The sequence below is a fragment of the Sarcophilus harrisii genome, chromosome 1 (genome assembly GCF_902635505.1).
Source record: "Sarcophilus harrisii chromosome 1, mSarHar1.11, whole genome shotgun sequence".
Classification (NCBI taxonomy): domain Eukaryota; kingdom Metazoa; phylum Chordata; class Mammalia; order Dasyuromorphia; family Dasyuridae; genus Sarcophilus; species Sarcophilus harrisii.
This window is the reverse complement of record NC_045426.1, coordinates 565,490,085-565,778,442: the sequence shown is the minus strand read 5'-3', so window position 1 is coordinate 565,778,442 and position 288,358 is coordinate 565,490,085. Positions and strand designations below refer to the sequence as shown.

The window sequence follows — 288,358 nt, the reverse complement described above, 5'->3', positions numbered from 1 at the left end:
TCTTCACCTCCACTGCCTAGAATTCCTAGCTGCCTTCAAGATTCAGCTCAAGTTCAGTCTTGTTCAGGAAGCCTCCCCAGTTACTAGAGCTTTCCCCTGGGAAATGAACATCCACATACTTTGTATGAATCTTGTGTGTACCTAATTATTTAAAAATTGTGTCCTTCTTAAACAAATATGCTCTTTTAGGTTAAAAAGTGATTTGCCTTTTTTCTATCCTTAACAGCACAAAACTGACAAATAAATACTTATAAATTCTTGTTGAATAACTCAAGGGACTCCCTAGTACTTATCTATTAAATTTACTGACACTGACAAAAACCATAGCTCCTTTTCCTATTCAGTATACTATTATGTGAAGTAGGTACAGAACATACCCAGTCTAGGAGTCATTGATAGCTCTAATTGTTAAGAAGTGCTTCCATATGTTGAGTTTAATTTGCCCTGTAACTTCCATCAATTAGTCTCAAATCTATTCTCTGAGGTCAAGCAGAATAAGTGTAATATTTTTAAACAGGCACATATTTTAAAGGAAGTATCATGTCCCTTCCTGAGTCTTCTCTTGTCTAGGTTAAAAGATAACCAGTTCCACCAAGTGATTATTACACTTGTTGGCTGGTTTTCTTTCATTTTCAAGTCTCCTCACCAGTCTTAATATTTTCAACTTTAAACACCAATTTGATACTTAAAAGACACCATAGGCTAAAGAGACATAGAGTCATTGAGGCCTTTGCTTGAGACTTGCATGTCATATATATTGGCTTTGTAACCATGGGCAATCTCCCAATTCACTAGACAACTCTCTAAAACTTTGAATTTAAAAGTAGTTGATTCTTGCATTGATAGGGGAAGTTTCCTCACTGGGAGTTCCCTACTGCAATGCAATCATGGGTCTAGTCTGAATCAATAACCTTGTGGCCTAAATTTAAATTCAAGAACCCTAAACCTCCAAGCAAACATTTCAAAATTCTCTTTTACCTTTATTAATTGCAAAATAATGAATGTACTATAAGTAAATGTATTTTGTGAAGAGTCAACGGAATTGTTCTGAGAGTACTTTAGTAATTAGTATCAAATCCCATGCCATTTCCCTCCAATAACCAAAATATTCTTTACAAGTAGCTGTATTTGCTGTGTAGCTGAACATCAGTTATTCAGCATACTGGATATATAGGAAAATAATTGTAAGAGAGAGGGGTCTGCCCTCACCAGCTGCCTTCTTTTCCTCTAGAACACTGCATGGCACATTTTAAGCAATTAATAATTTTCCCATTTGTTTCATTGACTCTGTAAGTGGAAAAAAATGCAGCACAATGAAAAGAAAAAGCTAAATTCTATAAATTGGACAAGTTGGATAAACTGATGTAATGGTAACTAAGTGGGTAATAAATGAATGGACTGGATTTGAAGTCAGAAAAATCTACATTCAAATTGTGCCTCAGTAATTTATTAGTTGTGGTGCTCCCAGGCAAGCCTTTTAATCTTACTTAACTTCAGATTCCTCATTTATAAAATAGGGATAATAATAGCACTCACCTCAAAAGATTATTGTGAAGACCAAATGAGATAGCATTTGCCAAACTTGAAAGTACTACACAAATTGTTACCTAGTTATTGTGATATTTAAAGTTCCTTCCAGGTCTCACTGTCTAGACTCTGAGTCTATAACAAAATGATGAAATCCAGTACTTTGCTTTGTATAATTTGGCTCCAATCAATCAGCTCAATTCAATTATCTCCTGAGCATGTTTCAGTTTGAGATAGGGGCAAACTAAAACCTTTTTGGCTAAAGGCATGCACATGCAAAGTTAAAGGAACTGCATAGTCCCCTAATAAGAGAGATAGAGTAATTTCTGGTTTAAGAATTCCAAATCTACCTTCAGAAAGGAAAAATGTGTTGGAAGAAGGTGATCCTCTCTAGAAAACCCCTTAAGAGCCAGTCAAGCTCACCATTTCTAGAGAAAGAGTACATCAGGAAGGCTTCTTTAAGACACAAAGCAGAGATAGCTGGGATATGAGACGAACAACAGGCTTTATTAATCAAATCCTATATTATTTGCAGGAATTCCATTACTCAAGTCTGAATAACAGACCAGCTACTTGCCACTTCTCAAGTCCTTTATAAACTCTAAATCTAAAGTAGAATCAGATTAATGAAAAATAAAGGCTGGAAATTAGGTGGTAAAGTAAGTAGAACTTAGAAATCAGGAAGCAAGTTTGATTCCTGCTTCAGACATTAGTCACATAACCTCTCAGTTTCATTTTCCTCATCTGAGAACCAAATGATATATGTTAAATATATCACAAACTGTAAACTGCTACTTTTTTTGGAAATTGCTATATTTTATGATTCTCTATTTATTACCTATTTGTTCTGAATGTTGAATGATAAGCCCAGGAAACTGGCTCTAGAATCTCAAGTCTTGGGTCCAAATCATACCTGTGCTATAACCTGTTCAAACTTGGGCAAATTATTTGATCTCCCTCGTACCGCAAAATTGGACTAGATGATCTCCGAGATGACTTCTAGCTCCAAGGCTATGATCCCATGACCCCTCCTTAAGCCCCAATATTAAGTGTATAATGCTAAAAAATAATAAAAAAAACAAAATCCAGTTACCTCAAAGTTCCAGATATGTTCTCATATAATGCCTTCAATTTTGATATAACATTGTGATATGTTTAAGCCTTGAGCAGTAGGACATAAGTTACTTACAATAGTGAAAAATCTCATTGTCTATGTGTCTGTCTTAACAAATGGAGTCGATTGAATGTACAGGGCATCATTTATTAATAACTCCACACTGAGTTCATGGATTTTTAGTAGAAGATAACAGAAATCAACCTTGGGGTGAGAATTTATAGCCCAATTTTCTCTACTCTTTCTAAGGGGGAAGATAGAGGAGATTACTGCTCTTTTCATCTTAGATTTTCCAATAAAATTCAGTCAAAAAGAGAATATTGGGTGTGCAATTAAATATGAAGATCATGTTTGGCAACTGAAAATCTCTAGTATATACTAATATACAACTTTTAATTCTTAACAGGCTTTAAGGAGTCAGCTGAAAATCAGAAAGGAAGGGAAAATTTGGAAGTCTATAGTCAAAAACCAGAAGAGGAGTAAAAAAACAAGAGTGTCTGCTTGGAACATTTCTTCTAAATGGAGATTCTAGAAGGAATTCACCAATAAAAGGAGGGAGCCCCATGAATCTTAAGGGTGAGAAAATTAGGAAGATCCAATACTCACCCCATTATCCCACACTGTGATTATAACTTATTGAAATTATGATCTGCTACCTCTGAAGCCCTGGGTAAGGTAAATGAAGAGGGAATTCAAGATAACCCTTATTGTGACTGGAAGTATCTCATATTACCAGAAATGATCAATTCAGCACTGGGTCAGGGGCTCTAGAGGCAAAGTGGAAGGCTTCAGAGCATCTCTGGGCTAGGGATGGTGAACTGAAAATGAACGGGAAAGAAATAACAATTTCTAGCCATTGTTTTCTGTTATCAGATCCTCAGTCATCATCTTTTCCATCATGGATGTATAAGCAGCAAAAGAATATATATTATATGCATAAATAAATAGTTTTTATCTTGTTCATTGCATTAACTTGTATATGTTCAGTGCTCTCATCTGTCTTAGTATCCCCATTGCCAAAATCCTGCTTGGTTCTTCCTAAGTACTTAATAATTTGTTTATTGATGATCACTTGCACTTACATAGAATCACTAGCATTTTTTAAAAAGAGAATCACAAAATGTAGCAATTTTCAAATTTAAAAAAAAAATTTGATAATGAGCAACTCAGAATCACATGTTGCATAACTTTCCAAATTCCGGTGTTCTTATTCTCCTATATCAGATTATCTTATTGTCTCTCTGTATTATCTGTCCAAGATATAGATCCCAATGAATTAACTAAAAGGGCTGCATATCCAACAATTTATCATAATCTGGTGGGGCAGCTAGGTGGTACAATGAATAGAGTGCTGGGCTACAGTCAGGAAGACCTGAATTGTTGCTAGCTAGGAGAACCTGGGCAAGTTATTTAACCCTGTTTGCCTCCATTCCTCATCTGTCAAATAAGCAGAATAAGGAAATGGCAAACCATGGCAGTATTTTAGCCCAGAAAATACCCAATAGGGTCATGAAAAGTTGGACATGACTGAAACAACTGAACAAGATCATAATCTTTACACACGTTTTACACCCATGCAAATTACTGGGCTAAAACCTCACAAGGAGGAAAGATACAAGGGAAAGGAAAAAGAAGCCCTCCTAAGCATTCTCAGTCACAAGGTCACAACGAAAAGGGGACACAAATTCATCATCCTCTGGCTTTAATAAAATTAATAGTGAATATCTTTATAGGACTTTATGGCTTACAAAGTGCTTTACATATCTTAGCTTATTTTATCCTGATGACAAACCTACAAGCCCAAATTTATAGATAAGGACACTAAGACTAAAGTTCATATAACTAACACCTGAGATAGGATTGTGAACACAAGTCTTCTGGACCACAAGTCCAATGCTCTATCCATTATATTACCAGGCTCAGTTTCTTGAGAGATTAGTAACAATGATCAATTTCTTTTAGACAATATTCATTTATAACCTGCAGCATAATTTAGACAGCTAGATCCCTTCTTCCCATTTCCTATCATTGTCAATTTGTCATAGATGCAGCCAAAAAACTTACAACAAGGCAGTCACTGGGTTTTTCCACAGGCACACCCTGGGAAATTACGTCCCTATTTCCACTACTAGTGTTTAGCTACAAGGGTCCCTGAGGCCAAGAAAGCCAGCAAGAGTAAAATCTTCACTTTTAAAAATTATATCAACAAGCTCAACCTTTTGCAAATGCCCTTTACCCTCATGTTCTGGAGGTTCCATATTTCCATTTCTCTGACATCCTATCAGTAGTCCTCAAACTACTGCCCGAGGACTAGATGCGGCAGCTGAGGACGTTTATTCCCCTCACCCAGGGCTATGAAGTTTCTTTATTCAAAGGCCCACAAAACAAAGTTTTTATTTTTACTATAGTCCAGCCCTCCAACAATCTGAGGGACAGTGACTGGCCTCCTATTTAAAAAGTTTGAGGACCTAGATAGAGAAAAAGATGGGGGAAATGTACCCATTCACTGCACAGCAAAGACTATATTCCTTTTAGGACATTTGTAGGTCATTCTATGGGAGGAGAGAAGACAGATAGTAAGGCTTGAATTTTTACATGGATTTTAAAATAAAGTTGGTATATTCTATTTCTCTGTCATAAAAGACATTTTAAATAATAAATGAATGAATATTCCATGAGTGCATATCTTGAGAGAAAGTGAGTTAGAAGAAATTCAAGCTTCACAGCTGAAAGACCTCAGCTTATCTAATTCTATACTCCAATGAAGTTGATTTAAGTGAAGAGCTGTCTCTGAAGTTCATGGGAACTCTTCAGGGCAGCATAGAAAGTAAGGAATCAGGTCTGAAGTGGGCTCTCCAGATGACCCAAGCTAAAAAAATGTTTTCAACTAATTACTTATTTATATAGTATTTTTAGAGATGTATATATTTATATACATGTTTATGATGTTAAACTCAATTTTCCAATCTATCAGTAGAAACTTAGCTTGCTTTTATGGCTGTATGGGATTGGAAAATATGAATATTGTCTCTCCTTACTGCAATTATTCTTAATGCTTCTGCACAAAAGAGAAACAAAAATCCTATTTGGGTACGTGGCTGGAATTGCTAACATACAAATGTCCAGATGTTGTGTCCTTGTCACACAGATGTGGCCTCTGATCACCCACTTCAATAACATAATAAATAGCTTTGAAAATTCATTAGACTATTGCTTTAGCCCATGGTTGCTGAGGCCACCCACTGTAAAAAAATGATTTTTTATTCAAACCAGAGACATTCAGGAGGTTGAGTAATTTTGTACCATGAGGCCAATAGGATAAATATCATTCTTTCATATAATACTTTTCATCTACAAAATCAGAATTATTTTAGTTTAGTAAGCTAAACATTATCAATATCCTTATGCATGAGGGAACATAGGCTAGAGGCCATTGAGTTGAAGTTATCTGTTCCTGCCAGCAAGAGTTGAAGTCATATGCTCCTATGTCACCAAGAGAACATGCAGACTTATATTAATTGGGGCCTATTCTCTCTATCATAGGATGTCAAAGGAGAATAGCTGCAGAAAATTTCTCAGTGACTCTGCAGGAGTTAAACTTAGTCTTCAGTCAAGAAGTAAAAAGTGAAATCAGTAGATTTAGAGCTGGAAGAGACCTCAGAAGTCAATTTAATTGACCCCCCCTTCTCCTATAGATTAGGAAATTGAGGCCCAGGTAGATTAAGGGAGTTGGCCAAAGTAACCCAGACAATAACAATCAGAGATGAAATCTGAATCTAAGTCTTCAGATTCCAAATGCAGAGCATTTTTATACATCATTTGCTCCCACAGAGGTCTGTGGGCCAAGGAATGCGGAGTTATCCTGGTAACTACAAAGACAATGTCTTGGATCCAGAATAATTATATTCTAATGCTGGTTTAATATCTCTGAGTCTTAAGTTTCATCCTCTGTAGAATGGAGAAAATCATATTTATATTATATAATTGCCTCACTGAGTTACTTTGAATAAAGTTCTTTGCAAACTTTAAAGTGCCATGTAATTGTAATTTATTAATATTGTCTTCATGAATGTAATGCAATTTTACATATTATTCTATGGTCATCTCACCACTTTATTTCAGGACTTTTGCAATGAGTTTTAGAAAAATTCAAGAGAACATTGTATATAGTAACAGCAATATTGTTTAAAGAGTAATTATGAGCAACCAAGTCATTTTGACTTTATACTAACTACAAAGGACCTTTTCAAAATTTTTATTTTCCCCAGTTATACAGAAGAACATTTGTTTTGGTTTTACATATGTACATTCATTTTTTACATATTTCTTTGTGAATAATTTTATTTTTGATGATCTTTTTTTCTCCTTTTTCCAAAGACATCTATTTTATTGATTTTTCATAAACCCAACTCTTACTTTTATTTATTAATTCTATGGTTTTCTTAGTTTCAACTTTATTAATCTCTCCTTTGATTTTCAGAATTTCTAATTTGGTATTTAATTGGGGAATTTTAAATTTGTAGCTTTCTTAGCTTTTTTATTTGTACACCCAATTCATTGATCTCCTCTTTCTCTATTTTATTTATATAATTATTTTGAGATATAAAATTTCCCCATAGAACTGTGGTTAGCTACATCCCATAGGTTTTGCTGTGTTGTCTCATTATTGCCATTCTCTTGAATGAAATTAGTGTTTCTATGATATGGTGTTTGACCCTCTCATTCTTTAGAATTAGATTATTTAATTTCCAATTAGTTTTTAGTCTATCTTTCTTTGTTCCTTTATTGAATTAATTTTTTTTTTTGCTTTTTGATCTGAGAAGGAAGCATTTACTATTTTTGCCTTTCTGCATTTGATTGTGAAGATTTTAATGCCCTAATACAGGGTAAGTTTTTGTCTAAGTGTCTTTACTTCTAAGAAAAAGGTATGTTCCTTCTTATCCCTATCCTATCTGGGTTTTCTTCAGAGGTCTTTCATATCTAAATTTTCTAAGAATCTATTAACCTCCCTGGTTTATTTCTTGTTTATTTTGTTGTTAGATTTATCTAATTCTGAGAGGGGCAGATTGAAGTCCCCCACTAATACAGTTTTGCTGTCTATTTCTTCCTGTAACTAGCTTAACTTGAATAGATCGAAAGTCCTTTTCTTTGTTGAAGTTCCATCTCCTCCCCTGAAAGATGCTGCTCAGATTTACTGAGTAGTTGATTCTTGGTTCTAATTCCAGGTTCTTTGCCTTTCAGAATATGATATTCCAGATCTTCTGACCTTTCTTGAAGTCCTTTTAATCTATCTTGAGCTGAAGAGTGGTCTCATTCTATTAGACTGTTTAGAGGTTTGGTTTCGTGTGGTTTTCCAGGGAAACTAGAAAATCTCAAGCAGCTTTCTGGCTTCACTCTGCTTTATTTATTTTGCCCCCAGAACTCCTCTTTGTTCTACCCCTGGGACTCCTGTTGGTTTCATCCCCTGAACTCTGCAAAGAACCTCTAAAGGAAGACAGCTGCATCCAGAAGAAGAATCAATAAATAGAAGAATATATAAAATGATTTTGCACATGTACATATATAGATGCATATTTCTACTTAATAATACCCATCTCTAAGGTGGGAGTGTGGGGAAGAAAAGAAAAAAAGGGAAAAAATAAATTTATATGATAACTTTATTATATATTGAAAAAGAATCACAAGTTGTACATAATGGATTTGCAATTTCATGTGCAATCATCTTTTTTAATTCCACAGAAAAATGCTTGTTTTAGTTCATGTATAAAATAAAATAAATATTTTTTAACTTAATTGTTTTTTGCCTCACTTCAGGACAAAAAGATGAATTTAGGATAGAGACATAGGAAAAAAAAGATTTTTCCCTTACATGTCTAAGAGAGGAAATAGAATTATAAAATATTAGAACCAAAAGGGATTTTAGAGCTCTTCCTACCTCATTTCTTCCTTTTTCATTTCAGGAAACTGAGTCCCAAAGAAAGCAAATTGTGTTGTTCAAGGTCACCCAGTGATTCAGTAGCAGAACTAGGAATTCGTATGTAAATGCCCTGCTCAGAAATGTAACTAGGAATTTTTGTGCCCAGGACAAGTACCAAAAATTCTGCTTGGGGCAAGAAAAATAAAGCTCAATTTAAATTGGAAAAGAGAAAGAATGGGGAAAATGGGAGATGAGTTCATGCCAGCCCATCATCTCCTAGTTTTTTTTTTTTTTTATTTTAACTATTCTTGATAACCAGGAACTGAACTCTGCTTTTCCTGATCTAAGAACCTTTAAATTTGCCAGTTTAGGGCAAAACTTAGTTATTGTTCTGTCACTTTTCTCCTCCAAAAAACAAAGGAAAAAGAAGTCTGATCTGTCATGGAGCTACATTACATTTTCCTATAAATAGTATTTTCTGCATATATGGTATATAATTCTTTCCATAGGTCCCTTCCCAAATACATTAAGAAAATAATATTTCTCCACTAAAAATCTATTTAACATTAGATTTTGTTTCCATGGAAGTTATTACATAATTGTAAAAGAGGATAATGACTTCAGGCAAGAAAAAAGAGCATTATTTCTACAATAAGATGCATTTTTTCAATTTTTCATTAAATGTCAGCAGGATTTTACTCATTACTACAAAGAGTTTTGAACCATGTATTGTATTAAAATAACTGTCATTGGTACAAGCAAAGAAAAATCATATACCTGTAAGTGACCAAAAAAGTTATTTCAAACCTGTGATTTTAGAGAGTTATAGCTTCTCCTAGAGGCAAATGGGTTTGAAAGAATGATTTGCATTCCTCCTTCTTCCCTTTCAAAAATAAAATCTCTGAAGTCCAAATACCTCCCCAAGGTAAGTTTCTATCATACAATGAACTCAAACCATTTTCATACTTGAAAAATTTTACTGAGGGTCCAAACAATGGAAAATTAAAAAGTAGTTAGATCCTACTAGGCTATATTAATGCCTATACTGCATTCTGGAGAAAATTTATTTCACAAACTATTCATAGACTTTTAAATCTGGAAAAGACCTTTGAGAACATCTATCCAGAGAGATTAGGTGACTAGCCAGCACTCAAACTGACTTCCTCACACTCCAAGTCTACCATACCAATTATTCTTCTCAGCCATTCACAAATCCCAATTTTGAGAGGATAATGAAAGAATTTCCAAAAGGAGCTAAACAAAATTAATAGAAGCTCCCAAAGAGGGTGGGAGAAACAGTACAAATAGCATCCTGATACTGATCAAATGACCAAGCTTATCAATTGATTAAAATTTTCTAGCAGGGGCATTTAGCTTCTTGACAGATTTCCGGAGCAAGAGGGTGAGAGAGTGTAAGGTATTTTGTAGCTTTGTGACAAGGACAGTAAGTAAATTACGAGTTAAAGCTGCCTATGATGGTTTTGCCTTGGGCTCGATACAATGATTGATCAAGCAAACCAAAGGCATTTTGAATGAGTGCATTCTTTAATGTACTCTAATCCAAGTACTGTCTCAACTACAGTGAAGGATACAGGAAAAGGAAAAGACATGGCTCCTGCCCTCAAAATGCTTATAGTTTATCTTATTAAGGCCATAATACTTACATGCCAAATGAATGTGGTGAAGGAGAGCTCATAGGATCATAGATTTCTAGCTGGAGGGGACCTTAGAGTTTATTAAATTAACACCCACAACCTAGCTTTTATAGATGAGGAAACTGAGGGTAAATGATTTATTCAAGCTTATCTGGGAAGTAAACAACAAAGCTGAGATCTGAATCCAAGTTCCCTAGTTCCAAATCCAACATAAGCAATTACACCCAGCAATTATGAATAAAACTCAGCAATTGCAAATTCAGCAATTTCACAAATAAGGCTCAGAATACACAAAACTCCAGAAGAAGTAACATACATAGTGACTTAAATTTATATTAAAGTGCAAAAGATTGATATCAAAGCTTGTCCTGAAACAGATTTTGAAGGCTAATGGAAGTGGGATGGGATTTTGAAAAATTAGCATAACACAGAATAGACTTGAGTGAGTAATGATGGGGATATTTAAACAAGAAGAAAAAAAGATCTTGAGGGCAACCTGTTGACTTCACAAGCTTGCCATAGAAGGCATAACAGCCTCTTAACCCTTTGTCATAGCTGTAGCAATATAGGAGCTGTGCATAGGGAGCTATGACAAACTCAGGGTAGAAACATTCTGTTTTGTGGGACAAATAAAAGAAGAGCTAAACTCCCAACTAATCAAGAATCTCACAGTAAAGTGAAATTTTGATTACATATTTTATGAAATATATATTTCTTAAAACTAATATTTTCTTGTTTTCCATGTACACATATTTTATTTCAGAGATATTTTTCCTTATGAATATTTCAGCAATCCGTAAACAGCAGTAATCACTCCTATTTTATATTGGAGGAGATATTTTTTTAACTTCAGTTTTTTTTTCCTTCCCTATAAAATCACAGCAATTCTTCTGAAAAAAGTATGTTGTGTTTTTTTTAACTAAGCAAGAGACTTCAAAGGAGGAAAGAAAATATCATTCTCCTCCTGAAAAAAGCTAGCTAGTGGAATAAAACAAGCTATTTCTTTGTGTGATAAAATTAAAAGGATGCCTAATTCTTGCAATTTCCTCACTATATCAGGCTACATATATGCATATATGTATATATTAAACACACACCTGCTAGAATTTTAGTCATATTGCAGTCTAAATATAAAAAATGCACCACAGGTGTGAAGGGAACTTTCAAAATCAAGTCTTCAGTTCCTACTATATTTATTGCTCTTTCATTAGATCTCTGAAACTATATAGAATTTAAAGGTTACTTACAATTAACAAAAATATTACATAATTGAACCTATTAGCTTATGGGTATATCCTACATTCAACCATAGTTTAAAAATACCAAGACTCTAAAATATCTGAACTATCTCAATACCAAAATGTAGAACAATGGCAACCTGAAAAGAACTAAGAAGTAATCCTCCAATTTTGTAACATTTCATTTTCAAAGCATCTGATAATTTAGATATGGTTGTTAGCCATGTGCACAACAGTGACTAAAATAACCATACTTGGAATTTCTTTCTTTTTTAGAAGAATAACTGCACTGTTCCCAGAATAAAGAGGGTAAACTTCATGTTAGTATTTGGAAAGTGAACGGTCAGTTGAGAAAATAATGTCTAGGACTTGGATTATCTAAATGTGACTTAAAATGTAGGAATTTATGGCTCTTTGCCTTAAATGGAATGTGGTCATCAAGCTTCCCAGACTTATCATCCTGCAAAATTATATCAACCCTGAAACTCACACTTCATCAAGTACTCTCTGCCTTCCTTCAGATTGAAGAGAGTGATATAATGGGAGGTTTGCCCAAATACCCTTTTTAAAGACTTCAGGAAAGTCATTTCTTCATTTCCTACCAGACTGCACTGCTCCAGAGATCATCCTGCCCCCGCCATGGACAACCACCCTCCAAACCTCTTTCTCTTAAGTTTCTTTTGATGAATGTTGTCAGTTTTTATTCACTTGTCAATTCCTTGGGAGCAGAGCCTGTCTTTTGTCATTTTTTTCAGTTCTCAATACTTAATGCCTGAAATAGTTACTTCATGTGTATTTATTGATTAACTTTTCCTTTATTTTCTTAAGTTTAGAAATCAACAGAACAATAAATAAGACCTGATTTGTAGATTTTGCCTATTTTTGAAATGTTAATGCTCACATTAAACACAATCATCAGTTTACATGTGTGAACTATATGAACTGGTAGCAGAACAACTGTGGCTAGAATACACCCTATAGTAACTGGTTAGAGAGAGGATACAAGAGTATGCTGGAGTTTGCTCACACTGACTCAGGAGATCCAATCATTAAATTTTCAGTGTAAGCATTTACATGTCAGAACTTAGTAAATGTTACAAATTAGGGCTTCATTTTCACTGTCTAGATGTAGGAATAGAACAACCGTTAATAATGCAGATTAAATTTAAAAGTGTGCAAAGGACACTTTTTTATGGAAAGCCAGAGGTTAAACATTTATCCACGCACCCCTAGATATAGGTAACATGTTCTACAAATCAATCCTAATACATAAAGATATAGTTTATGGTACAGAGAAAGCATTAGATAATGAATAGAGCTAGACTTAGATTCAGGAGAACCTAGTTCAAAAGCCCACCTTTGACAATGTTAGCTGTGTGATTACAGGCAAACCACTCAACATCTCTGAACTTTCCTTTTCTCAACAGTATCAATCTGACAGGATGTTTTAGGCTCAAATGAATTACTGTTTGTGAAGTGCTTTGCCAACAGTGTTTTATAAATGTCATTTATTAGTATCACTCATTATGATTGACTTCAGACATCTGCTAGAGGTCTCTTTCTCTGCCAAAAGCAAAGCAACTAATTAGTATATTTTCCTACTAGTGATTTCATCCTTTCAAAATGAGTATTAAGTAGACCTGTTATTCTGGATCTGATTTTCACAGGAAGGAATTGTTTTTAATAAGAAATTATGGCAATATTGAAAAAAGTAACCACTCTACATTGGCATTTATGATTCAGAAAGAGATAAAAGTTGGATATAATCTAAAATGGAACCCTAGATTTTTGGCAAAAACAAATTTTAAAGAGTTTGGAGAAACAATAGAGAAGATTTCATAGCCAGATATTCTACAAAAGATACCAACAACAGAAGAATATTAAGTTCAAGAATAAAGTTCTGAAAGCACAAAAAAAAAATTCTAAAGAAGAAGAAAAGTCTAGCAAGATCAATGTAAATGTATGTGGAACAGAACAACCAATGTGGCTTTTTAAAAGATCCTGGAAATGAAAAATTAATACAAATCATAGAATGATCCTTAGGGAATACTGTCAAGAGAGCTAAAGAACAAGCTGAGTTCAAACTAGGAAGGAAGATTACAAACAACAAAAAAAAATGTTATTATTGTTTGCTTTTTGTTATTTGTTGGGGTTTTGTCTGTTTGTTTGCCTAGATAGACATGGTATAGAAAATAGAAGTTTTAAGGAGAGGAGAGGATCCCTACTTGTGGAAGTGAGAAAAATTATAACAGATGATAGAGAGAAAGAACTATGTATCTTGTAGGATTATAGAATGATATATTGAGAGTTGGAAGTAACTTCAGTCATCATTTAAGGCAAATCTTTAATTTTATAATAGTAAACTGAGTCCAAGGGAGGTTAATTGACTATAACATGTTCACACAAGAAATAGCAAAGCTCAGATTTGAATCCAGTCCTCCAATACCAAATTTATTATCCTTTCCATTGTACTGTGTTGTGCAATACAAAAACCAAAATACATATTTCAAAGCTTTCCCAAGAATACCCTAAAGTGTATTATCTCTTCTTTATTCTAGCTTGCTCCTTTTATTTATCTCAGGGACAAATGCTTAATACTTCATTTTTCACTTCTTTTTTTCCTAAAACAAAATCATTTCCAAACCAACCAGTTCTTATTGAATTACCTGAATGTATGCTAAATTCCTGAAGTCTTATTTCTTCCACTTATTCATGTTCTCATTTTTCTACCAAGTAGAATGATCTCTGGCCTTGAAATAACAGAAAGGAGAAAAAAGTACCCAAGATGATTTTGAAACTCAAGATAAGTAGAGGAGATTGGCAAAACAGTATTTACTTGCCATCACCCTATAACACTAACAAACACTTTTCTAACAAGCATCCTCCTCAATTTATGTTTCACTTGATATTAATATATATTGGTTTCTAGGTCATTGACAAAATTATTTAATGTGTTTATCTAAGAATTCTATATGATCTTAGTATGTGCAAAAGAAATTCCTTGTTGTAAGAATACTTTCAAGGCTGGCATTGTTCTAACTGAATCAAATGCTTTTTTGCAATCAAGAAAACAATAAACAGTGGAATCTAATATACTTTGCCCCTTTCAGTTTAATGGGTGACTATAAAGCTGTAGCGTGTTGTGGAAAATGATTTGTGAAACCCTGCCTCCCTTTTTCATATTTTCATGAAAGATGCTCTTGCTGCATAAATAAATCATTCTATTAAAGACTGTATAAAGATGAAAAGGTAAGTATATGGGTCACTACAGGGCTATCATAAGTAATTCTTGCCCCAAGAACAAATTCATTTGGAAGGAGATGGGGAGGGATAGAAATGAGTTGCACAGAGGACCAATTTACCCCAAAATAGAGATGTCAGAAAGGGAGATAGTCCCCAGAGGGTCTATCCCACAAACCTATAACTTAACAAGTGGTCCCCAAAATCCAACAAGAAGTAGAAGCACTCTAAAATAAATGAAGATGGATCCGAGGAAAGAAGCAATAAAACCCCAAAGACAGAAGATAAGGCTAGATAAAGGAGCAAGGACAGTCAAGTCACATATGGAGTGCAGGTCACTGGACAACCAAAGATAGAAAATAAATCACTTTGTCCCTACAGATGTCAGTTCCCCAATTCAAAGCCATGATTACCATGCCTTGTTATGACACTAGGTTACTAGTTACTGATATTTACTCAATTGCTTTCTCAGAGGAATAATGTCCTGTCATTTTTGTTTGTTTGTTTGAAATTTTCCATTCCCCGATGTAGCTTGTAAAATGATGATTCATTACTTTTGAGATTTCATTATATATATTTGGTCTGTTCCTGCCACTTTTCCTGACTTTATCTTCTTAAGTGTCATTTCAAATTCTCCATATTCTGCCAAGGTAACTGAAGTGTTTGGATCCAATTATGGTATTTCTATTGTCACTGATCACAAAACTAAATCATTGTAGAGATATAAGCTGTCCTTTCAGTTTCATCCATAATGTTCTCACAGTAAAGGGATTTAATTGAGTCTCATGCCAAGCTTTCTGTAGACATTCATCTTCACTGCAATATTATTTATAATCCTTAATCATTCTTCTCTATAATGTCTTACAATTACATTTTTGTTGGTGCTGTTTTCCAATCATACTTGACTCTTAATGAAACCATTTGGAGTTTTCTTATCAAAGATACTGGAGTTGTTCCCCATTTTCTTCTCCAGCTTATTCTATAATATAGAATAATATAATTATTCTATAATAGATGAGATAAATGGGTTGAGTCTCTTGTCCAGAGCCACAGCTAGTAAGTGCCAGAGGGCAGATTTGAACTCAGGGAGATGTCCTCCTTCTTCAGGCTCAGCACTCCATCCATTCTGCCACCTAGTTTAAACTGGCATTGTCTTTCATTGTTTTCTCTTATTTTTTTTTGCAAGGAGATCAATTGTTTGCTAGCTATGACAATTTCTAAGTTTTTTGTTCTTCATATTATGGCAACTGCTTTATAGGAAATAATGATCAAATTCAATATATTGCTTTTCCTTTTATTTTCCATTTTTCAACGCTGATGACTCATGCTAATGACAGTTTGAAAGTTACAATTATAGCAGGTGTCTTATTCTCATCTTTAGAGTTTTTTCTAATTTTCTGTAAATGTTGATCCTTCCTCTGACCAATAAATGGTATGACTAATATGTAAAGAGTTCATTCTAATATAACTTCCATATTAATAACCAATGCTTTACTATATGCTAAGAATCAAATTTATTATGTAATATTCACCATATCTGGCACTATTCAACTGTTTTGTGGGAGCAAATATCCATAATGCATAGGTATGAAGTTTCTGAGTAATTTATCACTCTTTTTTACTCCTTTCATCTCTCAGAATTGTCATATTTTTCAACATTTTTCTGACATTTCTCCCAGTACCTTTGCATTAAATCCACTGAGAAATAAATATATATGTTGGCTTATTTTGAAAATTTTTGTCAAGTTCATACATGAAGATCTCATTAAAATTTCTTTATCCTTTTATTCACTACAACATATGCTGGTGCATAATATACAATTATCTTCATGGAGGTCTCATTGCAAATATCCCAAGATATTCATGAAAGCTGCAAGTAGTATCAGAAATTATAATTTGACTTGCCTTTGTTGCCCAGTAAGATCAGTTCCACCAAATCCTTTATTTGTCTACTCAAGAAAAATGATATGACATCCTTTAATTTAACTATATTCTTCTTTTGTCTGCTGGTTCCAATTGTTCTTAAGAATATTCATATTAATGTGGCACAGCTCTTTCAACATTATGTCACTGAACAAAGATCTCACATTCAGAATACGTATAGTAAAGTTGATGCTTATAAATTATCAACAACACACTCAGGTAGGTTTAAAATTTAATTTATATAATAGTGGGGAAAGGCATAAGAGGAAAAGGTGGATAATTAAAGAGATTAAAAAAGGTAGTGGTCAAAAGCAAAAGATACTTTTTAAAGAAGGACAGGGTATTAGAGACTTATCATCTTTTAAGGATTCTCTCTAAGGTGTGAACCAATAAGCATTGTATCAATTCCAATGAGTTAATACTAGGATTCTAACATCTCCCTTGAGTTATCACCTTATTTCAAGTTGAGTTAACACTAGGATTCCAACAACAGAACAAAAAAGACAGGGAATGATAAGCAAAAAAGAGGATTTTTATTTATCATGACTGAGAATATGACTGGGATGAACATATCCATATAGCAGAAAGTATTAAGAACCAGAATCTAACAATATATTGCTTACAAGAGACACACTTCAAGTTTAAAAATGAAGAAAAGACATGAGTTATACAAGAGAAAGTCAACAGTTTAGAAAATAAGAAAACAAAAACTGACTGGAGAAAATAGTTCCTTAAAAAGTAGAATTGGTCTGAGGTAACACCACACACTTCTCAGATTGGCTAAGATGACAAGAAAAGACAGCGATGAAGTTGGAGGGAATGTGGGAAAACTGAGACACTAATATATTGTTGGTGGAGTTGTGAACTGATTCAACCATTTTAGAGAGCAATTTGGAACTATGCTCAAAAAGTTATCAAACTGTGCATACCCTTTGATCCAGCAGTGTTTCTACTGGACTTATATCCCAAAAAGATACTAAAGAAGGGAAAGGGTCCTGTATGTGCAAGAATGTTTGTGGCAGCCCTCTTTGTAGTGGCCAGAAACTGGAAACTGAGTGGATGCCCATCAGTTGGAGAATGGCTGAATAAGTTATGGTATATGAATATTATGGAATATTATTGTTCTGTAAGAAATGATGAGCAGCATAATTCCACAGAAACCTGGAGAGACTTACATGAACTGATGCTAAGTGAAATGAGCAGAACCAGATTATTATACATGGCAACAGCAAGATTATACAATGATTTCTGATGGATGAGGCTCTTCTCAACAGTGAGACAATTCAGACCAGTTCCAATGATCTTGTGATGAAGAGAGCCATTTACACTCAGAGAGAGGACTATGGGAACTGAGTGTGGATCACAGCATAGCATTTTCACTCTTTATGGGGTTTTTTGCTTGTATTTTTTTTTCCTTTCTCATTTTTTCTTTTTGATTTGATTCTTCTAGTACAGCAAGATAATTGTATAAATATGTTGGACTTAACATATATTTTACCACGTTTAACATATTTTGGATTACTTGTTATCTGAGGGGAGGTAGGGAGAAGAGGGGGAATTGGAATACAAGGTTTTGCAAGAGTTAATGTTGAAAAACTATTCATGCATATCTTTTGAAAAATAAAAAGCTTTAATTTTAAAACAATTAAGTTGGACAAATGGAAAAGTTACAAAAATTAACTGAAGAAAATAATTCCTTAAAAATAGATTTGGGAAAGTGGAAGTTGACTCTAGGAGACATCAAGAATCAGTCAATGAAAATCAAAAGAATGAAATAAATAGGAGAAAATATAAAATACCTCACTGAAAAATCATTGAAAGAACCTACTAATCACTTTCTGAGACTCCTAAAATGAAAACTACAAGGAATATTGCAATCAAATCCAGAACTATCAGGTCAAGGAGAAAATACTGCAAACAGCCAAAAGGGAAAAAATTCAAATATCAAGGAGCCATAACCAGGATTACACAGAATTTAGTAGTTTCTACATTGATAGAAGAGGGCTTTTGACATGATATTCCAGAAGGCAAAGGAACTTGAATTATGACCAAGAACCAACTACCTATTATGACTTAATATCAATAAATATTTATCTACCTATTTTATATACTCATATACCTGAGTCATATAAAATTTTCTCAGGTGAAAATGGGTAGTGAGTGAGTTAGATGAAGCCCTATCATAGACAATAAAGTGATAGAAATACTAAACTAGTTGCACCAAGTGCGTTAGCATCCAAATTCTTAAATAAATGAAATGAGTCACAGGAAAAAATGGTAAAACAATACTAATTGAGGATCTTCCCTAAGAGGAGAGCCCCCTCTCAGAGCTAGAGAAGTCTAATCACAAAATAAACAAGAAAATGTTGGAATACATGGGAGCTACCTGACTGTGGCTGCTGGAGATCCAACCCAGAATGGACCTCCTCTTGTGAGAGGATGATACAAGGAGACTGAAAGGCAGTTGCATTGTCTGAACTCTCTCCTCTTCCCTCTGCCTCCATTTTATCTCATTCCCAGACCTCAACACCTGGGTCAGCAAAGGGTGCCCTGAAACTCCTTCAGATGTTATGATTCACAGTTGTGGAGCCTCTTGGAGAATTTACCTATCCCTTAACAAGAAAGAAGTAAGGGTGGGGAATAGAATTTCAGGGGAAAAAATAGATATAAAAGACCTCTGGAGAAAACTGAATAGGGGTAGAAAGAGATACATTTTTTTTCAGTGTTATATAGCACCTACACAAAAATTGACCTTGTATTAGAGCATAAAAAGTTCACAATCAAATGCAGAAAAGCAAAAATGCTAAATTCATCCCTTTCACATCATGATGCAATAAAAATTAAATGCAATAAAGGGCCATGTTTTTCTAGACAAAAAACTAATTAGAAACTAAATCTAATCTTAAATTTAGACAAAAAACAAATTATAAAAAACAATCAAAATTTCATCAAAAAGAATAACAATAATGAGACAATATACCAAAAATTATGTGATATAGCCAAAAAAATTTTGGGAGTAATTTTCATAACTCTAAATGCTTATATGGATAAAATAGAGAAAGAGATCACTGAATTAGACATGTAACTAAAAAACTAGGAAAACTACAAATTCAAAATCGTTAATTAAATACCAAATTAGAAATTCTGAAAAACAAAGGAGAGATTAAAAGTGAAAGTAAGAAAACTATTGAACTAATTAATAAAACTAAGATTTGATTTTGTTAAAAAAAAATAGACAAACCTTTGGTTAATTTGATTAGAAAAAAGAGATACCAAATTACCAGAATCAAAAATGAAAAGGATGATGAATTCAACACCAATGAAAAGGAAATTAAAGCAATGGTTAGGATCTATTTTGCCCAACTGTATGTCAATAAATCTGGTAATTTAAGGGAAATGGATATATATTTATGAAAACATAAATTGCCCAGATTAACAGAAGAGAAAAAACAACTAAATAACTGCATTTTAGGAAAAGAAATTGACTTAGCCATGAGAGAACTGCAATAAAAAGCAAACTCTAAGTCCAGATAGATTTATAAGCAGATTCTACAAATCCTTAAAAAACAATTCCTTATTGTTCTGTAAGAAATGACCAGCAGGATGAATACAGAGAGGCTTGGAGAGACTTACATGAACTGATGCTGAGTGAAATGAACAGAACTAAGAGATCATTATATACTTCAACAACGACACTGTATAAGGATGTATTCTGACAGAAGTGGATTTCTTCAACAAAGAGATCTAACTCCATTTCAATTGATCAATGATGGACAGAAGCAGCTACACCGAAAGAAAGAACACTGGGAAATGAATGTAAACTGTTTGCATTTTTGTTTTTCTTCCCAGGTTATTTTTACCTTCTGAATCCAATTCTTCCTATGCAACAAGAGAACTGTTCGATTCTGCACACATATATTGTATTTAGGATATACTGTGACATATTTAACATGTATAGGACTGCTTGCCATCTGGGGGAGGGGGTGGCGGGAGGAAGAGAAAAAGTTGGAACAGAAATGAGTGCAAGGGATAATGTTGTAAAGAAATGTTTTTCAAAATAAAAAAAATGCAAAAAAAATAATTAATTCCAATACCATATAAACTACTTGGAAAAAATAGACAAAGAAGTTCTATCAAATTCATTTTAGAACACAAACATGGTTCTGATTCCTAAAATAGGAAGAGCCAAAACAGAGAAAAGAAAATTATAGAGCAATTTCCCAAATGAATATTAATTTTATATAAATATCAGCAAAGAGATTGCAGCAGTTTATCATGAGGATAATACACTATGACCAACTGTGATTTATATGAGGAATTCAGGACTGGTTCAATATTAGGGAAACCATCAACGTAATTGACCATACAACAAAAATCATATGATTATCTCAATAGATTCAGAAAAAGCTAATGACAAAATACAGCACCTTTTCCTATTAAAAAAAAAAAAAACACTAAAAGCAAAGGAACAAATGGATCTTTCCTTAAAATGAGAAGTAGCTTCTATCTAAAACCATCAGCAAATATCATATGGAATGGGGAAAAGCTAGAAGCTTTCACAACAGGATCAGAGGTCAAACAAGGATGCCCATTAGCACCACTATTATTCAATATTGTATTAGAATGCTAGCTTTAGTAAAAAAAAAAAAAACAAAAAAAAAGGAAGAACAAGACCAAGAAAGAAGAGAAAATGAAAGGAATTAATGAGGAAACAAAACTATTACTTTTTATAGCTTTTTATTTATAAGATATATGCATGGGTAATTTTTCAGTATTGACAATTGCAAAACCTTTTGTTCCAATTTTTCCCTTTCTTCCCCTAACCTCCTCCCCCAGATGGCAGGTAGACCAATGCATGTTAAATATTTTAAAGTATATGTTAAATACAATATATGTATACATGTCCATACAGTTATTTTGCGGCACAAGAAGAATCAGACTTTGAAATAGTATAAAATTAACCTGTGAAGGAAATCAAAAATGCAGGCAGACAAAAATAGAGGGACTGGGAATGCTATGTAGTGGTTCACACTCATTTCCCAGACTTCTTTCACTGGGTGTAGCTGGTTCTATTCATTACTGAACAATTGGAACTAATTTGGTTCATCTCATTGTTGAAGAGAGCCACGTCCATCAGAATTGATCAGAAACTATTACTTTTTTTCACATAATAAGATGGTATACTTAGAGAATTCACACCAACTAAAAACTACTAAAAATAATCAACAACTTTAACAAAGTCACAGGATACAAAATAAACCCATCATCAACATTTCTATATATTAGCAACAAAGCTCAGCAGCAAGAGATAGAAAGAGAAATTCCACTTAAAGCAACTGTAGATAATATAAAATATATGGGAGATTATATGAACACAATTACAAAACACTTTTCACATGAATAAAGTCAGATCTAAATAACTGAAAAATGGGTATTGCTCATGTGTAGGCCAAGAACATGTAATAAAAATAACAATTTTACCTAAATTAGCTTGCTTATTCAGTGTCATCACAGTTAAACTAACAAAAAATACATTATAGACTCAGAAAAAAATAACAAAAAAATTTATTTGGAAAAACATAAGATCAAGAATATTAAGGGAATTAATGAAAAAATGCAAAGGAAAATGGTCTAGCTATACCAGATCTAAAACTGTATTATAAAGTGGCAATCATCAAAACTCCTTTGGTATTGGTTAAGAAATAGAGTGGTAGCCCAGTGGAATATGATAGATACAGAAGACACAGCAGGAAACTACCATAGAATCTACTATTTAATAAACCAAAGGACTTCAGTTCTTGGGATAAGAAAAAACTTCTGGGAAAACCAGAAAATAGCATAACAGAAACTAGGTATAGAAAGACATCTCAAACCATACACCAAAAAAAAGATCAAAATAGGTACATGATTTAGACATAAAAAGTGATATCATAAATAAGTTAGGAGAGCAAGGAATAGTGTACCTACAAGATCTATGGAGATATAAAGAATTGTTGACCAAACAAGAGATAGAGAACATTATGAAATACAAAATGGCTAATTTTTATTACATTAAATTTAAAAAGGTTTTGCACAAACAAAATCAAGGCAACTAATATTAGGACAGCAGAAAGTCAGAAAACAATTTTTGAATCCAGTATTTCTGATAAAGGCTTCATTTATAAAATGTATAGAGAACTGAGTCAAATGTCTAAGAATACAGATCATTCTCCAAATGATAAATGGTCAAATGAATAGGCAGATTTCAGATAACAAAATTAAAGTTCTTTATAATCATATGAAAAAATGCTCTAATTCACTATTGATTCAAGAAATGCAAATTAAAACAATTCTGAGGTACACCTCACATATATGAGATTGACTAATATGACAGAAAGGGGAAATGATACACGTTGGAGAAAGTGCAAGAACATTAGGATACTAGTGCATTGTTAGTGGAGTTGTGAATTGATCCAACTATTCTGAAGAACTATTCTGAAGATCCAGTATACAACTATTGTTAAGTAACATTCCTAAAGTTCATATTTATAGTTTTTGCATAATGAGCTTTGGGTCTATTTCTCACTTTGTATCATTTTGCAATGTTCATTTAAACAATATGATTTCTTTTACTTCTTCCTTTTCAGTTTCACTATAAAGAAAAAAATTATAATAGATTGAGATATAACAATTAAGATTTGCAAAGCATTTTATGTATAGTCCCTCATCTGAATAGATTAGGTATCAATATATTTTCCATCATTGCCTCAGAATAAAAACCATTTATAACCTACTTTGATAACCTAGCCCTAGAGGAAAATCAAACATTATGCAAATCTTTCTTGCATAATCAGGCCCATAAACTCCCCTAATCAGGCATTTAGTAATATTTAGCCTTATTATAAAAAAACACTCATAATTCTGTCATTAATAACAAAAGTGAGTATTTATTACTTAGAGTTATGGTTAACACTGAGAGGCTCCCAGACTAAGAGAATAAGGAAGCATTAAGGATGATAATAATAGCTAACACACACACACACACATATACATATGTATATATCCATATGTATATAGTTTTAAAGTTTGAAAAGCATACTGACTGCATTATATCATTTGATTTTTTACGATAACTATGAAGAAGGTGCTGTTATTGCTCCCCTTGTACAGATGGGAAACCTGTAACCTAGAGATGTTAAGTAACTTTCCCAGCCTCTAATAGTTTATGTGTATCTAAAGTAAGATTCACTGCCTGACTCCAAACCCAGTGGACTGAGAGTCTTTATTACTTCTTCATAGCAATACATAATGTAGAAAAGTTGAAAATCAAGAGCTAAAACCATAGAAATCAGGAAAGTTACAGGATAATGGGATTCCAGAGTTTTAAAATTGTAAGGACTTTGAAGGTCATCTAGCCTAATCCCTTCACATTTTGTCTAGTCAAACTGAGGCTGAATAATGAAACAATTGGAATGGATTTACTTTAAAAAAAAAAAAAGGAAAATTTATTGAATCATGGCAAAAGAATTTGTCTCTAAACCACATGAAGGAACAAGATATATAGTATATTAAGCCCTTCTCCTGTTTCACTAGGCAATGCAAAAGTAGGAATTTCCAGTGGAAATAAATGTGGAGTTCCTAGTGGAAAGTCAGGTTACAGTCAAGATAAAGAGGTGAAGAGTGTGTTGCAGCAGAAAAAAATTCAAGAAATTTAAGAATAAAACAGGCATTTCAAAGTACACAGTGGATAGACCAGGAATAGTTTTGAAGCAGGCTTGGGAAGAGTGGTAGTAATCTCAATAAGGATGAAGTTTCAGGAGCAGTTAGTAGGGACACAAGCTTGCAACTAATATTCATTTTATATATCCAGGAAGAAAAAAGAAGAAAAAAATACAGAGTTTAAACCACAAAGCAGTTGCTGATCAAAGCCAAGTCCTGAATTTAATGCTTTTATTTATGAATCTAGCCCTCTTTATTTGTTTCTTATCATTCATCACTCTCTGTATTTCTCTCTGTGTGTCTTTCTCTATCTCTGTCTCTCTGTCATATTTGTATTTTGCACATATGCACATATATATGTATGTATTACATATATATAAATATATAATAAATGCATATATGCCACATTTTCTATATATATTGCTCACATTCATTCTTCTGTCCCATAGTTTCTATCAGTTTTCTAGCACCTTCATCAGCTTATATACATCTCTTGATCCCCTCATTTATTATATGAAATATAGGTGATAACAAGAATCAGAGTAAAAAAATGATCAATGCTCCATTTAACTGAGGTCCCATTTAAAACTATATTGTAAAGCCAGGAGCCATTATTTCTTAAATAGTTCTTAACTTTGGAAAAAAATTAATTTCAATGCATGAAAGTGAAAATAAAAACATTTTCCCATACCTGTAATTTCATGACCTAAGGAAATTAAAGTTGCTCCATCAATGAAGAGTAGCAGCTATTTTTACAATCTTTGAGATTTGAATGGGGTACTAAAAAGTTGAGCAACTTGCCCAGCCAAGGTATACATGTTCATACATGTCAGAGAGAGAACTTAAGAAAAAGTCAATTTCATGCAGGATGACCATCAGAGATTTGGAGGAAGGGGTGTATTGGAAGGGAACACTTCCCCATTGCTAATTACTCTCAGAAATCAAGATTTTTAGGTTATGCTGTGAACTCAATAAGTTGGTTTCTACAGTAACATGCTTTAAATATTCATGATAACGGAACATAAAGTCTCTGTGTCAGTGCAGCATGAAGTTACTCTCATGATGATGGATCAGGAAAGTGCAGACAGCACAAGATAAGGGCTAGAAGAAGTGCATTGCCTTTTTTAGTCTTTTTCTTTGATATCATAACACATTTCAGTTTCCTGAAGAGTTTTAAGTTACTAAAAATAGCCACAAGCGACTGATTTTCTTTCTTCCCCTGTCTTCTGAAAGCAAAACACCTTCCTTCTCGTTCTTTGATGTGTGAAGAAAGTCCTGAGAATTACAAAAATGTAATTGTCTACAAAATTAATGGAATTTTCTCCCCTGGAATTACCTACTCACAAAAAAACCCAAATATTCAAAGAAATAAATAACTAAGGATTATTATTTTTTTAGTTTCTGTCCTCATGAATTAATCTGGAAGAATTTACATAGACTGCCACTTAGAGTAAAGGTGAGATTGTAGCTTCTAAAAGAGGCACTTAAATTTAAGTGGACATATTCCTAATTAGTTTGTGACCCGAAAGTTGGATTTATACCGAAATGTAGCAGATAGTGAAGTAGATCATCAATTAACTTAAGGTGAAATAGAAAAATAAAATCATTCTTTGAAGATCAAATTTAGAAGCAATAACAATTTAGAAGCTTTCACTTGGATCCCCTAGGATCTCCCTGTGGCCATTGTCTGACCCCTCTGAGGCTGTCTGTATAAAAATCCCCAAACACTTTGAAAATTAAAGAGGGCAGTCAGTGGTTCAATAATTCCTGACTTAAATGAATCTCTTCTAACTACATTGTACTTCAGTAAAACAAATTTTATTCCTTGCTTCTCTTCTTGTTTCCTACATTAACTGTCACTCCCCCACCGCCTTGTCAAAAACTAAAACTATTTCCCTCAGTGATGATGCCTATGTAAAATTACCTTGGGCATTTCATTGTAAATAGAATTGATAATTACATAACATATAACCAACAAGGAACTCCAAGGAAAAGCATAAATAAAAGCTGTTATCAATGAAATCATAGATCCATTTGAATATTTGCGTTGTGCTGCATAAATCCAGTCTGCAGGTTTCAGTATATAATCCCAAGAGAATATTCTGAGTTTGGAGAACTAGGGCCAGTTTGACAATACCTTTACTACTAGCATAACTTCTCTCCTTCTTTTCCCCTCTCTACATCTCAGAACTCCTTTATATACATCCTTCATTCTTACCTTTAGTCTGAAAATGTGTTTCCTCCTCACTGAGGCAAATCACTTTATAAATATCCTTGATATCAACCACACATCCCCTTTTCAACAAATTGTGCACAGAATCATTCTATATGTAATCTTCAATCTCTCCTTATCTACTGGTTTTTCCCTTTAAGATAAAAACATATCCAGATCTTCCCTCTCCTCAAAAAACTCACTTGACCATATAAGCTATTACCCTATATATCTCCACTCATTCATAGTCAACTCCTAGAAAAAGCTTTCTAAATATTTTTACTTTTCTTTTCACTCACATTTCAACCCCTTTCATCCTGGTTTGTAAATTCATGATTCAAATGAACTTTCTCCAAAATTACCTCTTAGTTGTGAAAGACAATGGGCTTTCCTCAGAATTCAACTTTATTGATGTGTCTGCAACATTAACCTTATTTAGTGCTCTTAACTCTTAAATACTCTCTCTGCTGGGTTTTTTTTTTTGACACTGAACTCTCTCCTAATTCTCCTGTCCTATGTCTTTATCCATGTCCACTAATCTACCTATGGCTGTACCTCAAGGCTCTATTATAGGTTTTCTTCTCTTCTTTATCCATTTGTCTCAGTGTTTTGATCAATTCCTTTGGGTTTAATCATCATTCCTATACAGATGATTCTCAGAATTATATCACCTGGCCCAGGTTTTTTTTTCCTGAGGTCAAATCATACACTACCAACTGTCTTTTGGACAATTTTGGACCAAATGTCCCAAAAGCATCTCATATTCAACATCTCCAAAATAAAATTTAATACCTTTCCTTCTCCCTTTGCCTCTGTCTCTCTCTATTTTTCTGTCCCTCTGTCTTTCTACATATTTGTATGTGTTATGAATATATATATATATATCATAAGAAATGTCCAATAAATACTTGTTGAATAAATGAGTATTTCCCAAAAAAAAAGAATATATATGTATATATATATATATAATACACACATATATATAAACATATATCTTTTATTTTCAATTATAAACTCTCTTTCTTCTCCCACCTCTTCCTCACCCATTGAGAAGGCAAAAAATCTCTACATATATCCTTGTTCCTGCCTGACATATCTTCTCTAGAACAGTGGTTCTCTAACTTTTTTTCTCAGTATCTTTATACTATTATAAATAATATAGAAAGAGAAAAGATCCCACAAAAGAGCTTGGATTCCCATGTTTGATAAGCTTGACCTGGATGCAAAAATAGCACACAAAAAAATTGAGGGGCAGAGCCAAGATGGTGGAGAGGACACACATTTCTTTCTGATCTACTCCCATGACCCTCACACTGATTATCAAATCCAGCCTCTGAATTAGTTCTGCACAAGAAGAACCCACAATATTGGGAGTGTGACAAATTACCAGCAGAATCTAACTTCAAAGATTTCTAGAAAAGATCTGTTTCAATTGGGCACAGAGGGAGGTGGGCCAAGTGTAAGCAGGATGAGCATAAACACCAGGGAGTTCAGGCAGCACAGACCCAGGGCATTGAGAGCTCTATATGCCAGAAAATCTATGGAAAGGAATATACAGCAGTATTGGTTACTCTACCCTGGTTGCAAACCAATAGATCAGCAGAGAAGTTATTAAACATTCAACACAAACACAAAAGGTAGATAGTGAATCCCAAAACACCAGAATTTCACTGGAATTGGCCACGCCCACTCAACCCCAAGAGTCAGTCAGCAGGAACTCAGGATAGCTGCTGCTGCTTGTAAAGGAAGTTTGGGAAATCCCCCTTGCCCTAAAAGCAGATCTCAACTTTTAAAAAAAAGAGTAAAAAAGCCAAAAGAACTCTGACCATAGATAGTTTTTATGGTTAAAGAGAAGAACCACCCTGAGTTGACTAAAAGCAGATCAACTCCAGATGAAGTCCCAAAGAGTGATATAAATTGTTCCCTATCACACAAAGCTCTCCTAGAAGGAATTATAAAAGATCTTAAAAGAGAGCTTGAAGAAAAATGGGGAAAGGAAATGAGAACTTTACAAGAAGGTTTGTAAAAGGAAACACAGAAATTATCTGGAGAAAATTCACTACAAAATAGACTTAGGGAAATGGAAGCATATAACTCCTTAAAAATAGAGTTGACAAAATGGAAAAGAAAACAACTCCCTAAAAAATAGAATTTGAAATGGAAAAGGAAAATGACTCCTTAAAAAGAGAATTTGTGAAATGGAAAAAACACCTATATAACAAAACAACTCATTTAAAATTTCAATTGGACAAATACAAAAAGAAGTAAAAAAAAGTAAATAAAGAAAATAATTCAGTAAAAATCAGAACTGAACAAATGGAGATGAATGACTCAATGAGACTTCAAGAATCAGTCAAGCAAAACCAAAAAAAAGAAAGAAAGAAAGAAAGAAAAAATAGAAAAAATGTAAAATACCTATCTAGATCTAGGAGAGACACTCTACGTATTATTGGATTTCTTGAAAACCATGATGAATAAAAGAGCTTAGAAGCTATTTTTCAGGAAATCATCAAAGAGAAGTGCTTCATGTCATAGAATCAGAAGGTAAAATAGCCATTGAAAGAATTCACCAAATACCTCCTGAAAGAGACCCCAAAATTAAACTCCAAGGAATACTATGGCTAAATTTCAGAAATATTTAGCCAAGTTAAAAATACTACAAGCAGCCAGAAAAAAAAAAAACAATTCAAATACCAAGGAGTTACAATAAGGATTACCCAGGACCTAGCATCTATCTTAAAGGATCGAAGGGCCTGGAATCTGATATTCCAAAAAGCAAAGGAACTTGGAATGCAGACAAGAATAAACTACCATGCTAAACTGAGCATTTTCTTTCAGAGAAGAAGATGGACATTCAATGAAACAGGTGAATTCCATTTATTTCTGATGAAAAGATCAGAACAAAACAAACAAACAAACAAAAAAAAACAACAGATCTCCAAATATAGAACTCAAGAGAAGCATAAAAAGGTAAAAAGAAAAGAGGTCTTGAGAACTGTATTTCTGTTATGGGTATACATAGAGAGTAAAGATATAATTTGATTTTACTAATTTAATATAAAAAAGAAACTAGAGGTGGAAAGGGGATTATACTGGAAAAGTGGAAAGTGGAGGTAAAATGAGGGAAATTACATCTCATGAAAAGGCAAAGGAAACCTATTATAATTGAAGGAAAGAAAGGAGGAGGATGAACATTGTGTGAATCTTACTCTTATCAGATTTAACTCAAAGAGAAAATATTAGACACATTTGCTTCTGCAGAGAAACTTCTCTCACCTTACAGAAAAGAGGGAGGGGAAAAGGGAAGAGGTGGGCTAAATAGAAGGGAAAACAGAAATAGTAGGGGAAAGACATAAGAATGGGAGAGAGATTCTAAAGGGGAAGGGCTGCTTGAGGCAAGTGGTGCTCATGAGTAAAATATTGGGGAGAAGGAGGAAAAGGGAAAAAGGAAAAAGTACAATTTGGGGTATATAAGATGACAGGAAATACAGAATCAGTAGTTTTAACTATAAATGTGAACGGGGTGAATTCTCCCATTAAGTGGAAGCAGATAACAAACTGGATTAGAAGCCAGAATCCTACAATATGTTGTTTACAAGAAACATATTTAAAACAGAGCAATACATACAGAGTAAAGGTAAAAGGCTGAAGCAGAATCTATTATGTTTCAGGTGAAGTAAAAAAGTCAGGGGTAGCCATCCTGATCTCAGATCAAGCAAAAGCAAAAATTGATCTAATTAAAAGAGGTAAGGAAGAAAACTATATCTTGCTAAAGAGTACTATAGATAATGAAGCAATATCAACACTAAACATAAATGCACCAAGTGGTGTAGCATCTAGATTCATAAAGGACAAGTTAAGAGAGCTTCAAGAAGAAATAGATACCAAAACTATAATAGTGGGAGATCTCAACCTTGCTCTCTCAAAACTAGATAAATCAAAGCACAAAATAAATAACAAAAAAGTTAAAGAGGTAAATAGAATACTAGAAAAGTTAGGCATGGTAGATCTTTGGAGAAAATTGAATGGAGACAGAAATGAGTGTATTTTCTTCCTGGAAGTTCATAGAACCTATACAAAAATTGACCATGAATAAGGATATAAAGACCCCAAAATCAAATGCAGAAAGGCAGAAATAGCAATGCATTTTTTTACTATTACATTCAATAAAATGTAATAAAAATAAAATTCAATAAAAGATCAGGGGAAAACAGACCAAAAAGTAATTGGAAACTACATAATCTGATCCTAAAGAATGAAGGGGTGAAACAGCAAATCAGAGACACAATCAATAATGTCATCCAAAATTATAACAATAATGAGACAAGATACCAAAATTTGTGGGATGCAGCCAAAGTGGTAATAGGTGGAAAATTTATATCTCTAGATGCTTACTTGCAGAAAATAAAAAGAAAATCAATGAATTGAGCTTGCAACTAAAAAATCTAGAAAAAGAACAAATTAAAAATTCCCAATCAAATACCAAACTTGAAATTCTAAAAATTAAAGGAAAGATTAATAAAATTGAAAGTAAAAAAACCCTATTGAATTAATAAATAAAACTAAGAATTGGTTTTATGAAAAAAAACAACAAAATTGATAAACCTTCAGTTAATTTGATTAGAAAAAGGAAAGGGGAAAATCAAATTGTTAGTCTCAAAAAGGAAAAAGGAGAATTTTCTACCAATGAAGAGGAAATTACAACAATAATTAGGAGTTATTTTGCCCAGCTTTAAGCCAATAAATTTGATAACCTGAGTGAAATGGAATACCTACAAAAATATAGATTATCCAAATTAACAGAAGAGGAAATAATTTGCTTAAATAGTTCTATTTTAGAAAAAGAAATAAAACAAGCTATTAATCAACTCCCTAAGAAAAAATCCTCAGGACCAGATGGATTTACATATGAATTCTACCAAAGATTTAAAGAACAATTAACTCCAGTACTATATAAACTATATGAAAAAATAGGAAACGAAGAACTCATACCAAATTCCTTTTATGACACAGACATGGTACTGATACCTGAATCAGGTAGGATGAAAATGGAGAAAGAAAATTATAGACCATTCTCCCTAATGAATATTGATGCAAAAATCCTACATAAAATATTAGCAAAGAGATTACAGAAAATCATCTCCAGGATAATACAACATGACCAAGTATGGTTTATATCAGAAATACAAGGCTAGTTCAATATTAGGAAAACTATTGGCATAATTGACTATATCAATAATCAAACTGACAAAAACCATATGATTATCTCAATAGATGCAGAAAAAGCATAATGCAACATTCATTCCTATTAACAACACTAGAGAATATAGGAATAAATTGACTTTTCCTTAAAATAGTCAGTAGCATATATTTAAAACCATCAGCAAGCATCATATGTAAATATTTAATGTGGATAAACTGGAACCATTCCCAATAACATCAAGGGTGCAACAACGTTGCTCACTCTCACTATTATTATTCAATATTGTATTAGAAATGCTAGCTTTGGCAATAAGAAAATAAAAAGAGATTAAAGGAATTAAAGTAGGTAATGAGAAAATCAAATTATTACTCTTTGCAGATGAAATAATGGTATACTTACAGAACCCCAGAGAATCAACTAAAAAGCTATTAGAACTAATCCACAACTTTAGAAAAAATTCAGGATATAAAATAAATCACATAAATCATAAGCATTTTTATGCATCACTAACAAAATCCAACAGCAAGAAATACAAAGAGAAATTTCATCTAAAATAATTGTCGATAATATAAAATATTTAGCTATCTATCTGCCAAGGGAAAGTCCAGAACTATATGAGCAAAACTACAAAACACTGTTCACACAAATAAAGTCAAATCTAAACAATTGGAAAAATATCAAGTGCTCTTGAATAGGTTGAGCAAATATAATAAAGATGACAATACTACCTAAATTAATCTACTTATTTAGTATCTTATTAATCAAACTCCCAAGAAACTAGTTACTGACCTAAAAAACATAAAACAAAATTCATCTGGAAGAACAAAAGGTCAAGAATTTCAAGGGAATTAATGAAAAAAAGCAAAGAAGGAGGTCTAGCTGTGCCTGATCTGAAACTATATTATAAAGCAATGATTATCAAAACCATTTGGTACTGGCTAAGAAAGAGAGTAGTTGATTAGTGAAATAGGTTAGATTCACAGGACAAAATAGTCAATAACTCTAGTAATCTAGCGTTTGGCAAACCCAAAGACCCCAGATTTTGGGATAAGAATTCACCATCTGAAAAAACTCTTGGGGAAATTGGGGGGGACAGAAACTAGGCATTGACCCACACCTAACACTGTATACCAAGATAAGGTCAAAATGGGTTCATGATCTAGACGTGAAGGAATGATATTATAAACAAATTAAAAGAACATAGGATAATTTACCTCTCAGATATGTAGAGGAGGAAGGAATTTGTGACCAAAGAATAACTAGAGATCATTATTGATTATAAAATATATAATTTTGATTATATTAAGTTTAAAAAAAATTTACAAACAAAACTAATGCAGACAAAATGAGAAGGGAAGCAATAACCTCAAATTTATAAGAATTCAAGCTATTTTTAATTGATAAATGGTAAAAGGATATGAACAGACAATTTTCAGATGAAGAAATTGAAACTATTTCTAGTCATATGAAAAGGTGCTCCAAATCACTATTGATCAAAGAAATACAAATTAAGACAACTCTGAGATACCACTACACACCTGTCAATTGGATAAAATGACAGGAAAAGATAATGACAAATGTTGGAGGGGATGTGGGAAGACTGGGACACTGATACACTGTTGGTGGAACTATGAATGGATCCAACCATTCTGGAGAGCAATTTGGAACTATGCTCAAAAAGCTATCAAACTGTGCATCCTCTTTGATCCAGCAGTGTTTCTACTGGGCTTATATCCCAAAGAGATATTAAAGAAGGGAAAGGGACCCACATGTGCAAAAACATTTGTGGCAGCCCTCTTTGTAGTGGCTAGAAAGTGGAAACTGAGTGGATGCCCATCAATTGGAGAATGGCTGAATAAGTTGTGATGTATGAATGTTATGGAATATTATTGTTCTGTAAGAAATGATCAGCAGGATGATTTCAGAGAGGCCTAAAGAGACTTACATGAACTGATGCTAAGTGAAATGAGCAGAACCAGGAGATCATTATACATGGCAATAAGACTATATGATGATCAATTCTGATAAACATGGCTTTCTTCAACAATGAGATGATTTAAACCAGTTCCAAAACCTGGCAAGATTACACAAAAAAACTATGAAAGAAAGATCTTAACATCACCAATAGCCACTATGGTGTATGGTGTGGTTACTTATCTAAAGTCAGACATCCTGAAGAACAAATTAAAAAGTGGACTAGGAAGTACTACTAACACAAAGAATAAAGAAGGTTATAGAAGTTCACTATCAAATATAAATTCTTATGTTTACCAAGTCACATGATCAGATTTATTGAAATACAGCAAATTTGGAGTAGAAAATGGGATTTTGTCAATTGGCGGGGGCTCAAAGATAAGTTCTAATTTAGGATACATCTATAACTCCATATAACCCTGAATAAGAAGTTATTCTGTCTTCCATAACCCATACAGAAAGCCAAAACTGAGGGACAAAAGGTCACTGACACTCCAAATTCTATAGGAAGCAAAGAACTTCTACTCAGAAAGACAGGAAGAAATTTTCTTTTTTTTTTTTAATAGCCTTTTATTTACAGGATATATGCATGGGTAACTTTACAGCATTAACAATTGCCAAACCTCTTGTTCCAATTTTTCACCTCTTACCCCCCCACCCCCTCCCCCAGATGACAGGATGACCAGTAGATGTTAAATACATTAAAATACAAATTAGATACACAATAAGTATCCATGACCAAAACGTTATTTTGCTGTACAAAAAGAATCAGACTCTGAAATATTGTACAATTAGCTTGTGAAGGAAATCAAAAATGCAGGTGTGCATAAATATAGGGATTGGGAATTCAATGTAATGGTTTTTAGTCATCTCCCAGAGTTCTTTTTCTGGGCATAGCTGGTTCAGTTCATTACTGTTCCACTGGAAATGATTTGGTTGATCTTGTTGCTGAGGATGGCCAGGTCCATCAGAACTGGTCATTATATAGTATTGTTGTTGAAGTATATAATGATCTCCTGGTCCTTCTCATTTCACTCAGCATCAGTTCATGTAAGTCTCTCCAGGCCTTTCTGAAATCATCCTGTTGGTCATTTCTTACAGAACAATAATATTCCATAATATTCATATACCACAATTTATTCAGCCATTCTCCAACTGATGGACATCCATTCAGTTTCCAGTTTCTAGCCACTATAAAAAGGGCTGCCACAAACATTCGTGCACATACAGGTCCCTTTCCCTTCTTTATAATCTCTTTGGGATATAATCCCAGTAGTAACACTGCTGGATCAAAGGGTATGCACAGTTTGATAACTTTTTGAGCATAGTTCCAAACTACTCTCCAAAATGGTTGGATTCGTTCACAACTCCACCAACAATGCATCAATGTCCCAGTTTTCCCGCATCCCCTCCAACAATCATCATTATTTTTTCCTGTCATCTTAGCCAATCTGACAGGTGTGTAGTGGTATCTTAGAGTTGTCTTAATTTGCATTTCTCTGATTAATAATGACTTGGAGCATCTTTTCATATGACTAGAAATAGTTTCAATTTCTTCATCTGAGAATTGTCTGTTCATATCTTTTGACCATTTTTCAATTGGAGAATGGCTTGATTTTTTATAAATTAGAGTTAATTCTCTATATATTTTGGAAATGAGGCCTTTATCAGAACCTTTGACTGTTAAAAATATTTTCCCAGTTTATTGCTTCCCTTCTAATCTTGTCTGCATTAGTTTTGTTTGTACAAAAACTTTTCAGTTTGGTATAATCGAAATTTTCTATTTTGTGATCAGTAATGATCTCTAGTTCTTCTTTGGTCATAAAGACCTTCCCCTTCCACAGGTCTGAGAGGTAAACTATCGACAGGAAGAAATTTTCAAGGAAAATGTGGAAATTCCCAGCAAGTAGCTAGAAACTGGTAGTAATATACAGATGAAGAGACAAGTGGTCACAGACATGATGACACTTGCCTCTAGTCACACAGCTAGTAAGTTTGGAGTTATTATTTGCATTTTAGGTTTCATCTCATTAGTGATTATTCTCTCATATACCACACTGCTCTTATTCTTTCAATGTTTGCCTGTCTCGGTCTCTAACTCTCTCTAGCTCTCTTTAATATGACCGTGAACTCTCTAAAACATCAAGACTTTAACAATCATTACAAGAAACTTTGCACCATTATAAAAAGTTTCCATTATATAAATGTCTATTCTAATTATTTTTCTTTGATCATATTGTGAGCATGATGCAAATGAATTGATTTCATTCAGGGAACACACTGAAAGCATATCATAGGCCTTCATTAAGATATTCTCCCCTTATTCCTGAGTATCTGATAATAATTCTTTCCCTTTTCCAGATTCTTCCATCCATTGGGTTAAAAAGTATTTAAAATAAACACAATAAAGACTCAAACATTTTCTACATTTGAAAAAGTGACAATTCTGTTGATAAAATACCCGAGCTCTATACCTACAAAGAGTTAAGAAAATCTAGCAGCATAAAATAAATCTAGAGCTAGTGAAACTATTCAAGCAGAAAGTTGTAATTTTCAATCTTTATTGTAGAACAGAAAGCTATGGTGAAATGAAGCAGACTAACAATAAAATAAGAGTGTGGGTCGAATTGTGTTGAATCTATTTTTCTAGACTGTTTTTAAAAACTGACTAGGAGCATACTAGTTTAGCCCCTTAGAGCTGATCAAGGTGCATACTTGATGGCCTTTAGATTACGAGTTGTGGTAAAGGGTCAAGGAACTTGGGGAGAAAAATCACATTTATTTCTATATTATTTCATATTTCTCTTAAATAACTGCTCAAAATAAATAGTTTTATCCAACTCAAGAATCCCTTTGAACTTTATGAATATTTTAGCAGCAACATATTTTTGGTGTAATTCGATAAAATGTTGTATAGCATGGGGTAGATGATGATCATGAAATGACCATTCAGTTCATTATTTTACAATGTTTCTATGTTTAAAAAAATAACATATTTTACAACATTTGGTATTTTTTAGACTCAGAAGAAATGGCAACAAGAGCTTTAAAACTGCATTATTTTAAAATAATTTTCACAATTTTCCATCTTAAAAATATAACAATTTAAAAGTTAAATTTATTAACATGAATTGACCATTTTTGTTTGCTACTTGCATAAAAAAGAATGCTAGTGCTATTTTAGCAACATTGTTTTTCCAGAAGTTACAATATGGTACCTTTCTGAGTAATCCTAGTTTTTGTTCTACCAAATTATCCTAATTGTGGTGAAAGGTGTTTCTGAGTCTCTTTCAGTCTCTAAAATTTCTCTTGTTCTCACCTTTGACCTCTGTTCCTAATGTCACTCCAGTTCTAGACGTCATTATTTATTATTGGCTAAAAACTTCCTAATTTGTCTCCCCATAATTTCTTTCACTTCTCCATCTCATCCTTTACAATACTGCCAAATTAATCTTACTGCTGTATATGACTTAGCATTCAACTGCTCAGCATTTCAGTTGCCTATGTTGCCTATGAAATAAAATACATATTCCTAAAGTCCCTCAACAAACTTGACCTTTTTTTAACCAATTTTCATTTTTTAATGGCATTTTCTTCAGCCTACTTTACAGGAGAGATTAATGAAGTATACTTTTCATGATAATAGTGCATTATCATCTCTCTGACAGTTCCAGGTAGTCTATTCTTTTCCCAATGTTGTTTTAAGATTGATACATAAATTTCCTTCAATCAGGTGATCTGAATTTGTATAGTAGCCCTCTGGTTCAGTTCTAGGACTAGATCAATATGTTTTTCCAATCCTAATGCATTCTCATTCTGTTCATTGTGTCCCAGTAAGTCTCCACCTAGAAGTAGGGACCTTGGCTTCAATCAAACTTAGTCAGAAGCTCTGATTCTGCAGTATTCTTAATCCTATGTTCCAGGTGTTGAACAAAAGGGTTGTGTTAATAACATCTGGTGGCTAGGATTACAAAGATATGTGATTTAATTTTCTCAAGAATTAGGGGCATGAATTGTGGAAATCTAAGATTCTAGGGCCTGATCTAAGTACTAATCCAAGTTCAAAGTGCTTTTAGAAATTAATATATGTACACGGATAAGTCATGAACCAACTTAGATTTTTTAAGCATTTTTTTAATGGAAAATGGAAGCAAGGGCAGGTAAGAGAAGATTAATAAAATTCTGTATTGTATGGGGGTATAAAAATAGTTTCAAAAGTATTAAAACTCAAAATGGTTTGAAACTGGCCCAAAAAAGCCCTATAAACAACAAAGTGATCTGCTTTGGGTATATAGGATGAAGGATCAAAAAAAAATAAAAAAGGACTAGATTATTTGCTCCTCCTGGATGGGGTGATACTGATAACAAGGTCAAGAAACTGAATTCTTATTCTCCTTCTGGTTTCTGATTAAGAGAATGACTTTCAAACTTGGAAGAGCAGAACAAAATGGTCAACAGGGATTTGATAAGAAAGAAAATAACAAGAAATACTTTGCCTACCTTGCAGATGCCCTTCAGATCACCTGTCTCATATGAACTTTAGTTCTAAAATAACTGATAGATTTGATTACTAAGTCATTGCTAATAATATCTGAAAGATAATAGAAACTGAGAGATGAACCATGAGATGAAAGAAGGGCAGATGTTGAATGAAATCCCCCACCAAAAAAGGAAAGAAAATTAATCCCACAAACTAGAAAGCAGTGAACCTGATTTCAATGCCAGAAAATTCCAGATTCTAATATTACTAAAGTGAGGGCTAAAGTTTGGCTCCAGGGAAAAAAATGAAAAAAATTGCATTTCCTTTCTTTCTTCTGAGGTAGGAGACCAGGGGTCTGAAACATTGTAGATACTGTCAATCTTTTTTATATGTTTAGTTAGTTTTGCTGACATGCATTTTTTTCCAATTTATTCTTTGTTTCAAGGGATGGTTGCTGGGTAGGATCTGTGGAGAGGTAAAAATGATAATATTATGTTTATTTATTTATTCAATGACATATAAAGCAAATTTTCCTAGAAAAAATAATAAAATTTACATGAAGGAAAAAATCAAGAATGCCAAGTGAAACAATAAAAAGAAATGGGAATGAAGTAGACTAAGATGCCGGGTCTCAAACAATACTATTAAACTGTAATTCTCAAAACAATTTGATATTGGTTGAAAAATAGAGAAATCAGACAATGGAACAGATTGAGTATACAGCATATGGAAGCAAATGTATTTAGTACCCTAATATTTGATAAATACAAAAATCCCCACTATTGGGAGGGAAGCTCATTATTTGATATAAATTACTGGAAAAAAAAATTGAAAATAAGTATGAAAGAAATTATATTTAGATCAACACCTCCTATTTTATTCAAGATAAGCTCTGAGTCCATGACTTAGATAAAAGGTTACATGACAAACAAATTAGGGAAATGAAGGAGAAAATTGTCTATCATATCTATGGAAAAAAACAAAAAAATAACTAAAACAGGTAGAAAAAATCAGAGAAAATAAACTATTTAATTTTGATTATATAAAACAATGTTTTTGCACTAATAAATCCAGTAAAATCAAAATTAAAAGAGCATATTTTCAACAAGTTTCTCTGATAATTTCCAAGATATATACTTTATTCAAATTTATAATAATAAAAATCATTCTCCAATTCATAAATGGCTTAAGAATAGGAAAAGGCAAAATTCTTAAGGAAGAAACCTGTTATCTATAGGCATAAAAATTTTCCAAACAAATTGGAGAAATGAAAATAAAAACATTTCTGAGTTTCTACCTCACACCCATTAGAATGACAAAGATGACCAAAAAAAAAAAAAAAAGTAAAAATAATCAGTGTTGAAGGGAATGTGAAAAAACAGGCTTGTTGATTTTACTGGTGGTGATCCAATCATTTGGGGGAAACAATTTGAAATAATACACAAAAAGTCACTAAACAATGTGTACTCTTTGACTCAGATTTACCACTGCTAAACCTACACACACACACATATACATATATATATGTGTATATATATACATATATATATAAAACAATATTTATAGGAATTCTTTCATGGTGTCAAAAAACTGGAAACTGAGTGAAAACCTGTCAACTGAGGAAATATCTAATATGAATGTGATGGAATAATGTTGTACTGTAAGAAATGAGGAAGTAGATTGTTTTAAAAAGACAAATACTAATACAGAGTGAAAGAAGCAAAACTAAAATATTTTGTATGTTAACAGCAATATTATAAAAATGAACACTTTTAAGACTTTTATAAACTGATTAATAAAATGAATAGAACCAAGAGAACAATTTATATAATACGTTCACACAAGCACAACTTTGAAAGCTGTATAAATATAATCAATACAGTGATTATTGATAAATCCAGAGGACCAATGATAGAACATAACAAGAAAGGTGACAGATTTAATGTACAAATTTAAATTGTGTGTGTAATGTATATGTGTTTACATACACTTACATATACATTGCAGTCATTAAAGAATTTGTTTTCCTTGACAATGCATATCTGTTACAGAGAACTTGTTTTGAAGGAATTTGTTTTGCTTTACTATGCACATTTCTTACAAAAGATTTGTTTTTCTCATCTTCATTTCTCAGTAGGATAGAGGATAAAAGGGAAAAGAAATAGATTTCTGCTGATTTATTTTTTAAAGAAAGGTAAGTAGGATATCACAGATATAGAATGCTGGGCGTGCTCTCAGATGAGACCACTTAATTATTACTTTTACTTTTTTAGAGGAGCCCTCTTACAGAGTGGACATTACAAGTAAATGTATGCTAATGCACATCAATAAAACTTAAGAAAAAAAGAAGGGAAAATTAAGGCAATATAAAAATATCAAATTTAAAATTAGAATTTAAAAGATGTTTATTGTATAGCTAGAAAAGGAACTTGTAATCACAAACATGATTTCCACAAAAATAAGTCAGAATTGCCAAAAACCTTTCTTGGAAAATTTGTAATTTGACAACATATAAGAATTCTAGATTTTAGAAAAGCTTTTGATAAAGTATCTCATGCTATAGCAATATGCAGGTTAGATAATATTTAGATGGATTAAAAACTAATTGAATGATCTAAGTAAAAATGGTTCTATTTTAATTCAGGTTTCTAGTAGAGTATCTGAAGGACCTGAGTCCTATGTTATTTAACTTTTTATAGATTCCTTTTTTAAAAACTTGTCAATTTTTCAAAGGAAACAAACAAAATATTTGGAAGATAAGTTCAAATGAAAAAAATTCATAACAGGGTAGAAGTATGGTCTGAATTGAATAAGACAACATATAAAAGGGATAAATGTAAAATACTAAACTTGGGTTTAAAAAAATCAAATTCCTAGGTACAAGATGCCTTCAATAATTTGAAAAAGACAAAGTTTTTGATAAACTTCAAGGTCAACATGAATCAGCATTCTAATAAAACAGCCAAAAAAATCTTCAGAAGTTTCAAAAATGTGTTGTCGAAGAAGGAGCCAAGATGGTGGAGTAAAGACAGGAAATCATTTGACTTCTCTCCTAAACCACTCCAAATTCCTTTAAATGATGACTCTAAACAAATTTTATTGCATCAGAACACCCATAAAGATGGAGCAGAACATTTTCCAGCCAAACACAACTTAGGAATTCAGCAGGAAAGTTCTGTGGCACAAGGATAAGAGTCCAACAACCAGTTTCAATATAACCTTGGTCCCAGGACCATTCTCAGCCCCAGCCTATAGCCCCAGCCCCAACCCCACACCAGCAAAGCAAGAACTGGCCTAAGGGCCTCTGAGTCAGTATCAGTACTGGTAGCTGGAAGACTTCTGGATTCAGAGATAACTAAGACAACTTAGAAGATCAGTAGGAAAAAGAGGATGAGAGGATGTTTGAGAACCCAGCAAACCAAGAGTACCATGAGCAATGGTGGCTGGAAGCCTCAGCTCACAGGAGGTTTCTTTATTAACTCTGTTGCTTTAGCACAGTAGATCTTACAGCTACAGTGGGCCAAGGACATTCTCAACAATTCTGGGACAAAAAAGAGGGCTTCTGGTCAGGTCATTAGAAGGATCTCTGAAAACAGCTGCACAAAATTCTTGAACCTTGGGATAATGCATCCTTCACTATGAAAATAGAGACCTACTTTAACAAAGAGTTAATAGTGAGTAATAGGCTAGGAAAATGAGCAGACAACAGAAAAAATTTCCGACTATAGAAATTGATAGTGGCAAAGAAGATCAAAATACACACTTGGATGAAGATAATGAAGTCAAACCTCTGTCATCCTAAGCCTACAAGGAAAATAAGAATTAGTCTCAGGCTATAGAAGAGTTCAAAAGGAACTTTGAAAATCAAGTAAGAAAAATGGAGGAAAAATTAAGAAGAGAATTGAGAGTGGTGTAAAAGGAAACAGAAAAAGCTGATGAGGAGAAATATGTCTTAAAAAGCAAAATTGGCTAACTAAGAAAAGAGGTACAAAAGCTCACTGAGGAAAATAATTCCTTAAAAATTGGAGCAAATGAACACTAATGACTATGAGAAATCAACATACAATAAAGCCAAACCAAAAAATGAAAAAGTGGAAAAGATCCAAGAAAGAACATTTTAAAAGTTATTGGCCTACCAGTCATGATCACAAAAAAGAGCCTGGACATTATTTTTTTTTTTATTTAAAAAAAAATTGTCCTGATATTCTAGAACCAGAGGGTAAAATAGAAATGGAAAGAATCCATCAATTACCTCCTGAAAGAGATCCCAAAATGAAACCTCCCAGGAATATTATAGTCAAATTCAGGAGCTCCCAGGTCAAGGAGAAAATATTGCAAGCATTCAGAAAGAAACTATTCTATGTATAACGGAATTTCAGTTAGGATAACACAAGCTTTAGCAACTTCTACATTAAAGGATTGGAGGGATTGGAATATAATATTCTGGAGAGCACTGGAACTGGGATTACAACTAAAAATTATCAACCATGAAAACTGAGTATAGTCCTTCAGGGCAAAAGGTAGAAATTCAATGAAATAGAGGATTTTCAAGGATTTGTGTTGAAAAGAGAGAGCTGAATAGAAAATTTGATTTTTAAATACAGGACTTAGGAGAAGCATAAAGATGTAATCAGGAAAGTGATATCAAAAGGAATTTGATAAGGTTTATCTGTTTACATTCCTACATGAGAGGATGATACCTATAACTCATTAGAACTTTCTCATTATTGCAATTAGAAGGAGTATATATAGACAGAGGAAGCAGATGTGAGTTGAATATAAATGGATAATAACTTTTTAAAATGAAATTAAGGGATCAGAGAGGAATGTGGCAGGTAAAAGTGAAAAGGAGAAGTGGAATGATGTAAATTATCTGACATAAAAAGAGGCAAGAAAAAGGAGAGAGTGAATGAGGGAGCCTTACTCTCTCTCATCAGAACTGGTTCAAAGAAGAAATGAGTACAGAATCTATCTTACCCTGCAAGAAAACATAAGAGGAAAATTAGAAATGAGAAAAGGGAGAATCATGAAAGAGAGGGCATATTGGGGGAAGGAGTGGTCAGAAACAAAAACACTCAAAAGTGTTTTAAAGGGAGATGAGGTGAAAGAAGCGAGGGAATAGAACAAATGGAGGGAAATACACTTAGCAATAGTAATTGTAAAAAAAAAAATGTAAAAAAGGAATTTGAAGCAAGTTTCTCTGAAAAGAATTCATTTCTCAAACATAGAGGGAACTGAGTCAAATTTATAAAAAATAAGAACCATGCCCCAATTGATAAGTGATCAAAAGATATGATCTAAGCTTAAAGGGTTATAAATTAATGCATCTTCTCTGACCTAACAATACCATAACTAGGAATAATTTCCAAAAGAGATTAAAAAAAAGGAAAAGGACTTATTTGTATAAAAATGTTTATAGCAGCTCTCTTTTCAGGGCAAAAAAAATGGAAATTAAGAGGATGCCCATCATTTGGGGAATGGCTGAATAAACTGTGGTATGTCATTATGATAGAATGTTATTGTTCTATGGGAAATGATGAGCAGCATGCTCTCAGCAAAACCTGCAAAACTCCTCCATGAACTCAAACAAAGTGAAGTGAGTTATAGAAATGTTCTGAGATGATCAGCTGTAAATGACTTTGCTCTTCTCAGCAGTGCAATGATTCACTGCTACTCTGAAGGATTTATGATGAAAAATCCTATTCATATCCAGAGAAGGAACTGATTGTATCTGAATCCAGTTTGAAACATATTCTCTCTCTCTCCCTCTCTTTCTCTCTCTCTCTCCTCTCTCTCTCTCTCTCTCTCTCTCTCTCTCTCTCTCTCTCTCTCTCTCTCTCTCTCATTAGGAGATCTTTCATAACATGACTTATGGAAACATTCTGCATAATTTCACATTTGGTTTATTAATAGTGGTTGGGGATGGGGATAAGAGAAAGAATCTGAAACTCAAAAAATTAAAAAAAAACAAATGTGAAAAATGTAACTGAGGAAAAATTAGCAAATTATTTTTAGAGTGATAACAAAAAATAAAATATTGAAAAACTAGACAGTATCAAAAGGAAGGCAAGTGGATGACAAGCAGCCTTAAATGTAGTATATAGAAACATCATTTAAAGAAACTAGAGGTATTTAGCTTGAAGAGGAAAAACTCATAGAGAACATAGTAGCTGTCTTCAAATATTTAAAACAAAGTTTTGTTTATAAGGGATTAAAGATATTCTGTTTAGCCCCAAAGAGTTAGTATGTATTGTAGTATGAATTATTTGGAGGAAAAGGTGGCCATTAAGATCCCTTCCAACTCTAGAATTCTATGATTCTATCTAAAAATAGCCACACTATTTATCTTATTGATCAACTATTGATCACAATGTCCAATTAATGAAATTTCTTTTAGAATGTTTGATGGATCATTTTTTTAAAAGCAAAGAGGAACTGTACATGAAGGAGAATCAAATAAAAAAGAACATTAATTAACTTTGTGGTATAGTGAAGGTCAAAGAATAATTAAAGATCGAAGAGTTATCCCATTCACATTTACATAACAAAATTATCATGACTCCTTTCTAGTCATATGTCATATAATTTTCCTTTATTATGTGCTGCATCTAACAATACTTCCTCCCCATTTCCCTGAAAATTCTTTATGCTTTAGGAACTCCAAGAATCTAAGAGGAATAAACATTGAAAAAAAATCCTTTTGTGAAGGTCAAGAGAGGTCTAAATTAAAAGCAATTTTATACTAAAGACCACCAGGACAGAAGAAGGAATTGGATGAAAATTCAGTTCATAAACTTGTCATGAAAGTGCAATGTTAAGAGAATATGAGCATATCATTATCCAACAGCAGTTGGTATCTTTTCTTTGCCAAAAGCAAAACAAAGTCATAAATTTATGTATTATCTTAATAATAACTTCATCTTTCCAAAAGTAAAGGAAATGAAAATTTGAGATTCTAGTTTTCTAGTTTGGGATTAAGAATTAATGAAAAAAATTGCATCCATATACTCTCATTATAAATGCTACCAGAAAATCATTTTTCTTAAAGTTAATACCTCGTAACTTGTTATACCTAAGAAAAATATGGAATAACTACAAATCACTTATTTGTTTGTTTTTTACTATTGGAAATTTAGCATATAGCTTTATTTTTTAACATACTAATTAAATATACCTTAGCTAAAAAGCTAATTGATTATAGACTATCTTCTTTTCCAACTACACTATTAATCTTCTTACTTAATAGTTGATCATGATGTCCAGATAATGGAACTGCTTTCAAAACATTCAATGAATGATTTTTTAAGACAAAGAAACATTGTACATGAAGGGAATCAAATAAAGAAGCAGGTTGATCAACTTTGTAGAGTGGCAAAGGTAAAAGAATGAGTAAAGGTCAAATAGTTATCCTATTTGAATTCACATAATAAATCCATCATGGCCTGATTGGTGTTTATAAATAATAACATACAAGAGTCTTTTTTTCCAAAACATTTATTCCATTAGTCACAGCCTAAACCAATATAGCATTCATTAGTCACAGTTGCCAATAGTTATTAGCAACTTCCTGAAGGCATTTTCATCCTTAATATCTGTTATATTCTTCATGCATTTTAATTATAAATTAAAAGCAATGCAAATATTATAAACAAAGAAACTAAAATTATTTCTACTTACTGAAATATCATATTAAAAAGTATGTTAGTTATAGAACTTCACATCAGCCGAGTCACCTGAAAAAAAAAAATGCAACATCTCATTATCATTACACCTGCAAGTAACTAAAAAAAAATTTAAATAGGTCTAAATTTGTAATCCACAAAATCATATTGGTAAATATTTCTAAACATAATTTTACATATTCCATGGTGGGGAAAGTAGCAATTTTTATAAATTCATTAAGTATTCAAATTACTGAACTCAAGAAAAATAAATATATTCTGAAGTTTTCTTTAGCTATTCATTTTATGTACCTTATGTTTTTCACATAAACAATATTGAATATTTAAAACTTGAAAGATTTGAAATCAACATTAAAAAATGAAAATGATATAAATGCTGTAGGGCTTAGAGAACACAGTGGATATAGAGACTTGGTAATCAAAAAGACTTTCCCCTGACACCTACTATTTGGGTTACCAGGGAAAAGTTATTTAACTTTTCAATGCCTCCTAACAACTAAAACTATAAATTAGAGAACAACTTCAGATCTGTATAAGTAAAAAGAGATTTCTTCACAGAGAATTCCTCTTAACAAAAAAAAATCACAGGTCCAGACAGTGTTGACAATAATGTAGTTTAAATTGTAATTTAATGTAATATATCTTCTGTGTTTTTTATTTACTTTTACCATTTCCCAAAACTTGATTAACCAGATGCTAAGAAAAAAAAAACAGCTATATATTTTGTTTAATGACTTTTTCTGACTAACTCAGAGGCTTATCAGAAAATTACATGCTATTCCAATCCTTATTGTTGCAAATCTTTGTAAAAAAAAAAAATACTAATATTCATTCCTGCCTTAGTAAGTCCGGAATGAAAGAGAGATAGAAAGTAAAAGTTGCCATTATGTGAGCAATGTGGAGAAAGAATTCTATTTGAAAAGATGGCCAGATGAATGACAAATTCACTATCAAGGAAAGAGATTACTAGAAATCCAGCTGTTAGAATTTACCTCAATATGAACCAGAGTGGGATATACCTCATCGTGGACCAATATATGACCTGCAGGGAGTGAAAATGTAACTTTGGGGAGTCATAAATTCATAGGATTATAGATTAAGAGCTTGAACTGACCCTTGAGGCCATCTGGTCATTGAATAATGGAATCATACATTTCAAGCCAGAAGAGATGATAGAAGCCATTGAAGGAAATTCTGCATTTTACTAATGAGACAACCTGGCACATAAAGTTTAGTTGATTTGCCCAGAGTTCACATAGCTAGTGCAAAAGCATGTGTCATTAAGGTATCATTATGTTATGACAATCAAAACCTGTTATAACTCCTCACTTTATGATTCATGGACCCTTCTTCTCTTCATTCACAACGCAACTAAAGGGTCAACTTTGTATTTAATTGAATTTATTCTTTTCATATTCACTACATGTGTGTGTCTGTATATCTACATGCATCTATAGATATATAAACATATGTGTTTTTTCTCCTCAGTAATATATAAGCTTTTTGAGGACAAGCATTATTCCATTCATTATATTCTCATTCACCCCACATATTCAACTTGTTGCCAAGCTTTGTTTCTACCTTCATAATAGCATAGTATATACACCCCTTTCTCTCCACTTATACAGTCACTATTATGGTACAAGTTCTCATTACCTCACACTTGAACTATTTTAATAACCTTTCTGATCTCTCTTCTTCAACTCCAATCCATTCTTCATTCATTTGCCAAAGTGATCTTTTTAAAGACCAGGTGTGATTACATTACCTCATCATCCCCTACTCAATAAACTCCAATTACTCTCTTTTAAGAACAGTATCAAATATAAAATCTTCTATTTGACTTTTAAAGCTCTTCAAAGCCTGACCCTTCCTAATTTTCCCACATTCTTAAACTTTACTCCATGTATTCCACAATCCAGCAATATTAACCTTCTTGCCATTCCTTGTACTTAACACTCCATCTCTCAAATTTCTGGTTTTTTATTACTTGTCCCCATGCCTGGAATACCCTTTTTCCTCACTTCTACTATTTAGATTCTCTTATTATTTTCAATATTCAGCTCAAATCTCACTTTCCACAAGAAGTCTTTCCCATTTCCTGACCACTTCTAGAGCCTTCCCTTTGAAATTATTTCCCTTTTTATATAATAAAAGGGATTATTATAAAATTTTAAAATTATAAAATTATAAAATAAAAAATATATATGTGTGTGTGTATATCCATAGACATATATGTGTATTTATGTGAAGCCTTTGAGAGCAAAAATTGTTTTGTCTGTTGTTTTTTTGTCCCCAATGCTTAGTACAGTATCTGGTACATAGTGAATGTTTAAAAACAAAAAAATTGTTGACTATTTGTATCCCTGATACTTAGCATGGTGCCTAATTCAATAGACATTTAATAATAATTGCTAATTTATTAATTTGGTCAATCTAAAGAAGTGACCATTGTTAATCATGACTTAACTGAAGAGAGGTTATCCTTTTGTTTATTTTAGGCCTGACCAAAAGAAGGATCAATCTGCAAAGGTGACACCTCCATAATTATTATTATTTAAGTCTTCTTTGGTAAATCAAAAAACCCTACAACTAAAATTTTTACTCTGTTTAATCTTGCTGTGGGATTTTTTTCCTTTGTTTCATTATAACCAAACAATGTAAAAGAACATTACTTCATTTACAGAAAATTTAAATTAACACAGGAAACTTTGTTTATATCTCCTTCCAAGCAGGAATGTTTGTAAATTAATAAATTGTCTCTGAATTGGCTAAAATACACAGTACAGAAGTTTTTCTTTTAAACTAATATGACTCTACATTCAGAATTCTATTTCCTTTGCCAAATTTCCTCTCTAGAAGTTTACACAAAAGGGAATGAGAGAAGTACAATACCTAAAAACAGATAACTTTGGAACTCAGTCAAGAAAGAATATGAAAAGTAATGGCAGTACTGAAAATCCAATATACCAGTATACCAGTGAGCAAGGTCCTTGACTATATGTCTCAAAATACAAACATTATGAGGTTCTTGAAACCAGGTTTTGGTTCCTCACTTCTAAGTTCAAATCTCATATCACCTCAGTGAAGAACAATATTGGATAGAGTTTTACTTTGAATGATTTTTCCATCTTCTCTTGGTATTTTGACTTGAACTTAAATGAATGCTGTATTTGTTGATGTCAAAATGGAAATTAAAATGAAATTTAAATGAACAAAGTTTTAGAGCTCATATGGCATTATGTAACAGAAGTTGTACAAGTGCATTGGAATTAAAAAGATTCCATTTGGGAAAATATACCACCTTAGAAGAAGGCATGTCCAGATTATTATGTGTCAATTATATTCTTCAACTAGTTCCCCATTATATCTTTGTCTTTTTAACAAAAAGATTAAATCTAAAAGCATAATTGTGAATTCATATTCAAAAGCAATATGGAGCAATTAGCTTAGGCAATTTAGTTCCAACTAAATATCTAAGCCTCTCAAACATTTCCTTTACACCCATTTCCAAAAAAAAGAATTTTACTCTTTAAACATAGCTGACTATCAAAGCAGAAATATAAATATCTGCTCTTAAAATCAAGGCCTTTGACAAAGCATGCCTTAGAAAAGCCTGCTTCTCTAGGGAGTTGCTTCTAGGAATTAACCAGAACAAAATCCTGATTAAACACCTAATTGGCTTATCTAGTGGTGGAGAGAAAAACAAAGTTCACAATTCTACAAAGGCAGAACAACAAGGACTTCCTGATCTGAAAGGGAAGATGTTTAAGCCACTGAAAACAAAATCCAACAAGGTAAAGCCTGAAAAAGGAAATAAGAATGAAGAAATTATTAAGCCAGACATTCCAACTCAGCCATCCATAGGCCAGGTAACGTACATACAATGTTGAATTCCCTCATGTGTAACAGCTGTGTGTTTGAAATGGTTAAGGAAATTAGGTCAATAATATGGAAGAATGCTCAAGGCTTTCCTAAGTTAGACTGTCCAGCATCACCTGTTCAAAATATCTCTTATTCTTTTATGGTTTATTTTCTACTTCTGCCCTCTTACCTGTATTTTATTTATGTGGCAGATTAGGAAGCTGTATCCCATGTCAGGAAGAGAAAGTAAAAGTGTTGGGCATAGCTTTTAATATGTAATAACACTTAAAAAGAAAGCTGCTCTAGCTTACAAGTCTGTGTTGTCTTTGTTTTAAAGAGTTTCTGTCAACCTAATCTACCAGCTCATCTGACTGAGGATGCAGGGAAGTAGGACAGGGAATGAAGATATTAGTAAATAACATTGTGTCATAGCATGTTTTTATGCAATGAGGACATGTCTTTTTTACAAATTATGCTTAGATTACTATAACATTCAGCATAGTTGAAATAAAAAAGAAAAATAAAACTTTGAATTAGATGTGGTGGGGGGAGTAGGATGGTTGAAAAGAATTCTTAAGGTATGGCATACACATATATTATACAAATGTTAATTTTCAATGACCATTGGTTTATTAACTGACCACTTACATCAAAAAGACATAAGAAAACCATGTTTCAGACTTTTATTTGTATGTAATCAAATGTGGCAGACTAGGAACTAAAGACAAAGACAAATGAAACTGTAATATTTTTATTACAGAAAACATGTATAGCAAAAAGTAAATACAAAATAAATTGAAAAGTAGCATTGGAAAGAAAACACTAACAATTGAGAAAATCGGGAACTGTCTTTTCCTGGAGGGGGTTCCTGAGCCAATCTTGATGGATTCCAAGCTAGAGACAGGAAGTATTCTAGCCACAGGAGATAACCTATGAGAAGACATAGAGATAGGACATGGAATGTTTTAATGACAAGAAAATCCAATATGGTTGGACCATAAAGTATGAAGGATCCATATGAAATCAGTCTGGAAAGCTAAGAACCCAGATTGCAAAAGGTTTTAAATGCTAAACAGAAAAGTCTATTTTTATTCTCTAGGTATTAGAGGGACACTGATGCTTTGTGAACACCAAAGTAATATGATCAGACCTGTTTTTTAAAGAATGTCAAACATGTACAGGTATAACCTATATCTGATTGCTTATTGTGAGAGGCAGGGGAAAGAGGAATGAAGGGATATAATTTAGAATTCAAAACTAAAAATGGTTTTGAAAATTGTTTTAACATAATATATGTATGTATTGTGTGTGTGCGTGTGTGTATATATATGTATATGTATATATATATATATATATATAAACATATATGTATATGTAAATTCAGCAGTTGAGCAAAAGGATTAGAGAGGAGAGAGCCTGGAGGAAGAGACACCAGTAAAGAGAAACTAAAATCTTGCAGGAAAGATGTAATGAGAGCCTAAACATTAGAGGAATGAAAGAGATAGATGCAAGAGATGTGGTAGAGTTAGATCTGACAAAACTTAGGAAGGAAATGAATATGGTAAATGAGTGATAAAAATTTAAGTTTTTTGAGAGCAGAAACTACTTTATTTTTCTTTTATATCCCAAGAACCTAGCGCAGTATTTGACATATAATAGATCCTAAATAAATGTTTGTTATTGTTTGACTAAGGGAAAGGAAAGCGTCAAGAATGACTACAAAATTTGTAGACTGGATTTTGAAATGGCATGGAGACTCAAAGAAAAGAGAAATTAAAAGAGGAGATGGATTTAGGGCAAAAAAAAATAATTCTACTGTGATTTTGAGGTGCCAATGGAACATTCAAGTAGAGATGTGCAAGATGAAAATAATGCTATGGGAACCTGATTTCAGGAGAGAGATGAAGACTAATTATGTAAGTTTGGGAGTCATCTGTATTAAGAAAGTTAAATATATAGTAACTGATGAGGCCAGAAGCAAAGATAGTGAAGAAAAAATACCCAGAACAGATCCCTGAGGTACATTCACACTTAGGGGATAAAACACGGAAAGTGATTTTATTAGGGGCTAAGAAGTAGTTAAATAGGTAAAGGAGAACAATATTACAAAAACCTAAGAGAGAGTATTAAGATGGAGAGGATAATCAGTGGTCAAAAAAGATGATGAGAAAGTCATTGACATTAGCAAAAAAGATTGCTAATGACTGAAGAAAGCAGTTTTGGTCAGAAGCCAAATTGCAAGATGTTCAGAAAGTGGAGGCAACATGTGCAAACAGGTTTTTTCCCATAGGAATTTGGCTATAAAAAAGAGATATAATAGGAGAAAATAGGATCAAGTGAAGAGTTGGATTTGGTTTTGGTTTTGATTTTTTAAGGATGATCATACCATGTTTCTAGGCAAAGGGATGGAACCAATGGATAGGTAGAAATGGACAATTAGGAAGAAAGAAAGGATGATCAAAGGGGCAAAATCTTTTTATTGTCCCTCACCATCACCCCAACCAATGGGCCAGTGCTAAGAATAGACAATCCCCTCTTATTCTTTTGCTCAAGGGGTAATAAATCAACTATGACTAAAGTCTTAGGCATAGCTACCATTGCAATTGGTAAGACAGTTCACTGTCCTATTTTTAATTATGACCTTCATTCATAGTCCCTGTGATTTGGTTTTAAGCTGCCCAGGGAAAACATGACCTCTGCTACCATTCTATGATTCTCATACTAATCTATATAAGTCCTACACATACATGGATCTTTTCCCTTCTATGCTGGTCTCTCCTTACCTCCCTTAGTCTTTTTACACTTTATATGCCTCCACAAACTCTATGATCCAGAAACTTTAATCTTCTTTCTGTTCCCTACAAAGAACAATATGTTTCCTGACTACATTTTCACCACCATCTCCAAATCCTGAAATGTTCTCCTTCACCTCCTTTTCCTGGCTTCCCTAGCTTTCTTCCAGACTCAACTCAAATTCCAAATTTTATAGAAGGTAGTTCTCAGTTCAGTTAGTGCCTTACCTCTGAGAGTAACACCATTATTATCTTGTATGTCTATAATTTATTTGCAGATTGTCTCTTTCTTTGGAATGTGAACTCCTTGAGGTCAGGGACTTTGTTTTGCCTTTCTTTGCGTCCCCAATGCTTAGTACAGTGCTTGACACAAAGCAAACAGTTAATAAATGCTTGTTGAATAACTGCCTGAGAGGTCAAAGAGGATCAGGATTGAGAAAAACCCATGAGATTTAGCAATTAAAAGATTGCTTTGGATAAGGCAGCATGCAGATAAATGATGAAGTTGGAGCCCAGATTGCAACAGGTTTAGACAAGATTAAATGCACAAGAAGTGAAGGCATCACATTTAACTAGCTTTCTAGAGGAGTTTTACTGAGAAAGGAAAACTGATACCTTTGGGGATGTTCAGATCAAATGAGGATTTTTTTAAGGAAAGAGGGAGACTTAGGTATGCTTGTAGACAGCAATAAGTCATTAGACAGAGAAAAATTAAAAATGAGTGAGTGGGAGAAATGGAACAGGAGAGGATGATTGAATTCAATATACTTTCCTAGAAATATCAAGAAGCAATGCCATCAAGAGTCCATAGAGAGATGCTGGCCTTGAAAAGGAAAGGTGCCAGAATAAAGCATTTGAACATAGGTTAAAGACCAAAAATTTTAAAGTCATTATTGTAAAAGAGGAAGTCAATTTTTCCAGACCCAATTTTTTTAACAGTCTTCTAGGTTTAGGGATTTTGCTCTTGTTTTTTGTTTTACAATGATCTAAGGTCATTCTATCTAAAATCATAAGAGTGCTCTTTCTTTTTTCCTGAAGTACATTTCATGTCCTTCACTTACTTCTTTATCTTTGAAAGTAATTAGATTTACCCATTTCTAAATATGTCAGTGCCTTAAAATTTACTTTGTGAACCAAGATGAGCAAATATAATGAGTAAATAAATATTTAATACACTGATCTATCAGGCAGGAATCTCTTTGGGACCAAACCTAACACCAGATGTGCAAATTAAAGTCATTAAACACTAGAACAACTTTTATATCTGAGTCCTTCATCAATACCCATCTTGTTATATTGCTATAAGAAAGAATAAACAAAAAGAATTCAGAGAAATGTGGGAAGGCTTAAATAAGCTGGTATAGAGTAAAATAAACAAAATTATGAAAATAATATACACAACTTCAATAATGTGTACAGAAAGAATGAAAAAATAAACTGACTCTAAAGAAAAATTAAGAAAATTCATCCTCTCCCTTAATTGCGGAGATGTAAGACTATGGCTATGGAATTTTATATTGTTGCCAATCAAAATACGTATAGATTTCTTTTGCTGCACTGATTCACACCTCCCCTTCTTTAAAAAAAAAAAAAAAAAGATTGCAAAAGATGATTCATTGAACAGAAGAAGGAAAGAAAAACATTCAGAAATAAATTGAATACACAAAAAGTTATCAATAAAATACTATTTTAATTAGAAATATAATAACCATCAACAAACACAAACATTCACATACATAAAAACAAAAAATACATATAGAAAAACATCAGGGATTTATCATTTATGATAAATTTGGTTTTTTAACAAGGTAAGAGCAAAATTATTCTGTTTCTTTCCAGATTCCCTTGTAAAATTGTTTCACTTTCTGTTTATTTTTTCAGGTTTGTTATTATTTTTATTTATATAGTTTTAGTAAATTTTAAAGCTTTTGTTCAAAAGAAAAGGAATGTAACCAAGATTAAAAGAAAAACAAAAAGCTTGGAAACAAATGTTTTATACAAATGTCTCTAATAAAGACATCATTTCTCAAACATACAGAGAACTTAGACAATTTATTAAGAATACAAGTCATTCCCCAACTGATAAATTGTCAAAGAATATGAACAGGAAGTTTTAGATGAAGAAATCAATGCTAACTATAGGTATATGAAGAAGTATTCCAAATCATTTTTTATTAGAAAAATGCGAATTTAAACTCTGAAGTACTACCTTCCATCTATAAGATTGACTAATATGACCGTTCCACAAAGGAAAATAATAAATGTTGGAAAGAATATGGGAAAATTGGTACACAAATAAACAGTTAGTGGAATTGTGAATTGATCCAACCACCTATGGAACATAATTTGGAACTATGCCCAAAGAGCAATCAAACTGTTCATACCTTTTGATTCAGCAATACCACTACTAGATCTATATCCCAAAGAAATTATAAAAAAGAAAAAGCATATACATGTGCAAAAAATATATTTATAGCAGCCCTTTTCATAATGGCAAAATATTAGAAATTGAGAGAATGCCAATCAATTGCAGAATGGCTGAACGATCAGTGAAATATAAATATAATGGAATACTATTGTGCAATAAGAAATGATGAACAGGCAGATTTCAGGGAAAAAAACTAGAAAGCTTGTACAAACTGCAAAATGAAATGAGGAGAACTCAAAAAACATTATCAGCAATGTTGTGTGATGATCAACTATAAATGACTCCGCTCTTTTCAGCAACACAATGATCCATGACAAACACAAATGATTCACAAAGGAAAATGCTATTCAATCCAAGATAAAGAACTGGTGAACTCTGAATCCAGCTTGAAACAGACTTTTTTTTCACTTGATTTATCCTTTTTGTGTTTGTGACTAATATAGAAATATGTTTTACATCATAGTACATGCGTAACCTATATGAAATTGCCTACCATTTTAGAAAGAGGGAAAGTTATGGAGGGAGGAAAAAAAATTAGAACTCAAAACTTTGTAAAAATGAATGCTAAAAAATTATTTTGACATGTAATTTGGAGGGAATACTATTTAAAAAACAAAAATAAACCAAAGAACATATACAATTTTGGTCAGTGTGTATATTTTTATTTTGATTCTTTCTTTAGTCTACATAATTTCCTCTGTCTTTCTATATTTCTTGTTATTCTTTATACTTGTCATTGTGATAATACAATGTTATTTCATTAAATTCACATATAATAATAATTTGTTCAGTAATTATGTTTCATTACATTTATATATCATATTTTAAGACTTTTTTCACACAAATAGGTCTTTTTTCCTTCTGTTAATAACATCCTCATAATAGTAGTGGGGAAAAAACACTAAAATTTAAAAAACAAATAATTAGATTTTTTTAAATGAAATTTTTAAAATAGTAGTAGGTTCTGAGATCAAAGGATATGACCAATTTTGTGTTTCTTATTATGCAATTTCATATTATTTTCAAAAAGATCACACCAATTCACAATTCCACCAACATTATGACAGTATGCCTGTTTCTCCAAGTTCTATCAGTATTGAATTTTATCTCTGTAAACTATTTTTGCCAAATTAATGGGCAAAAGGTAGTATCCCAGAGACATTTTAATTTTCATGTTATCTGATTATTAGACAGTTTGAATACCTGTCACATGGCTATCAATTTTTATGTTTCTCTTACTGAAAATTGCCTGGTCTTATCCTTTAACAATGATCCTTTGGGAAATGGATGTTACTCATAAATATGTTTTCATTCCTTACAAATTTTAGCTGTCAGCCTTTTAGCAGAAATTGAAATGATTTCTCCCTTAATCTGTTTATTTCTTTTATATATGTTGCTTTTTCTTCCTTTTACCTCATTTTTATATAATCAAATTTATCTTTTCTGTTTCCACTAATTCTTCTATTTGTCAGAAGGCTAAGAATTTAATTGTTATGGAAATAACATTCCATTATCTTCTAATTTTAAAGTAGTTTTTGAAAGATCATGGATTCACTGGGAATTTATTGTGATATATATAATATATAAAGTCCTATTTTTCACCTAATTCTATCCAATTTTCCTAACAATTTACATTAAATAATTCCTACCCTTATATTTTGTGATCTTGGATTCATCGAACACTTTTTAAAATCTCTTATGGATTTCTTCTCTTATTTATCAGATCTATTTAATTGATCTATATTTCTATTTTACAACCTAACCAATTTGCTTTGATGATGACTGATTTACAATATATTTCAAGATCTATTTGACAAGGGTCCCCCATTCACCATTCAAAATCCATACTTTGCATCTTCTCTTGCCCCATCTTCTTTTTTTTCTAGACTTTTCTTTTAGAAATTGTTCACAATGGGGGCATTTAGGTGGCACAGTGGATAGAGCACCAGCCCCAAGTCAGGAGGACCTGAGTTCAAATCCGACCTCTTTTAATACTTCCTAGCTGTGTGAGCCTGGGCAAGTCACTTAACCCCAATTCTGAGCAAAAAAAAAAAAAGAAAGAAAGAAAAGAAATTCACAATGTCACTATTAATGCAGGCAGCATCAGAGGGTTATATGTACTTCAGGGTACTGCTAAATCTGCCTGATAGTAGAACTAAGGTATATTGGCTTGACCTAGCCACTAATATTGAGTTAATCTTTATCTCCTGGGGAAAAAAAGGTTGTATTGTCTTTCTATGGAAATATATATGTATGTATAAATTCAATATTTCCAATGAATCTTGCCTTTCAATTTAGGAAGGGCAGAGATGTAAAGAAATGTGGATGTGTCAACGCTAGTAACAAATGACTAAAGCATCACAGAAATTTTATAATCAGTGTTAACTCCAAAAATACCAAAAAGTTTATATAAGTTAAAAGCAAAAAAGATTTCTTTATTTAGTGGGAAAGATAAATTAGACCTATGTGTGAGGGTCTCTTCTAGTGAGAGACCCAAGACAGTGAGACTAAATCTTGATTTATGTATTTGTGGCTAGATGGAATCAAACAGTGTAGTTTAGCAACCCTGGCGAGGCACAACAGCCACAGTGAGGCAAGGTTGTCTAGTGACAAAAAGTCTATTGATAGCATGCCTTCAAGTCTGGGCCTGTTGGTGCTTGCCCAAGCTCAGGAACTGTCAGTTCTGTGATTTAGTTGCAGTAGTGTTCATAGGGACAGCACAAAGGATTGCTGTTATTCCAAGCTCAGGACACAGCTTGCTTGCTAGGCCTTAGCTGATAGTAAAGGAGAGGAGTAAAAAGAGAGGGGTGATCTTTGATCCTGACAGATAATTTGTGGTTTAGCTTGTATTTACCATTTAGCTGAAAATTGTTTTTGTCTTCTTTCTTCATATGTAATCAGTTTATCCCTTTTCTTCCCTGAAATGGAGATTCATAACCTCATAAAGAATCTCCTTTTTGTATTCTGATATATGTATTGAAAGTTGAGACATACAGGAACCTGAGATCCTCATATTTCCCTAACGCCATTCTAGCAAACACAAACAACTTTCCATGTGCTTTGGTAACAACCCAAGATGAACTCTTCCTGGGAGAAGAACTATACATGGGTACAAGCTTAGAGATCCAAATACAGGCCCCCACCGCTGCATCCCCAACGCTCTTCTAGAGAAGGAGAGAGAGAGGGCAGAAAAAATTGGTTAGCTGTTAAGATACAGCTGATTTTCAATTAGCCAATGATTAAGGGATAGCCCAGTCTCCCAAATCCCATCTGTAGAACAAAGTGATGTAATAGATTCGGCCTGATCTAGGTCTGGAGCCTTGTGTTTGAGATAAAATAAGACATTGTTGTTCACTAAACAGTTTAAAAAAGGATATCAATCAAGAAAACAGCTGAATACAGCTTCCCCATGGCAGTATTGAGAATGGATCTGGTCTATCATTCAGAAGGACAGTTATTATTCATAATCTGAATTTTGTACCCAGAGCTCTATGAATGGTCCAGCAATTAATCCCCTAAACCTCCTAATTCCCCAGGATGGTTTCAATACTTTTTAAGGAAAAATAAGGCCATCCTAAACAGGGAATATTTAGAATACTGCTGTAGCCATTAAATGAACATGCTCAAACTCCCTGGGGAGTTATCCCTTAGACATGATAAGGTGCTGAGTAACTAGGTAGTGTTGGCAGAGAAAGCCTGAGGTACTGATAAGATTATAATACTCCCTGAGGCAAAGAGAAAAAGACACTGGTGGGGATCAACTCAGCCTTTCCCTTGTGGATCTTTGGAAACTCCGCCTTGCTTCATCCAATCAAAAAGCCAAGTCACATCCCCAAGGTTAAATTTCCCCCATTAGACTGCCCATAGCCTATGCCATCTTTGCCAGATCCCCTTTGAGATTAGCAGTCCATGGAGTTTCACCTTGTGGTATCTTTCTCCCCCCCACCCCGTGTCTCATGATGTTCTCATTATAATTAACTAACTCTTTTAGGGTGCTAAACTCCTCTATGGATTTAGTCTGCCAGTCAATAGTATACATCCACCTCATGGCGTATTTCCTTTGTCCTGGTTAATTGTGAGTTCCACTGAAGATCTCATGTTCTCCACTGTTAAATGTAAAAATCCCTTTCCTTGCTAACTATATGCTCTCCCAAATCTGTTTCATATTTACTACTCCTGATGTCTATTTTATCTCTTCATTTTGTCCATAACCTCTTCTAGTAATTAAAGGTAGCTTTTTGCAAGGAGAAAGTCATTGTGGATCTTTCATATGTGAACTGCTACCAAACCCCTTTAAACTATCCCTTTTGGATAACACAAGGATTTTATTCCCATACTTGTTAATAGTTTTTTCCAAGTAAATCTGAAACTTCTCTTGAAATTGGACCCTTGGAGATTTTCTCTGTGACTCCAAGACTTCAGACTAATTTCACATAAAAAGTTCTTTTAGTTTCTCACAGAAAATAAAGGAAGGTAACTATTTACACTGGGCATAAGAAGACCCATGACTATTGAATCTTCCTCATTTAGAAAGATAACTATCTCTAATAGAAGGAACTGTCTACCAGACAACTTTTCAGTTGCTTAGACATTCGGTAATCCTTTTTGATCATGGATGAGTTGCTGTGTGCTTTGGAAACTCCAATATAGATTATATCATAGATCTATTTGCATGCTGGAGTATGATAACACCTCTATTCATTATGATAGCTATGGCTCAATCCTTTTAAAGACTGGCTCACTTAAAGTGACTGCATCTCTTTTTTCATAATACGTAATATAACTTTTGAAAATATAATATTTAAAAGGAAAATGGTTTTTAAATTGCTTAGAGAATACTGGATTTAGAATCAGGAAGACCTTAATTCAAATCCTGTCTCTGACACTTTACTAGTTGAGGGACTCTGGACAAGTCATTTGACATATCTGAGTCTCAGTTTCCATATCTGTAAAGTAAATATAATAATAGAAACTTTTTTGAAGATTCATTGTGAGATCAAATGAGATAATGTTGTGTAAAGTGCTTTATAAACCTCAAAGCTCTATATAAAGGCTAAGTAATTAATCATGGTTGATGAAGTGAATCAAAACATTTAAAGTGGTAATTCAATTGCATGTATGCTTTGATGCCTGAAAGACAGGATTTAGTATTATCTTTTTTTTTTTTTCTCAGACCCAAGAAAAACAAAGACACACTTAGCACAGTGCCTAGGACAGAGTATTTAATAAATGCTGGCTCCCTTCCTTTCCCCTTGGTTAGTCTTTGATTTTTTGTTGTTGTAAAGTCATTTTCCAGTTGTGTTCAACTCTTCATGACCTCATTGGGTTTTCCTGACAAAGATATTGGAGTAGTTTACCCTTTCCTACTTCAGCTTACTTTATAGATGAGGAACAAGTGACTTGCCAAGGTCACAAATCTGGGAACTGTCTGAGGCCATATTTGAACACATCAACATGAGTTTTTCTGACTCCAGGCCCAGCACTCTATAAAAGACTAAATTTTAATTTATCAGTAAAAAGTTAAAAAAAAATGTAAACTCTGTCAAAGGAGAGACCATTTCATTTCTGCCTTTGTATCCCTGATGCTGAGTTTCTGCTAAATAACACTCACATAATAACTGCTTACTGATTGGCTTCCTCATCTGGGCAATGCAGATAATAATACTTTACTTGCATACCTTGAAGATTAAACATGGGCAAATTAAATGATATATATAAAAGTACTTCTTATCTATAAAGCTCTAAATAGGTAATCCCACAAATCATTCAATGGAGGACTCTGTAAATAGCCAACTGTTTAGAACTCAGAATGTAATTACATTTTCAGGCCAGTTCACAGAAACCAATTGTATACTGAAGAACTGTACTTTTCAACAGTGATATCAAACAGGGGCCTCTAAACCATACTTGAGATTCCCTAGAGGCTACAAATCAATTTAGAAAACAATAAATTAACATTATCTGTTGGGGTGGGGGGTTGTACTTTTTAATATTTCCAATTATATAATTATATTTGAAATTATTTATTTCATATTATCAATATTATATCAATTTCATATATCAATATTATATAATTTGAATAATTATATTTGAATCTGTTTTAGGCTGTACTTGGTAGTGCTATAGGAGGCAATGGTGCTTACAAGTTGTGTTTTTTATTCTTCTTCTATTCTTCAATACTAACAATATTAGAACATCAGCAATCCTGGGGGACGTTGGAGAGAAAAGTTCCAAGTTAGGCTATCAGAAACATATTATCTTCTAATTTAATCCCAGAATCATGATTAGAGAATCCTCCTCCTTTCCCAAATCCTGTCTACTTGCACTGCCCTAATTTCCAGTAGCTCTAGGAAGCTTACATGGACACAAGCTCCATTCAAGTGAGGGTATAGGAGAAGAGGGTAGGCGACTCCAATGAGTCTCAGACAATGGATATGGTCCAAGCCTTCTTGATGACATAAACTACCCATAAACTTCTCCTGTTTTATTGTTCTAAGGGATCAGCCTGCCAGCTTCCATATCCATATCCAATTCCACCTATTGCTTCTGTCCAGGTTTCTCTCCTCCACTGGCTGGTCTAGAGCAAAAAAATGTAGCCTCATATAATCTTCATATTTTTCTGTCTATAAAATCAAACACTTTTGTCCAAAGTTTTACTACAAGCAACAATAGAAGACTATGATTTTTTTTTAAGTCTGATTCCTAACACCTCTATACAAGTGACTCTCAAATCTTCATCTCTAGCTCAGCACATCTTTTGCATTCTGGCCTGGACAATCTTCTATACCTTTTCCCCTTCAGTTTCTTTTCTCAGACCCCAGAGGAAAGACAATGGTCACTTAACACAGTGCCCAGAACATAGTAGGCCCATAATAAATGTCTATTTCCTTCCCTTTCCCTTGGTCCTTAACATATAAAGGACTAAAGTTAAATTCACCAGTATTTTAGAATCAATGAAATTGAAATTCCTGAATATTTTCTCTCAACTGATGAGTTTAGGGAAGTTACTTACTTCTATTTTTCAGCCCTCAGTATTGCTGCAGACTCCATCTTATCTATACTAACATTGGGAGATATAAGCAAGAACCTATGTTGAAAGATTGAATCTTAAACACCAAACTCTGCAGTAGAATAAGGAGAAGACAGGAAGAGGCAATGGAAAGGGAAAGAAGGAAGTGAAGAAAGAAAGGAATGAAGAGAGACAAGAAAGTAGAAATGGAAAGGAAAGAAAAGAAGGAAAAGGAGAAAGGAGGGAAGGGACAAGGAAAAGAAAAAGAAGAAAAGAAAGGGAAATCTCAAGCCATAAAGACTGGACTCATACAGCTGGGTGACCATAAATTAAGGATCACCAAGTAAATAGAGATTTTTTTTAGTTTAACCCAAGAAAAATGAAAACTAAACACAAGTGCATTACAAGCAGAAAAAAGAACAATGAATGAATGAAAGCATTGTTTTAACATTTACTATATGTCAGGCACTGTACTAAGCAGTGATGTTTGACAAATATCCATTTCCATATTTTAATGTTTCATGTTTTTTTTTTCCTTAAGAGACAATGTCAAGATGAAAAGGAGCTTCCCAAAGACAAGAAGATGTCTTCAGCCTCAGCTGAACCATCACTCCCCAAAAGAAAAGGTCAGTAAGTTATATGAACCAGAAATTTTTGACTGTCATAGAAAGCTATTGAGTCAAAAAAAATTTGGAAATTTTCTTCTCTCTGGAAAAATATCTACATTCACAAAATATATACATATATAATATACATGTATGGATGTATAGCCAAAAAAATCACTATTTTAAGTATAGGGAAGATTAGTATCTCTGGTGTGAAGGCTACCAAACCTTTTTCAAGATTGCTTTCTATCTTTGGAGTCTACCTCCACTCAGCTCTCACCTGGGGCTCCAAGAAGCTGTAGCATGCACAGCAGCCTGTTTTAGTACACAGCCTAAACAAGATTTAGGGTAACTAAGGGGGTTACAAACCCTTCAGTAAATTAGCAAAGTATCTCCCCCAAGTATGCCCTCGTAGAAGGGGCAGATGAAAATAATTTGTTCCAATGTCTATGAAGGCAACTGAAGCAGGCTCTGTGCAGCACTTATAGCTTGATTGACACTGAAGATACTGAGATTCTTCACTGCATCATGAACAAATTGCCCCATTGCAAGATGACTACTGGAACATACTTCTCCATTAGTGATCAGTTTGTTGCTAACTTGGAGAGAAAGCTGAGCCAATACATAGTTGGCAACAATAGAGGGGGAAAAAAAGAAAACGGTTTTCAAAGATTCAGTGTACAATACCAAATTTACTCATCTGGGCCAAAACACTTGTAAACTTCAAAACTGATTTGGCAAAAGTGTTGGAGAAACCCAGAAGCTGCTAAACAAAAAACAAGAACTCCACAGGGTTTACCATCAGGATAATACATCCATCTCTAAGAAGGTAGCATTTAACTCTATCAAATATAAAGTGTAAGTAAAGTATAGAGATGCAGGATTTGGGGCTCAAGAAGACAAAGGAAATTCAGTGGATAATAATAATCCAAAGTACTTTCATGCTGGTCTGAAGGCTATTTATGGGGCAAAGACCTATATTGTGTCTTAAGGACCCCATACTGATGGAGCTGCATTGATTACCAATAAGGACATTATTCTAAGGAAGTGGGCTGAATGCTTAAATAGACCATCATTGATCAAGGCTGAAACTATCAAGTTTTTAGTCAATTTGAAGTCAATCCCTTTCTAACTGAACTTCCAACTGAGGAAGAAAGTTTGAATACATTTGGCTCCTATTGTGTGATAAAGCACCTAGTGCTGATTCAATTCCAACTGAGCAAAGGATTCACTTTTCATGCAAAGGTTGACTGAAATTTCAAGTTCAACGGTGACTCCTTTGTCCATTTCTATAAAACTATATAGGCTGTCTTGTGACAGTCACAGAGGAATCTCTCTCTTACTCATTGCTGGAAAGATTCTTGATGGAGTCCTCCTTGAGAGACTGATCCTTCATATGGAAGATATTCATCTAACCAAGAGACAGTGTGGCTTTAGAAAGAGTGGAGAAAAAGTTTATATGGAGTTTGCCACTTGAGAACTCCAGAAAAAATGCCAGAAACAGAACAGAGGTCTATACATGTTTGTTGATCTGACCAAGGTCTTTGACACTTTCAGTCACGAAGGATTGTGGGAAGTTTGGGGAAAATTTGGGTACCCAGAGAAATTTACCAGTACTGTCTGCTAACTTCCTGATGGCATGCTTGCCTGAGTTCTGATAATGGATAATACTGTTGAGGTTCCCATTTACCAATGGAGTGAGGTAGGACTGTGTTCTTGCTCACCATGCTTTTTATCAGTATGTTTTCAGCAATATTGTCAAATACCTTCAATGATGATGAACACAGAATCAAGGTCAGCTTCTTTAATGGTAAATTATTTAACTTGAAAAGACTACAAGCCAAGATTAAAAAGGAGGAAGAGCTAGTGCATGGTTTGGCTTTTTGTTTCTTTATTTGTATGCAGATAATTAATGCACTCAATACAGCTTCTAAGGCCAAGACAAAATAAAAGCTGGATGGATTATACCCATTTTACCAGTATAGCCCCATTTGAAAGGGACCTTGGAGTTTATATAATCCAATATATTCAAGTTGATGCAGAAAAAATAGCAAAGCAAGTATTTGAGCATGGGTCATCTGATTCCAAATCCAAAGTTCTTTTCATTTCACCACATCCTTTCATCCTCCAAAACGAATTCTGTAGCTTAACTTCTATATTTCCATTAATGGTACCACCATATTTCTAGAATCTCAGAAAACAGTCATTGGTTGGTGTTCCATTTTAAACATATCCCATAGTCATTCAAACACTACCTTCTTTATTATTCCCTGAAAATAATGCTTACATCTGTTTCATTCTTTCTAGCTCTACTTCTGTATCTCAGACCAAAGCCTTATTATTATTCTCTACCTAGTCTATTGCCTTCTACATTCCTAGAATTCCTAGTCTTCTAATTGGCCATCCTAGCCTCCTGGATTTTCTTTCTCTCTCTTATCCTGCAGTCTGCCACTACTTCTGGCCTTAAGGAAAGTGGTTGCAGCCACTGAGAAATTGAAATTTCAGACCTTTTTCTGAGAGCAGCTGAGCTCAGCCACTTGGGAGTTTTAATGTTGTATCTTTTTAATTTCAATTCCATGCAGTAACTACAGTCCTTTTGGGGTCAGGTGAAATTGGAAAGGAGATATGAATCTTAATGAGAATGGAAGCAAACAGACCAAATAAGTTAGGATTTTCATTCCCTAGTCAAAAAGCCTGGGCAAGATACTAGCAGTAAGCCATGGGGGAACCCAAGCAAATCACATTTGAACATATACATAGGAATTGAAAAAGTCTGGGAGCTGGAGCAGCTTTAGCTCAGAAAGCCACCTGGTGGTGAATGATGCAGAGATGACCACATAGCTGGTCATTCTAACCCTGTTATGTAGTTTTATATTTGTAGACATGACCTAACCATCACCTGCCTTTCTTTCTTCTCTAGTGCTCATAGGGAGTAAGTGCTCTTGTGACAAGGAAAAGACCTATCACCAAAACTGAGGGAAAAAAAGAGAGATGAAGGAATGAAGCAGGGAAATCTAAATGACTATAATGATTATTAGCATTTATATGGTTTTTAGAACTTATGAAGATCTTTAGATATAGCATTTTAATTTAATCCTCATAGCAATCTCTCTTCCCTAAATAAATGCTATGAGCTAACAACCTCATTTGTGTTTTACCTCTACTGAAGGTCCCCCAAAAAGGTAAGTTCAGATGACTTCAAAGATTTAAGGAGATAAAAAATAAAATCTCCATTCAAATGAATATTCATTATTAAAGATACTATTTAAAGTGCCCCAATTCCCAGTTCATTTTGACCTCTTCTCTTCTCAAGGTTATCTGACCAAGAGATAATACAGTAGCAGTGGCCAGAAAGATAGAGAAAGTGATTTTCTGTCCATCTTTAATGTTCTCCATTTAAAAAAAAAAAGTTGTGTTTTGAAGACTCACTGATGAATTTTCAGTAGTAGGCTAATAAAAAACAACCTTCCAGGATTGTTGTAAGGATAAAATGAGTATATATATGTGTGTGTGTGTGTGTGTGTGTATGTGTGTGTGTATGCATACATATATATGTGTATATATATTATATATAATATTTAATAGATTTTACTGTGAAAACTTGTCTGCCTCAGTTTTCTGATCTGTAAAATGGGATAATAATAAGATATATCTCCAATAGTTTGGAGGAGAACAAAATAAGATAATATAAATAAATCACTTTACAAACCCTAAAGTAGTATATAAATATTAGATGATATGTTAATATTATTATTACTGAATTATGTAAGCTTTTAACAAAGGCATGTTTCAAAAAAATGTATTTATTTTTAAAATATTACACATCCAAAATAGAGGATGCAAATGGATTTTTGGCATCCTTATAAATGAAGATGCTGTGCAACTACATTGTCTTCCATCCCCCACAATTTTGATCCTTCAGAAGTTGTGCTACTATAAAATTCATAGTCTTATGATGTAGCACCCAAGATTCTCCTCAAGAACTTCAGAAAGCTATCCTGGGTTCTAGGTACTTTGTGATTCAAAATTCCCACCAAACCATAAATGGCACATGAGTCCCTAATACCATGTTCATATTTACTAGTCAGAGAACAAATAGTTTATAGAAAAGTTATTTAACAAAATTGAAAAATAATGAAATTGACATTAGAATGCTCCTCTCAAAAACTCGAAGCTCATTTGTCAACAAACATATACACCTAAATAAAGAAAAAGGACATCAATAGGAATCACATGGCGACATACAAAACTAGACAGGACCCATGCATCAAGGAGCAACTCACATCTCCAAAACTGAAAAATATCCATTTTCTACAAGTGATACTGCTTTCTGTTCACTCTATTTCCTACCAGTTATTACATTTTCATTGAAACTGAATTTCAGTTATGCAACTGCCTTTAGGGTCACCTAATACCCTCTCCAATATCCATTAAGCAATGTTTTAATTAATAAGCTATCTCCTACTAGAAAAGATTACAATTCTGATAGTCAGATTTCTCAGTCACCTCCACTATTACCTTCACAGTGCCATGATTATTAAACCTCTCCCCTGAAAGGGAAAGCTACAGCATTCTTCAGCTAACCAATCTGCAAGCATTTATTTTTTTATTTTATTTTTATTATAGCTTTTTATATGTAAAACATATGCATGGGTAATTTTTCAACATTGACTCTTCTGCAAGCATTTATTAACTGTTTACTGTGTAGCAGGAGTATCCTCCAAGGGATAAATGGTTAAAGGATATGAAAAGGCAATTAATAGGAGAGAGGGGCTGTTGTTTCCCCATTTAACAAAAGACAAAATTGTGACAAAGATTAAATGACTTCACCAGAGTCACAGCTAATATGTAATTGAAACTGGATTTGAACTCAGGTCTTCCTGACTACAGATCCAACACTATTCACTTTATCATTTAACTCTCTTATTACATTTCCTATATCAAATAGCAATCTTCTTTCTATACTATAACCCATAATATTCATATGGAAAATAATAAAATATCACCCTACAATATCGGCCAGATCTTTAAAAACCAATTACAGTAGAAAGAAAAAAACAGAAAATTACCCAGATAATTCAGCCAGATATCCTCTCATGCTGTAATTCTCTGACTCTGGTAATTCCCCTAGTTCTTCCATTCCTTACATATGGAAACAGCCCACATAGAGAAGGCAGATTATGTTCCAATGACATATGTAACCAAAGATCACAGGACTAACTGCACTTTAAATTGTGATGACAGACAACTTCATTCACATGCTTGTATTCCTTCCTTCAAAAAATTTGCCTGTAAGCTTATATTTTTCTTTGCTAGTCTACAGGGAAGGGTGATTTCTTTTGTGGAAGTTTTATTGAAAAGATAAAAACTATTTCAGGCTTATATGAGAGTGGGAGGAAAGATGATTTCATTTAAAATTGCAGACGTGGCATGTACTTACATTCCTTAATAGGAATAAGAGTTCTATAAAAGCTATCTGGACTTGAAAAAACAAAATTATTAGTGTTTAAAGATAGCCTCTTATATGTGCTGGGAATTTTCATTTTCCTCACTTCAAAACATGCAGGTGCAATGTCACAACATCCGCAGATGTTAGTTTCTGATTATAGGACTATGTTATAGAGTTTAGTCTAAATTCGATCTGCTGGGGGTGAGGGGAGAGAAGAAGGAAAAACATAAATTCCAGAATCTCTGAATTGCTGAATTGGAAGAGACCTGAGAGCCAATCTAACCTGACCCAATCATTTATGAACAAGAATCCTTTCTCTACAAGTCTCAATAAGTGAGCATCTAAACATTGCCTGAAAGCTCCGAAGAGAAAAAACCCATTGCCTCGTGAGGTAGGTCATTCTACTTTTGGATAGTTCTGAATGTTAGTAAATTTTTCCCTACAAGTATTCAAAATTAGCCCCTACATACTTTGTATCCACAACTATGTTTTACTCTCTGGGACAAAGCAGGATGAGTGCAATCAGTTTTTATCCCATTTAGAATTCAACTACTTAACTATCAAAATAATAATAATAATAATAGCATTTAAATATACAAAGTAGGACAAAATAAGAAGAATATGTGTGGAAACATGAATTTCCATTACATATAACTTGCATTTTAAAGTCTACAATATATTCAACATGTTACTTTCAAAACCATATTTCTTGTCTGTTTCTTCTTCATCTTCTTAACTTCTTTTCTGTATATTTTTTAAATTTCCCAATTCTCCAATTTTCTTTTCTTTTTTGGCAATTCTAACCCTAGCTCCCTTCTTTGCACTAATTACCTCCCTGACCAAGAAAGAGAAAAGAAAAACACAATCCTTATAATAAATAATCACTTAAAAGCAAAACAAACATACCAATTTGCCATGTCCAAAAAAGGTAAGTCTTTTTCTGAACCCTGAGTGTAATCATGCCTCTGTCAGGAAATGGGTTGCATGTTTCTCTGTCAGTCCTCCAGAGTTCTTAGCTCTTTAAATATTTTTTTACCTTTTTGTTTATTATATAAAGTTTTCCTAGGTCTGCTCACATCACTTCAGTTCATACAAGTCTTCCCAGAGTTCTCCAAAACCATCCCTTTTGTCATTTTTTTGTAGAACAGTAATATCCCATTATGCTGATATAGTGTAATTTGTTCAGTCATTCCCCAATTTAAGCAAAAAAGCTGCTTTTTTTGCATGAATGGATATTTTTTTTCATTCTTTGATCTCTGGGCTATGTGCCTAATTTTAATTACTTTTTTTTGACATGACAGACTTTTAAGTACTTAAAGATAGTCATCATGCTCTCCCATCCATGTCATTTTTGCCTTATATAATGCAATATCCAATACAAAAAAATTTATTTCAGAAGAACTACTTAAAAAGACCTTTTTCTGTAATTTTCTCATTTCACTTCTTATCACTTTTGACATGTATCAGCTTATGATTCTTGGAAAACTATTCAACTTCTCAATTTAATTTAATTCAGTAAACATTTATTAAGCACCAACTATATCCCAAGTGCTATGCTAAATGCCAGGGATACAAGAAGAGGCAAAAAAGTCCCTTCTCAATGGACCTACAATCTATATACAAATATATATAAAGCAAGCTATATACCACATAAATAGGGAATGCAAACAGAGGGAAGGCATTGAAATTAAAAGGGGTTGGAGAAGGTTTCCTGTAAGAGGTGGAATTTCAGTGAGGACTTAAAGAAAGCCAGGGAAGGTGGGAAAACATTCCAGGAATGAGGAATAGCCAGAGGAATGTCTTGTGGCTCAGACTCTATGGGATGCTCTAACACTATAAGGTGAAGGGAAGGCTTTAACCTACATTGGTAAAAAGTTTGCTCTTTAGGAATCCCTTTAGTAATGAAATCTCAGGTGTGATCTCTATTTCTCTCTCCATTTCTCTATCCAGAACATATGGAATGCTTTGTGAAAACAGTTTTAATATAATCAATGCCAGGATTTGAAATTAAGCTAATGTTGTAATCATAGTGAGTCAAATGCCTAGCATAACAATGTTAAAGTTACATTCTATGAGTTACTGCTTCAAGGTAAATGACAGTGTGAACATTATTAATTCAGATCCATCCAAAGGCAGTGAAGGATATAGATGAAGTGTCCTAGGCTGGCCTCCCAAATTTCTCTCTCATCTCTTCTTCTGACTTCCAGGATTCACTACAATCCAACTATCCTCTCACCTTAGAACATCTCTTGGATCCTGTATTCCCCTTTCTCCATTAGTGAGCTCCTCCTAGAACTTATTTTGAGAAAAGATCCAGACCAGACATCATTCATTCTTCTCCTTGTTCTGCTGCTAACTCTCCAGACTTTGCCACCATGTCCCAACATGAATACCTTCTGCCCAGGTGTGTGTTGCTAAATGTCTTATAACTAGCTCTTTGGGAGAAGAAAAATGTACTCACAACACACTATTAAAAGGTGAGGAAAGGAAAAAAATTCATGATAATCTTATTATATATTTAAAAGGAAGAGTAAATTATACATAATAGATTTACAGTTCCATGTACAATCATCTTTTTTTCTATCTGCTATGTTATGAAAATTCTTGCTTTACTTCTTAAGTTCAGAATAAAATAAATAAAATTTTAGAAAGAACAAATTATCAAGTCAAATAACGTATTTGAATTAAAAAATTAACCTGCATAATTAACATTTCCCCATCACTTCGTTAGACAAGACAATAAAAAAAAACAATAAATAAAGCATTGAATTGTAGTGTTTGCAGGTTTCTAAGGTACAAATATTATGGAAGAGGGATTAGACTTTTGCAGATAAACCATCTCAGAAGAGGAGGAAAAGATGAGGAGAAAGAAGAGAAGGAGGAGGAGGAAGAAAATGAAGAGGAACAAAAAAAAGAAAAACAAAAAGAAAGAAAAAGAACAAGAACAAGAAGAACAACAAGAAGAATACAGTATTGTACCAAGTACCTCATAATTATTACGTCACTTGATCCTCACAGCCAGGAGATAAATACTGTTGTTATTCCCATTTTTCACATGAGAAAACCATTTCAAACAGCAGCTAAGTGACTTACTCAAGGCCACACAACTAGGACATATCTAAGGCTGGATTTAAATTTAGATCTTCCTGACACTAAACCCAATACTTTTCCCAACACACCACCCTAACTGCTTCTATGTGATTTGGCAAGCCCCAAGCTTCAGTTTTTCTCATTTGTAACATGATGAGATTTGAACCATATTGACTTCTGATATACCCTTTCAAGCTCTGGCTCTATGATGATCCTTTGAACAAGGATCAAGAGACAGAAGTTGCAAAGAAGTAGATATGGATTTAATGTAAGAAATAGTTATTGATGATTAGAACCATTTGTAATGATATTTAATGTTTTTAAAGAATTAAGTTCCCAGTAACAAGAAGTATTCAAGCAAAGGCTGAATGGTTTTGAAAAGATGCTATAGAGGAAATCCATGCATTCAGTTTGGTTTGGATTAAGTCCCTTTCAGGTCCCTTCCAACTCTAAGACTCCATGATACTCCAATACTCCCCTATAGTCTGAATTTATCCCTTTTCCCTTATGTTAGTCATAGAATTTTAGTGCTGAAAGGTACCTTGAAAATCTTTATTTATCTAATCTAACTCTCATTTCATACATAACAAAATTGAGACTCAGAAAAATTATCATTTTCCATGGTTACCCTGTTTGTAAACAGAAAGCCTGGCACTTGAACCTAGGTCTTCGAACTACCATTCCAGTGTTTTCTCTACTTCTTTACCTATCTTCAGTTCCTTCTTTATTAAATAAATGGCATTTAGAAGGTATGCTGATAAAGTTATTTACAATAAGTGAATTCTGAATTCTCAAATTGTGCATTTGTAACCGAGTACTAGCTTAATCCAAAATGAAATAACCTGAATATTTTTTACTATACCTCTTAATGTTATCCCATCGATTTAGATATTCATTCTCTCACTTCTAGTTATTACCTATCCATGTCTTTTCATATTGGGCAATTTCTTTCCTTACATATTGCATAGATTATATACTTAATATTCTTGAGACTCCCATATTTTTTTAAATATTTCATGGGTGCTATTATCCAAAGTTACCCTATGTGGTTGCCAGCCTCTCTTTCTTTGTCATGATCCTTCTTGATGATGTCATTCACACCACTTTTCCAAAACAGGCATTTATAGTAAAATGCTACAGATTAGTTACACTCACTTTGCATTTTTAAATTATCTTTCAGTTTAACTGAAATTCTGATCTTTTGCTACTATACATTCCATAATTTATAGTCATGTAGCAAACTAGGAGAATTTAGGTTTTAGAAGATACACATTTATGACAGAAGCTGTTTGGGATCCCTGGACATATTCTATGATTTGCCATCTCCATACTCTGATTATTTTGTTTGAGGGTTGGCTCATTATCTTATGATCCTTGGTGTGTAGATCTGGAGCCAAAAAAAAAAAATACTTTAATGGTCACAGAAGCCAACATTTTCACTTTACAGATGATGAAATGAAAGTCCAAGGAATTAAATCCAAGACCAAAGAGTAGGTTATTTGAACAGAGGTCCATTGACTCAAAAGCTAATGCTTCTTCCATCATAATTGATGTCATATAAATAATTTGAGTCTAAGGAGGGGGAGCAAAGCCAAGGTGCAAGTAGAAAAGGTAAATATTCACCTAAGCTCTCCCAAATTCCCTTCCAAACAATTTTAAACAACATTTCAAAATAAATTTGGCATAACAAAACTTACAAAAGGACAAGGTAAAACCATTTTCCAGCCCAAGACAACTTGCAAGGTCAGCAGGAGAAGTCCATCACACAAGGCTGAGAGTGGAGCACAGTCCAGAACAGGCTACATCAGCACAGGCAAGCCCCAGCAAATCAGCAGCAGGCCTGTAGACAACTGAATCAGTAGTAGGAGTGACAACTTCAGAGCAAGCCCACAGATAGTAAGATGGTCAAACTGGTCAGAAGATTACAGGCTTTGCTGGCGCTGAGTACAGGTAAATGTTACCTTGCACATCCGTGGATCCAGATCACAGTCAAGGAGAATCATTAGCACACAAGAGCTTATAGCCAGAGGAGAGGAAGGACTCTCATCATTGTTCCAGGACAAAAAAAAAGAGTGTTTGAGGTCACTCACTGATCAAAGCACAAACCAGGAAAGTGGTAAACATACTACCTTGGAATAATTAAACACTTAAAAACTTCCCAGAACCTAGCTCTGAAAAAAATTTGCACATAAAGACCTGAAGTTTACATAGTGTCTCTTCTATCCTAGGAGCAGAACTCAACTTTAATATGAACTTAAAAGTCAAGAGAAAGAGATTGGAAAATGATCTTTAAAAAAAATTTTTTTAAAGAATCTGATCATAGAAAGTTACTATGGTGATAGGAAATATCAGAATATAAATTCAGGATAAGAACAAAATCCAAACCCTCAAAAAATGTGAATTAGTCTCAGAATCAAAAAGAATTCCTAAAACAACTTCACCACCTCCCCCCAAAAATCAAATTTTAAAAATCAAAAAAAGAAGTAGATGAAAAAAGGGAAAGAAATGAAAGTAATACAAGAAAATTGTGGAAAAAAAGGCAACAATATGGTAAAGAAAGCATGCATGCACATACACAAACCCTAAAGAAAAGAATACTTAATAAATCGAATAGGTCAAATGATAAAAAAAAAAAGCACAAAAATCAACCAAATAGAAGAATGTCTAAAAGTAGAACTGGACTAATGAAAAAGAAGGTATGAAAGCTCACTGAAGAAAATAATTCTGTAAAAATTAAAATTGGAAAAGTGGAAAATAATGATTCCATGAAACATCAAGAAGCAAAAATCAAAATATTTTTTAAAAAGAAAATGTGATGAACTGATGCTGAGCGAAATGAGCAGAACCAGGAAATCATTATATACCTCAACAGTGATACTATATGAGGATTTATTCTGATGGAAGTGTATTTCTTCAACAAAGACAAGATCTAACTTAGTTTCAATTGATCAAGGATGGACAGAAGCAGCTACACCCAAAGAAAGAACACTAGGAAATGAATGTAAACTGCTTGCATTTTTGTTCTTCTTCCCAGGTTATTTTTACCTTCTAAATCCAATTCTCCCTGAGCAACAAGAAAACTGTTCGGTTCTGCACACATATATTGTATCCAAGATCTACCATAATCTATTTAACATGTATAGGACTGCTTGCCATCTTTGGGGAGAGGGCGGAGGGAGGGAGGGGAAAAATTGGAACAGAAGTGAGTGCAAGGGATAATGTTGTAAAAAATTACCCTGGCATGGGTTCTGTCAATAAAAAGTTATTTAATTAAAAAAAAATAAAAGAAAATAAAAAGAAAATGTGAATTATCTCACTGGGAAAAAAAACCCACTAATCTGAAAAATAGTCAAGGAGAAATAATTTAAGAATTACTAGGCCACCTATAAGCTATGATCTCTCTAAAAGAGAGAGGAGAGAGACAGAGATGACAGAGAAAGAGAGACATAGACAAAGAGACAGAAAGAGACAGAGAGAGTCTAGACGTCATCTTTCAAAAAATTATCAAGGAAAATTGCTCTGCTATCCCAGAATCAGTAGGTAAAATAGAAACTGAAAAAATCCATGATTTACCTCCTAAAAAATCCCAGAATGAAAACTCCCAGGAATATTGTAGCCAAATTTCAGAGGTCCCAGGTCATGAAGAAAATATAGCTATTAGCCAGAAAGAAACATGTGAATATCATGAAGCCATGTCAGTATAACACAAGATTTGGCAGCTTCTAATTACAGGATCAGAGGAGTTGGAATATGTCACTCTGAAGGCCAAAGTTTCTAGGCTTACAATCAAGAATCATCTATCCAGCAAAACTAAGTATAATTCTTCCAGGGGAAAAAAATGGATTTTCAGTGAAACAGAGAACTTAATTATTATTATTAATTGGGAAATGGTTCTTATTTTTATAGATTTGAGAAATTTTTGAGAAATTCTTTTTTTGAGAAATGAGACCTTTATCAGATAAAGTTGCTGTAAAAGATTTTTTTCTCACTGTTATGATTACTGTGTATCTTCTTCCATTCTATTTCCCCCTCTGTTTATCTCTCTCCTTCCCTCCCTCCCTCCTTCCCCCCTTCCTTTCCTTCCTCTCTTCCTCCCTCTTCTCACCTTATCCATCTTCAAAGGTGTTTTGTTTCTATTACTGTTGAATCCATGGGAGTTGGGGTGATTACAAGTGAAATAACATAGAGGAGGAAGAGAAGAGAGTCCAGGACAAAGTCATGAGTGACCCCACACACACACTAGCTCAGCTGGTTTGGTGTGGATGAAGATTTAGCTTAGAAAACTAAAAGTTAGAAAGATAAAAGGAAATTAAGAGAATGTAGTACTGTGAAAACCCAGAGAAAAGAGAATATCAAAATAAAAAGGGTGATGAAAAATTAGGAAAGACTTCAGAAAGGTCAAAAAGAAAAAAATTATAAGACTTTTAGCCTGATATTAAGGTCTAAAGGAATAGAATCAGAATGGCATCCCATAAATAAAAAAAACAGTTCAATTTTTACTTTAAATGAATGCTTTTTCTAGGATGGAATTAAAATATGTATAGCAATTTATAGAGAATAGTTTACTGTTTCTAGATACTTCACATGAAAACCCACAGTGTAGTCTGATGTTGTAAAGTTGCATCATCAAAATAAAAAGACATCACTGATGATCAGCTTTAAGAATACTTAAGACGTCTTTAAACTGTCCAGAAATGGACTGAGAATTATTTGTTAATAATCTCTTAACAGACACAGAATTCAACTGGAATATTTTTCATTGTCAGGATAATATATGACAAAAGATAATTGTTCATGATGCCTCTAGTCAGCAGTGTCATTGACAACTGAGACCATTTCTCCACTTAATGAAGACATAATCTTTTGTTTTGCAATATTTTTGCAAAACCCATTTAAATTAATTTGAATCCAATTACCCATATATGAACAACATTTGTCAGGTGCATTCTAATCTCTGAATTCCTTATCAATAAATTCTGGCCTAATACAACCTTTCTTTATTGCATCGCTAGAGAAGAAATATCCATAAAAGCAAAATGCTACATTCTTAATGAATTGCATTCAAATCACCTATATTTTTCATAACATTTATACTGAAAACATTTTTTATTTATTCCCTATTTTACATATAAGAAACATTAAATCTAGGTTAAGAAAGGGTTCTAGATGATAGGTCAGAGCATTCTAATCTTTTGTGGAATATCCTAGATAAAGCAAAAATTAAAATTCACAATATTAATTGAGATACACAAATTATATTATGCATAACAGAACTATAAATAATGAACCAATATCAATATCAAACATGTTCCAAATGGCATACCATCTAAATCTATGAGAAAAAATGATCTAAAATACAATGTCACATTGATATTTGCATTTAATATCAGAAGCCCTCAATATTACTCTCTCAGAGGTGAACAAATTAAAGAGAAAGGTAAATAAATGGGAAGATAGAATCAAATTGTTAATGGATTTAAAATCAAAAGACTGATGATGCCTTATGACTGGTACCACTAAAAAATGTACATTTCCTCAGCACCAAATGAAACTATACAAAAATAGATCATCCATTAGGAATTAGAGAAATCACAAATACATGTAAAGAGGCAGATATTCATCCTTCCTAGACAAAAATGTATTAAACATAATAATCAATTCAGGAAGGACAAATAAAAGATAAGCCATAGCTTTAATGTAGAAATCCTAAATAATGAGTAGGCCAGAAAAGAAATCATAGAAATGATAAATACATTTTAAAAATAGTGATGACTTATATATCAGTATTTCTACAGCCAAAACAGTCTTCAGAGGAAAAATGATGTCCCTAAAAAACATGCATAAAAGGATTATTAGAGATTAATGAATTAATATATCATCACAGATCAGATCATCAGTGTTTGATAACTTTGAATAATAATTACACTGAAACAAACTAAAAGATAGAAGCTGTTTAAATTGATCATTATTTTATTGCACTCATAATGCTGGTAGCAACATTATCTAAATGTAAGGTATAAACTGAGGAAGTTGATGTTTGCACAACCAGCAAATTCATTATACTTTACTTTGTTCTATTTCTTTTCTTAATAAAACAATCCACATTTTAAAATTAAGGAGAGTATAATACAATTAAATTAAAATGTAAAGCTATAGATTTATTTTGCTAGTTCAGTAAAGTACATACAGTAAATATTGTGACCATTATATTCTGCTGGATATGCCTGATGTAGTTGTTTAAAGAGGTCAAAGAATTTTCTGGTTTAGTAGTCAGATAATTCAGTGTAGTTGTAGTACAGATAAATACTTTGAGCAAATGTGAACTTTGTATACATTTCTAAAATGTCTATATTATAAGATTTGCTTCTTATTACATAAAATAATACATACTTTGAAATAGTATAATATTCAATTAAATGGAAAATAAAAGGCATTTGTGTATAGACTTCTCAAAAGATTTTTTTGAGATGAAAATGTAGGCATATGGATCAATAGTTGCTGATATCCTCTGGAATAACTTTTTTTTGTTATAGAACATTCTGAGATCTTCTCCACTCTAATAAATCACTAATTCCAGTGAATCTTTAATGGTGGTATTTCAAACACTATTGAAAAGTTAAGGTACATAGTGAGAGATTTGGAATTAAAGAGATTTTCATTAAGACTTACTCTAATCATTTCACACATACTGTGAAGCTGGTTATGTGAAATTCGCAAACTGAAAAGTGCTAACTATATTCACAATTTATTTATTATCAAAATTAGTACTGGTTCTACTGCTGCCTTTTTTCCATTAAAAAACACCCAGATGTTAGTTAAATGAAAAGAGAATCATTACTAGCTCCTATCCATTCATTATGATTGAATGTGACTATGGCATGAGAGGTGGACATCACCAAAAAGTTCATTGGAATTTCATTTGTGAAAACTAATTCAATGCAGAGAGATATTAGAGTAACAAACTGGACTGATAGTATGACTCTTCAAGGGTTACAGATAGGGGTGACCCTTAGAACAGTTAGTCAATTTAACCTCCTGGGTCAGAAAAAGAAAAGTATAAAAACAAGGGAATGGGAAAATATATGAAGTCAACACATTAATACTTGGTTCATAAATTTAGAACAAGAAGATCTTAGAAATCATCTAGTCTAAGAGCTCATAATGCCATTTATGACTTTGTGAATAGATTTTGAAGAATTTTGAATGGGGAAAAATACATTTTAATTTTGTAACTAATTGTAACTATATTTTTTATTTTATGTATTTAAAAACATTATTCTTGGGAGTTCATAGGCATCATAGATTTCCAAAAGGTTCCATGACACAAGACAAAGGTTAGGTACACCTGTTTTAGTCCACCCCCTTCATTTTTACAAATAAAGAAATTAAAGACAATATATCAAATGAGTTGCTAATCATGATACCTACCTGTCTTAAGTTGAAGAGTTAAAATTTGAATTCTGGCTTTAAGTTTCCACATCTGTCGGTTTGTCTCAGTATTCAACTTCAAAATGATTTTGTTTTACCTTGTCCAAAAATGCCTTGTCTTAGATGGCAATCAGTTTTGTAGTGATTAGAAATGTTTTTTACCATTTTTTTATTTAAACATAAATGAAAATATTATGAATAATCAAAATTAATTAGAAATTGAAGTGATTTGATATATAAAGTGTCATAAAATTTATCTAGGAAAAGCAGCAAATATAAAATATCTTACTACTGTGATAAATGTAGAACCTTCTTGACCACATTCCTCAGTTCTCTTTAACAGTAATCTATTTCTGTGTCTCCTCTTATGAACTGAAAAAAATCTAGTGAAAACTAGATGATAGTTGAGGAAAAGTTAATAATTCTTTTTTCCAAGACAATGCCATAACTTGAATTTATAGTTTACATCTCTGAACAACACTTTGGTAGTTCAATAGAAAAAAAAAAATGCCAAGTCTCTCCCTTGGAGACCTTGAGTCTCTCTCTGCAGTTAAGGAATAACTGCAGTTTCTCATTGGGAAGCTGCTCTATATCTTTCAGACCACTGGGGTTTCCTTTTCATAAATGGCAGCTCCAACACCATCTTACCATGTCATGGTACTTTGAAGAAATTAATGTGTCTCCAAAATAAAATTCATTTTATGTTTTCCCCCCAGTAGAATATATTCTATGTTTTTCTGTAGTGTCTTTCTCCAAATGGAGTTTTTACCTAATTCTTACAGAAATCTCCATGGCATAAGTATTTTTCATTTTCCAAATGAAAAAATTGGTTCAAAAATGACTTTTCCATTGTCATCCAAATAATTAGGATGATGCACTCTAAAAATCTGAAGCTCAGAACCACTATTTCTTAGTAACTATTCTATTTATTAATAATTGTATGCCAAAACTAGGTATACAGAAAGCAATTAGATCACTCAGTGGATAGAACACTGGCTCAGAAGTCAAAAAGTTCAAATCTGGCCTTAGACACTGTGTGACCGGGCAAGTCACTTGACCATTATTTGCTTTAATATATTGGAAAAGGAAATGGCAAACCACATCAGTATCTTTGTCAAGGAAATATCTTGGATAATATTGGTATGTTGTGGTCCCTAGAGTCACAAAGAATCAGCTATAACTGAACAAGTGAACAAAAATGCCAAAAATATGAAAAAGAAATCCTACTATAAAATGCCTAATTTCGTTTAATTCAAGTTACTATAGATGTGACCTTGGCAAGACAATTAGTCTACCTTCTGCCCATGCCAAAATTCAAAATCTCTTCCTTTATATTTACATATTGTTGACACATTCATACCTGTAGATTGTGATGATGCACCCTAATATTTCAATTTATCTCAACAATGTGTGAAATGTGAGTGTGGGAAATCTCTCCTTCAATGGAGTCCATCAGACCACTGCAACCAGCTATAACCTAGATAAATTCTAGGTAGTTGCCAGAAGCACATGAAGGTTAAAAAATTTGCCTAGGATCAGGTAGTAAGTATTAAAAGTACGACTTGATTTTCCTAACTTCAAGCCTGGTACTTTATCCATTATCCCATGTTGCCTCTAAATAATTACTGGAAATAAAAGAAAAAATATTATTTTTACCTGTTGACTTGGCTAGCTACATCTGACTAGCCAAGACCTTCTTTTTGTGACCTTAAAAAAAAGAGGTGTAATCTTACCACTCAAAATTAAGAAGTTATTCAATTTAGATTGTGGGTGTTGTATAAGATTTCATTACTGTGTTAGTCTCTTTCCATGGAGCTCCTTTAAAGCAATGACTAAGAGCCATTGATTAATTGCTAAAGGTTAATGGCTTTCTGCATCATGATTTCATCACTGGAAGAGGGAACAGATGTCTCACACCTGTGAGGGTCTCCAATGCACCCTGCTACACAGCGCAGGACACAGCAGGCTGAAAGTGTATTATAGTTACCCAGAGTGGGGACACAATCAAACAGATCATCCGCATCAGCTGTGTGCAAGGCTAACTGTGCTTTAGTCATCCTTCCTCCTTTGATAAAACCAACCTATCCCTGAGCGTGCTGAGCCTGAATCTCACAGGGAGCTACGTGGGTGCATCCCGGGGCATAATTTAACTACGAGCACTGATGGAAGTTGGCAAATGTGAAGGGCATTGTAAAAAGCACGGTTGGCAGGCAGCAAGATTTACACTCTTCCTCTGCATGGCCACAGAAAGGAATTCTGCTGTCCCTATGTGAAGTCTGGGATGAAATACAATGCATGGCTGGCACAATCTCCCCCAGATGCCAAAACAAAATGTGCCATGTACTTTGGAACCCTATTTCATGTCAGAAATGATGCACTCAATCTGACCATCTGCTGCTCCAAAACAAAACAAAAAAAATCATACTCTGTACTAAGAAAGAAACACCCACCCTACACTATAGTTGCCTGGAGCCCTTTTGTTGAAGTTTTTGTTGAAGTCTGCAAAAAAAAAAAATTTTTTTTTCCTTAGATAGTGGTTTGGCTGTGAGTCCAAGAATGTGCAATAAGTTATCTGGAGGTTCCTTGTTCTTCATCAACATGCCATTCTCCCAGGCTTTACCTGGCAACTCTGTGGTTATTTCCAGAAAGAAAAACATACTGTTGATCAAGTGCTATTTCTACTATTCCTCTTATAACAGAGGCGGTGTCATTTTACAAGGTCTTCATGACTTCTGAGAACAAGAAAAGCCCCGGTGGGGAGCTTGAGATCTGCTTTGGCTTAATTTAAGCCAAATGCTTCAGCCAGGAAATGTGAATGATCATTAATAAAATCATCAGAGTGGGAGAGAACCACAGGACAGTCACGTTGGAATAATAACGGGGTGTGGGAGTGGAATATCACAAATACCATTCCCTTGATAAAAGATCAGATGTGCGGGCTGCTATAGTTGAAATTAGTGAGAATAGTAAGGAATTGGATATTCTACTATAAAATTACCATGGACCTATGATGTCATCCATGTGGATGCTTTCTCCAGTGTTATGAATCATAATTCATCCATACTTTCTCATTTTGTGTGATTCGTGCACATATACTCCCCTAAATACTCCCACAGGGAGTCCTTCCAACACACTAAGTACATATTTCTTGATGTTTTGACATCACATGCTACATGTGGGCTAGCTATTATTTTTCACTCACATTATATGATTCTTCCACTGCCTCTTCTATTAATAACCTTTCTCTTGATTCATTTAGGGTTGCCTACAAAGTGATGAGATTATAGATTATGAAAATCAATGAAACAAAGGAAATAACATAGTTATAACAAAAGCATATATATCTATTGCATAGGAGTAGTGGATAGTGTACTTGATTTGAGTCAGAATAATTGGGTTCAAATCCTGCCTCAACTATTACTGACTATGTGACCCTAGGCAGAAGACAGCTTCTCTCCTTCTCAATTACCCTCTTAGTAAAATTAGAATAATCATTGTACCCACTTCACCAAGTTATCAAAGTTAGGACAGAATACTCTATGAGGTTTTTGAGATTTCATTGTTAGGTTGCTGTGTCATTTATTTGTTTTGCAAATCTTATATAACTATTATATAAATATCTACTTCATAAATATAATATATACATAATTTCATTTGATCTCCATTCTGTATGAGGTTGGTGGTGACAAATCTTAATACTAGGATGTTACTAAGAAATACAACTGAAGCTCCAGGTTAATAAATTAGCCCAAAGTCACACAGGTAGGCACTTGAAGAGCCAAAAGTTAAGCTCAGGTCTCTTTACTTCAATTCCTATGTTCTTTTCACTAGACCAAGTAACCTCCATCTTATAAATAATTGTGTGGATATTCACCAAACTTTTTAAAAAAGAGTCTCATGAAATCCTTCTTTAAAAATAGAAAGATAACCTTTGGACTTGAAATAATCTAAAGACTTAAGTTTGAGACCAATTGGAAGCTAGATGACCGTAGTCTAAGACATTCATTTTCCTGGGTCTGTTTCCTTATCTACTACATGCAGGGGTTGAGCTAAGTGATACCCAAGGTCTGTTCCAGGTTTCATGCTCTGTGTTTTTAAATTCTCAACTGGGACGACATTTCTTGTTAGGCATTCAGATTTTACAGCCAATCGCTAAACTTACCTTTTATACTAGATCGTTCATCTAAGTTTTCCCCAATTCAAGGCAAGGGGGGTTGGGGGAGTAGGGAGAAAGACCTGAATATATATGTAAGTTTATTTTTCTGTAATTGACCCAAAATGATGAAATTTATGAACCTAGACAGATTGGGTCACTTTTAACATGCAATAGTGAGTTCATAAACTTAAGAATGGATCCATTTTTGTTTATATGTGTGAAATATGCTGCCCTGACCCAGCATGTAAAAAGTGAGAGAAACAGTACATCTTGTTTTTCTCAAAGCCTTCATAGTAGAAAGTGATTTATTTTACAAATGATGGATTTTCTCTGTTAAATTCTATATCTTGCTATATCATGACCTTCTAGTGTGGAATTTGGTAAAAAGGGATGGCCCCTTTCCAATGTCTGCTATACATATAATGAGGTCCTGCTGGTAGTTCCCTTGGAATAAACCCTTGGCTTTATTACTGGAATAACAGCAGGACCTCATTATACAGATAGCAGTGTTTTACCTAAAACATGTTCCTGCTGCCTAGACCTACAGGACAGCATTAGAGTGAGGCTTCTGGGTGTTTGAATATTGATAAGCCAGGGGGTCTGCTGCAATTGTGGGAATTGGAGTTTAAAATGAACTGAGAATTTTTTGATTTTTATATTTGTTACCTTCAGGCAAAAGTTACCTTCCTACTCTAAAGTCAATCTAGGTAGAAGAGGTATAATAACCAAAAGCATCTTGGGAAGGTTGTAGTATGAAACTTTCTCTTCATTTAAAAATATGACTAATTATCCAATTTTATGCTGGGTGCAAGTGTCTCACTTCATGCAAATGCTAAAGTTACATGAAAAAAATCAAATTGGATAAGTCAAATTACATTTTAAATGTATATGGAAGTTTGTAGTTTTAAAGACAATTGTAGCCTTAAGTGGATGGTCTCAAATTTCCCAGTTCATAAATCCAGGTTTTCATATATAGTGTTTGTTTAAAGTGTTCAAACTCAAATTCAGAAAACTAAACAAGGAAAGTTTTCCTAGGGCAATTGTAATTTCTTAAGTAGACTGCATCCAATTAAAAACAAATTACTAACTGGAGACCATGAATATACTTTACATGATTCTCATATCATTCCTCTTGCTCCTATTCTATATTTTCTCTCTACATTAAAGTAATTTACTTTCATTGAAACTTTTCAGCAATTTCACTACTTACACATGAATTCTCCAGGGGCAGATCTTAAATTAATTCTTATTAATGGACTGCTCTATATGTACAATTTAAGGAAACAGTTTCATAGACTAAACAAAAAGCAAGATTTTAATGTGCTATTGTGAGGCTAGCACAGCAAAGCATCATATTGTGCTTGTTTCATAGATATTTAAATATAGATGATTATTATTAGGGACAGAGACCAGACTTGTGATTTATTTGGATAGGGAATTGCTGAGTGATGAATGCATCTTGACACCTTCTCTTCAACTTAGGATCTTAGAGAATTGACTAGAAAACTAAAAGCACTTGTGACTCATCCACTACCACACAACCAGTGCTTTATTTAATTTACATCACTTGTTACCTAGTATGTTTATAATCATCACTATCATTATTATCACTGTTATCTCCTTCTTATCTTTTTTGATAGATTTCAGAACAAATAATCTAAGGGAAAGTCACTTTCCTGCTAGTATTCATAAATATTAAATGGTTTGTTGATTATTGCTCAGATGAATAAAATCACTACTTGTGAAATTGGAAAGGAACATTGGAATGTAAATTCATCTTCTCTAGGCTCACTGAAAACAACTTCAGTACAAGTGCAGTAGCAAACAAGATGGAAAAGATGGTATATACTTTTATCTTCTTCCCAAATTGTTTTCAATTCTTTCATAAACTCTTTCTATATGGGAAGCTACATTCTATTTGGTTGGAGATTGTGAGTATTTAGAATGAAAATATTTTTAAATATTGTTCATAAATTTTATAGATCAATGTTATGTCTATACAATTATAGGCAACAGTTTTATCAGTGATTGATGTTCCAGGTCCAATATAATTTATTTGATGAATTCTCAAGGATGTCATTAAGTTTGTATTTGTACTTCAGGGATTTTCCATCTGTTTATAAAAGACAGTGAGCTTCTGATATTTAATTCAAATTATTTGGTCATGTCTTTCTAAGTATCTGGTAGATGCTAGATTTTTGCAACTTGCAATGATATGTCCATTTGAAAGGAGACTGTGACTGATTGAACTCCAGGCCTACCTATTGGACCTTTCAAACTGGTTGTCCCTTAAACATCTCAAACTCAACATGATAAAAACAGAATTCATTATCTTTCCCCCAAAATTTAATTCTTATTTAATCTTTCTTATTGCTGATGAAGATACCCCTATACTTCCAGTCAATCATATTTTCAACCTTGGTATCATTCTTGACTTCTCAATCTTATCCCACATAATCAATTAGTTATCAAACCTTGCTTCTTTCTCCACAATATCTCTCCTATACATTGTTTCTCTATTTACACAGCTACCACCTTATTAGTTTTCACCTAGACTATTACAATAGATACTTATTTAATCAGCCCATCTCAAACTTCTTTCCATTCCTTTTCATCCTCCAGATAATAGTTTGATTTCCCAAAGCAGTAATTGTGTCAGCCCCTTCTCTATTAATTAGCTCTAAAGGTTCTTCATTACTTTTAAGATTAAAAATAAGCTCTTTTAGCATTTAAAGTTCTTTTTCATCTGTTCCTTTCCTAGCTTTCTGGTATCCTTCACCTTTAGTGGTTTTCCTTTACTCCTCTCTACATAATCTATGCTCCCGGCATAGTGATCTTGATCGCCTGACTCCATTGTCAATCCCCCATGCCTGAAATTATTTATCTATCTCTGCCTTTTTAAATTTCTAATGAGTTTTTCCTAATAACCTCAATTACTAGTGCATTCCAACCTAAAGCTACTTTTATTCACTTAGAATATAATTATGTACATTTTTGCTTCCCACATTAGAATGTAAGTTCCTTGAGGGCAGAAATCTTTTTTTTCACTTTTTGTCTTTATATCACGAGGTTACTCCAGCTATTGTTTTTGCTGTTCAGGCATGCCTGATTTATGACTCCATTTGGGATTTTCTTGGCAAAGATATTGGAGTATTTTAATTTTACAGATAAGGAAACTAAGGCACACAGAGTCACACAGATAGTAAATGTTTAAGATCAGATCTAAATTCGTCTAACTGATTTCAAGCCTAGTGTTCTATCCATTGCACCACATACCTTTCTTTACCTGTTTGATTCTTTGTGTTTTTATCCCAGCATCTACTAGACTGCCCTAGTATATAGTAGATACTATATAAATGCTTGTTAGTTGATTGGAAACTGCCACATTTAATATCAAGGATCCTTGAAATTATTTTGTGATAGTGATCTATTTTAAATAGATAATAGTTTTTTCCATATTGATATCAAATACTTTGACATTCTCTGCTTAGGTTAATTTTATTTATATACAATCCATTACTAAGCTGTAAGTCAAGAACTAAGTCAAAAGTTTTTTAATAATCAATAAAAGTGATGTCAATAAATTAGTCTATAAATATTAAATACCATGCCAGACACTGTGCTAAATGCTGGGAATATAAAGAGGCCAAAGACAGTTCCTTCCTCAAGGAGTTCATAATCTAATAGAGGAGACAGCAAGCAAGCAAATATGTCCAAATAAGTTATGTAAAGAAATACATATGCAATAATTAAGAGAAAGAAGGCAATGGAATGAGGAAATTTTATGGAACATTTTGATGACTTATTTGATCATCAGCAAATCAATAACAAGTTGTTCCGTACACAATGGGACTTTGGGGGGAGGGTCTCTTTTTTCTTGTTTTCTTATGATAATAAATTTTATTTATTATTATTATTAATCAGTTTTATTATTGATCCTGGCACTTCCAGTCCTAGGCAGTTGTGGAAACCAACCTACAGCCTTTAAAAGTTTAATTTCATAAAAGACAAGTACTCAGATTTTATGTAAAGTATTAATGATTTCATTTCAAATATTTCTTCTATATTTTCCTTCTTTGTTGTCCTACTCTGCATCTGAGCTGAATGAAACTCCATCTCTTATATTAGAATCTCCTTCTCCAAAATTGCTTCCCAATATCCCTTACACTTCCTTATTAAAATTACTTCATATTTATTTTGCATATCATTTGAAAATACATATATGTGTGTACATATTGTCTACCTTGATGTGACGTAAGTTTCCTGGGGTAGGGATTGTTTCATTTTCATGATTTGTATTTTCACCTCTCATTACCCTGTTTGGAATATAACAGGTACTTAATAAATGCTAATTGCCTGATTCATGTTTCAATTTTTTAAACCATTCTGATTTCATTGACATGTGCCCCTTTCTCCACTGAAGCAAAATAGAACATTTTCACACCTACCAGTTAGTTTCATAAATTGTACTGGCCAAAAATATTATCACTCACTATGAAATGCTACTGATGAGCGTCTCAGACCTTAGTTAAGCTGGTCCCCAGGTGGCAGATAGATGTCCAGTGCCATGTTCATCCATACTGAAAACCTTTTTCACCTAGTAGGACTTGCCAGAATTCAAAATGGAATCAGAAAGTCTTTAAAAAACAATCAATAAACAAAGACTAATTAAGCTCACATATTCACTATGCTCAACACTAGAGCTACAAAGACAAAAATAAACTATCTGTTCATTCCTGAACTATACAATGAGGGGTCACTGGACGGAGAAGGAAGAAGGAAAGGAAGATTAGGGAAGAAGACTTTTATGGAAGCCATAACTCATTTCATGGGTGAAAAATGAATATTTTGCAATTAGGTAGTGCTGGGCTTAAGAGTCAGGAAGACTGCATTCATATGTAGTTTCAGAAACTTCCTACTTGTATGACCCTCAACAAGTTATTTAACTTCTGTCTGCCTCAGTTTCCTTAACTGTAAAATAGAAATGACAAAAGCATCTACTAGCTCAATGATGCAGTGGATGTGCTGGGATTAGAGTCAAAAGGATTCATCTTCCTGAATTCAAATATGGTCTCAAACACTTACTAGCTATGTGACATTGAGCAAGTCCCTTAACTCTATTTACTTGTTTCCTCATAACAAAGACTTGTTCTTCTTTCTCCTTCTTCTTCCCTCTCTTAAATAATGAACAGTTATTATATTAAAATCAAATCGAACTTCGTAAGGCTCTGCAGGAGTCACAAAGAAACAGCCTATGAAACGTGGTTTTATTATATAAGGCATCTACATTGAAATACCATGATCATTGGCATATAAGAGTTCTGCTATATTTCTCTCTTACTTGATTGATTTGAAGGAATCACCAGAGGGAACAATTTTACCTAAAAATTACTACAATTTGTGTCTTAGAAAAAAGCAAGTAAAGTCTGCATAGTTTGAATACAGGTATAATTTTGCCAAGAGCATATTATTATTATATTATTATTATATCTGTATTTTGCCTCCTTCTAGATGAAATTGCAGGGAAGAATTCTCCCACAGGCCAGCACTCAAATTCTGACCCAGCACATCCTCAGAATTCAGAAGAACCAATCAGAATGACATCAATGCAGAAAGAAACAAATAATTGGGGGAACGAAGCAATCAGGTGAGAATAACAATAATAAATGTTATTTTTTAAAAGTTTAGCTTGCACTGAGAAATTCAAACATATGTTCTTCATAGACTTTTTCTATTGTTCTTTACTATAGAGGCTAATAGTACAGCTATCAACATATCTATACTACCACAAGAGAAATACTCCAAGATTGAACCATTGATTCAGTCCCATTAACCATCCTTTGTCCATTTAGTTCAATTCAAAAAGCTTAGTGTGTTAATCCCATACTATATAAAAGGCACTTTGTTAAATACTAACAGCACAAAAACATTAGTGTCAATTTTCAAGGAAATAACCTACTAGGGAATTTCAACATAAATCAAGCAATTAATAATGCATTTATTATATGTTTACCATATATTAGTGCTAAGAAACACCAAAAATACAAAGAAAAAAGTGAAATAATTATTGCCTTCAAAAAGCTTGCATTCTAATGGAGCATGCATATAATAATTATTATGGTGGAGTTTGATTGAGTTGAACAATCACCCCACCCTGCTTAGCCCTGATGCTTTTATTATATGAAAATATACCTCTATACATTTAGACTGAATCAATCAAAGGATAAATTAAGTTCAAATAAGAACCAAGTCTATAAACCTGGAATTATTAAATCAAGCAAACCAAAAGCATTTCAGCTAGATGTGATAAATTATTGGGTTGTTTAAGGGACTTTGTCTCATCCTGGGTCATATAAAATCAGCACCAATTTGGATTTGGAAATTCAAGACTTGGAAAAGAAGCTTTCCAGCCAATTCCCTGAGGGGGACTAGTTTGGGAATGGAGAACAATAGCCTAATTCTTAGCTTTGGCCTTGGTCTCTGCCCCACCTTCTTGGCCAGAGGAGGATCCTGTGAATTTCAGAGAGTCAGAGGTATTAACTTCACTCAAAAAATTAGTCATATCAGGGTCCCCAGAATAGCCAGTTTAGTGTCTATATCAAGAGGCAAAGACAAACTAGATAAGTTGAGGAAAGACAGCTTCAAGATTCTGCAAGGACCCCAACAAAGAAAATATAGTATGCCCAAGGAACTTCATATCCCACAAAGGAGACAGAATGACTTCCAATAACCACAAGTTATGAGTTACTCCTTTACTGAATATTCTAGGTTTGATATGTTTTCCCTTAAGTTTTTAATGGACTTGTGAAAGAGTGAGTCCCAATGTTTATAGGATTAAGGGGAAAAGGAATGTTTTATAGCCATTGTATTTGGAGTTTGTTTTAATATCATTTCAAATACAATACCACTAACTCAAAATCAAATAAATCTTACTTGCTAATTCATATTGACTAATAACCATGAAGGGGCAGGGCTTTCATCTGCTAAATTTCATCTGCTAAAATATTTGAAAGGTAACTCTATATACCTCAGGGATATCCCTGTAGCCCAGAAGAGGAGATTTGGCTAGCCTTGTTCTAGGGATCAAGCCTGTTAGTACAAATGGAGGTCTAAAGAATAACCCTTATGTTATAGTCACAAATAAGAACAATAAAAATAAGCTGAAGAGGGAGAAAACACTAATAATTAAAGGGATTCAGGAAGGCTTCACCGAGGAGGTGTCATCTTAACTAAGTTTTAAGAATTCTGAGGAGCAAATAAGGAAAGTACAAATCTATGGAAATGCATTCTGTGAATGCAGATATTGAAGATAAAACGAGTTCTGAGAAAAGCTAGTTTTCCAGTTTGAGTGGAATGTAGTTTCTACAGAGCAGAGCCAATAGAACTGGGCTGCAGTTTGATCTTCAAAGATTGAGATAGTATCAAACCAAACAAGCTAGACTATTCAGTTTAGATCCAGTTCAATGGGATCATCATATAGACATAAGGATATCTTTATGAGGCATAAATACAAAAAAAAATTGTCAAGAAAAATAGTGCATGACTCTCTTCCAAGAATTCAAAAATGGCTTTTCCAATCCTGTAAATATTTTATTATTAAATAAAATTTAGTATTATTCCCTTTCCTCTTCTAAAGAAGCTATGGCATAATGACCAGGAATAATGAAGGGAACTAGTAATCTTTACACCACCAAAGGAATACAGTTATATAAATACCTCCCACTAGAATTACTGGAAATGTCACAAAAGACTTGGCAATTTAAATGTGAATCAGCAAATCCACAATAAAGCCCAACTAAGAGCTCCTTCATTGTGCCACTTCTTGGCGTGTCATTATGTGCCTGCGATCCAATTTTGAATTGCTTAACCATGGTTAATATAATTGCAATATGCTTATGGGACAATAAAGGCGTACATGTCTCATTCAACAGGCAAGAAAAGTTGTCAGTCTGAAAAGGAGAAGTTAAAAATACCTTCTTTCCTCCTCTCCTCTTCCAGCAGCTGCTCTAATTTGCTATAATGGCTGCTTGTCAATATGTGTGAGACCGAATATCTAGTATCCAGTATATTGCTATGGAACAACAGGCTTCAAAAACAGAGAGTACATTTTGGGATAAACATAAATTTGTGCATGTCCAAAAATAAATACAGGCTTGCAATGAAAAATGCAGTTAGACAAAAGATGTTATGTGATAGTCTTTAAGCAGAGAAATATGGAAGGTGATTAAATTCTTAGGTGAGGTTTGGAGCCTTCCAGTTGAGACCAGGCATTATTAATAATATTTGCAGAAGGTTTTTCTGTCATCGTGTTTGCAGAGTGTGTAGTACAATCAGCAATCCTATTATAACCTTCACTTTGCTGATAAGGAGCTAAGGCACAGAGAGGTTAATTAACTTGCCCATGGTAACCCAGGCAGGATTAGCCTCTGAATTTCTGAACTGACCCTTCTCCTCTCATATAACCCCAAGGAGTTCCTCTTTTGAGCTTATACTCTGAAACACAGTGTTTTATTTATTTATGATATTTGATTCCTTGACTTTATGCAATAAACAAGGTTTGAATGGTAGAACTAGGGATGAATTCAGGAGAAGGATAGTTTTTTCTGGAGGAAGGGCTCCTTTCTAGTGGTATCATCTGGCCCATGATCTTGTGGGTCCCACTTCATCCTGACACTACTTGTGTGACACTACACAAAAATGTAAAAATGGTACTTTTATCTTTCATTTCCAACACTGAAACCAAAGGACTGAAATGATGGTAATCCAGGTCAGCATCTCTAGTTAGACTGGTTATATTAGAGAAAGAAGCAGCTCTCAACCAAACCATTGCAGGTCCTCCTAGAAGCCCTGATCCTACTCCATTTGGTCAAGTACTAAAAGTAAATATTTGAGTACAGACTCAAAAGCATTATAGTCCATAAAAGAAGAATAAGATACAATCCTACCTCTGAATCAAATGAAATAACATGGAAAGTTGCAGATCTTAATACATTATGTAAATCTTCATCATCATCATCATCATTATTGTTAGTGTCCACCACTTAGAGTTCCAACAACTCATCACTGAGGGAAAAGCTTTGGAAGTTATTACAAAATCATTTCAGTTGTGTCCTACTTTCTGTGATCCCATTTGGGATTTTATTGGCAAAGACACGAGAGTGGTTTGCCATTTCCTTCTCCAACTCATTTTACAGATGAGGAATGAGGTGAATAGCGGGAAGAAATTTGCCCAGGATCACATAGCTGGAAAGTGCCTGATGCTAGATTAGAACTCAGATCTTCCCAACTTCAGTGCAAGCAGTATATCCACTGTGTCACCTAGCTGCTTCCAGTTTAGGAAATACCCTTCAGTTAGATGGAATTTCCCAAGATCTGAAGTTGTTTTTACCATTTACTAGTTCAAATCTGGTACCTGTAATCCATGAGCTCTGAAGTAGAAAGATCCAGGACCTAAGATTGATGAAGACACCCATGAAATGCCCAATTTTCACTATCATGACACATAATAGAAAAACTTGGGCACAAATACTGCAGCTACCACTGTTTTTCCAACTTGAGCTAGTTAATTCCATCTGAAATAGTATCACCTACTCTTCACCACAGTTTTATTCACTATTATATTTATGACAGCCTGTCCATTTATACACCAATCCCATTCTTAGGATTTGATTAAGTACTCTAATATACATTAAAGACAATCAACTTCCATTTAGTTCAACTGTTCCTTATAGCCTGAGGACCACTGGAAGAATCCATCTCACAAACTAAGACTTCATAGATCACAGGAGCAGATATTTTTAGAACTAGAAAGAAACATAGGATTCGTATCATTTTATAGATAGGTAAACCTATCATGACTGAAGCCTCTTTCCTTCTCATCCACCCTACTCCACTCCATCCCCTACCCACAGTTCCTCCTCTGAGGTGTACTGAAAAGGCATATTTTCTCCAGCCTCTCAAATAACTCCAGTCTTCTAGCTTCATAATTTATAGACCATTCCTAATATGTAGTCAACTTTCCAAGTCTATCAGAAACATCAGAATTTTCCATTTTTAGTTTAAAACCTATGATAAATTAATTGGACATGTATCACTTACTTTAATGAACAAATGAAGCATTTATTAAGTGCTTTCTATGTCCAAAGCACTATGCTGAACACCAAAGATACAAATAGAAAACTAAGATAGACCCTGCTCTCAAGAAGCTCACATAGTAATGGGAATGCTATTAAGTCATATGGAAAGATCCTATGGGTTTTAGGGTACAACAGCAAAGCAAATGGTTATGTTTCTTCTTTAATGTCATTTCCACTGATACAATTTTATCAATTTTTGATGATGAAACAGTTGCCAATCCCAAAGAATTTAGTAGCAAGAAGTTTCCTTCCAGGGTCTTCAGTAACTGTGACTGCAGCACCTACAGGAGCAGTGGTCAGGCAGCATCTCCACAGAGATTGCTTCCCAGGATGGTGGCTGACAATTAGGATCTGAAGAGTTTCTGTTCCTGGGCTCCTGTGTTGAGCTGTCTTCATCAGGGCTTGAGGAAAGGTGGTAGTCAATGTAGGAGTTGTAATTTGGTTTGCTTGGCGTACAATGCTCTTGTACTTCCCTCAAGGTTCCCATGATGCTTTAGGTAGGCTGGTTTGCTCATTTTATGGGTTGCAGTTAGGTGACAATCAGTGGATATGGCTGCCCCCCTTCCTTTCAGTAATTTTCCCCTAGGCGATTGCTGTAAGGAATAGGCTGGAAATAAAACTAATGGCCTGGGGAGTAGGCCCTTCAGCTCCTTTGCCTCTGCCCATTTGATGACAGATATACAGCAGTTGTTGCTGGTGGTAGTAAGGAATGTGGAATACCTCTCCACAATGATTTCTGCTCTCAGTTTTGGTGATGGGGCTGGTCCAGAAGCATGCTTGGTGGTTTGGGAGGCAATACACTTCCAAGCTTCTCAGGCCAAAGTTTCTGGGCTGCCTTCACCACGAATCTTGGTTAAGGTAATGGTGGCAATTTGACTTACACCAGCACATGCTGCCTCCTGTATGTGATTTAGAGTACCTTGTTGTTTTACCTAAGCTGGCTTGCCTGTCCTGTGTGTCAAGGGATTGGCAGCTGTGGGGAAAGACCCCAGCTTTCCAAGAAATGGATAATGATGGTGGGAGCAATTACATACTGCAAATGGAGTAAATATCAGCAAAGTCCATCCTTAAATAAGCCTAGAAATCTTGACAGATGGCTAGCCTAGACTAAAAAGTCTTAATGCTTCATGAAGGATGTGTATTGGTTCTCTGAGCTTTCAAAGTACTATTCAGGACAAATTTCCCAAATAGGGAATAGGACAAAAGGAACATGATTTTATGGTAAAGATACCTCCTTTAAAAGCAAGATACCTCACCTACCTTCCAAATATTTTGTTTTTATGCCCCTTAAACTATAACTTCCCAGAGACTAGGTCTTTCAGGGTCAGATTTTGGTGGATTCCAAGGTTCTCAGCAAATATAGAGCACACAAAATGACCTAGAAGGAAAAGATATTTCTTGAGCCCTTGAGGGAGTTCAATTCAAGTGACTCCTCTTCGAGAGACCTTTTCCAATTTCCTTAGTTATTAATATTCTAATAACATGTCTAGTAACAGGGTTCCCTTCCAAAAACGATAATAAGTATATGATTTGGATATCAGGTATGAGTCAGCTTTTTATATCCTCATCCACAGAAAGTGGATGTATACAATGTATAAGATGTATACAATGACTAGGAATCCACAAACACTTGCAAAATTATAAAACACTCAAGAATTCCATGGCTTTCGTTATATTAATCCAAAGATAAAAATGTCCCTTGTCTGGACTATTAGATCGTTGCCATTCACCTCACTCCTGTACTATTCAAACAACTCATAGAATTTTCAAGAAGGGTTGACAAAGTTCAGAACTCTTGCCCACCTTGATATTGCTTTAATATTTCAGTTATTGGATGATCTTTCTGTTGGTGGTCTTCTACTTTAAATCACTGCTGAGGATACTATCATCTGTGACATGCTGGAGTGTCAAACTCCAGAACTCTCCAATTCAGAAATTCAGAATTGTCCACAAGGCTAAAACTATCCTTTCTTGGGATCTAGAGTATCTGACTTGTCTCCAAAAATTGAAAGCAGAAAGGAAGAAGATAGCCAGAATTTGAAGTCTTAAGAATTCCAGTCACACAAGCATAATAAATGTTTTTTGGTTGCTTGGTTGGTTGATAGTCAATTAATTAGCTTGAGAAAAGTGACTCAAGAAAATAAAATCATTGTGGGGCATAGAATGGGGGAACATGATAAAACTGACAAATTATAAACGTTTATTAAATCCAATATTCATATTATTACTCAGTTGCTGTGTTCCACGTACTGTGTTAGATGGTAAGAACACAAAAACAAGGCTTTTTTAAAAGCCCCCTACCCTCAAGGACCTATATTATAATAGGGGGAGATAATACATTAAAAAAGAGTTGAAAAATGAAAAAAGGCTTAGGTACCCCTGTGGAGGCTTAGTGACAAATTCCAGAGAATGATGGAGAATTGGTTTAGTCCTTTCTCCAAAATGGTTACTACCTCTACTTACTGTAGCTTGATCTCTGCAACTTATAATCATTCTTTAACCTAGATATTTGGTTTCAAATCACCTAGCTATTGTGTGAACCTCAGGGGAAGTCATTCTCTTCCTGCTCTGAAAGCTACCACCTGAATTTCAGGGAAGGTGAGCATGTGGTCTTCTGAATCAGGAAAAAATACTGCTGTTGCTGCTAACAAGAGCTGCAGGATGAGTTAAGAGCTCTCCAGGTGGAAATGTTGCTCTTGAACAGAACAACAGACTGCATGACTCATTTTATTACTAGTATCTGCATTTCCTGGAGCCATGCTCTTTATTGACCAGAACCAAGAGGAATCATGCCAGGCTTTCTGGAGAAAGAATATGCATAAGAGGTTCATCCATCTTCCCACCTCTCCCCTTAGGGTCCTGGTATTCTTCATAAAGGAAAAGAATGGGGAATAGAAGTTCAGACCTAATTATCAGGCCCTCTGTGTTATCACAGCATGTTTTCTCCACCCCTGATCTCTAACTTATTGAACCAGCTGCATCTTCACCAGACTTAACCTACTGGGGAGCCTATAATTTTATTCAGATCCATGAAAGGGATGAATGGGAAAAAGTGCTTTACAGACAGCACAGATAGCAGAGAATATTTAAGGGCTGAGTAATTTGAGTTGTGAATTAGCCAGGAAGTCTTCCAGTGGTTTATTAATGTTATCTTTTATTACCATCAGAATTTGGTAAGTAGGAGAAACCTCTTTGCCTATTAGAAAGTTCTTTTATAACAATGCAAGTACTCTTCTGCCTGAATATTTACTCCAGTATCTTTGCAAATAGATCTTTTGCCTTTACTTTATCCCATGAATTCATTTTCTACACAGCTACACTACACCATTGGTTATAACTTCCAGAGAAAATTGGAAATAGCCCTTATAGCCCTATAGAAGATGCTGAAAGTGGCCAAAGATGTCTATGAACCTTGAAGAGGAAGGACCCGGTGGTAGCCCAAACTGCACAAAGCATTCAAGTTTTCTAAGAAGTTGATGGATGGAGTCATATGATTTCCCCATTGTTTTACTAATAACTCAAGTGTGCTATCTACTCTTACCTGAGATTTTACCATTTCTTCTCTATACATGTGGATCTAGATTGTAGTAGAATTGCTAAATCTTTGCTGCTCAAGGGAAGGAGAAGTTCTTCATCCAAGAGTTTTGATTGCTAAGATGAAGAACTCAAAGATAGGAGCTTGAGGAAAGAAAGTGAATGCCTGAACACCTCTTTGATGTTCCCAAATTCATGGAGAACTTTCAACAACAACAGTTTCATCAAATCAAGTCAGAATCCTGAGCAGAAGAGTAGGATAGGATAATAAGGTTTTTCCCTAGATGCTAACTTCCTCCATGAAAGGATGTTCAGAATGCTGTTCTTGTGCCTCATGGTACTCAATCCATGCCCTTGCAAGGATTAAAAGAGGAAAGAAGAAGGAGATCCTGGGAGAGAAATAAAAAAGATAGGACAAAGACTAGCAAATAGTCATAGGAGGAAAGGGGGGGGTGAATTGCCCCTGACTCCCTACATGCAGCACCAGCAAGTAGATTGTCCCTCTCAAAACCCACTTGCACTACTACCCCAACTTCCAACTGAAATAGCTGGTCCCAGAATTCCCTACTTGCCACTTAAATATACATTCCCTGACTGAGGATATTCAACCTGCATCTATCACAGAGCAAGCTGGAAGATAATACCATCCTAATGCAGTTAAATATAAAACACTCATGAGCCCTGAATCAGGACCTCTAAATGTATAAACTGAATCTAGAACCCAGATGACAATAACTCAATATCAGTCCTTCAACCTTAACCCCATTCCAACTTCTCTCTGTTCACTCTTAAAACTGACACTACACTTCTGCTTTTCATCCAAGCGTTGCCTCCTCCATTTGGTCCCTCCATTTAACTAGTCATCCCTTGGCAATCAATTCTAGTTCAGCATGATTAAGCTAACTCTTTTGATCTCATTACATGAGGATGGGACAAAATCACAGAGAATTCAGAAGGTGAGAGAGTTACCATTCCCCATCAGCCTCTCTAAATATCCTAAATTTTTCCTCAAGCCCTCAGAATTATTTTTTATTTTGGAAGCTTCTAAAAGAAGATAGAAGCACAAATATCTTCACCCCCTTTTCCCTTTCTAAAACTATAATAATTGTCAATTAGTCAACAAGAATATATTAACTACTTAATTTGTGCCTGATACTCCTAAGGGTAGGAAATATAAAAGAAAATCTGTACCTGTCTTTAAGGAGCTTACATTCTAATGAGGAAGACATGAAAAAGGAAGTTGAAGAAGTTTAGAGAATGGGGTAGGGAGGCAAAAGGGGACACGATGGAGTCTGGAATGCAGCTTGATGAGATGTGATGGCTGGTCTGACTGCTGTTCTTAAAAGGAGGTTCTGGGAGGAGCCAGCTAATCAAAGAGAAGGACCACAGTACTTTCAAAGTGTGAATACTGGGGCTGAAGTGATCTACCAATATGAAGAGATATCTGGGAGGCATGCTGGAGAAGTATAAATTTCAGTATGGTCAGAAGTAAATCAAAGAATAAAAAGCTTGAACTGGAGTCCAGGAGATGCGAGTTCAAATCCAGACTTCATATGTGTGACTCTGGTCAAGTCACTTAATTTCTGCCTACCTCAGTTTCTTCATCTATAAAATGAAGGTAATAATAGTACCTATTGTCTAAAATTATATGATTGAAATGAGATAATTGTAATATACTTTGCAAACCTTAAAATATTATATAACTGTTAGCTATTATTATTATTAATATTAAGAGCAAGCAATGACTTTTCAGCAGTGACTTTTCAGAGGGATAGAAATGTTCAATAAAAACTATTTTGAAGTTTCTTCCTCCTACCAATTTACCATTCTCCTTCTTTCTCTACATCCCTTTCCCAAGTTAGCCAGATTTTGAAGCAAAAATCATTATCCCTTCTATCAGCTGTTTCTCCTCACAGATTCAGCTGTCCCTTTTTATATTGTCTTCATTTTGATCAATGCATTGGTATGCATTTATTAAGTGCCAACTATGAATCAACAAATATTTATTAAGCACCCACTATACATCAGAAATAGTGAGAGATGCTAAAGATACAAAAAACAAATGTGAAAGTCTCTGACCTCAAAAAGTTTGCATTCTATCAGTGGGAACAATGGGGACACATATAAGTATAAAATTCATATAAAGTAAATTTCAAAGAAAGACACTAAAAAAAGAGATCAAGAAAAGCTTGATGTACAAGGTGATATTTGAGCTGAAACTGAAGAAATCCAGGAGTTCTTAAAAGATGGAGGTGAGGAGGAAGTGCTTGTCACATAGGAGGCACAATCAATACCTGAGGCACAGTGATGGTAGAGAAGGGGTCATGTGTTAGGAACTACCAAAGCCAGTCTGTGGACCATAACTGAAGTGCCTAATAACATGGTTCAACGAACCAGGTTATGAAAGTTCTTATTGCTAAATAGATTAGCTTGTATTGGGGTTTAGAAGCAATAGGGAGCCACTGAAGTTTATAAAACCGGAATGTATCAATCAGATGCATGCTTTAGGAATATTTTATTTACTAGCTATTTGTTCTTCTGGACATCACTTAATTCCTCAAGTACTAAGTTTTCTCACTTATTAAATGTGGTAGTTGAATTAGATGCCAGAATTACAGCTCTAAAATTCTGTGATTCTATTACATATAACTAAAGGTGCAGGTTTGTGCATATCTTTGGAAAACCTGCCAAACAAATACTAGATAAATGGGGAAAAAATATTCTTTATCTAAGTATCACATAAGTGCTAATGAGAGCTAGTAAGGCAGCAAAGTAGAAATTCATTATCCAGTATGTAAAATGGGAAAGGCATCACTTTTTCCTGTTAGGATGCAGTCAGTCAGCTAATAAACATTTATTAGTGCCTGCTATATGCCAGGCACTTTGCTATGATCTGGGGATACAAAAAAAGGTAAAAGACAGTTCCTCCTCTAAAGGAGCTCCCAGTCTAATGTGAGAAGACAACATGGGAATATCAATGTATAAACAAGATAGAGGGAGGATAAATTGGAGATGCTCAACAGAGAGAAGGTACTAGAATTACAGAAAATCAGGAAAGGCTTCCTATAAAAGTTAAGATTTTAGCTGATACTTGAAGGAACCCAGGGGAGATAAATAGCACAAATGATGTCCATCAAGAGCTACAAGGGACCTTAGAGATCATCAAGAATTATCTTAGATTCTATCTAGTAAAACTGAGTTCAAATGATACCAAAGAATTTGAACAAAGGTCTTCTGATTTTAGAACCGGTACTATATTATACTGAAACCCAGTGTGATAGACTAAATAGAAAGCTTGCCTCAGAGTCCAGAAGTCCTAGGTTTAAGTCATCTCTTGGATATATGCAGGCAGTGTGACAATTCCTCAGTGAACCCAGGAAACTGATGTTATAGAATGATTATGTCTGCACTAGCAGAATGTCCTTCTTTACCTGGATCTTTCTGTGCCAATGATATCACAGAAGTGAAACTCTACCCTTTCCCCACCACCCACCAAAAAAACTATGTGAAAAATATACATTGGATGCATTTGAACATTTGTTATCCCACCAGCTTCTTGAAAGGTTCTAGGTAAATGCAATGTTTTATTTATATCAAAATTGGGATTTTTTTCAGAAGGCTGGCATATCTTTTCTGTGTTTTACCTCTTCTCTTTGATAAGAATCTAAATAGGATAGATTTTATCCCTAATTTCATTGCCACAGTAATGCAATGTATCTCAAACAGCCACATGTCAACCCAGCAGGGGATTTTTCAAGATATTTCCAGGATACCTGTCTCCATCTTTGATTAGAATCCATCTGCATTAAGGTAGCTTTCTGCTTCTATCACAACATTTCCTAAATTTCCCATCCTAAGGGGGGAAAATATTCTTTGCAAGTCTTCTCTGGGAGAAAAAACCAATTCACTACCTTGTCAGACAAATCACTTAGCTCCTGACAGACACAGAGTTCACCCCCTGAAAAGTCCCACTGATGCTGTTTGCCCATTACTAAGAAAAATGACCTATTTCTGGCATTCCATCTCAGCACATTCTCATTTTTAAATATAAAACATACAATCTGATGGACATTAATGAATAGCCAGCACAAGGAGATGTGTTTTTCCTGGAAACGTCAAAGTGCTCTGTATAAAACATATACCTGAATGGCTGATGGGCCCAGTGGCCAAATGAAGAACAATCAATGAAAGGAAGTATTCAGGGGCTACAACTAGGCAGGAGTAGGGAGTGGGGGCTGGGGCAGGGAAGTAATAAGGTAGCCGACTTTTCCAGTTCAGTGCATATTCATCCCTAACCATAATGTCAGGAAGCAAGGTTATGGCTATGAATAGACTGTTCTGGTATTCTGGGATTTTGTGATTCTGTGATTCTTTCTCCACAATAGCAATCAGTCTCTATTTTGGTGGTTTTAAAATATGCAATCACTTCACAGCAGGAACAATGAGAAGAGAATGGAATTCTGAATCTTATCAGCATTTAGAAGATACTGAAGTTTATATTATGTTATAGCCAAGAAAGCAAAAACCAAAGGAGTAATAATGTTGAAAGATTAGTAAGTGATGTCATAGTTAGGACTAGAAAAGAAATATATTCTATCAAGTTAGTAAAAATAAAATATAGGGATTTTTTGCATCAAACATGTAGAAATATAGAAAATATCAATTATAGCTTTTGGTATCTCTACATTATTGTGCATGTGCTACAAACTAAATTATTTTGAAATTTGAAATTTTCTTAATTGGTAAGATCATATTTCCATAGTTACATTTTTAAATTTTCATTATTATTTTGAACTTACCATCAACAAATACAGACATTTTAATATACAAAGATTTTTTAACCACAATAAAGTAAATGTTATATAATAATGTTTAAATTGAGAATTATGACAATAAAAGTCCTACTATACAGTTTGGTAAGCATTGAATTACTAAAAATAAAATAGGGTGTTGTGATTTAAATTCTGCACCCACTGATTCCTGCTGAATTGAGTTGAGGAAAAGTTAGCTTCACTAGATGGCATAGTGAATAGAGCACTGGATCTAGAGTCAGGAAGATCCTCAGTGGGGTCACAAAGAGTCAGACATGACTGAAAAATGACTAAACTGAACTGCACAGGGTTGTTGTGAGGATCAAATGAGTCAATAATTGTAAAATTCTTAGCACAATGCCTAGTATGTAATAAGTGTTTTATTTGTTATTGTTCAGTCGTGTCCATCTCTTCATGGCCCAACTGTCTTTTTTTTGCAAAGATACTGGAGTGGTTGGCCATTTCTTTCTCCAGCTCCTTTTGCAGATGAGGAAACTGAGGCAAACTGAGTTAAGTGACTTACCCAGGATCACATAGCTAGTAAAAATCAGAGACCAGATTTGAACTCGGGTCTTCTTGACCCAAGCCCCAATATTCTATCCAGTATAGCTACCTAAAGTGCTTTATAAAAATTAGCTATTATTATTATTCATATAGGTATTTGGCAACCTGATGTTCATTTGAAGTGAGTTTGAGGTCTTGTTTTACTGAGTAGCAGATTTGAATCTCTTCCACCCTCAAGCAAAATTAATCAATCCCATCTGTTAACCCTGCAGTTTAATGATGTCAGTCATGTCATCATTGCCAAAAAGCTCAACTGAGCCTTTGTAGGCTCAGACATAACAAAAGGTAAGCTTTTTGAGATCAGGAACTGTTTCATTTTTGTCTTTGTATGTCCAGGACTTAGCACAGTGTCTGACATATAGTAGACGCTTAATAAATACTTGGTAATTGGTCTTTCAGCTTAAGGTACCCAAAATTAAATTGGCAAGGTAAGATATATGCATGTATACATGTGTATGTACATATATATATTAGTGTATATATGTATTTATTTATACCATTCTTTCTGGATCTCACTCTCTCTTTCCTGGAATGCTCCTTTCTTCTGCATCTATCAACTTAACTATAGACAGTTCTGTCCAAGACATTCCTGCTGTAGGTGAACTGTGATCTTCATCCTTTGTATATATATCAGGAAGACTCATGCACGCAAGAAAAAGTTAAATCTTAAAAAAAGTAGTAGCAGAAAAGGCACAAGACATTCAATCTCCCCAGCCTATTTCAGTTACACAGTATGTAAAGAATTTAAATCACAGCCAAACAAAGGACGTGCTACACATGAAGAGTGTCTCCTAGGAGAACATGAAGTCCTCCTTCAGAGTGATCCCATGTTAGTAATCTGACCTTTGTCATGCACATGCACATTCATATTTTCATACAAACATATACATATAAAAATACATAACCTTCTTATTAGAGTACATACAGGGTATAACAGGAGCAAGTAATTTAAGTAAATTAAGGATTTTCTTATAAAGGAACGTCCAAATAGGAATAAGACCATGCCTTTGATTAAATGGAATAATAATTATGGATGATGGAGAGAAGGCAAAACTACTCAACTCTTATTTTGCTTCTGATTTTTGTTTATTTTCTGTCAAGGAGAATGACCTTCAAATCAAAAAGAAAAAAATAGGTTAAAAAGGAGTTGAAATCCAAAATAAGTAAGAATATGTACTTTAATATATTTAACATGTATTGGTCAACCTGCCATCTGGGGGAGGGGGGAAGGGGAAGGAGGAGAAAAATTGGAACAAAAGCTTTTGCATTTATCAATGCTGAAAAATTACCTATGCATATATCTTGTAAATAAAAAGCTATAATAAAAAAAATAAGAAGAGTGCATAAACACACTTTGCTGTCTCAAAAAAATTATCAAGACTCCAGGCTCAGATGAACTACAGCCTAGAATACTTAAAGAACTGATCAGTGGGACTTCTGAGTCTTTTTCTAAGAGTTTTGAAAGATCTTCCAAATGGAAGGTGTATGTATGACTGGAGAAAAGCAAATGTCCTTCCTATTTAAAAAGGGAATAGGCTAATACCTGCAAACTATAGGCTAGAGTACTATTCCGCTTTGATTCTTGGCAAAATTTGAGAAAGTATGATTAAAATTCCCTCATCTGTGAAAGAGATTTCAGTTCCTTGTGTTACCTATTTCATAGGAATATTTTTAAAAAAGTGTTTTATGAACTTAAAACTCACTCTGTACAAATATGAATTATGTATTGTTGGGTAGGAATCAGATTACCAAGACAGCTTGGTTGAGTGAATAAGGGAGTCAGGAAGATGTTAGTTTGAATCCTGCCTTATAACACTTGTTAGCTAGATGACACTGAACAGGTCATTTAATTTTTCTGAGCCTCAGTTTCCTTATTTATAAAATGTAGATAATCCAAAAATAGCATGAGGATGAAATGAGATAATATGTACAAAATAGTTGACAAATTTTCAAGGACTATATAACTATTAGCTATTATGTACAAACTAAGAAGATTAACTTTTATCCCATAATCAGTGGAAAAACTATTAAAAGTTTTAAGTAAGGTTTGACAAATTTTTAAAGATTTTTCATGATTCCAAGCCATTCTGAAAATTTATGAGTAAAAAAAGGTTATGACTAGAGTGAATTTGGCCTCATCTAGCTAATTCCATATTTCTGCATACATGATACTAATATAAACAGAAATAAGTATCTCTGGAATTTATGATGATCACTTCAATGTTATCAGCAAGAAAAATAAAATAAAAATTGAGTATCTGGAAAGACTCCCTCTTTGTGGACCCTGCTTTGGTCATTCTTTACAACAATGGCAAACACTTTTGATTAGTTAATATCTCCCCATTTTATGCTTCATTTGATATTGGATAATAATGCCTATTGCTCTGATTAAGTCAGGCTATTGGATATACAATCCATTGATTTTTTTTTTGTATGAATACATACATCTTGGATAGGTACTGTGGATAGATAATGAATGGGCCTGAATCAGAATACAAAGAAGAAATCAGGCTGACTGCACATTTGGAAAATCACATTGCAATTTTGATGATCTCAGTTTTCTCCCGGAAGTCAAATATCTTTTTCACAACAATGATTTATAAGTCAAGAAAACCTGTAGCCTCTGAAAAACTGACAATGAAAATCCCCCAAAGGGAAATAGAAAGGTACAACAGAAAATATAAGCAACATATTATAAACAAAGGATTTAAAGAAATAGAATAAATGTTATCATAGATGCGCTTATCATGTGGCAATAATGAGAGACAACCATTGATTAGTCCATGTATTCCCCTGGAAAACACATGATATCGAAAAAAATGGGGATTTCCAAGTCTTTCAGTAAATTTTATGTGGTGAATGGAAGTAGCCAATAATTGCAAAAGGATAGCTAGGCATGAATGTTTTGAAATCTTCATCATCAGATCGATGCAGTGGATTTAATAAGCAAAATCAGATCCTTTGGGACATTCTTCCAGTGATACTTTAAAGTCATAATTCCCAAAGAAACAACATTGAAGTCTAAGCAAATGACAACAAAGAGATGTTGCATAAGTAAACTGAGTATAATTAGGCCATAAGTAGATCATGGCATATTACCAATGGTGATTTGCACATAGGAAATAAAAAAGGAATATTCAGAAAATATAGTACGTGATTTAAAAAGATAATGCAATGTAAGCAAGAAATAACAAACATCCATCCATATGTTGTCCTCATACTCACAATGCATTAGAACAACTTGAGGAAGTCTTCTAATACATTGGATAGACCCTCTTTGGAAGATATAAGGGAACAATGAATAAAGCTAATATGAAATGAAGGGATGGCTTGGGATCTACTCTTCATTAGAAGGATCAGCCCATTGAAGTAATAGTACTTACATTCCATTGCAGATGGTAAACACTCAAAAGTCATTAAAGATTTAATCATTTTGACATCTCTGAGCTTGGAAGATGAAATATCTCTGCAACTGAAGAATTAATTACAAATGTTTATTTCACAGAAGGAAAGGGAGAGGAACACTATTAACATAAAACCAATGAAAAACTCTAAAAAGCAACAGAAGCAAAAGATGTCATCAAGAAATTATATGACAAGGAAAGAAGATAGGTTAGTCACATGTTGAGGTCAATGAATAACAGATAGCCAGAATGTCCCATTGCTACTTTTGAGATATCAGAAGAAAACAAAAAAGGCCTTTGAATGCTGAGTGAACAAGAGTTACATGACATGGGCAGAAATGGATGGCTTGCAATCTGCAAAACTGAAGGAAAACTTCAACTCCATGAGTTCAGAGATCCATCTGAGTGATTTAGATTACTACCACTATTCCCATTTGTTCTTTTCCAAAGCTGAGAAGAACACAGCACCTTTTGATCACTGGCCTAAAGGAATTCAGCATGTCATTGGTAATCCTAGAAACATAAATCCTGACTCCAAATGCAGTGTTCAGGCTCTAAGTTCATCCTAATGATAGGAGAGGAGATTTCTCAGTAGAGAATTGCCTGCTAGTGTTTTCAAGTTATCAGAGACACGACATGAATTAAATCCTTATACTAAGGTGACAGGCCTATATCGGAAACAGCAAGAGTGCTAAAGTAGATGACTAAGAAATGAATCTGCAAATACATGCCAAGGGGAAAAAAATTCCCTCAAGATGTGTATTGGCCCCAAGAGAGAAGCCGCCCAGAGGCTCAGTTTGTGGTCCTGTTTTAGCACTGACAATTTATCTGTCATGAAGGAGAGACACATCAGTTGTCCGTATTTCAAACAAATCATCCCAGACACATGAACCTTCCTTCCTTTGCTTCCTTTTTATATAAAAAAAATGGCAAGCAAATAAACAAACTATTTCTCACCAACCTTTTGATGTCATCTAAAAAGATGATTGTCCTACAATCATTATTATCTCATGCCTAAAGGATTCCAGATTAAAACTTATCTCTTGGTTCCTTAATTGCTTTCAAATTATAGGCTACAATAACCAAAAAAAGACAGTGTCATTATTCAACAATTTGACATTTATTAAATGCCTATTATATAAAAATTGGCTACAAGATAATACAGTGCATAGACTGCCAGATCTAGAAACAGAAAGACTCATTTTCCTAAATTCAAATCTGGCTTCAGACATTTATTAATTATGTGATACTGCGCAAGTCACTTAACCCTGTTTGCCTCAGTTTTCTCATATGTAAAATGAGCTGGAAAAAAAATGGCAAACCATTCCAGTATCTTTGCCAAAAAGACCCCAAAGAGGATCACAAAGAAGTTGACATGACTGAAACAACTGAACAGCTTTATGTAAAGTACTGTATTAGAAACCAAGGACAGAAAATATATATAATATTCTGTTCTTGAGAATCTTATAATCTAAAAGGGAAATGATATAAATGTAAAAAGAATTTAAGAACAAGTGAAATTCCAACCAAATTTGCTAAAATTTGGATTTCATTTTTTCATTGTCTTCCAAATCTAGCCTGTAAATGTAATAAAAAAAAAACCCTACCTGTGTGTGCCACAAATATTTTCAAGTCACACAGCTGAAGGAAAGGCATTTTTCTTTATGCTAAGAACATTTATGAAGTACAGCAACCATTAGTATTGAAATAAGCCCATTAATGCCTAAATAATAGGCACACACAGAATTATAACATTTCATAGTTGGATGGCACACTGATAGTCATTTAGTTCTACCAAGTTTGGAAAAAGAAAATCCCTTTTATAACACAGCCAAAAAGAAATAATCTAGATTTCACTTGAAAGAGAGTCCACCATCTCCCAAGGGAATACATCCCACACTAGGATAACTCTCTCATTGTCAAGATTCTTTTCCTTAGGTCAAATCTAAAGTTGTTGCCCTTTCCAAAATATAGTATTCCAAAGTACATTCAGTATTCCAAATGGGATGAATGAATTAATGATAAATCATTAGTTAAGTACTTACTGTGAGCCAGGGATTGTGGTAAATATTGAAGATAAAAACACAAGCAAGACAGGCAGATCCTCTACTCAAGGAGCTTATATTGAAAGATGAGAAGATAAGACATAAAGCGGAACTAGGAAAAGACAGAAAGATAAAATCATGACAGAATAGTTTGGAAATGCATAGGATTTTATGTACAGACCTGATTCCAGATAATATTAGGCAAATCAGGGTCCCAAGAGAGAAATCAAAGTTCTAATAGGTTGGGGATAATGAAGAATATGGCCAAAGTACTGGCAGCATGGTTTGGAAATGATCAGAGAATATTCTGACCATAGCAAAGTACAATTGGACTGTCACTTCCTTATTGCTATAAGTTATTGCCTTTTTTTTGGTCAACATGGTATTCTGTAGAGCTACAGTATGCCCGAAGTCCACCAAAATCCTTTGATTCCCAGTGATAAATTGCTATCCAAACATACCTTTTCTGTCTTACATTTGTAGTATTGGTTTCTTAAAATCAAGTTTAAGGCTTCATTTTTATAATTATTAAATTTCATCTTATTCAATTCAGTCCAAATTTTGAGACTGGTAAACTCATTTTGGATACTAATTTTGGAATCCATTGTGTAAACTATACTTCCAGGTTTGTGCTATTTGAAAATTTTATTAAGATGCTTTCCATACCTTTCTCCTAGTTATTGATAATATAAACAACACAAACTGAAGCACAGAATCTGGGAGCACTTCACTGGAGACGTCCTTCCAAAGTAACATAGAATCATTAATGGTAACAGAGTCATCAGTCAAATAGTTCTGAATCCTTCCAACTGTATTGTTGTCTTGTCTACATCTTTCCATTTCCTTCCACAGAAATAGTATGAGATATATTATCAAATATCTTACCAAAAGCTAGGTAACACACACATGTGTATATACACATATCTATGTGTATATGTATATATGTATGTAAGTATAGTTCACTGATCTATCAGTTTGGTAACTTTTTCCAAAAGAAAGAAAGTAAGTTTAACATAATCTGTTCTTGATGGGAGTTTATTGAGTAGGAGGTTGGCACAGTTAGACCTATACATTAAGGAAAATCACTTTGATGAATGCCTAAAGAATGTACTGAAGTGAGAATAAGCTTAAGGTAGTGGCACTAACTAGAAGGCCATTGATTCTTATAAACAGCTATGTCAAAAGTGGATAGAGTGTTGGACCTGGAGTGAAAAAAAACCTGAATGTAAACTCTGCCTAAGATGTGTAATCCTCAACAAATCTCTTGTACTCTGACTGCAGTTCCCCTGTCTGTAAAAGGTAGATGATAATAATAATAATAATACCTACCTCCTAGAGTTGTGAGAATCAAGTGATTTTATATTTGTGAAGTATTTTCAAACCTAAAGTACTATGTATATGCTATTATGGCTATTGCAATAGTTCAGATAAAAGATGATGAAAGCCTAAACTAGAATTATATATGAGTAAAAAGAATATATACATATATACCATATAGATAGAGAGAGAGAGAGAGAGAGAGAGAGAGAGATAAAATATGTTGTGTGGACAGGAGTAAAAGTGTCATGGGCTAGGTTTAAATTACTCTTCCACAACATCCTTCACATACTTCTCCTCCTTTCCACTCATACAACTCTAGAGAAATTGTACATTCCTTTGACCCCCTTCCAATTCCCAGCCTAATATTTAATTTAAATAATCAGATCTGCAAACCACCACACTGGACTAAACCAAAGAGTAGAACAAGGGACATACTAAAGCTATAAAAGCTATAATAATGGGGAACCCAAGTTCCCACTACAACCCACCCCTTGGTGTCAAGGTCCCAACAAAATTCTCATGGACCTTTAACCATTAAAACAATCTGAAAACAAACTTAAATCAGTAACCTATTATGGAAGTAGCCATGAGGCACATGTAAGAGAAACAAATACAGGGCATATCTAAGCCAAGAAAGCCCCAAGGAATCCCTGGCAAGTCCAACCAAGAACGTGCAGGCCTTATCTAACTAGGGAGGCTCAAAATAACATAAGTTCTAACTAGTAAGAGGGAGAGTACTATGTAGACCTTTTTTTGCTATTTTAATGCGGTAATGCTAAGACGATAAGAGGGTGAGTTCTTATGCTAAAAAGCTGATATTTGTGGCATTAGCCATCCCTATTGTTAGTACAAGGGAAAAATGGTATAGATCAGGACACTGGTAAAAGTAAAGAAGTATAAATCAATCACACACAAACACTCCTACAACAATGGCCTGAATAGTTGTGAACAAAGAAATTGGAACCAGACCTGGGAGAGTTTGGAGAGCCTTGACCAAGGATCCAGCTGTAGGCCCTCTGGGAAAGAACAATATAAAAGACATTATTATTATCATTAATGTTGTTATCATAAGAACTCCTGAAATCCCAGGAAATTATTTTGCTGATTTTTAAAAATCTTCTTACAGGGGACTTTTACCTGTTCTAGCCTTTCTGAACTGCTTCTACCCACCTTGAGAATTACTTTTAGCTGAGAGAACAATGTATTCACTAGAAGGATTGTTTGCTTGAATCTTTAGACTCTCAGTGGTGCATTATATCAATAGTGAAATTAGTACTGGGACAAAAGGCATCTCATTCCATTTTAACTCAGCTTTAATTCATAGGAGGTTCCCTCACCAACCTCCATCCTATATCAAGCCTACTTTCTTCTTTGTCACTTAAGGCTTTTCCCTCTTGTTCCAAGAAAAATAAGCTGATTCTTCTTTGCCATAATTTAACACTTGTTACTTTACAAGCAAAGTAATTAGTTTACTTATTGTTATATTTTTAAAATAATTTTCTATATTCTCTCTGCAAATTTATTCTTAAATGGAAAGAGACAATAGAATCTGAAATATCCAAAATTTGCCTAATGAAGTTTTACCTGATGTCTGTTCAGATTATTTAGCTATTGACTGATTTTATAGATTATACTTATTTTGACTATTACATTTCACAACCAATGGTTTATTTAATTTGTGGCTGATGTTCTTACTGAAGAATTGCTAATATACCTACACAGTGTTTACTAAGTCTGACAAACTGTTGATCACAGTAAGAGATTAGCTAACAAATCTCAGGAATAGTGCACTATAGCTAAGAACAGTAGAAGGGACAACATAATAAGGATTCCAAAAGTCTTAAAGCTTTTTTTTTTTCTTTTAGTGGAGGAAGTGATATGAAGGTACTGTTTTAAAGAGAGAAACTTTTGCTAAAGAAATTCACAATACTATCAACTGAATTTCTAAGTGAGACATGCTTTATCCATTTATCCTTTATCCATTCCTGCTAATCAAAACCCATTCCTAACTGTATAACATACTTTATCATACTTTATACCTCTGAAGCTCCACCAATGTCACTTTCAATGTGCTTCTAACCTAACCAGATTCAGGTGTAAAGTTGAACCCTCGTGATTTATATAAAACAAAAGAGCTTCCAATAAGGCAAGCACATTCCCTTTCTGCAACTATTATTTTCAACTATAATTATCCTAATGATTTATACAATATCCAGGTTCAGAGGGAGCTCTGTAATCAAAAGGTTGGTAGGCTGACTTTTCATCTCAGAAGTCCTGGACGTGATTTAAGATTCAAATGAAAGAAAAATGATGAGTGGGCATTAGTCCACAAGCAAAAGCTCCATGAGACTTGCAACTTTTTCTGGGCCAAGATAATTGTAGTAAGTTAATGCTCCAGGCCAACATCAAGAGGCAAGAAATTGGTCACGTAAAAGCATTCCTGGGGAAGCTATTGCTGCTATACTTTTACCTACATGGATCATGGAACTGCAATTTTCTCAATATAACGAGTAATATATATTTATTTATGTGAGTCTTAAATTAGAAGCAGAAGGTATTTTATAAATCAACAAGTATTCCCCTTCTACTTTAGCAATATGGGTTTTTAAATGGAATTGAGCTATTGGATGGAGCTTAAATGGAATGAGCTTAAATTAAAATTGAGCTAAGTTTGAGTTGCATTGGAGTTAGATCTCATCAGTGATCTTAGTTCTGACTTAATAGAGACCAAATTCCTTTGCCTAGTGAAATTTACTAGGAGTTAATGTCTGCATCCATTGCTTCACAACTAAGTAACAGAGTAACTCCTACACAGAGAACAATGCATGATTCTGTGAAGTACAGAAAGAACAGTAAAATGGTGGTCCCATTCTTAACAAACTTGCAGTCTGTTCAGAGAGGTGGACAATAAATGTGATACAGTGAATTCTAATAAATATGATAACTGACATTTATGTTACACTTCAAAGTTACATAATATCTGGGTAGAAAACCTAGAATCAAGAAGACGGGATGGAATCCTACCCACAGGTACTTTTTAGCTGTGTGATCCTGACAAATCATTAAACCTTTATGACTCTCAACTTCTTCATCTGCAAAATGGGAATAATAACACTATTCATAGGATTGTTGTGAGGATTATATGAAAGAATAGATGTAAAACATTTAAAAGCTCTATACAAATGTGATTTGTTATTGTTATCTCATCATCATTCATTACTAGTTTGATCATTTCTTTGGTGAAAGATATTCTTTCTCACAAGGAAAATAAATAATATACCTGCTTTGTAACACAATCTTAAGAACCTAGAGGTTTAGGCAAGCTAAGTGGAATAAGTAATAGAGCACCCAACCCAGAGTTAGGAAGATCTGAGCTGTTGTAATGATCAGATATTAATTGTAATGAGATGATGATTGTAAAAGTGCTTAGCAAATATCTGACACATAAGTGCTATATAAATTTTAGCAATTATTATGTTAGCTATTAAGTGACTTACACAGGGTCACACAAATAGTATGTGTCAGAAGGAAGGGTGGAAGTGCTGAGCTATGTAGTACAGACTCAAGTATGGTGGAAGTTCAGAGGATAAGGAAAACACTGTGGACTGGGAAGATGGAAGGATTATAAAATTTAGAGCTGGAAGTTTTTAGCAATCATCTAAACCAGCTACTTCATTCTGCAGATGGTAAAACCAAGACAAAGAGAGGTAAAATTATTAGCCATTAAAAATTTGTTAAGAACTGAATAGGAAAAATGAGATAATGAAATTCCATATGGGGGTGTAAGGGAGGGTGACAGCTCAACAAACAGGAGGAAAGAAATGAGACTACATATGCCATATTCATAGAATAGTAGGTCTTTTGTAGTTGTGGGCATTTACAAAGGATTCCTAGACAAGTTCTCTAAAAAGTCTGCTTACCTATATTTAGAGATTACTCTTGCCCTTAGAGAAACCCAATGCAATGCTCTAATTTCCCAATATATTCTGATTGTCCTCTGTGCCACCATTCCCCCTCTGCCTATTCTTTTACTCACCTAGGTCATACCCCCATCATGAGCTCTTACAACTCCTTTAATGCGCAGCCCTGACAACTCACAAGCAGGGTTGTGATATATAATATATATGTATATTATATATGTGTGTGTGATTTATATATATATAAAATATATATGTGATTTATAAATATATTTATATTTATGTTATAGAAGGAATGAATAAAAATGTGCTATATAATAATCTCATAATGCAGAGAACACAGTGCAATGAAAGAGAACTCATAGACCAAAGCCTGTAACTTGGAAATGAAAGATCTCTCCGAATTTTTTTAATAACTAGGCTGGCAAAAAACCTTTACTAAGCAAAGCATGGAAATAGCTTCTATTCCCAAATTGCCAAGAAAATGACTGATGTATTTTTTTTCACTGACTAGGAGTTTCAGCTATTACTCAGAAATGGTGGCTGGACAGTTGGGTGGAGGACCAGTAACCCTAAGTGTTAACTTCACTTTTATTGAAGTCATCTGGTGACCAAACCAGGATGTCTTGCCATTTTCATACTTTCAAATACTTTTCCTTGTGCTCTTTCTACCTCAAATCAAATCAAATCAAAAGTGCTACTATATCTGGATAGGGTATGTTAACTGACCACCTGACATATCAACTCACTATTGTCTGTGACTCCTCAATCACAAGTGACTCACTCCCCTGTACACTTATCCCTTTTATGGGTTACTTTCACCTTTAAGAATGTCAGCTCCTTGAGGGTAGGTACTGTCTCTCTTTTTATGTTTGAATCTGCAATATTTAACACAGTGCCTGACTCACAATAAATGTTCATTCATTCATTCATTTGAGAATTTACCCATCTCAACCCTCTACAACCCCTACAATGCTAAAAACTAGCATTTTTAGATTTACAAATGTCTTTGCATATGTGTATATGTGTGTATGCTTTTTTTATTCCTCCCAAGAACTCTGTGAAGTAGGTGCTAATATTAATCCCATATTACTGATAAGCAAAGTGACTTATCCAGGATCACATGGCTAATCACTTTCAGGAATCCTGATACTGAAAATAGTCCATAACGTTACATGGAGGCAGAAGTAGAAAGTGGTAGGAGAACAAGGCTAATCCCAGGCACTAGAGGGTGTGCAGAACTAAGGAGAATGGCAAGGAGGGAAAGAAAGAAATTCCAAGTGCAAAAAATGGGGGCAGTAGAAGAATTTCTGAGAGGCCATTCCTAAAGCCCATCTTCATATTTATAAAAAATTAAATAAATACTCTTTCTATGATCTCAGTAACCAAAGGAAGGGCACTTTCCAAAATTTAGGCTTGGGGAAATTCAAATTTACTTGTTCTCCAGATTCATATTTTTCCCCATGCTATACTTAAATAAGTAGAAAACATTGACCATCAATGTGTGTAAAATCTATGGTATTAAAATAAGGAGAAATCACTGTCATGGCAATAGAATATAAGCTCCTGCTGAAAGTCAGAGACTTTCAAATTTTTTTAAACTCAAGTGCCTAGCTGGCATGGCACATAGTAGTCACTTAATAAATGCTTGATGATGGATGAATGGATTGTATAAAAGCATAAGAATACATAACAAATCTCATTCAGATGTATACACTGGGAATGTTTTTAAGAACATTTATCAAATACCAATCATAAAGGATGTATTTTTATTTATCAAATAAACTTTTAAAAAACTAAAAATTCATTCAAATTATTTTTTAAAATTAAAAACTAGAGAATGAAGTATGAATTACTAAAAAAAATTTTTGAGATTTTAAAGTATGCTTGTGTATTCCCAATGTCTATGCTTAGGTCTGATATGAGATAGGAAACATTTCATCCCATTCCACACCTCTGCTAAACAAAAATATGAATGGTATTAAGAAAGAAGAGGGTTATTTTGAGGAGCAGTCAGTCTCAACAAAGACATAGCTCTATACAGAGCTACACTTTTGCTCCTTCCCCCAGCTCTGCTTATTTTAAGAACCAGAGAAAATGTACCCACAGTGCCCTCTGCTGCTAAACAGGGCAGTACCACATTAGCATCCTTTTTCTGAATGTTCTTGGAAAACTAATAGACAATATATCAGAAAAGAATCACAACAAAGGGAAAGAAAGGACTGACTAGAGAAGAAATAAGTTGTATGCACCCAATGAATTATCTTCTACAGATAAAAAGTATGAATGCCCTGTTTATATTGCAAATTCTAAGGATTATGTAGCCTTGTGTGAGTCAGGGAAAGGAATGTAATTAGAAGAGGCACTAAAAAAACAAACTTTAAGGGGAAATGTGAGAATGAAAATACCACTTAGAGAAAAATGTATTGCATTAAGAAATAGAGTTCCAGAGAAAATATACTATATAAGAATGCAAGGGCACTGAACATATCTAGGCACTTACTGGAAATGGGAAAGAAATAAAATATATTGAGTATTTCTAAAAGCACCTTATCAGTCAGTCAAGAAGAATTTATTAAATCTTCCAATTCTGGGTACTATGCTAAATTCCAAGGCAAAAACAGTCCCTACCCTCATCTTCTAATGGAATAGCCAACATGTATATGTGCATATGTATATATACATACCATGTATATGTATATATACATATTTGCCAGTATACATACATATATGTACAAATAATATATAATAACAGTTTATAGAAATATAAATTACATTATCTAATGTTTACATGGAATTTATTATATTTCACGCAATGTGTTAAACACTTTATAATTATTATCTTATTTAATCCTTATAAGGTCCCTGGGAGATAGGTGCTGTTATTATACTGATTTTATAGATGAGGAAACTGAGGCATAAAAATGCAAATTATCTTACCCAGGATTACACAGAGTCTATTATACAGCCTGGATTTGAATTCAGGCCTTTCTGACTCCAGACAGGACATTCTATCCACTGAGCCACTTTAATTGTCCCTAGGACATTGTCCTAGGTGACTTCCAAATTTTCATGTGACTCTTAAAACCCCAGAAGATAATTCTGCCTTGCCATAGCAAGCAAGATAATCCTTCCAAAGTAAATGGAAATACATGGAAGTGATGGATTATTACTCTACTGTAAGAAATAATGAATATGAATCATGTAGAAAAGCATGAGAAAGCATAAACTGATGTAAAATCTAGTAAGCAAATCAAAAAACTATATGTACAATATCTATAACAATGTAAATGAAAAATTTAAAACTAGCAAAATAAATGAAATTCAAGAATGTGAAAGTATAAAGTCAGGCTTGATCACAAAGAAGAAATATGAAAAAAAATAACTAGCATTTTTAGATTTACAAATGTCTTTGCATATGTGTATATGTGTGTATGCTTTTTTTATTCCTCCCAAGAACTCTGTGAAGTAGGTGCTAATATTAATCCCATATTACTGATAAGCAAAGTGACTTATCCAGGATCACATGGCTAATCAGTTTCAGGAAGTTTTTGAACACATTTCTTGAGTTCAAGTTCATCACTTTATCTATTTTGTCACCTTGCATCCTTGTCCTTTACAGAAGTGAGGAACAAGGAATGTGTCTGATATTCTTGCTAGTTTGGGTGAGCTATTTTTTTCACTTTTTGATTCTTTGCTATAAGCAGTGGTTTGGGGAGACGTGTATTGAAAAATTAATGTGATATAAAAACAAAATACATCAACAAAATTTTAATTAAAAATAAAACACTAAAAAGATTATAGAAGTAAATCTCAAAAGTGGAAGGGATCTCAGAGGCCATATAGTACAAAAATCCTTATTTTACTAAATAGTAAACTTAGTTCTGAGACAACTGGATGAACAGCATGCCAGGCCTGAAGTGAGGAAGATTCATCTTCCTGAGTACAAATCTGGCCTCAGTAACTTACTAATTGTGTGATCCTGGGCAAGTCACTTAACCCTATTTGCCTCAGTTTCCTTATCTGTAAAATGAGCTGGAATAGGAAATAGCAAACTATGCCAGTATCTTCGTCAAGAAAACCCCAGCTGAGGTCACAAAGAGAAGGACATAAGTAGAATGATTAAACAACAACTAATTTAAATTTAAGGAAGACTATATGATTTCCTCAAGGTCACACTGAAGTGTCACTAATGGGATTTCTACTATACCACAATGGAATGAAATCTGTTGACTTCATAAATCTTTCATATCTCCAGTTTTAAGGAATTTTGTCTTAGAGAAAATAGAAAGTATTAAGTCTATAGCCTCCTCTGCAGTGTTTGTTAAATTGTTAAAGGATAATCTGCTTATTGCAATAAATAGCAAATCATAAAGAAAAAAATGATGAACTGTAATTGTTGTTCCAAAATCGGATCTGGGTTTGGGGAATCTGGAGACCAGAACTATGAGAATAATAAAAATGAAATATAATTTCACTGACCATCCACTAGAAAAATATAAACAAACATAGATTTTCCGATTTTCAAAAGGAAATTGCTGGGAAGCTAAAATTTAACATATGCATATCACGCTTCTTTTAATAGTCTATATTTTCCCATTACACTGAATATAACAGTGATTATCTGGGGGATAATTGTCCAATTTGTACATTATCCAGGCCATAGCTTCCTACTGGGCTAAACTATGGCCATTCTCAGCAGTTTCACCTAAGGATGGTGAGGAAGATCAGGGTTAGAAAAGAAACTTGAAATACAAAAAGAGATTAGAGCATTTAGTCTCATTTATTTTTGACCCCTCTGAGAGAAAGGTTTGGTGGCAAAGAAGATGAAACTACTAATTAGAATAAAGTTTGAGAGTCTATATTTGAAATCTACATATTGAAATCTAGAAGTCATGCTACCTCTAACCCATAACCATAGGACACTGAGTATATAGGTTTGAATTAATGACAGAATTTCTGACAGTAAGTAAATAGATAGATAGACAGACAGATAGACAGAGATAGTCAAACAGGAAAACCTAACTCTTAGAAAAATTTTTATTTCTTCTTACTGAAAACTGCAGCTGTAGGAGGGGAAAAAGTGGTTGAAAATAACATTCAGGAAAATTCCCTAGGTATAAATTACCTAGTGTTTAAGTAAATCATGTTGAGTTTATAAGTACTTGAAAATGGCAAGCAGTGTACTTCAATAATTTCTGAGATAAATTGTAAAGATGCCCGAGATAGAACAGAGTTAATCACTGCCAAGTAGGAAAACCCCATGGCTCCAGGGTTCCAGATGTGTGACTATGTTAAGTGAGATTATACTATAAAATGCTGCATCTCATAGACTATCTTCACTCTGTGGTAATTAGTTTTAGAAAGGTTCAAGCCTCTGCCTTTGGTTTTGATTTTTTAAGCAGCAGCAAAAAAAAATTCAATGCAATCAACTCTCTTTGTATTATTCAACTAAGAAATTAAACAAATTAACTAGCCTTTTGAAGCCCCCCATTCTCCACTACACTTCTCAAATCTGGTTCAGGCAGAAAACAAAATTCAAATTTCAATCTAATATCTCCCTCCATCTGAGAACTCTATCCTTGGCCCTAACTGACAGTCATTTTAGCAAGCCTGGGAAGGAAGATTAGAGGATTCACCACCTGTTGTGATTGGAAGATTAGCAGGATTGTCAAAGCAACAACCATGACAAACCTTTGAACTTAGCAAAGGGGATCTAATACATTCCAGATGATGGGTTTGAAATTGGAACTTCTATAAAAGCTGACTTTAGCTTAGAGACAATGAACGCTTAACTATTATGGCCCAAATCGCTCCCTCTCATTTTCATCTTGCTTCAGTGTCTAACTCCATGAGAGCAAACGATATTATTTGTATTCTGAGCTTTGAGATTACTACCGGTTTCTTGCTAGCACCAGGAGGCTCACCCACTGTGTTCAGCACTTTCTTCAATTGCAGTGAAGGTTTGGCACCTAAGACACAATCAAGAAGCATCTTGTTATACACAGACTCTAATCCTATTGCTTATGTGTTTAATTAGAGCTACTGAACTATTAAAATATTAATAATACCAGTCTTCATTATATTGGTTCCTCGTTCTTCCTGTGCTAATTCTACCCATCCCTCAAAGACCAGATCAAAAAGCAATAGCTAACATTTTATATATACTTATATGTGCCTGGCTGAGTTCTTTATAATCATTATTTCATTTGATCCTCACAACAACTCTAAGAGGCTAGCTGTCTATGTCAAATGTGATCTTTTCCATGAATTCGTTCCTGAACCACCCTGTGCACATAACAGACAAATTCTTCTTCCACTTCTCTGCCCTCATAAGTCTTTTGTGTCAATTACGTCATACCTCCATCGTAATATACATATATATGTATATGTGTATATATGATAGCACATTGTCTTCCCTACTAGATAAAAAGCCATTTGACATAAACCAAGCAGTGATCACAAGGCCAGTAGTTATAGCCAGGAGAAATATCAGCATGATGCCATCACAAGAGGATTTCATTGTCCTCCCAGTGTGAGAAATAAGTTTCTCTGGACACATATGACCTCAACACAGGTTATTGATTTGTGCCTCTCCATATATTTTCTCTGATCATTTGTATTTCATTCATGTGTGCCCTTCACAGATAGTCACATATAATCTTTATTTGTATGTCATTCACACATGTTCATGACGTTCTACATTTTCCCTAGAGATCTCCACTCTTTTCACTAATGATACATGGATTTGTAAAAAATCCCAGGTTTGTGGGCCAAAAAAAAAAAGGTTGCTATTTTTCATACCATCATATTTCATTAAATGTCTTTGCTTCAGATTATGACCTCTGAACTAATTATGTGCTCTGATTAACTATATAAGTAGATTTATTAGTAAGGGTTTAGATGACAAAGACTCAGAAAAGGCACAATGACAAAGACTTACAGAAGACTTATGGTCTTGAGTGCTGGACAACAGTGGATATTATAAAATCACAATGGCAGAGAAGGTAAAAATGAAACCTATTATACAACTATTTCTTCCGACTTCTGGGTGTGGCTGGTGAAAATTTAAATGACTGAGGAAAACAAAGTTTCAATGGTCCAAGTATATCCATTTATTAAGCAATGTATGCCAATTGCCTAACAAAGTCAAACCAGACCTTCTCATCTTAGGCCTGGACCCCAAATACAGAGAGAAGACAGACCTGTATTTATTAAAAACCATTAATCAAATAAAGCCAATTAATTAAAAGAAAACAGTCCAACATTAGGTAATTTAATTTCTAATTGGATGAAACATTAGGGACTTTTGAAATTAGGCAGAAGAAAGTAAATGAAAAGACACAATTCCCTGAATTCAGAAAAAGAAGTGTCCTACTCACTCCCCCAAGTATCTATAAATAATCAAAGTAATATGGAAACAGTAACTGACTGATCTGTACAAGACCACTTTTCAGATAAGACACGGGTTGCTTCCCACAGCACCTGTGAAACCTTGACATCTACCAGCACCACAGAATCTCTTTTATTTAAATTATCTTAGGAAGATTCTGAAGATCATCTGGCAAAATAAATTACTGGACACTTAAGTCCTTTCTGGAATTAAACTGCCAAGCATTCAGATTCTACTGCCAATTAAGTCTTTTCTGGAATTAAACTGCCGAGCATTCAGACTCTACTGCAGAGAATACAACTCCAAAGAACTAGCCACATTGTTCAAATGCCAGTATATACTTGTCTAAAAAACTATTTTGTGCAGAGCTCACACAAGGGAAGCAGTCCCATGGGGATCAGAAGAAACAATACAAGAACATTCTTAAAGTTTCTCTGAAGAATTTTGGAACTGATTGCATGACCTGGGAGATACTTGCATAGGACCTCCCATTATGATGTGCCCTCATCAAAGAAGATTCTGTCCTCTATAAGCAAAGAAGAATTGAAATAGTTTAAAAGAATTGTGAAATGCACAAAGTTAGAGAATCCACCCCAAATGTTCCCATGATCTATTTGTGTCTGGCCTGTTGTAAAGCATGACAAGTTTATGTTGGTATGATCACCCACAGTGGAACACACCATAACTTGACTTTAACATAGTGATGTCCTTTTTGGTTCTCTTCAATAACAAAAGACAAAAAATATCCATGATTTACTTGAAATGTGCAATTGTTACAAAATTCCTTACATCAGTCTTTCTATCTATTTGAGTTTCTAATCAGCATAATCTAGCTCTCTGATTATGGGTCTCCAAGCCACAAGAAAAGATAGTCCATTTTATTAGCCATAGAGTGCTAGGTTCAAATAATGCAATAAGGTTTTCTTTCAATTCCACCAATTGAATAATGTTTTCTTACAAGATAAAAATCAGACTAACTGAACTGAACAGAAACTAAACTAGCTTCAGAATTGAGTCAAAGATGGAGTCAGTGTGATTCTCTCAGTTCCCACAACTGACTACTTGATCTCCTATTACCCTCAGTTCTCTTACAGACATTCTCTGATATGAAGGATAACAGCTCTTTTAGCCCATAGTTATGATTATATAAGCTACCACATCCACCTAATGGGCAAGAATAGAAGGTAGAAAGGACATTTCAGAGCTAAAATCAAGTCTATATTTTGAATTCCCTTTTCCCCCTGCCCCCATTCCAAGCTTCTATGTGACTTTTAATGAGAAAACCTTTGTGATTTATTTAATCAAAAATTTTGCTTTAAAGAATTCTGACAAAGAAAACTCATAAGACTTTTATGAGTCATTATGACTAGTTTTTTTTCCCTCTACTGCGCCCACCATGAAAATGGGTGGATAAAGGAAATCAAGGAAAAGAAAAAGACAGACCAACAGAGGTTATTCCTTGTGCCTCAAACAGTTTTTTCCCTCAGATTCCTGTTTTCACATGCAAGTGTGGCTGGCAAATAGATCCCTCAGGCTTTGAGCCAGCCAATATAATCATCTTTGCATCTATCTCTGCAGCCCACACAATGCCGAATAGCCTCCAAATGATTATTAAATCAAATTGAAAGCAGATGATGGAGGTGATCAAGTCATCAATCCAGACTCAGAGGTCCTCTACAACAATGAACTGTCCTAGATGAGCAGGAAATGAATGTGAAATTGAGTAACTAAATTTTAGAGTTGCTAAAGAAGGATTGTCTTACTTTTGGAGGAAGACAGACAAAAATGGGGAGAGAGAGAGGGGGGGAGAGAGAAATGGGTGAGAGAGAGAGAGAGAGAGAGAATAAGGAGTTCATATCTGAAAATATCCACCCTTATCAATAACATCCAATTCTCAGAAATCAGAGAGTAGATGAAGGAATTATTATCAAACAAAAACAAAAATTTATTCGTCTAAGTCAGTGGCTTATAAAATGCATAGCAGAGTAAAAGTTATCAAAGATATGATATATTTTGGAGCAAAAGTATCTAATACACCCCTGTACAACATTCCCCTAAAAGCCTACAACATTCCCCAGTTTGGCTGGGACTAGATTAACATAAAACTGGAAAATGATTAACATAAACCAAAAAAACGCAATAAAACATAAATAATGTTAAAGTTTTAAATTAAGACGAGATCCTCATCTATAGAATAGTGGCCCCCTTATTTCTATTTAAGTTTGATTCCACTGTATTAAAGAACAGACAGAATCTCTGCTCACAAACAATGTCAGAAATAAAATTGCAAGATAAAATTTCCTGGTATTAAAAACCAATTTATTAATTAGGTCACCAATAATCAATAAATTGATAGTGATTTCTCTTGGTAATCAAAGACTCAAAAGAAGATTCCCACAATAATATAAATTCAGGCCTGTCTTCTTCAGAGCAAATTACTGGGAATACCCCTGACAAGAAAAAAGCAACCCCTCATTGGTGGATATTAAATGAGAAAGTGGACTAAGAGTTCTCGGTTTCTCCTGATTACTTATGGGTTATAGAGGAAATAGAGCTGAAAAATGAGGCTCATGATTTTTCAGGCTCTTCTAGCAATCTGGGCATCCTGATAAGTTTCTCTCTGATTTTATTTTGCCTTCATGAACCAAATTTTAATGAGGTGGACAAGCTCACACAAAGGACTTGGAAAAACTTTGATATGAATTTAGCTTTTTAAAGCAGTTCAGTTTGGCTTTTATTTATGGGATACACAGAAAGTCCCAGACCAAGTCCTGGGAGGGGACTGCTTTGTGACCACATTCCTCAGCCAGATTCTGGAAGCCCTTCTTTTTCTATGTGAGCTAAAACTAAGAAATGGAGATTTGAAACAGATAAAGGTTATTATAAATTAATCTTAATAATCAAGGGTATTGCCTTAAAATTAATTTTCCTCAGTAGTTTATAATCGTTGGACATTACCTAAGAAGGGGAGAGAAGCCGAGGGAAAAAAGAGGTGAAAACAAGTAGAAACTGATTAAAATTTAATTCAATTCAATAATATTCTCTTCTCATTCTAAGCCAGCAATTTTGCTAAGTGTTGAAGATAAAAAAAAGACTTGCAAATCTTCCAGACCAATAACACAGGCCTTCTGTATGCTCCATGAACAAGACATTCCATCTTTTGCATAAGGGCATTTTGTCTGACTGCCCCACATGCCTGGAATTCTCTCCTCCCTCTGTTCCAATGACGGATTTCCCTTGCTTTCTTTATGTCCCAACTAAAATCCCATCTTCTACAAAAAGCCTTCCCCCAGGCCCTCATGCTCCTTTTAATTAATATAGGAAATTTAATTTCCTATATATAACTTGCTTTGTATATACTCATTTGCATGTAATCTCAAATGTTAGACTGTAAGCTCCTTGAGGGCAATAACTTTTACCTCTTTTGTATTCTCAGTGTTTAGTACAGTGCCCAGAATATATTGTGATTTAGTTGTTTTTCAGCTGTCTGACTCTTCACAACCTTATTTGGGGTTTTCTTGGCAAAGATACTTTAGTGATTTGCCATTTCCTTCTCCAACTCATTTTTACATATGAGGAAACTGAGACCAACAGGTTTAAATGACTTGCCCAAGCTCACAAAGCTAATAAGTGTCTGAGGACAGATTTGTACTCAGAAAGATAAGTCATCCTGACTTCAGCCTAGCACTCTATCATCTGAGCTAACTGCTCCATTATTATTTTATATCTACTGTAATTCTATTCCTACAGACTACTACCTCTTCACTGAGAGTCAGGATTGAAAACTCCATTTTATCTGATTTCTGAGTTCTGTTAGCACTATTTTCCTTTACATTATTGTCATTTTATAATTTTTCTCTTGTTCTCTTTACTTCATATTATGTCAGTTCATACAAGTCTTCTAAGAAATTTTTAATTAATCATTTATTGTGATACAATAATATTCCATCATATTCATATACTATACAATATTCAACCAGGACCCAAACTGACACATATTCCATTTACTTGCAGTTTTTGGCTATAAGAAAGTGCTATGGGAAAAACAGACATGGAGCAAGAAGAACTGGGATCAAATTCCAGCTTGACTACTAATAATCTGGGGACTGAACAAAATACCTGATTTCTTTGATCTTTAGTTTTCATACATGTAAAAATTATGGGTTGTATTAATTGACCTCTTAGATTCCTTCCAGCTCTAAACCTATCATCTTATACATGAAACCTCTTTGTTTATCTTTGACCTTTTGAAGGTATATCCCTAACTGTAGTCACTTTTTCTAGAGTGGGTTTCAAATTGTTATGAACCAATTCATCATCATCAACAGTGTAAATTTATGCCTATTTTCATATAGCTTCAACATTTTCTATTTCTAGTTTTTGTCATTTTTGATAATTTCTTGGGTAGAAGGTAAAATCTCACATCTGTTTTCATTTGAATTTGAATTTTAAATTTTAAATACACCACTAGCATATCCTTCAAGAGCACAGAGTCACTTCCATGTGTTGATGAGGCTTCAGAAAAGGATTTTAGGAAACTTGGTGGCACAGTGGATAGCACACTAGTCCTCAAGTCAAGAAGATCTGAGATATTTTAAGTACACTCTCAGATACTTATCAGCCATGTGATTCTGCAAAGGCATTTAGCCTCAATCTTGTTTTAATTTCCTTATCTGTAAAATGGGTATTATAATAGTATTTATTTCCCAAAGTTGTTGAAAGGATAATCAGTCAGTCATATTGAAAAGCAGTTTGAAAACCTAAAAATGCTATATCAATACAAGTTATTATCAATGGAGGATAACCCACAATTTTTTAGACCAGAAATGCAATCTCACTGCATATGGAACTACTCATAAGAAAACTTCTTTTTGCCAACACTGCTTAGCATCTGCTCCACAATTTGTAATCTTGAGAATATGAAAAATCTCAAGATTGTGCATAATCTTAATACTATAAATTGAGAATTATATTGGGCACTATGAGGTTAATTGATTTTTCCAGAGATACCTGGTTAGTCCATCTAAGAAGGACTTGAACCCTGGTCTTCTTGAGTCCAAGACTATGTAGTCAAAAATCAAATAGAAATGGGGTCATAATGGTTCTTGTAGGCCACATATTGACTTAAAAAACCACAAATTACCATAATTTGTTTTCTGTTATATTTTCATTTATTTTGTTATTTTCCAGTTTTGTGTGATCCTGTTGCACTATAGAATATTACCAGGGCGATACATCTTGCAAGTCACCTGGTGTGTTTGATACTTTGCACTAAGTCACTCTGTATATAGTATATACAATTGTATACTATATGGAGATAGCATATTATGTGTGTATATATATATATATATCATTAATTCAGTCAATAAACATTTATTAAGTGGTTACTCTGGGCAGACACAAAGGATAAAGCAGCAGGTCTGGAAACATGAATATCATCCTTCCTAAATTCAAATCTGGCCTCAGACACTTCCTAGATGTATAATCCTGGACAAGTCACTTAACCCTGTTTGCCTCAGTTTCCTCATCTATAAAATGAGCTGGAGAAAAAAGTGATAAATCACGCCAAGATCTTTGCTGAGAATCCAAAATGGGGTCACAAAGAGTCAAACGTGACTAAATAAACAACAAAAATTCTGTCCCAGGAATTGTGTTAATTAATGATAACACAAAGAAAAGCAAAAAATAGTCCCTGCCCTTAGGAACTGACATTCTATAAGTAGAGAGTTTGCACACAATCTATGTCCATCAATTCATCCAGTAAATGTTAGGGTCTCTCCCAAATAATCTATTTCTATCACTGGTGATATCATGATTTTCCAGCCTTGCAGTTCTAATTCTTAAGTCACAAAAACCACCACTGGATTTGTGAGCCACTTGCATCTGATTCACTCACAACAGAAATAAACATTAAGGACACAACTCCCAAGACATATGGAATAGAAGAAGAAAAGATTTGTCAAGTAGGGCTAACACTGGAGTAACAAATCTCTGGAGGCATCATTGTACTGTAACTTATTCTACAAGGATCAGGAATAATTTCATTTAGAAAATTATGCATCTTCTTCCATATGCACATAACCATATGTACAAATGAATGTGTAGAAACATAACCATATGCAAAAAATCAAATGTGATAAACAACTCAAAATGTCTGCAGTTTTAGGAAAGGGATAAGTTGGGTTATGTCTTCACTGTCTAAACTTCTAAGTCTTATACTTATTTACATTGGTTTTCCCAAAAACCATAACTAGGGTAAGTTGACTGGGGCTTTGCTCCAGAGTGTAAATTTACAGGGCTTGAAGAGTCAGTCTTTCAATATTTATAAACAACTTAGCACCTAGGCTCTACTAGTATCAATATGTTGGGTTTTCTCCTCCCTTGCTCTACTTCTTCCTCCCTCTCTTCTCCAGCATGAGAACTTGTTTTTGCTGGGAAGGAAGAGAAGGAGGGAGGGAGGGAGAGAAGGAGGAAGGGGGAGGAAGGGAGGGAAGAAAGGAAGGAAGGAGGGAAAGAAGGGGGGAAGAAAGGAAGGGGGGAAGGAAGGAAGGAAGGAAGGAAGGAAGGAAGGAAGGAAGGAAGGAAGGAAGGAAGGAAGGAAGGAAGGAAGAGGAATGAATGAAGGAAGGAAGGAAGGAAGGAAGGAAGGAAGGAAGGAAGAGAAGAAAGAGAAGGAAGGAGGGGGGAGGGAAAAAGGAAGGGAAAAAGAAAAAATTTACCCAAAAAATGAAGCAAAAGAAATTGGGTACAGAATATTTTCCTACTCTATCTTTGTCTATTATTTTAGGAAACAAACAAAAGAAAGAGGATTTTAGGACAACTTGGATGACTGGAATTGGAGAAGGACAAAGCAAATGAGCATACACAGCAATCATATCCATCAATCAGCAAAGTTTAGATCAATATGATTCCTTTTGTCAGAATCCTGTTCTCCGGCGGAAAAGAATTATTAGGAGGAAATAACTATTTCTGAAAATGGCCTTGAAAAACATATCCAGAAACACATATTTGTCCAAAACACTATTTGAGGAGTATACACACATTCCAAGTCCCTGTCATGGGAACCTGCTGTTAATATCAGTAGAAAAAATAATTATAAATTGGTCAAAATGAATAGCTACTCTCATTTCCTACCTAACTCTTTACCTTTTTTTTTTTAACTTTCATGATCATATTTCATTTAAAGCATGCAGATCCTCTAAGCAAGTTGGGCCAGGTCTGCAGAATACACAAACTAAAGTGGCAGGTTGGCCAATAACCAATAAATTCAGGCTACATGGGCAGCCAATCTAGATAGTCTAAGTGCCAATGTAATTGGCTTTTTTCCCCTGGATTATCTGCTGATCTCTAATTGGCCAGAAACTTGCCAACCCTCTACATCAATTTGCACTGTGCAGACCTACCTGGGTTCAGCTAGAAATCCTGTTAAAAAGCATTCCAACATTCATTTATTTCATTCCAAGAACACAGTGCCTCAATGGCTGCTTCAGTTTTGTCTTCTTTCCCCATTAGCAGCCTGCTAACATGACAATCTTATTTTTCTATATGAGAATTTCAGCTTACATCTTTCCCATCCCTAGCATATGCTTCTACTATTAATCTGCATTTTCTTCCTTCTTTTTTTTTAAAGTAATGTTGTAAAGAGGAAAAGTAAAACTGAGTTGGCTAAATAGATGTTTCTGTTAAAAAATAAATAAATAAAAGACAAACATGGTGGGTGTAGCAGAGGAGACTTGATGAATGTGCCTCGAATTATGATACTTTATTTTGAGAGGGAAGAGAAGATTATATTTCATCTTGGTGGTTGTAGGTTCTTTTTAAAAATGTTCCCAATAATCCCTCGATAATAGATTCAGCACAGATGTTATTGTAGTAAAGAGTTATTTGTTATTCATTTGAAAGGTTGTTCAATTTCAAGTGAATGCTGAACTTTCAAGCATACTAAATAAAAATTTTTAAATGGGATCACCGGCATAATAGATGGAGGAATAGGGATTTCTTTATCAAGTAATTTGTTTCCTTGGATAAGGGTGTAACTGCAGGCATTTCTATGTTGTTTAAGATAGATTGAATGCTGCTAGACTGCTCATGTGAGCCTTCATCATTCCTTGGCAAACTTTAAATTTCTCAACGACACACCTAAGAAGGATCCCATACCCAATGATGAGACTGTGATTGAGTCCAGAAATGATGATAATGAAGAAGGGAGAGGACAGAAAAAGAAAAATGAGTGTATATCCAAGAAATAACGATAGCTCAGCTATTGGCCTCAATCTCATTCCCCTCAGTGACTGCTGAATTTTTTTCCTCCCTCTCAAGTCTCTAACCATACTTTCATCCACCATACTTATGAGATGATGATTAGCCTCCTATCTCATAAAAAAAGACTGAGGCTACTTGGTCATAAATTTTGAGCTTGAAGAGACCTCTGAGACCAGTTAGCCAATTCACTTTTTTTTAAGAGATGAGGAAAAAGATACTCAAAGAGATTGCAATTTGCCCACAGTCACAGAGATTGTAAGGATTAGAAGCAATATTTAAAGTCAGGTTCTTTGACTTCAGATGTAGTGCTTTTTTCACTTTGCCATGTCAAAACTTTTCAGCTTCATTCTCCACTCTTTCCTCTTCCTCTCCTATGTCAGAAAAGGTATTTCCATTTATTACTAAAGTTAATCTTATATCCTTTCTCACATTCTTATTCTCCCCTTAATACACACCACACACACACACACACACACACACACACACACACACACACTTCCTCTAGAGACTTTTTCCTGTTCCTCACTCTGATGTACCTTCAATGTCTCCCTTACAATGGTCTTCTTTCCATTTGTCTCAAAACATGCTCAGATTCCCCTTTACCAAAAAGGATTTTCCTTGTTCCTTCTATACCGTACAATTATTGTCCCTTCTTTCTGTTGCCCTATCTTTAAGCTATGCTCTTCCAAAAAAAAAAGTCTATACTTAATGACCCCAACTACTCCATAGTCTACTCTCTCATTTCCCTTGCCCCTCAGCATCTGAGGCTATTTCTGAAATACTAAGAAAAAATTAGCTTCTCTCTAAGGCAAAAGTATTGACTGATGGGGACTTCAGTGAATTGTTTCTTAGCACCTAATTTATAGTAGACTCTTTCTAGGAATTGAGGGCTTATTGTTAACACAAAATTTAAAAGATATTTTGGAACTCTGGGACCCTATCTGCCTCACATCTATCAAAAACAGGTTTTTCAGTCTAAGAGAGGAGTCACCACACATTTTCAGACCCTTATCTTAGGCATGAGAAGCTAAATCAAATGGTTGAGATATATGGACATTTAGAGTGGAGAAGGGGTTTAAGGAGAAAGATATTGAATTCCATTTTGCATATTAATTAATTAATTGATTTAAAATTTTTTTTTGAAAATTTAAAAGAAAAAGATGTCTCTTGGACATTCCTTATAAAATATTTGAAAGGCAATTGGAGATGCAAAATTGATGTCAGCAGAGAAATTGGGACAGAACAAGTAAAATGAAAAGGTTTGGAAAAGTCTTTGTGGAGAGTAATATAATAAGTTGATAAGGGAGGTATAAGATTGCCTAGCAGAAGTGAAGGCCCAGTTGAAGTTGTATAACTTTAATTTATAGTGGACCCAGTCAAAACAGTTGCATGATTTTCTCCATCTTCATTCAATAGCACATTCATGGGAGCAAAGGTAGTGAATGGTGGAAGTAATAGGATGCTGAGGTTTGACAGGGCACAATCAACTATATAATAAATGGTCGAAGAGAATAGGACAGTGAAGAATTCATCCATTTCACTAAAAGTATGAGATAGAGAAGAGAAAGTGGATAATGCGGGAATAAATGTGTGGGGGATATTGGAGGGTGAAGGAATGGGAATTAAACATATAGGACAACTGAAAACACTCAGAGAAGGCAGTTAAAGAAGCTGCCTGCTGAAGACAAAATACAAAAGCTGACAAATCAAGCAGGGTCTACAACTCATAGGAGAAACTAATCCGAATTCCAGGAGCTAAGAATCATGAGGTTGCTAAATGGTACAGTGGATAGAGAAATGGACATGCAATCAGGAAGACTAAGTTGGAATGTAGACACTATTTAAGGAATTATGGAAAAGTCACTTAAATTCTGCCTCAGTTTCCTCAACTGTAAAAGGGGAACAATAATAGCAGCTACCCTCTAAGGTTATTCTGACAATTAAATGCAATCATTTTTTAAAATTATTTTTATAGTAACTTTTTATTGACAGAATCCATGCCAGGGTAATTTTTTTTTACAACATTATCCCTTGCACTCACTTCTGTTCCGATTTTTCCCTCCCACCCTCCACCCCCTCCCCTAGATGGCAAGCAGTCCTATATATGTTGAATATGTCCTAGTGTATCCTAGATACAATGTATGTGTGCAGATCCAAACAGTTTTCTTGTTGTACAGGAAGAATTGGATTCAGAAGGTAGAAATAACCGGGGAAGAAAAATAAAAATGCAAACAGTTTACATTCATTTCCCAGTGTTTTTTTTTCCTTTGGGTGTAGCTACTTCTGTCCATCATTGATCAACTGAAACTGAATTAGGTCTCTTTGTCAAAGAAATCCACTTCTATCAGATTACATCTTCATACAGTATCGTTGTTGACGTATATAATGATCTCTTGGTTCTGCTCATTTCACTCAGCATCAGTTCATGTAAGTCTTGCCAATCCTCTCTGTATTCATCTTGCTGGTCATTTCTTACAGAACAATAATATTCCATAACATTCATATACCACAATTTACCCAACCATTCTCCAATTGATGGACATCCACTCAGTTTCCAGCTTCTAGCCACTACAAACAGGGCGAATGCAATCATTTTTTGTAAAGAACTTAGAACAGTGCCTATCATATAGTACATGCCATATAAATGTTAGTTATTACGTGACATGTATTTTTCACACAATAATGTTATATGTAGGACTCTGGGGTTGAATTGCAGCAACATACCTATCACCCTCTCTAAGAAACCATCTCAATCTGCAGGAGGGAGGGAGGGAGTTAGGAAGAGAGAGAGATCCTGAAGAGAGTTAGGGCAGGGGTTCCAATTTCCCTTTTTATGTTTCTTTAACTCTATTCTTTCCCTATTTGTCTGACTACTAGAGCAATACCTGACTAGGTATTGCTAGAGCAATACCTGACTAGGTATTGCTCATACCTGAGTATCTTGGTCACCTCTCTTTGAACATACTCCAAATGTCCTTCCTGCATACATTCAAAATTAATCATAATATTCTTTGTGGCCTGACTAGGATAGAAGACAAGATTCAGACTGTCACCTCCTTAATTCTGGATACTGCTTCTCTTAATACAGCTGACAGTTTTATTGGCATTTTGTCTACAACAATACTGATTCATATGAAGTTGTAGAAAGACCTTCAGACTTTTTATTACATGAACTATTGTCTAACCATGTTTCCCTCATTCTGTACTCAAGATTTTGGAATCAAAATGAAAGACTTTGCATTTAACCTTATTGAAGTTCATCTTGTTATATTTGGATTATCATTCTAACTTTTGACAGTCTTTGTATCTTATCATAGTAATGTTATATTTTCCTCCCACTTTTTTTAATCTTCATATTTTTTAAACATTTTAATTTATTTCTTTATTTTAAATATTCTTTTCTTTTTAAATTTTGAGTTCCAAATTTCTCTCTCTCCTTTTCACCCTCTCCCATACCCACCCATAAATAATGTGATATCTATTATAAATCTGAAATCATGCAAAACATATTTCCAGGAGTCAGCTAGTTGGTATAGTGGATAGAGTACCAGCCCTGAAGTCAGGAGGACCTGAGTTCAAATCTGACCTCAGACACTTAACACTTCCTACCTGTGTGACCCTGGGCAAGTCACTTAACCCCAACTGCTTCAGCAAAAAAAACCAAACCTATTTCCATATTAACCATATTTCCAAAAAAAGGCAAGAAAAGTAAAGTGAGAAAATTATACTTCAATTGGCACTCAGAATTCATCAATTCTGTTAAGTGATGTGAGTACAGAAACAGGAGAACATTGTACATAGCAACAGCAAGATTATACAATGATCAATTCTGATGGATGTGGCTCTTTTCAACAGCAAAGTGATTCAGGCTAGTTCCAACGGTCTTGTGATGGAGAGAGTCATCTGCACCCAGAAAGAGGACTGTGTGTGGATCACAATACAATATTTTTATCTTTTAATTGTTGTTTGCTTGTATTTTGTTTTCTTTCTCATCTGATTTTTCTTGTGCATCATGATAATTGTGGAAATATGTATAGAAGAATTGCAGGTGTTTAACATATTGAATTACTTGCCATCTAGGGGAGGGAGTTAGAGAGAAGGAAATGAAAAAAAATTTTGGAACACAAGTTTTGCAAAGGTAAATGTTGAAAATAAACAGCCTTAATCCAAAAAAAAAAAAAAAGTTCATAAGTTCTCTCTCTGAAGAGGAATAGTATTTTTTCCTCATAATTCCTTTGGAATTGTCTAGGATCATTGTACATGTAACTTTGTTACTTTGTTACGATTTCCTGATTTTACTCCCTTCACTTTGCATCAGTTCACATGCTACTTGCTATGTTTTTTTTTAAACAACCCCCATCTCTGTCACTTCTTATAGAACAATAGTATCCCATCACAATCATATGCAACTTGTTCAAGCATTCCCAGACTAATGAACATCTCCTCAATTTCCAATTCTTGGCCACCACAAAAAGAGCTACTATAAATATGTTTACAGTTACAGACATTTTCCTTTTTCTTTGATCTCTTTGGGATATAGACTTATTAGTGGCAGTGCTAGGTCAAAGATAATGTACAATTTTATAGTCCTTTGGGCACAGCTGATTGGACAAACTCACTACTCCATCAGAAGTTTATTAGTGTACCTATTTTACTCTCATCCTCTTCAGCTTTTGTAATATCTGATAGATATGAGATGACAAATCAGAGTTGTTTTAATTTATATTTAGTAATTTAGAGTTTTTTTCAATATGACTATAGATACTATTGATTTTTTCTTCTGAAAACTGTTTATATTCTTTCACCATTTACCAAGTGATGAATGGCTCTTATTTTGTAAATTTGACTCAATTTTATATTCATTAAAATTTAAGAAATAAGATTTTTATTGGAGAAATTTGCTGTAAAAATTATTGATATTATCTCACTGTCTATGGTACTTTTTAGCATAATATAGTTTCCCTGATTATCTCTTTTAATTAGGTTAATTTTTCTTTATCTTGTCTTTTTTTTAACTTTAGCTAAGTATATTAGATTCTACTTCAAATTTTTTATTTTAATTTTTGTGTGTTTATTTCAAGTATGCCTCTTGAACACAACATATTATTAGATTCTGATTTCTAATCCATTGTTCAATCTACTTCTGTTTTACTGGTAAGCTCATTCTATTCACATTCACAATTATGGTCACTATTTATTTCCTTTCATGCAATGTTTTCTCTTTCTTCTTTTCTTTCTTTTTTTTTATCCTGTCCCTCCTCAAAAATCTATTTTATTTCTAACCACTGCATCTCTTAATCTGCTCTCCTTTTTATCATCCCCTCCTTTTTGTTTTTATCCTCTTCTCTTTCCCATTGAGTTTTCTACACACAGCTGGATGTGTTTGTATACTTTTCTTTCTCTGAACCAATTTCAGTAAGAATGAGACTTAAGCATTACTCCTGACATTACCTTCTCCATTGTAATTGTAATTCTCTTCCTTGAGAAAAATTTCCCCATTCTACTTCTTCCTTCCCTCTTCTTGGAGATCATTCCAACATAACCACTAACATCCATGAACTTTGTTTATATTAATTCTTTTTGACTGCCTTAATAATAATAAAGTTCTTAGGAATTACATATATCATATATAGCAACATAAACAGTTTCACTTTATTGAGTCCCTAATGATTGATTATTCTTTCATGCTTACCTTTTTATGCTTCTCTTGAGTCTTATGTTTGAATGTCAAATTTTCTATTCAGTTCTGGTCTTTTCATCAGGAATGCTTGAAAGTCCTCTGTTTCATAAAATACCCACTTTTTTCTCTGCAAGATTATACTCAGTTTTGTTGGGTGAGTTATGCTTGGTTATATTCTTAGCTTCTTTGCCTTCTGGCAATAAGACTTAAATTATCTCTTCCCAATCTAGTTTCAGATCAATTGTGTTTTCAATAAAATATTTCCCATTTTCTTCTATTTTTCATTCTTTTAACTTTGTTTTAATGTGTCTTGCTGTCTTATAAAGTCATTAGCTTTCACTTGCCCAATTCTAACTTTTAAGGAATTGTTTTCTTCATTGAATTTTGTACCTTCTTTTCCATTTTACTCTTTATTGTTTTTTTTAATGGTGCTATTTTCTTCATGATTTTTGGTGACTTTTTTTATCAAGTTGTTAATTTTATTTTTAAAATGTTCTTGCTTCACTCTGATTTTTCCCCCAATTTTTCCTCTACACTCTCTTTCTCTAACTCTCTAGGTCCAATTAGCATTTTTCTTTGAACTTTTGGTTTTTTGGGCAGCTGTTTTCACAGTTTTTTTTTTTTTTTCTGAGTTTATGCCTTGGTCTTTCTTGACACATTAGCAACTTTTATGGCCATTTTAAAACATTGTTTGCTTAATTTCCAGCCTAATCTTTGACTTTGAATTTTATGTCAAAGTTGGACTTTGATCACTTGGGGTTGGGAAAGCACTATCCTAAATTTCAGACTTTTTCATGCTGCTGTTTTCAGAGCTGGTTCTGGAGGTCTGTAAGTTTTGGGTGCTTCCAATGTGATCCTGAGAAAGGCATGATCATTGCTTTCCTGGTGTGCATTATGAATGAACTTTGCCAGGAAAGGCCTTGAACTTTTGGCCCTGCAACAACAAAAACTAGCATTTGGAACTGTGATTCCGTCCGGTCCCTGCTCCCTTGTGACCAACCACCAGCACTCCTCTCCTACCTGTTCCTGTGACACAAAAAACTATTTATGAACAACAGAGTTGCCAATCAGTGCCAGCTGTTTGTAGGAGCAAAAGGGTCCCCTATAATCTCTTTCTAACCAGTTGTCTGATCCTCTTTCTGTCTCTGTGCTGAGAGTCCCTGAGATAGCAGCTGGTAGCTCCAGAGTATAGATTTCTCTTATAAATCTCAAGTTTTCTTGGGCTAGAATATTTGTCTCCCTCCAATTTTAAAGTTGTTTGAAGGGAAATATTGAGAGACTATAGCTGAGTGGAAGACCTTAATCTGCCACTTTAACTCCTGAAGATTTGATAAATATACTATCCTTGACTTTAGCTAAATTACTGATAAAAATGCTATTTTATAGGGACAAACATAAATCCATGGGACACTCCACTGAAGATGTTTTTCATTCCAAAGAATGGTTTTTAAAGCAAAATTTTATTAATAAGATTATGGCTCTTTTGAAATGGTTTCTGTTTTTTGGTCTAGTATATACTGAAAACATAAGAAAATGAAAGACACTCTGCTGGGGCTCACACTCTCTTTCTCTCTCTCTCTCTCTCTCTCTCTCTCTCTCTCTCTCTCTTTCTCTCTCTCTCCCCCTCTCCCTCTCTTTCCCTCTCTTTCCTTCTTTCCCTTCCTCTCTCTCTCCCCCCATCTCTGTCCCCTATCTCTCTCTTTCTCTCTCTCTCTCCCTCCTTCCCTCCCTTTCTTTCCCTCTCTCCCTCCCTCTCTCCTTCTCTCCCCCTCCCCCTCTCCTGTTCTCCCTTCCTTCCTTCTTCCCTCTCTCTCTCCCTTCTTCCCTCCCTCCCTCTCTTCTTGCCTCCTTTCCTCTCTCTCTCTCCTCTCTCTCTCTACTTCTTCTTCCCTCCTCCCTCCTCCCTCTCCCTCCTCTTTCTCTCTTCTACTCATTTGAGTATCCTCTCATAGACAAAATAGTCTAAGGCTGATTGGAATCTTATTTGCAGTCAACCCCTTAAATTAAAACACTTAGAAACAATTTAAATTAACAATGATCCATTTATGACTACTCTTTAATTTTGTTTATTCATTAAATTCCAAATTCATCTAACTGTACTTAACTTACCCACATTTATGCTTTCTATAAGACTATGATAGAAAAAAATTGTCAAACACTTAGCTAATTGAACTATATTTACAACATTCCTCTAATCTACTAGTTTAGTAGTAATGTTGGTCAAAAGAAAACCTTGGTATGACCTGTACTTAATGACAGCCCAGCCTCTTCTAGACTATCACAAAAGCCTCTTATTTTCTACTCTCTTTTTCCTTAATTCATTTTTCACATGGTGCCAGATTTTTCCTTCTTATATATTGATCTGATCAAGTCATCCCTCTGTTCAAAACTTTTCCATAGAAAAGAAATCTTTGCTGACTTTCAAGTCCTTCCATAATCTAGGATCACCTATATTTTTATTTCATTGTTCTTTCCATACACTCTAAGGTCATGACTAACTAGTTACTTGGCATAGACTAAACACATTTATACTTTCTCATTATGGCACATCTACTCATGCTTTTCCCTAGACTTGAAATGTCCTCTTCTTCCTCTCTACCTATTGAGTTCATAACTTATCTTTGAAGCATAAACTCTTCTTTCATCTCCTCCATAATGTCTTCTTTGATTTCCTTAGAAAAAAATCACCATTACCTATTCTGATTTCACACAACAATTTGCTTTAATCTCTGTTTCCTATTTATCACATATTATTTTGTATTATGTCTCTGGCACTCTATTATCTTTAGGTTCAAATATAAAATCTATTTGACTGTCAAAGTTCTTCATAATCTGATTCCCTCTTGCCTCCATTCCTCTAATTCTGGGATACCAATGATGTTAGCCTTATTGTTCCTTGCTCAAGACACTCCATCTCTCTACTCTGAGTGTTTTAGTGGCTCTCCCTAATGCCTAAAAATTTTCTTTTCTTTTTCTCTAACTTCTAGTTTTTCTGACTGTCTTCAGGTCTTAAACAAATTCCCCCTTCTGAAAGAAGTCTTTCCCAGTCCTCCCTAATCATAATGCATTCCCCAAGACAATTCACAATTCATCGCTTTAATCTCATTTTGTACAGTTTTTGCAGGTTGTCTCCCCATAGACTGTAAACTTCTTGACAGCAGGGATTGTCTTTTTGGCTTTTTTGGGGGGGAGGAGTATAGCTAAAGATTATCACAATGCTAGTAATAAATTCTGGTTGACTGACTCGGTGTACAATTCTCCTGTCCCATAGGTAGCAGGGAAATATTCTATTACTAGACTGTAGGTTCTAAGAGGGCAAATAGTAACTCTAGATTTAGATTCTCATCCAATACCTAGCATAGTAACAGGTATGTAATAACTGTTTTGTTGTTATTACTAGTGTTGATGAGTCCTGCCTGGGGAAAGCCCTTAACTGATCTGACCTTTGAGATAGCAAAGGGAAAGTAATGGGTTAATATAGAGAAAATATAAGTGACCATATAAGTTCTTGGGTAACATTAGTTAAAAGTAAAATAATAAAAAGAAAAAGAGAGAGTAAGAAAGAAAGAGACAAAAACAAAGAGAGAGACAGAGAAACAGAGATAAGGGAGGAAGGAAGAGAGAATGGAAGGAGGGTAGAAGAGAAGGAAGGGAAGGAAGGGAAGGAAGGAAGGAAGGAACTGAAAGAAAGGAATGAAGGGAGGGAAGGAAGAAGGGAGGGAGGGAAGAAAGATCTTTCACTCATTCATTAAACCATCTTTTATTAAATGTCTGCTATGTGCAAAGCACTATTCTAAGTACTGAGGGAGACACAAAGATAATAATCATGAAGTCTATCTTTACAAAATTATGCTTTCTGGAGAAACCCTGCACTAATTAGCCCATTGTTGATATATCCCCTTTTTTCAAAGAAAAGTCTAAGATAAAACTAAGGCTATAATTTATAGAATTCATTATTTTCACTTCTACTGTGACACAATTAAATGGCAATTTGCATAAGGGCATTGCTACCCCAGGACCACAAGGGATACAAGGTACTGCACAGAAAAGAACACTGGACTGGCAGTCAGAAGATCCAGGTTCTAGTCCCAGCTGTCACACACCAACTAACTATGTAACCTATACCATGTGAAGCTCTCTAGATTTCAATTTCTTTACCTGTAAAGATCTAAGATTTCTGTTCTAAAATTCTGTAGTCCTAACCTAATTGTTGTTCACTTCAAGATGTCAGTTTCTTAATGGCAGACATGCATTAGTCTACTTACTATTAGAACAAGTCTTTTCAATAACAGTGAGGGTAAATTTAAAAAATTAAAAAGAACCCTCAATATTTAAAGAAGTTATAGCCTATTAGAGATATTATGTGTTTTTCTTTTGGTGTGTACCCCTTCTCTGGACCATCTCTAAATGCCATTTCTCTTTTGCTTAATTAGCCCAGAACAAAAGGTAAATCAGAACCTCATCACAAGTAAGTATGTTGAAATTCAGCTCCAGGACTTTGTTAAGAAAATGCGTGAAAGGACAGCCCGCCAAAAGGAAAAGTTGAAAGAGGATGATTTATCTTCTCCTGAAGCCAGTCCCAAAGTTGGTAAGTATTTTTCATCAAAGTTTCACAAAAGGAAAATTTAGGCCAAAATACTTTAAGAAATGTTTTATAGAGAGGCCATAATTAGAATCCATGATCATTGAGTAGAAATCATTCTCTCTCTACTTTTCACCTACCTCTAGCCTCAATTCTTGGAATAATATTAGATATGTAATATGTCCTCAATAAATATTTGTAAGGTTGTATCATAAATAATACATGCTCAATTTGATTCTATTCAACAAATATTGATTATATAAAAATAAACATTCTTTTCCTCAAGGGATTACATTCTACTGGGAAGGGAAGAAAGAGAACAGGAGTATAAATATATACAAATATATGCAAAGTATTATAAATTAATTCAAAATAGAGATAATATTAATAACTAGGGTATCACGAAATGCCTTGTACAGGAGACAGCTCTTGAGCTATTCTTTGAAAGAAACTTAAGATTCAACACTGTCTCAATGAGGAGAAAACAAATTCCCAAAGAATGGACACTTTATTTCAAAGGTGATGGAAGATGGAATACATATAGGAAACTGTTCATAGAAAAGTGTAAGTTGAATAGGGCATGTGTGAAGAGCAACTAAGTCATTTTAGCTATCATAAATGCCCAAATTGACTACAAAGCACACATGAAAGAATATGCTATTTGCATCTAGAAAAAGAACTAATAAATAGAAGTACGTATTGAATGATTTTATATATAGATACATATTTATGTCTCACAGAAGCCATCTTTGAGGGATGGGGAGTAGGGAAGAAAAAAAAAAGAAAACATACATGACAACTTCATTATATATTTTAAAGGAATAGCATGTTGTACATAAGAGATTTGCACTTTCATATGGAAATCATCTTTTTATAATTATACTGTCATGCAAATGCTTGTTTGATTCCATAAATTTCAAATTAATTAAATAATTAATTGATTTAAAGAAAGAAAGAATGCTAGGAAGGTAAGTGGATGCCAAATAATGAAAGACTTTGAATATCCTACTGAGAAATTTGCATTTCACCCAAGAACCAACAGTGATTGGTGATGGAGTGTAAGGGGTATTAGATCTGTGCTTTAAGAATATTAATTTGCCAACCATAGGAAGGATAGATTGAAGAGAGTAGAGATAGATCATATCTAATCCTTAAGAAAGATTTTTCTTCTTTCATGGTACATTAAGCTGCACCTGCAGCTGTTCCTCCCCAACCAGAAGAAGAGACTAAGAAAGAAGAGGAACACTATTGTAACATGCTGTGTTGCAAATTCAAGAAAGTCCCATTGAAAGAGTTTCTAAAGAAGATGAAATTGCCAAGCCATATAGATTCACACACAGGTAAATAAGTGGCAAGTGCACTGAAGGCTGACTGTCAGTGATTAATCACTTAGCAAGTATTTATTAGGTGCCAAGCACTATATCAGGCATTAGGCTCACTGAGGTCTCAAAGACAAAAATGAAAGTCTTTATCTTTATAGAACTTACATGCTATCATTAGACACTGAGCTCCTCAAGAACAAGGGCTATCTTTTTCTATTCTTTGTACCTCTAGTCTTGTTTGAAGATGATTGCACTCAATGCAGCCTCTTAAATCAAGGTGCAACAAAATATGGATCAATTCTCTGGTGTTTATGCTAATTTTGAACTAACAATTAAGACCAAGAAAACACAGGTACTCCATTAGCCAGCACCAAACTATCCATATGTGGAACTGTCAATTATAGCAAATGGTGAAGTTTTGAATTCTGTGGATAAGTTCACTTGCTTTGACAGTATACTCCTCAAGGATGTCCACATTGATAATGAGACCTGATGTGTTCAGGGTAGCAATTCCTGGCTCCAAATGATGTGTTTGATGCTTAGGGACCAGATAATGAGATTTAAGAGAACAATTGGCACCAAATGTTAGGATTTTCTTTGGCAAAAGAGAGGTTTATTTAGGAGAAGAGTTTACAGACAAAATGAAGAAATACAACAGACGCCAGAAATGGTAAATATGAAATAGAGTTGGGAGAGCATATAGTTAGCAAGAAAGGGAGTTTTAACAATTAATAATGAAATAGATAAATTGCCTAGTGGAATTCATAATTAACCAGGAAAAAGTAAATTCTCCATGAGGTGGGAGTATACGCTTGACTGGTAGACTAAATCCATAAAGGAATTTAGCACTAAAAGAATTAGTTAACTATAAGAAGGAGAAAGACATCATGAGGCATGATGGGGAGATGAAAGGAAAGATACCAGAAAGTATGTGGGGAGGGAAGTAAGGAAGTTTATATGTTGCTTACTAGAGAAATATAAACTCTTAGGTCAGGACAGGTCAAAAAAGTCCTCAGTGGATCATGCAGTGACTTGGCTTTTTAATGAGGTATTTCCTGATTCTTTTCTTTCTCATAGTTGCTATTACCTCCTTACAAAATTACATTGTATATCCTTTGTATAGGTTTCAAATATATTTGTGCACAAATTGTTTTCTTTAATAGTCTACAAGCATTTATTAGGCACCTACTACATGTTGAGAGATTGGACCAATCTCTCTCTCTAAGAGGACCAAAATGACATCTTTATATTAGAGTCATGTTAGAGGGTGTCCAGTTGTAGCTATTCAAGCCAATATGAGCTCAAAATGCTCTGCCACAGATTGGACACAAATAATTCCTGTGAACATTTGGGGTAATCTCTCTAACTTTGCGCATCTTGCATTTCTTCTGAGCGAATTCAATTTTGCTTTGCTCATAGAGCATAGCATCTTCTCTGATGAGAGAACTCATGTTGGGTGATCCTGTACCATGTCATATAGTCAGTTCTAAAGTTCTTAAGAGAGATGTTAAAAGTGTTCTTGTATGGCTTTTTCTGACCACTGCATGAACACTTACCCTGTGTCTTCCCCTTCAAAACAATGATTTTTTTATTTGAATAATAGCCACTAGACCCAGATAGTTCTGGAGGAAAAACTGAGCTAGTGACTGCACAGTCCTGACTCACTTAATTTCAATTCACACAAGTCAAGACAGCACCTACCTGATGTCACTGGTTCTCTTTGAAAACAAAGGACAAACAACATTTAAATTTCATATAAAGTAAAGGATTGTTTATCCTACTCATAGACCCATAAGAGAACATGGCTTGCAAGAGATAATGTAGATTCAGTCACCTTAATTGCTTCAAATACAATATCACCAAGTTTCATTTCTCAATAAAGGGATTAGACTTTTCAGCTTCAAATCTATGATCCTATGATCTTATTATAGGGGCAGTATGGTAAAATAGTTAGAGGTCAGTCTTGTACTCAAAAGGATCTGGATTCACCTCTCTGAAGAATATAGTTAAGGATATAGGGAATTACTATATGGGAATTTCCCCAATGAAATAAATCACTAACTAAGATTTCTCCCTCTGAAAAGAAATTTGGAAAAACTCCCTTAAAGATTATTTAATCTAATCTCCTCGTTGGACACTTAAGAAAATTGAGACACAGAGACAGAAAGTGATTTCTGTGACCAAGATCACACATTCAACTATGAATAGGGAGAGTAATAGTACCAAGTAATATTACTAAGATTTCACCTCAAATCTTCTGGCCACAAATTTAATACTCTTACATCTATATTTTGCTGGTTCATTTAAGAACTCCTTTTTTCTTCTTTAAGCTGATATGGTGAAGTCAATGAGCTCAGGAGATAGAAGAAGAATTAATAAACTGCCTCTTTCTCATTATTGGTCTCCCCTTCAGAAACTCCATACCCTTACCATCTGCTCAGAGCCATCCTGCAGTCTAGTGCCCAAATGAAGAAATGAATGTAGTTTGTCAATTACTGGTTTCTCCATGGAGTACTCTTGGGATTTTCCTTGCCCTTACTGTGGTAAATAGCCACTTCTGATGAGATAGTAGGAAATAGAAAGGATATTCCCCCTTTGAAGGGAAACTAAGCCTATTTTATAGTCTGTTTTTTTTTAAAGCTCTCTATTATATATGCATTACCTTAATAGATTTACATATTACATTATATATGTATATAAAAGATATTCATGAAGAACTGAGCTTAAAAATTAATATATTTATGCAAATTGCAATTGCAAATGCAAATGCAAAATGTAATTAACTTGCATTTTGGGATGGAAATCCAAACAAAAAAAAAATAAACAAAAGATGATTTAAAAGAATGTTTATTTTATGCTTATTGTATTATTTTTGTTTTGTTTCTTCTAGATGATTCCTATGTCTTGTGGCTCTTGTTAGTCACAATTGCTTATAACTGGAACTGCTGGTTAATTCCAATGCGCCTAGCTTTTCCCTATCAAAAACCAAATAATATGAAATACTGGCTTATAATTGACATCATCTGTGATATAATATACCTGAGTGATATGCTGATGATCCAATCCAGAGTGGAATTTTTAAAAGGTGGAGACAAAATAGTAAGTGAAAAATGGTAGGAAATTTTCCACAGATTGGGCTAATATAGTTGACAAACTATAGCCCGAATCCTAATTCTGACCCTGCCTAGTTTTATATGCCTATACAATAAAATTTTATTCAAAATGTAATAGTTACTGTTATCCCTTCCACATCACTACTTTCCCCATCATAGTTTTAATCTATCACAGGTTGGTATAAGAAACTAATAAGAATTTGGGGGGAGTTTTAAGAAAGCCACAGACAACACAGAACCTGTGAGCAATACTTAATCCAAATTTTACAATGTAAAAATATTAAAAATAGGGAAAATTTCTCTGGTTTGAAAGGCTGGCCAAAAAAAATTTATGCAAATTTTTCAAATCAAGAGGACACTGAGTCCCGTTTAACATCCATAATGTAGAAAAAATAACTATATTTTCTTAAGCTCACTATATGCAAGAACAGACTAAAGTCTGAATTTGACCCTTGAGGGACAGAATTTGGCTCCCTAGCTATGGTTTGCACTCCCTAACCTTGGATCAAGGAGGGAATTTATTTTTATTATTATTTTTATTTTATTTTATTATTCAAATAATTTTACTTGGTATGTGAACATTCTATTTGTATGTGAGGCATTTGCCAAAAGGTAAAGAACACCTGTTAATGGCATTCTAGTCTCTCTGAACCCAATACCATGTAAGTGAATTTTTATATGAAGTCAGAAGAGGCAAGGTTTTGAAATCTTATAATTTTAGAACCATATTTACTCAACAATAGCCAGTGTAGCATATCAAGTCAACACTCAGGCAGAATCTATCCAATGTATTCCTTCTGCTGGCTCCAGAGCATTAGTTAACTCGCCAACGATATCCCCAGAGCTCACTGACAGCTTGAGGAATGATGATGAGAGTGTACAAATAAAGAATAAACAAAAACAAACAAAAAAGAATGCTAATTTCAACCTCCATTAGATACACAAGGGGGGGTAATCGATGTTTGACAAATGGAAAATGACAAAATCAGTAAGGAAAGACTTTTATTTTCAATTTTCTAAGAAGCCTTTGCACACAATGGAGAGTTAGAGCTAAGAAAAATAACCCCCAAAAACACTCTCTGCAGGATCTATTTAAAATCCATTATCATGGGTTGCTAATACATGGTAGAAACTACCAAGAGAAATTCAAAGCTTTCTCTCATTTAAAATAGTTCAAAGGTGAATAAGATCATAGGGATTAGAGATGGACTGAATTTAATGTCATATATTTTAATTCACTGTAAGATTTACAGGACAAGAAAGTAAGACCCTAACACAGAGGTCCTTAACCTGAAGTCTAAGAACTTTAAAAAAATCATAATTGTATTTAAAGATCATTGGTTTTCTTTGCAATCCTATATGTTTTATTTTATTTTATGCATTTAAAGACAGCTTCATGAGGCTGTGTTTGGAGTAAAAGGGTGCACAGCACAAAAAGGATTAACAATGCCTGCCCCAAGTGATTAAATAATTTACCCAAGATCACAAAAGCATTAAATGACAAAGCTTAGATTATGTACTTGACTGCTAGGAATTTTGCTAGTATTGTGGTAAGAAAACCATATAGGGCTAGGGTATAATCTGCACCACTATCTACACCTAAAGACCCATGTAATTCTTAGGTTCAGAGTTACATGCCACCAAACTGGTTGGATATATGAGGCAAGATTTTCCATTTAACTGAAGAATTTTTTTTCCTTCTTAAAGTCAGAGAACTTTACTAGCAATAAATTAATAATAGATAACATTCATATAGCGTTTATTATGTACCAGACACTATACCATGCCCTTTACAGCTATCTCATTTAATCCTCACAACAACCCTGGGAAGCAGGTGCTATTTTTCTCCATTTTAGCAGATGGAGAAATTGAGGCAAACTAATTAAAGTGACAGTCCAGGATACTATGAAGTATCTTCGATCTATTGATCTGTTTTCAAGACAACAGAAGCAGTGTTGGAATTAATGTGGATGTAGATATATGAACAAGATTGTTCTTGGGCAAGATAAATGCTTAGTACTAGGCTGTCAAAATGAGTGCTACCAAGGCAACCTCAATTTTCTAACAGTAATTAAGAAGAATGTTCTTTTCATTTCCTTCCACTTTCCTAATGTGGAATATGGAGATGATAATACTTGAGTTACATACTATGGGGTAATATGCAGATTAAATGAGGTGATACAGGTAAAGTGTTTTGAAAATATAAAATACTATACAAATAAGGTTCATCATAAATGTGAATTATTATCATTGGATCAAGGATCCACTTTATGTAGATTGCTACACAAGTACTAAACAATCTATTATTATATTTTCAACTATTAACATATTGTTTATTTATTTGAAGCAAAGGGAGGGAGAATTGGGCAGGATATGTGCTTTCATTGGCCTCCCAGTAAGAAAACACCTTCTGCTAATGCAGACTGACAACTGCTCTACAATTTATAGACTTAGAGAATAGAGAGACCTTGAAAGGTTAAATGAGGGTTGCACAGTCAATAATTACAATTTCTATTGTTCTTAATGACTTAAAAGGGGTTTCCTCACAACCTTTTCTTAAGGTAGACAGTGCCTCCATTTTATAGATTTAAAAAATTCCAGTTCACATGGCATTTACAATGGTGCTGAATTTTGATCTAAAACAGTATAGCATATAATTTCACAAGGGATATTTTCAGCTGAATTTAACCCATATATCTAATCTTATGGCCATAGACAACATTGTGAATCAAAGCCAAGGAAACAATTTGCTGAATATGCTGTTATTGACCCCAGAATGTGAACTCTGTTTTAACTTCTCCACTCAGCACTACCCATGTGTCTGCTCACAATAGCTTTCCTATGGGGATAACTGATTTTGTTCAGATTCGGCACACTACTAAAGGGTATAAAGATACAATTTAAGTTTTATTTATGACAGTCAGAAGTATGACTTTTTGACAAATATCAATGAAATTTCGAGATTGGAAAAAGGTTATGGAGCAAAATGTCTTAAAGGAAAAACTATGGAGTCTGTTATCTTAAAATGGGTGCAATGTAACCGGACATGACTGGGAATACATCTAGATGCAAAAGCCCAGCAAAAAGGAGGGAAGAGCTGAAGAGTATTCTTTGACTTAGCACTTATTGACTTCCCTTCATTATCTAGAAGACAGACTGAAAAAGCAATACATAAAAAACCTGATAATTTTACCATAGCAGAGACACAAGTCTAAGCACCTTAGAGAATCTAAGAAATCATTGGAAGAAGTTACTCTATTCTCTCCTCTTGAATTTGCATTGACTTTCAGTTTACTAGGACAAATGAGAGCTAGGAAATAGCTCCCACCCAGAAAAAGCCAGATGAAGTAAGAAAAGAACTAAATACAGTCCAGTATTAAAATTAATCAGGCTATATAGTTTGAAATGTGAATTCTTATGTTCTTAATATTGCATTTACATGTATATTTTAGATAGACCCAAAGGAGATGAAAGAGCACTACCGGACTTCAATAAAATTTAAGGTTAGTATCCTGTATAGTCTTTAAAAATCCAGGCACAATCCCTTCATGTTAAATTTCTTAAAACAAAAGCCCTTCTCTCCTAGAATTATACCTTTTAAAGAAATGGATCATATAACTGAAAATTAATTGACCACAGGTAGATAGAAAATATTTATTCTTTATCAAATACACTATATTTTATTACATGGTTTAATAGATATTAAGCAAATTTACTTCGTGCCTTTATTTAAACCTAAAATCAAAAGTGAAAGTTTTAAGCATTTATTAAGTGCCTATCATGCAATGTATTTTATCTAATTCATAGCTGTACACATAAATAAAAGTCGGAAAATTTTCATTTCTACTCTTGGCTTCTTGGAATTGTTTACCTAATAGAATGAAAAAGAAGAAACAGAGAACATAGTTCTTCTAAGGGGAAAAAAAAGTTTTTTAATCAAGTGGTTCCATGGAAAGAGTGGTAAATTTGGATCCTCAGGAACTGGGTTCAAATCTCCATTTATTGTTTGTATAACCTTGGGCAAGTAATTTAATTTCTCTATGTGTCAGTTTCCATATCTGTAAAATAATGGAATTGGACTACATGACTTCTATGGTCCTTTCCAGTTCTAAGTCTATGACCCTTTGAAAGCAGAATTAAAGATTCCCACTATCTTTATTGTTAATAAACATCGACTAAAATTCCTTTATAAGTTTTTCAGTTACTATTTCCTAGTAGAAACCTGTCATTATACTCTACCTATACCATAAGATTGTTGTGAGGATCAAATGATATTATTTAGCCTGACACATAAGTAGGCACTTAATAAATGTCTCCTTCTTTCAGAACATCAGATTAATGTCGTCTATGAATATCATAAAATTCATTCCAGAGTCTTTCTCAATTACTTTTTAATCCAAATATGAATAGAAGCATTTAGTTTATTTGTTCTTCTTATTAAAACATGTATATAGTTTGTAGCATGGGACATCAGTTATTTGACAACGAGTAAAAAGTTCAACTCTATCTGTGGCCAACTTACATTTGTGGCAATGTGGAGACACTAATCCTGTTTTATGGTGGAGTCTGCACATGTCAAGTGAAATAAGGAACCAAAGCCTGATGAGGCAATGGAAAGAGCTTTAGGTTCATTCAGGAATTCTGGTTTCTTCCAGTAGGTCTGTGGGGTAACTTCAAATGAGTTAATTCACCATTCCATAGTTTCCTCATTTGCAAAATGCACTTGAGGATGTCCCGTCTCCTTCTCAAAATTACAATGGGAACAGATAACATTTGGGAAATACTATTAAGAGTCAAAATAAGGAGTCTTATTATATTACTTATTTACTATATCAGTAAACATGTTAACAAATAACAAATGGTCTGGTTAATTCAGACTAAAAGTTCCATTTTTATTCCCAAGTTTCACTTTTCCCAGATGATTGTCTTTATCTCCTATTCCATATCTGTGACCTTGAATAAAACCCTTAATTGTTCTATAACTTAATTTTACTATTTTTAAGATGTCTATTAATATATACATATACCTATTACTCAAAGTTATATGGAAATTAGTCCTATTATTCCCAGTCCAAATCATCTTTCCCAGGCTACCATTCCATGTAGGAAAGTAAAACCTAGAGTCCTTAAGGTACAAGAGCTGGGTGGATGGCAAGACCCGAAGGTCCTTTGGATTTATTAGTAATAAGTCAGATGACAGTGCTGGGAGTCTGGAGGATATAGAATCAACCCAGATAGTAAGAAGTAGAGCACCCAAACTTGCAGTGTCAAAGGAAAAAAAATATATATAGTCCTCCCTCTTACTTGGAGGATAAGAGTTGTATTAAATTCATCCAAATCATGTAAATGTTCATACCATTTTCCCACCAGCTGCCTTGATGCAAACTTTATGAGTAAAGGAAAGGAAAGGGGAGAAGGCATCTCTTTGGTAGTCTACCCAGCCATCTCATGGGATGTGGAGTGAAGAAAGCCCTGGGATTAAGGAAGGGAGTAAAGGAAAGAAAATGGAACAGGGTTTGCCCAGTAGCAGATCTTGCTGCCAGGTCACCTCATGGGGTCTGGGCTGCCAAAGGGTCAGAAGAGGGAGAAAAGGGAAGGTAAGAAGCGAGAGTATCTCTGAGAATAGATTTAATGGTAGGTAGAAGGTGTCAGTTAAGGCATTGCCACCAAGATAGAATACAAGTGTTGTATAAGAACCTTACAACTATCCATAGAAGAGGAGGAATAAGTATTGCAGACAGACGTGGAGAGGTATAATGGAAACAACAGTGATTTGGGACCTAGTTTTCACTCCTAGCTCAACTACTTACTTGCCATGGAACTTTGCCCAAGTAATTTAATATCTCTGATTATGTTTCCTCATTTTTAGAATAAGGATAGTCAAAGTTTTATACCTGCCCTGAAGGGCTATTGTTATAAATAAATGATGTAATAATGCATATAACAGGCTTTGAATACAATTGGTGACCAAAATAAAAATGTGAAATGATCCCTTAGCTATTCAACAGCTCCTCCCTTCAGACCGTGTATGAAAACTGCTGAAGACTTGCAAAAGAAAATGACTTGAGTTTCAATCCTTCTTCCTTCCTTTACATGGACTCTGCTAAATGTGCTACCCAAAGCAGTAAATTATCAGTCCAAAGGTAGATAATGGGAAAACAGAACAAAAGGCCCAGATAATCCACAAAATAGATAATGAGCCTCAGAATACTGAAGAATTTGGCTGCAACATAAAAATACATTGGAAGCAATGAATGTTCAGTGGTTTCAAATAAAGCCAAGGAGAGATTTGATTTTTAGGCCAAAAGGCTGCTTCCCAGCAGCATTTTAAAAATACTATTAGAATGTACTTAAGCATCAGCAGCTATGCCATAAATTAAATGTATGTGATAACTCAAGCTGTGCTGGATAAGGGGTAAAAAATCTCCCCTAGGATTCAGTGACTAGAAAAGGATCAAGTTCATGGTTGTTAATCTATAATAAATTTAAAGTGGATAGCATTTATGAAACATAATAGAATTCTTGTTTTGTGATGATAATGTGGTTTTAGAAAGATTCTGAATTTCACTGTGAAAAGCTCCTTCAAATAAAGGCCTACAGACAAATTTTTTCTATACAATGAATGTTGAATCCAGCAATGTTCAGAAAGGGGTGTAAACACATTATAATTGTCAATTGTACTCTTTCAACAGCTGGATCTCATGTCAATAATACCATTTGATGTTCTTTACTTCATTTTTGGGTGTAATCCAGTATTTAGAATAAATAGGACACTAAAGGTGAGTTACCTATAATTCATGCTTCTTTCTGAAACAGTTTAAGTGAAACAGCCACTTAAAGTTAATGAGTTCAACAGATGTTTACTTCTAAATTTAAATTTTTTTTAATTTCCACAGTCTATATGATAGCATCATTATAAGCTAACATTTCCACAATGCTTACTGTGTGTCAGGTACTGTACTAAGTGCTTTACAATTATCATCTCCCTAGATTCTCACAATAACTCTGGGGGTAAGTGCTACAATTATTCTCACTTTACAGATGAAGAAACTAAAGCAAGCAAAGATTAAGTGACTTGTACAGCTAATAGATATCTGAGACTGGATTTAAAATTCTTCCTGACTCCTTGTTCTATCTACCATACAATCCAGATGGAGTGCTATATTTGGATCCAGAAAGACTGCTTCTGACATAGACTAACTGTGACAGTGGGACAGTGGGAAAGGGAAGGAAGAGAGGGAGGGAAAGAAGGAAGAAAGGAAAGGAAGGAAGAAAAGAAGAAAGGAAGGGAAGAAGAAAGGAAGGAAGGAAGGAAGAAAGGAAGGAAGAAAGGAAGGAAGGGAGGGAGGGAGGGAAGGAGGAAGGAAGGAAGGGGAAGGAGGAAGGAAGGAAGGTGAAGGGAAGGGAAGGAAGGTGAAGGGAAGGAACGTGAAGGGAAGGGAAGAGAGAGAGAGAGGGAGGGAGGGAGAGAAGAAAGAAGAGAAAAAGGGAGGGAGGGAAAGAAAGAAGGAGGGAGGGAAGGAGAGAGAACAAAAGGGAATGAGGAAGGGAGGGAATGAGAGAGGGAAAGAGGGAAGGAGAAACAGAAGGAGAGAGGAATGGAGGGAGAGAGGAATGGAGGGACAGAGGAAGGAAGGGAAGGAGAGAGAGGAAGGAGGGGGAAGAAATGGAAGGAGGAAGAAAAGGAAGAAGGGAGAAAAGGAAGAAGGGAGGGAGAGAGGGAGGAATGGAGGGAGAGACAGAAGGAGAGGAGGGGGCAAAGAGAGAGGAAGGGAGGAGAAGGGAAAAGAGGGGAAGGAGGGGATGAGAGATGGAAAGGGAGAAGAGAGGGGGGAGGGAAGGGGAGGAAAGGGGCAGGGAAGAGAAGGAAAGGAAAAAGGAAAAAGAAAAGGAACATTTATTAAGCACCTGCTATGTGTCAGGCACTATGCTAAAAGCTTTAAAAATATTATCTTATTTGATGATCACAACAAGAGGTAGATGCTATTATGATTACCGTTTTACAGTTATGGAAACTGAAGAGAAGCTAAGTAACTAACGAAATTTAACTCACATCTTCCTGACTCCTGACCTATACTATTCTACTTTGCCACCTAATGCTTCATTAAAAAAAAAAATTAGTAATATACCAATGGGTTGATGATCTGCAGGAGTAAAAATAATTTCCATATCCAGAAATTTCCAAATAAATAAAATTATAGGTTCAGCTCCCCCTCCCACAAAAAAACAACACATATTTTCATTTACATATACACATATGAAGAATGTTTAGTAATAGAATAGAGGGCCAAACTCAAAGTCAAGAAGAATCTAAATCCTGTTTATAATCCATACCAATTGAATGACCCTAAACAAATTACTTAATCTCTCAATAACCTAAGCAGTTCTCCAAAACTATATCTTATGGAGTAAGTTCTTACTGCATAAGTAGAAATCCCTTCTTGGGAGCTCTCATTGCTCTAATTTAATCTGTGATCCAATAACACCAGTCTCCTGGCTATTCTTCAAATTAAGCATCCAATTCCTGATTCTAGGCATTTTTCTCTATCTTGTACTACATGCTCAGAATGTTTTCCTTCCTCATCTTTGCTTACCAGCTTCTTTCAAGCCCCTTTCAAGCCCTAAATCCCCATCTTCTACATGAAGCCTTTCCTGTCCTACCCTTCTTAAAGTCTACCTCTAAAATAATTTTCAGTTTTCCCTGACTCTAACTTGCTTATATCTTCTTGTTTTTACTTTGTCTTCCCCCATTAGAGTGAGAGCTCCTTGAGAGCAAGTATTGTCTTTTTATTTGTATTTCCAACATAGCACAGTACGTGGCACATAGTAGGCATTTAATAATTGTTTGTTGACTCTATATAGATAAAATCATGGGTCCAGTGCCCACCCCCCAAAAAAGAATGCAGAGTGTTCTTCAAATGCTCCTCAATTCCATGATGATTTATTCCCTCTAGTCTATCACCCAAATCAACAGCAAAAATCATAACAGAAATTAAAAACAAATAATGTGTTTTTTAATCATTGAAATTGATGTTCGGTTTTTTACATATTGGAATAGCTATTTCTAAGACTTCCAAGTAAGCTCATTTTTAAATAAACCCCTGCAAAGTACAAATGTTTACATTTACATTTCCTTTTAATGGGAAAATCTAGGCATTTCTTTTATGTGGAAAATAAACAACTTTCAAAAGAATCTAGGGAATAAGTGTTTAGTTAACAAATTTCTTTTGTACCTAAAAAAAAAACATTTTTTAAAAAGTCAGAAATGCTACATAATTGTTATTAATAGCAATACATGAAAAACCTATGTGATCATGAATAATTAATTACTGATATGAGAATTCCCTCTATTAAAGGAGTTCTCAGTCACTCCAGACAATTAGACGGAACATCTAGATTAGTGATTTTCCCAAGGTGACAAAAGTAATTGTGTCAGAAGTCTCATCTCAATCTAAGTCTTCCTAACCCCAACATCAATAGTCTACTCATTATGTAAAACTCACCCAAATGATCTACAATTTAAAATGCAATTCTACATCTTCCATTTCCATGCCTCTGTTCTGTCTTCCATTCTAAAAATGGAAGACAATCTTCCTCATCTCCACCCCTTGTTTTCCTTCAAGCCTTAGCTCAAATGTTTCTTGCTGCATGAAGCTTTTCCTGGTCACCCCCACTTGGTAGTGCTTTCCCCTTCAATGTCATGTTGTATCTACTTTTTTCAGGTTTTCTATATAACTACTTATAGGAGATATTTATATAAGTATGCACATGTTGTCTCCCCATTTGTATGTAAGTTCCTTGAACTTAGTAGAAACTATTTCTGTATTTTTAAACCACAAATGGAAGACTTTGTAATTATATTATTTTCTAGAAGATAACAAAAAATGCTAATTAACTGGAAGATTACACGCTGTCTAATCTATACAAGACAGTAACACTAAAAAATCATGAAAGTGCCAAGTCATGAAATATTCTCACCATATGTAATGATCTCTGGAATATTGGTTCAGATTAAGGAACTCTTAGTGGCCACCTCGAGAACCATAATTACCTCAAAGAGTCACAGGATTCCTGGAGTCGATAACCTAGCTCTCATCCTAGCCCTCACCAAATTTCCAGTTCAAGTGGAGATGTGTCAAACCTGACCCATTAAGCTCCTTTGAATTCAATAGATTTGGAATCTTTCTGAGCTTAGATTGGGAGATTCCAGGACCTTAAGTGTGCCATGATCTATAGCTGTACCCACCCTCCTCTTCAAAGAGGAACTAGAGCCCTTGACCTTTTAAATATCTTACAGATATCCTGCAGTCTTTGCTAATAATGCCACTTTGACTTTGACCAAACTATAGGTCATTTCAGTGTCCTAAAAAGGGTATCACTTTGAGACACCAATTCTTAGAGAGGTTTTTTACCAAGTATCTGTCCTTTAATTATAAATCAACAAAGTAATTAAGTATTGGCAACAAATTACTGTAAAAAAAAATGAAAGCAAAAAATTTGGAAATATGCATTTCAATTATGATCTTCTTTAAAGGAAATTAAATTAAAATTCAACAATATTAATTAAGAACCTACTCTGATCAAAGTATTGTGGAAAATTACTGAAGACATAACAGATTTTTTTTAATTTACAGAGGCCTTGTATTCAAAGAGTTTACATTCTACCTTTCAAATTTCATTCTATTATTCCCAAATCACAAATAAATTGAATGTACAAGTTGAGATAAATAACTATACAATTGTAAAACAAGTCATTGTATTAAATGTTCAATGGTTTTTGCTTAAAATGAGTTTCTTATCTTTCTCCCAAAATGTCTAATGCTTTATATGACTGTTTTCACAAATGCCTAACACATTTATAGAAAGATATCATTTCCATGTCAAAATATTTTAAATACTATTTGAGATCTGTCATACTTTTGGTTGGTCTGTTGCGAAGGTTTGGTTTTTTTGGACCATTAAGAAATTTTAAAGCAGAATCAAGTTATTCTTGTAGAACCCCAATCTGCTTAAAAGTGATTATGTTTTTTTCTTTTGATATACATAAAGAGATGTGTGTGTGTGTGTGTGTGTGTGTGTGTGTGTGTATGTGTGTGTGGCAGCTCCTCAAGAACATCCCCCTTCATGTAACTGCTCCCAGGTTTCAGTTGGGTCTTTGAGGGGCCTCAACTACTTTTAATTCATGAGATATTCTGTGATTTTCATGAGGACTTAGGGTGAGAATAAATGACAATTATTTCTGTTTTGGCTAAAAATCCTGAGGGTCTTCCCCTCCCAGGTTGATTTTATTTTTATTTTTATTTGTTGACTATATAAAAGAGGCTATTCTTTGCCTCATTTCCTACTTAGCCTTAATCATTGAATGGGAGTTACCTCAAACAAAGACCTGGGAAAGATTTTAGCTTAAAAAGGCCAAGGTCTCTAACTGCATCAGAAACTCTCACCAATTATGCTGATCTTTATCTTGCCACTGGACCCAGATGGCTCAGGAGTAAAGAGTAAGGCTGATGACTTTGTACAATCTTCCCTCACTTAAATCCAATTGATTTTCAAGTCATGACATCACCTTCCTGATGTCATGGTTCTCTTCAAGAACGCAGGACAAACAATGAATGATCATCCTCAACATAGCTACCAAACTAATGTTACTAAAGTTCAGGTCTAACACACCACTTCCTTCCTGAACAAACTGTCTCATGCCTCTATGATCAAAAATATATATACTTATCATTTAAAAGTTCTTCACAATCTGACTCTATACCATTTTTCCAGGATTTTTATGTATTACTTTCCTCACTTACTCTCCTTTTCAACCATACTGGTTTTCTAGATATTTTTCACACATCACCCATTATTCCATATTCCATCTTCCATTACCATGCTTATATGCAAGCTGTCCATGCCCGGAGCAGACTCTTTCCTTACCTCTGCCTTGTAGAATCCTAATATTCTTCTAAGACTAAGATCAATTTCCCCCTGCCACACAAAGTCTTTCTTTGATCCTCCTTCAGAAAGAGTATTTTGAACTTATTTTATATCATTATGCAAAAGTTGTTTCCCTCAATAAAATATAAGCTCCTTGAGGCCAGGGAATATTTTGTGTTTGACATTACTTCCCCACTATCTAGCATAATATTTTGCACTTAATAAATGCTTGTTGAATAAATAAATACATTTTATTGTTTCTATATAAAAATTAAGGACAGCAAGTTATGATGATTAAAGTGGTAGACATGGAGACTAGAAGTCCTGTATTCAGATCCTAGTCTTAACACTTGACTATGTGACTAAACAAATTTTCTAACCTCTATGAACCTTAAGCAACACTCTAAATTTATGATCTACACTGTGTGATCTACACTGATGTTTCACCAATTAGAACCCTGACTTTACATATGCAAAGTAGAATTTGTGTCAATTTGTTTAAAAAAAAAAAAAAGAAAGAAAGAAAGAAATTCTTTCAAGCTCCAAGGATTTCCTGCTATTCCCAGGACTAAATCCCAGGATTTGGTGATGTCATAGATTACTCTCTTCACTCCCCTCATATTTAATCATTTAGAACCTGCTCTCTTAGTGAACATTATCTGTATTTTTCCCATCTTCTTGAGGTATAAGAACTAAAACTACATGTTCTAAGCATAAACATACATGAATGGATCATATTTTCCATTTGGGATCTCTTGCCCATATCAATGATGTCCAGTTGTTTGTATGACTTTTGACTAAGGTGTTATATTGGATCATTATGCCCAAAAAAATCTGATCAAAAATCATCATCAGAATATATCTCTATCTTTGAGAATAGGGGAACAATTTTTTTTAAATATGAACAACTTTTTCATACTAACTAAATAATTAAAACAATTTTTCTGTTACTGGTAGATTTCTGCAACTTTATCTGTATATGTTGCAGTATTATTTTAGATATTTTAAAGAATATAACACCCTACCTATCCAGGACCATCCTTCTTATCCTATGATAAGACTTTTTAGCAATTTCAACCACTTGGGATGTAGTTATGAACCTGGAAGAGAAATAATGAACTTAAAGGAAAAAGTAGTTGTCGTGTTTAAAAGCATGAAAATTATCAAAGCAAGTCCTAAAGGAGTATATGTATTTTATGCAGATGTATCATGACCAGTTTTAAGATTAGGGACAACTAGGTGACATACTGGCTAGAGATTTGGGCCTGGAGTCAGGAAGACTCAAGTTTAAATCTGGCTTCAGTCCCTTACTAGCAGTGTGACTCTGTGGGCCTCAGTTTCCTCATCTGTAAAATGAATTGGAAAAGGAAATGGCAAACTATTCCTGCAGCTTTGCCAAAAACCCTCAGTGGGATCACAAAAAGTCAGATCGGAATGAAATGACTGAACAACAACAAATTAATGCTGCCATTAGATAGTTGTTGAATTTAATTGAAATAAGAGCTATCAGATAGAGCAGGGGATAGAGAGTTGAGTCTGGAGTCAGAAATCCAGGTTCAAATCTGGCTCAATCATTTACTAGTTATGTGACCAGGCAAGTAATTTAATGACTTAGTTTCCCTAACTGTAAAATGGATATGAAAATAGCATCTATCTCTTAGGGTTGTGAGGATCTCATGAAATAATAATTGTAAAGTCCTTAGCACTATGCCCAGCACATAGTAGATGCTATATAAATATCTTTCCCTTTTTTCCTAAAAATAGATAGCATTTATATATTTTACATATATATATATATATATATATAATAAATTTATACATTTAAATGTATAAAGCACTTCACATATAGTATGTTATTTGATCCTCACAACCACCCTGGGATGCTACTGTTATTTCCATTTTGTAGATGAAGAAAAAGACACAAACGAGTTAAGTGATTTCCCTGGGTTCACACAGATAATAATCATTCAAGGCAGAATTTGCATTCAGATCTTATTGACTGCAAGGGTCAATCAGTCAACTATATGCATATAATTTAGATGCTACACACACACACACACACACACACACACACACACACACCATAAAACCCCTTAATTTTATTGATGTAAGGGACAGGAGTAGCATACATATGAGAACAATATTTATTTGTCATAAATTGTGGCTTTGTTGGTGTAAAAACTCCCAGTCGGGAATCTTCCTCTACCTATACAAGTGAGAAATTATTTTGCAACTTATATTCTTAGAGAGTTACTTACCTAGGGCACTGAAACATTCATTGATTTGTCCAGGATCACACATCTAGTCAGAGGTTGGATTTGAACCGGGACTTCTGATTCCAAAGCAATTTTGTTTTCTTTGTACTCTTTACCTTCCTATGTAATCTTTGTAAAAATTAGTATTATATAGTTGATTTTATTCCAATTTTCATTAATCAAAAAGTCTGTAATTTGATACTGTTACTAAAATAACTAGAAAAGTATTTATTATGTCTAAAATGGTACCTATAAGAAATTCCCGTAGAAAATGAAGCTGATTTTTTTGGGGGGGGAGGGAAGATTTATAAATGAAAATATATCATTATATAAGCACACAGATCATAACGGCTAACTCCATTAGGAGCAGCTACATTTAAAGTAGGTGTCTGTAAAACTAACATATTACTTGATTTATTTCACTTGCCGTGCACAAAGTATACCTCATTCTTTGAGTTTAATGATCGCCTGGAATCAAGATTGAACAAAGCATACATCTACAGGTAGAGTATAATTCAAATTTTTGGAAAAGGGAAGAGATTAATTGGTCCAACCAACCTGTGGGTGGAATTAAGTCATGACCTCCCTCTTCAGCAAAGAGAAGACATTTTCTAGAATGGAAACATAGGGGGTTCATTACAAGGCTGATCTGATGGACACATTTTTAAATGAGATGTAAGTATAAAGATTACTTTATGATCTTAGATGATTTTAGCTCTTGCGGGAGGGCGGGTGGAAGACTATTACCAGTTTCACTTGGGATTACTCTAGATAGACAAGCTCTTTCACAAGTCCCTTGAATGTCTCTGTCACCATACCTCATCCCTAATCTGAAATATATTCTTTTTGTTGTTCTGATCTTCTTGCAAAGTGTCCTTTAGTCATATTGAATTGTGGGATGGAATCCCATGAGCCTTTCTGAGATATCTAGTTAAATTAGTAAGCTATGCTTTATGAAGCTCCAAACACAGAGGTGAGTCTGAAAGCCAAGTCTTTCTTGGAGCTGATTCATACCATGTGTGAATGGAGAAAAAAAAAATCTTTTTTTCCAACTTTGTCAGATCCAGTCAAGATGCTGAAGCCAGAAAACAGGCAAAAGGCACCATCATTTTCAATAGTCCTAATGAGAGTTAACACAACTAAAGGTGAAGGCAAGAGGGCCTAGGAGAACCTTCAAGGGAAAAAATAGGCCATATTTCAATAAAATCATTAATTCTTGCTTGGCATATGTTATTCCTGACAGAGTCATTCGAACTACTGGATATCTGCTATTCGTCTTACATCTTAATGCATGCATTTATTACTGGGCTTCAGACTATGAAGGAATTGGTAGCAGTAAATGGGTATATGATGGCACAGGAAATAGGTAAGTGCTAATTTTGAGAGAAACATTTATTGATTTTTCTCAGCTTCTATTTCAAGGTATGTCTTTAAAAAAAACTGTTTGGATAACAAACTTTTCAACAGCCCTACTGCTGATTGTTAGTAATGAATGATGCTAATTATTTGGTGGGCAGGTGCAGTGAATAATTAGTTTACCACTGAGGGGTTTTATGGGTTTATGAGTCAGCTATAACCACTAACTCAATTAAACATTTAGAAAGTAACAAGGGCTGTAAATTAAACTTGCCGATTAGGCATGCAAGTGTTCAAGGCATAAGAGATCATTTGAAAAGATTAGTGGAGTAGAATCAGAATATGTTATACAGCAAGATGTCACTGGTTTATTTAACAGTGAAGTTTCCTTTCCGAAGGGACAAAGGCTTTGGGCTTAAAAAAGGCCGCACTAGTTTTCTGCACCAATGAAAATCACATATGGTCATATTGTAAAGCAATGTCCTTGCTGGAAAGTAGCAGATATTAGTATGTACTATCAAGGGCAACTCATAGCAGCTGTGGGAAGGATAGCAATTATAGGATAAAGGAAAGAGAGTGGAAACACTAGAAAAATATAGTACCTGGAATGAATAAGGGGTGGTAGAAAAGTATTTGGACTTTTTTTCCATACCTGGTTTTAATGAATTTAAAATCATAGAGGCCCACTGACAGGAATAAAAACCAGATAATGGTTTGTTGGAAAGGCTTGTAACCAATCCTGTAGGTCCCTTCCTTTGGAAAATAAACTAATGTAAATAGAATTGCCCTTTTTCTCCCTCAATCCAAATGACTAATTAGGATAGAAAATTAAGCTGCTTTTAAAATACACTAACAGAAAGCATATGTGAGCATATATTTCAATGTATTCAGGCAATGAGTTCAGTTTATTCAGTCATAACTTTATTCTGAGATGATTCAATTCAACAAATATAATTTAAGCACAATGTAATATTCTATGTCCAGAAATAATACACAGATAGAAAGAACACACACCATACACTCAAGGAGTTTATAGTTAAAATTGGTGAGGAGTAGGGGTAGGTAATGCTCTGCATGATAAAGGGTTGTGTCTAAATGTTGGGAGACTCAGAGTCTATCTTAATTACTTCTTTCACATTGGAGAACAGTTTGCCTGAACATCTGTACAGTGTCCAAAACTAGTCACGGGCATTCTGACATAAGAACCAAAGAATTTTAGAATCATTTCAATAAGAATATAAACTAGACAGTGAGAAAAGCACAAAAGAAGCAATTCTGTTTCTTTTGTACTGAATTTTATAAGAATGGTCTCTTCAGTGGTTTAAGATCATCCATCCTTCATAAAAACACATGATAAAAGATCTCCCCTACAGATTTCCTTTTATAGGCAGGCTGACACAAGTAATTTTCTCCCCCAAGAATGAAGTTTGCTCAGAAATCAGAGCTATCAATGCAGAATTGAGGTAAGTAGTGAAATCAGAATGCAGAAGTTAATATTCCTTCTAAAGTAGCAGAGGTTTTGTAAGCAAAAATGAAAGAGCACAAAAATGCAGAAGTGGAAAAAAATTTGGCAAAAGAGATGCAGAAGATGGTTTTAGAAAATGAATTCTATAAAGTTCAAAGTCATTCTCCTTGTAGACAAGGATATGCAGAGATAATCCATGAATCATAGATCTTCACAAATCAAAAATCTGAATCTTATATTGCAGTAAATGGTGCCATAAAACCATCCATATTTGTCAAATACAAGCAGCAAAGAACTGGTTGATTAAATGCTCCAGATAAGTACCAGAAGGGGAAAGAGGAGAAACCTGACCCTAACCCCTTTAACATTTTATCACTGATTGGACTACTTTCCAGATTTTCAGATGACAAAAGGCTGAGGAAGATAGCTAATACACTACATGGTCAATTCAGGATTCAAAAAGAGTTTGGCAAGCTGGAGTATTGTACTGAATTTGATCTTTCAAAAGTGCAAGTGAAAGAGCATCTAGATACTGGAGTAAATAAGAGTGCCAGGCTGGGAGTTAAGCCAAGTATATCATTGATCCAAAAACATTCAGCCAACTAAGATGATTTTTGGTCCACAGAAGAGAAGGGAAATGTATGTGTGCTTATATTTAATTAAAGTGAATTAATTGCATCTTTAGACTGAGTATGTAAATAAAGAATGGAAATGTAGCAATTCTAAGAGCCTGGCATTCCTTGATGTGATTTAGTGATAAATTTGGATGCAGAATATCAAGTGATCTTGGTCCTGACATTTATGTCAGGTCCCTGTTGATATGTACAATGTGGTAAACTGTTCAGAAGGTTCTTGGTAGTTGATGGGAAAAGGAACCATTAACACCACTTCCAGAGACATTGGAAATAGAGCCTGATAGGACTTAATTTGTATTTTCCAAAAGACAGTAACATCTCATTTTTAAGGACAGAATAGTCCTTATGTGATATTTAGTATATAAACCAGGTTGCTTTGATTTTCCAATATTATTACTATTTTCCCAGAGCACTTGCTTCTTTGTTTCACTAAGATCTTTCTGATCTAAACCGCTCTGGGCATTTCCCTCATCAGATTTCTAAGTTCATCTCTAATGCACAGATTCTAGAAATAAACAGTATAGTCACAAGCAAAGGTGCCACTTGGGGAATAGCTTTAGCAGTAACAAGAAAATAGCAAACTAGGATATCACCCAAGTGTACATACCAATCTAACTACCATCTTGGAACTTTAATCAAATACATTTAGGGCATACAATATCATTCTCACAGTTGAAGTCTAATACAGATAAAAATAAAGTGGAATTTATTCCACTAGTAAGTGTCTGGAGCTAAATACAAACTGAGATCTTCTTAACTCCAATTCAAGTGCTTTATCCACTGTACCACCTAGCAGCTTCAGAAAAGGGAGAGAGGATAGAGACTATAGAATTCCATTTCAAATTAGGTAAAAAGGAAAACAAATGAATCACAATTCTGGTGGTGATCAATTCTTTCACAGTAGCAGAGAAATTGTTTTCCCCATTTTCTTCCTATAACGCCAGGTAACCTTTCACCTAAATAACAAGCTGTCAAATATATATAAAACTACAAGTCCAGAACCAGAAAGCAATTGGACTATGCCATGATGATGATGATGACGATGACGACAACAACAGCAACCTGAATTTATATAACATTTTGTGATTTTAAAAAAGGTTTAAGAAACATTGTTTTAAAAATATAGAAAACTGAGTCTTTGAATTTGAAATAATTTGAAACTTTGCACTCTACTTTTTTCAAGATTCAGATTTTCCTTGATATTTTTACTGTGGTCAAAAAGTTAAATTGCAGTCAGTTTTGGTTGTTGGACAAAATTTGGGAAGATCTGAAGATAGAAAGTAAAAAGCAATGGATAGTATTTGCAGTAAACTTGTTAACTTTGTCTTAAGAATACATTGTTACATTGAATTCAGTAACAGAACATTCAGTTAATCTGAGACCATAAAATATTTGAGGAAGAACTCCCTGTTTGATAAGAACTACAGTGAAAAAAAATGGAAAGCAATTTGGCAGAAGTTAAGTTTGGAACAGTATCTAACAATATCTGATAACATTTTTTCTATATTCTCTATAGATCCTTGTTTTGGGTTCTTTGCTTTGACAATGAATGCAATGATGGCTAATTTGGCATATGTGAAAACTTTCTATCTTTGATTTCTGTGAGGGTACACATCTAGCAAATATTTAGGAACACAAGAAAACCTAAGCAAATTGTGGCATGAAAATGTAATAGAATATTACTATATTATAAGAAACAATAAATATGAAAAGATCAAAAAAGCATAGGAAAATTTAGGTTAAATTAATGCAAAATGGGGTAAGCTAAACCGGGGGAAAAAACCATTCACAATGACTACAACAATGTAAATAGAAAAAAAACAAAACAAAATAAAACTTAATTCTCTGAAGTTAATGAGATTAATAAAATTTTAGAAAAGCTAGGCATAATAGACTTTTGGACAAAACTGAATGGAAATAGAAGGGAGCATATTTTTTTCTAAGTTGTCTAAGTTGTAAGTGGTATCCTCACAAAAATTGTATTAAGGCATAAAAACCTCACAACTAAATTCAAAACAGGAATGTTAAATGCATGGTTTTTAAACCATAATGCACAAAAAATTACATTTTTAAGAGCCATGAAAGCAATGATTAAAAACTAATTGGAAACTAAATGATTTAATCCTAAAGAAGAATGGGTCAATGAAAGAAATCATAGAAACAATTAATAATTTCATTAAAGAGAATGGTAACAGAAACAACATTTGAAAATTTACGAGATGCAATCAAAATAGTATTTAGGGAAAAATGTGTATCTATAAATGTGTACATCAATAAAAGAGAGAAAGATCAATGAATTGGCCATGAAACTTAAAAAAAAAAGCTAGAAAAAGAACAAGTCTTAAATCCACAATTAAACACCAAAATGAAAATCCTGAAAATCAAAGGATAGATAAATAAAATGAAAGTAAAAAAGAACTATGAATTAATGTATAAAACTAGGAGTTGGTTTTTTGGGGAGAAAAGAATTAAATAGACAAATCACTGGTTAATTTTATTTTTAAAAAGAAAAAGAAAAAACCAAAAATGTAAAAAAGGAATGTACCAACAATGAAGACAAAATTAAAACAATTATTTGGTCATTACTTAGTAGTTAGTATAACTAATATACATTAAAACAGACAATCTAAGAAAATGGATGCATCTTTACAAAAATACAAGCTGCCCAGGTTGACAGAACCTAAACAACTCTATCTTAGAAAAACATATTGAATAATCCATCAATGAGCTTCCTAAAACAAAATCCCCATGACCAAATGGATTTAAAGGTAAATTCTATGAAACATTTATGAAACAATTAATCCCTATGCTTTATAAGCTATATGAAAAATTAGGGAAAGAAGGATACTACAAAATTCCTTTTATGGTACAAATATGGTTTTAATTGCTAAACAAGGGAAAGCAAAAACAAAAAGAAAACTATAGAACAATTTCCTTAATAAATGTCAATGCAAAAAATTTACATAAAATACTGGTAAGGAGATTACAGAAATATATCACAAAGATCATACACTATGCCCAGAAGGAATTTGGTGGAAAAATATCAACATTATTGATTATATTAATTTATAGTCATATTATTATATCAATATAATTATTATATCATTATTATATTATTATATCAATAGATGCAAAAATAATATTCATAAATTACAATACCCATTTCTGTATTAAAAACAAAAACATTAGAAAACATAAGAATAAATGGAGCCTTTTTAAAATAAGTAATATCTACAACAAGAGCAAGCTTTTTCTGTTGTTGAGATATAAATCTGAAGCCTTTCCAATCAGATCAAGAGTAAAATAAGGATGTCCCTCATCACCACTATTATTCAATGTTTTACTTGCTATAGCAATAAGAAAAAAAAGAAATTGAAGGAATAAAAATAATGAAGAAATAAAACTATCACTTTTTTAGATGATATGATAGTATGCTTAGATGATCTTAGAGAATCATCTAAAAACTAGTTGAAGCAATTAACAACTTCAACAAAGCTGCAGGACATAAAATAAACCCACATAAATCATCAGCATTTCTTTATACTACCAACAAAACCAAGCAGCAAGATATAAAAGAAAAATTCCCTTAAAAATAACTCCAAATAATATAAAATACATGGAGTATACCAGTCAACACATACCCAGAGACTATATGAACTTTTCACACAAATAAAGAAATAAAAATAACTGGAGAAATATTAATTGCTTACAGAAAAGGCAAGCCAATATAACAAAAATGACAATTCTTTCTAGATTAATTTATGTATTAAGTGCCATACCATTCAAACAAACAAAGAATTATTTTATAGAGTGAAAAAATAACAAAATTCATCTAAAAGAACAAAAGATCAAGAATATCAATAAATCAATAAAAAAATATTAAAGAAGGCAGATTAGCAATTCCAGATTTCAAAAATTACAATGCAAAAATCATCAAAACAATTTGATTTAAAAGTAATGGAACTAAGGAGTGATAGATCATGGAATAAATTAGTCAACCAATACATAAGAGTAAATCACCATAGTATTTTAGTCCAAAAATCCATACTTTGAGAGTAAGAACTCAACATTTGACAAAAATATTACAAAAACTGCAAAGATATACTAAGATAAATGATTTGGAAATAATGGATATCAAAATTACATTAGGGAAGCATGGGGAAATGTACCTGTCAGATAAATGGATTTGATAAAGCATTTTTGATCAAACAAGAGATAGAAAAGATCATGGAAAGTAAAATAGATAATCTTGATTTCATGAAATTAAAATACTTTCACACAAACAAAATTAATATAACCAAAATTGCAAAGGAAAATAGGAAAATGGGGAAACTTTTTTATAATAGATTTCTTCAATAGAGGTCTCATTTCTCAAATATATAGGGGCTGAAATAAATTTATAAAAATAAGTCATTTCTCCAGTTGATAAATGATCAAAAGATATTAACAGGCAATTTTCATTGACTAGGGTATGGTTGAACAAGTTATGGCATATGCTTGTGATAGAATACTGTTGTCCTATAAGAAATGATGAGCGGGATGCTTTGGAAAAACCTGAACAGATTTTTATGAGTTGAAATTATACACACTAATAATAATATTGTAAGAATGATTAACTATGAAAGATGAGCTAGCCTGATCAAAACAATGATCTAAAATATTTCTAAGTACCCATGATGAAAAACTTCTTGAGAGCAGGAACTGTTCTGCTTTTGACTTTACATCTTAGATAACAGTGCTTGGCACTGTGCTTGGCACATAGCCGTCTCTTATTTTGTCCCCCATTTGAACATAAACTCCTAATGATTGTTTCATTCTTCATAGAGTATTCTCAGTTCTTAGCATATAGCCAGAACTTCTTAAATATTTGTTGATTGATTGAAAGATTGACTGAAAGTTTAGTTTCTAATGATCTCCAAATTTTAATCTCCACACAGTTCACTCCCCAGCTATAATAAATAGCTATTTTCATTCAGATTGACACACACTTTCAAAAATTTTTCCATGTGGAGGGGGGAACTGTGTTTTCTTTTACAACATAGCTAATATGAAAATGTATTTTTCATAACTTCACAGTATAATAAATATCAAATTGTTTGCCTTCTTGAGAAGTAGGGAGGTACCAGGAAAAAGACCAGAGAAGGACCAGAATTTGGAACTCAAAAATTTTTTAAATGGTTGTTTGGGATATATTCAATGATAGTTGAGAAATATTTAACAAAATAAGTAAAATTCTATTTTAAAAAGGAATAAAAGTTTGCAGGCAAAGAGATTCTCTGGTCTCTAATATGGAGTATAATCAACAAGAAGCATGTTTGTTATTTTTTAATTGCTTATTTACTGTGTACAAGGCACTGTGGAGTCTTTTTATCCAAACATGAGAATTATATTTTATATAAAGATGAACATTTATTAAAAAGATACAAAAATTGTCTTTCAAAAAAAAATCAGTGATACTCCTTTGCTTGCCAAAAGTTAACCTGCATAGCTACCAAGTGATTTTTCTAATGTCAGATTTGACCATGTAACTCCACCTCAGCAATAAACTCCAGTGGCTTTCCTATTCCCTGTAGGATCAAATGCAAATTCCTTTGCTTAGTATTTAAAGTTTTTCATAACATAGTCTTATCCTACCTTCTCACCTTTTATTTCCCTCCAATACTTAAATCCATCCCTATTAGCACACTGGCTAATTCTCCTCTACCACAGTCTAACTGTAGTTTATAGGCCTTTGCAATAGCTGTCCTACATTTTTTGGAATATTCTCTCTTCATCTTAACTTCTTAGAATTCCTTATTTCCTTTAAGCTTCAGCTTGAGTTGCACCTTCTGTATAAGATCTGTCCTGGTCACCCCTGTGGTTAGTGTCTTCCCTTCTATCTACCTTGTACCTGCTTTCCATGTATTTTCCATATGCTTATATATCTCCTTTTTAAAAAAAAAATAAAAGCTCCTTGAGAACAGGAAATTTTGGTTTTGTCTTTAGATCCTAGGTAACCAACAATTTTGGTACAAAGAAGCCTCTTATTTTTGTCTCCCATTTGAACATAAACTCCTAGTGACTGTTTCATCCTTTATATGATATTCTCAGTTCCCAGAACACAGCTAATACTTCTTAAAAATTTATTGATTGACTGTCCAGTTTCTTAATCCTCTCCAAATTTTATCTCCACACAATCCCAACCTCTGCCAGCAATAGTTGAATAACTGTTTTTCCTGAGGTTCCTCCCAGGTCTCACGGTGTGCCTAGAGTGAGCGTGGCAAAGGCAATAAGTAAGGTATCTTAAGTATTTTGCTGTGGCTCTGTCTAAATGAATTCTTTTTCTCCAATGAAAAGAAAAGGCAAAGCATTATACCAATCTACAATTTGTTAATAAACAGTCTTTTTATTGGAACCAAAAATTTTGACTATCTCAAGGCACTGAAAATCTTACAGTATTTTTTTTTGGACGAGAGGTGAATTTTTGTTATTGGCCAAATTATACTTTTTCTAATAATATTTCCCCTACTTCCATTCATATGATCTAACATATAACATTCCTCTATGTTTTCTATATTAAGATAACACATAGTAACTTTGATATGCATGTGTATAAACCAGTGCCAGGACAAAATTATATTTTTGAAATTTATGTATATATTCTTATATTTAAGTCAATATGTGCTTATAGATAAGTTAGGAAAAGAACTTATAAGTAGTCATCATGGTTCCTCAATATTAGTGACCAAAGTTAGATTAAAAATCTAAATGAAAATTTTTTCTATTCACAGTTATCTGAGATGTTACTACTGGGCAGTACGAACTTTAATTACCATTGGTGGTCTTCCAGAACCACAAAGCACATTTGAGATTATATTCCAACTCTTGAATTTTTTCTCTGGGGTTTTTGTATTCTCCAGCTTAATTGGACAGGTAAAATGGGGAAAAAATGTTGGATATATGTTGAATTCATTTTTAGCATTAATCTATATTCTCATTTATGATTGTTTTAATGCACCTTCATTTCCAAATATACCTCTCTCTCCTATCTAGAAGCATCCCTTATGACAAAAAAAAAAGAGAAAGAAATGAAACTAAAAGAATTCTTCAAAATCAACCAACATATTAATTGAGTCTAACAGAGTATATATAATGTTCCATATCCCATAGTTCTCCACCTTTCTAGTGAAAGGATGATTGTACATTTTCTTATCTCTTCTTCAAGACAAAGTTTGATAATTATAATTAAATAATGCTCAGCTTAATTGTTTTTCCTTTGCACTTACATTGGTTTAATAATTATATATGTTAGCAGGGAAGGATAGTGTTCAAGAATGCTAGATATGGTTAAGTGTCTTGCTTAGGGTCACATGGCTAGTAAATATTTGAGAAGGAATTTGAATTCAAATTTTCTTGCTGCCATAAAGAAGAAGAAATAAGAAAATGTACAATTGTTTTGTTCATATAAAAGCTTTTCAATTTCATATGTATTTTCTTTTGCATTCTTTGCTATTGGTTAAGAATTCTTCTCCTAGCCAAAGCTATGAAGAGTATTTGAGCTCATTTTTTTCAAAATAATATGACATTCAGGTTGTAGTCTATTTTGAGCTTATGGTAGGATATTGGTTAATCCTATTTTAAATAGCATTTATAGACAATATTCTGAGGCTATTGGAAGAATATTAATGTTTTACTAAGTACTTTACATATAGTATCTCATTTAATCCCCACAACAAACCTATGATGTAGGTGCCTTATTATTCCCATTATACTGACAATGAGACAGACCTAAAGAAATTTAGTGACTTGTACATGATTGGTACATAAATGTGAAAGTTGTTATTTGAACTGAAACCACTCCTGACTCTAAGAACAGTATTATTTCTGTACTGTACATCTTGTTCCTGATTAACTCAAATCATGAATCCTGTGAAGTGGTCACATTATTTGCACTGCATATTTCCATTTGACTGGAACTATTATCATATTTTACATAATTATAGCTTTGAATAGTAAAAATTTAAATACATGCGACCACTTCACAGGATTTATGATTCTTACCAACCAGGACCTGGCTTTAACACATTGTATTTTAATAACTAGTAATATATATATTATTTGGCTTTCATCCACTTATGTATTTTTTATAGCACATGTCCTGGGTAGACAGAGGTGGGGAAATGCCATATAGTTTCACCTCTTCTAGATGAAGAGGTCATTAATTACCACCATCCATCCCCATTTTAAATACACAAAGCAAATATCAACCATTTATTTCCTGGTTTAAGAGAGAAGTAGGAGATGAATACAGAAGATGGAATTATACATCTATTTCTAGACTGATCTTAAAGATCAGGCTTAATTTAGAGTGAATTTTTACATCACAGTTATCAGCATCCATAACTTGAAATGCAATCATTCCTTCATTACTACTATAGCTGCTGAGGATAGTTAAATAATTTCAGCATATTTTAAATTTGTATGTATACTATATTCTAAACATAGATTTATCTAACATTATATAAATAGCACCAAATGAAATTGGAAGTTGTCAATTATCCCAATGAATCAGGATTATTTAGACATTCAACCTGCATAATCCATGCACATAATTCCATTTTGACTTCTGACATCTGGATTGCCCAGCTATTCTGCCAAGAAGTTACTGAGCTTCCACTTCATTCTGCTACCAAATGAGATCATGTTTATAAAGCATTTTTCTCAGTACTTAGCACATAATAGATATTTGTGGTTTTCCCCTCTCTCTTGCCCATCACCTGTGTATTCTGTGGGATTTTTCAACATGAATGCCCTATAAATCAGTAAGGAATAAGAATATTATCAAATTAAAAGGCTAATTTCATAAACCTTTCCTTTCTTAATCTATCTTCTGGCACCGTTTGTAAAATCAGATAAAAAAAAATCAGATTTTTTTTTTATTTTTCAGATGAGAGATGTCATTGGAGCAGCTACTGCCCATCAGAACCACTTCCGTTCCTGCATGGATGATTCCGTCTCTTATATGAACACATATTCAATACCCAAATTGGTACAGAACCGTGTTCGAACTTGGTATGAATATACTTGGGCCTCTCAAAAACTATTGGGTAGGTATACCTAACTATTCACTCTACCCCTGAAAGATAGTGATATGAGCATAGACTTGGACTACAAAGACTTGAAGATGAGGTTGAACTCTGTCTCATATCATGTTTGTCTTTGCACAGATCACTTAAAATCCATTTTAACCTGTGTTGCCTCACCTGTAAAATAATGATAATAATAGTTTCACTACATATCTTATAGGGTGAGATGAGTACTCTATATACCATAACATGTTAAGTAAGAGTGAATTTCTACGTTATACATACTATATTATTATATGAGAAAATTACCTAAAAGTATTTTGTCAATGAAATAAGGAATGTTCCTGGAGGTTGGGGGTAATTTTATCTTTATCTTCATATTCCCATTACTTATTTGGGATGTACGGACATTTGGAGAAAACTAGTATCTCTGATAAAAGGGCTGCTGAATCCTTTTCAGGACTGCTCATTCACCATTGATGTACATTTGTCACCTAACTTTCATCTGTGGCTTCAAGAAATTGTAATTAATACACAGTGGCCATACCTTGGTAAAACATCTCATGGGCTAAAGTAGGTTGAGGATAACTGTTGGTGAGTTAGGATTAAAGTCAGAACTGGACATGTGTTTTTCTGGAGTGGGCACAGTAATGGGGAGAAGCATATAAAGCTAGCGTCAATTTAAAATCAAAACAAATTTGGTCAACAAGCCCGTATGACGCCTAAAAGAAGTGAATGACAGACTCATGACAATGCAATTGCCATTTTCAGGAATGCTCCATGTCACCATCATTAGTGATGAAGCCTAATGAGATTCCATATGTGGAACCACTGATACCTGCAAATGGAAAAATTATCAGTCCTGTGGATAAATTCACTTCCCTTGGCAACATAATTTCCAGGGATGTATACATTGATGATGAGATTGATAGATATATTGCCAGTGCTAGTTCAGCTTTGGGGAGGCTCTAAAGGAAAATATGGGAGAAAAAACATATTAGGTTGCCTACCAAACTGAAGGTCTACAGAGCCATTGTGCTGATCTTATTATTCTTGTATGCTTGTGAAATCTGAACAGTGTACCAGTAGCATGTCAGGAAACTAACTCACTTCTATATGAATTGTCTCAGAATGATTCTGAAGATCATCTGATAAAAGAAGGTAACAGATACTTAGGTCCCTTCTTGAGCAAAATTGCCTCGCGTTCAAACTACCGTACAAAAGCACAACCCTAATGGGCTAGTCACATTGTTCAAATGCCAAATGTACATTTTATAATGTACTATTTGATAAAGAGGTCACACAAATATCAAGCACTCAAACGGAGGTCAGAAAAATAGATGCAAGGACACCTCAAGGTCTCTCATAAGAACTTGGGAATCACTTGCATGACATGGGAGATGCTGGCAAAAACTTCCCAGTATAGCATGGGAGAATATTCTGTGCTCTATAAGCAAAGCAGAATTGTGGTAAACAAAAGAAACATGAGAAGTATAAATTTAGAGACATTGCTACTCCAAATATTCACATGAATGAACTATTTTACTTAACCTACGGTGGAGCCTTCAGAATTCATAATGGTCTGATCAGCCATAATCAGAACCCAACACAATGATGTCAGTTTGGTCTTTTTCAAGCACAAAAAACAAGAACAACCTAGCACTAGGCTTTTACATAGTAGGCATTAAATAAATGCTTATTTTATTAAAATGCACTGAATTGAAAGTGATCTATAAAAATGAATTATTATTATTAAAAGCATACCCTCTTTTTTGAGACAGAAACTGGAGCTAGTTGGATTTGATAAAAGGTTGTCTCAAAAGCAAATAATTCCACGATTCGTATGTCTTTAAACAGTCATCGTTTTTGTATAAGGAATTTACTAAATAGAGATTTTTTTTCTTAAAAAGCTGACCAGATTTTCCAAGGCCATGTTATGCCCCCACCCCTAGGGATTTCAATAAGTATGTACAGAGAGATCATAACTCAAGCAACTAAGTGGCTGCTTTAGTATGTTAACTAGTATCTTGGTGACCTTAAAAAATTAATGCCACTGGTGGCCACAAAGTTGTTGTGTCCCCCAGGCCAATTTGCAGTATTTATTGCTGATAAATGGTATCCTTGAAGCCAAACTCTCTGCCCTAAAAAATTCAATGAGAAAAGAGTAAGGCAGTCTCTTAGAGCCTCTGGGAACTATTGGGTTTAAAGACTAAAAACTAACCCCTAGCAATGCTTCTTACTAGTGATGAAACCCTCTGTTTCCCCTCCTGTCCTTTTTGGCTATCCCTCCTCCTCCTATCATCTTCATGGAGAAAAGAGGGGGTGAGGGAAGGAAGAAAAGGGGGTGACAGTACAGAATATATACCTTACAAGAGCTCTTAAAGCCATCTTGAAAGTAGGTGAAGAAGGACAGAATTAAAAGAATCAAGATACTTCCCTCTTTCCTAATAACACTCTCCTAGTACTCCATGATTCTCAGCCCCTGAGGCAAAACATGTGATATTAGCACCTATGAATCAGCTATGTCATTTTATTTGCAAGAATATTTTGTGTCTTGTTTGTAATCCCACGGGGGAAAAAATCTAGAAAAAAATGATCTTATTGAGAAAATAATCATAATTAATAATATTTTGTATTGCATCCTTCATCCTAAAAGTTCAAAAACATTTTCATATTGTAAGCTCTCATTAGACATGTTGCTGATGCAGAAAAAAAAGTTACCATTATCATCATTTTATAGTTAGACTCACCAGCAGAGCTCAATCTGGAATATGGGTCTATTTACTTCCATCCTAGCATTTTCTCTGCTGATACAGAGTAGCTCTTAATAAATATGTGTTGGCTTGACTCTTTTCATTTTTTAATATTGTTTCTATAGATGTGCAAAACGTAGAACATTAATTTTCATTGCTCTATTTCCTTCATGCAATCTATTTTACCTATTCCTAGTTATTATATAATAATCTTCCCATTATTGTGAATATGTTTACATCTTCTCTTTTTTTTGCCTTTTTGAAGATGAATCAGAATTCCTGAAAAACCTGCCTCTCAAGATGCAATTGGCCATTGCCATCGATGTGAATTTCAACATTGTGACTAAGATCGACTTGTTCAAAGCAAGTGCTTATACAATGAGGGATAATACACCATACCTGGGGTCTGTAGAATCTGAATCATGGTCACAGTTAGAGAAATAACTTTTACTCTAAGCTAAAATAAGCTCAAAAATTAAGGATATATGTATATGTATAAGAAAGTCACTTGCCAGGTCTTTTTTCAGCAAAGTTTTCATTTTATCCTCTTTGTCTCTTAGCCTCTATTTCTTGATTAAAACCAAGGAAGAAGTGATTTCTTCAGACTGTTAATTTAATTTGCACTAATTTAAATATAATTCTACTTTATGGTACAGATGGGCAGTCTCCTTTCTGAATGTGCCTTAGCCAAGTCTATTGAGCAAGATCCTGGTTAGGTTCAGATTGGCTCAAAGATTACATCATTAAGCTTCATGATGTCTCCCATACTGAAGGCTTTGGGTTCTAAACCTCTAAATTTTTCAGGGGGTTTTCTCTATAGTTTTTGTAGAAATATCTTTCTTTTTACATATCTGAAAGTAGAGATTTATTTAAAATCTTTAAATTATTATACAATTTACTAAGCAATTTTAAGTGAAGAATAGTCCACAGAGAACTAGCTAGCTAGCCTTGGAGCCTCTGCTTCCTAATTTCTCTGGCTTCCTTCAAGATTTAAACTTTGTATTTGTATTTGAACTAAATACCAATTTCTTCAGGAGGTCTTTTGTGGTCTCCCCAACTACTAGTATCTTTCTCTATGAAATTTTTTCTCATTTTATATATGTTTTATATATGTGTGTGTGTGTTATCTACATATAAAATAAATATATATTTAACTATAACATATAAGCATCTTTATCATCATTGTGACAATATAATAGCTAGTATTTATATGGTACCTTAAGATTTGCAAAGTACTTTATAAAAATTACCTCATTAGATCTTCACAACTCCTTGGGGAAATAAGTGCTATCATGATGTCATTTTACAGATGAGGAAATGGAGATAGACAGTTGTTAAGTGATTACCCAGCATCACAGAGATATTGTTTGAGGCTGAATTTGAACTCTGAACTTCCAGATCCAGTATTCCATCCATTGTGTACTTGTCTGACTCTTTATACCTTTTTTACATATTGTCTCTTCTAATACAGCTTTTTGAGGGCAAGGACTGTTGCTTTCCTTTCTTTGAAACCCCAAAATTTAGCACAGTATTTGGCATATAACAAGCACTAAATGAATGCTTCTTGACTGACTGGCAAAATAAGGAAGAACTTTATAACAACAAAATCCAACTGAAGGGGCTAGTTTAAGAAGGTATAAATCACTGATAATATTCAGGGAGAAAATGAGTGACCATATCACAGAGTTATTTCAATAAGTGGTCTCCAAGACTTCTTTTCACATTCAGAGTCTACAATCCTATGATTAATACAGCCTAGCTGATTAAAAAAAAATGACTAGCTGTCTTAAAGCCAGGAATGTCTGGGCTTAAGTCCCTCCTCTGACACATCCTCATCATCACCACCACCACCACCACTAGTATTTATTACCATTCATGAGCATTTACTATGTGCTAGGCATTGTGAAGTTCTTTACTATTTATCTCACTTATTTCTTATAACATTTCCGGAGATAAGTGCTATTATTGTCACATTTACCAAATGAAAAAGCAGGGACAAACAAAAATTAAGTGATTTGCCCATTTTCTCACAATTAGTATGTATATATCTGAGGCTGGCCAGATTTGAACTCTGGCCTTCATGACTCCAGGTCCAGCATTATTCCTGGCATCATGTAGCTGGATATACTGGATTATGGCTCTGGATAATCATTTAATCAGTGCTTTAGGCACTTCTCGAAGCATTGTGCAAACAATGTCAACCTACATTGGTATAGGGAGTTTCTTCATCTGGGAGTTCCTTATACCAATAAAATCGCAGATCCAATCCTTATCCCTGTAATTAAATATAATTCTTTAGTGTTTAGCTCTTTGAAAATGTCATGCTAACTTAAGGAATAAATATTTATTATTCTGTTAACTTACTTTTATCATATTCATACCAGTTATTAATTCCCTTCTTTGAATGAGAAGTTTTTAAATCAGAGACTAGTAGCTCATATGAGATTATCTCTTATTTTCAAGATGATTGGACCTTGGTAACTCAATTTTTCCATTTTTCTTTTAACATATATTCCTTGAAACCCATAAAGTCTATATTCTAAAGTAGATCTAATTGAAAAAATAAAATATTCATTTGTTAAGATTCTATATAAATTGAGTCATTATTTTCTAAAATTCCCATTAGAGAGCCTATTCCTTCCAGAACAACCCATTTCCATTTATATTTTTGCTAAATGAAAAGCAATTCTATATAATCGTGGAGCATTAGAGTTGGAAAATAGCTCAGAGATTATCTTATTCAAAATCATCCAGATCATAAATCTTAGCCAAAATATCCCTAACAAATAGCCAGCCAGGCTTTCCCTGAGGACTAAAAAATGATGGTTCTCCTCTATCCCTCCCCAATTCATAATTTCCCAAGGCAGCCAATTCCACTTTAGAATAGTTCTGATTGTTAGAAAGTTATTTTTTTCCTTTTGTTTAGTCAAAATCTGTCTCAGTGACTTCCACATATTAGTCCTAGTCTTGCATTTTGGGTCAAGTCAATTAAATTTCAAGATAGCTTGATACCATTAAAAGCCTACTGCACAGAGAGAAGGTGACACAAACTATATATATTCTTATTTACATCTCAGAGCATATTATATATATATATATATATATGCATGTATATATGTATGTATAAATATATAGTATAATTGTACCTGAATAGACATCTTCTATATAACATTTCAAATAAGGGTTCATCCATCTTCTACTTAGAAGACATTCAGTAGCAGTTCATTCTGTGTTTTTACAGCTTTAAATATTGGAATATCTGTTCTTATAGATAGTTAATGTCTTCCTATTGCAAATTCATTTCATTGTTCCTAGTTCTATGATCTGAGGAAAAGCAAAATCTGTCTCCCACATGATAGCATTTAAGATATTAAACAACATTTATAATGTCATCTCTAAATCAATCTTCACTGTAATAAAAATCTCCCATTGCTTTAACTAATGTGTATATAGAATGGTTTCCATCTATCCTAAATTTGGGTTTACCAATGTCCTTCCTAAAATATGATGTCCAGATCTGAACCTATGACTCCACATGTGGCCTAGCTGAAACATATTAAAGAGGGACATAAAAATTATATCCCTCATTTCAAGAATTATGCTTTTATTAATATAGCCTGATCATAGCTTTTTGGCTATTATTGTCACCTTATTGACACATGAAGTTAAAGTGGGTTTTTAACATTAATTTTTGTCTGACTGCCCTCACTCCCAACTAATACCATTGATTTTTTAAACCAACTGTAGGAATTTCCATTTATTCCTATAAAATTTCATTTTATTAGACTTAGATCATCATCCCAGCATAGTAATATCTTTTAGGACTGTATCTCTGACATATGACAAGTTAGTTTTGTTTTATCTCTAAATTTCTGTGTGTCATCTATGTCTTTAAGCAATTTATTAAAATGTTGAATAGCATAGGACTAAGAATAGACACATATCCAGGAGACTATAATAGAAACCTCTCTCAAGGTTCATAAATTAATCATTGTTCTTTGGAGTGAGTTATTCAACTAGTTCTTATTATGCTATTTCATTAAATGTCTTTGCTTTGAACAAACTATCGCACATTTTTCTGACTGATTCATAAAAGTCAATATCAGAGTAGGATTTGTTCACCATAGTTGTAATAGTATGTAGATTTATATAGGGTTGTTTGGGTTGCTTTGACTAAAGAACCCATTCGTCAAGTTAGAAGGGCAGTAAACTCATGCTATTGAATCGGAGCTCATCTGATATATCCATTTTGGACACTGAATATTACAGAGATTCCCATAGAGAAAAAATAATTATTTTTCTTTGCTTTACAAGCTAAAATTAGGATCTGGCTTTTTCTGATGTGTTTCATGTGTGGTTCAAACTAGTTGTTCTAATGACTGCACTGTTGTGTGCTTAAATCCTGATCTAGTTTTATTACTATGTTCATTTTATGTATAGGAACTAACATGTCCTAGATGAACACCACATTCTTGAAATACCAATGTGTAACATTGTACCGGAGCCACACAGAGTGATTTTAGTTAAAGTAGACTTAATAAGAATGTGAAGAGTTTTAGAAAAATGCTCAAAAGATACACTGGAAATAGGAGAAACACTAACAAAAATGAGAAATAGGAGAAACAAAAATGTTTCATGGATCTCTTTAGTGAATAAAGTGATGAAATCTAAGGATCCTTTATCAGAATAATGTTTTTAAATGCATAAAATAAAATACATAGACTACAAAAGAAATCAATTTGAAATAGTTAACAAAATATTTTTAAAGCAAATTCATGCATTAAAAATTAAGAACTACTATGAAAACAATATTATACACATACAAAAAAAAAAAAGTCTTGCCTTCCTTTAGTTATTTACCTCAATGAATAATCTATTCTGAATTTTCTGATAGGAAGGAAGCCCTAAGTAGAATTGGAAGCAGGTCACTGGGCCCATTCCCGATGATAAAACTATCGTTTTTGTCAAAGACAGAATATCAGAAGATAGAATGTTGGAATCCTTACAAAGTGTTAACTCATTAGAGTTGATAGAGACAATAATTATCTAATTTAGCATGGTTCAATATGATTGATCTGATCCTACGAGGATATGTTATGGGTCAGAACTTGAAACAAGGTACTAAGTGGAACTGAGGAGACAATGTTTAAATCTAGTTTAACATTGACTTGATCATACAACAAATAATGGTTTCCCAGTGATATAATGATTGGTATATACTCAGTGAACAGCATAGAAGCAAGAAGCTCTCAGGGCCAAAGAGCACTCTGGGAGATACAGAAGCCCACAAACCCATTCTTGGAGGCAGAGTCAGATTCATTCCATCTTCCACCTTTGTGCTGGCTGGAGGCTGAAGAAAGCAGAGGCAAAGGATAAGCTGCAAGAGCTCTTGGAACCAAGCAGAGAGATAGTGATTATTACTCAGAACCGAAGCTAAGGCTGCCTCCAGAAAACCTCCCCAAGAAACCTCCTCCCAGAGAACCATATATTATAGAAAAAGAAGAACACCACAATAGAGCATCAGAAGTAAAATAGATACAGAGGAAATAACAATACTCTGCATCTCTCAGTGCATAGACTTTATTATCCCAGGTTGCAAATATATTTACATATTTATTATATTATATATGTATATATAATTACAAATTATATATAATGTATTATTAGAAATCATTATTATAAATGCCTATGTAGGGAAGAATTTTTAATTTGGGGTGCTTTTACAACCAAAATCTTGAAGCACTGATAAGAGCAAGTGATATGGGAAGGGAAGTAAATGCCAAACTGACACTGTCAAAGCCCAGTTGTGATCATGTCACTCTGCTGCAGGGTCTCAGTAATTTCCTGTTTTCTCTCCCATAAAATACAAATTTCTCTGTTTGGTCATTAATATCTTTCAAAATCTGCTCTGATCTTTCTTTCCAAAATCATTTCATCTTACTGTCCCTTACATTATATTGCAAACACACCAGCCTATTTTTAAAGTTCATATTCCATAAGCTTTAACATAACTTTGGAAAGTATACGGCTTTGCAGCAGAGAGGTCAGACTAGACTTCAAATCCTGCCTATGGACTCTAAGCACAGCTACTAAGGAGGAGGATTATCTGATAGAAATCTAGGCATTGGCAATACTTGAAGCACAGCTGATTGACGGACAGGAGAGCAGACTGTAGAATTCAAAGAAGTCTTTTCACTGTTTGATTAGAATGGAGATGAAGGAATTAGTGTAATGAGGTCACTTAGGCAGAACCCCCCAGTAGAGGAATTACAGAATATGATTAATGAATTAGATGCTGATAGGAATGGCACAGTTGACTTTGCAGAATTTCTGCTGATGATGACAAGAAAATGAAAGACACAGTATGTGAAATTAGAGAAGCAGTCAGTGTGTTTGTTGAGCATAGCGATGGTTCAATTAGCACAGCAGAACTTGGTCACAGGATGACAGACTTTGGAGAGAAGTTACCAGAGAAAGAGGTTGATGAAATGATTGGAGAAACAGATATTAATAATGATAGTTGTCAACTATGAGGAGTTTATAAAAAAGATGATAGCAAAATGAAGCAGAAGCTAAAACATATTGAATTTCTGATACAGAAAATTTTATTTGCCTTTCCTTTGTTGCTTATCTATAAAAGGCTTTCCCCCTATTACTTCATTCCTCCAAGTCTCTCTTCCCTTTATCTTATGTTTTTGTGCCAAAATTTTATTTTGGTGAAATGATGAGGTAATGTATTACTTGTGGATTTTTCTGGATATATCTAAGTCCTTTTGCACAACTAAATGTAGCTAGAGTTGGTCAAATGAGGGAACATCAGGTTATGCTTTTTTTTTTTTAGTAAAGAAGTATCTTTTTATAGGAAAGGTCAGCATATTGTTGAAATAGGGAGCTATAAAACATTGTGTTGTCTACAATCAACAACATATACTTGGGTGTATTATATCTAACTACTCATATGACAAGTGTTTTTTTGGGGGGGGGTTGTACTGCTGGTCTTGCATCAGATGTTTTTCTACTTTTATTTTATTTTATTTTACTTTTTGCTGAGGCAATTGGGGTTGTGACTTGCCCAGGGTCACACAGCTAGAAAGTATTAAGTGTCTGAGACTAGATTTGAACTCGGGTCCTCCTGACTTCAGGGCTGGTGCTCTATCCATTGCATCACCTAGCTGCCCCTCTATTTTTACTTTTAAAATGTTGTTAGTCACTTAATTTTTAAAATTAAAAATGTCTATTTTCGAAAAAAATTTGCCTCAAATCCATAATTGTATATTTGTTTACCAATTTTAAAATTTACAATTAGAAAAAAATCCTGTCTCATCTATTACCTGTACGATTTGAACAAGTTGATTGTGTTTCCTAGGCCTCAATTTCCTTATCTGTAAAACAAAGAGGTTAGCTTAGATGGTTTCTAAAGCTCATTCCAGTTCTATTATTCCTCATAAAATTAATATTGATCATAAGAGGCAGCTAGATATCACAATGGATAGAGAACTAGGGATGGATCTAAGGGAAAAGATCTAAGTTCAAATCTGGCCATAGATGTACTGGCTGTATGAGCCTGGACAAGTCACCTACCCCTGGTTCTCTCAGTTTCCTCATCTGTAAAATGAACTGGAAAAGGAAATAACAATTCATCCTGATATCTTTGTTACTAAATCCCAAGGAACAAAAGTCCATGTAGTCAACATAAAGTCAAACACAACTACATAACTGAACAGTAAAATTCATATTATATCCCTCATCCCAAAATTAGTTGGCATATACTTTGAATTTATGTCACCGTGGACTTGTCATTTTCTCTTGTAGAATGTAAACTTTATAACAAAGACCATTTTCATTTTCATCTTTGTATCTTCAGGACCAAATATTGTCATATAATAATCACTCAATAAACACTAATTCTATTAAATTGAAAGAAAATAATAATTTTAATAATAACTAGCATTAATAGAATATCTTAAAGTTTATAAAGTATTTTTTAAATCTCATTTTATATTCTCACATGAACACTAAAAGGTAGGCACTATTATTATTCCATTTTACTGATGAAGAAACTGAGGAAGAGTAAGTTGCTTAGTATCACACAGCATAGTAAATTTCTAAGACTAGATTTGAACTCAGATCTTCTTGAGCCAAGATCAAGCACTGGTATACACAGAAGAATATAAAGAATTAAACAGAAACTACATCTCATTAAGACAAATCCAGCTTAGATAAGAGTTAGTATTAACTCTTGTTATCCAAGGTAAATATAATTACATTAACTAATAATTCCTATCAATGCAATTTGGCAATAGTGGTTTTCCTTTCATCAACATCCTCTCAGTTGGTATATGATCAAACAAATTGATTTTGACCTAATCAAAATATAATTATCATTGTGAAACTAAAGCCTAGAAACAATCCCACTATATATTTAAAAGACAACTAAAGATGATTTTATTTTTCATTCTGTCTGCTATTTTTTAACTTATTTTCCCAAGACTTCTGCATTAGTATAGAAATATGAAAGTAAACTCTATCTCAATAAAAAATACTTCATCTGTGTGTACTTAGGCACCACCAAGCACATGTCTAATGCATTTTCTTCAACATCAAAGGCACTACTGGCCTTAAAGGGAGAGAGCTTGTGTCCAATTTGAAGTTGCTTTGAAGGGAAAAAAATCCCCTCTAAGTGATTGGGATGCCTTCCTTCTAAAAAATGCCTTTTCAACTGAGAAACAAATAAGAAGGTTGTGCCCAAAGGATAATTTATTTTGAGAGTCACCACTGAAAACTAAGTCTTAGAAAATGACTCATCAAATGAAATCATAATATTAGCTGCCTAGAATTTGCTTTGGAAAAAAGATTTCTCCGAAGGAAAAGGCATTAAAAAAACAAATATTGAATAAAAAGTAAAACTCCTCTCTAAGGCACTCTACCAAAAAATGGGGAGTCAAAGTTTCTGTGGCTCAGCAAAAGTAAGATCTGTGCTTATATTAATTCAAGGGGAAACCTGGCAATTAATTTAATATTGTCAATTCAATTGAGGTCATCAATGCAGGATAAACTATAATTTCCCCATCTTGGCATGTTAAAGGCATTCATAATCTCACTTGTGTTTACCGTTCTAGGTTTATTTCATATAGTTCTTTATATGTTCTATATACTATTTAATTAATCTACTTCTTGCTTCCTAACTAGGGGATCATCCCCCACTTCCACATCTTTGTATAAGCTTACTCCTGTTAAGAATGCAGGTCCACCTTTTAGAACCCTGTACTTTAATCAATGTACAACTCAGTGACTCCTGCAACAGAAAGCCTTTCCTGATCTCCTGATCTCCTAATTATTAGTGTAATAATTTTTCATCCTCAATTTTTTTCATCCAAACCTATGGTTTTATCAGTGGGGGGAACTCCCTGTGTGAAAATGCCTTCCAGCAACACAAACAAGCAACTTCTCTGTAACTTATTGTCTCAGAGAGATGCTTGGAGCACTGAGAGGTTAATCAATTTTGCCTACAGTTAGGGAGCTAATCTGTGTCAAAGGCAGAATTTGAAATAAGGGAGTAAAGTCTTCCTTCTATCCATTATGTCTTACCACATGCCTTTCCCATAATAATCATATATATATATATATATATATATATATATATATATATACTTATATATTTTCATGTTTTTATCCACCTTCCCCAAATAGAATGCAAATTTCTTTAGAATAAGCACTTTTTCATTTTGTGTGTGGGTATGTGTATTGTATATTAACTTATTAAATTGCTTGTTGCTTAGGATTAGGTGGATGGTTGAAGTCATAAAGTGATATTCCTGTGATTTGGCACAAAGTTGACTTCAACCTACTGGGAACAGAGCTCGCTATGTAAAATGCTTCTCCCTCAGCTGTGATACATTTGCAGGGCTCTGCCTCCCCACACCCTTTGTATAAAGAATAATATGTTTGCAAGGCAATAGGCTAATCCTAAAAGTCATAGCCTATAGCCATAGAGCAGAACAAAAATTCCATAATCTTGGCCCAATTCTTACTTTGACAAATAAAAATGACTGATTACTGTTTGACCCACCAAAATAACTAATCATTAAGCTATAGAGTTATCCATCCATTGTATGTACTTCCTAATTTTCTCCTAGTCAAGATTCTCATGTCTCCATTTACCCCCCAAGTGATCCTATAGTAATGGTAAGATTCCAAAAGGAAAAGAAGGAAAATAGGTAGAATAAGGCAACCATAAAAGCCCAGGAAAATAGCTGACATCCAAAAAACTAACAATACTATGAGTACAGATTAAATTTCTATTCAGAGACACACATATTAAAGTCATGAAGAAGGATTAAAGACCCAGGAGTGAATTTATCATCAAGAAAAAAGATAGATTGGATACCTGCTCAATGCAAAAACACAGATGCAAATCAATATAAAGATAAGTAAACTGAGGCCCAGAAATGATCCTGCCCTCTCAAGAAGATTGTGCATTAATGGGGAACATAAAGCAAATAAATTTAATTCATTTTAGTAAGTATTTATTGAGTGCCTATTATTATATTCCCTCCCTTCCCTAAGACTGACTTCATACTCAAAAATGTAGATAAAAGTATTCTTTTCTAGACACAAGCCTACTACCATCAAAGCATTTCAACTGTGGAATAATAGTGCCTGTTCCCATATGAAAAATAACTTACATTAGGTCATTACCAACATACTTGCTTGCCTTCATGTAGATACAAAGCATTAAAGAGAAACTAAAATTCCTTTTTTAAAAGTTCATCACATTTTTAAAAATTGCAGCAAGTCACTATTTTTCAAAGAAAACTTTTGTATCCTTGATGGAAAATGCTTAATATCTTGAGAAAGGTGACACATTGACAGATTCATGCTCTAGTTATCAGTGATATAACAAAGAATCAACATTCAAGAACTAAAAAAGATCTCAAGACCCTGTTGTCCAATCTTCTTATTTTATAAATGTGGGAAGCGTACTCCATATAGGTACTCACCTGCTTACAGTCAGGTTAAAGTCTGAATCTGAATCCAGGGTTTGAATTCACTATTTGCCAGATGCTTTGCTATCTACTTTACAATATTGATTATTTCCACTCTGCTTAAAAAAATCATTTGGGCTATTTTTTTTAAATATCATAAACAAAATTATATTACTCAAGTCTAGAAAAAATGTGTTTTTTTTTCATTTACAATAGGGGTGTGATACACAGATGCTTTATGACATACTGCTGAAGTTGAAATCCACTGTGTTTTTACCTGGTGACTTTGTCTGCAAAAAGGTGAGTAAACTCTGTTTTTCAAATGCAATAATAATTAGTAGATTCAAAATGGAGTTTGGATATAGGACAAAAATGAAATGATAGAAATGATATTGTCCTAGGTCTCTTCCAGCTCTAAATCTAGAATCCTATGTCAGGGTATTCTTTTAAGACCCCCAAAAAGATGAAATTATTTCTCCAAGCCAAAGCTTTGTCCCAAGAAGTCTAAAAATTTTTTTGATATTGAAAACATCTTCAGCAGAGCAGAAACAAATAAGCTTAGCACCTGTAAATAAGAATAATTAGTAAAATGAAGCGGCTATTAAGGGACTCATTAATCTCCCCCCACTCCCAATAGTTTCATTCCTGGTCAACCCTCTTCTAACTGAACTATTCCACTTTGACCCATTCTCCCCATTGACATCCCAGAATCAGTATCCCCACTCCTTAATGGAATTCAGACACATTTCACAAGTTTCCCCAGGTATATTTTATGTCCCTTGATCCAGGAGCAAAAATCACTAAATTCAGCTCTAGTCCAAGGGTCACTTAGCCATTGAATACATATTAAATCATTTGGCCGGGAATCTTATATTAGCTATAAAGAGTAGTACATAGTCAATTTTCAACCATCAGGTCAATTAAAGAATTCCCATTAATTCGAGTCCTAAAGAAGTCTATACCAATGAAAATAATGGAATATTATTGTTCTATAATGATGAACAAGCTGATTTTAGAAAAGCCTAAAAAGATCTACATGAACTGATGCTGAGGGAAACAAGTAGAACCAGGAATGTGTTGTACACAATAACAGCAAGATTGTGCGATTATCAGTTATGAAAGACTTGGTTCTTAGCAGTTCAATGATCCAAGGCAAAACCAAAAACCTTGAGATAGAAAACGTCAGAGAACTATGGAGAATGAATATAAATCCATACATGTTATGTTCACTTATTTTTTTCCTTTTTCTTTTGTTTTTTTTCCTTTTATGTTTTTTCCCTTTTGTTCTGATTTTTCTCTCCCAACGAGATTCATGAAGAAATGTGTATTTTTAAAATAATGTGCGTATATAACCAGAAAAACAAAGAAAACAAATTTTAAATAGAAATCTAAACCAGTTAAGAATGAGGCTGTTCAAAATAACGGTTTGGTCATGTATACTTATTGTGTATCTAATTTATACTTTAATATATTTAACATCTACTGGTCATCCTGCCATCTTGGGGAGGGGGTGGGGGAAAGGAGGGGAAAAATTGGAACAAAAGGTTTGGCAATTGTCAATGCTGTAAAATTACCCACACATATAACTTGTAAATAAAAGACTATTAAAAATAAATAATTTAATAAATTAATTAAAAAAAAAAAAAAGAATGAGGCTGTTAAGGAATCCTAAAGACAAAAATGCAAAATATAAATTGGAATAACCCTACTTCTTCCACTCTGCCTTCAGGACACTGATGCTACAACCCTATTTTTGGAAGTTCTTATGTTGACATAGCCTTATATCCTCAAAAAAGTATTCCAAATTGTCCAAATGGCATCCGAAAGTACAAGTGAGGATTATTCCTATTTTGAGTTTATAAATAGCCTTATCCTTAAGTAGCTCTAGAGCATTTCAATTTCTTTGTGGAATTCCTACTCTTCCTTTCAAATTCTACTCCAAAGCCAGTGCCACTTTTTCATACTAAAATTATAGATTTGTTTATCTAAATGTGAGTTTGAATTTTTGGTTGTTTTTTCAATTATTTGAACTGTTTATTTGGTTATTTAATATTCAGTTAATATTTCAATTATATTATTTCAGTTATTCAGGTGAGATTTAAAGACTGAATTCCCAAGATTTTAGTCACTTAGGCATAGTTAGGTCCACAAAAAAATTTTAAGGCTTTTATTTATTGTATGTTAACTATTTATATTTTGCATGTTAACTAATTTGCTTACTGATCTATCTGGACTGGTAATCCCCAGTGGACAATTGCCAGCTGGGGAGCTTTACTTAGAACATCACAGATGAGTTCAGGGAATAATTGGAGCTTCCCCTGAGTGCTATGGTGTAGCCTGCATTTGGGGGAATAGGGAGAAGAAAAGAGGTCTATCCTCTCTGGAATTCAGTCTCCACAAAATCATGGTGGAATTTCCTTTTTAGTAGATATTGCTTAAGATTGGGTTTAAATTTTATTTCTTATTTATCAACCCCAAAAGAATCTGATTGATTTGACTTTATCATGTAATTCTTTACTCTAGGGAATGTCTACTTCCTTTGAATACTAAATAAACATCCAAAAAAAATTTTAAATTAGCTTAAAAATATGCATGGAACAGTAAATGCTTAGCTTGTTAATTTTTTGTAATCTCCTTAGAAAATTATGGAAACACCAATAAAAAATTAATTTAAAATGCTGAATTATATTTAAGAGCCCATTATATATTTCCTCCCCTACTCATGTTTTTAAAAAATCATTTCAGGTCCTTTCAAGTTGATTCATGTCAGGGAGAAGAAATGTGATACTCTTCTTTTTTTATTACTTTTTTAAAATTTTATTTATTTAATAATTTTCTCCTATTACATTAAAAATATTTTTTACATTTGTTTTCAAGATTTTTTGAGTTCTAGATTATTTTCCTTATATCCACCCACAATTAAGAAATGACATATGAAGTTAGGCAAAGTATTTCCATAAAAGTCAAGTTGTGGAAGAAAACATGGATCTCCCACCCTAATTAAAATAAAAACCCTCAAGAAAAATGAAGTTAAAAACAGAGATAGAGTAATAGAGAATGCTTCAGTCTATATTCAAACTTGATCAATTCCTTCTCTGAGTATGGATAGGATTTTTCTTCATAAGTCTTTCAGAGTAGGTGTGGATGATTGTACTACTAAGAATAAAAAAGTCATTTACAGCTAGTCATCCCAAAACATTGCTATTTGATGCTCTTCTAATCATGACGTTCTGCAGCGTTTCTTGAACAACTATAGCTTGCGGAATGTTTCCATTATTCCTTATTAAACACACATAATTTTATATTGGGGGGGAAGAGGCAATTTTGCCTACCAATGCACTTAAAATCACTTTTGTCTTATATGTTTAATTTATTATTAGCAATGCTTTTATCATGATGTTAGTAATGCTACAAAATAATCAAATCTCATTCAATGCAAATATATGCTTAAAGATAAATACAAACTTGAAATAAAGTCTCCTATCTGGAGGAGACCTGAGTGCTAGCCCTAGTTTTACTGCTAATTTTGATTTTGAGCTGATCATTTAAATCAGGGCTTCTTAAAGTTTTTCCACTAATGTCCCCTTTTGGCCTGAAAAATTTTTATGTGACACTGGGTATATAAATATATAAAATAGGTATACAAATCAAACATTTATTGATAATAATTCATAATTTTGTAACCCCTACATTAAGTTATACAACACCGAATGGGGTCACAACCCACAGTTTAAGAAACTTTGATTTAAATTACTATGTTCTTCTTTTCCTCTTCTATCAAGTAAAGGTTAAAATAAGTATTATATCAATATAATATGAAATAAATTAGAAAGTCTGTTAGAAATTAAGAGTACTTTGTGAATCATATGTAAAAAAAAAAAAGTGTTTCTTTGGTATTCCTGCAACCAGAAATCCTAATAATCAGCATTTCCCCATGTTTACAATGACAATTTAAATTCATGATGTTGTCCCTGAGGGATGACAAGGTTCTGAAGTACCTTTGCAATTATCAAATAGAAAACCCAGTATTTGGTATTCAATCTTTTCCTTCACATTCTACGCTCCTTCATATCCCCACCTCCAACTTTCTACCAGTGTTCTCATGCCTTATTCCTTGCCCAACTTCTTCATTCCAATGACAATGACCTCTTTACCATCCTATGAACAAAATTCTCCATCTCTCACTTCCCGGCCTTTTCTCTGACTCTCCTTCATTATTGGAAAGCACTCCGTTTTCATTTCTAAATTTAGCTAAGTGGATATGGAATCAAAGAATATTCATGTTGAAAAAATTTCAAAGCTATACTGAAATCTCAGTATAAGACAAAGTGAAATGATGACTACATTGGGAGATATATTCAGGACTAGGAAGGTTTTAAGCCCACACTGTTCAGTCTCCTAGTGAAACCACATCTGAAGTACTATATTCACATTAAGTTAAAGTTAAGTTAAAGACATACAGAAGAGGGCAATTCAAATGATAAGGGACCATATCATCTGATAATTGATTAACTTAAATATTTAATTAACTTATATTTAACTTAAAATATTTAACAAAAAAGAAAAATGGACAGATATAACTATATTTTTATTTAAAGGACTATCTTGAAGATGAGAAACTAGATTTAATCTGATTTGTCCAAGATAGCAAAAGTAAGAGCAATGAGTCAAAAGTTTCCAAGAAAAAACTAGGTTTATCGTCAGAAAAAACTTTTCAATAATGAAAGTTATCAGATATTGTGAAGTGTTATCTCAGTAGGCAGTGGATTCTGACCTTAGAAGATTTTAAGAAAAGGCTAGATAATAACTACATTCATATAGTTCTTTATGATCTTGCAAAACACTTTACAAATACTATCTCATTTGAACCACACAACAATCTTGGGAAGTATTACTGTTATTATTCCCATTTTACAGAAAATGAAATCAAGATCAAGAAAAGTTAAGTGACTTGCCCAGTTAATAAGTATCTAAGACTGAATTTGAACTCAAGTCTTCCTGACTCCAGGTCCATCAGATCCTGATTTAGATCTAAAATTTCAAAGCATACCTAATTAATGTCTAATAAAATTTTACTAGATCCTATGGCAAATATCCTTGATCCACCACACCATCTAGTTGCTTTCTTATATTTGTTATAAAAGGCAGTCTTGTTCAGGGGCACATTTTGTTAACCCTTTTTGCTTCTTCCAACTCTTGATAGTCTGTGACCTGGTTCAACCCAGATTGAACCAAAAATCCCCAATATAAATAACATATCCAACAAGATGGCCAACAAGTAGTCATTTAGCCTTCTCTTAAAGACCATAGATAATCTCAAGTGAGAAGGAACTCACTACAAACTAAGGCAGCCCACTGAACATTAGGATATCTCTAGTTAATAAAATTTATATCTTTTTATCATAGCTATATCTTTCCCCTGTATGTTTATCATCCATCATCCTGAGATGACAAACAATGTATTTCCAGGCCTATATTCAAAGCCTTTGTAGCTTAATGAAAGTGATAACTAAAGCGTTTTGAAGTTTGTAAAATGCTTTCTTCACAACAATCCTGTGAGGCACATAGTACAAAAATTATTATTACTATATATATTTAACAAATGAAATTATTGAGACTAAGAAAAGCTAAGTAACTAATTTGCTGAACATTATCAAACTAAAAAGAATATGTATCAGTCAAGGCCCAAACTTTAGTATTTAAGGGACCAGTGCTCCTTCCACTATGATCTCACAGACCTTACACTCTAGTGATATATCTTTAGGAACCCAAGATCACATCTGCATCATGATGAAGGATCAAAATTTGACTTCAGTGAAAGAATGATAGGCCAGATTATTTGATTAAACTAAACATCCCTTAATTTTATGTAATAATGTGTATTATATTTTTTTAATAATTCAGATTGTTCTTACCTCATCTCATTGTACCAAATTTGATCTATTTTAGGGGTGAAAATCTCCTGGTAATACAGTAGGAAGCTAGAATGGTCCAAGAACCCTTTCTGATATATGTACAACTTAAGTTCAATTTATGAGTCCCTTATTCTTTTATCAAAAAGTAATGAATAGAAATATGCTAAACATAGAAATATATTCTGTAATAGATAGTTTTCCCAATTCTTGGCCCTAGAGTAAAATTCCAAAGGCGCAAGAGCAGTTTTGGAGCTAAGCACTGCTTCTTGCTGTTGGAGAAGTGATGGTACATCCATTTAACTCCTTTAAAACTCAACATTAGTTAATACTAGTTAAACCTTCCCACAAATTGGCAGGACAAGGAAATGAACAGTATGTGAAACCATGATATAAGCTGGTTCTGGGATTAAGAATATTATGATCATAGTTGATCCAGAGTTTCAAAGCATATATAATTAGTATAAATAATAAAACGTAGATTCCATGACAATTAGCTTTTCTTTGATTGTCCTTGTGTCTTGTTTGTTTTTATTCTTTTAGAGATATAAATTTACATATTGCAGGGGTTTTATTATACTTATTTATAATAATGCTATTCTTAGAAAAACATTGAGTAAATAATGGGTTCTCTTTCAGGTTGAAGCTGGACCACCACTTCTCAAAAAGTTATAGTGGGGATTCCTTTAGAGCAGAGGTTCTTAACCTATTGTCCACATACAGGTCCATGGATAGATCTCAATGAGTCTGTGTACTTGGATAGAAAAAAAAATAACATCTTTATTTTTCCTAACTTCTAACTAAAACTTAGAATTTCCTTCCATTACAAATACAGATAACAAATATTTGAACATATTTGCTTCACAAAACTACCAAAAGAATCAATGATGAACAAAAAAGGGCCAAGAAAAAAGATAAGGGGTGGGATTAGATAACTACTCCTTCTAGTGGACAAATTCTTTTCTTCTGTGGATGCACAAAATGATCTTTAAAATGGACTATTATTTCTTCTTTATGCTTTGCTTCCAGGGAGACATTGGTAGAGAGATGTACATCATTAAACAAGGAGAAGTTCAAGTTCTTGGAGGCCCTGATGGCAAACAAGTTCTGGTTACTCTGAAAACTGGAGCTGTCTTTGGAGAAATCAGGTATCTTGAAGACATTGTGTAATTGTTTTAAAAATATCATTCATCCAAGGAAAAAATGTTTATCCTCCTACAAAATTTTCAATGGCATTGCCCATATTTGCCAATATCATGCCTTCAAAGATATTTCTAACTGGTATAATATGATTCGTAAAAGCAAAGACTATCACATTTTTATACTTGTTTTCCTAATACCTATCACTTAAATAATTATTTATTGATATTTTTCTACTGGACCACATAAACTAAATAATTAACAAAATTTTGCCTTTAACAGATATACTCATGATTTTATCCAAAAAAAATTATTAAAAATTAATGAAAAAAGAAATATAGAAAAATCTAGGAAGATTATCTTCATTTACAATACAATAAACATATATTTAGCATCACTATGTACAAGATGACTCGCTAAGCTCTGGGGACACAATAACAAAATAAAAAAGGAACTTACATTCTACTAGAAGAAAATAACACATATACATGAAATTAAATCAAATGCTATACAGGCAGAAACAATATGACTTGTATAGAGAAGTTGGGGGGAAAAAAAGGGAAGAGTTAAGAAAGAAGAGCCAAGGAGGACTCCAAGGTTGTGACCCTGGATGACTAAAAGGATGCATAGAAAAAAAATTGCATCTTTATTTTTCTTAACTTCTTTCACTCAAAATAGGTCAAATCAGAGGAAGACTGCATTTGGAGAGAAATTTGAGTTTGAATGGTATGCTCAACACAAATTTCTAGTAGGCAGTTGGTGTATTCAGGGGAGTTATCAAGACTGTAAGTACATAGGGATTGTAAATACTATAAAGACATGTGAAGAGTGGATTGTAAATACATATATGTAAATACATACATTTGCATAAAAATTCAATTAAACCTATAAGATCTGATGATCAGTGAGCAAGGAAGTATAGGGAGAGCCTACAAGAAGGTCCAGGATAAAGCTTTTTTTTAGTGGGTGGGAGAAGGACAAAAACACAGTAAAAGATAGTGATGGACATATGAGAGGAGAATCAAGAGTTAGCAAAGCCCAGGATAAAGAGAATATATAGGAGGAAGGGTCAGTCAACATTGTCGAAACTTACAGAGAGGTTACCTAGAATGAAGACTGAGAAAAGGTCATTGGACCTAAAATAAATTTTCATTGGTAACCTTAGGAGGGAACAGCTCTAGTCAAGTAGTTACATTGGAAGCCAGATTGCAAAGGCTTGCAAAGCAAATTGGTAGCTGAGGAAATAGAGACAATGAGAGAAGATAATAGTTTCTAAAGGTTTGACTGAAAAAGAGAAGGGGGAGTGAAGAGTCATGGTGAAGATATTTAAGAATGAGGAGACCTTAAAATATATGTAGATTGAAGATGAGAGAAAGAGAAGGACCGATCAAGGAGTCAAACTCATAAAGCAGACCACTAGGGGATAGGATTAAGAACACAAATGGAGGGTTGCCCCTTGACAAGGAGGAGGACGACCTCTTGAACAAGCATTAGAGCAAACCAGAGAATGAGGAATGTGAAAAGGAGTTTTTAAGGTATGGAGGAGAGAAGAAGCAGCTCAATAAGGATTGCCTCCATTTTCTCAGTTAAGAGCCTTACATGAAAGGGAAAAGAGAGGATTTGATTTATAAGATTTGAGGAAAGGAAAAAAGGTTTGTAATAAATATCTATTATGGAGAATTTGATAGAGAGTTAATTAGGAAAATATAAAAAGATTGATGTACAAAAACAAAAACCCAGTTGAGACTATATAAAATAAATTTGTAGTGAATCTCAATCCAGATGGTTTATTTTCATTAGAAACATTAATTCATCTTAAAAATTGGCTAAAACTTCTTATTGTTAAACTGAAGGCAATCAAACCCCTGAAGTTAGCATAGGCTAAAGGTGATACGAAAACAAATCAATAAAAATGTATATTCTTAAAGAGTTAATACTCAATTCATTTCCATTTTCCAAGGGTTTAAGGCTAGTGTTTTCTAGATAGAAATTTTCATTATTCATTTATACACTTTATATAACTCTAATAAGCAAATGTGATATATTTTTTTTTAAAGTCCAAGCACCAATGCCCCTAATTTAGCCTCTGAACAAGCCTGTAGCTCCCCTATATTTCCTGAAAAGGTGCCACAGACAAATATTACTGAAAACAAGGAAATCTAATCAAAAACAGATAAGTTTATAAAAAGAGATGTCAAGAAAGAAAAGTGAGAGAAGACTAAAATTGGGCTAAATTGCTCTAGTTTAAAAGACAGCAGAAACCTTCTAGCATCTAATACATTGGTTTTTGACCACAAACTCCAGAAAATTCTCCTGTTGTATGTGTGTTGACAATAGTGATCAGGCAACAAAGTCTATTAAAAATCAAGACACCGCTTCAACATAGTCTATTAAAAATCAAGACACTGCTTCAGACTCTGAGACCAAGGACTAAGGATGTCTATTCATCATTTCTCTGCTACCTGACTGTATGGTGACCAGTCTCCAATCATATTTTGCCTCTTGTACAGCATTTAACCCCTTATAACTCAGACAATTGTCTTTGACACTAGATAATCCTAAAAAATTATCAGCATATAATTGACTGGCTGCCTACTTTTCTGAAGGAGAGTTCTTATAACAACCCATAAGTAGAGAAAATAACTGTGACTGCTGATACCTGGTACGTTAATGCAGGGAAGAAACATAATGGAAGGGATGCTAGATTTAAGGGCAGGAGACCTGGGCTCAAATACCCAGCTCTATAATTTACTACCTATGTTACCATGAGCAAATAATTTAAGTTCCTAGGCTTTAGTTTTCTTACTATAAAATGAAAGGGTAGTCCAAATGACCTTTGATATTACTTCCTGCTTTAAATCTAAACATTTATATCATATATATGTGTGTGTATGTGTGAATGTGTATATGTATATATATATATATGTGTGTGTGTGTGTGTGTGTGTGTGTGTTTGTGTCTGTGTGTATATATATGTATCAATATGTACTTTATTAAACTAATTAATACAATTATCACTATTTGTAAAATAATATTCCTTTGTCCATTTATCCTATTTTTAGAAACAAAATTTTCTTTTATTCATGTAAAATAAATGAATAATTCATGAGTGACTAAATGAAATAGGATTTCCTTTACTTACAGACCATCATTTTTTTTTATTCTTCTTCCTATCTCACCAAGTGAAAGGAAAGTGATTGAAGAGAAAGGTACTGTGCAGACATTTTCTCCGTTCCATGACCCTGCCCAAGCTGTTAGGCACATTTTCTTCTTCATTCCCCCTTCCATCCTCTCTGAGACCAAGTGACATGAGTCAATATGCATTTTCTGGGCTTTTATTTATATTCAAATGGATTATCTACTTTCTGGTTGGTTGGTTTTTCTCTCTGCCAAAACAGATAATAAATCTTATATAAGTCTGCAGGGTCAAAGTATGAGAAGGTCAAGGTAAGAATTATAATTGTGCCAAGATATAGAGCAAACACTTAATGTTTGTTGATTGAAAAATCAAAAAAATAATAGAATCATAAAATTAGAAGAGAATTTAGAACTCATTTTCTATCTTTATCATTATTTATTACTCCTAATGAAGTAATGAATGAAGCTTTCTAACTCAGAAGAAACTTATAATAAAGAATGATTATGAACCTAAATACATTTGTGCCAAAGTGATAACCAAACATGATAATTTACATCTTCAATCTTTCATGTCATAGTTACATTGGCGTGGATAGTCTACTGAGGTGCAGATCACAATCCATTCATACTTTCTTATCCTATGTGATCCTCATCTCCCTCCTTCCTTTCATTCTTTAGAGCAGACCACTCAATGTTCTATAGATGTTCTTCTGATCTTTTAACATTCTATAAGGACCTCTGCAGTATCCTAATTATATATTTCTTATCCTACCAGCAGCTAGGTAGTACAAGTGGTTCAAATCCTGTCTTAAATACATACTAGCTGTGTGATCCTGGGAAAATCATTTAAACTGTTTGTTTCAGTTTCCTCAGCTGTAAAATGGGGATAATAATTGTTCCTGTCTTGAAGTACTGTTGTAAGTATCAAATGTGAGACAGCTAGTTGGTACAGTGGATAGAGCACCAGCCCTGAAGTCAAGAGGACCTGAGCTCAACTGGCCTCAGACACTTAATACTTCCTAGGTGTGTAATCCTGGACAAGTCATTTAACCCCAAATGCCTCAGAAAAAAAAAAGAATCAAATGGATTATATTTGTAAAGTACCTGTAGTCACATAATAGTGCTTAATACATGCTTATTAAATTAATAATACCTTGTTCTCATAATGGATCTGTCCATATCCTTTTCCACTTGTGGATGCTACTTATTCTGACCAAAATCATTATCAATAATATGCTCTAGTCAAGAGCTTTTAGACCCACTATGTGACTCTGCATTGTCTTCTGGGTCATTTCAAATTTTGATATTCCAGAAACTGTCAGATCCCATGAATTTTTTAATAAATGGCTTTTAGATTAGATATTTATATTAAATTGCTTACCAGTCTCTCTTGCATGTCCTCAGAGGTTAGAAGAGGGAACAATGGGTAGATATTAAAGACAGGTAGACCAAGTCTTGATGTAAGAAAAAACTTCCTAGCTGTCCAAAAAATGGAATAGACTGCCATGGGAAGCAGAGGCCTCCATCCCATTTGAGATTTCCAGCAAAGGAAGGAAGACTAATTGTTGAGGATGCTATAAAGGAGATTCTTAGGCAAATACAAGAGATACTAGATGGCCTCTAAGGTCTCTTCCAACTGAAATTCAGTGATTTTTGTATTTTCCAATATTTTGGACCTCTATGCTTTCAAGTATATTTTTCTGTTATCTGACTTCATGAAATACTATTTTTCCCCCCTTTTGGCTCACTGGACATCTGGGACTACATTCATTCAATCTTTCTTTAGAGAATCCTTAAAGGCAATGGAGGCTATCACTGGTCATAAAGCCAAGGAACTAAATTCTACCTAATTCTATCCTTTGCTTACTATGAGACCTTGCAAAAGTAATTTAACCTTTCTGTGACTTAGCTAATAATAGCTATAATAATTGGGATCTTAAAACATGCCATTCTCTACTCCCTCTGAAATGCTGTGAAAATTAATTAGCTGACATCTATAAAAGATTGAGAGCTCCCAAGAGAATGGTGCTTTGTAAATAAAAAATATTATAATCGCTGCCTGTTGCTATTATCACAGGAGGAAATAGCCCTAGGAATAGAATCCAGGTGTTACTCAATCACAAATGAATGAAATCCTTCATTCCTGGTAGCAGCTGCTTGTGTAAATTTTCCTGTTACCAACTAGGTTAGCTCAGCCAAAAGGGAACTGGTAGATCTATCAAGCCACAAACACACTCAATTATCTGGATGATTCAAACAAATGGTAGTTTTTTGCCTGAATGGACTTTGAAATTGCCTCCTTTCTATTCAGTGCTTTGTCTATACAGACAGAAGAGTGCCACAGCCTTTTGTTCAACTACCTGATGGTCCCAAGCCATATGCCTTCCCCACAGCTTTCACTAGCACACGGAGCCCTAGGCTTTTTATTCCAGAGGTGCCATTCAAATGTCTGCCAAATGTGAATCCTAAAAAAAAAAATTACCTCTGGCATTTACTATTCAAAAATTCCATGACCTTTGTTTAAAAAAAGCTAAATTAAGCAGAATCATATTGGGGTTTTTTAAGGGAATTCTCTTTTTTTCAAAAAAAAAAAAAATCAGGGCAGAGGAGAATTGAAGGTTTCAGAGATAGCACATATCAAAATGGGGGGAGACAAAACTAAAGTGAGAATCCATAATGGCCCACAAAGAAATTGCATACTACATGTCCACATTTTAATCACAACTGCATTTTGAAAAACTTATTTATCTAATCTTAGACAAGAAGCCCAAAGTTGACAAATGTCTTGGGACTGACTATTGGTCAACTTTCCCATTCTTCCTGAATGTGGGGTTAAGCAGTAAGACTTTTGGTCCAAGTATTTTATTTTAATTTTCCATACAGATTTCTTGTTCATTTGTCAGAATTCTTTTTTTTCCCCTCTTTAGGTGAAGCAATATCAAACTGATAAGTATCTGAAGGCCTGTTTCTTCATTATGTATTGCTATAATTCATAAAAAATGAGTTTCATTAAAATGCAAGGGGAAGGAAGCATGGCATAGAACACAGGTTGGCAAACTATAGCCCACAGATCACAATAAATCTGCCAACTCTTTCTTTATGATCCATAATTTAAGAACAGAACCAAATGCAAAATTTGTATTTGGTGCATAAACCATAGTTTGCCAATACACAGGATGTCTAGCACAAATTCTACCCCTTTCTATTTGTGCAATCTTAGGTGAGTCACTTGACATCTTAGCCTCAACTTCTGCAAAATTAGGATAAGAATATTTGTGTTTTGTAATGATAATACATATATATACATATAATGAGCATTAAATATCAGTAAAGAGCTTTTGTAAACAGTACTTATGTTATTAGTAATAGGGCTATGGAAGAAGGACATAACTGCTGATGACTGAAATATGTAAGGAAAAATATAAAATAGACCATTTTTCTTCTGTTCCTCTCTCATTCCTATTCAACATCTTCACCAAAATCTTTCACAAGCCTCTTTTCTCATTCCTATTCTCCAACCAACAAAGCACCAAATACACTTTCTCCTCTCTCTCCCCACTTACTGTCCAGAATTTCCTTTAATTATGGACCTCCCCTCCACAGAAATATTATATACGATAAATCTCTTCTCAAACTAAAATATTTACCTTTCCCTCTGTCAAAATATACTATCTTATTCCCATTCCCACAGAATCCTAACTTACTTTATATTAATTTGATAAATGAATTGTGTTGATGTTAATCAATAAATCAACAAGCATCTACCTTATGCTAAGTACTGTCCCAGGCATTAAAGATCCAAAAAGAAATTGAAGGAAAAGTCTCATTGTAAAACTAGTTTTTTTTTAAGTCCAACAAGATTGTGGTCAATTTTCAGCCAGCTGATGAGACTTTTCCTTCAATTCCATCAGGGAAGTCTTCACACTTCATAAAGGGGTAACGGGCATAGGCTTGCCCAGTTACCTGTTCAATCTGTGATTTTGTCAGCTGGGCTTGGAGCAAGAGAGGGGGAAGGGGAAAAAATCAATTTGTCAGAGTATCCTGATCAACTCCCTCTCCACAAGGGTATATACAAAAATATACACAAAATAGATCTTTGGTTGAGGAAAGGGGAGGGGAAGACTAGAAGGAAACACTGGCTGAAAACAGTATATGAGTAGTGTAGACAGTATCATGGGGTTTATTAAGTGGTTTGTTTTATATTTTGATCATTATATTTCAACATAATTGGTTTCCTTTTCAATTTTATGAAATTAAAAACCTTATTTTGAAAATGTTTCCATAGGTTTCATTAGTCTGCCAAAGAGGGCCTATGACAAGAAATAGGTTATTTCCTTCTAGTATAGAGAGTGATACTTGAATTGTCAGATTCAGTGTGGTAATGGGTTAATATATTTCTCTTCCAGGTATAATGCCAACATTACAGAGTTAATACCCTAACCCAAGTGCACTATGGAAAGCTGGGTGCTGTCCTTAGGTCCCCCAAAAAGCAATCCATAGAAATACCTACTTACTCCATTTACAATAAGGCCAAAGCAAGTAAAGCACATATGATGGGTCATGTCATCAGAAATTTATTTGTAATTATATACAAAGCAAAACATCTTTATAGGTTAGTATTTTAAAAGGGAAAAAACTCAATCTATTGAGAATTAAGTTCTCGACTATTTATATTCTATCAAATTCTACTATTTTTGTTCATGAACCTATACAAATTTTTGTATAGCCTGTCATATTGATTATAAATATCTGATATGATACTTTTTGGCATTTCTTAGACACTTTATATGTAATGACATTTCATAATCACTAAAAGTTTTAATAGTTCTAAAGGATTTTACTATGCTAATGTACTAGAATATGTAGTTAAATCTTTCCCCTATTCTGGGTCATTTGGGTTATTTCCATGTATTACTTTTATAAAACTTTCTTTTCCTTTGGGTGGGGAAATTGACTTTCCAAGTCAAAAAATTTAAACCATTTTCATATTTGGTAGGTTTTGTTACAAGTTTCCCAAATGCTCTTTCACAACAATAAATAAATACACAGGAGTACCACATTTGCCTACAATAGACATTTGCCATATTTAATTATCTTTCTAGTTTAAAGTTTCAACCTACATTTATTTAATAGCAAGACTTCATTTCTATGTGATTATTTGCCATCTTTTTTTTGTTTGTAAATTTCATAAGGAAATACCATTTTTAATAACTTAGGATCAATAACCGGAAAGTCATCCTTGATGTTTTCCTTTCTATTATCCCTCAATCAGTCGCCAATTCTTATCAATTCTACCTTTATCATCTCTTTCATATTCATTACATTCTCTACTCACATTCCTACTACCCTGGTTCAAGTCTTCATCAACTCTCATCTGGATTACTGTAAAAGGTTCCTAATTGACTTCTTCTACCTTTTCTTTCTCATCTCTAATCCATCCTCTGCAAAGTTGCCAAAAGTCTTCATTAAAAAATAATCATAAATAAATAAATAAATAATGGTCTCCAAGATCCGTTCTCCATAGGACAGAATTCTGTTGTAATTGTTCAATCCTGTCCAACTCTTCATGGCGGGTTTTTGGCAGATACTAAAATGGCCATTTCCTTCTCCACCACATTTTATAGATATAGAAATTAAGGCAAACAGAACTAAGTTACTTGCCTAATCTCATACAATTACTAAGTGTTTAAGACTAGATTTGAATTCAGATTTTTTTTAACTCCAGACCTGGTGCTCTATTTATACTCTACCTAGCTGCCTATGAGGTAAGGTGAGTGCAATAGAATATGATTGGAAGTAAGAGGACTCAAACCAAATTGGAAACTAGCATTGTTGTTAATTAGAAGCTCCATTCTCTCCTAGTGGTTAGTGAATACATAGAGAGAGGAGAGAGATAGGCAGATAAACAAGCAAACAGGTAGGTTGAGTATTTATTAAGTGCTTACTATGTGCTAGTCACTATAAAGCACTGTTTATTCTCAAGGGAAAATTATCAGATCCCTGCCACAAGACAGGAATCTGTCAGCTGAAATTCCTCACAGATCACCACTGCCAACGGATCCACAGACAAAGGACATCAGCAGTCCCCAATTCTGAGGACCACCAAGACTCAACTAATACGGGCAGATCAGTCCCACTACAGATAGGACCATGTCTTTTAACAAAACCATCCTGCAGGAGATCAGGGTACCCAGTCAGATTCTAGGCTTTACGATGGCATCAGCAAAAGCACAGACCATCCTATCTCAAACTCATGGCTATTCTATGGGCAGAAAAAAAAAGGAGAGACAGAGAAACAAAAATAAAGAAAAGACAAAGATAGGACTGAGAAAAGACTGAGATCTAGACTAAGAGACAAAGCCATACAACTTTTTGTTACTATGAACATCCTCTTGAATAGGATGATATTTGCAAATTGCTTTACAAGCAATTTCTCATTTTCTCCTAACAACAAACTCCTGGACAAGGTAAAGCTAGTATTGTCACCTCCACTTCATATTATCACCCCCACTTTCCCCAAGCACCTGAAATTCTAAGAAATCAAGTGACTTAAGGTCAGTGGAGCCAGACTTCCAGCCTGGTTCTTTAACCTCAAACCTAGCATTCTTTCTCCTGTATAAGACTATCACTTCGGAGCCAAGATGGCAGAATAAAGGCAGGAACTTGCCCAGCCTCTCCCCCAATTGCTCCAAATTCCTTTAAATATGATTTTAACAAATGTTGGAGCATCAGAACACCCAAAGAGACAAAGTAGAACATTTTCTAGCTGAAGACAACTTAGAAGTAAGCAGCATCAGCAAGTAGCCCAGAGACAGCAGGGAGGACTCGAAAGGTCAGCAGAGAGAGTCTGGGACAACAGGGTGGGAGTTGGGTGTGCAATCCCATGGCAGACCCCATTGGCACAGCCCAGGCCCCACGCCCAGCAGCATTGCTTTGGCACACTAGATCTTACTGCTATTATGGGGCAGGGACAGTCCTGACAGTTTCAGGGCAGGAAAGGAGCTTGTGGTCAGATTCCTCAAAGGATCCCTGAAAACAGCTGCACAAAACCCCTGAAGTGTGGGATAGTGCACCCTCCATCCTGGAAAGAGAGTCCTATTTTCACAAAGAGTTAAAAGACAAGTAACAAGCTAAAAAATGAACAGATAATAAAAAAAAGTTTCTGACCATTGAAAGTTATTATGGTGTCAAGAAAGATAAATATAGATATTCAGAAGATGATAACAAAGTCAAAGTTCCTAAACCCAAAGCCTCCAAGAAAAATAAGAACTGGGCTCAGGCCATGGAAGATCTCAAAAAGGACATTGAAAATCAAGAGCAACAGAGGAAAAATTAGGGAAAAAATTGAGAATGGTACAAAAAGAAATTCAAAAAGCTAATGAGAAGAATGCCTTAAAAAGCAAAATTGGTCAATTGGGAAAGGAGGTACAAAATCTCACTAAAGAAAATAATTCTTGAAAAATAGAATTGAGCAAATGAAAGCTAATGACGTTATGAGAAATCAAGATAACAAAGCAAAACCAAAAAATGAAAAAATAGGAAAAAATGTGAAATACCTTATTGAAAAAAACAACTGGCATGGAAAATAGATCCAGGAGAGAGAATTTTAAAATTATTAGTTTACCTACAAGTCATAATCAAAAAAAGACCCTGCACATCATCCTTCAAGAAATTATAATGCTGCCTCCTAAAAGATAAAAGGCAAAAAATAAACAAATATGGGATGAAATGAAGCTGACCTTTCTCCAGAGAGCCAACAAGTCATGAGCAACTTTTAAAAGAAAACTTTTAGTCTGTTTCCTTTCCTGGCTTTACTGCTCTCCCAATTTTTAGTTGGACCCCTACCTTTTTGAAATTGACCTACAGTCAATTTTAGAATCAAAACTTTATGAAAAAAAGGTCTGGGTTTTGTTCCCTGCAGATTCTGAATTCTCTAGAAGAGAATCTATGGAATCTATGGACAAAGAATCTATGGATGCAAATTCTCCTCAAAATGTTTTTCTTTTTAAAAAAAAGAAAACTTTTTGAACTTCCACATTTATTTGCTACCCTCAGGTCTGTGAATATCAAAGTGTCTATAGGGAAAAAGACACCAGAGTAAGGAAGTATCTAAAATGTCTTCTGAAATTTTCATAGTGCACATACAGGCATAGAAACAGTTTTATTCAGATTTATTATCTTATTATCATGGGGGAAGAGAGACAGAGAGAGAAACAAAGAGTTATATTCAGATTTATTATTAAGAAGTTGTTAAAAAATCCCTAGCAACAGATTTTTTTCAGTAACTTTGACCTAGATGCAAATTTTTCCCTAAAGAGGCCTAGAAAGCAAGGACGTGACCTTTCTCTCTACAAACTGTGACCCCAGTTGGAAATGTGTGTTTAATGCTAAAAATGCTTAAAGTTTTCATCTATCTCAATGTTTGATGTGATGACCTCTAAATAGAGAGCACTAGACTTTGTTTCTCCCATAAAAAATATCTCAAGTGACAGTGAATGCTGTCAGCATAGAATTATCTCTAATTTAATAAGTCTCCCAAATTTCCATTGTCCACAAATATCTTTTCCTCCAATTATTTGCCTGTTTTCCCCCATGTGTCCTGAAAGTATATGTAATAGAAAGAAAACTAAATTGTAGACAACCTTATATCATATGTTGCCTTTATACCAGCTATGTGGCCATGAATAAATCAGTTAACTTCTCCATGCTCCAGCTTCATCTGTAAAAACGAAGACAATACTAGCACCAATTTTTTTTATAAGACTGTTACAAGGAAGATATTTTGTAAATATGACAAGTAAGGCATCACAATGCACAGGGCTACGTCTGGAGTCAAGAACACCTGAGTTCAAATTTGATACTCGGATACTTACCAGCTATGTGACCCCTGAACACATCACTTAATTTTTGTCTGCCTCAGTTTCTCAAGCTGTAAGATGGGGATAATAATAATGGTTATTGTGAGGATTTAATAAGATAATATTTGTAAAGTGTTTGACATGATTCCTCACACGTGTTTCTACATAAATGTTTGTTTTCTTCCTTCCCTTTCTTACAGAAGCAGAGTTAAGGAAGGGAGATAAAATGCATAGCCACTCTAATAAAGAATCATGTATTTAAAACTGCAAGAGATCTCCATAGTCAGCTAATTCCAATCTCTCATTTTACAGATATGGAAACTGAGATTCAGAAAGGTCATGTAGCTAGTAAGTGCTGTTGTTGTAGTTTAATTATTTTTCAGTTGTGTCTGACTCTTTGTATCCCCAGTTGGGACTTTTTGGCAAAGATATTGGGGTGGTTTGCCATTTCCTTCTCTGGCTCATTATACAGGTGAGCAACCTGAGGCAAACAGAATTAAGTGACTTGCCCAGTCTACATAACTTGTAAGTTTCTAAGACTAGATTCAAACTCAGGAAGATGAACTTTTCTGAATTCAGGCCCAGTGCTCTGTACACTCCATCAATTCAAACTCAGATCATTTGTCTCCAAATTCAATATCCTTCCAACACTAGAAAAGGTTCCAAAATGCTCTGGCACTTCTGAGGTAAGCTCTCTCATTACACATTTCTTCATTTAGTACAATTGTCACTCAGGTTGCTCATCTCAGTTATTCCATTATGCTCTGCTCCTTACCCACAAAGCCAAATAGTTGCCAAAGCTTATCATTTTATAACCACAGCATCTCTCATATCAGTCCCTTTCCGTCCAGCTGCACAATCTCCAACCTAGTATAGGTCTTCACTTCTTCTCACCTGGACTATTGCAGCTACCTTCCAATTGGTTTTCCTACCTTCCCTTTCCAAGGCATCCTACACAGAACTCCCAAAGTGATTTTCCTAAGAGCCAAGCATGACCACATCATCCCTTTTTGGCAAACTCCAGTGTCTCCTTACTATTTCTAGGATCATATACAAATCCCTCTCATTTAATATAATTCTAATTTAATTTAATGTCCTTCACAATTTCACCTTTTCAGCTTTGCTATATCTTCCTCCTCCCAATCTACAATCAGTCCAAATTCACCTTCTCACTGTTCCTTATACATGACACTTTCTCAGTCTTGTCACTGACTAGCTCTCACACAATGGAACACACACACACACACACACACACACCCCTTCTTCACTTCTACTTCTTAGAATCTTTGCGTCCTTCAAGATTTAGCTCATTCATTCAGTTTTTCCCAATTCTTCCAAGCAGTAAATACTTTCCTCCCAAAATCATCATCCACCACATGAGATAATATTGTGCTTTGCACAATTTTACTTAAAGTCCTATTTTTTAAAAAGTAATTATTTTATTGTTACATAACCTCCCTGAGACAAAGGATTGTTTCACATTTCTTTTTATAGCTCAGATACCTAATACATAGTAGGCACTTAAAATTTTGTCACTCTCTTATAAAGGTAACTTCTTACACACACACACACACACACACACACACATACACACACACACACACAAACAACCTATCTCTTTTCCCTATATAACTTCTGCCTCCCAGAGCCTAGGCTTCATATACAAATCCTAAGTTAAATGGTATAAACATCAGCTCTAGAAGGAAACAATATGATCTAGTGGAAACAGTCCATACCTTGGAGACAAAAGCTGTCGAGTTAAATCCCACTTGATGCCGACTACCTGTGGGCCAAGAAGAAATCACTTCATATCCCTGGGCCTCAGTTTTATCTGTAAAATTAAGGAGTTGTAGTAGATAGCCTTCAAAGCCTCTTCCAGCTTTAAATCCATCAATCTCTATGACCAATTTTCATTAGTCAATAAATCCCTATTACTCCCCACCTCTACTCCCTGGTGTGATTTACCTTATTATATCTTAAGAATTAAAATGTAAACCCAAGCAAAATTTAATTTTATCTACTCCCCACTTCTTCTATCCTATCCAATAACCTTACAATACCGGTAATACTCATGACTTCTAACAGGAATCTAGTTAGCAACAGAAGGTGCCAAAATAAAAAAAGTCTTTTTTAGAGACAAATAGGTGGTCCATAACACTGGGCCTGAACTCAGGAAAACATGAGTTCAAAACCAGTCCCAGAGACTTACTATGTGAGTATGGACAAATCATTTAATCTCTCCCTCAGTTTCCTCAACTGTAAAATGGGGATTATAATAGTACTTCTCTCACAGGATTTGTTTGAGGATCACATGACATAATATTTCTAAAATATATAACACTACCTGGCACATAGTAGGCTTAATAAAATACTTGCTTCCTATTTTCTTTCCTTGTTCTCCACCAGTACAAAAATGTCTGTCTTGTCTCATTTTTTTTTTTTTTGCCAATACCCGACATAAAGGATGGCAGTTTGGATTCAGTGTTAGACAGAAAGAGTACAATATGATTGTTTGAGAATGTACATAATCATAAAAGTGATATAGATTATTGGAGGTAAAGAAAGACAGAGATTCATTAGCCGATAAATCCCTATTACTTCATTAAATAGCTATGAAAAGGAGAAATATATAATCTCAATTCTTGTTGAAAAGGGGATGAAAATATTAATTTTATCTCAATGCTCTTGCTCAAGCACTTTCAATGGCTCCCTATTTCCTACTGCATCAGATTTGAACTACACCTAAATTTTAAGGCTGTTCATAAATAATAGTTAATAATGATAACTAATATTATATAGCCTGTATTGTGTAAAAGATACTATGTAAAGGGCTTTACTACTATCTTCTTTGATCTTCATAGTAATTTTGGAAGATAAGTGCTATTATTACCCCCATTCTGCAAATAAGGAAACTGAGGTGAACAGGTTTATGTGACTTGCCTAATAAGTGTCTGAAGCCATATCTGAACTTAGGTCTTTCTGACTCTAACCACTATACAATCTAGTTGTTCCCATTACTATTTCCCTATTATATGACTCCACTACTACAAATTTATTTCCCTCTGTTCTGTATATATTCCTCTGTTCTCAACCAGCCAGTTTCCTCAATGTTTGTGAATGTCATTCTCATTTCCACATCGGTGCCTTTATTTTTATTAGTTCCCTCACTTAAAATGTTCTCCCCTGAACTCTTTATGGCTGACTACTTTTTTCAATAACTATTTTGTGAGTACTTCATTCTTCTTTCATTTTTCTCCTCTCTGATTTTCTCCAGAACTTCTAATCCGTACTGTACAATTTGACACCATTGTCTTTTTTGCCTCTCATTGTTATCTGTCATTGCTACTGGTCTCCTTTCCCAACTAGAGTCAGCTCCTTAAGAGAAGAATCGATTTTCCATATTTCTGTTAAAATGGCTAATATTAATGTTCCTCTTCCTGCCCTTTATGATTTAGCCAAGCTAGGCTTCTCTATGTTCCTCATATGTAGTCCTCCATTTCTGAGGGCTCTGAGACTTAGCGCAAATCTTTTTCCATGCCTGAAATATATTTTCTCCTTAGTTCAGTCTCACAGAATCTCTCAATTCTTTCCAGAATCGGCTCAAACAGCATATTTTCTGTGAAGCCTTTTCTGAGTCATCAAACTTTTAGTGCCCTCTCTAATGTTTGGCTTTTATTTTCTATTTCTTATGTCTATTTGTATTGATTCTGTATGTACAAATGCCTTTAATAGAATTTAAGTTCCATGACAGCAAAGACCAGTTCCATTTTTGCCTTTGTACTACCATCACCTGGCATATACCTGGGTCATAGTGGGTATTTAACAATCTTTTTCTGATTCTTAGTGAGCATTCAAAACACTAAGTTCTCTGTGTGGACATTCTTTCTTCCCCTGTTCAGTGAATCAGTAAGAGATTTTTAAATACAAGATTCTAGGAGGTGCTATACCAAAAAAAAAAAAAAAAAATCACTAGCTGGTAGAAAACTTTCTGATGAGAATAGTCAGCTAATAAATCCCATAAATACTTCTTTATTGATTATGAAAGCCCATAAAATATCTTGAACTATTCAAGGTTGCCCAGAAAATGAGTAGTAGATTTGGGCTTTATCCTTACATTACCAGTTCATTTTTCTGCCCGTAGTTTTGATTTGGTCAATGTGATGAACTTCTTCCGATATCAATAAGCATCTTCCTGCATCTTACTCTTAGTTCCTAAGAGGTTAAAAGACTTGCCCAGCACCACTAACCAAAATTTGTCCCACATCTTCCTGACTCCTAAACTAGTTTTCTCTCTATGGTGCCATACTGAAGCTCAACTGTGTGATTAGATGAGCAAAGCCTTCCTTTGCCAGAGAGCTGGAAAAATACTCTACGGACAAGAAAGAAAAGAAGCTATTTTAAACATTGCTGAGAAAGTTTGGGTAAAATCCATCTGGCAGACAGTCTATTACTCCGCTTCAAAAGCTCATCAAGATCTCTCAACCTGTGACCTATAGGCAAGTTTAATTAAAGCTTGAGAAATCTCAAAATAACCTGACATTTAAATATTCTATTTCTGTTCTGCTCTCACAGTCTGGCAGCCATGCATAAACACTCAAATCTCACTCAGAGATCAAAACTGGGCAGCTTTCAGACCTGCCTTTATCCATCTTCAACAGTCAAATGCTCAGTGACTGACTAGCTTTTCAACTGGATAATCCTGTGGTGGGGTCCAGTTAGCCATTGATGTTTAAATTCTATCACTTATTTCACTTCTACAAAAGCAAAGCAAGGGTATTGCTTTGGACAAAATCTCAGAACTGTGTCTTTTTTTTTTCTTTTCCCTAAAGAATATGGAAAACTGAGACTTAGAAATTTTACTCTATTTTCTGGGTTGAGAGATATTTAACAGAAAGAATAGCAAAGACTAACAAGGGGAAATCAATCAACAGGCATTTATTAAATGCTTATTTACAAGTCACTGTGCCCTATAGGTTTATATAGATATAAAACAACAGATAGAGAGGTATTAAAAACAACAATTAAAAAAAGGTATTAATGGATTCAACCACTATAGATTCAAGAGACTTTTTCCAAATGCTAATAGAGATATTTCATTTTGGAAACAAATCTTAAACTAGCCCTAGATTTCACCAAAGGGTGGATTCTGGAGGAAATGGATAGATGTTATTCTTAGATAGAAAGGGGAAAAAGTGAGATTTGTGGGGATGGGAGTATTTAAAGCAATAAAGTCCACTATTAAAAAGTGGGATTATGGATTACTTTATTTGCCCTAAATTACAGGAATACAGATTTGGAGCTAGAAAGGACCTTAAAGATCAATGGACTCAAATATCTCATTTTAAGATGATAAAACTAAACTGAAATATATAGAGACTGGATGATTTGTCCAAAGTCCTACAGATAGAAGGTGTCTGAGACAGGATTTGAACTCAGATCTTCCTGGCCTTAAGATCAACATTCTGTTCTCTATGCAATATTCTTTCTCATGTCTTTGAATGACAGCAATAACAGAGTATGTGCTTGATCAATATTCCTCGGCATAGTACTGTCATAGAATGAAGAAGCTGTCTGTTTCTGGTTTTATCCAAATTGTCATTCCAGGATAGTGTCATAAGAATCTTTACATCACTATTTCTGAGGACTTTTCTTAATTCTTTTTATCCCTTAGCTATTGTATTTTTGATTGACATTTTCCTTCACTCCCCATTTCTTACTAATTGACTCTAAAGATAAAATCTTCCTGCTTTTCCTGACACAGTGTATTCTCTAAATGCTTTGAGGGAATTTATAGTATATTATTTTTGGTTGTCATATTCTGGAAATTCACCTTTTTTCCTGATTCATTGGTATGTTGGATCCTTTAGTTACATTCACTCAGATTTGACCAAATATTTGTTGAGCATCTGCTATATACAAAGAACTTCACACTGAAGAAAAAGATAAATTCTTCTTGACTTAAGGTAATAACAATAATAATAATAGTTAATGTTTATATAGCTCTTACCATGTGGTAAGAATGCATGAAGTGTTCAAGGAAGACTAGCATCTCTGGTGTGAAGGCTTGCCAACCCTTTTTCAGAGCTGCTCCTCTATCACTGGTATCCACCTTTTCCCAACTCTCACATATGGCTCCAAAAAGCTGTAGCTTAGGCAGCAGCCACGCTATAGTAAACCTTCTCTGCACATGGGTTAGCTCAGGTTGAAGCTTCAAAATTGTCCCTGAGTTAGAGGCATGTCTATCCCAAACAGGTGAAGACTTGCATCTGAGGAATGGGTGGATGAGAACAATTTGTTCCAATAGCCATGAAGTCAGCTCAAGCACTGTGGAACACTTAAAATTTGGTCAGACAGAAGAAACCCAGTTCATCCACTGCATCCTGGGCCATCATCTGTCATCCTGACTTTTGTCCTGCCGCTAGACTTCAATGAGTCAGGAGGAGAAAGTGAGACTGCAGACTTTCTGTAACTTTGCCTTACTTAAATCCAATTCATTCTAGAGTCATGATGTCACACATGGTACAGTAGAATTGAAAAGACTAAAGAGACCACTTTTAGTTAGAGTAAACGTTCTTAATTTTTTATGTCATTGAGCCCTTTGGCAGTCTGGGGAAGCCTTTTAAGCTCTCCTCAGAATAATATTTCTCTCCTCCATTCACAAATGAAGGAAATGCTATCTTTCAGGTCTTTTTGCTTAACTGGAAAATGGAGATTTGACACTTCCCCTCTCTACTTGGCAAGTATCATTGTAAGGAAAACCTTTGAGTTTTAAAGCTACAGAAATGTGAGTCACAATTAATATTATTACCTCACAGGGTAACATTTGAGGAGCAGATGAGATCATATATATATATATATATGAATGTGTTACAGCCATAAAGACCTCACATAGACTTCAGGTTGAAATAAGTTCTGTCCCCATACCATCCCTGACCTTGTCAGGAAGCATACCTGATCACTTGATGGTGAGGAAGCACCTCTTAAAGTGGTACCATTTCTAAATTTTAGACACTACAGGGATTTCTGAAGAAAGACTCTCAAAGGAAGAAAAGAGAGATATCACAAAAGGTAAAAATGACCATTTTCTATCTTACAGCCTTCTGGCAAAAGGTGGAGGAAACCGCAGGACAGCTAATGTGGTGGCCCATGGATTTGCCAATATCTTTATCCTTAACAAAAAGGCACTCAGTGAAATCTTAGTGCACTATCCAGACTCTGAAAAGCTGCTCCTGAAGAAAGCCAAGTACGTCCTTAAGAAAATCCATAGAGAGAGGATTTTAATTTGTGAAAAAACTGAGAAATATACACATGAAAAGAGGGGAGAGAACATCAGACAGGAATACCTTGGATATTTATTGAGAACTTTCATAAGGGAAGAACTGGATGCCTGATGGCAACAGATAACTTATGTCCAATTGACATATGTAAACCATTTATGCTCACAGAATTAGTGTTCTTTGGTAGGAAGATATGATTTTTAGATTTAAATAATAAGATAAGACCCTGAACTGGTAAGGATAATAGCTAGATGACATCCTATTATTTTTCCTTTTTTTTTTTTAAGATAAGGTAAATGGTGGGGAGAGGGGGAGGTGTAAGCACTACAAAAGGAGGAAGAGTGAACATAGAACACAGGATCTTGGCTTACTTAGTGCTTTCTCTTAAATTTTTTACATAATTTAGTTTGTACAAATAGATAATATTCTATAGAGAAGTAATGATCAGGATTTTATCCAAACTTTCCCAGAGCTCCTTAAGGATATCTCTTTTTGTCTGTTTGCAGATTACTTCTAAAGCAGAAGGCTAAGCCCACAGAGGCCCCACCTCCAGTGAAAGGTTTTGCCCTTCTTGTCCAATCCAAACAAGAGACACCCAAAATGCTTAAAGCTTTATTGGGTGGCTCAGGTAAAACAAGTCTTGCAAGACTACTCAGACTGAAGAAAGAAATCGCAGCTCAGGTAATGCATGAATTGTAATGCCGGAGAAACTGAGGCAGGATAGAGATTAGAGAACAATTTAATAATTTTTTTAAAAGGGAGAGATTTACTGGGACCAAATGGATTCATGGTTTGATCCCAGGGCTGAATGAGACTATCTTCTCCAAGAATCCAGCTGTGAAAGATTCTTTTACAGGGTAACAAGAAAGGTGACAAAATGGGGAAGGTACCTAGGATGAGGATGACTTAATGGAGGCAGGCACCTAGGATGGCATAATGGAGGGAGGAACTGGAGAGTCTCCTGATGTTCTAATAATGTCTAAAATATAAGACCTTTATCCCATCAAACACTGAGAGGGAATGGTTATAACCTGAGGCAGAGTAACTGAGTAGGACAATTAGAGAAACTGGGTCAGGACATTAAAAAAGGGAACTGTGGCACAACAGAATGATAAAAAAATTAAATTCTGGGGAGGAGAGGAAGAGGGAAATTTCATTTATATAGCATTTTGGAGTTTGAAAAGTGCATAATTTATAATTATATATTTTGATGACCACAATAACCTTATAAGAAGGGTATTAGCATTATTCCCGTTTTACAGATGAGGAAACTGAGGCTGAGAGAAATGATGTCAACAAGCACTTATTAAACTCCTACTACCAAGTAACTATGTGATCTAGAGATGAACTTCCATCCTCTCACTCCCTATTCCACAAAAAATTCATGCTCTCAAGGAGTCCACAATCCAATAAGGGAGACCAAAAATATACTCAAAACAAATTGGAGATAATCAGACAAGGGAAGGCATGAGAATTAAATGGGATTGAAAGAGGTTTCTTATAGAAGGCAGGATGTTAGCTGGCACTTGATGAAAACTAGTAGATAGAAACAATGAGACAGAATTCTAGGCACAGGGGACATTTATAGGGTTGGAAAAAGGAGTATCTTGTGGGAAAAGCAGCAAGAAGGCTAGTACTACTGGATCTAGTACTCAAGATTAAATACTCAAAAAAAAAAGGAAGTTATATAAAGACTGGAAAGGTAAGACCTGGGCCAGGTTATACATACATATGGAGAGAGCTAGAGACAGTGAATTGGATATGGAGGAAGGAAGGAAGGAAGGAAGGAAGGAAGGAAGGAAGGAAGGAAGGAAGGAAGGAAGGAAGGAAGGAAGGAAGGAAGGAAGGAAGGAAGAGAGAATGGCTTCTTTTTCTTGTCCAAAAAATAAAATAAATCTAGGAGAGGAAGACCCTCAGGGATTCTGATCAAACAGAAATTATATCACCATGGGTTATGCTAACCAAATACTGGATATGTGAATATCAAAGTATATAGCACAGCCCGTGGCAAACATAATAAGCATTTGTTTGTTTTTTATTCACCTATTTTCTGAACCAATGAAATCACAGATTTGTCCTTTTTTCACTTTCTGCCTTTCATAAACACTTATATCTAATCCATATTATTACTAAATGAGGGTCCACAAATATGATGAAATTTAAAGGATTATAGATTTAGGACAAAAAAGAATCTTAGCAACCCAGTGAATCCAATCAACTCATTTTATAAATACTAACATTAGGCCCAGACTAGTTAGAGACAAAAAATAGCTGAAATCCAGAAAAGTGCTTTTTAACAAACACAATAAAACAAAGATTAAAATTTACATATAGTGCTTTAAGGTCTGCAAACTGTTTTGTGAATATTATCTCATTTGATGCTTGCAAAGAAACTCCTGAGAGCTGGGTGTTATTGTTATTATCATCATTTTACAGATAAGGAAACTGAGTCAGACAGGAGCTAAGTGAATGGCCCAGGGTTACACATCTAGTAAGTTTTTGAGGTTGCATGTGGGCTATAGTCTTCCTGGCTCTACTGCAACATTACCTTTTAGCTGCTGCAATAGGATTACAAAATAAAATCAATTATGTTAAAATTATCAGTTATCCAAAAAAAAAATTCAAATTAAGTTCATCACCCTTATGTTAAAATACTTGTACTAGATCTAGAACACCAAATGGCCTCTGTCCAAGCCTATCTGTGACAAATAAAAGAAATCTTCCTCAAAGAAAGATAATCATTTTTATTTCATTCTTTCTTAGCAACTTGTATCCATAGAAAAAAAAGATACTCCTAAGTATTTTGAAATCTGATGCTTCTGCTCTCTAAACAATCATGTGCAAAGTTAGGTGGAAAATCATTTGGCAAAAGTAGAAATGCATAGGCCAAATCTACCCTTCAACCTAACTCAGAAGTTCTATATTGAAATTACATTAGACTTGTAGAGACTACATGCAGAGATTCTCTTCCCCTGAGAAGAATTCAGAGATTCATTTTCTAAGCAATAACCTTGAGCGTTAAGGTAACCACTAGCCAAATGAAATTGAGAATCCTTGGCTGTGATTTTAGGGCTAATTCTGTGTCAACACTTTTTTTTCCCCAGGAAAAAGATAAGAAAATTGAAGGAGTAGAGTACCAAGGAAATGAAGTAGCAGAAAAACAAGTGGATGGGGCCAAAAGTAAACCAGATGAAGCAGGAAAAACAGAGGACAAGCTCAAATGTAAATCCACACCTATTACAGAAGGAGTGTCCCAACCTATGCCAAATGCAGTCCTACCCAGGGGAAACACTAAAGAATCACTTATCATCACCATGACCCCTTCCTCTAATGCAGAAGAAGAAATTCTTACAGTTGAAATCAAAGAGAAGGCACAGTAATAAATTCTTGATTTCATAAAAGTCTAGGCATTTTCCTAAGGGCAGAATATCCAGGAGCGTAGCTTAAATGAATGAAAGAAGAAAGGTTTTGTTTCTTCTACTTCTGAGATCTTTCACAGGCAAATCATTGGCTTACTGTCTCTTGAATTTAATTTGAAAATTCTATTTTATATAAGAATATCTAGAAGAATATTAATAATCATTCAGATTTATATTGGTTATTACCTCGATAATTTTACTCATTTTTCTTTTTTTTTTCTAGTTCCATTTGTTTTCTTATCCATTTGATCATTGCTTCTTCCTATCATCCTCATTTTATCTTGATTCTTATTTGGCTCTTGGTTCCTCTTATTTTCTGGATAAACCCCACCTTGTAGCTCTTTCTAGTGTGACCTTATTTAGATATATATGCCTATTTGTCTCTTTTTTCCTCTGTCTACTTTACCTTGATAACTAATGTGGGTTTAATTACCATCAAAAGTCTGATGACTTCTATTCAAAGATTAATGATCCTTCACATTAATGTACACATTAATGGTATTCACAAAACCAAATAAAAAACAGGCCACTCAACTAGAAACAAACAGGAGTCCTGTAGGGCTAATATGCACTTCAGATGAAAAATGTCCCTATACAAAAGTCTAAACTTCAACATACATTTTCAGGGACTTTGGAAACTAGCCAGACCTAAAGTTTTTTTGGTAGATTAGAATATGGTGGGTGGGAAAGGGGGAGAATATAACTTTACATGATGTTCTGAGGAAACAAATTTCATACTCCTATCAGTCTCCCTACATAACACACAAAATAACAATTCAACCAAATAATTTGATCTAAACTACATAAAATTGAGTTGCAAAAGCAAAGAGGAAATTTCTGCCTCAAAATAACCACTGGAGTTTTTTTTTTTAAATTGAATGGGAAATTTTGTGAGATAATGGAGCATCAAAGGATCTCAAACAAAGGTTCAATGCCCAGATGAGTATATTGTAGACAGTATTGAACTATGTGGCAACAGAGGCCTCTTAACAACTCCAAAAATCTGTGATTCAATGAAGCCTGTAAAAGGATTTTTTATTGTTGTTAGACATTTGGGGCTTGTTTTAGTTTAATTATTTTTAAAAGGAATCAAATCTCCCAGGCTTTCATACAAAATGAAGATACATTACTGAGCCATTTCTTTAAGGTCTTACTCTGAAGGATAGCAAATCTAAAATGTACTGATAAGTTCAAGCCCTAGGAAAGGTTTCAGGATCAGAGAGACAAGCTGCATCCATGAGTCCAATTGAAGTATACTTAAAAAACATGCTGGAAAAAAATCTCTTAAGTTAATTAAACACTTTAGGATGCTGTCTTGATGACTTAATTAGTATCAATTAAACTAACAAAATCTGATATCCTTAGGAAGCAGATAGTGACAGATTCTTCACAGAAGAATCATCAGAATTTTAAGAGCTAGAAAAGACTCATTAGAAGTTTAGAGACATGTAGGCTTCCATTTTAATAAATAACTTCATTTAACTAAATGCCGAAAATAAAAGAAAAAAGTTTCAAGTTCTTAAAATTTAGGAGTATTTTTATGAGCAAAGTAAATACTTAAGATAAAAAGGAAACTATAAATTGGGGAGAGGGAGGATAATCTTTGAATCAAACACTACTGATAAAAGTCTGATGTGTGGTGTATGTATGGAAATTTTAAAACTATCTTAAGACCAAGAAGCATCCTCCAACAAATATTTGGCCAAAGAATATGAACAATATTTTAAAGATTACTTGCCAAACTATAAACAATTATGTGAAATAATTACAGAAATAAAAGTTAAAATAGATTTTGCCTTATATTGAACAAATTTTCAAAGATTAAAAAAGATGGAAATATAGTCAATGTTGGAGAAGGTTATAAAAAGACAAATACACTCATCTACTGTAGAGAGAGCAGTGAATCTGCCTGACCATTACAGAGAACAATTTGAAATTATGTAATAAAAGTCTCTGAATTGCTCATGTAACCTTTGACCCAGGGATCCCACAATCAGATGGTATTTCAGGAGATCCAACAGAATAAGAAGGGTCCCGTACGTACTAAAATGTTTAAAATAACATTTTTGTGGTAGCATAATGTTAGAAATAGAATGGATACTTGCCAATTAGGGGAGAACCAAACAAGTTATACTAAATGTGTTGGGATATTACTGCATTGCAAGAAAAAAAATTAGCAATTCAAAGGAATGGGAAGACCATAAAATGATAAGTGAAGTAAGAAGAACCAAAAAATAACTGACAAATTAAAACACAGCTAAATGCTTTGTTAATTATAATGACCAACTTGAATAAGGAAAAGGATCAGAAAATGCATTGTTTTCAATAGGAAAAAAATGAACCAGAGATGGAGAATGTTTTATAAGGTTTTGAACCACTCCCTGGTTGATAAATGATCAAAAAATATAAATAGAAAGTTTTCTAATTAAAAAAAATTAATCCAAACAGCTACGAGAAAATATGTTCCAAACAACTGAAAATAAGAGAACTATAAATTAAAGTAATTGGAAAGTATTTACCTCACACTCATCAATTAGAAAAGATGACCAAAAGGTTCAGGGACAAATGAGTCTTCAGGAAAAAAAAAAAAGGCATATTGTTGATTTGTTAAGTCATTTTCAGTTATGGCATCTTGGCAAAGATCCTGGAGTAGTTTGCCATTTCCTTCTCTAGCTTATTCTACAACTGAAAAAATTGAGGCAAACGGGGTTAAATAACGCTTACTTGTAAATGACTTATAGAACAATAATATTCGATTATCTTTTTATAATATAACTTAGTCAGCCATTCCCTGAATGTAATAAATATATAAACGTAATTTTCAAAAAGGTTCACACAGCTAGCAGGGTATCTGGTGGCAGATTTGAATTCAGGAAAATGAGACTTCCTGTTGATAGGGTTATGAATTGGTCCAGATATTCTCAAAAGTAATTTGAAATTATGCCCTTTAAATCACTAAATTGTGCATGTCATTTGACCCAGTAAAAATGCTATTAACTTTACACCTCTCAGACATCAAAATGAGGAAAAGAACAACATATAGAAAAATATTTAAAATGGCTCTTTTTGGAATTAGAAGGGCAATGTCCATCACTTGAGGAATGGCCGGACATGTTATATGAATGTAATGAAATACTATTATGCTTATAAGAGGTGACCAAAAAAATCCAACTTTAGATATTTAGGGATTTGCTTGACTATGCCTATTTGTTACAAGGACTTTCTTTTTTTTCATTAAGGGGCAGGGGAAGAGGAAAAAATAAAAGCTTGTTAATTGAAAAAATGAAATAAAATCATATATTTCAGATGAAGTATCTGTTTTACTTGTGTGTTTTCCTTTTTTATATGTGGAAGATCACTGGTTAGAAATGGATGGAAATGACTAAAAAGTAAAAATAAAAGTCAATAAAAATTTTAAAAATACTTTCAGAATATGACACAGATCTATATATTGGAGAACCACCACAAGAAATATAAATGAGTGTACATCTCACTACTCTTAACCTTCAACTCTCTGAAGCCTCATCATACTCTTGTCCACTCCTCTCCACCACATTCTGCAAGCAATTGAACATCCTCACATATAATCATTTCTTTCGGTCCCTTCCACCAAAGGGATCGTGAAATGGTTAATAAGGCTCTCCCTAGCAAAGAATGCTACTAGTGCAGCTACAGAGGCTAAAAGAGGGGGCTACAACTCTCCGAATACTTCATCAAAAAAAATTTTTAAATAGGCTTTTCCCTATAAAAATCTAAAAAGGGAAGGGTGAAGCAGGCCAAGAAACAGCCATTAAAATCATCATATTCCTGACTTTCTAACACAAAAATCAGGAAGAGGAGGTCGCTTAATGTATGGTCTTGAAGAAAGCTTGAAAATTGCATTTGTCAGGTGCTCAGGAGCCAGGGGAAGTTTGTGTTGGTTAATGAATCTGCAGAACAGAACTAAGGGCAGTCAGAAGGTTCAGGCTATGACCCAGCCCCTCCTACTGCTCTGCCAAAATATAGCATTTGCAGAAGAGACTCCTCATTCCATCAACTGATTAGGGCCTCCCTCTTTGACCCCAATCAGCTAAAAGAGTCTAGATTCTGCAGCACATGCCTTCATTTCCTCTGCTCACACAGCCCCAAACCTTAATATGTACACGAGATATTTTGTTAAGAATATTATCAATAAGTTGTGCTGAAGTTTACAGCCTACTCTGCCAGCTCCAAGTCATGGTATAGAAGGTTTTAAAAAGATAGAGTCCAACACACGTGCAAAAATGTTTGTAGCAGCCCTTTTTATCATGTCAAGGAACTGGAAATTAAGTGGATGCTCATCAGGGAAGGGCTGAATAAGTTATGGTATATAACGGTAATCTAATATTATTGTTCTGTAAGAAATGATGAGCAGATTGATTTCAGAAAAGTCAGGAAAGACTCACATGAACTGATGCTGAGTGAAGGGAGCAGAACCAGAACACTGTACACACTAACAACAAAATTATGTGATGATCAACTTGATACACTTGGCTCTTCTCCACAGTGTGGTGATTCAAGGCAATTCCAACAGACTTGGGATGGAAAATGTCATCTTTATCCAGAGAGAGAGCTATGGAGACTGAAATGGATTGAAACATAGTATTTTCACTTTTTATTTTTGTTTTCTTTTTCATTCCCCTCTCCTCTTTATTTGTTTTGATTTTTCTTATACAACATGACATATGAAATATGTTTTAAAAATCAAAATAGAGCAGAAAAGAATATTATCAATAAATGTAGACACAATACTAATAGTTAATATTTATAAAGTCCTTTAAAGTTTGCAAAATACTTTTACATGAGATATCATGTGTCCCTTATGTAAACCATGTGAGATATTGGTTATCATTTTTATTTTACAGTTGAAGAAACTGAGGCAGAAAATAAATGGCTTGCTTAAGGTAACAAAGCTAGGCATTGTCTGAAACAGTGTTTAAAAACAGGTCTTCCTTTTTCTAAATCCAATAGTCTATTTACCATACTACTTGCCATAAAAGCTTTCAAATTAGTTACCCTCCTTAAATGTGTAATTCTTCGTAGATATTAACTATGTTAATTCCAACAACCATGAGAAATGTTTGAATTTTTTCAAATTATTGTCTTCTTTCAATAGATACCAGCCCCAGAGTTCCCATAAGTAAGTGCTAAAGGCTTTGGGATGAGGGAGGAAGGAGGAATCTGACCTGTGATTTTTTTGGTATTTTTTTCCACTAATATCTATCTCCAAAGCATCTAGAATTTATAATTTTAAGGAGATAATTGGGTCTCTTCAAAGTTGTGATTGCCCAGAGCCACATGGTAAATGCTTGTCATTGGCAGAATTTAAACCTAAATGTTCTCCACTCCAAAGCCAACCAGCCCCTTAATCATACTGACTCTCTTGCCAGATGTTAAGAAATACAAAAACCTAGATGAGTGTTGAAGGGAGGATGGGAGAGTCTTAGGAGATGGATGGCTGGGGAAGGCAAGGGTTGAGTGGAATCCAAGGATAAGTAGAAAACAGACCAAGAAAACTGAAAGGAAGAAAAAAATATATTTCCCTGATTTTTTTTATCCTGAAGATTTTTTCATATTTGGAGGGGAAGGAGAGAGTTTTATTCTAATCAGTCTATAAACATTTTTTGATTTGTTCTACATTTTTAGAGAATCGATGATACTGTGGGTGATGTCTTGACTCCAGGTTTAAGTGAGGCAGAGTTGCATAAAGTCATCAACCTCACACTCTCTTTCTGAACCACTGAAGTCCAGTGGCAAGACAAAAATCAGTATGACTGGGGATGGCCTAGGATGCAATAGGTGACTTTGGAGTCTTCAATGTCTGACAAAGCTCTAAGCTCTCCACAGAGCTTGCTTTAGCTGCCTTCAGGACCATTGGAGCAAATTGTTCTTATCTACCCATTCTGCCAGGAGAAGTCTTCACATGCTTGGAGCAGACATTCCCTCTAACTCACTGGCAGATTTGAGGCTGTTGGTTACCCTCAATCTGGTTTAGCCCTTCTGCAGTAATGATTTACCAAAGTATGCTGCTGGGCATATTACAGTTTTTTGAAGCCACAGATGAAAGTAGGTGACAGATCAAGGTGAGCATCCCTGAAAAGGACTCAGCAAACCTTCACACCAGAGGTGCTGGCCCTCCCTGAACACCCTATATATTCCAAACATCTATTAAGCACCTCCTAAATGCCTGGGGTGATGCTAGGTGATGGAGATACTAAGAAATATAAAAGACAGTCCCTGCTCTGAAAGAATTCTCAGCCTAATAGGGAAGACAGTATATAAACAATCACATACAAATAAACTATATTGCAGATAGGGAAGACAATATATAAATAATCACATACAAATAAACTATATTGCACATAAGGAAGACAGTATATAAACAATCACACGCAAATAAACTATATACAGTATAAATTGCAGATAATCCACAGAGGGAAGGCATTAGAATTCAGGAAAATCAGAAAAAGCTTCCTGTAGAAAGTAGAATACAGATAATTAATAGCAATACACCTTAGCATATAGGAGACATCAATCAATAATTGCTGGATAACTATGAGGCAAGATGGGGTATTGATGAGTGGTCAGGTAAAACTGAACTCATGGGTAGCACAACTGGATTTTGAAGTCTACCTTGACTTTACTACTAATTGTGTGACCTAGACAAATCATTTTATTTCTCAGTATCTCATTCTTTGCCTCTGAAAAGATCAATATTATCCTCCTGGCTGTTCCACAAGCAAGACATCCCCTCTATCAGCTCCAGACATTTTGTCTCCCATGCCTGAAATACTGTCCTTCCTTTGACTTTTGACTACTGGCCTCTCCAGCTTCCTTTTAAGTCTAAACTTATTTGTAGGGTATGTTCAGGGAAGGCTAGTACCACTAGCCACATGAAGGCTATGGAGCCCTTTGCAGGGCTGCTTTCCACCTTTGATGTCCACCTGACCCACCTAGCTCTCACCTGTGGCCCAAGAAGCATGCACAGTGGCCACATCATGGTAAACCATTTCAGCAGACGGGCTAAATCAGACTGAGGAAAATCAAAGGGTCTCAAACCCTACAATGAGTTAGGGGAGTGTCTCTCCCAGACATGTAAAGACTTCCCCTGGTGGAATGAGTGGATGAGAACAATTTGTTCCAAGGCCATGAAGGCAGGTGAAGCAGGTGTTATGGAGCGCTTAGAGCTTGGTTAGATATCAAAGTCATCCATCACATCTTAAGTCATCTTGACTCTGTCCTTCCACCAGACAATAATGGCTTTAGAAGAGAGAGTAAGGCTGATGACTTCAAGAACTCTGCCTCACTCAAATCCAGTTTATGCATGAATCCAAAGACATACCATTTGCCATTTCTACCTATCTCAAAGCCTTGTGGAGATTGGCAAGTGACAAAGCAACAAGTGCAGATACGTATAAGTCCTCATTAACAGGATGATCCTACACCTGGAAAGAAGTCATCTACCTGAGAGCCAGTATGGCTTCAGAAGGAACCGAGGAACAGCAGGGATGATGTTTACTGCCCGACAACTCTCGGAAAATGCCAGGAGCAGAGCAAAGGTCGGTATTCAACATTTGTAGTTCTGACCAAAGTCTTTGATACTGTCACTTGTGAAGGCTTATGGAAAATTATGTCAAAATTAGGTTACCCAGAGCAGTACATCAGTATAGTAAGTCATGATGGCGTGCTTGCCCGGATTCTAAAAAATGGGCAATTCTCTTTGACTTTCCCAGTCACCAATGGGAGTGAAACAAGGCTGTGTGTTTGCTCCCATGTTTTTTAATATCATGTTTTCAGCCATGTTGTTAAATGCCTTCAATGAGGACAAACATGGAATCAAAGTCAGCTACTGCACTGATGACCAATTCAACTTGAAAAGGCTACAAGCCAAACCAAAGTGGAGGGAATGTCGGTACATGATTTTTCTGTTTGCAGATGATTGTGAACTCAATGAAGCCTCTGAAACTGAGATGCAACAAAGTATGGATCAATTCTCTGCTGCTTGTATGAATTTTGACCTAACAATTAACACCAAGAAAACACAGGTCCTCCATCATCAGCACCACACCATCTACCTGTGGAACCATCAGTTACAGCAAATGGTGAAGTTTTGAATGCTGTAGATAAGTTCACTTTCTGGGGCAGTATATTTCTCAAGGATGTCCACATTAATAATGAGATTGACACACACTTGGCCAGAGCTAGCTCACTGTTTGGGAGGCTCCAAAGGAAAGTGTAAGGAGATGAAAGGTATTAGACTGGCTACCATACTGAAGATCTGCAGAGCCATTGTGCTGACCTCATTGTCAGCACCTATGAAACCTGGACAGTGTACCAGTGCCATGCCAGCAAACTGAAAAACTTCCATTTAAATTGTCTTAGGAAGATTCTGAAGATACCTGGCAGGATGAGATACCAGACACCAAAATCCTTCCTTGAACTAAATTGCTAAGCATTCCAACTTTACTACAGAGCACACAACTCCATTGATCTGACCATATTGTTGACCAAATGAATGCTTGCCAAAAAAAAATCACTTTATGGAGAATTCACACAGAGCAAGCACTCACAAGATGGTCAGAAAAAGTAATACAAGGACACTCTCAAGGTATCTCTTAAGATTTTTAGAATCAAGCATAGTGTGCTCTCATCAGAGAAGGTGCTGTGCTATATATGAGCAAAGCAGAATTGAATTAACCCCAAGGAAACATAAAATATACAAAATTAGAGAAATCACACCAAATGTTCATATGAACTGGTAGAGCATTCTAAGCTCATATTGGTCTGCTCAGTCACAGTTGAACACACTGTAACTCAATTCTAACATAGTGATGTCATTTTGGTCCTCTTCAAAAACAAAGGACAAGTCTAAACTAAAATCTCATCTCCTACAGGAAGCCTTTCCCAAACCCTTTCAATTCCAGTTCTTTCCCTCTGTTATTTCTTATCTATCCTACATGGGGATTGTTTTGTATATATTTGTTTGCATGCTACCAGTCCCTACTCCTTCACCCCCATAGATTGCAAGCTCCTTGAGGCAGGGACTATCTTTTGTCTTTTCTTGTATCCCCGATGCTTAGCACCCTGCATGGTACTTAATAAATGTTTATTAAATTAAATGTTTTTCCACTGGTTTTGATGAGGTTGTTCAGATGTAGGAATATGCTGCAGGCAATTTGAACCAACTGCTGAGAGTCAGTTGCTAAATTTTCAGTGTGAGTATCAATGTAAATCAAAGCTTGATTTATTGTACTGCTGATTGTTTAGACTTTTAAAAGTGATGGAGAAAGTATTAATAATGCATATTAAACTTAAACATGCATTGCATATACATTTTTTCAGAGATCCATTTGTTAAACATTTACCAGCAGAAGCCTATTCAGAGCAAAGTATTATAACTCTTTGCTCAAAAAAATATTTATTTTTTTAAAAACTTAAGTGAAATGATGTAATTAAGTAAGCAAAATAAAGAGAACAATATACCTGATGACTACAATAATGTAACTATAAAGAAACTAAAATGGAGCCAAAATCTTAGCTATCATAATTTTGTTTTTAGCAAACAGATGGTAAAACACACTTTTTGCTCTTGTGTTAGAAAGAGGGCACAGAATGTTGTATATTCTGTCCATTACCATCACTGTATCAGTTGATTTTGCTTTACAATGTGGCATTGGATCTTTTACAAAGAAATATTTACCAAAAAATTTACAAAGAAAAAAACACGGTAAGGCTCAAGTCCCAGGCACCCTGGTTTCTCAGAGCTTTCTTGGAAGCCTGGCTGGCTGCATTACCTTGCCTGCAATGTTGGCTGCAAAGTTACCATGGCTCAGACACCAAGGGCCATATTGATCACTTCTGTCATGTGGAACTGAAGACAAAAAAGATAAGAATAAGACAGAAACAAATACCACCAGACTCATTTTTCCAAATCAAGGTAAAGAGAAGTAAGCCAAGAAAGACAAGCCCTTCCCTTTTCACTGGTTCATTTCATGACATTCACATAGGGTATAGTAGACATGAGTCCCTGCAAAGAACACAGCTAAAAGATGATGGAAAAGAGAGCAAACATCTCAGTCTCACTGTTTTTAAAAGATGCAGACAACCAGTCAAAGGAGATATCCTCTCAGAAAAAGCAGGCTCCATATTGGGCAAAATGGATATACTTAAAATATGCCTGGAAGAACCTGTGAAAGATCCCAATTAAAGACAAAGGTATATTCCTATAAAATTTCTGGAAATCATTTTGATTTAAAAACAAAAGGCATCAATAAACCTTTTTTAAATGGTATCTATTTAAGGGAGATAGGTAACTGGTATCAGGCAAACAGAATATCAGTGCTTGCCACTGGAAAGTTAACCCATATTGTAATCATTCAGTCAATTAATCATCAGTCACTAAGATTAACTAAATGAGTTGTTCCATACTGGCATTCATAATACTGATGATATCTAGCAGCCACAATACTGGCAAGAGAGTAGCAATTTCCAAAAAATAATATCCTCTCTCATAATTTTTTATTTCTTTGCATTATTAATCATTTTGTAAATCTGGCTTGATTCCTACTGAGTCATGTAGTTCTTTCAGAATAAATTAGCAGAAATTAGATAATCTGAGTAGTCATGAACATTAATCATTCTCCTCCTTGAAAAAATGATGTTGGACCTATAAAGCCCACATAGGAATTGTCCACAGATGGCCCTAGCCCTGGATTCCTCGAAGCTCATAGGCTAATCTTCCATGATCTTCCTGGCTCCAGAGCTAACATTCAGTCTCTCTGTGGTAATGATTTAGAAAGAAAATTCTGCTGTGGGACAGATTAGAATACCGGTTTAAGGACACCCAAGTGGCTTAAGTGGGAAGTGGCTTTACTAAGAAACTAGAGAAAACAAAGCAATCAAAATTGAATTGCAACATTTTTTATGCTTATATCATCTTTAAAACATTTTAATCTTAGGAACTGCTTATTTATAGCACAATTTAAGATTGGAAAAAAAAACTTTATATTATCTGTTTTAAAGAATTTTCAAAAAGTACAGTGGAAAGAGCATCAAATGAAATGATAAAACATGGGTTCCATTCCTATTTCTGTGCCTTATTTTTTGTAGGAATTTAGGCAAATCATTTCCTCTCTTTGGGTCTCAGTTTCCCCAGTTGTAAAGCAAATGGGTTAAACTCAATGTATCAAAATGTAAAATTCTATAATCCTAAAAAATAAAAAACTTTAAAGGCTCATTGGCAAGATGGATACCCATTTGTTGGGTACAAATTTTTTAACTCATCATAATATTAAAACATAAATATTCAAAATTCCAAACAAAACTAGATGAGTTGGCACCACTTCCAGGTCTTTTGAAAACCTCCTAGAACCTGCTTTCTCAACTGGTTTTCTAGATAGCACTGCATTTCCATTCTATGGCCATTACTAAGTACTATAATAAAAAGGGTATTTTTCTCTCCAGCCCCTAGATGCTCTTTCCCCTGATCTTTCGACCTTTACTGTTGCTTCAATTCACATCAATAGGTAACAGAAAAGCCAGAATTTGAATCCAGTATCACAGATTCCAGAATCCAGGCTCCTTTCATTACACCATGCTGCCTTCCTACTTTACATAAGTTACTATACTTCCAAACCTTTGGAATTTCTGTCCTTCTTCCCAATTAATTCCAGTCTCTATTGATCTACCAGCTTTCCAGAGTTGGTTATTAAATTTTCATCACAAGCATTACAAGGCTCATCTCAGAAATTAGCAAAGACTAAAAATCAGGGCTTGAGCTACTATTTTGTTGATTGTCTAGACCTAAGAAATTGATGGGAAAAAATGCTAATGATGTGAATAAAGATGTGTCCATCATATTTTTCTCCCCAGAGAAAGTTTGCTTTAAAACATTTCCAGCACATTCTGTCATCCTCCCTCCCTAAACAATCTTTCATTTTTTATTTTGTTGGGGTTTTTTTCTTATATACAAATATGTTGTCTCCTCCAATAAAAGGTAATCTCCCTCCCACTGTCACTTAATAAGTAGTTAATAAATTCCTGTTGGTTGATTAATTGATCTCTTCCTCCTTTGGACAGCTCAAGATAGCTCCGTAAGAATCTCTTAGAAGAGATAAATCTTGAAAAGCTTCCCAAATTTTTTTAAGCCAACAATTTAGACATCAACTATTTAAGTCAACTCTTTAACCTCCCTGAACCTCAGTTTCCTTCTGGTTAAAAGGTGGGAGTTGAGCTAGATATCCTCTAAGATTCCTTCAAGTTCTAGATCTGATCCCATAATCCAGTATCATTAACCAGACCTTAAAATATCCAGGAATCCAAAGCACAGTCTTTTTAAGGCAGTAAATAAAACCTGGTGTGTGGGCCACATCTGAGCCAGTGAATGATTCCCTCTGGTTCTTTGAGGGCATCCCCAAGAGTTTTTAACCTTGTGCTTGTTATATGATTACCTCTATATGTTATACTTGTGTGTGGCCCTCAAAACTCAGCACGACTCATAAAGAGAACCTCCAGTCAAATTGCCCACCCTGTTTTATATCAATGTCACAGTATTTAAAGAAGCAAAAACTTATTTCCTTTATTAAGAGAAAAAAAACCCTTAAGCTAGGAATTATTTGTAAAATGTACAACTATACCAAACTTTTGGTATTAAAACAGGCTACAAACTGTAAGTAAGTACTCTCTGGGGAAAACTTCTTTTTTTTGCATTGCCCCAAAAGGAATATAAAAATGCATGTATACTTAACAGTGAGTATTTAATAAATGTATAGTAATAAATAACAGTAATGGATACTCTTAAAAAGCTTTCCTCTGAGCATCTGCTTTATTTCAATTGCAGGCATTAGTTGTAAAATTACTACATAGACATTCAACCAAAGTTGAGTCTGTTTTCAGATACTGTATGCTATTTGATATAAAATTTGGACCTGTTTCCTAAATAATCTACTTTTCTGTAAGAGTTTCAGAAATCCAGGAGATGTTATTCATTGTTTTGAATTGGAGTTAATTATCTCAACATAGTCCCCAAATCATTTAGAACTGATTTTCCCAAGTAATGCAACCCTACACAGCATTCATGCTATTTGTGGGTTTATGAGTATATGTATTTTATTATTGTTACCTCTGCGAATAGGGATGATGATAAGAAGGTCAAAAAGATATGTGTCATAAAAGATGTTATATCTTAGGGCAAAAAATAAAATTATATACAAAAGGTCATTTATCCTTTTTATAAATAAACTAGGAGGGTATAAATTATGACATGGAAGAACTTTGTCAAAGATATACAACCAGCATTTTAATTTGTATGATATAATCATTTCCACTCAAAGATAGCTTTATGTAATGTTAAGAGCCCTGGATTGGAACTGGGAGATATGAGCTATGTAGTTTTCAGGCATCATTTCATCCATTGCTTTGTGTCTTCATCTATGAAATGAAGTTGGTCAAGAAAATTTCTAAACTCCCCTCTAGTTCCAAATTTCTTGAAGAACTTGAAAGCAAATACTTTCTTTCCAAAATGCTCTAAGTAGTTCTTTAATGTGGGTTCTAGATAAAGAAGCTTTTAGCAAGTAGGGGTAACAATGTAGAAATAGTCACATGATCAATAAAGTCACATTATCCATAATAATCACATGATCAAGAAAATATAACCATAAGCAAATTAGGGAAGCTTTTTTGTTTGTTTTTTTAAAGATGGATTACTCTAGTAAGTGATTCCAGGAAGCCAAAAAAGCTATTTAACTTGTGTGACGTTCTGTACTGAAACAATAAGTAATTTTCCCAACATCAAAAGGTTTTTTGGAATAGCAAAAGGTCTTGAAAGAAAAAAAAAAACTAACAAAATAATGTCCAAATTTCAGGGAAGATGAAAAACCAAAGAATAATGTAAGGACATGAAAATAATTCTGGCTAAGTATTTGCAGTGGCTTTGTCCCTAAAAGTTGAGGGGGGGAAAGATGAGTCCCTGATCCACCAACCTGCTTTCTGAAATATTTATCACTTTTAAAAAAGGAATTTCCAAAAAAAAAAATTGAATTTCTCAAGAGTTCTTGAGGAATTGAGTGGACCACATTAGAAATGCATTGGTGTTCTAAACCCTAGATAGCACTCTAACGTGAGATTTTAGATTTTAAGGTCTATTCAGAAAGTGAAAAATAAAGAAGACATAGAAAGATCAATAGGGCTGCCCATACCTACTGATGGGCTGAACTTTGAGACCTCACTTATTCATATAGGGAAGAAAAGGGTTTTAATAGGTCTGTGTTACACCAAAAAGTGAAATGTTTTCCTTTCTGTTGTAGCAGACTCTCCTAAGGATATTTTTCCTCCTCAAAACTGGGGAAGATAAATTCTATGGGCCTAAAATCCCCAAACACAAAAGTCCTTTTTCCCTCTGAGTTTTTAGAAACTTCTGACCTGATATCTTCCCAAGCACTTGCTTCCAGCAAGCTGTAAGTTCTTACTAGGGACAAGTGCTTGCAGGTGAGTGGGGCTGTGGCTGCTGAGAATAGCTTCTGGAGAGGGCAGTAAGGGACCCCAGGGTTGTGATGGCAAACACTGACTCGCGTTGTCATACAGGACCCACTAGTGAAATCTGATTTAAAACCCCTCCCCACCTTTCCCCATTTTCTCCTAACAGAGTGGATTTTAGCAGATTATTGCCACAGAGCTCTTTTCCTTAATCCTTCTTCCGGGGTCCCAGAAGCAAGAATAAAGGAGGCGGCTCAGGAAAACAATTTTTTTACACCTTTTCTATACAATTCCTTTGTTTTTAAATAAACCATATGACTGCTTAAAATCAATGAATCTTATGAATAAGGTCGTTTCAAAGCAGATTTTTTTAAAACAAAACAAAAACTTTAAAAAGGGGGAGGGAATCAATCCATCTGAAGATTTCCATGATTTTTATATTTCAGAGCAATTTTCCATTTTTTGTTTTCTATGACCTTAGAGCACTACTGAATGAATCACTCAAGAGTTTATGGCTTTTTCAGTAAGAGGACTTAAAAGTTTGTAGGAAAGCGCCCTCTGGTGACCATTGAACATGCTGCGGGCTCCTGGAAAGCAAGTCCATGGGCACCAAAACTGAGAAAGATCTCGTTGGTGGCTTGGTGGTAAAACAGTCCGCTATACTTCCTTGCTAGATAATCAATGCATAAGTGAAGTGAGTGCTTACTTTTCTGTAGGGTGCAGAAAGACAGCAAATGAGCCAATCATGGTGAACTGTTGCTAAGAATAGATCCACCAATGTCACATATTGGGCTAGGGGATGAGTGTTTCAATGGAACCAAAAATCTCTGATACATGGGAGGGAGGGAGGGAGGGACGGAGGGAGGGAGGGAAGGAAGGAAGGAAGGAAGGAAGGAAGGAAGGAAGGAAGGAAGGAAGGAAGGAAGGAAGGAAGGAAGTGAAGGAAAGGAAGGAAGGGAAGGAAGGAAGGAAGGAAGGAAGGGAAGGAAGGAAGGAAGGAAGGAAGGAAGGAAGGAAGAAGGAAGGAAGGAAGGAAGGAAGGGAAGGAAGGAAGGAAGGAAGGAAGGAAGGAAGGAAGGAAGGAGGAAGGAGAGAGGAAGGAAGGGAAGGAAGGGAAGGAAGGAAGGAAGGAGGAAGGAAGGAAGGAAGGAAGGAAGGGAGGGAGAAAGGGAAGGAAGGGAGGGAGGAAAGGAAGGAAGGAAGGAAGGAAGGAAGGAAGGAAGGAAGGAAGGAAGGAAGGAGAGGGAGAAAGGGAAGGAAGGAAGGAGAGGGAGAAAGGGAAGGAAGAAGGAAGGAAGGAAGGAAGGAAGGAAGGAAGGAAGAGAAAGAAGGAAGGAAAAGGAAGGAAGGAAGGAAGAGAAAGAAGGAAGGAAGGAAAAGGAAGGAAGGAAGGAAGGAAGGAAGGAAGGAAGGAAGGAAGGAAGGAAGGAAGGAAGGAAGAGAAAGAAGGAAGGAAGGAAGGAAGGAGGGAGAGAGGGAAGGAAGGAAGGAAGGAGGGAGAGAGGGAAGGAAGGAAGGAAGGAAGGAAGGGAGGAGAAAGGAAGGAAGGAAGGAAGGAGGGAGAGAGGGAAGGAAGGAAGGAAGGAAGGAAGGGAGGGAGAAAGGAAGGAAGGAAGGAAGGAGGGAGAGGAAAGGAAGGAAGGAAGGAAGGAAGGAAGGAAGGAAGGAAGGAAGGAAGGAAGGAAGGAAGGAAGGAAGGAAGGAAGGGAGGGAAAAGGGAAGGAAGGAAGGGAGAGAGAAAGGGAAGGAAGGAAGGGAGGGAAAAGGAAGGAAGGAAGAAAGGAAGGAAGGAGAGGGAGAAAGGGAAGGAAAGAAGGAAGGAAGGAAGGAAGGAAGGAAGGAAAGGAAGGAAGGAAGGAAGGAAGGAAGGAAGGAAGGAAGGAAGGAAGGAAGGAAGAAAGGAAGGAAGGAAGAGAAAGAAGGAAGGAAGGAAAAGGAAGGAAGGAAGGAAGGAAGGAAGGAAGGAAGGAAGAGAAAGAAGGAAGGAAGGAAGGAAGGAAGGAAGGAAGGAAGGAAGGAAGAGAAAGAAGGAAGGAAGGAAAGAAGAAGGAAGGAAGGAAGGAAGGAAGGAAGGAAGGAAGGAAGGAAGGAAGGAAGGAAGGAAGGAAGAGAAAGAAAAAGGGAAGGAATGCACACTTGGAAAGTGTATAACCAAATAAAACAATTTCATTTTTCAGCATAATATGCAGCATACTGCTCTGCTCTATGCCCCAGACAAAAAGTTATTAGGTAGCCTGTGATTATGCCCTATCCTTCATCTCTTCCCACAGCCATACTATTTCTTCTGTTAGAAGTCTTCCCTCAAATGTTTATTGGATTGGATTAGAATTTCTGACTCAATTCTAACCCTAACCTGTCAGAAGTTATCCTTCAAGGCCCAGTTCAAAACCAGCTTCATAAAGGGAAAGATAGGGAATAAGCTACATAAAGGATGAATAGATAATCATTATCAGAGGGAAAGTTCTAGAATTAAGAGGAGTTGGGGAAGGCTTCCTGTAGGAAGTGGGATTTTAGGTGGGCCTTAAAGGAAGCCAGGAAGGTCAGCTGTCTGAGATGAGAGCATTCCAGGCATGAGGGAACCCAGAAGGGATGCCCTGAACCAAGAGATGAGGGAACCCAGAAGGCATGCCCCTCCAACCAAGTATTTTGTTGATGGAAAAACCTGGAGACTAAAGTATGTGTACAGGAGTAAGATGTAAGAAGACTGGGGAGGGAGGAGAAGGTCTGGGTTATGAAGAGCTTTGAATGTCAAATAACATTTTGTATTTGTTCCTAGAAGTTTATTGAGTTGGAGGTGAGTGATATGATCACACTTGTTTTAGGAATATTGCTTTAGGAGATGAATGGAGGATGGACTGGAATAGGGCAAGGCTTGAAGCAGGCAAATTCACCAGTGGACTTCTAAAATAATCCAGTCATTAGGTGATGAGTGCTTTGAATTAGAATAGTATCAGAGGAGAGAAAGCAGTATATTTAAGAGATGTTACAGAGGTGAAAATAATAGACCTTAATAGCAGTTTGGATGTAGGAAATGATAATTTTTTTAAATTTTTTTTGGCTGACACAATTAGGGTCAAATATTAAGTGAGATCAGATTTGAACTCAGGTCCTCCTGACTTCAGGGCTGATGCTCTATCTACTGCGCTACCTAGTTGCCCCTGAAGATGAGAATTAGTGAAGAGTCCAAGAAGTCTGCTAGGTTGAGAGCCTGAGGAACTGGGAGAATGGTGTTGCCCCAAGTAGTTAATAGGGGAAGGTAGAAGGTTAAGGAGGTTTTGGAGAAAACGAGTTCTGTTTTGAACATAATGAGTTTAAGAGGTCTAGTAAAAATCCAGTTTCAACTGTCTTACAGGCAATTAGAAATGTGTTTGAGGATCAATAATTTGGGGAAGGATAGGTAGATTTGACAATGATGAGCATGGTGCTAGTGATTAAATCCATGAGATAGCACTGAGTGAAGAAGTACAGAGGAAGAAAAGAAGAGAGTCCAGGACAAAAATCTGAGAGATATCTACAATTAAAGAGCATGATCTGGAGGAGGTTCAAGCAAAGGAGACAGACAAGAAATGATTACATAGGTAGAAGAGAGTTTATCCCTACTTTAAAAGTTGTACTAGGAGAACAGTTTGGAACTATGCTCAAAAAGTTATCAAACTGTGCATACCCTTTGATCCAGCAGTGTTACTACTGGGCTTATATCCCCAAGAGATACTAAAGAAGGGAAAGGGACCTGTCTGTGCCAAAATGTTTGTGGCAGCCCTGTTTGTAGTGGACAAAACTGGAAATTGAAGGGATGCCCATCAATTGGAGAATGGCTGAATAAGTTACGGTATATGAATGTTATGGAATATTATTGTTCTGTAAGAAACGATCAGCAGGATGATTTCAGAAAGGTCTGGAGAGACTTATATGAACTGATGCTAAGTGAATGAGCAGAACCAGGAGATCATTATATACTTCAACAACAATACTGTATGAGGATATATTCTGATGTAAGCGGCTCTCTTCAACAATGAGAGGATCCAAATCAGTTCCAATTGATCTGTAATGAACAGAACCAGCTACACCCAGAAAAAGAACACTGGGAAACGAGTATGGAACATAACATAACATTTCCACTCTTTCTGTTATTGTTTGCTTGCATTTCCCCCCCCCCCAGGTTATTTTTTATCTTCTTACTAAATTCGATCTTTCTCGTGCAACAAGATAAATGTATAAATATGTATACATATATTGTATTTAACATATTTAATATGTATGGGACTGCCTGCCATATAGGGGAGGGGGTGGAGGGAAGGAGGGGAAACGTTGAAACAGAAGTTTTTGCAAGGGTCAATGTTGAAAAATTACCCATGCATAGGTTTTGTATATAAAAAGCTATAATAAAAAATAAAAGTTGTGCTAACAGGGATTTAATATAAGGAATATTTCTTTTTAAAAAATTTTTAGTATCTGAAAGTTTGCTTTGCTGTGCCTTTCAGGAGTTATTTCTCACCTATCTGAGGAGGTCTGTGGGGCAGAGGGAGAGTCTGCACATATACCTGTGAAGAAAAGGGCTAAGTTGGGGAAGGGAAAAAAGAGCTGAGTCAATAAGCTCATTTGAGCTTATATAGAATTCAACTCAATAAATCTTTTAATAATTACTGTTAGAAATCACTGAAAAACTCAAAAGGGAGGCTTGTTCTTTCTTGGAATCACTCCTACAGGTACCACATCTCCCTTATGCTGAAAAATTCCTCACTAAATCTTTTCATCCCTGCTAACTATTATCCTACATCTCTTCAGCACTTTGAAGCTAAATTTTAATAATCTTTCCACAATAGGTATCCATTAAAAAATAATCATGAGGGCAGCTAGTGACGCAGTGGATAGAGCACCAGCCCTGAAGTCAGGAGGACGTGAGTTCAAATCTGGCCTCAGACACTTAACACTTCCTAGCTCTGTGACTTTAGGCAAGTCGCTTAACCCCAATTGCCTCAGCAAAAAAAGAAGAAAAATATACATATCATTATTATCATGCTTTCAGCTCATTACCACGATAAAGGAATAAGGAGAATTAATATATATGGCTGGATGATGCAAGGACCATTATTGGGCATTAAGGCTTCCATCTATACCTACAAAAATAAATGCAATTATCATACTTCAAAAAGAAAAACAAAAACAATAGGGGAGAGTTTCATTCTATCTGCTCTGGATAACAATCAATACTAAAGGCCTGAGTTTTAGAATGGGCAAAGCCAGTATTTAAATAGAAGTGTAGTTATGGAAAGATCACATTAGTACAAGTGTATGATTATGATTTGGTATATCTTCCCCCTGTTCTTCAGTCATTTCGTGTTCAACTCTTTATAATCCCATTTTGGGGGTTCTTGGCAAAGATTTTGGAATGCTTTACCATTTCCTTTTCCAATTCATATTTATAGATGAGGAATTAAGGCAATCAGGTTTAAATGCCCTGAGTCACAAGAGATAGTCTCAGAGGCTAAATTTAAATTCATGAAGTTGAGTCTTCCCATTTCCAAATCCAGTCCTCTATCTGCTACACACAAGCTGTCCCAATACCTTCCCATAATAACAAATACAGGAGTCACATTGTTCAGGACATTTCTGACTACAGGAAGATGACCTTTAATTATGTCGTGTCTATATACAATTTAATTCAAGAAATATATATTAAGTGCTATCACTTATGTAGCCCTTTCAAATATCTTTTCTTCTTTAACTTGGCTTAAAACTATTAGTTTCTTAAGGGCAAAAACCTTATCTTATGTCTCCCTCATTACCTGGTGCAGTATCTTTTACAGTAATAGTCATTGGTTAAATGTATGAAAATAATTCAGTTTGGGTGAATTCAAGAAAATGACAATGTTTCATTAAATATTTTACTTTTCCTTTGATTCTTTGGGTATCATGCAGAGAGGACAAGAGATTCAATAATAAAACCAAGACACCAGACCACTTTCATCCAGAATCAACTTTATCATAAATCAAAGGGAAAATACATTTAAATTCATAGCCATATATTAGAGACTATTATACATATTCCATATATTAGCAAATACAACTTTTACAAAAGCACATGAATAATCTAAATCTTATTCTCAATCAAATTATTAGGTTACCCTGCTGTATAATTTACTCTGGCACATCACAAATATTAAAAGAATTTTGCAACAACAACAACAACAACAAAAAAAAAAAAAAAATAGCAAGAGTGTTTTGTTTTTATTGTTGTTTTAGAAAAAATAAATTTCCAAGTAAGTAAAGAGATGAAAAGCGTGTCAAAAATAGAGCATAACATGGTAAAGGTATCAACTTTACTTTTAAAACCATATGGGGGACCATGAAACTAAAAGTTGGAGAATCACTAGTCTGAGATTTACCTTTCCCAAGTTTATAAGATTTCATTTCTTCAGTCCTACCACAAGGTGGCACAAACTAGCTAATGTGTACAATTTTCTCAAAACAAAAACCTTGGTCAGGAGACAACTCAAGGGTTTTTCAGCTGGTTATTTGCAGTCGTTAAGATGACATGATCTATTTGGTTTCAAGACATCCTATAATTAATCTCACAATATCCTCTTTAGAAACATGAATGCAAAAAGGTAGAGATCATTTAAAACACAGAACAAACCAAACATGGCATGAGATGGATGTTGAGTTATTGAAACTACATTGTTCGTAAAGTGATGAAAATTAAGTGTAAATGCTTTTAACTCAACACATAAAATAGGCAGCTTATTCTGCCTCAGCAGCATCTAACCATGAACTCAATTCCATTAGATTGTGTGAGAGGAATATTCCAAGTAAAAGAATAGTATAAAAATAGGAACACTAAATCTATTTTATCCACAGTGTCATTGGCCTTGTGACCTGAGTGATTTAAATGCACTGTGCTTCATTTCAATGTTAAATTCCTTTTTTTTTTTTAAATATCTAACACTTAGCACAGTGTCTGGCACATAGTAGGTGCTTAATAAATGTTAATTGATTGTTTATTGATTAAATAAGCTAGAAAAATTGGAGGCCAATTACTCACTCTACAGCAAGGAAATGGCCTAAAGGAAGGATTTTCCAAAAGCTATAAGGCCACAATAAGTAAGATGCTATTAGTCAAGTGATTTGTCTAATTAATAGTGGTTTGTCCAATCCCAAAGACATATACAAAGTTCTACAAGGCCAATCATGTCAAACCATGTCAGCTAGTCTACTCAGGCAAACATAATATGGCAGCAAAGAAGATCCACCTCAGCTTGAATTGTCGAATCATTTTAAAGAAGCCAGAGTCTGTTAATCCCAAATCCTTTCTTCCACATTACAAGGAAGATATATGAAAGTAGGCCTAGATGATGGAGATTTTTCAACAAGATTAGAAAGCTAGACTAAAGGATACGTATCCTTATTTATATGTGTATATTTGGACCAACACTAAAAACTGTTAACACATATACATATACATATACATACACCTGCACACACACACACACACACACACACACACACAAATATACTTTATTTTCATGTGAAATATGTACTGGTCTTCAGTGTTGCAATTTTAATGTGCATAAATACATGCTAATGGGCTTATAAATACATGTATGTTAATGGATTTAATGCTGTTTTATATATACATATGTTGAAGGTATTAGATATGTTCAGAGCTTTGATGTTGGGTATTTTTTCAAAGCAATTCATGAGCACACAGTGTATTCTGAAGAAACAGCCCTCAGAATGAAGAGGATTCTACTTTTGAATAAAAATGAGTTAGCAACTAGACCTGTGATTTGATTGTTAGAGAAAACTCCTTTCACTAGTGCAAGATTAACTCCTTCTCTGAAACATAAAGTCTGAGAAAATTACTTGCAGCACTGAAAGCTGAAGCAATTTGTCACATATCTGGTATGTTTCCAGAGTAAGACTAGAACCCAGGTATCTTTAGCTCTGAGGCTGGTTTCCTGTCCATTATCACAAAGCCTCCAAAGACTTAAAACAAAATTAAGACTTCCCAAATGGGGTTGATGACTCAGAAATAATTTTTCTAAACTCCAAAAAATTTCAATGCTTGAATATAACACACATCCTGTGACTAAAAAAAAGAAAATTCTTATAAAATGACAGATTTAATTAGTAGGAAACCATTATTATCCCTCAAAAATAAAAAATATTTCCCCTGGCACTGATTAACATGTGGTACGTAAGAAAGGGTAGAGCTACAGGAAGAAGCAAAGGTTGTCTGGCTTCCAGGACAATGGGGGCACTAAGCTGTTCCTAAGTGCATTGTGGTCAATGAGTCACTATCTGGAACAAGAGGCTCTTATTCTCATCAGACCCGATTTATCAACCACAACACTAAGGCTCACAAAACACAGGCTAACATCAACTGAACTCCTTACCAAGTGAGCAGATCTGGAACCACAACAATAACAACAAAAGCTTTGTCTTCAGATTTCTAAACAATCTTTCATTTTGCCCGAAGCAGTTTTTTAAAAAGATTCATTTTCACCCTGATCATCTTCAGAATCTTCTACAATGAAAAAAAAATTTAAAGAGACAAAAAGCAATACAATATTGTCTGTCTATGACAGGTATCTATTCAATGATTGTTTAATAAGAAACTAAATCTGTACTTTCTCCTCAAGGCAAAAGTACTAATTTATATAAGGATATGGCTTAGAGATTGTAACACTATGTCGAGGCAAATGAAGAAAGTTGACATTCCACTGGCAATAATGAGGTATACGAAGGACCAATTAAAGTGCCCCCAAACCATCTCAGTAAAACAGCCTTATCTTGATCAACTGTGGGAGTCTTCATGTGAAATATATATTCCGACTGGGACAATAGCAAAGCTTAGCAATTCATAGGTAACATTTATTCCAGTAATGTGATTTATCATCATTCACAAATGACTTTATCATATTCAAATCCAATTAATGTAAAGCAAAAGTCATCTTACTGTCACTTTCTAACTCAAACATGCCTCAATCAATTCCTACCAATTACCAATCATTAAACTGATTACACAGAGATTCACTTTCCACGTTTAAAAAAAGAAATCCACAAGCATATGCAAAAATGATATTCCAAAAGAAATGTATTAAACAGATATGGCTCCATCTCAAAAAAAGTATCATATCACACATAGGGAGGCCAGAAAGGGCTACAAGAAACAACACTGGTGAATGCATGTTGGGGGAGAGATAATGCATCCACCGCTCCACCTGGCACAAAGGAATTCTCCTGGGCTGTTTCCATTACTTCGTAGCAGGATTCTTCGGCGGAAGCAGCTTATAGGTGTTAAAGTAAGCCACCACTTGTTGGGGAACCTCTGCCAGGACACATTGAGCAAGGGCTTCCTTTGGAGCCTTGTTTAAAAAAATAAAGAAGAAAACAAGCAATCAAACATTAAACAACATATTAGTTACCTTAGCTTAGAAAAGATTACTTGATGCTAAAAATTTCCATTTCTCCCTCTATGACTTGAGGCCCATTTCTTATCTTGGCCATTATCAAGATAAGGAATGAGATTGTTAAAGGTCTTGTTGACTTAAAAAAAAACCAGAAAACAAAAAAACACCATGCATTCTTTTTTCATGTCATCATTTGTGACAGGACTGGAAAAACAATACTCAAGACTTATTTTCCTTAAAATGGAAAACTAATAAATGACTGAAGCATTAACAACAACTGAGCAACAAACCTGAAAAAAAAATGATCATTTTAATAGTATTTTTATTTTTTCCCCAGCTCTCAGTTCCCTCCCTTGCCTCCCCCTGCCTAAGATAGTAAGCGATTTGATATAGGTTATATATGTGCAATCATGTAAAACATTTCTATAAGAAAATTATTATAGAGAAAATTAAGCATTTTCTTCATTTAAGCCTCTCAAGTTTAATCCCAATAAGAAAATGGCATTTTCAGCTAGATTATTAAAACTGCCACCATATACATCTAAAACACTCACATAAAAAGAGTGAAGTCCTCTTATATTAGGAAATTTGAAAAATGCCATGCAAAGCAGGGAAGACATTACCAGACTTTCTAACGGGATGGATTCTTAATCAAGGGTCCTAGGACCCTCTAGAAATCTGTTGAAACCTTGGGTTCATAATGCTAAGAGAAGTGAGCAGAACCAAGAGATCATTGTACACAGCAACAATAAGATTATATGATGATCAATTCTGATGGACGTGGCTTTTTTCAACAGCGAGGTGTTTCAGGCCAGTTCTAATGGTCTTGTGATTAAGAAAACCACCTGTACCCAGATAGAGGATTGTGAGGACTGAGTATGGATCACAACATAGTATCTTCACTTTTGTTGTTGTTTACTTGCATTTTGTTTTCTTTCTCTTTTTTCTCCTTTTTGATCTGATTTTTCTTGTGCAGCATGGTAATTGTGAAAATATGTATAGAACTGCACATATTTAACATATATTGGATTACTTACTATCTAGGAAAGAGGTGGTAGCAAGAAAGGGAGAAAAAAAATTATGGAAAACAAGGTATTGTTCTGTCAATAAAAAGTTATTAAAAAAAAGAAAGAAAGCAAGGTGTTGCAAGAGTGAATGTTAAAAAAATATCTATGCACATGTTTTAAAAATAAAAGGCTTTATTTAAAAAAAAGAGAAAAAAATTTTAAACAAAAAAAGAAAGAAACCTAAGGTTCAGAGAGTCCAAAACTCAAATGGGAAGATAATTACATCTTTGTTTTCACTCATCTTTGACTTTCTTTTAAATCCCATCCATTTTATTTTCTGCATTTAAAAACACAATTCTATGGTGGCGGGAAGGGGATGAAGGGGAGAGACTCCACCAGGTTGCCAAGAGGATGGTGATAGGGAAAAAATATTACTAATCTTTGTTCTAGTGATTAGAAAAATGAACTTCACATGAGCAATGTCCCAGAAAAAATTAAGGGACCCACTAGACCACTTCCCGTTTTCTCTCATTAAGTCCAGAGTTGTTGGAATGTATCAAAGGAGTCTCTGATGAAAAAAACACTAACAAAGATTTCAAAAACATGGAGGAAGCAAGATCCCTACTGCCCAAAAGCAACTGCAGATGGATATCAGCAGCAATTTCAAGAACTGTATGAAGAAAGTGATATGCTCACCCTAGCTAAAGAATGTCACTTGCATTCCTCCTGAGCATAGAAATCTATTCAATGGACTGGCTGTGGAATACCAGAGATCCTTCATCAGGAGACTCAGCTCCACAAATTGGTGGGGAAGGTATGGGGCAATAGAGGAGAAGAATATAGAATGGCAATACTCACATTCTGGAATTGTCTGAAAGGAACAAACTGAACAATGTCTCTGATGGCAGCCTCGCCAGTTGGGGCTCTGAGTGTTCCACCATCACCATCAAGAAACTCCATTGCACTGAAGTCTGCATCTCCAACCCCAACAATGATGATGGACATGGGAAGTTTGGCAGCATTCACTATGGCTTGCCTGGTTTGATCAAGATCTGTGATCACACCATCAGTGATGATCAGGAGCACAAAATATTGCTATAAAATAAGACAAGTTTTATTACTTTCATAATCAAGTAGATTTGTCAGCAAAGAAAAATTAAGTGGCAAAATAGTGCAGAAGATAGAGCACTGGATCTGCAGTCACGAAGATCTGACTTCCAGCTCTTCCTAGAGCTCTGTGGCTCTAGAAAAATTCCTTACTCTTTCTCTGCCTCAATTGCCTTACTTGAAATGGGAATAACAACACCTAGTGCCCAGGATTCTTGTGAGGATAAAATTAGATTGTGTTTATAAAGTACTTTCCAAATCTTAAAGCTTTAAATAAATGCCAACTATTAATAATAATAATAATTATTATTATTGTAATGATACAGAAGAGATGATATCCATTTAGCAAGCAGAACCCAACACAAATAAAACAAAAAGTTATTACTAATTCCTCTGCTGCTTTATCATGCTACTAAAGTTACTTCATTTCTTTTCCACTGTTTCCCTACTGCCAGAAAAATCCTATAGTAAAATCTATTAAGATCCTCAAGGGGCAGCGAGGTGGCACAATGGATAGAGCACCAGCTCTAAAGTCAGGAGGACTTGAATTCAAATCAGACCTCAGACAATTCCTAAAACCTAGCCATGTGACCATGGGAGAGTCACTTCACCCCAATTGCCTCAGCAAAAAAAGAAGAAAAAAAATCTTCAAACTACAGGTTGATCTGGCACAGAAAGCAAAAGGAAGGCTATTTAAACTAAAGTGCAAAGATTTTTTTAAAGAGCCATAATAACAGTCCATAAAACTGGGTTGGCCTGAGGGTCCACAAAGCCTGTTACCTCACTATCAGAAAAGGCGAAACAAACCATTATTTCTACAAATAACAAGAAAAAAAAATCATCTTTTTAGTTTTAAAAATTATTAGTAAATAATCCAGAGGGAAAGTTGTGAACTTTTGTTATTATTTAGTCATTTCAATTGTGTTCAACATTTTGGGACCCCATTTGGGGCAGATATCCTGAAGAGGGTTTACCGTTTCCTTTCCCAGATCATTTTGCAGATGAGGAACTGAGGCAAGCAGGATTATGTGACTTGCTCAGGGTCACATAACTAGTTTTAAACTCAGATCTTCTTGACACCAACACTCCTACTAGGTACCAAATAAATAGCAGCCACTTTACTCTATACTTGACTCCACATCAGTTCATACATTTTCCCCATTTTCCACTTTATTTCTCAGAGTGATTGTTTCTGAAATCTCAATATTTTCACACACCAATAATGGATATCAATTTTATTTACTGTTCTTTACTACCAAAAAAAAAAAATTCTGCCTAAATATCTTTGTATATATGAGCCTTTCTCTCTTTGACATCCTACCTAGGAATGGGATCTCTGGCTCAATGTGAAAAGTGCTTAACCCAGAAATCGGAAGATAGTAGGGGCTTATAAAATGTTTATTTGTCCCTCCCCATTATTTGTGATTTGGAATATTCTTTAACAAGCATTTGTGAAGGGTCAAGCACAAGACATGATTATTGATTATTTACAATCTCTTTGAGAGTTACTTATTCACATTCTTTGATTACTTTGATCATAGGAGAATGACTCTTGAAAGGTAATTACCTTCTCATAAAGAACAAGGGAACATTGTATACAGTAATAACAATATTGCCTTAAGAACTACTTTGAGCAATTAAGTCATTTTGATATTATAAATACCCAAATTAACTACACGGGATATAGGAAGGAAGATGTTATCTATATCCAGAAAAAGAGCTGATAAATAGAAGTATTTATAGAATGACACACACACACATATATATACATATATATATATACACACACACACACATACACACACACACGCATATTTGTCCTAATGATAGCTTATCGGGGAAGGAGGAGGGAGGATGAAGGAAAACAAAAAACACAACAAAACACTTTCATAGTTAACAAACAATTTCTACCACCATAATTTAAGAACTAGACAGAATCTTAGAGGTCATCTAAAAAAATTCCCTTTTTTTAAAATTGAGGAAATTGAAGGTCCAGAAGAGTTAAAGACCTAAGTCACACAGGTAGTATGTGGCAGAGCTAGAATTCAGTCTCTGACCCCAATTCCAGCATCTTTTGCACTGCTTCTACATCATAAAAGCCACAACCAAGGAAGAAATACACCTTCTGACTCAAAACATCCCACTTACTGATGCTGTCTGTTGCTGTGTGGCTGCAGCAGCAAACCTGGCCACATGATTTATTATTGGAGAAAAGTTAGTTGGTCCATAAAGTCTTATTTGAGGAAGGCAATTCCGATATGCTTCTATGATGCCTTGGATTCCTAGAGAACAAATGCAAGATTAATTGTTTTCAAATATGTTAGTAGGCTCTAAGACTTTTCTTCAGCTAGCATTTCAATTGACTTTGGGAAAAGACCTGTTAATTAGAGTAATAAAAGAAATACTAACTTTTTTGAAGCAAAGCAGTAACTGACTTTAGTTTATCAACTTATAATTTTATCAAATTACAACCTTCTTTTTGGGGATGAAAGAGCCAATGAAACAGGTTTCTATGAAACTTAGATTCAGTGTCAAATTAAAATAAGAAAATATATTCCCTTATCTCCAACCAAAGGTGTGAGGATCTCTATATCTTTGAAAACCCAAAATATTGCTAAAAGTAAAAATATACAACACACAAATACTGGACCACATGGAGTTGAAACACATTTTGGAAAGAATTCATTGAACTGGATTACTTACAACTGAGAAGCACCATGGCATAGTAACTGGTTCTAGTCCTATCTCTGACACATATTGGCTATATGAATCTGGGTAAGGAACTTAACTTCACAGAGGTTATAGGCAAATTCCTAAGGCTATAATTGCAAAGAAGGTGACAACCTATTTTGATAGACAGAGTTTCCTTATCCTGGAGTTCTCCAAAGCAGTAAAATCACAGGACTAGTTCTTTTGTTCATCAGAGTCAAAATAGCACATACATTTACTTAAGAGCTTTAAAAAGTCAAAAATGCAATGCAAATATAAAATGATATGACAACAACAATATGATCCATAATAATATTTTCTGTCAGAATTTGGATAAAGTTTTCATTATATTTTCATTATTTGATCTAAAAATCATAAGAAGAATTGCAATTTTTCTAATTCAATGTACATAATTTAGTGTTAAAAATTTCACAGAAATTATTGCTCCTGGGCTTTTTTCCCCTGACAACCAATTATAAAATTTTGAGAGAAAAAGAAGCTTCAAGTGATTTAGAAAAAAAAAAAAAAAAATCAGTGCCACGGAGGTTTTCAGCTTATTAAGTTCTTATTAATTGTGAAAACTTACCATTACAGAAGGGATTTGCTGAGTTAAAGTTTAGGGGAAATTCATGCGATACCTGTCAACACACAAATGAGAGAATAAAGTTTTCTGCACATTTCAGTGAGTAAGGTGCTCTGAAGGGTAAAAATAATTTCTTACCTGCCACTGAGGAGGTATCTGAGCTCCAAATCCAAAGGCAGGAAACATCTTATCACTAAAAATTAAGTTTAACAATATGTAATGTTTTACTCTCTTTAAATATCAACCAGATTAATGACATCTCCATCAGTTTTGGACATCCAATAAGAACTAACAGAAAAAATTAAAAGCACATTCACTCTAGAGCTAACAGATCTAGAAAGAAATTGATATCACTCTTTCTAATACCTATGTATAAAGACAAACTATTGTTAAAAAAAAAAAATTACTGAGCAAACTTATAAAAGCCAGACACCCTGCTAGGCCATATAAGTACAAAGAAAAAAATTAAATAGCATCTGCACTGAAGGAAGTAATAAAGCTCTATCTACTCTACCTCATTTCTTCTGATTTTTTTACTTTGTACCCCTAATGCCTAACAGTGTCTGGTACATAGAGGATACTATGAATGAACCAAAAAAAATCAGGTAATTTTTTTCTGGGCAGCTATAAAAACCAATGTCATCACTGATGTAAAACCAATCAACAAACACTTATGAAGCACATTCTAGGTGTCATGACTTTTCTACAACCAATCTATAAACATTTATTAAATGCCTCCTATGTATCAGACATTTTACTAAAGGAGTTCACTTACTATTTGATGGAAGAGACCACATGCAAATAAATATATGCAAACAAGTTATACAGGATAAATGGACAATAATTCAACAGAGAAATTGCACCAGGAGTAAGAGGGGTTGGAAAAGCCTGCAAAAAAAATTAGATTTTAGCTGAAACTTACGCATCATAATCCTGAATGACCATCCCAACAGACCAGATAGCAGTCAAATATTCATTAACTCCATTAGGGCTGATATAATGAAGAGAGTCAGGAGATCTAGGATCACCATTTGAGCCAGTAAAGTCTATTCCCACCTACAATAAACAATAGTTTAACACTTTACCAAGCCTGGAAGGTACCAAACTGCTTGAATTCAGGAAAAATTTCCTGTACCAAACCCACTCTTCCCTAAATCTGTTGCTGACAGTGCCCTAAGAGCAGGCATATGCCTTGGAATTTCTGTAGACAATTAAATCAGAGTGTTTAAAGAGAGCATTTCTTGGTGTCATCACAAAACTCCCTCTCAAATTATTTGCATAAAACATATACCTGCTGTTCCTGTAATTCCAGAAGCCTTAAATCATGAATTTCTATTACACTCAGGTCTTAACTTTGCGGATTTGTTATGACTGTTGCCATTTTCAGTGAACAGTCCTCTAAATTTTATTTATTACTGAATGAGTACAGATTCTATACATGTCTGCTTGCTCTCAGGGATGACAGATTTTCTTGTTCATAAAATAGAAAGCTTGTGACAAGTTTAGAAATTGGGTCTGGGCAGAGCATTTTTAATGAATTTATAGAAAATCTGGTCACACATTCAGTTACAAATAAACAATAACAGTTGTAAGACAGGCAGTAAAGCCTTTGTATTACAGTCTACCCTATAAAACCCAGCTCAATATACATTGAAATTTATTTCACGTACTGTAAAATTCAGCTGACATCCTCCCATGATGTAGTCAAGGAATGTGCATTCCACTGTAATCTAAACACAGAGAGTTAAAGTTAAAATCCTCCCTTTGTAAAATAGAGAACAAGGAGTTCCATTCACTTAGGTTTTGAAGAGGACATAAATTAATCTTGTTGAGCCAAACCGAATAAAAGGTAAAATGTAAATACATGCAAATTAGTGCTAAATTCTAGTTAAGATGTCTCTGCTTCACTAACCCCTCTATCCCTGAATTTACAGCTCCTTCCCAATACATGGGAACAAAGACTCATGTTACAGTATTTGCAAAGCTAATCCATTTCACCTTACTTTCTTTGCCAACTCCCTAGTAAAACACAAAATTTAACACCATGCCAGCTTACTCCATTCTGGTTGGATTTTAAGCACAAAAAGTCAGCCCTCTGATTATCAGTCTTTCAGTATTTCTTATTCCACTGAAAGGCCTTCTAACAGACATGTTGGTACCTTGGTTCAACATCCCAGAGATGTTTTAGATGGGATTAAATGTCAAGGTTGCATTTTTACTTTTTTTTTTTTTTTTTTTTTTTTTTTTGCTGAGACAATTGGGGTTAAGTGACTTGCCCAGTTAGGAAGTGTTAAGTGTCTAAGGCCAGATTTGAATTCTGGTCCCCTTGACTTCAGGGCTGGTACTGCCCCACCTAGCTGCTCAACATTTTTACTTTTAATGGAATGATTTTACTTCCAAAAAAGGAGCATCATTACTTTTAGGATAGAAATGTTACCTCAACCAAAAATGAGAAAAAGCCAATGATTAGTTTTAGAAACTTAACAGTGGATAAAGGAAAAAGGCTTGGTTTGTAGTTCTCAAACCCATATCAATCAAGAAACAACTCTTTTAATGAGTCTCATAAACACATGCCCTGAAAAAAATATATTTTTCCCTCCTCACATTATAACCATTATTAATGGTTGAAATATTAACAAGAAGGACAAAAGTGGATGGAGCTCTTTGAATTCCAACAAGCCTGGAAAATGCCAAGTCATCAGGCACTGTGTACCTGGGATGATAGGCCATGTTTTTTGTCTGCCTTCTGCTGGAAAAATACCAAATATGTAGAGTGCCCCACAAGCCTTTAGGCAAATACCCCAACACCTTCTAAGACGTTTTGAATCTTGAAGTAGATGAAAATTTTAAAGATTTTGCTGTAACTCACTATGCCTATTCCTCTGTCCTTCCTGAAGATCTCAAAAGTAAAAAAATTCAAATGCCTAGACACACAGCCCACTGGCTCAGGGAATGGGGACAACTCTTCAAATTGATATCAAATTAAAGCAACTAGCCCAACTAGTACTAACCTCACAATGTTTCACACTGACAATACCAGAATTTTTGTAGCTTTTCTTCTTCAGTCTCTTCTTTTCATTTATGCATTCAAATTCAATCTATAGGAATTAGAAGATAAATGTAAATTACAAAAAATTCAATTACCCCATTAGAAGTCCTGGTTGGGATTTAAGATGATTTTTCCTTCTCTCAACATCATACCTTCATTCCTATACCAAAAAGTTCCTGAGCCCAAAATAGATTTATTTATTCATCAAGTATACAAAATATCACTAACAGTTAATTTTCCTATAATTGGAACAAATTTAACATTAGATTGGTCCTAGCTAGAACAGTATAATCCTTGCTTTTCCAGAGCAGAGAAGAAAATGAATTGCTTAGAAAAAGAAACATATGACTATAAGAATAAGTGGCCACAAAACATTGAAGCTACCAAATACCACAACTTCCTAAAGAACTTTTTTAATGACAAGATTGATTCATTAAGAGTAAAGCAAACCCTTCCATCATAAAAGGGCATATTGCTTGTGATCTATAACTTAGTAATTCTGTTATCCTACATTCTACCTTCTCTATCTTCTTCATTTAGTTCTTCTTTTCAGACAATCTCTGTCCATCTTTCAAAAGTGATTTCTATCACTTAAGACTAACCTTTATAAGACTATAAAATCTTTCCTGTGTGAGTCAACCTTAGAATCCTATAGCATTTAGAGCTTATATCAAGCTGCATAAGGACCAAATATACTAAACATTTAGGTCATGGTAAACGAAATTTAATCTTGCCTTCATGGTCCAAGACACTGCAGCATTTTGGTTATGCCTCAAGATTATTATTAGAGACAGCAATTATCATTATGGGGTAAATTCCTATAGTGTTCCTAATAAAGTTTTGGTCACAATACAGTTTTGAATAAACTGGAATTTTACTATATTAGAACACATAAGCTATCAAAGCTGGATGAAACTAAATTGGAAACATTTTGCCACAGACAAAACTTGTTTTCCAAACACAGGTCATCTCCTAATTCTCTTAACATAAGCCAGAGAATATGACTAAGCTTTTAGTAATAAATATGAATTAAATTCCTTAGTTTGGCAAGCTCTTATTTGGATTTCCAAGTTAAATTCTGATATTCTCATTTGCTTTCAAATCCATCACCACTTTCTGCAACTTCTTAATTTTTCAACATCAGTGCTTTGTATAATAAGCACTGAGTTTTTTTAGTAGTGAGCACGTTTTTAGTGCTAATAAAATCTCATTAAATCAAAACTATCTTTGTCTTGAGAATTCTTTTGCATCCTAAAGTAGATTCTTGAAATTCATGTTCAAGGGGATAAGGAGAGTGAAATAGATCTGAACATGTGTCTCTTTAAAGCCTTTTTTATTTTTTATTTTTTTATTTATTAGTCCTAGTTTAAAAAAAAAAAAAAAGATTCAGATTATAAACAAAAAAACAAAATGTTGTCCTTGAATGTTCAGCAAGAAATGACTGCTGATTGTTGTAATATGAAACAACCCCTTATTTACGGAGATACATTACCTCAGATCTGTTGATTTCTCACTGATAATACAAATTTTCAAAAGATTTTTGTGGTCCTGCTGGAAGCAGTTTTATTTAAAAAAGCCATTTGAAAAGTTTGAGTTCTCAAATACGTAACAACTAATTAAAAACACCCAGTGACATAACAAAAAGACCTTTTGCTTTTCAGTCTAATGCATTCTATCAGGATCACTTGAGAAAGAGCGCAAACACTGAACCATCACAGAACAGTACTCCCCATCAAAGGCCACAATGGCATCACATAAAGCCTGACTGGTTCCAAATAACTTTTTCCTTTTTTCAAAGCACCTCTGCCTTAGATACTGGTATCTAAGCCTCAGACGAAGTGACTCAAGATCAAAGAGAACAAACCGACAACAGAATTTGCTTTGACAACCAAAAACACACATTTCCTCATTCAGAGGTCTGACAGAGAAGAGTACACATTAGAAAAGTCTAGCCCAGTTATGTAGTAAAACTCACATTCCCCCAGTTATATAGACAGTTCTAAAAAACAGAGTTGTATGAAAAGGTTTTTCCTGTTAAACCTTACTTAAAAGTCACCACTAAGTCATATATATGGGCAAGATATAATAGCCAAGAACTATGACATATTATCCTAATATAGAAAATATATTATTTATAGAAGATATTTATAGATTACATATATTTTATATATAATCTTATTATACATTATGATGCATTAATATGCAATATAAATGCAAATATAAAATAATGTAATAATACAATATAATATATAAATTATAAATATATAAATATAAATTATATTATATACATGACATACATAATGCATAATTTATTATATATAAATATATCATCTGTTAATATGCTTTATATATTGTATGTCTTGATATATTTGTTGCTATATGTTGCAGTAAGCTAAAGGAACTTCTCTATTATTATATTGTTTCAGAAGCCTACCTCAAATGAAAAATTAACACATTCTTAGTGGAAATATGACCATCCATTTACCTATCCTATCCTTCATAGGATCCTAACTAAAATACTATTCATCATTTCCCACTTTTAGAATTTCTAATTTTCTTCAAAGTACATTTCAGGTATTACCTCCTACCAAGGCCAATTAATTACTTACTAGCATCTCCTTGAAATTATCTTAAAATTACTTTGGATTGCCTTATCTGTAGACCTGTTGTTTCCCTCAGAAGAATGTAAACTCCTGAAAGGCAAGCTTTAGTCTCTTTTTGTCTCTGGATCCTCAGTGCCTAGCATAGTTATTATACCAAGTGGGAGTTTATTACAAATATTCACAAACTAGATCAGGGATTTTGCACTTCACACTAATTCCATCCAAATTAGAAAACCAAGTAAGGGGTTAGTGAGAAAACCAATGATACATAGTGTGCTATCAAGGAAGAACTAACCTGCTTCATTTAGAAAAGTATTAGGAGCTATGCTGGATCAAATACATCTCTGTTTTAGGAACAGCTTTATAGAAAATTATGCTGGGTTACCACAGAGCAAAATGAGTTCAGTGGAAATAATCAGAGTGGAGCTAAGGTACCCAAATGGTTTTATTGCAACCAGATGTCTCTCCTAACAAGGCCTCTCCCTGAGCAAATGCTTCATATTTGGAATGGACAAAGAGCATCGATTCCATCTTTCTCCTGAATGAAAAGGAAAAGATGAAGAGCTAAACAGAAGATATAAAATCTATCTTAAAAAATCAAATTCTAGTGTAACAAAGAAAATGGCACCCCCTCGGCTTGAACTAAAACAACAAAAATTCTACTAGGCCATACATACAATTAATTACTCGCCTACTAAATTATAAGTCTGAACCTCTAAAATTAAATATAAAGTAAAAATGCCAACTCATACCTCATGTCCTTTTGCCAAACTTATAAAATATTCTATGTAAATATAAGGAAGATACATGCTGGAAAGTTTATCACAGTGACAGAAAATCCCAACTGCAAATGTAAGACCAAATTAAAAGAAGTACATACAAATTTAAAAAGGTACTTACAGGAGAGTTTCGGGAGGCTTCCTTTAGTTTTGACATAGTGGTTTGAAAAGTTCCAATAAGATCATGTGATCCATCACTATCATAATCATAACACATGACCTGAAATTAAGCATAATCAAAAATAAAAATCATTTCTGATTAACAAAAGCATATGGGAATAAATGGGATCTGATAACACCTACCTTTTACCTCTTAGGATACCAAAATCTTTGCATTTAGTCATTAGAAAGACTTACACAATCAGGAGGTTTAAAATAGACACCCTGCCAAATTGTTGACACATACAGCTTAAACTAGTGGGATTCAGCTTCTATGAAAGAGGTATCTGAATACTCACCTATCTCAAACATCGATGGTACAAGGACACAGAGAGCAAAGGTAAGTAAAACACTTGGATCATTAAAAAAAAATTGGATCATTAAAAAATAGTACTGTGATCTCTCTCCCATTAAAAATCTTTTCAAATGCTTTAACAAGTAGCAAATAACTGATTTTTTTCTTTCCCATTCTTTCCTAAATTCTCTTGGGGCAGCAGCCAAAAAAATCATTGCCTCCAAGAAGGCAAGGACAAAGCTAGAGGGATTTACATAGACTATACTATCAGATCTTAAGCAATGAACCAGTCAGCTTCACTGACTTTTCCCCAGTGAGACTTGTCTGATATCATTTAGACTGCATACGGCTTGATTAATGTCACACTGAGAATCTAAACTGTCAAGAAGAAAAAGAAAGAAAAAAAAAAAACAGAAAACCAACACTGAAATCACTGAATAGGATACCTCAGTTGGCTGCCATTTGTTCTTCATCCATTCAGCACAGGCTAGTAAAATTTTTGATAAGGGAAGAAAATAAGTGTCTTAGCTTTGGTTTTATTATCTGCTGGTCTCCAGTAGTCAAGTCTCCTTTTTTTCCACTTCTTTAGAATATAAGTAAGACTGCCTACTTTGCAATAAATCTAACTCCAAGTTTATAGAATTACACAGAATTTTTCCTTCCTAGCCTGGCTAAATTCAGAAGAGGAGGAAATGATGAGAGAGCCTATCCTAGCAAAGAAAGAACTGCTTTATAAAAGCAGGGACACGGGCAGCTAGGTAGCACAGTGAATAGATCACCAGCCTTAGAATCAAGAAGATCTGAATTTATATCCAGTCTTGAATACTTACTAGCTGTATGACCCCAGGCAAGTCACTTAACCCCTAAATGCCTCTTAAAAAAAAAAAAAAACAGAGGCCTCTCACCAATCTGGGTTTTAAACATAACAGGAATGCAACAATCTTCAACCCTGTGCATTAATAAATACAAGGACGAGAAGGCTGGAGCCTAGATCATCATTAAGATCTCTCCAACAGTAGTACTATATTGCATGACTTTACAATCTATGAAATACTCCCTAGAAGTACTAAATAGACCACTGGCCCTTATATGAGTTCAAGTTCAGCCTCAGGAACTAGAGCAGTATGACCCCAGGCAAGTCAAAATTGCCTAAGGAAAGAAAAAAAAGAAAAAAATCTCTGAATTCTCTTAAGATATGCAGTCTCATGACAATCATAGTTAAAAAGCAATTCAATTTTGTGATCTCTGTGATTTCTGCTCTACAAATTAAGTAATTTTTTTTCCTTCTCATTTTAATTATGGTTATCTATCTTACCAGATCTTTCATTTCTAACTTTAACCTGCTCATAGGAGACAGAGAAAACACAGAAAATATAAAGACAGGCAGCATGTTAGAATGGAAAGAAGACTGGATTTGGAATTGGAGGCCTATGTTCAAATTATATCTTACTACTTAATAGTCTGTGTAACTTTGGACAAATCACTTAACTTCTCTCTTCATCTCAGTTTCTCATCTGTAAAATGAAGGGACTGGACTACATGGCTTCAATGATACCTTATACCTCTAAATGTTTGACTGTAATATGCAATAACTGATGATTTCACATAATTCTATTTAAAATCAGAAAGATGTTTCTAGCACTTAAAACACCAACCTTTTCCAGCATTTTTCCTGCTCTACCCTACTTACTGTTTCCCAAGACCCAAATCTTTATTTTTCTTCCTAAAAAGTCTAGAGTGGAAGGAAAATGAATGACTTTAATTCAAACTTCCTGCTTCTCCTAAAAATAAAAATACAAAATAGAATTCAGCTTTAATTGAAAAAAAAAACAAAAAAAACAAATTTCTTAATAAGTTTTTTATTGTTTTCCAAAATTGGGAATTTTTTAAACTGCAGACAATAAAATTTCACTTTTCTACATATACATGCAAATGCTACTTCACACACAAGCTTTGGGAAAGAAAAAATTCTTACATAAGATAGATGTTATAATAATGCTCATATATTTAATTTCCCCTAGCACTTACCTTCTTTCCAAAAAAAGAAAATCTAACTAAAATTTATGATTACTTGCTAAAATCAGTGCATGTGGTACATTCTGATTTCTTTTCCCAATTAATGTTTTATGCTTGTCTAGCATTTTCTGATTTCAAAGCAATTTTATATGCATAATTTTATTTCCTCATCTTACTTGTAAGATTGAAAAGACAAACAGTCCCCATTCCCTACCTAGAGGAGCTTAAGTTTAGAAAGGTTAAGTGAATTTTCCAAAGTCACTCAGCTAATTAATGGCAAAGCTGGGGCTTGAACTCAGGCCTAAGGGGTTTTCTGCATATTGTCTAGGCTTTGTTTAAAAAGGGAATGAAGTGGGGAAACATGACTCTGAGTGAAGCTAAGAACACCAGAGGATTTCTGCCCATTTTTCTCCTCAAAAATATCATATATCATCATTGTCTATCAATAATGAATTAAGAAGAAGCAACACAAGGATATTCTCGGGGTCTCTCTGAAGAACTTTGGAATTGATTGCATGACATAGGAGACACTGGCACAGCATGGCATGCTCCCCTAAGAGAAAGTGCTATGCTCTGTGAGCTGCAGCAGCTCCAAAGAAATGAGAAATGTGCGGATTTAGAGAATCCACCCCAAAATGTTTATATGGACAATTTATGTCCCACCCGTGACAGAGCATTCTGAGCTCATATTGGTCTGATCAGTCACTGACTGTAACATAGTGCTGTCATTTTGGTCTGCTTTGAGAAGGAAGGGCAACCAACAACAAACCAATCAGAAGTATTAGTTATAAAATTTAAAATTTAACATTTAAACACATGCTCAGTATACACACATACACACACAGAAAGACACAAAACCAGAGACGCACATATAGAAATATATTAAAAAGCCCCCACACGACACATCTCCACAACACTGTACTGATGCATTCACATTCTTGGCAGAGTGGCAAGCATGCATGATTATTTGTCTTCCTGTCTGCTTGATGTTATGGAAATGACACATGCTCAAAGCCCAATATTTGCCAAGTTCATTGAGGAACAGAAATCACTGCTGATTTTCATGGCCACTTCTCCTCCCCAGCCTCTCAACTGCTCATTTCTGTTAGTCCTCAAAGCATCAGACTTACAGATCTATGAAACTTTCCAAGCCCACTGCAAACACACACACAATTCAGAAGAAATGTAACTGACAATGTAGGCTGTCAGTTTGTGCGTTTTTTATGAATGCACAAACTGAGGAATTTTGAAATGAAGAGAGGCATTCACTAGAAAAAGCTCAGAAAACCAGTTTACTTACTATAATAAAATAGCCCATTAAGCATGCCACTGTGAGCAGAAAATTTTAAAAGCATTATTTAATCTTTAACACACCATTAGAAATGAAAAAAAAAAGAGTCATCATTCAGGCAGCTCCACATTCTCTGCCTGCTCTGATCCTATGGATGGAATCCTTAGTTATTACTCTTTGGAGAAATAGTAACAACTCAATAAATATAATCCTGCATAGAGTCATTTTTAGCTACTTTTTATGGATTTCCTTTTATTTCTAGGTTATTACTAACAGTGATGGCTGACATATTTTAGAAATCAAATATATTCTCTGTAGGACAAAATTTTATGAATACAAGGTAGATCATAGTTTTTACATAGTCATTTTCAAGTCTACGTATTCCTATTTTAGCTAAATTAATTACAATGGAATCTAAATTTAATTTACTTTCTTATGACATTCAAATTTAATAAGAGTTTATGCAGTTTTATCCCAGGAGGACAGACAACAGTCAATCATTTCCTTTTGGATTGTTATGTAGACTTGTCCTATTATTTTAAAATTCTAAATTTAAGAGCTGTAATAAATGATACAATTCTACTTTTTGCTGAAAGTGATGAATGGCAGTATCAAAACCTTCCTCATTTTTTTAACATCGGAGTGTGGTTTTCACCTTGGTTTAAACAGAGAATACATGTAAAAGTTTCCTAGATTCAAAGCAAGATAATTCTTATCAAATGTAAAGATTAATCAAAAGATTAGATTTTTTTATAAGAAATATGGAGTAAAATTACGACATTGAATTGGTAGAGAGAAGGATAAAAGAGTACATTTCATTATTTCAGACTCTCTGATTCACTTCCCTGGACATAGATTTCCTACTCCAGAATTTTCCAAATATAAATATGAATCAAATTCTATAGATATCTTCTATATTATATGTTCTACTTCTTGATATATTGTTTCACATTTTCAAAAAATGTGCAAAGACAAAATTCATGTTACCTTAATGGTTTTGTCCATATCTGCATAACACAGAGAGTTAAGAGAAATTTTGAAAGGTCTCCAAACAGGATTCAAGTTGTTTTTAATGACCTACGAAAAGGAATGTAAAGGAATGTAAATAACTAGAAACAATCCTAATTCAATCAAATTGGCTTTACTAGCACTTTCCTCTTTCAGATTGTCTTTCATCTACTTTTTTTATTTCTTATATTTACCTATAGTGTTGTTTCTTCCATTAGATCAAAGCTTCTTACTTGTGGATCTCAATCCCATATAGGGTAGCATAACTGAATATGAGGATTGCAAAATAATCTGGCAACTATAAAACGTATCAAGTGTTCTATCAATATTAATTCTTTATGTAAAAATAAACAAGCACATCTACTTTATTAGTATGCAAATTTGCTTTCATCTTTAATAAATTATAAAACTATATGAATACCAAAGAATTATTTTAAAAGAAATTTCTTTATGATTTATTACCAATAAATGTCTAATTTGTATATCTATTTTATATACTTATATTCCTAGTGTCACATAAAAATTTCTCAAGCAAAAAGAGATCACAAGTGGAAAATGTTTAAGAAGACCTGCATTAGACTATGAGTTCCATAGCAAGAAGGGGAAGAAGTGGGAGGACAAGACTGTTTTTTACCTTTCTTCATATACATGGTAAGCACTTCATATTGATTGATTAACTGACTATTGATTTTCAAGCAACTATCAAGCTCCCTTTCTTACTTGCTGAACTTTTTATGCTTTTCTTAAAGAAAATTCCAAGTAGGATTTATTTTCAACCTCTATGAAAACCATACATTAAAAAACACCATCTAATAGTAATGTTAAAAAAAATAAATAAACATTGGGACATTATTACAAAACTTCTAAGAGTAACAAAGATGGTAGCCAGAAGGCATATTTGTTACCACAAAGATGTAGAGAAAAAAAATTAGTTTAAAAAAATGTAAACTTACAACACAAGATACTTCATCTAGTTACAACTAAATTAAAGCTGCATTCTGGTTCCTTGCTTATTGGGAAACAAGAAGCCAATTATTATATTGATCCAAATATAGGCCACATTTTTTTTTTTTGACTAAATCTAACTAGCATAAAATCTAAGTGCAGCCTATAATCCATGTTATTTTTTCCAATATATAACTATGGATTTGACTTTCATTTGTGAGAGCTCTTGCTTTAAGGAGATGGCCTTTATTTAGTAGTCTGCATGTATCTGAACCAATCAACTAACAAGTTAGCACAGTTGTGATTTGCTTGTAATATTCCCTAATATTCTTGTAAAAACTAATGGAGAGGATGTACTTAATCCTGCAATAGCCTCTAACTTTATTTTTTAATGTATATGTGTTTTGAGGATATATGTTTGTGTGTGTCTGTGTCTGTGTGTTTGTATATATGTAATGAATAATTTGTGCAGCTCAGTTCTGAAAATCTAGACTTTCATGGTGATTTTTCTAAGATAGAATCCAAGAAAACATTCATGAATGAAAGGAGAGGAAGAATAATGTACTCAGTGGTGGCAACAAAACAAATATATAATATATAAGATAAAGATAATCCTAACCAAAAAACTCAAATCAAATATAATAGGCATTGTTGGTATAAAATATTTAAATAAAATAAAATATTTTTTAAAATATATTCCTTTCAGGTAACAATAGGTTAAACTACAAAAGTAGAAAGTAGCAGGTTCTAATCAGGTATAGTTCCTGTTTGGGTGATTTTGCTTAACTGATTTGAGAGAATTGTAATTGATGGAAGAACTGTTTGGAAAGTCTCAACTATATCCAGACAAAGGAATCAAGGGAAAGAAAAAGAAAGAAAATGGCCAAAATACTGATACTCAGTTGAAAGCAATTTCCTTCTAAACATTTTTTCATTACTCTACTAGCTTACCTCTGTTCTGTGTACCATTAGCCACTGTCCATCTGATGTCTGTTTGTGAAACTCCAGGTAGGGATCAGATTTTCCAAATAAATCCTAAAAATAAAGCAATAAAAGCATCTGCAAATACAGTTTATATGTGCTGAACTACATGAAGTTAGTATCATACATTGGCATTAATTAAATTAGGGGGGAAAAAAGCTATCTAACTCCTAAACCACTCAAATATAGGAGCTAATGTGCTAGAAAATACACAAACTTAAAAATTTCTTTGCACCTAATCTTCCTTATGATTGATGCAAATGATAACTATTTGGCTAACACAGATAGATGTTCAGTCTATGGACAAAGAGAATAGAGCTAATTTGTTCAAATATTTTGTTCTAAACAAATAAGCTAACAAGTAACATTAATTCAGGAGCTCTAAAGTTGATTAAAATATGTAAGCTCTACATTTATATTTTTCTTGAAAATTATATGTGTGTGTATATATATATATATATATATTACATCTACATATAAATTATATTTAATACTCAAGTACTGACATCTACCTTTTCTTTTCTTGGAATACCTTCTTATTCCCTAAATTTTCTTTTCTATCCCTTAACACAGAGACTCCAAAACACAAACATGATCTAGATTTTAGGTCTCAGAGAATGAGAACCAAACATACTTTTAAACTTATAACCCACTACGCTTCCTAAAGCAACAGAAGAATGTTCTAATTACATTTGAATTCCATTGCAAGTACAGGTCTCACCTTCTTTTTCCTTTGTAACTTCCCTCAGTATTTTGTATATAGGCTCTAAATTCCATGTACATTGAACAAATTATCTAACTCATCAACAGCTAAATATAAACAGGTACCAGGAAAAGACATCTGGCTCCACAATTCTTTGTGCAAATCACTAATATTGAATTCAGCACCTTGATTTTCACTGCGGCATTTGCATCACATTGTTGGATAATATAATTTCCTTCCTCAGCATTTCTCAGAGGAATGTTGGTCTTTTTACCACAGTAAACACTTTTTAAAAAGAGGCATGGATAAAGAATACCTAAGTGTACTCTGCATTTTTCAATTTTAACATTTCTGCCTTGGAAAAACATAGCTGACTCCTCTGTTTTCCACTTTTTACTACTAATATTTTGTTTTTCTATAGTGCTCTTGATTTTACAAAGCTTGTAAGGGATAATATTTCATTTTAATCCTTATTACCACCAACAACCAACACTGTTAATGTCTTCTCCTTTAACATTATCTTCTATCTACTCTGTATATATACCTTGATATGCTTATTTGTATACGTTATATCCTCTATTATAATTGTAATAGAGGTATGCCTACCTTGAGAGTAGGTACTGTTCTTACTTTTTTGTTCTCTACCCACAGCATTTAGCAGAGTGCCTGTCACATAATAAATGTTTAATATATTCAAGATGATTGGCTGAAAACAAGTTTGAGATAGGGAAAATAAAATAATTTTCATTTTGTGAGGGAAAATACTGAAATACAATTCAATGTCAAATGTCAAATACTTGAGCCAAAACCAGAACAAGGATTTCCTCATTTCAAACCAAGGATATCTGTTCAAACTGGATCATAAATCATCTTCAGATATAAAGCAAACAAAAAAAATTAAACTACTTGAACAAATATTTAGAACTGAATTACTATTAAAGATTTTTAAATGAACAGTAATACTTCCATATACCTTTTGAGTTAGAAAAGTAAAGTAAAAGTAAGAAAAATATGCTAAGTTATAAAAGTGAATCAAGTAAAGTCTCAGAGATTATGGGTTCAAATAAAATGTGAAGTTGGCATCAGATGTAAAATTGGAATCTGAATGTGATTCACTAACTAATTCCTACTCAATTTATACACATATCACCATATTTTAGGACTTCTCCTCCTTCTGTTCTTTTAACAAAAGGCACATTACTAGGCTTTGTCTGAAGCCAAATCTTCCTCTAAAAGGGAAATAATTTTATTTAGTTGATTATTATTACATTACTGATATCTTTACATTCTACCAACCTTGTTATCCAGTTTTCTTGCTTCAATTTCAAATAAGACCACTCTGTTATCCTTTATTTCTTCAGCTGAAATCTAAAGATAGACAAGTTAAATAAGAAAAAAAGCAAATTCATATAGGACCCTAGGCTATTTTTCCAGTGCTGATTGATCTTGTTATATAATAGTGTATTCTACTTTCAGATGGATTTTTAAATATTTATAATTATACTAGTGTTGAATACACAGATGGGAGAATATAGATGTTTAAAAAAGGTATGCTATGGTCAATGAAAAAAAAAAATCAAAGAATTGCTCTTATTGTGCCAACCCTACAATATTTAAATGTTCTCCAAAAGGAAATACATCCACTATTTTTTTTTCTTAGTTGGCTATCCCCACCAGTTAATGAATGGGTAAGTAAATCATGGTATATAAATTCTCTATTGCTTTTATATTTGTATTCAATTAAACAACTCTGTATATAGGAAATGATAACTATGAAGAATTCAAAACCAATGCAAAGTGAAGTGAGACAAATCAGGAATATGATTATAAACAAAAGGAACAATAAATTTTAATTTGCAAAAATTAAAATGATCAAGCTTTATCCTGGAGAAGAGTTGAGAAAATACCCTTTCCCCTCTTTTTTTTCTGATATAGAAAAAATAAAAAAAATAAAAAAAAAAAAACAAGAAATAGCCACTTTACATCAGGCAAAAACAACAACAACCAGAAAATGTAAATTTTAATTATAAAACATAAAAATATGAATAAAACATTGTAAAATAATTTCCTATTATTTGGCACTTCATTATATCATTGCAAGAAATAAATTTGAGAATTTTTAAGAGAAGATTATTAACCTTATGAAAAACAACTTGGACAATTTGTTCTTCTAAGGATTAAACTTGTTTTTTAAAAAAAGTTATGGCAATAAGACCAGGTTTTATTCTGAAATACTTGTGTATAAAACAGAACATAAAATGCCAAGGTTCTTCAAATATAAGAAGAAATAGATAGTTAGGATAAGAAGAGAGAACAGGAAATAGAATGGCTACAACTCAAGATATGACCCAAAATATTTATAAAGATGTTCTTTTCAAATACTTATATAGTCTTATCAGTTTTAAAAAAGTATACTCAAATTAAAGAGCCAACATGTGCCACTTAGTTTGTGGACTGCTTCCCACTTAGCCAGTCATCTTACAGGACTAAGGTTATGCAGGAAATACTATTTCCATTGGCACTAGAGAGACAGGAAAGAACGAATAGGTGGTGATAGTTGGCACAGGTTTCATAAGGCAAACATAAATTTCCAGAGCCGCCAAGTTCCTGTTTCTTGAACATCCAAAAACAACTTCCACTAAGTAAAAGAACAGACTTCTAGAGCAGAGTTCTAAGAGATCAAGGAATCCCTAGATGGCATAAGAATAATCTTTTTGTTTTCTTTTTCCAAATACTTGGAGCCCAGTTCTACCTTACCATTTGGCACCCCCACAAAAATTTTTTTTTTCATTTGTTTAGGAGAAAATAATAAAATGTTACTGAAAAACAGTTGTCTCATGGCTTGTTTGATTGGTGGGTTTCTTTTTTTTTTTCTAAAGAGTTGTGATTTCATTGATCCTAAGAAGCTCTGGGAAAGAAACTGTTTTATAAATACAGATTGGAATCTTCTCTGCAACTTAAGAGTCTCACAGTGCCTGGAAGCATTGAGAAATTAAAGGATTCATCTAATGTCATCCAGCAAATATGTATCAGTGGCAGATATTCATGACATTAAGGCCAACTTTCTAGTCATTACACTTGCTGCCTCATATATCTTGCCATATGATGTTACCTATGTCTCCTAAATAACTTAACAAAACAAAAGCCTTGCCTTACCGTGATGCTCCCTTTCCCTGCAGGTTTTCCATTTTTGAGGACCAATGGTCGAGTTAATTTCTTACTGGAAACAATCTGTTAGAACCAAAAACAAACAAACAAACAAACTATAAGGAAAATCTATTTTGTTTCATTTAAGAAGCTTTGAAGTGGAAATTTTTCCAGTCATTAGAAATGGAAAATTAAATGCTTTCCTTGTAGATTCAGAAATTACAAAAAATTTTTAAAACAGACCTATATATATATATAACATATTAGAAATTTTCAAAGTGATACCATCTCCAAAACCACACCAGCTTTTATCCATAGAAACAAAGATTATATAACTTCTGACTTTTAATGGAAAAAGAGGCAAAGAGTCTGATTTCAGATTCAAATCACATTAAAGTCCCTTCCAGGTCAAAAGATTAGATAAGAACATCTAAGGCAACTTTAGCTTTTCAACTTTCAAACAACTTCAACACTTACTCCTCCCAAAATACTTTTTTGACAAAATAATATACAGTATATTTCTTTGGTTTTTCAATTGACTGAATCTACACCCACAATTCTAATCATTAGCAGAATTATGTTTCTAAGCTGCACAAAAATGTATTATTCTCAAAAAGCTTAGGCTTTTAACTATGAGTTATAGTACTGTCAGCTAATTCAAAAAAAGATGTATACTATAGAACTACAGGAATCAAACAGTATACTCCCCATGGTATAAAACAATAATACTGACAACTATGTTCCAAAAATAATCCATCTCTAAGTAATAAAAGTTTCATAAGAAAAAATTACCGGGGAAACACATTTTTACTAAAATAAATATTATATAAAATAATCTCTATCTCTTGTAAAACATCATTCTATAAAATATTTTATCTTACTGTATGGAAAGGATTCTAACAGAATTTAAATAATACAAGTAAATGAATATGATTTTAAATAAAATGTATTTGAATGAACTACAATGAAAGTAATCTCTTCTACATCAACAATGTGAGGCAGTGAATTACAAGTACTATTACTCATTTAATATAGAAATGCTCAAAATAAGTTTTTAAAAGGATAATTTAAATTTATTGCTGTGAATATAGACTGCTTGCTGCTCAATAAATGAGAACATCTACTCAATTCATTATAGCCAGTAAAGAACAGCAATGCTAAATAAGCCCATTATTATTATTGTTATTGTTATTATTATCTTTTAGCATTGACACTCCAAGTCTGAGATTCTCTAAGTCACCTAGTATAAGTCATTCATTAAATGTCCATATAATAAATCTCATTCTTGGTCTGAATGAGTTAATGACAGTGTCTTGCTTGTACCCTAGCAAGATAATTATTGTTTATCATTTTTCACTTGCAATAACCTTTCAGGTTAATGTCAATTCATTATTTTCAAAGCTTTTAATCTGAGAATGATGGGAATTTCTTTCTTAGGAGTACATGTTAGAATATGCATATAAAAATAATAGCTAGCATTCATATAACAATTTAAGGTTTGTAAGTTGATTTACATATCTTTTCTCATTTGACATCCCTCCCCCCCACAATTCTGTGACTAGGTGGTACTATAATCTATTTTACAGATGAGAAAACTGAAGCTGAAAGACTTGGTGAATTGTACAGGGTGATTTAGCTAGTAAGTGACTAAGATAGGATTCACATTCAGGTTTTCTTGACTCTGCATCCAGAGCTCTATTCATTATGCCATCTACTTGCATGGGAGACCAAATATTCATTAACAGCCAGAATATTCATAACAGCCCTTGTATGGTCGTCAAGAATTAGAAACAAAATAGATTCCCATCAATTGTGGAATAGCTAAAATATATATGTACATAAATATAACTGAATATCATTAAACTATATGAAACAACAAAATAAAGAATTCAGAGAAACATGAGAAGGCTTATAAGAACAAATGTAAAGTGAAGCAAATAGAAACAGGAAACAATATGATATATAATCATTAATATAATATATACACATAATTACAATATTTTAAATACAGATTAATTGTAATGACTAATGATGAACCTGGAGAAGAGCTAAAAACCTGCACCTCCTTTTCTTTAAGGAGGTAGAAGACTATCAATGTAGAATACTGTATGTACAGTTTACAATAGGTTAATGAATTGATTGCCTTTGTTAAATTGCTCTTCTCCCCTCTTTACTTTTCAATCTTTGTTATAGGGAATGGCTTCCAGATGCGTGGGACACAGTTGAAAACAAAGGTAATAAAAGAAGAGAGTAACATTAAAACTGGGACAGCAACATAGTGCAATGGTTAGAGTGCCAGGCCTAAAGTCTGGAAGACACGAGTTCCAAACAGACTCAGACACTTATTAGCTGTATGATCCTGGACAGGTCACTTAACCCTATTTGTCTCAGTTTCCTTATCTGTGAAATGGACTAGAAAAGAAAATAGCAAACTATTTTGTATCTTTGTCAAGAAAGTCCAAAAGTGACCGTGAATAGTCACACATGACTGAAAAACAATACTACTAAAATTAAGAAAAAAAATTTTAATGAATTTCCTTATGATTTTTAAGTGCATATGAGGGTTGTCATAAAAGCAATGAGACTGTTAAAGAGCACAGTAAGTCATACTTACTTGTCCCAAAGTACCTTCAAATTCTCCCAAGAAATCATCATCATTCAAATCAATGGTTTTGTTATCAATGTCATAAATCCCAAACTTCAGCTTCTGAACCACTTCAAAATAGTAATCAATTAAAAATTTTTTGGTAAATGAAGGATTCAAACAATTTTTAATCCTTTCTGTACGTTCAACCTGTGAAGAAAATAAGATATTGATTTAGTTACTGGATCACGGATGTGTATTTTGATTTTGGAACTCAAGTTTCCATTTTCACTTTTATTGAACAAATTCAACTAATATTCCTAATGGCTAAAGAGAATTTCTGTTTTTAGTAAGATTTACTTAGAAATGACTTAAAGAACAGATTAAATGTGTTTGCTTTAACATAAACAGGATTCATTTTAGTTTGGAGGATAATTAGTTTAAAAAAAAAAAAAAAAACCCTCTTTCCATTATCAAAAATACAATCAAAGTACCTTCCCTCCAAAGGGATTTTTAAATGTTTTACCTCATACCACTGCTGTCCACTGGTATTCAACAACAATACACATAAAGGGTCTGACTTTGAGCCTATATCTTTATCCAAAAGATTTTCACAGGAGACACTCAGCTCCACCTTTGTCACGCATTGTGCTGCCATCTGTTAAGCTGAAGGATGAGGAAAAAAAACAAACAATAATACACATTAAGAAAAATTTTAATTCTAAAAAGAAATGGTTGGATTATTATTATAATCTATTGCTCTTCAACAAATCATAAGATCAGAACAACCCCATGAAGTTGCCAGATCACTCAGATATTAAAAATGCTCTCTGGGAGTTTCATGACATATTAACCTACTTTAATCATATTTCACTGAGCTTTTCTCAAATGAAATTTATTTCTCCATATTATTGTAAAACAAATCTTTTAGTGCATCATAGGAGAAATGTCAATCTAATTACTTTACCATAAATTGTTTAATGTGAAAATTTGGAAGTCAAAATATGATCTTAATCACTCACTTGAAAAATGACAATAAGTTCATTACCAAAAAACAAAAAAGAAGAAAGAAAAGAATTTCCACAACTCAATTTTACTTTTAATCTGCCTTCAAGTTGGTACTCCGCTTAGATGGAATTTTTATGTTAATCAAAACGACTAATCAAGCCAGTACAAACACAAATTCCTATTAATGGAATCACTTTTAATACCAAACATAAATCATAATAAAATGGATTAAAATCTCTTTTCCTTTTAAATTCTTTAAAACAACTTATAATTCTTACCTAAATTAAAACTAATGTGAAATATAATGGAAATCAAAAATGTCTAAAGGACATTAGGAATAACAGGATAGTTTTACTGATTCTAACACCCAAGGACACATTTATGTATATTAACTGTTGTGAGAATTATTCTTCAAAGGCCAAAGAATGTCATGAAATTTTGCTTCATTTCCTACTTCTCCAAAAAAGTGCATTTCTCCCCTCTCAATCATATGAAATTTTGTTGACAAAAAGAGCTATTTCTTTTGTATTTCTTATAGCTATTTCTTTTGTATTTCTTATATTCCAAGTACTTACCACAGTGCTTTACACAGAGTAGGCACTTAATAAATGCATGTTGAAGAAAAACAAACAAAAAAAAAAAAAACTGAATTTTAAAACTGGAAGAAGTCTTAATTTAGTCCAATATATAGCTGATATATGAATCCATTCTACCACAACTTGACAAATGGCCCTGCAAGCTTTACTTGGAGAGCTTCAGTGACTCATTACAAGAATCAATCCATTCCATTTTGAAGAATTACTAATTGTTGAGGGGAAAAAACAAAAAGGTCCACTAATTCTGAACTAAAATGTTCCCTCTACAATTCATACCTATTAAGCATAGTTCTGCCCACTTACAGCTAAGATTAATCTCTCTTCCTAAAGACAATCCTTCCAATATTTGAACCTAAGCAACCACTCTCTACCAAGTATTCTCTTTTTCAAACTAAAAATTCTAAGTTTTTTTAACCATTTTTTTCCATGACATAATTTCTAGTCATTATATGTTCTGTTTACTCTCCTCTGAATATGCTCCAGTTTACAAATGTGGTGCCCCAAAATGGACTAAATATTCACAAAATTTCGAAGTTAAAAGGGCACTCAGAGATCAGCTAGTCCAGAACATCCCTGATTAGGAATCCCTACTGCAGCAGTTGACAAGCAGGCATTCCAGTTATGGGGAGAAAGCTCCAGAGAGTGAAATCTCCCAGAGTGATCTGACCAAAGCTGAATATAGAGGATTCATTACCCCTTAATGTTGGAAACTCTACTTCCATTAATGCAGCCTAAAACCCATTAGAATATTTGACTAGCCACATCATACATAATTGACTTACATTGAACTAGAAACTTAAGAGAATCACCAAAACTTCTAGGATTTTTTTTTTATAAGTGGCGATCTAGCAACTTCTCTCTTATATGTACTTGTAGAGTTGATAATTTTTAACCTAAGTGTAGGACTTATGTGTTAAGTTTAGTAACCATCATTCTAATCTTTGGAAATTAAAGTCATTCAGATATTAAATTCTCCAAATCAATGGAACATCATGTATTTATAATTTTCATTGTGCAAGATGTCTGGATGAGGGGTTTTTTTGAGCCATTTCAGTCATGTCCAACTCTTTGTGATCCCATTTTGGGGTTTTCTTGGCAAAGATACTGGAGTGGTTTGCCACCTAGCTACCCCTGGGATAGCTATAAAACAAAATTAAAACATGGTGTGCCCTAATTTAGTTAAAGAGTTAAAAATGAATGCAAATGATGAAAAAGCAACTATAGGCTAAACTCTAAATTAATCAATACAAATTGATTTAACTGCCCTGAAGCACAAAAGAAAAAACAATAGAAAACAAATGCCAATACAAAGATAGGACGCACTATTGCAGCAAACAACCTAATTAATCCTTAGAAAACAAGCAAAGACTTCCAAAAGAACTAGACAGCTGGAATAATTGTTGTTGATTTCTCTACATAAGGACAAAAGTCATGGAACTTGTGGGAAATAGGGGAAAACTATTTAGAGCTTTTTTCTTGGTCTAATCAGAGAGACAGAGGGTACTGATGAGATAAAAGTACCAGGCAGATTCAATCTAGCAAGATAATGAGATTTCTCAGTGATGAGTTTCCTGGAGAAGGAAGTCATAATGGGAAACTCCAAAGTCTAAAAGCAGTAAAGATAGAGGGAAATAAAAAGCAAATTAGCAAAAACAGGAGTTGATATCACAGAGGTGCTGTAACTAAAATAATCATCACCCTACAGTTAATTTCATCATGAGCTTATTCTAACTTATTTTGGATTGACTACAGAAGGCTCACATGAAATTCTCACCAGGCCAACTCTAAAAACCTTTACTGCTTACTTGGGGGTGTCAGATTTTGGATTCCATAAGCATCTCTGATATCTGAGAGTCATCTTCATGGGATATCACAGCAGGCATTGATGCAGGAATCATATTCATTTCAAAAGGAATCTATCAGAAGAGTTTACTTTTTCCCCTAATGGTAATGATTACATTTCAACTTCAATTCAAACTATTATTCTCCAATGTATTTTCTTCATGTGAGATATCCTCCTCTCTATTCTAATCAATCCAAGAATAACTCATAACAAGCAGATACATCTGATTAGTTGGAAAATTAGTGATGTCATGATAATGAATCATTCCCAGTAATTTTCTCAATTAAAATCCTCATTTTGTTTTTATCCAAATAGCTTCAACTCCAGAAACCCACTGCATCTAAATGCCAATTGTAAGAATCAGGCAAGTCCCAAAGCCTAGAATCCACTGAATAGCAACTTTTGTTTTCCATTTTGTATAATTAGGAAGTACACAATTTTTATAGTACCTTCAATTATTATGAACAGGAGCCAGAATATAAACAATCAACTTTTAGGAAGGACACCAATAAGCTGAACAGTATTGGAGGAAGGCAATAACATTAAAGAAACTAGAAATTCTTGTCCTAAGAAGAGAACTATCTTTTGAGTACTTGGAAGCCTCCCCCAAAGAAGATGAATTAGATTGAGAGAAAAGAGATACTAGGAAAAAATGAGTAGAAGTTACAAAGAGGAAAATGTCTGGATGGTCAGGAAAACTTCCTAACAGTTAGACCCATCCAAAAAAAAAAAAAAAAAAGAATAGGAAGCTGCAATTAGAGGTAGCAAGCTAAAGAAGAGATGCTTTTCAATCAGTTAGTTGATATTACAAATTGGATTTAATGGTGTAATGCTGAAGAAACTGAGGAAGGCAAGAGATTAGAGACAAATTCAATAGTTGATTAGATGGAGAGAAATACTGGGACCAATGGATCCATGGTTGAGACTATCATCTCAAAGAGTCTAGTTCTAGTATCTGGACAGCAAGCTTTTTTACAGGATAACAAGAACAAGGACATAGTGGGAGAGGCACCTAGATGAGGATAACCTAATGGTGGGGAAGGTTACTGACATTCTAATGACATCTAAAATGGATAAACCTTTATCTTGTCAAATATTAAGAGGGAATGTTTATAACCTAAAGATATAAAACCTTTATCTCAAACATTAAGAGGGAAAGGTTATAACCTAAGGCAGAATAACTAAATAGGACAATAGGAGAAACTGGGTCACGACATTAAAAAGGGAACTTTGGCCCGACAATAGCAACTGAATGAGTCTTTCTCCACTTCTATGTAGTTAGCCTGTTGTCTCTTTGAACCGTGAGGGCAGGTCTATTTTTGTCTTTCTTTGTATCTTCAGAGATAGCACATTGTCTGGAACATAGTTAATGAATGCTTCTTGACTTGTTATTGAACATTTCTACCTTGAGGCTGCCTTCTCTGCAGATCACAGTCTGGATAAAGCTTTTCCAATGCACCACAAGAGTAGGGAAGATGGCTGGCCTTTTTCATCTGTGAAATGGAGTTTTTAATATTTGCAATACTACTTGCCTCACAAGTAGTTGCAAATGGCAAAGCTAGATCAAATAACAGTTATATGAAGCAGTGCATAAAGACTTACAATCAGGGAGATGAGTTCAAATTCAGTATCAGATATTGGCAGTTTGGCCATAAGAAAATCGCGTAACCTCATTCAGCCTCAGTTTCCTCATCTGCCAAATAGGGATAATAGTAGTATTTGCCATGATTAATGTGATGCTCAAAAGAGATCATACATGTATAACATTTTGTAAATATTAAAATGCCATCTAAATTATTACTGTTATTGATGATGAAAATAGTTATATGAGTTCATAGGTAGTTAGAAGAGGAGTAACATCAGAAATGATAATCACTACTAAACTTGGAATAACCTATGATGGATATAGACTCAGGGTGCTGAGTAATTCCTATGGAAGTTGCTCAGGTCACTGAAATTACAGAAGGACAGTTATGAACAGATGAGGAGTACAGTTGTAGATCAGCCATTTCCACATTCCTGAGTAATGGTTTAATATATTCACCATGCACTATGGCAACCTTACTCTTTCCCCAGATATAATCCTAATTTTTAATAGAGCCCGAGGGCTGCAATGCTACTTTAAAAAATTTAGGAGGATGAGTGGAAGATAATTACATGTTACTGAACGACTCCAAAAAAAAAAAAAAAAAATAGCTCTGGTGTTCTAAACTAAGAGAGGAAGATGGGTTAGTTTCTTCCCTTTTAAAAAAAAAAAGTCCTTTCTTCTCTTCCTCACACTTATTCCATTCAACTGAGAATCCATGAGTAAACAAACTTTTTTTTTTGACTCAGACGATATCTTCAGCAAGAGTTAAACCTCATAAGTAATTCTCACCTTACTGTCAATTTCTTTAATCAAATAAGCAAAAAGCCAAGCAGAGAGAGCTCAACCCCAGGGAACTTGGAATTGTAGTGTCTTTAAATTCCCCTTGCCTTAGGTGAGCAATGTCTGAATTGGGGTGTCAGAACTAGTTAGAAAGCTGCACATCTCTGCTTACCCCAAATATACTCAATCTGCCTACTCTAATTCAATATAGTATCTCCTCATCCCATTCTTAGCCCTCTGGGGAAAAGGGAAGAGAAATAAAAGCAGAAATGGAAAATGATGGTGAAGAGGATGAGATGTAGTCTTGACTGCCAAAAGAAAAGTAGGTCCTAGAAGAAAATTCTAAACTCCTATTCTCATAGTGATTCTTCCCCAACTCTTCCCTTTTAATCTTGATTGTTATCATCATCATCATAGTTATTTATATAGTATTGTTAAGGTTTGTAAAGAGCTTTACATATATTACCTGAGAAATAGATGTTATTATTTTTTCTTTTTATAGATGAAAAAACTGAAGCTAAAAAATGCAAAGTGACATATTCAGGTCACATTGCTAGTAATGGCTCAGATTTGAACTCTGGCCTTTCTGATTTCAAGTCTAACACTTTAGCCACTAACATCTTCTGTTCTTAGGAAAATTATATGAAGCTGGAGCATTTCTTTCTCATAATCACTTTACTGACAATTATTTTCTGCATCAGGAGTATGGCAACAAGTCAACTTAAGAGAACTACCAATTAACATTATTTATCTATGTTTTATTGTATTTTTATTTATTTTGGTAATATTTCCCAATTACATTTTACTCTAGTTCAGGTTGCATTCTGAAGCTCCCAGCTAAGAAAATGACATCTCTAACAAGGAAGACAAGAAACTAGTAATCCAAGATTCTGCCTCATTATATCCTACCACTTACCACACTGTAGGGAAGTATTTCTATACCATATATATCCATAATTTAAAAGCTATTCTACAGAACAATGACATTGTATAAAAGGTAAATTAAGACCTGCAAATAAATGACCATTCGGATATAATTTGCTGTCAGGAATTATATGTGTCTATGATTATATTATCATTTAGAACATATATTTTTCTGTTATGTAGAATCCAAGATGACTCTGAAAGGATCAAAGCCCCAAAATATTTCTTTCCAAGAAACAAGATAGAACCAGATGCAGCACATATGTTTTTGGGAAAAATAAATATTCTCACTTATATAGAGCTTTAAAGTTCATAAAATACTCTTTCCTCACAACAATCCTGTGATGGATGATGTTATTATCAGCTGAGGAAATCTGTACTTAGAGAAAGTGACTCACCTAGGAACACGTTAATTTAACAAAGTGATAGAACCAGAGTTTGAACAGAAGTTTAACTACACAGATTAAGAGTTGGAAGGAACCTCAGAGGACATTTAATCCAAAACCTTTATATTATACTTGAGTCAACAAGTGTCACTTCCTCAAAATCACACAGGTCATGTGTACAAGGCAGGCTTTGAACCTGGCTCCTCTGACTTTATAAAACTGCTCTTTCCTCTGTACCTTACTACCACTTTTTTCAAATCTACTGCTTTTTTCCCCCAATTTTGGGTCAAGCTGGCTCCTCCATAGAAACTGACTTATTCTCCCTGAAGGAAGAATTAGAACTCTCAGCTGGGAGTAGAGAGATTAAGCAGAAGGGTTAGAGCCCATTCTAGCTTGTACTAGTGTTGTGTCATTGACTGAAACTGTCCTCTATGATTTTGGGGGCATGCCATGGAGTGAACTCTTGAGAAACGCAAGGTAAAAACTACTTATTCTGTTATTCTGTTATTCTGTTATCTTGGTGGGACCCTCGGAAAACTAATCCAGAACTTAAGTAGCCTCATTCAAATGGAAATCTAGGCCTGGGGGCAGTGACAACATTGAAGGAATCTCATTCAATTGAAACCTCAGATTTCCTATAAAAAACACAATTTTAAATTCATAATTTACAGAATGTCCGAAGCGGGATTACTCCGTGGTAAGGAACCTCTCCTTGGCATAGCTACCTGCCAGGACTCCTGCCCACTGTGAAGACATTCTCTTCTCAATGATAATAACCCCTTTTATTTCTCTGCCTGGATTTCTCTGCTAGGATCTTTAGCTCTGCCAGAAGTCGCCACTGAGGAAGTTGGTCTTCCTAGCAAAGCTGACTTCTGCAGGGCCAACAGTAAAACGTCCTTTTTGCCATTAATACTTCAAGTTTGTGAATTCTTTCCTGTTGAACCTTTGCCCACCAGAAGAGGATTCTCATACCTCAACTCTGCGCTGCCCCTAACCCCATGGTGGTGAATGAGAGGGGGACTTTCGCAGTACTAGGGTAGGGCTGACTGTATGGGGCTCTCTGACCAAATTATTTGGTACTGAGGAATGGGAGAGCAAAGTTTAAAAAGAATCTTAACTAGATCAGGCAAGCAGGGGAGTAACAGAAGCCAGAGCTGCAGTTAGCCCATTTCCTTATCTAACATCTTTCAGCCATTGCTTTCGGTTCTCTTTGTAATTGCATGTTAAAACTGGGGAAGTAGGTGAAAGGTTGGGGTTTTCAGGATATTTAGACAGTTTCTTGTTCTGCCATTTTTTTTACTCAATGATCTCTTAAGAAAAGGGAAAAGGGGGCAGCTGGGTGACACAGTGGATACAGCATCAGCCCTGAAGTTAGGAGGACCTGAGTTCAAATCTGGCCTCAGACACTTAACATTTTCTAACTCTGTGACCCTGGGCAAGTCACTTAACCCCAACTGCCTCAGCAAGCAAAAAAAGAAAAGGGCAGGGCCTTCAGGTCATTCCAAAGGTCCAACACTAGTTATTTTCCTGGAAGCAAGACTCAAGAGTGGCAATATTATGGAAATAGAATCAAAATTATGTGTCAACTAATTGTGATGAAGAATTTAGGGGAAAAGAAAAAGAAAAGATGATCCCAAGATTTCATATCTAGATTGCACAGAAGATATTAACAATAAAAACAGGTAAGTTAGGAGAGAAAAATTTACATAGTAAAATGTCAAATTCTGTTTTATATATGTTTAGGTTAAGATGCTAGTGATCCATTCAGGCAGAAATGAGCAATAATGGAAATGAAGAACAGATGGGGAGGGGAAGAGACAGAGACAAAGATGAGAGGAACAAAGACAAAGAAAAAAAGGAAAAAGAAAGAAAGATAAAGAAAAATGAGAATCACTTGAAGAGAAATGATATCACTAAAGTCAAGGAAATATACCAGATCATAAGGTCACTGAAGAAAAGAATTTAAAGAGAGAAGAGAACCAAAACAAGTCTTGGAGAAGTTTCATACTTAAAAGATTGTGGTTGTTACTGTACATCCTTCTTTGTCAAAGAGGACCAATGACACCATGAAGATGAAGTTTTGACTGGCCAGCGAACTATTCAATCTCCATTCAAAGTCATAAAAGTACATTGGCAAGATGATTAATGATGGCCTAAAAGTTAGAAAGCTAGCTTGCTCATATTAAATTAAGATCTTTTGCGGGCCTCAATTGGTCTGAGACAAAATCCATCCAGTGACTAAGGACTAGGTAAGAATTGAGACAAAAGATGGTCTGAGACCAGTTTCAGACCAGAACACAAAACAATTATTACTTATACTCAACTTAAACCATCAAAAACTAAATAATGAGCTACAGAAGTATGGCTGGAGGGTATTATTAACATTTCAATGAAAATCAGAGTGATTTGAGTTTCAAGGGTAGTCAAGTAGCTCCATCTGAAACACAACAGACTTTTCAAAAAGCTTGTTTTTCATATTTAACATGTATTGGTCAACCTGCCATCTGGGGGAAAGAGGGAAAAAGTTGGAAAAGGATTTGCAACTGTCTGCATATATCTTGTAAATAAAAAGCTATAATAATAAAAAAAAATAAAATAAAAAGCTTGTTTTTCTAGAGCTCTGTTTAAAGAAATCCTAAATGAAAATTGTACAGGATAAAAAGTAAATTGTCCCAACTTGGGAGAGAGTATGGGTAAAATTAATGAACAAATACATTTTTTAAAACCTAACCCCCACCCCCACAATATCTTACAAAATATAAGCAACCAAAAAATATATTCCTAAGCAATGATAGATTATAAAGTGAGGCAGATGCAGTCTAACATGGAAGAGAACCAGAACAAAAAAGCAACTCAAAGCCAAAAAAAGAGCCTAACCGGAAAGAGAGTAGTTAACAGTGTCAAATGCTGCAGAAAGAATAAGGAGGATTTGAATAAAAATGCTTTTAGGTAAGTTGCTGACATTGGAAGTCTGATTACAAAGGGTTAAGGAAATAACTATATAGTAAGGAAATAAGTGGAGGTATTCAGTGGAAGGCACTCTTTCAAGAGATTTAGTTTGGTGTATAGATTATTATTATTTGTCTTCATTGTGTCACAGTTCCCTTTTAATGTCCTGACCCAGTTTCCCCAATTGTTCTATTCAGTTGCTCTGCCTCAGGCTATAATCATTCCCTCAAATTGTTTGATGGGATAAAAGTCTTTATCCATTTTAGATGTCATTAGAAAATCAGGAGCCTCTAGGTACCTCCCCTATTATGTCATTGTTGTTGTTCCCTATAAAGGAATCTGCCCTGGGACCAAACCATGGATCCATTTGGTTCCAGTATCTCCCTTTCAAATAAAATATTAAATTGTTCTCTAATCTCTATCTTGCCTCATTTTCTCTGGCATTACAATGTGTATATGCAAATATATGTGTCCATGTGTGTGTGTGTGTGTATATGTACTCCCAAAACAAATGAATGAACTTTGAAGGTTAATTTGAATCAGAAAATAGAATCACAAAAAATCACCAGATTTGTTCATTGTGTTGTATGAGAAAAAGTAAAGTTAGAGTTATAAATGCTTCTCATTTTTAGATAATTTAGTTCATTAAAAAATATTTCTCAGGGGTAGGTAGATGGTGCAGTAGATAGAGTACTAACCCTAGAGTCAGAAGGACCCGAGTTCAAATATGGCCTCAGCCATTTAACACTTATTAGCTATGATCCTGAGCAAGTCATTTAACCCCAATTCCCTAACAAAAGAAACATTTCTCTTTAAATTTTTACTTTTGCAAATCCAAATCTTAGCAACAGCATCACACTAACTTAAGTTTCACATGGAGTAGCATGAGAATCTAGAAACATTTAAATAACTGGTAGAAAATGCCTCATTCCCATTCTTCTAAGGGAAAAAAGACAATGAAGTGTTCCTCAATATTAGATAACAGTATTGCTGGAGAATTAGGGGTAAAACTTAATTCACGGTTCTATCTATTTTTTTAATGAGCCAATTTCTGTCATTCTTTTTCTTTTTTGGCCATTTATTTACTGAAAGACAGGAAGTCTAAGAACTTCTTTTTCAAGTCAAAGCCCTAGATCAGGAAGAGAAATTACTAACCAGCTTGTAGTTGCTGTAGCAGCCAACAGTAGCAAAGAGTAGTTAATCTTCATTTGAACAAATGGTCCTTGGAGGATCACTTTGAGGGGTACAGTATAAAGGGTATTCTTGGTCAGGTGTATAAAGAGCCTGTGAAGTCCCTTCCTATTCTGAAATTGCTTCTGAATTAATCAAGAAAAGCAAAGGCATAGTTAACAAACACCAACAAAAAAACACTGGGTTTATAGTGAGAAATTGTGGATCCAAATTCTGACTCTGCCATTTGCTACCTAGAGTTTTCAAGGCTTCAATTTCCCTATAAAATGAGGGGAGTTTGGCCAGATGACTTTTACTTAGCTTCTACTTTATAATCTACAACCATACAGGGAATGGGAGAAATTCCCAGGTTAATCTCATGTGGTGCTTATAAATCCTAGAAGTTTTTGGCCTTGTTTCATAATAGAAATCTTTTAAGCCCATTCCTTTAAAAATTCCATATATGTTCCTAGCCAAGACTTTCTAAGAGACTGCCTTCAAGTACGGAGTCAATTAAAATAATCTTACTTTGAGACCAATAGACCAGCCTCAGTACTGGTATGAAAGACCTTGATAGTCACATTTTGGAAAATTTAGCCGTGAATAATGTACCCTGATTATAGTTAGGTGAGATAGTAGATAAAGTACTGGACTTGAATTAAGGAAGACCTGCCTCAAAAATTACTCACTAAGTGATCCAATACAAACCATTTCACTGTTCTGTATCTCCCTTTCTTTTTCTATAAAATGAGAATCATCATAACACCTACCTCACAAAGTTACTGTGAAGATCAAATGAAATAATAATATACATAAAGAGTCTTACAAAGCATCATATGAATTTTACATACTATAATTATTAGTAACTGCAGATTGAGCCCGAGCGGTGCTTTATTCTGCTATTCCTTTAACATAGTTAAGTTACAAAGAAAAATGACAATAACAATTAAAATTACCTATACTTAAGATTTAGAACATGTTTTATATTTGTTATCTCATTTAAATTCCCTAATAGTCTTTTGAGATAGCTACTACAGGAAATTGCCTTCATTTTATAAAAGATAAAATTAAACTCAGAAAACTTAAGTAATTTGTCCTGTGTCAAGGTGGAATTTGAGCTCAGAATTTCCTTTGCCCAAGTTTAGTAGGCAATCCATTACACTGCAGGACCTCTCACTTAAGAAACTGTGTCTACTGACTTTCAGTTATCAGATTGGGGAGATAAGCTTTCCTCATATTTGATCCATTCCCTGAACTCATTTCTAATAACAATTGAAAGTAGGGATGAAGTTTGAAAGCCAGAAAATTAGTATGTCTGTCTAATCAAATCCAAAACAATTCCTTCCTTAATAACCTATGGCCAATGTGGAGATGATCCTTTCTGAATTTAGTAAGTCTGTTCCTAAATATATAATCCATCTCTGTGTGTGTATATACATATACATACATATACATATACATACACACATAGCATTTAAGAACCCAATAGAAAAATGAAGTAGAGAAATAATTGAAATGAAGAGAGGGAATATAGATTAAAGAGCAGATCTTGAACTAAGAATGAGGCAATACAGCAGAATATAAAAAGCATAAATAATAAGCAACTCCATCATTCTAAATCAAGTCCTACTACAAATTAAATTTAGTATCCCTAGGCAAGTTGGCTCTAAGTTTGTTAATGAAACCATTTATCATTTATCATTGAAAGTATTAGAGAACTAATAATAGGGTACTCAGAACTTCCTAGAAGGATGGAACTATACAACTATTGAAATATTAGTGGTTGTTCAGTCACTGAGTCTTTTTCAACTCTTCCTGATCCCATGGACTATATAAAATATCAGGGCCTTCTATCCTCCACTACTTCCCAAAATCTGTCCAAACCCATGTTCACTGCTTCTATGATACTTTCTATGCATCTCATTCTTTGCCATCCCCTTTTCTTTTTGCCTTCAATCTTTTTCCCAACATTAGGATCTTTTCCAATGATTCCCATCTTTTCATTATGTGGTCAAAGTAAACTTCAGCTGATTCAGTATTTGACCTTCAAACAGTCTAAATGAATTTCTTTAAATATTGACTGATTTGATCTCTTTGTTGCTCAAAGGAGTTTCAAAAATCTTCTCTTAATATAATTCAAAAGCATTGTTTCTGAAGCACTCAGCTTTTTTTATAGGTTCATCTCTGATGAAAACATACCTTTGATTTTTGTTGGCAAGGAGATGAATCCACTTTTTAGTATGGAGTCCAAATTTGCTTTCCTTCCAAGAAACAAGAGCCTATTAATTTCTTAGCTGCAGTTGTCATCTGCAATGATCTTTGAGTCCAAGTATATAAAATTGAAAATACTTCCATTTCTTCTCTAGTTGCCTGACAGGACTAGTTCCCAAGATCTTCATTTCTCTGATGTTAAGCTTCAACCAACTTTTACACTCCTCTTTCATCCTCATCAAAAGGCTTCTTAATTCTGCACTTTCTGCTATTAAAGTGGTATCTAATGCTTATTTGAGATTGCTGATATTTCTCCTAGCAACTTTAATCTAGCTTTTGATTAGACCATTTTGCAATGATGGGCTTTGAAGATAAGTTAAATAAAGTGACAACATCTGGCTGTGCAGTACCTGTTTTCTAATCCTAATCAATTGTTCCATGTTCAATTCTAACTTCATATTACTGGATCAAATATTTTCCTTGATTATTTGTAAAACCTCATCAGACAGCTATTTTGCTTCCTTGCCCTTCTTTTCCTATGACATGTTTTTTGTCACTTTTTCTTGTATTATATTACAAGCTTCTATCCACAGCTCTTCAGGCATTCTATCTGCCAGATAGAATCCCTTAAACATACTCACCATTTCTACTTCATCTTCATAAGAGATATTATTCAAAGCATACCTCTACAATCTGATAGTTTTTCCTACTTTCAATTTAAATCTGAATTTAGCAGTAAGAAGCACATGATTTGAGCCACAGTCGGCTTCAGGTCTTATTTTAACTTATTATATAGAGCTTTTCTATCTCTGGCTGCAAGATATATAATCAATCTGATTTCTATATTGATTACAATGATGTCTGTGTGTAGAGTTATCTTTTGAGTTAAGGGGGCAAAAAATGTTTGCTATGACCACCAACAAACTATCTTGACAAAACTCCATGGGGCTCTGCTCTGTTTCATTTTGTACTTCAGGGCCAAATCTGCCTATTATTCTAATTGTCTTTTAATTTCTGACTTTTGCATTCAATGCCCTAGAATGAACATGACATTTTTTGGCATTTTTTTAATTAAATATTTTATTTTCAAAATACATGCATGAATAATTTTCAACATTCACCCTTACAAAACCTTGTGTTCTAAATTTTTTCCCTCTCTTCCCCTCACCCCTACCCTTAGATGGCAAGTAATCCACTATATGTTAAACATGTGCAATTCTGCTAAACATATTTCTACAAATATCATGATGAACAAGAAAAATCAAATGAAAAAGAAAAAATGAGAAAGAAAACAAAATACAAGCAAACAATAACAAAAAGAGTGAAAATATTATGTTGTGATCCACACTCAGTTCCCTCAGTCCTCTCTCTGGGTGTAGATGGCTCTCTTCATCGGAACTGTTGGCAGTATTTCTAGATGTAACTCTTCATAGAACTGGTCAAATTTTGACTCTGGCAATAGTAGTTAAAGCAAGGACTTATAAAGTTGAATAGTTTACCTCGGATTCCACCTGCCACCATTTTGTACATATCATTAAGTATTACTTTTCTCACTCTTTTATTGACTATAGGGATTCTTGCCCTGATTAATATATATAATAATCTTCTGAATTAAATTCACCCATTCCTGTCCATTTAAGTCCACTGACACACAAAATGTTGTTTAATCCTGCCCTCTCCTTCATGGATTTTACATTCCAAGTTCCTATGTAACACTTTTTGTCACCAGATACATCCACATCTGAGCTTTCTTTTGTCTTTGGCCCAGCCACTTCATTCTTCCTTGAATGAATTGGACACTTTTCAACTTGAAGGGCTTATCTTCTGGTGTCATATATTTTTATCATTTTAATACGGTCCATGGGGTTTCCTTCTTAGCAAAGACACTGGAATGGTTTGCCAATTCCTTCTCTAGTTCATTTTACATTAGAGGAACTGGGCAAACTGTTAGGTGACTTGCTCAGAGTTACACAGATGGTAAGTGTCTGGAGGTCCCCTAGTTCTCCCAAAACCCAGGGCCAGCACTCTATCCACTGCACCATTTAGCTGCCTTACTATGACACTTCACTGCTGGACAATGTCATTATTCCAACCTAGCTGAGATCAGAAAACTTTCCTCTTTGTTCTCTTTAAGTGCTTCTAGATTTCAGTTATTTAATGATTGGTTATACAGAAATCAAGTTGTTAAAATGAAAACAATTGGCCAAAATGATAAAGGTGTAACATTTAGTAACTCCACAATGTTTGAATTTTTGCATAGTGATAGAAACACAAATGATTTGAAATACATCTTTAAAAAAAAAAAAAGTCTCACTAGCTGGAGACTCTAGAGAATTTGCAAGTGTAGGTTGTGATTTATAGAAAAGAATCTGGTTTCATTGTAGTTTTGGAGTTGAGGTTGAGAAAGGAATAAGTATAGCATGTAATTTCGCTGAACTTGTCCTGGCACGCTAAGAAGAACTCGTTCTAACAAGGATTTGTTCTACAGCCAGTTATACTGGAAGCTGAAAGTATACTATAAATGTCAACCTCTGAACTTTCCAACAAGCACAAATCTTGAAATCTCTGTAGTTGAATTATATTAGGTTTTTTTTCATTAGTTACTATTTAAAAAGAAAAAATAACATATGTGAAAATATTTTAATATGGTAAACTCTAGCTATACTATTTTTCTAATGCTTGGTAATATTCAATCTGTTAATATCTTTAAACTAGCCATCTAAATATTAACCCTGTAATTTAGAAGAAAATACTTGCTCACTAATTTGCCCTGGATTGAATATTAACTTTTCCCAACTACCTCTCTCAAGGTCTTATCACCATTGAGCATATACCTAGCCTTCCCCAGTCCCTCTACCTTTCTGTCTTCCTGTTGCTATTTGTCCTTCATTCTGGAAAAGAAACATGACATCAGGAAGCTGGTACCAAGATATGCAAGTGAATTGGATTTTCACTATGTGTTGTGTGGAATTAGCACTCTTTTCATAACAAATCATCCTAGACCAATTATTCCTCCTTTCAATGTCCTATCATCTTCTGGTGATCACTGAAACCTGTCATTTTCCTAAAAAATATTATATTCCTCGACAGCCTCTACAACACTGGTCACTACTCTCACCCCAACCTTCTTCTTTTTGCCCTCTGCTTTTCACCCCCTTCATTCTCCTCTTCCTCCCTCTCTTTTCTTATCCTTCCTCCTTCCCTCCATCCCTCTCTAATTCACACACACATGCACAAGCACACACACATGCATGTATGCATGCACACTTACATACATGAAAGCACTGACACTTTCTGATTTACAATCTTCAATCCATAATCAATAATAATGATTCACAATAATAATAATATATAACACTTCCATAATGTCTACTACATGCCAGCAACTATGCTAAATGCTTTACAAATATTTTATCTCTCAACAACCCTGTGTTGTTGTTTTCTCACTTTAGTCATGTTGAACTTTTCATGAATGGGATCATCAAATGGGATATTTGGTGTTTTTTAGCACAGTTAATGGCTTCCCATTTCCTTCAGGCATTTTACAGGAAACTGAGGCAAACAAGATTAAGCAACTTGACCAGGATCACAGAGGTTAGATTTAAATTTAGGTCTTCCAGATTCCATGCACAATGCTTTTATATACTGCACTATCTCGTTATTATTAGCCCCATTTGACAGATGAGAAAGCAGAGGTAAATAAAGATTAAGTAATTCAAGTAGGGTCACATAATGAGTAAGTGTTTTTCTTAATTATAAGAGAGAATTCCAATGTTTTCCTTCAGACAGAATTGTGATATAAAGACAAAGATCTTAAATCTTTTTTTTTTTTTAAACTGACACACAGAAAAGTAACCTAGAGAGTACTTTCAGTTGAGGAATACAGCTAAAAACCGGACTACAATGCACTGAGAAGTGGAAGAAGAGAAAGTAGATTTAAAAAGACTATTTTCTTGGAGTCTGATTATAAGACTCCTAGAGATATGGGACAGAAAGTCTGAAGGAACAGTGGGGCCAAATAAAGGCTTTTGGAGGACCTGGGCATGTTTATAGGTAGCACTGATGGAGGAGATATGAAGATACGGAATACCAGGGGAAGGAAGATAACTTAAGAGGTAAGCTCCTGAAGAGATTAAAAAACCCAAGAGGTACTGAACTTGGAGAGAAGGATCACCTCTTCAGAGCCTGGAACAGAGGGAGCAGATTTATATATTTACATGAGAGCAGGATCTGGACTTTCCAGCTCATTCCAATTTCCATCTGCATATTCAATTCCATGGACCTAGGGTAATCCCTATTGTGTGTCTCCTCTCCTTCTAGTTTCTTTTATATGTTATAAGGACAACTACCTCCCTTAACCACCATCACCAGCCCAAAATTGTAAGCTCCATGAAGGCAGGGACTATCTTTCCCCCCCCTCCTTTGTATCCCCAGGACTCAGCATAGTATCTGGCACATAGTAGGTCTTAATAAATGTTTGTTAACTGACAGGCGCTTGATAAAAGTTTGTTAAATTGAATGTTTGTCAAATTGGCTATCCTTCGATCTAGGCAGGTGCAGTATTTAATTTAGTTGGTCTGCAAGTGCACTGCAACTCTATGATTCTAAACTTTAAAAGTAAGGCATTTTCATGGATTAAATATATAAACTCATAGCTTTAGGGCTGAAAGGCATTTGAACTCACAAAGATAAGCATCCCAAATACTGTTCGGCCTAGCTGCTCTTCTTTTCATTAGTAGTACTTTAAATTAAAATTCATATACCAAGAGGCAGAGTGGATTAGTAGATAAATGACCTTGAAAGTCCCACCTGTAACACCTACTTGCTTTGTATCATTGAATAAGTGCACAAAGCACTTTTAAGGAGTCTCCTCACCTGGGAATTTCCAGAGCCACTAAAATCATTGGTCTAATCCCTACAGCAATTATGTTGAGAACAAGAAGTACCTAGTATAAGGATTATACAACTAAGGAATCTTTCCAAACGGAATCTATATTTTTAAGATTTTCTGCCAACAGACTGCCATCAATTTTAATTGCAATTCCCTCTAGCATTTCATTAAAACAGCTTGGAAGCACTATAGTTTCACAGGATATTTAAGGTCATTTTGACAACACCATTTATGGTGTTGATGGCATAATGTGTCTGGCATAATGAATCAATCAATGATCAATAAATTTTCTCAATTACCTGAGCTAGATGTAAGAGCAGAGATTTGGTACCCTTCCTTACACAGAAAATGAAGAGTAAATAAAGAGGTGTTAAAATAAGTGTAACCATGTGCTTTGAGCTAACCCTGCTATCTTCTGAAAATTGGCTGAGCTTGGCTACGGAGGCAGTCCAGGAAGGAGCCAGCAGTCCAGGAAAAATCCAGACCTTGAGATGTCACAGCTCTTTACTTCTCCGGGAAAGAAAGAAAGAGATTTCTTTCTTTGCTCTCACCCTCAAACCCCAGTGATGGCATGTAACAGCACTGCTTTGTCAGCAGTGTGAAGTACATTTCAAATGCATTCAGAAGGGAGAAGAGACATACACTCTGGGCACATTCAAACACAGACACATACAGAAGCAGCGGTCAAACAGCTTCAAGGAATGGATTCCTAGCAACAGAAAAGAGAGCCAATTTTGGGTTCAAGAATTAGCCCTGGAAGATAGGTACTGACATCAGGAAGAAAATAGACCAATGTAACCTAGCTAAGTGACACATACAGCAGAAAAGAGAAGAGGGGGATAGCATGAGGATTCTGTTAGTTAAGAAACTACAGTATGTATTTCCAGGGCAACATGTGCTCACATCACTTGTGCCTCACTACCAGAAACTATAAACCTGTTTCTTCTCTTCCCACTGATGCTTTATGTATTCATGAGAAACTGAAACTCAGGTTTAGGAGGGAACATTTCATAGTTCTTTCTATACCATCTTAGTAAATGCTGTTGCTTTGAGCTAACTGTGGCTATTGGATTGCCATTTAAAATAAGTTAATTGTTGTGAACTGATTCAACCATTCTGGAGAGCAATTTGGAATTATGCCCAAAGGGCTCTCAAACTGTGCATACCCTTTAATCTGAAAATGTCTCCACTGGGCTTATATCCCAAAGAGATCTTAAAGGAGGGAAAGGGACCCACATGGGCAAAATGTTTGTGGCTGCCCTTTTTGTAGTGGCCAGAAACTGAAAACTGAGCAGATGCCCAACAATTGGAGAATGGCTGAATAAGTTTTGGTATATGAATGTAATGGAATATTATTGTTCTGTAAGAAACGACCAACAGGATGATTTCAGAGAGGCCTGGGGAGAATTATATGAACTGATGCTAAATGAAATGAGCAGAACCAGGAGATCATTATACATGACAACAAGACTATACAATAATCGATTCTGATGGGTATGGCTCTTTTCAACAATGAAATGATTCAAACCAGTTCCAATGGTCTTGTGATGAAGAGAGCCATCTGTACCCAGAGAGAGGACTGTGGGAACTGAGTGTAGAATACAACATAGTATTTTCACTCCTTTTTGTTGTTTGCTTGCATTTTGCTTTCTAATTTTTTTTTTCTTTTTGATCTGATTTTTCTTATGCAGTGTGGAAATATATATAGAAGAATTGCATATGTTTAATATATATTGGATTACTTTCGTCTAAGGGAGAAGATGGCGGGAGGGAGGAAGAAAAATTTTGAAACACAAGGTTTTGCAAGGATAAATGTTGAAACTATCTGCATATATTTTGAAAATAAAAAGCTAAAAAGTAAATAAATTAAAATAAAATAAAATAAAGTAAGTTCATTTGGGATGGAAAATACCAGAGAGAGAAGTATGGAGACTGGATGTGGATCAAAGTATAGTATTTTCACTTTTTTGTAAGTTTGTTTGCTATTTCTTTTCATGGTTTTTTCCCCTTTGATCTGATTTTTCTTGTATAATACAACAAATATGGAAATATGTTTACAAGTATTGTACATGTATAACCTCTATCAGACTGCTTGCTGTCTTAAGGAAGGGGGAGGTAAAACAGAGGGAGAAAAAATTTTGGAATTCAAAATCTTACAAAAATGAATGTTGAATGATCCATTCAGGAAAGCAATTTGAAACTATACCCTAAGGGCTCTCAAACTGTGCATACTCTTTGATCCGGTAGTGTCACCACTGGGTCTGTATCCCAGAGATCATAAAAGGGAGAAAAAGACCCACATGCAAAAATGTTTGTAGCAATCTTTTTTCTGGTGACAAGAAATTAGAAATTGAGTGGATATCCATCTGTTGAGAAATGGCTGAATAAGTTAGGTTATATGAATGTAATGAAATATTATTGCTCTATAAGAAATGATGAGCAGGCTTATTTCAGAAAAGCTTGGAAAGATTTACAAGAACTAATGCTGAGCAAAATGAGCAGAATCAAGAGAACATTGCACATAATAACAAGACTATGATGGACTGACTCTTCTCATCAATGTAGTGATTCAAGTCTATTCCAAAAGACTCAGGATGGAAAATGCCAGCAGTATCCATAGAGAGAACTATGGAGATTGAATGTGGATGGTAGCATATAGTATTTTCATCTTTTTTTTATTTGTTTTGTTTTCTTTCTTGCGGATTTTTCCTTTTTGGTCTGATTTTTCTTACACAAAATGACAAATATGGAAATGCTTTAAAAAATTGTACATATTTAACCTTTATCAGATTGCTTATTATCTTGAGAAGAGGGAAGGTAAGGAAAGGACAGAGAAAAATCTCTAAAATGAATGTTGACAAATATCTGTGTACATTTGGAAAAATAAAATACTATTACGGAAAAAATACAATTTCGTTGGAAGGGGCTTGTGAGCTATAGTGATAGAAGTGCATATGCAAAGGATAACTAAACCCAAGGTATTATGTCAGGCCTCCAATATAAGTATGAGTTGAGGTAACAGCTCCCAAGGGAGTGCTACTAAGAAAATTGAGAAAACAATATTTCTAACACCAATCTCACAGGGTTGGTAGAAGGATTCAATTTTTTAAATATGCAAAGTGTTTTATAATCATAAAATATCATACAAATATAAACAATTTAATATGAAAGAATATTGAAATGATAGTTTTATTCTGATTTGTACATCTTCCTAAACATTCTTGTCACTAGACAACAAAATTGGCAGTTTATAGATCTTTATGGTGGATTACTTCCTATGTTTTTATTGTTGCATGAGCTTTTAAAAATAAGTAAAATACAGTGGAACTTCAAACAAAATTAACAAAAATTAAAGCAGTAGTTGTTAGGATGACTATTGTGCAAAGACTATTGTGCAAATTACCTTTTGTAATTTGATTTTCAGTCACTGTACAGGAAGAACTGGACATTACTTCCCACGCTCACTTTAGGCAAGAGGACATTGCAAAATGTATATAGTAGACTATCAGTATTTTTTTTCAAATTTTTAATAAGGTGAATTAATATTTTCATTGATTTTTAATTGGCATTTTAGAATTAAACAAAGTCGTGAACATCTAAGGTTTGTCCTTTTCCTAAATGCTACATATTTGTGGGATTTTTATTGCTACAATAACATCAAGGAAAAAAATTCCACTGCTATTATAATTTTCTTCAAACTTTTAAGGAAGTGTAATTACCTATTACAAAGTGTCAGTTAATACCAACAGAATTATTTCCAAATTTTACATATAGAACTGACTTAGTGAATATAACCAGAAGCTTGGACAATATCTGAATAAATGAAATTTATAAAATATTGCATTTTAGCCAGAAAATCCCAATATTTACCAAAATCTATGAAATTATAAAAAATTAAATATTAAAAAACCACCTAAATCTATGAAGTAGCAAAACTGATTAATTTGGACATCAACTAGGTAACCCTTTTTAGTAACAAAAGGACATGTTGAAAGGGCAGAGATATAGGGAAAAAAGCAATTACTAAAAATAAAATATGAGAACAAAATGAAGGAACATTAATGGAAAGCAGACTAAATAAGATGCCAAAGTTTGAATTTCCCAGAGTAGTTAAAGATCTTATGCTACACTTATGAATTATCATCAGTCCTTTATTGATTCTTATTTCAGTCATTCAATTGAAATTGCTTTTCTTCAATAGTGATGGCTCTTTAAATAGATGAGAATGAAATATCATTTAATCAATTTTCCAACTGAAATTAAGAAGTACAGTAGAAAAACCAAATTCTATATATGGCATCAAGACATCTGTGTTTAATTCCTGCTTAAGTCACTTAAATCACTTAACCCCCCAGATTTTGTTTCATCTTTTGTAAAATTAGAGTAATAATTGTACAACCGTATAATGTCTGAGGGAGTTCTTATAAGCACTATATAGATGTTGGTTAGGGCAGCTGTAATGCCAAGCCTGAAGTTCAATAAGACACATTTTCCTAAATTGAAATTTGACCTCAAGACACTTGATAGCTGTGTGACTTTGACATATAGTTCTTATAAGCACTATATAGATGTTGGTTAGGGCAGCTGTAATGCCAGGCCTGAAGTTCAATAAGACACATCTTCCTAAATTGAAATTTGACCTCAAGACACTTACTAGCTGTGTGACTTTAACCTTATTTGCCTCAGTTTCCTCGTCTGTAAAATGAGCTGGAAAAGGAAATGGCGAATCATTCTAGTGTCTTTGCCAAGCTCAAATGGAGGTCATGGAGAGTCAGATATGGCTGAAAATTGAATAACCACAATAACAATAGATGTTGGTTGTTGCTATTGTTGTTAAGACTAATGTCACAGGGAGACAATGTAATAAGACCGTCCCAATCTTATATCTGAATTGTTGGACAGTGTTTCCACAATGAGAGTTCCCACCCTGAAGAAATCACAGGTCTAAAACAAAACTTTTATATGAATGTTTTCATTTATAGTAGTTAAATAGAAGTTTTTAAATTGTGGGGAGTAGGATTAGGGGCTGGAAGGCAATACTAAGTGAGAAAAAAACAAGAAATGGAAACATTACTTCCCAACATTCACCACAAATGAGAATACTTGGGAATTGAGGTAAAGTATTTATTGGCACAGATGCCACAAAGAAAACAGTGGCGGGTTGCTTTTAAAAAAAATTGGTAAAAAATTCATTTGAATGTTTTGGGCTTTCCATCAATTTGTGTGAAAAATGGAAAACAATTATTTTATGCAAAGTTTCTTACTGTATTAGTCCCAGGAAATTTAAAAAAAAAAAAGATTTCTATGTTACTGTTAATCCAAAAATAGGCTCAAAGACAAAGATTATCATTTTCCCTTTCTCAGCTTCTTCACTGCCTTTATCCATTTATACTTTAGAAATCAGACACTGATAAACTGGTTCTACTGCCACTGAAATTTGCTAAAACGGTCACTCTATAATCCTACTAATAATAATAGTCCTCTAACAAATTACAGAGGGATCTTTACTTCCGTCCTTGTTCCTTTCTTTCTTGTACCTATGCTTCTGGTCTGCCTGACACGAATGGCATATTTCTTATATCTGTAGTAGGTACTGCCAGCTAAGTGATCGTTGACCTCAAATCTATGATAAAAACGGAACGGATTTTTAATCTAATATTAATATAGTAGGGTTTTTTTTTATTGCTATCCGCTCTTAATTATATCCCATTAAAATAATAATATTAATAAGGTCTGCATATTTACAAAGCATTTCACAAGTATTATTTCCTTTTATTCTCACAATTGTGGAAGGTTAGATATTATTACTTTTCCATTTTACAGAGGATCAGATGGAACTTTTAAGTCATTTGTGCAAGATCACGCAGCTAATAAGGATCGGAGGCTGGCTTTGAAGTCAGGACTTCCTAAATCCATTATCTCCCGCTCCGCTTTAATTAACAACTTCCATCTCTTTCACTAGAATGCCTACAATTGCAGAAATTGACCTAAGTCTTTTTCCTCTCCAGCCCCGGCTGTTTCTGCCAGACAGGAGGACCAAAGAGCTGAATGAAAGTTGGGGAGGAATCAGAGAAACGGATAAGCTAACAAACCGGGTGAAAACTGTCTGCGGCAGTAAAAGATATACAAATCCAGCTCTCTGAAATCAGCTTCACTCAGAACGGGCACTTTTTCACGCGCATTAACTGAACGCTAAAACCCGGGTAATAATGCCAGATATTCACGCGACTTTGACAAGTTCCTGTAAGTCATTCACCTTCCCGAGGCAGCCCTAGCCTGCGAAGCGCACGACGGCCAGAGCAGCTTCCTCTCTCGGCCCTCCCTGCTTCGGATGCAGGGAGCAGCGGATTTCTGCCCCAGGATTCCGACGGCTGGTGCACTTGCCAGCTCTACCTTGCAACTGCAGAGAAGCCAGAACTAACTGGGAGCTCATCCAAGGCGAAGCCCGCTGCTGCCGCCCCACGGACACCACCGGGCTGCGCGCAAGCCCTCCGGGACGCCCACTCCTGCGAAATCCAGGGCAGTCACCAGGACTGGGAGCAGAGGCCTCGGAGCAGAGGTCCGGTCCCCGGCAAGGGAGGATGGCACGGCAGGCCCCTCCCTTCCCGGAAAAGTCTCTCTCGTCTCGGCCTCTCACCCACCTACTCTCCTCCTCTCCCCCCGCAAGAAGACTACGGGGCTCCCTCGCACCCAGACTCACCTCCCCAAATCCGGGACCGGCCGCGGGTGGGAGAGGTAGCAATGCAGCAGAGGAGCGAGCCTGCAGCGCTAGCCTCGGCCCAGGCCCAGGGTTTACAGGAACCAAAAGCCCAACCAGCAGAGGCGGAGTTGTGACCGCGCTCCACCCCGCTGAGCCCCGGCGGCCCCCGCCCCGTCCTCTCTCCGCCCCATCTTCCATCCGGCCCCTAAGGCTCCGCTTCTCGGGGCTCCGAGCCCGGGAGCCGCCCCCTCGGGTCTCCGAGTCCTCAGCTCCGGGGCTCCGCCGCAGGCTTGCCTCCTCCGTCCTCCCCCAGGTTTCAGCACCGCCAGTAGGTCCCACTCTGCCACTTTCACGTGCATCCCGGAGCAGGAACGGAGGTCCGCCTGGATACTGGCGCTTTTAAGACAGGTTTTGTTTTGGTCTGCACGTTTTCTTCCAGACCACTGGATAGCGAAACTAAAACTAAAACTTCCAGAGCCCAAAGTTCCGCTGCGTTAGATTTGGTTGTCCTAGCAATCTTTTAGGAGGATCTCAACACGTATTATTTGATTAGATTCAATCCAACAAGCGTATATTTAGCGCCTTCCAAATGCCTTTTGTGGGGGAGATTTTTTATTTTATATATATATGTCTCCAAACTTCATGATAAACACGTCAGAGATAAGCAGATTTTTTTTTTTGTTACTGGACCTTTTCCGAGTGGAGAATACTCAGTGAGCAATATATGTTTGGCGAATGAAGGAGTGAGCCTAGAAAAGGAAATACATACTATAAAAGTGAACATACCTTTTATTTCCAGGCCATCTTCCCAGGATTAAATTTAATAGTTTCTTGGCTTAAAAAAAAAAAAAAAAAAAAAAAAAAAGCAATTTAGAATAGATTTACTTACATATACCCAATGGATAAGACAGCTCTAAACCCGACCTTAGTAATCCATCCTCATATTCTTAATAGTTGTGTGACCCTGGGCAAGTAACTTAAAAAAAAGACTTGCATTTTGCCTCAGTTTTATCTATAAAATGGGAATAACAATAGTACCTACTTCCCAGGATTGCTTTAAGGATAAGTTGAGATCATAGTTCTTTGCCAACCTTAAAGCACTAGATTTTATTACTTAATGGACACCATAGGCAGAGGCAAAACAGAAGACTAACATGGAAACCTGGGAAAAGGAAAGTAGTAAAGAGAAATCAGGAAAATAAACAGATAAATGTGAAAAGCATAGATTTCCTCTGAATCACAAGAATTCCTCCTCCCTCTACCTCCATGCAGTTTTTTTAGAGGAACCCTGTCTTTATGCTTCTAAAGGTAGCAGGCAACCCTAGTTTACTCACATCTTGTTTTATCTGTTATTATTCACATTGGGTTTGCCTTGAAGGTTTCAGGAGATAGTCTTTTCTTATTAATAATTCACTAATACATTATCTCCTCTAAGAATAGGGATGGTTCTAAGTGAACTACAGTTTAATCCCAAATCATGATTTACATGCAAG

The 288,358-nt window shown here is 34.3% G+C and overlaps 2 protein-coding genes and 1 pseudogene across 2 annotated transcripts; 2 read left to right on the top strand and 1 right to left on the bottom strand.

Annotated features, from left to right (window-relative positions):
* Positions 1-73,001: 73,001 nt before the first annotated feature.
* Positions 73,002-212,927, top strand: CNGB3 (cyclic nucleotide gated channel subunit beta 3). The gene is made up of 17 exons (XM_012541699.2): positions 73,002-73,050; positions 88,196-88,331; positions 138,184-138,338; positions 139,520-139,672; positions 142,545-142,753; positions 146,220-146,270; positions 149,460-149,546; positions 157,386-157,450; positions 158,191-158,313; positions 167,174-167,315; positions 169,330-169,489; positions 172,487-172,584; positions 183,423-183,506; positions 190,148-190,266; positions 209,351-209,497; positions 210,038-210,212; positions 212,636-212,927. The coding sequence occupies exons 1-17, from the start codon at positions 73,002-73,004 to the stop codon at positions 212,909-212,911; spliced, it is 2,229 nt and encodes a 742-aa protein (XP_012397153.1). The 3' UTR covers positions 212,912-212,927.
* LOC105749359 lies at positions 178,372-178,785 on the top strand (annotated as a pseudogene).
* Positions 212,928-234,314: 21,387 nt separating the features above from the next.
* Positions 234,315-286,990, bottom strand: CPNE3 (copine 3). The gene is made up of 16 exons (XM_003760234.4): positions 286,866-286,990; positions 262,346-262,485; positions 261,850-262,029; positions 259,245-259,319; positions 257,385-257,456; positions 255,356-255,439; positions 253,439-253,528; positions 248,812-248,910; positions 245,271-245,357; positions 243,930-243,989; positions 243,182-243,315; positions 242,398-242,452; positions 242,263-242,314; positions 241,116-241,249; positions 238,719-238,955; positions 234,315-236,808 (listed from the first exon to the last, which is right to left on the bottom strand). Exons 2-16 carry the CDS (start codon positions 262,475-262,477, stop codon positions 236,698-236,700), a joined length of 1,602 nt encoding a protein of 533 aa, XP_003760282.1. The 5' UTR covers positions 262,478-262,485; positions 286,866-286,990; the 3' UTR covers positions 234,315-236,697.
* Between the last annotated feature and the right edge of the window lie 1,368 nt (positions 286,991-288,358).

What these genes read in the sequence shown, in the direction of transcription:
- CNGB3 (XM_012541699.2), top strand. Translation starts at nt 73,002, where the DNA reads ATGGTCAAACTGGTCAGAAGATTACAGGCTTTGCTGGCGCTGAGTACA. An exon ending in TGGGGGAACGAAGCAATCAG is followed by an intron (nt 88,332 to 138,183) that starts GTGAGAATAACA and finishes TTGCTTAATTAG; the next exon opens with CCCAGAACAAAAGGTAAATC. An exon ending in CTGCTCCTGAAGAAAGCCAA is followed by an intron (nt 209,498 to 210,037) that starts GTACGTCCTTAA and finishes GTCTGTTTGCAG; the next exon opens with ATTACTTCTAAAGCAGAAGG.
- CPNE3 (XM_003760234.4), bottom strand. Translation starts at nt 262,477, where the DNA reads ATGGCAGCACAATGCGTGACAAAGGTGGAGCTGAGTGTCTCCTGTGAA. An exon ending in CAGGGAAAGGGAGCATCACG is followed by an intron (nt 257,457 to 259,244) that starts GTAAGGCAAGGC and finishes GTCTATCTTTAG; the next exon opens with ATTTCAGCTGAAGAAATAAA. An exon ending in CTTTCAGACAATTCCAGAAT is followed by an intron (nt 236,809 to 238,718) that starts GTGAGTATTGCC and finishes TTTTTAAACAAG; the next exon opens with GCTCCAAAGGAAGCCCTTGC.